This window comes from Chiloscyllium plagiosum, unplaced genomic scaffold (assembly GCF_037043375.1).
Source record: "Chiloscyllium plagiosum isolate Xiang-an unplaced genomic scaffold, Cpla_swu_hap1 HiC_scaffold_5, whole genome shotgun sequence".
Taxonomy (NCBI): Eukaryota; Metazoa; Chordata; class Chondrichthyes; order Orectolobiformes; family Hemiscylliidae; genus Chiloscyllium; species Chiloscyllium plagiosum.
The window spans coordinates 112548632-112836989 of NW_028270143.1; the positions used below are offsets into that span (position 1 = coordinate 112548632).

General features: G+C 45.1%; 2 protein-coding genes across 4 annotated transcripts; one reads left to right on the forward strand and one right to left on the reverse strand.

Annotated features, from left to right (window-relative positions):
- Positions 1 to 39497: 39497 nt before the first annotated feature.
- Positions 39498 to 47018, reverse strand: htr5ab (5-hydroxytryptamine (serotonin) receptor 5A, genome duplicate b). The gene is made up of 3 exons (XM_043690720.2): positions 46405 to 47018; positions 42366 to 43304; positions 39498 to 39897 (listed from the first exon to the last, which is right to left on the reverse strand). The coding sequence occupies exons 2-3, from the start codon at positions 43065 to 43067 to the stop codon at positions 39565 to 39567; spliced, it is 1035 nt and encodes a 344-aa protein (XP_043546655.1). The 5' UTR covers positions 43068 to 43304; positions 46405 to 47018; the 3' UTR covers positions 39498 to 39564.
- Positions 47019 to 90317: 43299 nt separating this feature from the next.
- paxip1 (PAX interacting (with transcription-activation domain) protein 1) lies at positions 90318 to 210450 on the forward strand. 3 transcript variants are annotated; one of them, XM_087987568.1, is made up of 21 exons: positions 90318 to 90491; positions 103620 to 103754; positions 109188 to 109231; positions 115899 to 115962; positions 120595 to 120708; positions 131645 to 132262; positions 148358 to 148805; positions 155505 to 155599; positions 162902 to 162997; positions 176732 to 176869; positions 181867 to 181988; positions 188378 to 188562; positions 189600 to 189643; positions 192519 to 192586; positions 194807 to 194909; positions 199137 to 199305; positions 202860 to 202960; positions 203970 to 204104; positions 204766 to 204841; positions 204933 to 204992; positions 209903 to 210450. In XM_087987568.1, the coding sequence occupies exons 1-21, from the start codon at positions 90399 to 90401 to the stop codon at positions 209917 to 209919; spliced, it is 2925 nt and encodes a 974-aa protein (XP_087843694.1). In that variant the 5' UTR covers positions 90318 to 90398; the 3' UTR covers positions 209920 to 210450. The 3 variants fall into 3 exon arrangements, with proteins under 3 accessions (XP_087843694.1, XP_087843695.1, XP_087843696.1); XM_087987569.1 differs by having other exon boundaries at positions 103629 to 103754; XM_087987570.1 differs by lacking the exon at positions 103620 to 103754.
- The last annotated feature ends 77908 nt before the right edge of the window (positions 210451 to 288358 follow it).

Here is a 288358-nt window from a genome sequence, read left to right on the forward strand (position 1 = left end):
ATACAGTTTCCTTTGTAAGAGGTTTATAATGCGATATATTAGGGTCGACTTCTAGATGAGAAACACGGAAAATACAAGATTTTTGGCCAAAAATAAAGGGTCGGCTTTTACATGAAATCGACTTTTACACGAGTATATACGGTAGGTCAAATGACTTGAGGAGAATTTTAAAATTAAGACTTTTTTGCAGAGACAATGTAGGTCAACTATAGATGAGGGTACTTTCAAGATGGTACAAAGTTAAACACAATAGATATCCAAAGAGATTTGGGATTCAGGTACAGAGATTTTTAAAATGTCATGAACAAGTGCAGAAAAAATTAAGAAATTAATGGAGTGCTCACCTTTATTTCTAGAGAACTAGAGTGCAAGGATGCAGAGATTACGTCACAGCTATACAAAACGCTGGTTAAACCCCACTGAGAGTACTGGGAGCAGACCAAGACACCAGGCCTTAGGAAGGATATATTGGCTTTGAAGGGAGCACAACATAGATACACAAGAACGAGGCCTAGACTTCAGGGGCTAAATTATGAGGAGAGATTATACAGATTTGGCCAGTTTTCTCTGGAATTTAGAAATTCAATGGGTGACCTGATTGAAGACTTCAAGGCAAGAAAAGATAGATTGGATAAAGATAAATTATTTCTGCTGTCTAGACATTCTAGAACTAGGGAGCATAGTCTGAGAATTCAGACCAGGAGTGATTTTAGGAAGCACTCCTACACACAAAGCAAGGGAGATGTTTGGGGCTCTTGAGCCGAATTAAATAATTTATTATCACTTGTATTTTACAGCGAAGAATATAGTAACATACTGTGAAAGCCTTCAACTGTCCCCACAACCCGGTACCGTTTGTGTTGTTTAAGAACATGAAAAGATAGAGCTGAAAGAGAGTCGATCTTCATTCCTCTGCCTCCATGATGAATTCAGAGCCGGCTCATCTGTGCCTCCATCTTTCCTCCAAAGCATCATCACTGCCCACGCCAGACCCACCAATCTGGGAGTCACTACTCTTCAGACACCATCTCTTCATCACTAGGCCCACTTGCTGCCAATATCAGGACCCATGCTGAGCCCACACTCGCCCTGCGAGCAGCAGGCCCTGGCTCCTGGCCTATCACAGCCAGGAGCTGCTGTCATTGCCTCACTGATAATCAGGAGGACTCCCCATTCTGGATCTGGCGTGACTGCAACCAGGTAAAAACAATGACTGCAGATGCTGGAAACCAGATTCTGGATTAGATTGGTGCTGGAAAAGCACAGCAGTTCAGGCTGCATCCGAGGAGCAGGGAGATCAATGTTTCGGGCAAAAGCCCTTCATCAAGAAAGAGGCAGAGTGCCTGAAGGGTGGAGAGATAAATGAGAGGAGGGTGGGGGTGGGGAGAAAGTAGCATAGAGTACAATAGGTGTGTGGGGGTGGGGATGAAGGTGATAGGTCAAGGAGGAGGGTTGGGGATGGTAGCAAAGAGTACAATGGGTGAAAGCGGGTGGGATGCAGGTGATAGGTCAGACAGGAGGGTGGAGTGGATAGGTGGAAAGGAAGATAGGCAGGTAGGAGAAGTCATGGGGACAGTGCTGAGCTGGAAGTTTGGAACTAGGGTGAGGTGGGGGAAGGGGAAATGAGGAAACTGGTGAAGTCCACATTGATGCCCTGGGGTTGAAGTATTCCGAGGCGGAAGATGAGGCGTTCTTCCTCCAGGCGTCGGGTGGTGAGGGAGCGGCGGTGAAGGAGGCCCAGGACCTCCATGTCCTCAGCAGAGTGGGAGGGGGAGTTGAAATGTTGGGCCGTAGGGCGGTGTGGTTGATTGGTGCAGGTGTCCCGGAGATGTTCCCTAAAGCACTCTGCTAGGAGGCGTCCAGTCTCCCCAATGTAGAGGAGACCGCATCGGGAGCAACGGATACAGTAAATGATATTGGTGGATGTGCAGGTAAAACTTTGATGGATGTGAAAGGCTCCTTTAGGGCCTTGGATGGAGGTGAGGGAGGAGGTGTGGGTGCAGGTTTTGCAATTCCTGCGGTGGCAGGGAATGGTGCCAGGACAGGAGGGTGGGTTTTTGGGGGGCGTGGACCTGACCAGGTAGTCACGTAGGGAACAGTCTTTGTGGAAGGCGGAAAGGGGTAGAGAGGGAAATATATCCCTGGTGGTGGGGTCTATTTGGAGGTGACGGAAATGTCGGCAGATGATTTGGTTTATGCGAAGGTTGGTAGGGTGGAAGGTGAGCGCCGGGGGGTTCTGTCCTTGTTACGGTTGGAGGGGTGGGGTCTGAGGGCGGAGGTGCGGGATGTGGACAGGATGCGTTGGAGGGCATCTTTAACCACGTGGGAAGGGAAATTGCAGTCTGGAAAGAAGGAAGCCATCTGGAGTGTTCTGTGGTGGAACTGGTCCTCCTAGGAGAAGATACGGTGGAGGCGGAGGAATTGGGAATACAGGATGGCATTTTTACAGGAGGTAGGGTGGGAAGAGGTGTAATCCAGGTAGCTGTGGGAGTCGGTGGATTTGTAAAAAATGTCGGTGTCAAGTCGGTCGTCATTAATGGAGATAGAAAGGTCCAGGAAGGGGAGGGAGGTGTCAGAGATGGTCCAGGTAAATTTAAGGTCAAGGTGGAATGTGTTGGTGAAGTTGATGAATTGCTCAACCTCCTCACGGGAGCACGAGGTGGCGCCAATGCAGTCATCAATGTAGCGGAGGAAGAGGTGGGGAGTGGTGCCGGTGTAATTACGGAAGATGGACTGTTCTACGTAGCCAACAAAGAGACAGGCATAGCTGGGGCCCATACATGTGCCCATGGCTACCCTTTTGGTCTGGAGGAAGTGGGAGGATTCGGAGGAAAAATTGTTAAGGGTGAGGACCAGTTCAGCCAAACGAATGAGAGTGTCGGTGGAAGGGTACTGTTGGGGACGTCGGGAGAGGAAGAAACAGAGGGCTTGGAGGGCCTGGTCATGGTGGATGGAGGTGTAGAGGGATTGGATATCCATGGTGAAGATGAGGCGTTGGGGGCCGGGGAAACAGACGTCTTGGAGAAGGTGGAGGGCATGGGTGTTGTCTCGAACATATGTGGGGAGTTCCTGGACTAGGGGAGATAGGACAGTGTCGAGGTAGGTAGAGATAAGTTCAGTGGGGCAGGAGCATGCTGAGACAATGGGTCGGCCAGGGTGGTCAGGCTTGTGGATCTTGGGAAGGAGGTAGAACCGGGCAGTGTGGGGTTCCCGGACTATGAGGTTGGAAGCTGTGGGTGGGTGATCTCCAGAGGTGATGAGGTTCTGTATAGTCTGGGAGATGATGGTTTGGTGATGGGGGGGTGGGGTCATGGTCGAGGGGGCAATAGGAGGAGGTGTCCTCGAGTTGGCATCTGGCTTCAGTGACTGCAACCAGGAGTCCCCTGCTTTGGGCATACCACACTGCTGCTGCTGGCACCTCATCATTAGCAGGAGTCCCTGCTCTTGGCCTACTGCAGCCAGGCTCCGTTGCCAAATCAGGCCATTGCTGCTGCCTTGCTTACTGCAGGAGTCCCTGCTCTGAGCATACTGCAGTCAGGCTCCATTGAGAAACCAGGCTACTGCTGCCACCTTGCTAACCACAGGAGTCCCTGTTCTGGGCCCACTGCAGTCAGGCCCCATTGACAAACCAGGCTGCCACTGCTGCCTCACCAAGAGTCCTGTTCCAGCAGCCCTCCTCCAAAATGTTGCCTTGCCAACACCGACATCTTGAAAAGTTCGCTGCTTCCTCCAATCGCTGAAGTAGCTTGGCTGCCGCTGCCGACTCCAAATGCCAGGAGGACATCCTTGCTGCTGCTCCTGTCTCCAATTGCCAGGAGGATCCACATTCGCCACCACCTCCTCCAACTGCCAGGAGGCTGCCTCCTTCACCACAACCGGCTCTTGCTGTTGTGCCAATGTCGCCAATTAACCCGCAGAAAAAGTTTTAGAGAAAAGTAAAACAAATAAAAAAGATTAAAGTAAAGGAAAGAATATGGGCTAAAGTAAAAAGAAGAAAAATGTAGGAAAGCAAACAGAAGAGGATGAGCCCCATGCTCAGGAGATCACACACTCTTGGCCTGCTACTCCACCACTATCTTGAATATTCTGTCTTACGCAAAAAGCAATGGATGCAGGATCTGTTGCTACTTCTACATCTGAGGAAGATAATTTTGACTTTTAGTCACTCGTAGGACATGGACATTGTTGGCTGGGCCAGTATTTAGTGGCCCTTGAGAAGGTGGGGCTGAGCTGCCTTCTTGAACCCCTGCAGTCCATCTGCTGTGAGTTGACCCACAAGGCCATTTGGGTGGGAGTTCCAGGATTTTGATCTAGTGACAGTGAAGGAATAGCAATAGATTTCCAAGTCAGAATAGAGAGAGGCTTGGAGGGGAGTTTGCAGGTGATGATGTTCCCATGTATCTGCTGCCTTCTAGATGGAAATGATCATGTGTTTGGAAGGTACTGTCTAAAGATCTATGGTGAATTTGTGCAGTGCATCTTGTAGATAGTACACATTGCTGCTACAGATGGAGGGAGTGGATGTTTGCGGAATGTGGTGTTAAGCAAAGGTATTAAGTGATATGGGCCTAAGGCAAGTATTTGGGATTAGATCACAGATTAGCCATGATCTCATTGAATAGTGGAACAGACTTGAGGGGATGAATGGCCTAATCTTGTTCCTATGCTCCTAGCTGTAGGTCACTGAAGTGATAGGGGAACAGAACTTGGTCTGTGTTAATACATGAGCTTCAAAGTCGTGGTGAAACTCATGTATAAAGCGTGTGAGTGTGGAGGACTGGGCTGGAGACCACAGCAAACGTCAGGTCTGGAAAGCTGCTATATTAATGCAAGTTCTTTCCCTTCCTTCATTTCTGTCCACGATTGAGGTTTTAGGAATCCCTTCCAATCTGGAAAATCTAAGATTGAAATTTCCCAGCATACGGGTCCGGGTGGTCCTAACTGGGATATCGGATGTGTGTATGAAATCAGGAGACGCTCTGATTGCTTCTTCAGACGAGGAAATGATTGATGGCCGCATGCTGTGTGCTAAGGTGACTGCTGAAAGCAAACGGGGGGGCGTCCATGCTATGTGCTCTTTCCTAGTTTGTTGCCAGCTAAGCATCATGACAAATGGCAGGAGAAGCATTCAATCCCCAGTGCTCTACTTTTCTAACCTTTCATTATAATGGATGGAAAATTGCAGGTCAGCAAATAATGGAAGTGGTACTCCTACCCTTGGAGTTTAAACACATACTTAGAGCTGATCTCTGCACTAAGAGCAGGATTCTGTGGCAATGGAATGTATTTCCAGGCAATGAAATTACATAAAAAGATTAGATATTGAAAGTGCCTGCCCCAGCAGCATTTTCAATAGAGGCTTTCTTGCATGGAGTTGAAATGAAGTATCTGTTCCTTCATTTTAAAAGGTAAATATGCAAAAAAAAAGAAACAAAGTCTTATGTGAATCAAACCTGAAGACGTATGAAGTTAGACAAAATCACCAGCTGGGCCCTATAGTTCCCTGGGTGCATTTAATCTCACTGGCCCAGTCCGTCTTCCTAGCACAATATGAGTCTCTCCTACATGGTTACCAGTGGCCTGTATCATTGTCAGTAAGGGCAGTTAGCACCTGAAAGAGTTAACTGGTGTCAAAAGATACGCTCTGCACATGAAAGGGGATATTTGTGGATGTAGTGACAATTGAGTGGGCTGCTTTGTCCTGGATGGTGTCAAGCTTCTTGAGTTGTTGGAGTCCAGGCAACTGGGGTGTTTCCCATCCCACTCCTAACTGGTGCCTTGTAGTTGGTAGACAGGCTTTGGAGAGTCAGGAGGTGAATTACTCAGGGTGTGTGTATGGAAAGCCGTACAAGGTCTGAATGCATTCAGATATAGTTAGTAAGTTTGCAGATGACACCAACATTTGGAGGTGTAGTGGACAGATAAATAAGATCTTTTCCCTGGAGTGGGGGAGTCCAGAAATAGAGGGCTCAGGTTTAAAGTGAGAGGGGAAAGATTGAAAATGGATCTAAGGGGCAACCTTTTTCATGCAGAGGGTGGTACATGTATGGAATGAGCTGCCAGAGGAAGTGATGGAGGCTGGTATAATGACAACATTTAAAAGTCATCTGGATGAGTACATGAATAGGAAGGGTTTGGAGGGATATGGACCAAGTGCTAGCAAATGGGACTAATTTAGGATATCTGATCAGCATGGACAAGTTAGACGCAGGGTCTGTTTATGTGCTGTACATCTCTAAGATTCTATGATCAGGTATATTGTTCTTAGAGCACTTGTGTTTTGAGTTAACAGCAGATAGTTTAAGTAATAATGTTCACTTATTGTTACTAATCCCACAAGAGACAATAATGTACTTCAAATAAAAGCAGGGTGCTGGATAATTTTTAAAAATATAAACAGAAAGTGCTGGAGAACATCAGGAGGGCTGGTAGAAACTGGGGAAGCAGAGAAACAAAACATACTGTTTCAATTCCATTACGACTCTTTTTCAGAATCATGTTATGTCAGATATAAGGAGCTACTCATTAATATGTAATAACCCAAAGACCACAATATGTCGGAGCAGGAGTAGGTCATTCAGCCCATTGAGTTTGCTCTGCCATTTGATGAGATCATGTCAGATGCCAACGCCACTTTCCTGCCTATTCCTTATAACCCTCGATCCACTTCCTGGTTAAAAATCTGTCTGTTTCAGCCTTGAATACACTTGATCACCCAGCTTCGATTGTCCTCTGGAGTAACAAATTCTACACATTCACTCCTCTCTGACAGAAGATGTTCCTCCTTATCTCTGTCTTCTAGTGAACCTAGACAACCTGGTGAAATCTAGTTACTCCATTTACAAGTTTGCTGATGACACCACAGTTGTAGGGGGGGGGGGGGGAGTCTCAAACAACAAAGAGACAGAACACAGGAAAGAGATAGAGTGCTTAGTGACATGGTGTAAAGCCAACAATCTATCAAATGTCAACAAAATGAAAGATCTCGTCATTGACTTCAGGAAGTACAGTGGAGGGCACACCCATGTCTGCATCCATGGTGCTGAGGTGGAGATGGTCGAGAACATCAAGTTTGTGGGAGCGATGATCATCAACAATGTGTCCTGATCAGTATCACAGCATGGTTTGGCAACTATTCTGCCAGGGAAACGACACAGAGTTGTGAACACAGCCCAGTCCATAACACAAGCCAACCTTCCATCCATTGACTCCATCTACACTTCTCACTGCCTCGGGAAGGCAGCCAACATCATCAAAGATCCCGCCCACCCCGGTTAGAAGATGTAAAATTTTAAATACGCATACCAACAGATTTGAGAACAGCTTCTTTCCTGCTGTTGTTAGACTTCTGGATGAACCTCTCAAATTTTAAATTTAATGTTGATCTCATTCTCTGTGCACTTTCTCTGCAGCCGTAACATTGTACTCTCTGCTCTGTTCAATTATTCTGATGCACTTCATGTAGGATGATCTGCCTATACTACACACAAAGCAATAATAAATCAAATCAAATCCAATCATCCTTCTAAACTTCATTGAGTACATAGAACATAGAACAATACAACGCAGAACAGGCCCTTCGGCCCTTGATGTTGCGCCGACCTGTGAACTATTTTCAGCTCGTCCCCTACACTATCCCATCATCATCCATGTGCTTATTCAAGTATTGTTTAAATCCCCCTAATGTGGCTGAGTTAACTACATTGGCAGGTAAGGCATTCCACGCCCTTACCACTCTCTGAGTAAAGAACCTGCCTCTGACATCTGTCTTAAATCTATCACCCCTCAATTTGTAGCTATGCCCCCTTGTACACGCTGATGTCATCATCCTAGGAAAAAGACTTTCACTGTCTACCCTATCTAATCCTCTGATCATCTTGTATGTCTCTATCAAATCCCCTCTTAGCCTTCTTCACTCCAATGAGAACAGGTTCAAGTCTCTCAGCCTTTCCTCATAAGACTTTCCCTCCAGACCAGGCAACATCCTGGTAAATCTCCTCTGCACCTTTTCCAATGCTTCCACATCCTTCCGAAATATGGGGACCAGAACTGTACACAATATTCCAAGTGTGGCCGCACCAGCATTTTGTATAGTTGCAGCAAGACATGGTGGCTCCGGAACTCAATCCCTCTACGAATGAAACGTAACACACCATATGCCTTCTTAACAGCACTATCCATCTGGGTGGCAACTTTCAGGGATCTATGTACATGAACTCCAAGATCCCTCTGCACATCCACACTACCAAGAATCTTTCCATTGACCCAGTACTCTGCCTTCCTGTTATTCTTCCCACAGTGCATCACTTCACATTTAGCTGCATTGAATTCCATTTGCCACCTCTCAGCCCAATTCTGCTGTTTATCCAAGTCCTCCTGCAACCTGTAACATTCTTCCAAACTGCCCACTACTCCACCGACTTTAGTGTCGTCTGCAAATTTACTAATCCATCCAAATATGCCTGCGTCTAAGTCATTTATAAAAATGACAAACAGCAGTGGTCACAAAACAGATCCTTGTGGCACACCACTAGTAACCGGACTCCAGGCTGAATATTTTCCGTCAACCACCACTCGCTGCCTTCTTTCAGAAAGTCCGTTTCTAATCCAAACTGCTAAATCACCCTCAATCCCATGCCTCTGCATTTTCTCCAACAGACTACCATGTGGAACCTTATCAAAGGCTTTACTGAAGTCCATGTATACCACGTCAACTGCCCACGTCATCTACATGCTTGGTCACCTTCTCAAAAAACTCAATGAGGTTTGTGAGACATGACCTGCCCTTGATGAAACCATGTTGACTATCTGAAATCAAATTGTTACTTGCTAAATATTTATAAATCTTATCTCTTATAATCCTTTCTAAAACCTTTCCTACAACAGACGTAAGGCTCACTGGTCTATAATTACCTGGGTCATCTCTACTGCCCTTCTTGAACAAGGGCACAACATTTGCAATTCTCCAGTCCTCTGGTACCAAACCTGTAGACAATGGCGACTCAAATATCAAAGCCAAAGGCTCTACTATCTCCTCCCTGGCTTCTCAGAGAATCCTCAGATAAATCCTATCCGGCCCAGGGGACTTGTCTACTTTCACTCCTTCTAGAATTGATAACACCTGTGCGTAACTAACCTCGATCCTTTCTAGTCTAATATCTCCTACCTCATTCTTCTCCTCTACAATATTCTCCTTTTCCTGAGTGAAAACCAATGAGAAATGTTCATTTAGCACCTCTCCGATCTCCACAGGGTCCACACTCAACTTCCCACTTCTGTCTTTGACTGGCTCTACTCCTACCCTAATCATCATTTTATTCCTCACATACCTATAGAAAGCTTTAGGATTCTCCTTTATTCTTTTTGCTGAAGACTTCTCATGTCCTCTCTTTGCTCTTCTTAACTCTCTCTTTAAATCCTTCCGAGCTGATCTGTAACTCTCCATCGCCACATCTGAACCATCTTACCTCATCAACACATAAGCCTCCTTCTTCTTCATAACAAGAGATGCCATTTCTGTTGTAAACCACGGTTCCCTTACCATATCACTTCCTCCCTGCCTGACAGGGACATACCTATCAAGGACACGCAATATCAGTTCCTTCGACCAGCTCCACATTTCCATTGTCTGCATCTCTTGTATTTTGCTACCCCATTCTATGCATCCTAATTCCTGCCTAATCGCATTATAATTGCCCTTGCCCCATCGATAACTCTTGACCTGTGGCATGTACCTATCCCTTTCCATCACTGAACTAAATGTAACTGAATTATGGTCACTCTCTCCAAAGTGCTCACCTACAACTAAGTCAAACACCTGGCCTGGTTCATTGCCAAGCACCAGATCCAGTGGGGCCTCCCTTCTTGTCGGCCCTTCGACATACTGTGTCAGGAAACCCTCCTGTACACACTGGACAAAAACTGATCCCTCCAACGTACTGAATTTATAGCATTTCCAGTCAATGTTGGGGAAGTTAAAGTCTCCCATAATGACCACCCTGTTCCTTTCACTCCTACCCAGAATAATTTTCCTAATCCTCTCTTCAACCTCCCTGGAACTCTGCAGAGGCCTATAAAAAACTCCAAGCAGTGTGACCTCTCCTCTCCTGTTTCTAACCTCAGCCCATACTACCTCAGTAGATGAGTCCTCATCAAAACTTCTCTCAGCCACCGTTATACTATCCTTGACTAACAAAATCACGCCTCCCCCTCTTTTACCACCTTGCCTGTTCTTAATGAAAGACCTAAACCCTGGAACCTGCAACATCCATTCCTCACCCTGCTCTTTCCATGTCTCCGAAATGGCCACTACATCAAAGTCCCAGGTAACTATCCATGCTGCAAACTCACCTACCTTATTTTGGATACTTCTGGTGTTGAAGTAAACACATTTCAAACCACTTCGCCATCTGCCATTACACTCCTTTGACCCTGAAATCCTGTCCCTGTCCTTCCTACTCTCATCCTCCTGTGCACTGCAAATACACTTCCGGTTCCCATTACCCTGCTGAGCTAATTTAAACCCACCTGAATAGCACCAGCAAATTTCCCACCCAGGATATTAGTACCCCGCTGGTTCAAGTGAAGACCATCCTGTTTGTACAAGTCCCACATTCCCCAGAATGAGCCCCAATTATGAAGTAGTGAAACCCTCCCTCCTGCACCATCCTTGCAGCCACGTGTTCAGCTGATACCTCTCCCTATTCCTTGCTTCGCTATCATGTGGCATGGGTAACAAACCAGAGATAGCAACTCTGTTTGTTCTAGCTCTTAGCTTCCACCCGAGCACCCTGAAATCCTGCCTTACATCCTTATCCCTCTTTCTACCTGTGTCGTTGGTACCTACATGGCCAACGACCTGAGGCTGGTCACCCTCTCTCTTCAGGACCCCAAAGATATGATCCGAGACATCACGGACCCTGGCACCTGGGAGGCAACACACCAACCGTGAGACTTGGTCGTTCCCAACAAACCTTCTATCTGAGCCTGTAACTATTGAGTCACCAATGACGAACACTCTCCTCCTTTCCCTCCTTCCCTTCTGTGCAACAGGAACAGGCTTTGTACCAGAGACCCAGAAACTTCAACTGCTCCTCATATAACATTCCTGGGTTAATTCTTGTGAACTTAATCTGGACCGCCTTCAAAGCCAGCCCATCCTTTCTCAGATATGGGGCCCAATCTGCTCACAATATTCCAAGTGTGGTCTGACCAGAGCCTTACACAGCCTCAGTAGTACAACTCTGCTCTTGTATTTTAGCCCTTGTGAAAAGAATGCTAACTTTGTACTTGCTTTCCTAAGTGCCCACTTGCCCTCATGGTATGAGTAGTTTAAACTGAAGCTAGTAAGAAGGAATGGTAGCAATGAATCTATCCATGGCTCTGCAGAAGGTTCAAGCAGAAACCAAAATGTTCAAGATTCTTAACTATTCCCATTTCAGCTGATGATCGATTGTTTTTGCAGATAAACACTTTCTAAATTTGCCGTCCGCAATGCTCCATCAATATTTCCTTGTCTTGCTACCCTGGCTTGCCTAATAATATTGTCCTGCATTAGTCTTTTCTCCGTCCAAAGGCTTCTCTATTTCCTGCACTCTTAGCCACTTTCCAACATGACACAGAGTGAGACAAGTCAGTTCAGCCGCTGGCACCTCTGACAGTGGGAGGTGTGGGAAGGAGCAGAGCAGGATCGCCCACTCAGTACATTTGTCTTGAGGCGAACACAAACACACTGAAGCCTTCTGAGCCCATTGAATTGTATTTTACTCAGAGATTCAAATGAAGAAAAAAAACATTGGTAAGCTCAATACAAGATAAATTCTCTCTGAACATTAATTTTTAGTAAGAACATGTCTGGTGTTGATTAGTGAGTGCTAGGTTACTATCAGTGCTATTTTAATGCAGATACTTTGGGCTTTTTTTTAAATGAAGGATAAATTGTGTGGGATTCAATTGAAGTGATCTGAGTCATAGTCCTGGAACTCCCTGCCCAACACCAGTGTAAGTTCTGGATGTAGGTTTGCTCACTGAGCTGGAAGGTTCATTTTCAGATGTTTAGGATATTCCTAGGACAAGCCAAACAGGGACATGCATGAGAATTCCTAGAAGCATGGCATTCCAACCAGAACTCTATCAACAAACACATTGACTTGGATCCCATTTATCATCCCCTGAGAAAAATAACAGGAAACGGCATCACCATAGGAAATGATGTCACCACAGGAAATGACATCAACAACCCAAAGAAACCCAAACACATAAATAGAAAGTGGACCATGCCATCAGTACTTCATCCAGAGGCTCACTGATGATATTACTTAGTATGGTGACAAACGTCTGAAAATGGACCTTCCAGCTCAGTGAGCAAACTTGCATCAAGAACCTCAACCTGAGCTACAAATCTTCTCAAAACTTGCTACCAGTGTAAGTCTGTCCACACCCTGTGGACATAAGGGGGTTCAAGAAAGCGGTTCACCAGTTTGCACGGGCAATGAGAGATAGAAAAATAAATGTTGTCCTTATCAGCAATATCAACATTCCATGAAGGAATAGGAAATGTCAACAGCTTTCCATTGTACAACAAATTAGCTGGAAGAGGGCACTGTTGGTATAATCAGCAAGTTTGCAGATGACATGAAGATTGGTGGAGTAGCAGAAAGCATAGGGGACTGTCAAAGAATACAGGAGGATATAGATAGACTGGAGAGTTGGGCGGAAAGGTGGCAGATGGAATCCAATCCAGACAAATGTGAGGTGATGCATCTTGGGAAGTCTAATTCTAGAGCAAATTATACAATGAATGGAAGAGCCTTGGGAAAAGTTGATGAGCAGAGAGATCTGGGAGTTCAGGTCCATTGTACCCTGAAGGGTGGTCAAGAAGACATATGGTATGCTTGCCTTCATCAGATGGGGTATTGAGTATAAGAGCTAGCAGGTCATTTTAAATTGTGCAAGACATTGGTTCGGCCACATTTAGAATACTGTGAACAGTTCTGGTCGCCATATTGCCAAAAGAATGTTGGCGCTTTGGAGAGCGTGCAGAGAAGGTTTACGAGGATGTTGCCTGGTATGGAAGGTGCTAGCTATGAAGAGAGGTTGATTAGGTTAGGATTGTTTCATTAGACAAAAGGAAATTGAAGGGGACCTGATTGAGGTCTACAAAAACATGAAGGATATAAACAGGGGAGATAGAGATAAGCTTTGTCCCAGGGTGAAGGATTCAATAATGAGAGGTCACACTTTCAAGGTGAGAGGTGAATAGTTTAAGGGGGATACATGCGCCAAGTCCTTTACACAGAGGGTGTTGGGTGCCTGGAACACGTTGCCAGCAGAGGTAATAGAGATAGGTAGGGTAGATTCATTTAAGATGCGTCTGGACAGATGCACGAGTAGGTGGGGAGCAGAGGGATACAGATGCTTAGGAATTGGGTGACAGGTTTAGACAGTGGATTAGGATTGGTTCAGGCTTGGAGGGCCGAATGGGCTGTAAGTTCCTGGGCTGTAAGTTTTCTTGTTCTTTTGTTCTTTCTTTACAACAGTACACAGTTAACAGCATCACACCAGCAGCTCAAGAATGAATTTACCTACAAATCAATTTTTTTTCAAATATCACTGGTTTGGCTTTGTACAGTTTTAATATTCATAATGATTTTATCAGCAGGAACAAAAGGAAATCTCAAGGATAAGAGCTTTGAGTTTCTACTTCATAAATAATATAAAAATGAATTTTCACAGAATGTTTGATAAGTCGGGCGGCACGGTGGCACAGTGGTTAGCACTGCTGCCTCACAACACCAGAGACCCGGGTTCAATTCCCGCCTCAGGCGACTGACTGTGTGGAGTTTGCACGTTCTCCCCGTGTCTGTGTGGGTTTCCTCCGGGTGCTCCGGTTTCCTCCCACAGTCCAAAGATGTGCAGGTCAGGTGAATTGGCCATGCTAAATTGCCCGTAGTGTTAGGTAAGGGGTAAATGTAGGGGTATGGGTGGGTTGCGCTTCGGCGGGTCGGTGTGGACTTGTTGGGCCGAAGGGCCTGTTTCCACACTGTAAGTAATCTAATCTAATCTAGCTGACAAAGCAACACAACGTCCAAAAAATTATTCTTTTACTGTCAAACCACCACATATTATTGATTTGCTCTTTCCTTTTCGCAATATTTTTTATTGACCTCTTACTGAAAGAATGTAAAACTGTGGTCACATTCCCAAGATGCCTTGCTGTTGTAAGGAGTTCTGCGCCCACATTGCCACGTCTCTTCCCAGCTTTTTTCATCTTGCTCTAAAAGCAAATCCTTTTCGTTCCCTTGTCCCTCATGTCTTTATCCAGCTTGCCCTTTAAATGCATCTGTAGTACCACATCAACCACTCCTCGTGACAGCGAGTTTCTCACTCTCACCATTCTCTGGTGAAGATTCCTGTCCTGAATTTTATTATGAAATTACTGCTGACTATCTTATAGTCATGGCTCCTGGGTTTTGTCTCTCCTGTAGTGAAAACGTTTTCCCTAAGTCAACCTTATCAAAACCTTTAGTAATTTTAAAGTCCTCCATTGGGCCACCCTTCGACCTCTGATTTTCTAGCCTCCTCATGTTGTTTGTTTAACGAGAGCTATCTTTAACCTTATTCTTTTCAAGAAATTATGTGGAAATGCCGGTTTTGGACTGGGGTGTACAAAGATAAAAATCACATAGCACCAGGTTATAGTCCAGCAGGTTTATTTGGAAGCACTAGCTTTCGGAGCGCTGCTCCTTCATCAGGTAACTAGTGGGGCAGGATCATAAGACACAGAATTTATAGTAAAAGATCACAGTGTCATACAACTAGAATGATATATTGAACAAACCTAGATTGCTGTTCAAGAAAGGAAAGGTAACCTGTTCTCTCCACAGATATTGAGTGATCTGCTGATGACTTTCAACATTTTTCTGATATTCTAATTCACACTCATGTTACTTGATTATATATAATAATGGGTAATATTACCATAGTCGCACTGTTGAGAGAGATGATGGCTGGTGAGTTTAACCTGAGGGTCACCGGACCTCAGCCAAGGGAAGGCAAGAATTTCATCGTAACCACAATTGGTGCAGGAATTGAACCTGTTGCAATCGGTAACATTCTGCATTTTAAACCAGCCAAATGAGCTAACTGGCCTATATTATCTGCTGAAAGTATTTTGTGGCATTGAAGAATAGATTTATTTCCTTTTTCGATCTATACAGAGTCATTGGGTACTCATGGCAGGCACGGCATGAGTGAGATGAGGAGAAAAGCTCTTTACTCCTCTGGTACTTCATTTGCTTTCCCAACATTTGTCACTCCTTTCCGTCTCTTTGAGTGATCCTGTGGCTGTTGTGCCAAGTTATAGACCTGCTGTCTGCAATGGTGTCCATAAGGAAAAGAAAACAACTACGAAAAGAAGATACCTATTAAATTGGAGAGGGTTCAGAAATGATTTACCAGAATGTTCCTTGGACTGGAGAATTTGAATTATAAGGAGAGGCTGGATAGGCTGGGACTTTTCTCACTGGAGCGTATGAGTTTGAGGGGTGACCTTATAGAGGTTTATAAAATCATGAGGAGCATAGATAAGGTGAATCCTGAAGGTCTTTTCACTGGGGTGGGCAAGTTCAAAACTATGGGGCATATTATTAAACAGAGAGGAGAAAGATATTAAAGGGATGCAAGCAGCAACTGTTTCACACCACCAAATGATCTCCTTTTGTACTGTAAAATTCTATGATTCTAACACAATCCTGTCCTATTTATAATGTGTTTTCCCAAAGGATAAATCTTCCATGCAACTTGTTTTGGAATCACCAAGATTTTCGCTAGTTATACTTTCTGAAGGTGACAGTTCTGTATAAACTGTGTCAAACTATTCTCAAAGGCTGTGAGAATTGTTTCCTCTATTTAAACAACCCTTCTGCCACTTTGCTTCATCCTGTAACTTTACTTCCTCCATGTTGATAACCATCATCCCTCGGGCTCATATCATTCCAAATGGAAACAAATTGTATCTTTCTTTGGTTGAGGACTCCAAAGAAAAACAAATGGAAGAAAGTTACAATTACTTAAATAAATATTCTTCATTGTCATCTGCAAGCAGTTTAATGGGAATAGTTTTGATGAATTAAAGAACAGACAAATAGAGTAGATCTTGATGATAAGCCTAGTTATGCCTGCCTTAGTAAAGAGAAACTCCCTGAAACTGTTACGAGAAATTAATTTGGACACACCAACTCAGGAACAAGTGGAGGAGGATACCGTGCTAATGAATGCTCAGGTTGGTTTATTAGAAGACATACCTCTGGAAACTGATTCCAGTTGATTTAGAAGATTTTATGTCCTCTAATCGTCAACTCTCACACTCCCACAAACATACCCTAACCACAATTCCCCATGCCTCCTTATATAATCCATGCTAACACAATGCCATACCACCAAGTATTCATTTTAGATATATTTAAGGAATTACGTGGAGATCTAAAACAAAACTTCCAAAAAATCTTATACAGTTCTCATTAAACGTGCTTGATAGTGAAGAAAAAAACTCTGGCTCACAAAAGGATCAAAGTGTTTAAATGTCCTTAAATGGTTAGTACCTTATGTAAAATAAAAATTCTGGTCATTCCCACAAGCTTTTTAATAACTTCTTTAAGCAGTTGATCAAATTGTGAATTCAGAACTTTGTACAGAAACAACTTTAGCTTTTGAAACCTAGCCAATCATTCCTAAAGGCATAAAATTAGCCCAGGAATAAACATTAACAAAGATTCCTATTGAAACTGCACAGATGATATGCCAACTGCCTGTCACTCAAAATATTCCATATTTTCTAATAATCAGAGATATTGGAGTCTGCTTTTTGCTTACAGTTTAAAGGGAGGAGGGATTTTAAAAACGGTTAAGGGGCGACACAGTGGCTCAACGGTTAGCACTGCTGCCCCACAGCACCAAAGACCCAGGTTTGATTCCAGCCTCAGGTGACTGTGTGCAATTTCCACATCCTCTCTTTGTCTGCGTGGGTTTCCTCCAGGTGCTCCCAGTTTCGTCTCACAGTAGTAATATTTGCTAATGCTACATTGCCCATAATGTCCAGTGATATGCAGCCTAGATGGATTAGCCATGAGAAATACAGGGTTAGGGTGGGTCTGGGTGAAATGCTCTTCAGAGGGTCAGTGTGGGCTTGATGGGCTGAATGCCCTGCTTCCACATTGTAGGGGATTCTAAGTAGACTTTATCTACTTTAAAGAGCAGTTACATCCAACCCATCAATTTGTGACCCTTGGAATAGCTGAAAATGGAGTCTGTTCAAACTCAGTACTAGATTCATCTCACTCTGATGTGGTTGCAGTTCTTTCCTGTATGGTTCCTCTACCACTCCAATTGTTTCTCTGGTTAAAAATGCATCTGTCAGCAATGAAGGAAGTGCTGCTGCAGTTAGAGCCCACATGCCATTTTTTTTAAAGTGCCGTGGAGTGCCCCCAACATGTATTACCTGCTATCGGGAACATTGTGAATAATTCATTGGCCACTTAAACTCATTAATTTCTGCTTTATAATCTGCATTCTTTTCAACTCCTCCATCTAGCAACGTTCACTGATCAAGTGCAGTAACTCACTGTTAATGCAGTTAGTGTTGCTTGATTACTAATGAGACTGCGTAGCCCTTCAGAAAAATCTCTTATCTGGCTGAATGATTCCTGTCTCAAAAAGGTCTCTCGATTCATGAGAAAACTTCCAGTTCACCCTTTGAAATCCGTGGAACCTATTGCTGTCTGAAAGCACCAATGTACTAGCTAGCTCCTTGACTCAACGTATGGCAAACAGGATTAGATTAGGTTAGGATATCTGCTTGGCATGGACAAGTTGGACCGAAGGGTCTGTTTCTGTCCTGTACATCTCTATGACTGTATGACTATCATAGAGTCATAGGGATGTACAGTACGAAAACAGACCCTTCAGTCCAACTCGTCCATGCCAATCAGATATCCCAATCCAATCTAGTCCCATCTGCCAGGCCCATATCCCCCCAAACTCTTCCTATTCATATACCTATCCAGATGCCTTTTAAATGATGCAATTGTACCAGTCTCCACCAGTTCCTCTGGCAGCTAGTTCTATACACATACCACCCTTTGCCTGAAAAAGTTTCCCCTTAGATCCTGTTTAAATCTTTCCCCTCTCAACTTAAACCTAGGCCCTCTAGTTCTGGACACCCCACCCCAGGGAAAAGACCTTGTCTATTTACCTTATCCATGCCCCTCATTATTTTATAAACCTCTATAAGGCCACTCCTCAGCCTCTGAAATTCCAAAGAAAATAGCCCCAGCCTATTCAGCCTCTCCTGATAGCTCAAACCCTCCAACATCCTTGTAAATCTTTACTGAATCCTTTCAAGTTTCACGACATCTGATAGGAGGAAGACCAGAATTGAAGCAGAATTCCAAAAGTGGTCTAACTAAAGTGCTGTGCAACTGCAACAAGACATCCCAACTCTTATGTTCAGTGTACTGAGCAATAAAAACAAGCGCGTCAAATGCATTCTTCACTACCCTGTCTCTCTTTCAAGCAACAAAAAACTGCACTCCAAGGTCTCTTTCTTTGTCAACACTCCCGTGGACCTTAAGTATATAAGTGCTGCCCTGGTTTGCACCGTACATTTATCGAGATTAAACTCTATCTGCCACTCCTTAGCCCAAAAGAACATCCCCTTACTTGTGCATTGCCTTGCTCAGATATCGCACATACTGTATTCCCTGTCAGGGAATTGAACCCCACTGTCCTGTGTGACAAGCAAAGATATGGGTCGGGTGCTGACAAACAGGACCAGATTTACTCACTGTGATGATGCTGCTCCTTTAACAAGGTTGGATTGTTCTTGATTCTTTTTCACAAGGCAGTAAAGACACAGTCTCCAAAATGTCTGAGGTTGAAATACTTGAGAATGCTTTCAAGTTTAAAAAAAACTTGTACAATGAAAGGGGAGTGGCCAGTTCTCCCCAGCTCAGCTTTCCTCTGGTTTGATTTGGTTTTAGCAGTCTGGCTCTTCACTGAGAGCAGTCAGTCAGTTTTTTGAGGCTGCTGGTCCATGAAACAGCTACCTGGAAGAAGGTGTTCCACGCTGAGTCCCTCTGCCATCTCCTTCTCTCCTGTAAGTCGCTGCGTTTGATTTTACCTTTTGTGTTAAGGGGTGTTTATGGGGATTGTTGCACATATTGGGAACAGTATCATTAAGTTGGGATAATCTGTTGGGTTTTTGGATAGGTTAAGTTATTCTAGATAGTGTTCTCTTTTATTTGCGTTTCATTTGATAATCCTGTAAATAAATTCTGTTTTGTTTAAAACTAAGTGGTTTGACCGGCTACATCTCTCCTGGAATATCCACTCACACCTGCTTAAAATAACTAACAAACTGGGCTACTTTCTTGTTTTGAGGACGTCTGGCCTGGTCCATAACATATAAGATATCTGTCGGCACGGATGAGTTGAACCGAAGGGTCTGTTTCCATGATGTGCAACTCTATTACTCTATGACACTACTTCTTTTGTCAATTGCATCAGGATGTGCCATTTTGGTGGACTCAGTAGTAAGATTATGCATCGGGAGTTTAACTTAGATAAATTGGCTCCAGCCAAAGGTATGAACACAGTAACGCAAATGAAAATCAAGTTGGGTCTGTAACAGACAGACATGAGGCATTATGTCACCTGTCAGGAGGCTGTCTTCTATATCTTGTTGGATGAGATTTTAGCAAAGGCGTTAAACTGGCTGAGGAAATTGAAAATAACAGCTTCAATTTACTTGCTTTGGTGTCATAACCTTTCGTTCCAAGGCAACCCTCGTGGGATGAATGAGAAATTATTGATGCTCAATGCTATAGAACCATTCTGGGATGTGAGTGAGTAGCAATTTCCAACCTGAAGGTACCTGACTTTATGGTGTTTATTTCAGCATTATTGTGTCCACTGCAAAGGGCATAAGTGTTCCAGAGAATCCTGATGCTCATCAAATGTATTTCCGTTTGATGGTGCACCGTGATATAAAACAGCCTCACCGATCTAAACTTTCCACATGGAAACTATGGACCATCATTCGGTCATGAATTCAGCCAGTGTCCAACTTCTAAACAATTCACAATTCAAACGAGTATTTGAATGAGGCCTTGTATTAATATGTATGGCACATAACTGAGAAGCATTCAGCAAAGAGTGAATGAATACAAATTAAGTGCAGCGTTTACATCATTGTGCAGTCATGGAAATTGGAGATTCTCTCTGTGGCAGCTTAAATAGTGAAGGAAAATCTATGGTTCTCCCCCCTCAGATTATCCTGAGCCATCCATTGATGCTGGGCTCACAGATGATGCTGCGCTTTTTCTGCCACCTGCTACCAATTACATGTCATCTCAGCTTTGGGAATCCAACAACGTCACTTTGCATTCATGTACATCCTTAGCTGAGTGTGAGGCCCCAAGTTTCTTCGCGGGAGAAAATTTGACACTCAGTCACATAAGGGCGGCTGTACTTTGTGTCCCAGCACCAACCACAGAGGAGATAGGATGGAAGGCAGGGGAAGGGTGCATTTGGGTGCCATGGCAATGCTGCCAGGCCTGCCCGACACTGTGAGGATCTTTTAACCCACTACGGGGGAGGTTTTAGGCAGCCCATATGCCCAACGGTGGCAACTGGTAGGCCACTTCCCACCCTTCTGCAAGTTATTAAATGGCAGGCAAAGCAGCAATCCAGGTTTGAAGGCTGCCAGTCCCTCTTCCCAGACGAGTGGGGGGGACTGTAGGAGTTTAGGGGGTGTAGGGGAGAAGAGGGCAAGTGGTTCTTCATTTTGGGACACCTGAGACATTGGCGGCCATCCTCCCTAGGATTGGTGTACCTCTCCATCCAGCTCCCTCACTCACTGTGGGGTGGCCTGCAGTTTCAGAAATGGCCACAGCTCCTGATGGCAGCGTGGGACCAGAGACCTAACGGCCATCTGATTGGTCTCGTCGACCTGATTGGAAGTGAGGGATGTTTCTGAGATGGGGGTGAAGGGTGGAAGACTTGCCCTGAGCCATTTCAATGTCCCCTACGCCCACCTGCAAATTTCAGGGCTTGGGGACAGGATAACAGTCCCAGCGATAAGTACATTTTTTTCCTAACATTGCCAAAGATTATAATCCAGAGATTTCGAAGCTCCTTGGATGCTGCCTGAACTGCTGTGCTCTTCCAGCACCACTAATCCAGAAAAAGATCAGGCACAGTTGAGTGAAGCAGTAACTACCCAAATAATTGCATAGAAACATACATAACATTCTTATTACATCCAGTGTGCGTATATTTGTACAGAGCCCCTGAATATCTAAGTGGATTAAGCCTTCTATTTAACACAGTCTAATATTTGTATTCAAGCCACCTCTTGCATCATTGGATTGGAAAGCAGTAATTGTAGATAAAAAGAACTGTCTGGGATGAACAACAAATCTATCACACGTCCTCCTTTTGTATTTAGTTATAACTTTATTTATTCTTTTACATCCATTACAGCACATGGATTATAAGCACACCATCCCCTTCTCAAGGGCAGCTAGGGATACCCACTGTCCCATCAGTGAATTTAAAAAATGCATATTGGTTTTGGTAGGCAGCACACAAAACTGAGCCTCAAGGGAATTAGCACGAATTTAATAGCCTACAGAAGGTTGGTAGGCCCAATTGGCTGGTATGCAATGTGGAATACCAACAAAAGCATGGCTGATGGTACTGTGAAGGACTCTCCTTCTCAATCTCCCGCCCCCCCCCCACCCTGCCTGCGGTGTTGTGACCCTCAGGTTAAACCATCACCAGCTGTGTGTGTGTGTGTGTGTGTATATCTCTCCCTCTCTGTTGCAAAAGTGGGACTATGGTGACTTGCCCTTTCACCTTTTAATGGGTTACGCATAAATTAGGAACAGGAGCAGGCCAATTGGCTCCTCAAACATGCTCCACCATTTGATATGATCATGGTTGAGCTGTCTGTGACCCCAACTCCACTTGCCCTTTCACACGCCGCATACACTTGACACCTTTGCTGATCAAAATTCCATCAAACCCGGCCTTAAAGACTCTCAATGATCCTGCCTCCACTGTTCTCTGGGTAAGATAGTTGTCATTTTTGTTCTCACATTCCTTGATGACTCATGTAGGTAAAATGGGAAGAGTAAACTCATTCCCAACTTTGTATCTCAAGTCAAGTCGGCTTTGATTGACCTTCTCTCCCTCATTTCTAACATGAAATATTTTTCACTGTTGTTGCTGCATGATGGGGAAGCGTTAGGGTCGACATACAAAGTGGTCAGCTTTCAACTCCAGAATGCTGTTGGCATGTATAGGAAATACGCATGTGACTGCTGTAGATCTGTTGTGTGGAAACTGTTCAGCACATCACATTTGAAACAACGTACAGCATTTGTTCTGGAGTCTGTGAGTGAGATTAGCATTTCAAAGGTCTTAAAGTTTCTTGCTGTTGTCAGGGATATTGTTTTTGAATTCCCTAAGTTCCCCTATATATCCACTCAGGGGCTGTGACTGTTGCTAACCAGGCCAGCATCTATCACCCTTCCCTAATTGCCCTTGAATTAGATTGAATTGACTGGCTCATTGGGCCATTTCAGAGGGCATTTAAGAGTCAATGACTGTGGGTCTGGAGTCACACATAGGCTAGACTGGGTGAGGCTGGCAGAACTGGCTCCCTGAAGGCTATTAGTGAACCAGATGCGATTTTACACCAATCTGTCATGGTTATGTGGTCACCATTGCGCTGGTTTATTATTCCAGATTTTATTGAATTCAAATTTCACCATCTGCCGTGATGGGATTTGAATGCATGTCCCAAGAATGTAGCCTGGGGATGATTAGTTCTGTGACATTGTCACTGTTCCTCCTCCCCCAGCCTCTGTTTTGCAGAGAATGATGCAATCCTGAAGATTGTTGAACATTTCGTCTCCCACGATGTTGATTGGTGTTCCTACATCTGTGAGAGCATCTCCTTCCGAGTGGCCAGTGGTCGTAGTCACACGTGACTGAACAACAGTACCAAAGTTTACTGGGGGGGGGGTCAGTCAGCTCCACACTGGTTACACATATTGTGCCTGTGTGGCCCCCTGCTGGCAGGATTGGTCTCTGCAGTTGACTTTGTTGATAGAACATTGAACAGTACAGCACAGAAATGGGGCCTTCGGCCCACAATGTTATGCTGAACACGACGCCAAATTAAACGAATCCCTTCTGCCTGCCCTTGGTCCACATCTCTCCATTCCTTGCATATTCCTGTGCTTATATAAAAGCCCCTTAAACACCCTATCGTATCTGCCTCCACCACCACCACCCCCCCCCAGCATCGTGTTCCAGACTCCTACCATTCTCTGTGTAAAAAACGTTGCCCCTCACATCTCCTTTGAACTTTCTTCCCCTCACCTTAAATGCATGCCCACTAGAATTAGACTTTGTTGATGAGTGAAGAGCATGAGCGATGAGGTTGGATCTTTCGCAAGCCTTCCACTGCTTCTTGCTCTTCACTGAATGCGTCTGAAGACAATTGCTTTGTAGGCCCAGATGGGGGACTCCAGTCACAAAAGTGTTGAAGATTCCACAAAGAAGAAAATCAGCATGGAAAGCATTCCTCTCCCTCCCCCTCCTTTTTGCAGCTCTCACCTTCTGAGATTTAAGCATCCAGCAATCCTTTGATAGATCCAGAGAAAGGCTAAGTATGTAAGGTCAGATGGGTGAGGGGTTTTAGGGTGCAAGGTGAGTTGACAAGGGTCCTGTGCCAGGTGAATGAATGGGGCTAGGGTGATTTGGGGAGGGATGGTTGGCTCTAGGACATGTGTGTGCATATGTGTGGGTGGGGGTATGCTTTAAGATGGGTGGTCAGGCCGACTGAGGAAGAGCTGTCTAGTTAAGATGGAGGAGGTGATCAGGTGGGTGGTGGGACAAATTCTGTTGGCTGTCAGCTCATTTTGAGTCAAGGGTGGTCAGATTCAGGGTCCATCAGATGGGTGGGGGAGGGAGTCACATATTAAGCTGTTAGATTAGAGTTTTACCCATGCATAAGTATCTAAAGAATATCTTCCAGTGCTTCACTTCCATAGTAGAGGAGTAAGGCCTTTGATTGTCCTATCGATTGGAGAAGTTAGGATTGTTTTCCATGGAAAAAACAAGGCTGAGAGGATATTTGGCTGGGGGGGGGGAGGGGTGTTTTCTGAATTTATATGGAGAAACCGTTCCCAGTCATGACAGGATAGAGAACAAGATTGAGGTTTAAAATGCACTTGGTCTCAGGATGAGTATTACTGGCTAGGCCAACAAATGTTGCTTATTTCCAATTGCCCTTGAGAAGGTGGTGGTGAACTCCATCTTGAACCAGTGGTGTCCATTTGGTGCAGTTATACCCACAATGCTGTTTGATGGGAGTACCTGGATTTTAACCCAGTGACAGTGAAGAAACTGTGATAGTTTGGATGGCGTGTGGCCTAGAGGGGAACTTGCATGAGCAGGTGCTGCCACGTATCTGCCACCCATGTGCTTCAATAGACATCACAGATTTGGAAGAAGTTGTCGAAGGAGCCTAGGCAAGTACACTTTCATTCTGTTACGCCCTCTTGTCACAGTGCATTAGTGGCAGAGGGAGAGTGCTTATGGAGGTGGGCAGGATATCAATAAAATAGCATCACCTTGGTCAGTGAAATAACTTGCAAACAGAATCTTAGCAGCATCTGGAAAGCAAAATTAATACTCAGAATAATTGCCAAGCATGATTGTAGAGAATGAAACACTCATTCTCATTCAATGCAGAGACTTAGAGAGACAAAGTTGAATGGCTATTTTTTGTCTTTGGTTGTTCTTATATTAATAGAGGTGCAACATAATGCACTAATAAAGGCAAGTGCTAATGAGGAACAAAGCAGGAATAAATATCCCAACTCTCAGGGACAAATATATTCGTGACAATCTGCTGGTGCTCAGTGTGAATATTTACTGTCCGGCTCGAATGCATTGTAGCTTAATTTCCCATCTGCAGTAAGTTGTGACACCTAGTAATTGTAACTGTGCAATAATTCTGGATAATTCTGGATCGTGCAATAATTACACAGTAATCTGCTCAGAAACGGCTCTAATCTCCACCAAATGGACACAGGTCAAATCTATAGAACATGAAGGTGGTGGAAGAAGGGCAAGAGGTTTTATTCCAACGTGGCATTTATTCTGCTTCTTTAACCTGGCACACTAGGGTGGGCACCCCCCTCCCCCCCATGAATATAGACAATCAGTAAATGAACCGACTTTCAATAGGACAGGTTTTCGGTGGTTGGGGTGGGGATGAAGGGAGTGGAATACCAGAGTAAATGCACTCCACTAACCTTAGTTTTAATGCTGACCCATCCCATATCCTGGGTTTTGTCAACAATGGATTTCATCTCATCAGGCTGGGAACAGTAATTATGTAATCTCCAGCAGGCACCCAGGAACTGGACTGATATTCAGTAGATATCCTTACAGGACTTCAGTGCTTGACTTTGTAGAGTTTCAGGCAGGCTGCTGGTTCTCAGAGTCCTTCCTGCGGCTACCATGGATCAAGAGGCAAACGTCGCTTTACAACGAGTGGGAGAATTCTCAAACCTAAGATTTCCTGACTCTGAAGGAAGGAGGCTGAAAGCATTAGGTCAAGGCAAGTTACTCCCTGGATCCATAATTAGACCATACATCCATAAGATCATAGGAGCAGATGCAGGTCAATCAATCAGCCCATTGACTTTACTACATCATTCAGTGAGATCATGGTTGATTTGCTAATCCTCAAGTTCATTTTCCAGCCTTTTCTGCATAACACTTAATTCCCCTCCCGATTAAAAATCTGTCCAGTTGTAGCACAACCTCCTTTTAGTTATACTCCATTCCCTTTGCACTAAAGACTAACATTCCATTTGCTTTCCCTCTAACCCACTGAACATGGATGCTAGCTTTTTGTGATTCATTGACGAGGACTATCAAATCCCTCTCTTCTGCATCTTTCTGCAGTCTTTCTCCATTTAAACATTGCTCAACTCCTCTATTCTTCCTGCCAAAGTACATAATCACATACTTTCACACATAACATTCCATCTGCCAAATTTTTGCCCACTTCTTGCAGACTCTGTGTTATCCTCACCACTTGCCTTCTAAGCTAGTTTTGTGTCATTTACAAACTTGGCTCAAGTGTATTCATATTCCTCATCAAAGTAATTTATATTTAACTGTGGCCCCAGCACTGAACTCTGTGTCACGCCACTGTTAACACATTATCATTCTGAAAATGTGCCCCATGGCTCAATTCTTTGTCTTCTCTTAGCTGAAAATGTGTTGCTGGAAAAGCGCAGCAGGTCAGGCAGCATCCAAGGAGCAGGAGAATCGACGTTTCGGTCCTAAAGAAGGGCTTATGCCCGAAACGTCGATTCTCCTGTTCCTTGGATGCTGCCTGACCTGTTGCGCTTTTCCAGCAGCACATTTTCAGCTCTGATCTCCAGCATCTGCAGTCCTCACTTCCTTCTCTTAGCTGACCAATCCTCGAAATGTGCTAATATGCTACATCCAACACTATGGGCTCTTATTTTATTAAGTAACCTAATGTGAGGTACTTTACTGAGTAGCTCATGAAGATTTAAATATATCACATCAATTGTTTCCCCTTTATCTATCCTGCTTGCTACCTCCTTGAAGAATCCCAGTAAATGTGTTAAACGTGGTTTCCCCTTTATGAAACCATGCTGACCCTGCTTAACCATGTTACTTATTTCTAAATGCTCTGTTATTACATCCTCTATAATAGATTCACATTTTCCCAATAACAAGTTAATATAGTTGTATTGTCTCCTCTTTTTGAATAAATGTGTTACAATGGCAGCTTTCCAGTACAGGATGTGTCCAGTGGTACCAAGCTTGAATGTAGTTCTGCATCTCTCCACTTGACCCTATCACATTCAGTCATTCTTTCCCACTCTTCTTCCCCAGCACCCTGCACACACCCCACCTTGCATCATATCCTACACAAGGCTATGCTTAATTACCTCTCATTAAGATTATGAATGTTTCCTCCTTGCTACATTCATGGCAGACTCCAAAGGAATTTTCTGTTGATATATTATCCAACAATTTCTCTCATTACTTCTTCTGCACATCATACTCGTTACTGTATGTCTCCCTGCGTGAGTAAAGTGACTCATTCGCAAGTAACTGGATGTCAGACAAAAAACCATCTGGAGCATTTCATATCCTTACATTTTTTCTTCGAGAATTAATAGTTATTTGGCCATTTTTTATAAATCTTAATTACTGTAGAGAAAGTTGTTTTACTATCTGTTCAACCATTGTGTGTGTGTCTGTGTGTGTGTGTGTCTGTGTGTGTGCAAAATTGGTTATTTAAGAGTGACTATTTATATTTTCCTGTTTCAAAGTTCTTTGATGCTTTGCATCACTGTCCAATAAGCCTGGTTGATACAGGAAATCAATAATTTTGTTGCTTATTAAACAAATCTAGCCAATGGATTGTTTTGTATTCATAAGCTAATATAGACTGAGTATATAATTGACCATTATGGCGACCTGGATACAACATTTTAAATGTATGTTGTGACCAGTGGAACTAGAGAAAGCCTGCAAATCGACCACAACAATCCATAGACTAACAACCTTGAAAATGAAACTGCACTTGAACCAAGCTTAATAGTGATGAACAACAAAAGGGAAGAAAAGGCAATTTGTGAATTCATGTTGAATTATATTTCAGCAAATTGCAAAGCTTTGTGCATTCATAAAGAGAGTGAAAACAATGTTGTTGATAGTTCCACATTCACCTTGTCATTTTTTTTCTCACTTTGAATAATAATAATTCATTCTTCTTTGCAATTACAAGGCCACTTATGATTTTATGTAATCCTAAACGTCTGAAAGCCATGGACTTGCAGACATCAGTTCTAACAAAAAGGCTTATGGATGTTTTGCTGACGCACTGCCTAACCCTTTCATTTACCCTTTAAATACACATTTTTATTCTATCTCTGTTACAGGCCGTTCTGCTACATAATGCAACAATTGTGTTCTTCTGCAGTCCCACACTAGAGAAAATCGCGCAATGGAAAGCTGCTGTAGAATATCGCACTGTAGAAGATTGCTACAGAAAATCGCTGTATCCGTTCAACAGAAAGATCACATTATCCGAACATCACCCACAATTCATCAATCACATAACAGCCAATTTGTGTTGATGAAATGCACGTTATACCAGATCAACCTGTATTTCTTCAGCTATCTGAATGTGAAACCCTCATTGATGCCTGTTACCTTCAGCCTCTTGACTGGCCTCCCATCGTCCACCCTCTTAAAATTGCATTCAACTAAGACTGTTGCCCATATCCTAACAAAGTTGTGATTAGTGAGTTTTGAGAAGATTTCTAGCTCAGGTTGAGGTTCTGGATGAAGGTTAGCTCGCTGATCTGGGAGGTTCATTACCAGATGTTTCATCACCCTACGAGGTAACATCTTCAGTGGGCCTCAGGTGAAACAAGGTAAAAACAATGACTGCAGATGCTGGAAACCAGATTCTGGATCAATGGTGCTGGAAGAGCACAGCAATTCAGGCAGCATCGAGGAGCTTCAGCAAAATCGATGTTTCGGGCAAAAGCCCCTGATGAAGGACTTTTGCCCGAAACGCCGATTTTGCTCTCAGGTGAAACAGTGTACACAATTCCTGCTTTCTATTTATATGTTTGGGTTTCTTTGGGTTGGTGATGTTATTTCCTGTGGTGATGTCATTTCCTCTTCTTTTTCTCAGGGGGTAGCAAAACTAATGTCATTTACAAAATACCGTGCAAGAACTGTAACAAACACTACATTGGACAAAAGGCAGAAAACTAGCCATCAGGATACATGAAAACCAACTAGCCACAAAACAACATGACTCTCTCTCACTAGTATCCTTACATACAGATAAGGAAGGACACCACTTCGACTGGGACAACATATCCATCTTAGGACAAGCCAAACAGAGACATGCACTAGAATTCCTAGAAGCATGGCATTCCAACTGGAACTCTAGCAACAAACACATTGAGTTAGACCCCATCCCCTAAGCAAAAGAACAGGATACGACATCACCACAGGAAATGACAACACCAACCCAAAGAAACTCAAACATATAAATAGAAAGAAGGAATCACGTACACTGCTTTGCCTGAGGCCCACTGAAGATGTTACCTATAGGGTGATGAAATGAACTTCCCAGATCAGCGAGCTAACCTACATCCAAAGTTGTGATTAATATATTGGAGCACATTACACCAGTCTGGAGTGTATAGTCATCTAAATAAGGTCAGAAGTCACATAACACAGGTTATAGTCTAACAGGTTTATTTGAAATCACAAGCTTTTGGAGCACTGCTTCTTCAGCAATGCTTCAGAAGTTTGTGATTTCAAATAAACCTGTTGGATTATATCCTGATGTCATGTGACTTCTGACCTTATCCACCCCAGTTCAACACCTACACCTCCACATTATCTAAATAAGGCATGTTATTAAAAGCTCTTTATGATAACAATCTTCATGAGTAAAGATCTACAATTGAATTTAATAATCCAGTTGGAGTGGTTGGCATTTTGATAAGTGATATTACTTATTCAATAATAAGAAAAGGAAACACTAATGCTAAAACTCTCATTCCATTCTTTTCATCTCTCTCAGCTCCCAAGTTCCTAAAATCTACCGCTTTGCCCAAACTTTGAGAAACGTGTCCTAATATCTCCATTTCTGGCCCACTGTCATTTTAGTTCACTGATTATGCTCTTTAAAGCATTTTGGTTTATTTTTCAACATTAAAGCTGCTTGGCCAATGTGTGCTTTTGTTATGTGCCATTGCATCACTGGCTGCAACACATCTTCCTAGATTTCACTTATTGCTTCCTTATTGTCTGCTACTTCTTCCTATTGTTCTAACTCTTCCAACCGCAATCCTTTCAATATTGCTAGGTTGGTGCTTGTATGCAGCATTAAACAGTGATGCACCTTTGTGCGGGGAGTATTGCAGGGTGCCTCAAATCTATCCAGGAATCTAATGTTAATGTTCTCTGAAACCATGTTGCACATGGCTCCAGGTCTGTAATCATACTTGAAATCTTTGGGTGTTGTGGCATTGCAGAAGGGTGCTTTTCGGTAAGTGATGCCCTGTTGAGGTTGCCACACTTTGGAACATATAAAAGCTTTCATGAACTCTTTGAAGAGAGCAGGGGAGTTCTCTCTGCTCAACTGGGCAATACTTATTTTACAAACTATTTTTTCTTTAACTATAGTTCTGATTATGTAAACCTTAATTTTCAATGAGCAAGAATGGGGGCGCAGAAGTAGGCATAAATGACAATAGCTTCTGAACAAGATTGGTGCCATCAGAATAAGTCATCAATGGTAAAGAAAGAGGACACAAAGATAACATGCAGCGCACGGGCTAACATCTACCCCACCAAAGATTTCCATCCATTCCACCAAACGCCTGCCAACCAGTTTCTACAATACATTAATGCACAAAGAGAATAACCCAAAGTATCCCAACAGGTTGATTAAAAATATTTTGTTTTGCAAACAGGTGGAAGAGTTTCTGTTTGGAGCTGTTTGTCCAAACACTGGATGTTTCCCACTAACATTAGTAAGTCTACGAGCAGCATACATGGGACAGAACCAGTTCTGAGGGTCGGTAAGCACCGGGCAATGCTTGACTAGTGGCTGAGATTGAAGGCAAGGAGATTTAAGATGAGATCAGGGTGTTAGGAGGGAGGGGGAAGGAGGGTGTGATGTGGAGAGGACTCTGCAGCCTCTTTCTTAAACCTACTCTGGTAGATTTTAACCACTGAGTGACAAAGAATCCCAGCCAACTGTTAACAGTGGGAAGCCTGGTATGGGAGGGGCCAATTTGCCAATCTCTGACTTTAGATCTGGTGGCAAAGCTCAGGGAGTAGGGCTAACCATGAGTGAGGGCTGGTGGTGGTTCAATAGGGCAATAGGAAGTGACAGTACAACTGTGGGTTTGCATGAGCGCTTATCCTAATCTAAAAGAAATAATTTTAAACTTACCGTTTTTAAACTTTGCATAGCTGACTAATTTACTAAGTTCCAGCCTGCAAAATGGACTACACCTTCCACAAAAATCCCAAACATCATGATTTTCTCTTACATTTCTCATCATATTAAGCCAAACATCTGAACTCTACTTTTTTTTTGCATATTTGAACCAAGTGATTGGTCTGAATTTGGCACAGTGCTAGGAGTTCAAAGCAAGGGCAGGTCTGCTTGACAACTAGACTTCAAATCGTTCCTCTTTCAGCATTAAACTCATTGACTAAATGCAGTGTCCAAAAATCCACAAATGCACATCGCTCTGGAAAATCTACCATTTCTTGGTGTTATGGACCAGGCCAGACTCCCTCAAAACATTTCAAGAAAATAGCCCAGACCCTAATTTTTCTTGCTGTTTTAAGCAGGTGTAAGTGTAGATATTCCAGGAGTGATGAGGCTGGCCCAACCACTCAGTTTTAAACAAAACAGTATTTTATGGAATCATAGAGTCATAGAGCACAGAAACAGACCCTTCGATCCTTCGATCCAACCAGTCCATGCCGAACATAATCCCAAAGTAAACTAGCGCTGCCTGCCTGCTCCTGCCTGATATCCCTCCAAATCTTTCATATTCACCTCTCACCTTAAAAATGTGCCGAGTCCGACAACATGAAAACATTTGGACAATTAGCAATGTTAAGAATTTGTGAGTACATATCTGTATAATAGGCATTGATCAGCTATTAGACAGCCACATCCATTTCGACTAAAACCCAAGTTACTTAAAAAGTGAAGGCTTGACTTTCCTTTAAATAAAATCCAAGTGCCCACATGTCTGATTTTTTTAAGGAAACAGCAGATGAATGCCCGCCGCAGCACAGCTCTCCTGAAAGAATATACAGATTATTACAACACTAAAACTCATCTTTCCACAAAGTCTACGTGCCATGGTCCCTCCTTATTTGATGCCAATGCTATCGAGAGACAACTGTAGGCCTGCAATCTTTGAACCATAAGGCTGTGGTTCTTCAAACAGTACTCTAAAAGAGATTAAGGTGAGTCAAGGAGCAGCAAATGAAAAGGGAAACAGAAAAAAAGGAAACAGTAAAAGGAGAGAAATAACAAACATTGTATCGCACTCCATTTCTTTAAACTGGGCAGCCAATAGTCATTTATTTACACATGAATAAAAGAATTTAAAATAACATAACTGTTTTAAAACCCAATCGACTCTATCACAACTTAATGATGCTGTTCCAAATACTTGTGGCATTCCCAAAAACACCCCCTTGGCAAAAAGGTTAATATCAAACACTGGTTCTTACAGAAGAGATGTCAGAGAAAGAGAGAGGATCAGCATGGAGCTGCTTCTTTGACCAGTAGCCTTAAAAACTGACTCGCAGCTGCAAAACAGCCAGACTGCTAAACATCAAAGCTGAAAATGTGTTGCTGAAAAAGCACAGCAGGTCAAGCAGCATCCAAGGAGCAGGAGCATCGACGTTTCGGGCATGAGCCCTTCTTCAGGAATGAGGAGGGTGTGCCCAGCAGGCTAAGATAAAAGGTAGGGAGGAGGGACCTGGGGGAGGGGCATTGGAAATGCAATAGGTGGAAGGAGGTTAAGGTGAGGGTGATAGGCCGGAGTGGGGGTGGAGAGGTCAGGAAGAAGATTGCAGGTTAGGAAGGTGGTGCTGAGTTCGAGGGATTTGACTGAGACAAGGTGGGGGAGGGGAAATGAGGAATTGGAGAAATCTGAGTTCATCCCTTGTGGTTGGAGGATTCCTAGGCGGAAGATGAGGCACTCTTCCTCCAGCCATCGCATTGCTATGGTCTGGCGATGGAGGAGTCCAAGGACCTGCATATCCTTGGTGGAGTGGGAGGGGGAGTTGAAGTGTTGAGCCATGGGGTGGTTGGGTTGGTTGGTCCGGGTGTCCCAGAGGTGTTCTCTGAAACATTCCGCAAGTAGGCGGCCTGTCTCCCCAATATATGGAGGCCACATCGGGTACAGCGGATGCAGTAAATGGTGTGTGTGGAGGTGCAGGTGAATTTGTGGCGGATATGGAAGGATCCCTTGGGGCCTTGGAGGGAAGTAAGGGGGAGGTGTGGGTGCAAGTTTTGCCTTTCTTGCGGTTGCAGGGGAAGGTGTCGGGAGTGGAGGTTGGGTTGTTGGGGGGTGTGGACCTGACAAGGGAGTCACGGAGGGAATGGTCATTTCGGAACGCTGATAGGGGAGGGGAGGGAAATATATCCCTGGTGGTGGGGTCTGTTTGGAGGTGGCGGAAATGACGATGGATAATATGATGTATATGGAGGTTGGTGGGGTGGTAGGTGAGGACCAGTGGGGTTCTGTCCTGGTGACGATTGGAGGGGCGGGGCTCAAGGGCGGAGGAGCGGGAAGTGGAGGAGATGCGGTGGAGAGCATCGTCGATCACGTCTGAGGGGAAATTGCGGTCTTTGAAGAAGGAGGCCATCTGGGTTGTTCGGTATTGGAACTGGTCCTCCTGGGAGTAGATGCGGCGGAGACAAAGGAATTGGGAATGTGGGATGGCGTTTTTACAGGGGGCAGGGTGCGAGAAGGTGTAGTCTAGGTAGCTGTGGGTGTTGGTCGGTTTATAGTAAATGTCCGTGTTGATTCGGTCGCCCGAGATAGAAATGGAGAGGTCTAGGAAGGGAAGGGAGGAGTCTGAGACGGTCCAGGTAAATTTGTGGTCGGGGTGGAAGGTGTTGGTAAAGTGGATGAACTGTTCAACCTCCTCGTGGGAGCACGAGTCGGTGCCGATACAGTCATCGATGTAGCGGAGGAAAAGGTGGGGCTGGTTCCAGTGTAGCTGTGGAAGATGGACTGTTCCACATATCCTACGAAGAGGCAGGCATAGCTGGGGCCCATGCGGGTGCCCATGGCTACTCCTTTGGTTTGGAGGAAGTGGGAGGATTGGAAAGAGAAGTTGTTCAGAGTGAGGACCAGTTCAGTCAGTCGAAGGAGGGTGTCAGTGGAAGGGTACTGGTTGGTACGGCAGGAAAGGAAGAAGCGGAAGGCTTTGAGTCCTTCGTGATGGGGGATGGAGGTGTACAGGGACTGGATGTCCATGGTGAAGATAAGGCGTTGGGGACCGGGGAAGCGAAAATCATGGAGGAGGTGGAGAGCGTGGGTGGTGTCCCGAATGTAGGTGGGGAGTTCTTGGACTAAGGGGGACAGGACCGTGTCGAGGTATGCAGAGATGAGTTCGGTGGGGCAGGAGCAGGCTGAGACAATGGATCGGCCGGGACAGTCAGGTTTGTGGATTTTGGGCAGGAGGTAGAAACGGGCGGTGCGGGGTTGTGGGGCTATGAGGTTGGAGGCGGTGGATGGGAGATCCCCTGAGGTGATGAGGTTATGGATGGTCTGGGAGATGATGGTTTGGTGGTGGGAGGTGGAGTCATGGTCAAGGGGGCAGTAGGAGGAGGTGTCCGCGAGCTGGCGTTTAGCCTCAGCGGTGTAAAGGTCGGTGCGTCAAACTACTACCGCGCCTCCCTTGTCTGCCAGTTTGATAGTGAGGTTGGGGTTGGAGCAGAGGGAGTGGAGAGCTGCAGGTTCCGAGGGTGAGAGGTTGGAGTGGGTGAGAGGGGTGGAGAGGCTGAGGCGCGGCGGCAGTTGGCTATGAAGAGATCAAGGGTAGGTAAGAGGCCAGCACGGGGTGTCCAGGTGGATGGGGTGTGTTGGAGGCGGGAGAAGGGGTCGTCAGAGGGTGGGCGAAAGTCATGGTTGAAGAAGTAGGGTGGAGGCAAAGGCAGCGGAAGAATTGTTCGATATCTCGCCGCGTGTTGAACTCATTAATCCGAGAGCATAGGGGAATGAAGGTGAGGCCTCTGCTGAGGACTGATCTTTCACTCCACTCTCCCAATCCACCATGGACATGCAGGTCCTTGGACTCCTCCATTGCCAGATCATAGCAACACGACAGCTGGAGGAAGAGCGCCTCATCTTCCGCCTAGGAACCCTCCAACCACAAGGAATGAACTCAGATTTCTCCAGTTTCCTCATTTCCCCTCCCCGCACCTTGTCTCAGTCAAATCTCTCAACTCAGCACTGCCTTCCTAACCTGTAATCTTCTTCCTGACCTCTCTGCCCCCACCCCCACTTCGGCCTATCACCCTCACCTTAACCTCCTTCCACCTATCGCATTTCCAACGCCCCTCCCCCAAGTCCCTCCTCCCTACCTTTTATCTTAGCTTGCTTGGCACACTCTCCTCATTCCTGAAGAAGGGCTCATGCCCGAAACGTCGATTCTCCTGCTCCTTGGATGCTGCCTGACCTGCTGCACTTTTCCATCAACACATTTTCAGCTCTGATCTCCAACATCTGCAGTCCTCACTTTCTCCTGCTAAACATCAAACCAAACCAGAGAAAAGCTGAGCTGGGAGAACTGGCCACTCCCCTTTCATCATAAAAGTGCTTTTTTTAAAGAATCATAAAAGCTTCTTCAAGTAGACAAACGCAGACAAAACAGACCTTCTGTCTCTATAACCCCTCTGAAAGAAACAAGGACAACCTAACCTTGTTCCAGAGGCAGGCAATCTTAAATATCAAGAAGCATGGTGCATAGACACTGTCTAAATACCAGAAATGTGGATAATCTTATGGAATAACAAGCATTAATACCCTATGCAATTTAAAAATCTGATCTTTCTTAGAAGGCATTATTTTGTTTCAAAAGTGACTTTAGGTCCAAACTATACAGATTAATGTGTGGAAGATTGAATAAAATTGTGGGAAAGGTTTATATCAGACAAGAGAGGAAAGAATACTCTGGGGAAAGAGCAACAGTTTGGTTAGGGTTGCCACTGTAGAGTGTCTGAAAAACATGATAAATCCAACATTTTGATTAAATCGTACATTAAAATATCCATGTCACCATTCAAACAAAACATCCGTACTCAGTAATAACCACATAGCCTGATAGATCACGTTTCTTTGTGGTTATAAATTTGTGTCTTCCGTACACAACGACGAAAAGGCTAATGCAAAAAATCTAATGTTTGCATGGTTCTGTGTTTCTGAAAAATTGTAATTGTGATGAGGGTCATATTTTTCTCAGTGGTGACTGAAAGCTGCAAGTTCCAGTTTAATCCAGTTGACATGTCAACCTAAGGGGGTACTCTGGTATTCTCTTCAGAAGGTGACGAAGGCTGAGTCATTGAATATATTCAAAACTCAGTCAGACTGATGTTTGACAGACGAGAGGGTCATTGGTTATTGAGGAGAGAGGACGGCAGAGTTGAGACCACAACCATGTCAGCCCTCATACTGTTGAAAGGCAAGGCAAGACTCAAACAGCTGAATGCTGTTCCTAATTCCAATGTTCCTGCGTTTTTGAATGAGGCATTAGGTTTGGGAGAGAGAGAGAGAGAGCAAACTTGAGAAGGTAAGGCGAGGTGAAAGAAACTGCCGTGGGAAAGAGAGTGCAGCAGGCAGAGAGAAGCCGTGAGACAGTGAGGCTATATGGTGTGTGTTGGGTGGGGTGGGGGTAGGTGTTTGGAAACTTTATTGTCCCACATTGGCTAACCCTTACAGAAGGGCATCACCTTCCTTGTGGCTAAGTGCATGAAAATGCTTTGTTGCAACAATATCAAGCTAAATTTCCAGCTGTGTATTACCATCCATTTCCACAACACGCTCATTTGTCCCGCCAACACAAGATTGAAATGTGACCTCTCCCACCAGAAAGATGGACAATGCTGGTGCAGATCAAAGTCTATCTATCCAATTAAAAAGTAAATTGCAAATTGGTAGGCAGCCTCCCAGGGTATTATCTGGCGACTATCTGCTCTGAATTAGAAACCAGGGTTGATGAGGTATCATAGACCAGTTGGGCGAATGGTCTGTTCAGTGCTTTAAACCCATGCAACTTGATATTGTTGCCACACAGGGACAGATCATTCAGTCCGCTGTGTCTGTGCCCATTCTTTGAACCAGCTCCCCATTAGACCAATTCCCCTGCTCTTTCACCACAACCCCGCAAATTTCTCCCCTTCAGGAATTTCTCCAATTGTCCATTTGACAGCATTTCTGAACCTGCTTCTGTCACGGTTCCCAGCAGTGAATTCCGGATGATAACGACGAACTGTACAAAACAAAACTCACCCCCCGAGATCTCTTCTCTTTTGCCACTGAATGCCAATCTGCCGAGAGATGCCTCATAATAAGACAGGCAGCTACTCACAATATACAAGCAATCTTGGCAAGAGACAGATTGGATGACCCTGTAACCCCAACGGTGATTCAATTTGATTTGAAAGGCAGCGATTGATTTGAGAGTAGGTCCTTTGACCTGTACACTTGCTCCAAGCCTTCTTGGACTTTCTGAGAGAAGGTCTGACTAACAGCAGCACTTTGTAATCCTCAAGATCCCTGAAAATATCTGGTTGCCGCTGCAGACTGAACTGTCGACAGACACTCTTTTAACAAAAAAACTGAAATAAAAGTAGGAAATGCTGGTAATATAAAAGATCTCAACCAACACCTGCAAACCAAGAGTTTTTAAGTTTGAACATTCCATGCTAGCCTCCTCATATACTTCCTGACCTTAATCCATCATCATAGATATCTTATTCCTTCTCCCTTATATGCCTGTATAGCTTTACCGTAAATCCATTATAACTCTTTGTATCAACCACTCCCTGTAGTAGTGAGTCCCATGTTCTTTGGGTAAAGACGTTTCCCTTTCAGAATTCTTGTAAACTATCTTCTATGGACGGGCCTCTGGTAATGTACTTTCTCAGAAGACAAACCACTCTCTCTTCGTAACAGCAGCACAGAATTGCTAAGGTGCTATCCAGACCATCGTGCCTGCACAGCGCCAATTTCCTCCTTTTCTATCCCCACACTATCAAAATGTTATATGATCCTCTGTTAGGTTGCCTCTCATCTTCTTTCCCCCCAGACAGTCTGCAGTCTGTCAATCCTTTCCGGACATATGCACCCACGCATTCCTGATACTATCTTTGCAAGTCTTCTCTACGTCCTCCGCAGTGCCTCAATCTCCTCTTTTGTAACATGGAGACCAGAACACAGTACTCTGTGGTCCACTTGAAGTTTGAGACAGGTTTAGCCTAACTATTTTTTAATTCTATCTGCTCACAATAAAATCGTAGCATTTGGTTTGCTTTGCTGATGTGCAACTTTCACTGATTGCTGATCTATCAGTTTCACTCCCCCATTTACCCTTGCACTTCCCAAGGAATAAGTGACGTCATTTCCTTCCTCCACAAACGTGTGATCTTGCATTTCTTGACGTTGAATCTTACTTACCAACTATTTACCATGTTATGCAAGTTCACTGTTGCAATGTGTGTAGTCCTACTGGGTTTTGAGGACCTTTTGCCCCAGCTCCCTGCTGCCACAAACCACCCTAAACTGAATGAGATTCCTTGGATATGAGCATCCTAATGATGCGGGTTACATACACCTCACGTATTGCTTCAGTGCATTTCAATAAAGCCAAGCTGATTGATCTGATTGTACAGCAGCCATGCAGTGCTTTATGTAATCTCAGCCCAATACTGAAAATGATTAGACCTGGGCCATTGAGCTTTTGTACCTGTTCATTCCAAAAAGGAGAATGATGGAAATATTTAAGAAAGTAATGTTTCAACAGAACTACACACCACAGGAGCAAGGTCCAGGTCCCCAAAGGGACGATCTGCCTTTTCAAAATGTGCTTGGTTCATATCTCTCTCCCTTTTATTTGGGAGGAAATAGGTTATTGCCGAAAAATGGGCAAATACAGGAAAACAGTACTTGGAATCAAAGGGACAGTGACAATGGGCTAAATGACCCGCTCCGGGCTCTGTGCTTCGATCGTTTATAATTTAGCTTGTGGTTCCTCTGGTTTTGTTTCTGACACAGCTTATGTGCATTATTCTGTGCTATCTCTCTAAATCAAAGAGAAAGTACGTGAATTATTCCGAGCAATGAACAAAGTTACCATTTTCAAGAGGATCTTTACTATTGCAAGAGAGAGAGAGAGAGACCCCTTAGGTCACACAGAATGATGACAGATGGACACGGCAGTTCAATATAAAATAGATTTGACGGCGTTCGTTTCTGGCCAGTCCTTATTGTCAGTCCCACAGTGACCTGGTGGACCCAGTGACGGCAGATACACTGGCTGGCTGGTCTGGGTGCTGGATGGCAATGTATGTACAACTGAAATACGTACAGATACTTTACAAGGGAATATTCGATTGCAAACGCTCGGAACCACAAATGCTGTTTCGGTTTGTACAAGAAACAGCGTCGGAGCTGCTAAATAGGTTTGGCTAACGTGGCACTGCAAGCTCCCCTCCCCCCACCCCCTAATTTCCAAGGCATCTTTGCAGCTTTTTGTTTCACATTGGCCATGCACTCTCGGTGTGTGTGTGCGTGTGTTCATTTGTCTTGACTAAAACTGGACAGAAGGCTGTGCCAGCGGCCGGCCAAAGCTCTACCTCTGCCGGGAGAAGAGGTTCCTGAAGGCGTTATTGTAGTTCTTGTTGAAGGCGGTGTAGATCAGGGGATTGAAGAAGGAGTTGGAGTAGCCCAGCCAGAGGAAGATACTCTTCCAGATGGGCGGGATGTCACAGGAGCACAGCGGGTTGATCAGCTCGGTGATGAAGAACGGGATCCAGCACAGCACGAAGACCCCGATCAGGATGCCGACCATCAGCGCTGCCTTCTTCTCCTTCTGCTCCCGCCAGGTATCTCCATCAGTCTGGAAGGTGACCGTGGCGTGCCGCACAGTGAACACCATCTGAGGCTGCTGGTTCGCCTCTTTCACCTGGACAGACAGGGTGAACACACTAGTCAGCAGCAGATCTCCAATACCCACCTTTCAACACAGCACCGTTGCTGCTCATTAAGACAGACTGTCGGCACTTTCACTGGACAGAACGATTGTAATAGCATTCCTTCAACTATCTCCTTTCTCATCCTTTCCATTTTTTCTCACTGTTTCTGTGCCCGATTTGTCTCTGACTGACCCATTTATTTTTCCAATCTTTCATTGGCTGCAAAATCGCACTGACACTTCCCTAATTTCTTTTGTTTCCCACTCTTCTATTCAAACCTTCCCTTCTTATACCCCCCTCCCCCAATCCGCCTTCCCATTCCCCCTCCCCCTTACATATCCCCTTCCCCCCTCCCCAACCCCTTCCCTCTCCCTCTCCCCATCCCTCCTCCCACATCCCCTCTTCCCCTCATACATCTCCCCACCCTTCACACATCCCCCACCCCTCACACATCTCCCCTCACACATCCCCCCCACCTTCCCATCCCCATCACAATCCCCCCCACCTCCCCTATCCCCCTCACACATGTCCCTCCTCCACCTCCCCTCAAACATCCCAGTCTCTTCACACATCACCGCTCCCCCTCGCCCACACATCCCCCTCCCATCCCCCTTCCTCACATATACCCCCTCCCCATCCCCTTTCACATCCCCTTCACACATCCCCCTTCCCCTCTCCCCAAATCCCCCCTTATCCCCACTCATCCTCCCTCCCCTCACACATTCCCCTCACATCCACTCCTTGCTCTCACACATTGCCCTTTCCCCTACACATCCCTCTCCTCTCACATGTTCCCCTTCCCCTCACACTTTCTCCTGCTCTTTTTCCTTGCATCTTTATCCTCTCCCTCCAATCATTTTCTATTAAATGCATTGCTTCATTCTCTGTCTCTATGCTTTCTGTTTTGATCTCTCCATCTTTCTCTTTCACCCCATTGTTTTCTTTATGACTACTTTTTCCCTCTCTCTTTCCCCTCCTCATATTGGTTATTCTATTTACTGTCGACTTGTTCCCTCTCAGATTTGTTCTATGATTTTAATATTAATTCCAACCATTTTCCTCTCCCTGTCTGTGGTCCCATTTTTCTACCCTGTCAGTTTTCTCGCTTTCTCCGTGATCTTGCTCCCTATTTTCCTGTATTTCTTTTCCTTTCATTCTATTGTTATTTTTGCTGTCTTTGAAACTGCTCTCCTTGCATCTGTGTTGTTTCTGCTCTGCACTATTTCCCCGCCTCTCCCTGCTTTGCCCGGTGTTAGTGCTCCTGGGCAGTCTCATTCTCTCATTGCTCACTGTCTCACTGTCCACTCTGTCAGCACTGCCTGAAGACAAATCTTCCACTTCAGAGTCACTGAATGGTTATGCTGTAGAACAAGACAGGTTCAGCCCATTGTCAGTGCCTCTCTTCCTTTGTCAGTTTATCTCTAATGTTTGTGATTTTTAATGTTGTCCCCCTCCATCTCTCTTCCCTTTGGATATACATGTCTCTCCTTAGGATTCACCTATCCTTCTTTTCCCCTCTCTTTCTCTCTCACATACGTTCCCTCAGGTCTTTTCTCTCCCTCTTTATATCTCTTTCAGACACACACTTTCCTTGGATTGTCTCACTCACTCACATTCCCTGAGATATCCCTCTCTCTTTCACAGGAATGGCTCTCTCTAAATCCCCACATCTCTCTCTTCCCCTGAGGCTCTCTCCCTCTGGTCTCATTCTCTCTGTTTCTGTGGCATCTCACAGACACACAGACACATTTCTCTCTCACATCCACACTTTCCTGGAGGTCTCTCCGCCTCAAATCTCTTTCTCTCTCTTCCCGTGGCATCTTCCTCTCTCTCTCCGTCAAGCACACACATGCACACTTTCCTCGGAATCTCTCTCTCTCTCTCTCTCTCTTTCTGTGGGATATCTCATGGTCTCTCTCAGGTCACTCACTCCCCCTCTGGTCTCTTTCTCTCTCACTCACACACACACTTTCCTGGGGGTCCCTCTCTCCATCTGGTTTCTTTTTGACTTTCTGACCGATGTCTTTCTGACTCACTTTCCCTGAGAAGTCCCTTTTGTCTCTTTCTGTGGGATTTCTCTCTCTCTCCTCCCTGAGGTCACTCACTCACCCATCTTTCTCTCATACACACACACACTTTCCTGGGGCTCCCTTCTCTCTCCCTCTGGTCTCTTTCTGCCATGGGATCTCTCTCTTTCCCTGGGATGTCTTCCTCATGCATTTTCCCTGATAATTCTCTTCTCTCTTCTCGGCGAATATCTCTTTCTCTCTCTCTCTCTCTCTCTCTGTCTGCACTCTTTCCTTGGGTTATTTCACTGAAGTTTTTTTTGAACAGGTCTCTGTCTTTCTCACGTCTGGATCCACTGTTGTCTGCACCCTCTGTCTCTTAACCCTCCCACAACCACATCCAGGGGGTGATGCTGATGCCAGAGGGAGTGTATTGGGCAGAGGGAGCTTACCTCGACCACTTGGGGCATGGGGCTGACTGTGTTGGCTTTGCGGGAGCCGATGCGGAACTTGGCGGCCTTGTAGATCTTCCAGTAGACAAAGAGCACCACGCAGAGGGGCAGGTAGAAGGCGCCAAAGGTGGAGAAGATGGTGTAGGAGGGCTCCTGGCTGACCTGGCAACGGCCGTCTCGCTCCGAGTAGGCATTGCCCCCCCAGCCGAACAGCGGCGAGAGGGAGATGACGGCGGACAGCGCCCAGGTCAGGCCGATCATGAGGTTGGAGAGGCGGCGCCGAGCCTGCACCGTGTACTCCAGGTGCCGGCTGATGGACCAGTAGCGGTCTAGGGCAATGGCAGTCACGTTCCAGATGCTGGCGGTGCAGCACAGCACGTCCAGGCTGACCCACAGCTGGCAGAGTGGCCGGCCCAGCAGCCAGCGGCGCCCGTGCAGCTCATGCACCAGGCTCAGGGGCATGACTAGCGCCGCCACCAGCACGTCCGACACTGCCATGGAGGCCACCAGGTTGTGCGGGACTCGGTGGAACGCGCGCACCCTCAGGATGGTTACCAGCACCAGGCCGTTCCACAGCAGCGTGGCCAGCACCAGGCCAGCCAGCAGCGTCAGGGCCAGGATGCTGAATACGGATACCCCTCCAGGGGGCAGCTGCCCTTCGCTCCTGTTGCCCCACTGCAGTGAGCTGTTGGATACATCCATGCTTATTCCTCCCCACAGTCCAGAGCGAAGTGGTGGGGAGACGGAGGGGGTGGATAAGTCCCCTTTAATGCCCCCTCTCTTTCTGCCTCTCACAGACACCCCTTGCCCCAAGGGGAGTGAGCTCCAAATCCAGTCCCACTCGAACTCTCCATTTCTCGGGACAACAGTGCCAAGCTGGGCTCACCGAGGCGAGTAGCAGGTGTGTAGTAGGACCCTGGAGACACTAGGCAACAGCGTCTGTGGATATACAAAGAGAGAGTTAGAGCTTTCCAATCCGTGTGATTTCTCCAGAACTGTTCCCCCCCAGTGTCTCTAGCACTTCTGTCTCTTTCATTTCTTTGAAATTAAATTAGCTGGCGTAAGGGGGCAGTTCAGTCACTGCACACAGAGGGCAGGTCTCCCACTGCACACAGTGGGGGCACGGCACCCACTGCACACAGGGGGGCAGGGCTCCCGCTGCACACGGGGTGGGGCACGGCACCCACTGCACACAGGGGAGCAGGGCTCCCGCTGCACACAGGGGGGCAGGGCTCCCGCTGCACACAGGGGGGCAGGGCTCCCGCTGCACACAGGGGGGCAGGGCTCCCGCTGCACACAGGGGGGCAGGGCTCCCGCTGCACACGGGGGGCAGGGCTCCCGCTGCACACGGGGGGGGGGGGCCGGGCTCCCACTGAACACAGGGGGGGCAGGTCTCCCACTGCACACAGGGGGGCAGGGCTCCCGCTGCACACAGGGGGGCAGGGCTCCCGCTGCACACGGGGTGGGGCAGGGCTCCCACTGCACACAGGGGGGGCACGGCACCCACTGCACACAGGGGAGCAGGGCTCCCGCTGCACACGGGGAGGGGGGGGGGCAGGGCTCCCACTGCACACAGGGGGGCAGGGCTCCCACTGCACACAGGGGGGGGCAGGGCTCCCACTGCACACAGGGGGGGGGCAGGGCTCCCACTGCACACAGGGGGGGCAGGGCTCCCACTGCACACAGGGGGGGCAGGGCTCCCACTGCACACAGGGGGGCAGGTCTCCCACTGCACACAGGGGGGTGCAGGTCTCCCACTGCACACAGGGGGGTGCAGGTCTCCCACTGCACACAGGGGGGGCAGGTCTCCCACTGCACACAGGGGGGGCAGGTCTCCCACTGCACACAGGGGGGGCAGGTCTCCCACTGCACACAGGGGGGGCAGGTCACCCGCTGAACACAGGGGGGGCAGGTCACCCGCTGAACACAGGGTCAGGGCGTCCACTGCACAAAGGGGGCAGATCAGTCACTGCACACAGGGGGGCTGGGCACCCACTGCACACTGTGGGGCAGGTCACTCACTGTACATAGAGGGGCAGGTCACTCACTGCACACAGGGGGCAGGTCACCCACTGCACACAGGGGGCAGGTCACCCACTGCACACAGGGGGCAGGTCACCCACTGCACACAGGGGGCAGGTCACCCACTGCACACAGGGGGCAGGTCACCCACTGCACACAGGGGGCAGGTCACCCACTGCACACAGGGGGCAGGTCACCCACTGCACACAGGGGGCAGGTCACCCACTGCACACAGGGGGCAGGTCACCCACTGCACACAGGGGGCAGGTCACCCACTGCACACAGGGGGCAGGTCACTCACTGCACACAGGGGGCAGGTCACTCACTGCACACAGGGGGCAGGTCACTCACTGCACACAGGGGGCAGGTCACTCACTGCACACAGGGGGCAGGTCACTCACTGCACACAGGGGGCAGGTCACTCACTGCACACAGGGGGGGCAGGTCACCCGCTGCACACAGGGGGGCAGGTCTCCCACTGCACACAGGGGGCAGGTCTCCCACTGCACACAGGGGGCAGGGCTCCCACTGCACACAGGGGGCAGGGCTCCCACTGCACACAGGGGGCAGGGCTCCCACTGCACACAGGGGGCAGGGCTCCCACTGCACACAGGGGGGCAGGGCTCCCACTGCACACAGGGGGGCAGGGCTCCCACTGCACACAGGGGGGCAGGGCTCCCACTGCACACAGGGGGGCAGGTCAGTCACTGCACACAGGGGGGGCATGTCAGTCACCGCACACAGGGGAGCAGGTCAGTCACCGCACACAGGGGAGCAGGTCAGTCACCGCACACAGGGGAGCATGTCAGTCACCGCACACAGGGGAGCAGGTCAGTCACTGCACACAGGGGAGCAGGTCAGTCACCGCACACAGGGGAGCAGGTCAGTCACCGCACACAGGGGAGCATGTCAGTCACCGCACACAGGGGAGCAGGTCAGTCACTGCACACAGGGGAGCAGGGCACCCACTGCACACAGGGGAGCAGGTCAGTCACTGCACACAGGGGGCAGGGCACCCACTGCACACAGGGGAGCAGGTCAGTCACTGCACACAGTGGGGCATGTCAGTCACCGCACACAGGGGAGCAGGTCAGTCACTGCACACAGGGGAGCAGGGCACCCACTGCACACAGGGGAGCAGGGCACCCACTGCACACAGGGGAGCAGGTCAGTCACCGCACACAGGGGAGCAGGTCAGTCACTGCACACAGGGGAGCAGGGCACCCACTGCACACAGGAGGGCATGTCAGTCACCGCACACAGGGGAGCAGGTCAGTCACTGCACACAGGGGAGCAGGGCACCCACTGCACACAGGGGAGCAGGTCAGTCACTGCACACAGGGGAGCAGGTCAGTCACTGCACACAGGGGAGCAGGTCAGTCACTGCACACAGGGGAGCAGGTCAGTCACTGCACACAGGGGAGCAGGGCACCCACTGCACACAGGGGAGCAGGGCACCCACTGCACACAGGGGAGCAGGGCACCCACTGCACACAGGGGAGCAGGGCACCCACTGCACACAGGGGAGCAGGGCACCCACTGCACACAGGGGAGCAGGTCAGTCACTGCACACAGGGGAGCAGGTCAGTCACTGCACACAGGGGAGCAGGTCAGTCACTGCACACAGGGGAGCAGGTCAGTCACTGCACACAGGGGAGCAGGTCAGTCACTGCACACAGGGGGCAGGGCACCCACTGCACACAGGGGGGCAGGGCACCCACTGCACACAGGGGGGCAGGGCACCCACTGCACACAGGGGGGCAGGGCACTCACTGCACACAGGGGGGCAGGGCACCCACTGCACACAGAGGGCAGGTCACTCACTGCACACAGAGGGCAGGTCACTCACTGCAAACAGGGGGCAGTGAGGCAGGTCAGTTGCAATCACCGAAACATGCAGACCCCCCATGCCTAAGCTTTTCATTAAGAAAAAAGAAAATCGACTCATGTTTGACTGGTTCCTGAAGGCTGCCACTGAACCGCGCAAAAGCCGCTGAAATAATCGCCCAGCATTTACCGTGTCCTATGAGCTCTTCAGTAACACCGCTCTCTCAGTGAGTAAACCGTTCCCCTCCTGAACATCTTCAACATCTTCTGTCCCGGCTCGGAAAGGGAGACAGCGGGCTGTTCTCAGCAGCAAAGATGCAGGAAGCTCCTGTGCAGGTGCATGAGAGGGTTGCCCACTCACCCTGCCCTTGCACAAAGCTCTCCTCGCCTTCCCGTCCCCACTCCTCTACTCACCAACTGGAGCCGGCAAGCTCAGCAACTCCGCTTTATTCCTCAGCCTCCACCCTCTGACAAGCCATGCAGGGAGAGGGAGCTAGAGAAACGTGTGTGTGTGTGTCAGAGAGACAGGAGGCTGGCTCTGGATTTAAAGAGATCTCCTCACAGCCAAACTGTGCAATCCTGCCCCAACCCCGCCTACTCTTACTGGAGGGCTCTTTAACAACACACCTTCTGGGAGCAGCTCAACATCGAGGGGGAGGGTCGGATAAAAAGACCCCTTTTTTTTAACCAGGAGCAGAGTGCCACCGCTTAAAGCTTAGCGAGAGGGTCAGCCCTCAGCTGTGGAGCTCCCCACAGTCCAGATTTCTCCAGGTAAGAGTTCCTTTTTGAAAAAAAAAATCGATAAATCAAGTTTCCCGGACCCGAAACGTAAACTCTGCTTTCTCTCCACAGACGCAGCCAGACCTGCTGAGTTTCTCCAGCAATGCCTGTTTCTGATGTCCAGCATCTGCAGTTCTTTCTGATGTTTTAAAAATAAAATAAATCGGTTTTGTTCATTTATGTGCCTGCCCTCTTGTGTGTTTGAAATCTCCATATTTGGGGTGGGCTGGAGGTGGGCTGGTGTCCTCAGGACGCGAGGGTGGGTTCTGATGAACATTGAGGGTCTTTGTGGAGCGGGAAGGGTGCCTCTACACCGTGAGACCGACGGACCGGGTTCGACTCTCCTGCTGACCCAGAGATGCCACCTGACATATCCAAATAGGTTAAAATAGCGGAAACAAGAAAAAATAACACACACGGGGTGCTATAGAAATTCAGCGGCTCCGCTCACATCTGTAGACAGAAAGGAACACGGTTAACGCTTCGAGTCCAGTGACCCTTCGTCAGAACTAGCCAGTTTGGGCCGAATGGTCCATCTCACTGAAAAGGGAGATAGTTCCACCTCTCGGCGCCAGGAGGTTTTATTTAGAGTGGGGAACTAGTGATTGCAAAGACCACAGTTTCCCGACTGAGCACTTTAACACATGCATATGCAATTAAACAAAAATACTGCCATTTCACAAATTCTGCTGAAACTAATTCCTGCATCGGGAAGTGGGACGTTGCTCTGTGGAGATTTAATGCAGCTTCTCTTTTGGTATTGCACGCAGGCAGTTGTATGTGTATATATACTCACACACTTATGTTAAAATAATCCCTATTTGGGATTTCAGTCTCCCGTTCAGTTCTCTGTCACGCCGAGGATGCTGCTCAGGACCGCTGTCTCTGCAGAACTGGAGGTATAATTCGGCTGCTAAGAGATTCTCCATTCTCCACGCAGAACAAGGCTGTTAAAAAAAAACATCCCCCCCCCCCCCCCCCACCCACGGCCCATTTGCAAATGTGTCAATATTGTAGGTTAAAATATTACCTGCAGACTGCAGATGCTGGAAACCAGAATCTGGATTAGTGGTGCTGGAAGATCACAGCAGTTCAGGCAGCCTCCGAGGTCAATATTGTGCCTAGGTCGCGCGGTTGACTCTCCCTCCATCCCTCCTTTCTGATTCTTTTCCCGTTCAACCCAGCGGCTGCTCGGTGGAGTTTCAGATGTTCGAACTGGCCCCGAGCTCAGCCAGCACACCGTGGTGCTGTTCCGGCTGGGGAAAAGCCAAAGGCTTTCTGTACCTTGTACAACCCCCGAGGCGCTCTGCTACCACCTCCCTCAGTCCCTGGGCCAGTACACCCAGGAACACGGGGTTCGTGTGGAATTACCACTTGGTTACTGTTATCTTCGAATCACGTCAGCCCCCGAGGGAGACCATTCTGCTGCTCTTGTCTCATTGAACGAGAAAAAGTCCTGTTGAGGTTATACAGGATGTGTCCAGTTCTGGTCATCCAGCTATAGGAAGGATGATATCAATTTGGAGAGGGTTCAGAAGAGATTTACCAGGGTTTTGCCAGATAATATAAATCAAATCAGTCTCACCATGGTATTTCAAAGACTGCCGTTCAACAGCGGATTTATCATAAGAAATTTATTGGTGAGTTCCCATGTGTGTTCTTCCTTGAGCCCTACAGCCTTTGAGCAGTTATAGACCAAATGTCTGTCAGTTTCCTCTCCGAGAAAAATAATTCCAAACAGGAATGACCCTTCTGAGAAAAGAAAGTCCTCCTCATCGCCATCTTAAATGTGAGATGTCCCCTAATTCTCTATGATGGGAAACATTCAGCATGCACTCTGGTAAGTAATCATCAGAATCTCCAATGTGATCACCTCTCATCCTTATAAATTTCAAGGCCCAAATTGCTCTACCTCTCCTGATGAGAAGACCCATTCATCTCAGACATCAGTCAATCTGTGTGGGTTTCCTGCGGGCGCTCTGGTTTCCTCCCACAGTTTAAAGATGTGCAGGTTGGGTGAACTGGCCATATTAAATTACCCCTGGTGATAGATGTGTTAGTCAGAGAGAAGTGGGTCTGGGTGGGTTACTCTTCGGCGAGTCAGTGTGGACTGGTTGGGCCGAAGGACCTGTTTCCACACTGTAGGTAATTTAATCTAATCTAAATATGGAAGGATTGAGTTATAAAGAAAGGTTGGGAATTTTTCACTGGTGCGCAGGGGGGTTGAAGACAATCTGATGGAAGTTTATAAAATAATGAAGGGTATAGGAAGCATTAATGATAGTTGTCTTTTCCCCAGGATGGGGGATTTCAAGACCAGGGGGCACATTTTTAAGGTGAAAGGAGAGAGATTTTAAAAAAGACACGGACCTTTTTTTAAAAAAAGGTGGTGGAATATATTTGAACTGAATTGAATTGAATTTATTGTCACGTGTACCGAGACACAGTGAAAAGCTGTGTCTTGAGAGCAATACAGGCAGATCACATAGACAACTAGCGTAGATAAGTAAATAATAGGTAAACAGCAGCAAAAACAAAACCACAGGTACAGGCGAATGTTAAGAGTTTGTGAGTCCATTCAGTATTCTAACAACAGTAGGGTAGAAGCTATTTTGAAACTGGCTGGTGCGTGTGTTCAGGTTTCTGTACCTTCTCCTTAGTGGTAGAGGTTGTAGAAAAACATTGCCAGGGTGGGATGGATCTTTGAGAATGCTGGCGGCCTTTCCTTGACAGTGGGCCTGGTAGATGGATTCTATAGATGGGAGGTTGGCCTTTGTGATTGTCCAGGCCGAGTTCACCACTCTCTGTAACTGTCTCCGATCTTGAATGGTACAGTTGCCATACCAGGGAGCGATACATCCAGACAGAATGTTCTGGATGGCTTCCCGAGGGAAGGGCGGATGCAGATACAATTACAACATTTAAAAGTAATTTGGATGGATACATAAACAGGAAAGGTTTGGAGGGATATTGGCCAGGAGCAGGCAGGTGGGATTAGTTTAGTTTGGGGTTACGTTTGGCATGGACTGGTTAGATTGAAGGGTGTGTTTCTGACCTGTATGACTCTTTGAAATAACACTTCTTTAAGTTAGTTTCACTCACTTGCAAATTGTTACCGTTTCCACAGCCAGTCTCCTACAGTGTGGAAACAGGCCATTTGGCCCATTGAGCCCACACGACTCTGTGAAGACCATCCCTCCCAGACCATTTCCTACTCTATCCCTACATTTCCCATGGCTAGCCCACTTAACCAGCACAGTCCTGGACATTATGGGCAATTTAGCATGGCCAATTCACCTGACGTGCACAACTTTAGATTGTGGGAGGAAAATGGAGCACCCACAAGAAACCCACGCAGACATGGGGAGAATGTGCAAACTCCACACAGTCGCCCGAGCTGGAAACGAACCAAGGTTCCTAGCACTGTGAGGCAGCAGTGAGCCACCGTGCCATCCTGTAGGTTTTACTGAGATTTCTAATAACACTCAGGTGTTGTCTGCCTGGATTGCTTCAGTTAGTTAACTGAAGGGGCACATCCATTAGAGGCAGTGGTTGCTTATTCGGTGGGCAGTGCCAAGCACGTACAAAGACAAAATAGAACAAAACACTATATGTGCTGAAGATCCGAAAAAAAAACAGAAATGGCTGGTAAAACTCAGCAGGTCTGGTAGCACCTGTGGCAGGAAAGTAGAGTTCATGCTTTGAGTCCAGGGACCCTCTTTCAGAATTGATAGTAGGTAGGAAAAGGTGGTATTTAAGCTGGTGACAGGGGATTTGGATGGGGGGGGGGGTGTTAGAGGGAACAGGAGTAGGTGGATAAGTGGAGAAAGAGAGAGAGAGAAAATGGTGAGGTGTTTGGTGGATGAGAGATGACACTTGTGTGGATGCTGATGGTGGACTTAGAGTAGCTGTGGATCAGAGAGAGAGAAACAGCAGTGGGTAATGAGTAACCCAGGATCAAAGTCACCCGGGCTGGGGAGGGACGTGATGGGATTGAGGAGGGTGGGAAGAAAGAGGAAAGAAGCATGTCATGGCATAGGAGTGGAGCCATAAAAAAAATCTCCATAAACACAAGATTCTTTCTCCAGCAAAAAAACAATGGATGGGGAATGATAAAACTGTAGGAGGACAATTAATGCCACTCGCTTCCTGCAAGGTGTTCTTTTAATTGGAAGAATTCCAGATCCACCCCGGTCTAGCCATAGCTTGTAGTATCATGCCATTCAACTTCAGCTTATTCCTGCCAGTCAACTGTTTACACATCCTTATCCCCTTGTTCCACCTGCACACAACCACATCTTTGCATTTCATTTCTAACACAAACAAAAACAGATTGCTAGAGAAACATAGCAGCTCTGGCAGTGTCTGCAGAGAGAAAGCTGACTTAATGCTTCAGTCCAATGACCCTTCTTCACAACGGTTCATTTCTAACCTGGTCTGGTGAAAGGACGCTGCTCTGAAATGTTAACGTCCCAAAGTGCTTTGCCCTTGGTGAATCATTTTTTTGAGTGTGTTCACAGAATATTTTATGTTCGTTCACTGTGTAACAGTATCGCTGACTAGGCCAGCATTTATTGCCCATCCCTAATTAGAATCATAGACACATACAGCATGAAACAGACACTTCGGTCCAACCCGTCCATACCGACCAGATATCCCATATTAATCTAGTTCCATCTGCCAGCATTTGGCCCATATCAGTCTAAACCATTCTATTCATGTAATACATGCCTTTTAAACATTGTAACTGTTCCAGCCTCTATCACGTCCTCTGGCAGCTCATTCTATACACTCACCACCCTCTGCATGAATAAGTTGCTCCTTAGGTCCTTTTTAAATCTTTCCCCTCTCACCTTAAATCTATGCCCTCTATTTATCCAGGTCTCTCATGGGTTTACAAGGCCACCCCTCAGCCTGCAATGCTCCAGGGAAAACAGCCCCAGATATTCAGCCTCTCCATATAGCTCAAATCCTCCAACCCTGGCAACATTTATCTAAATCTTTGCGGAATCTTTTCAAGTTTCACAAATCCTTCCTATAGCAGGGAGACCAGAATTGAATGCAGTTTTGCAACAGTGGCCTCACTAATGTCCTGTCCAGTCCCAACATGACCTTCCAACTCTTAAACTCAATGCACTAATCAATACAGGCAAGCATTCTTCACTACTCTGTCTACCTGCAACTCCACTATCAAAGAACTATGAACCTGCTCCCTAAGGGCTCTCTTTCAGCAACACTCCACAGGTTACCCTTGAGAAAGTAGTGGTGCACATGTTCTCAAACAGGTGTAGTCCTTGGAGTTTCGCGACACTCATAGTGCTGTTAAGGACAGCCTTGTAGGACTTTGGCACATTAGCAATGAAGGAAATTGCAGGTGGTGATGTCTTCATGTATCTGCTGCCTTTGTCCTTCTAGATGATAGAGGTTGCAGGTTTGGAAGATGCTGTCTAAGGAACCTTGAGGAATTACTGGCAAGGAGTGGCATGATGACTCAGTGGTTAGCACTGCTTCCTCACAGCACCAGGGACCTGGGTTCGATTCCAGCCTCAGGCGACTGTCTGTGTTTGCACATTCTCCCTGTGTCTGCGTGGGTTTCCTCCAGATACTCCGGCTTCTTCCCTCAACCCAAAGATGTGCAGGTTAGGTGAATTGGCCATGCTAAATTGCCCATAGTGTTCAGGGATGTGTAGGTTAGGTGCATTAGTTGGGGGTAAATATATGATAATAGGGGAGTGGGTCTGGGTGGGTTAGTCTTAAGAGGGTCGGTGTGGGCTTGTTGGGCTGAAGGGCCTGTTTCCAGACTGTAGGGATTCTGTAATAATTATTATATGGGAAAATGTAGCAGCTGATCTGTGAATAGTAAGGAGTCGCAAACAGCAGTGAAAGACATTATTTAATTATTTATTTTAACAACTCATGTATATGGGAATGGTTGTTGGCCAAGATATTAGGAGAGATGGCTTTTTTGTAAAGTATCATGTGATCGTCCCAGTCTTTGAGTATCTTATTTTTTCAAAGGTGGCACCTCCAACAATATAGATGTCCTCAGCACCAATGTGAAGGATCTGCTAATGTGATCTACTCAAGTCGATATACAGACTTAAACACATAAGTTCTGATCTGAATGATACAAAAACACAGGAAGATGAGAATTGGGAACAGGAATAGAACATAGAGCCCATCAAACCTGCACCACCATCCAATATGATCATCGCTAATTTTGGATTTCAGATCCACTTTTCTGCCACTTTCCCAAATCCGTTGATTCCCTGGACATATATAGATTCTTGACCTGAATGAACATTCATCAATGGAGCATCCAAAATGTTCAAGGGTAGAGAATTCGTTAGGTTCACAATCCCTTGAGTGAAGAATCTGAATTCCCAAGCGAGAATCATAGAATCCCAACAGTGTGGAAAGAGGCTATTCAGCCCATCAAGTCCACATTGACCATCTGAAGACCATCCCACCAGATCCACACACCACACATTTCCCATGGCCAGCTCATCTAGCCTGCACGTCCCTGAACACTATGGGCAATTTAGCACAGCCAATCCATCAAACCAGGACATCTTTGGACTATGGGAGGAAACACACGTAGACACCAGGAGAACGTGCAAACTCCACACAAACAATAACCCGAGGGTTGAATTGAACCCAGGTCCCTGGTGCTGTGCGGCAGCAGTGCTAACCCCTGAGCTACTGTGCAGCCCTAAGCTAGTACAATAAAAAACCATTGCGCCGCAGTCAGGAGGAATGGACCAGACCCACCAATGAGGAAGCCACAAGGACTGAACATCCGGATCCACTGCACTGCTGGCACCACAGTCGGCCTCGCAACCTTCTTCCTGTGCTGTCACCACAGAAAACAAGAAAAAGTGAACATTGATATAAAAAAGGAATGATAAAACAATAGATAGACAGGCAGACAGACAGACTGACAGACAGATAAATAGTTGGCAAAGACAATGCAGCCGGCCAGTTGAGCAGGAGCGAATGGGCACAGTGCCCAAACACTTCCCACCCTGCCGTCTTCACCATCTTTTGTCTAATAATGAATCAACTGGGTTATTCTGAGGATCTGACAGCTTTGTGGTTGTTTTAAGTGGAACGCAATGCTCCGGGAATAAAGAAAGCTAGTACGTATCACATTTAAATTGTCAATACTGAATAGCAAGTATTGAAATTTGCATATATCTCTTAAAGCAGATGTGTTTTTATATTTTTAGCTACAGAGTCAAGCTTTTCTGATGGCTTTGGCACAACGTTGCATGGTGGAAAAGTAATGATTGTCGGGAGTACCTCAAGAATAAAATCCTTCCAAATAAAACTCTTTGATTGTGTGGGTTGCATCAACTCATTAGTTAACCAGGAAACACTGGGGTGACACAGTTAAGGAACATCAGAGGTCAGACTTCTACACAGTATGGCCAAGTTCAATGTCCTGCTCATTAAGATTTGCAGAAGAATCTGGGAGAAACTGAGAGTTAAGTCCGCTGTTAATTCTAAAGGCAAACTCATCATTAGTGACAAAACAGCAGAGAACTACAAGGGCTGGAAATCTGAAACAAAAATAGCAGCATTTCATTTTGCTGAAGCATTTATAATTGAAATATTAACTCATCAGTTCTCTCTGCTGACTGACCTGCCTGTATTTTCTCTTATTATTTGTGATACATGTCGGCCATTAATAGCAGTTCCTGAGGCAGAATCTTTAAGGTCTTTGTCAAACTGCAATTCATTCCTCCTGTTGCTATTTCAGTCGTGTTGCATTTGTTGCCAATTAACAGCTTGCCTCTAGTTATTTTTGACAGTTGTGAAGGTGATTCTTCCAAGTCCTTGGAAACATAAGGAGCTCCCAGCACGGAGTGGCATGGCAGGGAACCCAGCTTGGGGAGCTTCAAATGCCGCAATTACCCAATTGAGGTCCGCCTGCGACTCCCAGAGTCACGTTTGGATTTTGAACAGATCAGCCAGAACCACGCCTCCTCCAAACATTACCTCAATGAGTCGCTTTTCTCTCATCTAAACCCATTCCTATAGATCAAAGTGACACCACACCTCGAACCAATGTACCTTTCTCCTAATTTTTGTCAGTCATGCCAGGGACGTACTTGCCTTGAGCAAGGCCAGTTGCAACTCGCTTGGGTGCGTGCTAACATCTGCATCATAAGGTTGTGGGTACAAATCGCACACCAAGGACTTCGGCATGAATCTTATGCTGAAATTCCAGTGAAAGATTTCTGCATGTGGGAGGTGATTTATCCTGTGATTCATATTTTTTTAAACAAGGGGCAGCACACTGGCTCAGTGGTTTGCACTGCTGCCTCACAGTGCCAGGGACCTGGGTTCGATTCCAGCCTTGGGCAACTGTCTGCATGGAGTTTGCACCTTTTCCCTGTGTCTGTGTGGGTGTCCTCCAGGTGTTCCAGTTTCCCCCCAACAATCCAAAGATGTGCAGGTTAGGTGAATTGGCCATGCTAAATTGCCCATAGTATTATTCAGGGATGTGTGGGTTAGGTACATTAGTAAAGGATAAAGTAGGGGAATGGGTCTGGGTGGATTACTCTTCGGCGGGTTGGTGTGGACTTGTTGGGCTGAAGGGCCTGTTTTCACACTCGGGATTCTATGATTCTATGAAGAGCAGCTGAGATCCTCCCAGAGTAAATGCAAAAATACCATGGCTGCAGTGATGGATTCTGATGAAAGGTCAGTGAGTTGAAAAGCTGGGGTGTGGGTGTTACTGGCTAGACCAAATCCCCACCCCCCACCATCAAATTGGCCAGGGGCCAGTAAAGAGTTAACCACATTGCTTTGGATTTGGAATAACATAGGCCATACCAAGTAAGGATGGTAGATTTGACCTCAAGAGCATTAGACAGCAGATGGGTTTTCACAACCATTGATATTGCTCGCTGTGGGGCCAGCTCCTTAACTGAATTTTACCATGCTGGGAGTTGAGCCCATGTCCCCAGATTATTAGCGTGGAGTTCTGGACCATGGGTCCAATACCATTACCATTGTACAGTCAGAAATCCATGGCTGATATTCTGGGGTCCTGAGTTCAAATCCGACCATGGTAAATGGTAAAATTTGAACAAACAAAAATCTGGAATAAAAACAGACAGCCCAACAGTGATCTTGCAACCACTATTGTAAAAACCTCCCTGAAAGTGGATGGGAGGGAACATGCAAAATACAAGCGAGTAGTCTTCAGACCTTCTTCTCACCCACCCTATTATAGGTGCATGTATGAGAGGTCACTTGGAGCTGTGGATGGCCTTTTTTTTTTCCTAATCAGCCGTTCTAGAGCAGGTGGGACTTGAACTCAGGCCTCCTGGTCCAGGCATGGAAAGGGACCCTAACACTGTACAACAGGAGGTCCCTGTTAGATGGCTTTAGGTAGCTGATAATGTATGTGGGCTTTAGGTAGCCTGGCTTAAGGACCCAATTTCCCTCCTGACATAATGTTCTTTGCGGAGCAACTCAGCAAATTCAGATGAGGCTGAACAATCTTTACCGGACGCTTTCTGTGCAGAACTGTTTGTGGTGGAAACTGTTCAGAGATGTTATTGGCAAAAGCTGTTCTGAATGTGCTGTCACAACACCAGGTGAGGAAGCTGTAGCAATTGGGTCTTTCACTAAAGTGTTAGGAATGCATCCCACTGTTATAGCTGATAATGCTGAGCATGACTGCAGATTTAGTGGCTCAGTTTTGAGCTGCTCATAGCAAAGGGAGAACAGCATTTGGATTGGATATGAGAAATGGCACCCTTGGAGACATGGCAGCAATGGGTATTTTGGAGAGCATCAAACTGAAGAGACAAGTTCTGTTGAATGTAGCAGAGGCAACTGAAATGAACCTTCGAATTGATGATATTATTATGGCAGCACCAAGGAAATGCACCTGATCACAACCCTTGCTGAGTTATGTACGTCAATAACTAAAATATTTGGATTCATGTCAACTGCGAATACCAGACATCACCCTGTTGAACAATAATAATAATAACATTAATGGATTAATAAAATTTCAATACATTTAAGTAAATGTCTTGGTTCATTTCGACCGATCTTTCCTCTTCTAACTGAGGCTGCTTTCAGGGTGTCTTAAGTTAAAGGTTTGCCATCCAAAAAGATTGTGTGTGTCATAGGAAGTTGAAAGGAAAATGACCAACACATCAAGTTTCACTGTGTAGCAAAGGATGGAAGGAAAGGTGGGTGGAATGGTCCCCTGTGCGTGCTGTTGAAGTGCTCCCCCATTCCCCCAATCTTTGTGGATCCCCCAGCCTCTAAACCCCAAAACCTCACCCCTACCTCACTGAGATCTCCAATCCTTCCTCTACCAAAGGGCCCAAACTTTTCTTAAAGTCCAGTGTCCAGCCACTTCCTTCCTGTGTGTAGTCCCGACAGCATCCACTACTTTATTCTGGTTCTGCACTGGGAGTACAGTGCTGCTGCATGTTGGCAAATTTCCTGTCCCAGAAGTGCTGAAGCCCCATTCTCACCTCACTGAGGCCACAATTGGCCTACTATCACTTCAATGGTGGAGCAGAGCAGCTGGCCCCAGAGCTAGAGAGGTGCTGACTAACCTTTTGACTGGTGCAGGGGGTTGGGAACACACAAAATGTTCCATCCGACACTGATAAAATTCCACCTGCTCACTCTTTGTCTCTCCACAGTTAATGCCTGACCCGCTGAGCATTTGGTCTTTTTCTATGACGTCTTCCCAGCCTCTAGGTCATTGACTGTCCTTCACCCTATATCATTAAGAACATCTGACCATTGGCTTCTTGTTGTCTTTGGGAATGTATTAACACACTTCCCTCCATTATAGAAGCAACTACTCTTCAAAACAAGACCTGGACAACATCTAGGTTTGGGTTGGCAAGTGGCAAATAAAATTCATGCCACACAAGTGTCTGGCAATGACTATCTCCAATAAAAGAGAATCAAACCATTACCATTACTGAATCTGTCATGACCATTACCCAGGGGCTGATCATTGACCAGGAACTAGCCATGTAAATGCTGAGGCTACAAGAGACAGGTCAGAGGCTTGGAATTCTGAAGCACTTGCTGATGTCTCAAAACCTGTCCACCCGCCTGACTTGGAGCTATATCACTATTCCTTCGCTGTTGCTGGGTCAAAACTGGGAAACTCCCTCCCCAACAGCAGTGTGGGTGCCCCATGCCATGTGGACTAAAGCAGTTCAAGAAGGCAGCTCACCACCACCTTCTCCAGGGTAATAAATGCTGATCTGCCCAGTGATGCCCATATTGTGTGAGTGAATTAAAGAAAATGGCTTTGGCCATTCTAGACGTGAAAGAAGCTATAAAAATGCAAGCCTTTCTGTCTTTGCCACAAAACCAGCAGACTGGTTCAACTTAATCATCTTAATACAATTGTCTCCATCCTCATGGAGTCATAGAGATGTACAGAATGGAAACAGACCCTTCGGTCCAACCTGAAAATGCTGGGATATCCCAACCCAATCTAGTCCCACCTGCCAGCACCTGGCCCATATCCCTCCAAATCCTTCCTATTCATATACATGAAAGAAGCTATAAAAATGCAAGCCTTTCTGTTCATATTCATATACCCATCCAAATGCCTCTTAAATGTCGCAATTGTACCAGCCTCCACCACTTCCTCTGGCAGCTCATTCCATACACGTACCACCCTCTGCATGAAAAAGTTGCCCCTTAGGTCTCTTTTATATCTTTCCCCTCTCACCCTAAATCTATGCCGTGTAGTTCTGGACTCCCTCTTGGAACTTCTTCTCCTTTAACCTGGTTTGTCTTTTTTTGACCTGTCCAGCCCTTAGATAATGTGGTCATTCTTCCTCCTCATTTAAATTAGAATTTGAACATTCCTTCCCCCTCCATTCCAAAATATTATTCCAGGATTTTGCCCTCAAATCACCACTTTCACCGTCTTCATTCTCACCATCGATTTCCTCCATCCCCCTTTAGTACCTTTTCCTTCTCCTTTTACTTTCAGTTCTGCACTTACATCCCTGCTGCAAGTCTTCATTTTGAGTGCCACTTTAGTGCCAGCTTTGAAGAAGTTCGCATCTCTGTCTACCTCTTATTAGTGAAGGAAGTGGCAAATATCATCATTCCCACTGACTGAAATGGAATTGATCCTGGGAATAAAAGTGGGTATATATCTGTACCATCAATAGCAGTGCCACTGACATAAATATGCTGTGTGCGAGAGAGAGAGAGAGAGAGAGAGCGAGATAGAGAGATTGAACTACCATCATTGTAGCTTCATCCTAAATGTACAAAATATGACAGAGTGAACATTATAATTGTGTTTTCAGTACAATAAAAAAGAAGCTAATTATAAAGGAGTTAAAAAGTTTACAGAACTATTGAGTACAGAAAAGATCCTTTGGCCCATTGAGTCTGGACTGCCGAAAATATATTACTGATACCAGTCCTGCTTTCCTGAACTGGGCCAGTAGTTTGAATTGTATGACACTTCAAGTGCCCATGCAAGTACAGTTTAAAGGTTATGAGGTTTCCCATCTCAACTAACCTCCCAGCCAGTGTGATCCAGACCCCAACCCACCCTGGATGAAACAGAGTTTCCTCAACTCCTCTGTAAATCTCCTGTCTTTCACTTTAAGATTATGACCCCTTTGACTAAGGGGAACAGTTGCTTTCTATTCATCCTGTCTATGCTCTTCATAATTATATGCACTTCTCTCGGGTTCTGCTCTCCACTTTCCCTGCTCCAGTATTTCAAACAAATCTTATGGAGAATAGATGCAAACATTCTCTGTTATATGGTTGGTATCATTCCCAGTGTTAGCCTCTAAGATGCCCACGTGATGGACTGCCTGTGCATTGGAGGGCTGAGGAAATTCTAACTTAAATATCCAAATAATTGCATTGCTGAGTGTGGTTCTCTGTGGACAGAAACAATGAAATTGCTGTTGAGTGTTCTCTTTGTCTGTAAAGCATTATGTGTGTGCTGAGACAGAACCTACAAATCGAGCCGTCCATCGTTGGAACATTTGAACAAGGCACCAGTTATTTGGCTGTCAGATCTTATTCCAGTCTATCAAATTCTGGCTGATATGTATTTCAACTCAATAGACCTGAATTGGCACTATAATCCATAACACCCTTGCCTCACAAAAGTTTATTCATCGCTGTCTTAAAACTTTCAACTGATGAAGATTTACCACACCCCCTCAAAATATATAAAGGAGATAGTCCAGATGCTAACGTTTTATTTTATTTAAAGGCTCTGTGTTCTAATTGGTCCATTAGTAGGCTTTAACAAAATACACTTAGGATCACAGAATGCCTACAATGTGGAAGCAGGCTATTTGGCTTGATCGCCCCTCTGAAGAGGATCCTACCCAGACACAGCCCCCCTACTTTATCTGTGTAACCCCATATTTCCCATTGGTAATCCCCCCCTCGCCTGCACATTGCTGGATACTGTGGGCAATTTAGCTTGGCCAATCCACCTAGCCTGCACTTCGCTGGATACTGTGGGCAATTTAACATGGCCAATCCACCTAGCCTGCACTTCGCTGGATACTGTGGGCAATTTAACATGGCCAATCCACCTAGCCTGCACATCGCTGGATACTGTGGGCAATTTAGCTTGGCCAATCCACCTAGCCTGCACTTCGCTGGATACTGTGGGCAATTTAACATGGCCAATCCACCTAGCCTGCACTTCGCTGGATACTGTGGGCAATTTAACATGGCCAATCCACCTAGCCTGCACATCGCTGGATACTGTGGGCAATTTAGCTTGGCCAATCCACCTAGCCTGCACTTCGCTGGATACTGTGGGCAATTTAACATGGCCAATCCACCTAGCCTGCACTTCGCTGGATACTGTGGGCAATTTAGCTTGGCCAATCCACCTAGCCTGCGCATCGCTGGATACTGTGGGCAATTTAGCTTGGCCAATCCACCTAGCCTGCACTTCGCTGGATACTGTGGGCAATTTAGCATGGCCAATCCACCTATCCTGTGCATCGCTGGATACAGTGGGCAATTTAACATGGCCAATCCACCTAGCCTGCACATCGCTAGATACTGTGGGCAATTTAGCATGGCCAATCCACCTAGCCTGCGCATCGCTGGATACTGTGGGCAATTTAACATGGCCAATCCACCTAGCCTGTGCATTGCTGGATACTGTGGGCCAAAGGGGTAGCCATGGGCACACGTATGGGCCCCAGCTATGCCTGTCTCTTTGTTGGCTACGTAGAGCAGTTGATCTTCCATAATTACACCGGCACCACTCCCCACCTCTTCCCCCGCTACATTGATGACTGCATTGGCGCCACTTCGTGCTCCCGCGAGGAGGTTGAGCAATTCATCAACTTCACCAACACATTCCACCCTGACCTTAAATTTACCTGGACCATCTCTGACACCTCCCACCCCTTCCTGGACCTCTCCATCTCCATTAATGATGACCGACTTGACACTGACATTTTTTACAAACCCACCGACTCCCACAGCTACCTGGATTACACCTCTTCCCACCCTACTTCTTGCAAAAATGCCATCCCGTATTCCCAATTCCTCCGCCTCCGCCGTATCTGCTCCCAGGAGGACCAGTTCCACCACAGAACACACCAGATGGCCTCCTTCTTTAGAGACCGCAATTTCCCTTCCCACGTGGTTAAAGATGCCCTCCAACACATCTCGTCTACATTCTGCACCTCCGCCCTCAGACCCCACCCCTCCAACGGTAACAAGGACAGAACGCCCCTAGTGCTCACCTTCCACCCTACCAACCTTCGCATAAACCAAATCATCTGCCAACATTTCCACCACCTCCAAACAGACCCCACCACCAGGGATATATTTCCCTCCCCACCCCTTTCCGCCTTCCGCAAAGACCGTTCCCTCCGTGACTACCTGGTCAAGTCCACGCCCCCCTACAACCCACCCTCCCATCCTGGCACTTTCCCCTGCCACCGCAGGAACTGTAAAACCTGCGCCCACACCTCCTCCCTCACCTCTATCCAAGGCCCTAAAGGAGCCTTCCACATCCATCAAAGTTTTACTTGCACATCCACTAACATCATTTCTTGTATCCGTTGCTCCCGATGCGGTCTCCTCTACACTGGGGAGACTGGGCGCCTCCTAGCAGAGCGCTTTAGGGAACATCTCTGGGACACCCGCACCAATCAACCACACCACCCTGTGGCCCAACATTTCAACTCCCCCTCCCACTCTGCCGAGGACATGGAGGTCCTGGGCCTCCTTCACCGCCGCTCCTTCACCACCAGACGCCTGGAGGAAGAACGCCTCATCTTCCGCCTCGGAACACTTTAACCCCAGGGCATCAATGTGGACTTCAACAGTTTCCTCATTTCCCCTTCCCCCACCTCACCCTAGTTCTAAACTTCCAGCTCAGCACTGTCCCCATGACTTGTCCGGACTTGTCCTACCTGCCTATCTCCTTTTCCACCTATCCACTCCACCCTCTCCTCCCTGACCTATCACTGTCATCCCCCCCCCCCCCCCCCCCACTCACCCATTGTACTCTATGCTACTTTCTCCCCACCCCCACCCTCCTCTAGCTTATCTCTCCACGCTCCAGGCTCACTGCCTTTATTCCTGATGAAGGGCTTTTGCCTGAAACATCGATTTCGAAGCTCCTTGGATGCTGCCTGAACTGCTGTGCTCTTCCAGCACCACTGATCCAGAATCTGGTTTCCAGCATCTGCAGTCATTGTTTTTACCTTGGCAATTTAGCATGGCCAATCCACCTAGCCTGTGCATCGCTGGATACTGTGGGCAATTTAACATGGCCAATTCACCTAGCCTGCACATCTTTGGACTATGGGAAGAAACTGGAACACCTGGAGGAAAATCATGGAGATACAGGGAGAACATGCAAACTCCACACAGTCGCCTAAGGGTGGAATCAAACCCAGGAACATGGTGCTGTGAGGCAGCAGTGCTAACCACTAAACTACCATGCTGCCACTTTATTCTCACAACACAGTTAAAATAAAATAAAAAAAAGAATTGGCATAACTTTACTGAAATACTTAATAAAATAACGTATTATTTATCTACTAATCATCAACTGTTCCAATATAGCAGCATCCCATAAACACACCTTTGGCAAAGGCAAGTTCAGCAAAACAGATTTTTCTCATGAAGCAGAGAGAGAGAGCAGTATCTATCAGATTCAACAGCCAACTTCAAACCCCCAAATGAAAGCAAAGCTGACTCCATCCACTCATGCTGCTTTTATGTAATTAAAAAAAAACAGTCTAGAATCCCAAAGCTGTCTCCCCACTGCTTCTGAAGTAAGCATTCCGGCACCACCTCTCTGGAAGAGAAACAGTTCAGAACACATCTCTCTTAAAATCAGTGCCATCACAAGGGTGTCAGATTTCCGCTATCTTTTGATGGAAGAAACTTCTTCTTACTGCTGAATAGCCAAACTTTAACTTTAATGCCCCAAACTAACAATCAGCAGCAAATCCTGTCTCCAGGACAGAGTAGGAAGAATTCGTGATGTCAGTTTGCTGTTAATGTTAATAGTTGAAATCAATTCAGATAGATCCTCCATTATTTCATTAAGAGGGGAGTTCTCAGTCTCCAGGTCAATATTTATCCCTCAACCAAGACATAATAACAAATTAACTTGTCATTTCACATTGGTATATGTTGGAACATGTTGTAAGCAAATTGACAGTAAAGTTTACTACATTACTTCAGTGACTACTTCAGAAGTACTTAATTGGCAAAGGGAACACTGAGATACTATGGAAGGTGCTATATAAAGGCAAGCCTACGATCTGGTAAATTACTTCTCACTGAACATCCCGGAGTTTGTAATTAAGGCCGAAATGTTAATTGAGCCTGGCATCGCCCTGGTGAACATACAGAGGCTTTCACTGTAACATAATGACAATTTATTATGAGATGGAAGGAGCAATAATTACCCAAGTCACTGAGCTCTCCACCATTAGTGATATATCCATCAAGAAAATTGTCAATTTCTTCTTTGATAAGTTGCACAAGGCACTGACTCACTAAATTGTGCACTTTATAATGCTCATCACACTGCAACAGCCATGCCTTTATGCATTTCTCCAAAGACTTTAACTTGATTGCAATCAGAAGCAATGCACCGACTTGCTATTATAGATTTGATGCCCAAATAAATTTTGGGCCAAGTTTGCAAATCAAGAACATTTGACTGAAAGAAACTGTACTCTGTTAGTCAGAAAGGAAAACAGACAGTGCTGCAAGTACACAAAACCCTTTTGACAGAACACCAAGCCGAAACTCTGGGCTGGAATTTATTGAATGAAGCGTAGTCCTGATGCCAGGGTCATTTGCAGGTTGCATAGACAGAATGCGGGGTTGGGGGTGGGGGGTTTGTTTGGGGGTTCTGTGGCAGTCTTCAGCAATTAACCTCACCTCGCCCACAATTCGGGTGGGGGACAGTGGGTGTGATCAATGCCCAGCAGCAGGTAGTCCTCACTGGACGGTGAATGGTGGCAATTTTACAGGTCAGTCTGCAACCATTCATACAGGTTTTCAGCATCTGCAGGATGTTGTTTCATTCTTTTGGCATCTGACTCACACATTGGACCCTGAGAAGTGACATTGTGTTGTCTTTGATTTGGCAATGTGTCACTGTGGGTGGGAATCCTGCACCCTTTCCAGTGGGGAGTTTGGTGGTGGGAGGGCATTTATTCAAGCAGAGGGGGAAGGGTGATGACTTGGAGTCATACATTCTGCCATCTTGAAGCTGTCCTGTTGCCAATTGAGGCCTTTAAGTGTGCCATCAATGCCAGCTGGAACCCCATTCCCATCATTGCTGTTACTCACCCATAAGTGGAGAAAGTGAGGGCTGCAGATGCTGGAGCTCAGGTTCGAAAAGCATGGCATAGGAAAAGCACAGCTGGTCAGGCAGCATCCGAGGAGCAGGAGAATCGACATTTTGGCATAAGCCCTTCATCAGGAATGTTTCTAGGCCTGAATGACATCACAGGTTCTAAAAAGAGATTGTGCAAGATAGCAGATGATGATATATCTCTCCCAGATTGTCTCAACACCTTTTATGCCCACATTGAGCAGAATTTCGGCAGAGATGGAACACCTATTCTGATAGGTCCTGACGAACCTATCCCAACAGTCACTGCGTCAGAGGTCAGATCATTTTCCAAGGAAAGCGAAGGGACCAGACGGAGTACCAGGCCATGCACTCAGAGCATGCACAGATCAACTGGCAGAGGTCTCTCCCTGCAGCAGACTACTGTCCCTGCCTGTTTCAAGAGGGCCAACACCATCCCTGTGCCTAAGAAGGCTCATGCAGTGAGTCTCAATGACTACCGCCCAGTGGCCCTAACTTCAGTGGTCATGAAGTGCTTTGAAAGGCTGGACATGGCATTAATCAACTCCAGCCTCCCCACTACTCTTGACCCATTCCAATTTGCCTATCAATCTAACAGATCCACATCAGATGCCATATCACTCCTCCCGAGAACATCTCGACACCAAGAACAGCTACCTAAGAATCCTACACATTGACTACAGTTCAGCCTTCAATGCTGTTATCCCCTCGGGAATGATTACTAAACTTAGTGATCTCGGACTAAGCCCCACTCTCTGCAACTGGATCCTCAGTTTCCTAATCCACAAGCCACAATCAGTGAAGATTGGGGACAATATTTCATCATCACAAACACTCAACACTGGAATCCCCTACTGTACTCACTGTATACCCATGACTGCGTCGCCAAATACCAGACTAATGTCATTAACAAGTCCGCTGATGGCGCCACCATAGTTTCGTCGAATCTCAGATGGCGATGAAACAGACTACAGATGGGAGGTGGAAGACCTGGAAAAATAGTGCACTGAGAACAACCTTGCTCCCAATGCCGGCAAAACCAAGGAACTCATTATTGACATTTGGCAGGATATTACTCATGCCCCCCTACACATTAACAGCACAGAAGTGGAATGAGTGGAAAGTGTCAAGCTCCCGGGAGTGGTCATCCACACCAGCTTTCTAGGACTCTTCATGTGAATGCACTGGTTACAAAGGCCCAACAACATCTACTCTTCCTCAGGCAGCTGAGGAAATTTGGCATGACGGTGAATACCCTTGCCAACTTTTATTGGTGCACCATCGAGAGTATTCTGTGTGGATGTATCACTACCTGGTATGGCAACTGTACCATTCAAGATCGGAGATGGTTACAGAGAGTGGTGAACTCAGCCCGGACAATCACAAAGGCCAACCTCCCATCTGTAGAATCCATTTACCAGGCCCGCTGTCAAGGAAAGGCCACCAGCATTCTCAAAGATCCATCCCTACAACCTCTATCATCGGGGAGAAGGTACAGATGCCCGACACACGCAACAGCCGGTTTCAAAACAGTTTCTACCCTACTGCTGTTAGAATACTGAATGGACTCACAAACTCTTAACCTTCATCTGTACCTTTATTTTTGTTTTTGCCACTGTTTACCTATTATTTACTATCTATGCAACTTAACCCTGTGATCTGCCTGTATTGCTCACAAGACAAAGTTTTCACTGTGCCTCGGTACACGTGACAATAAATTCAAATTCAATTCAATTATGCCCCAAACATCAATTCTCCTGCTCCTCAGATGCTGCCTGACCTGCTGTGCTTTTCCAGCACCACACTTTTTGACTTCACTAGAAGTGCCTGGGGAGAGGAGTTCACTCCGTGTGCATGGATTCCCGGGACTGGAAGAAATCTTGCTACTGAGAGTCATTCCTTACGGTGGCCTCTTCTTTCCCAAATCCAACTATCATCCCCCACGTTGCCTGGCACCCCACGGCCAATTCTGAACCTTCTGTAGCCTTCCCTATGGTTAGCCTGACACTGGTCCGGAGCCAAGATCAGAAAAAAAAGGAACTTAGCAAAAAGATGCAATGATGACTTCTGGTTGGCTCCCCGATGGCAGCCAAGATCCATATCGCTTCCGGAAAGTTCCGCCCCATATCTGGTACCGTACCTCTCCTTGGAAGGTGAAATACTTTGGAGCTTAAGATTGGCATGGATTGAATTTTGTTGGAACGTCCCTCACTTCAGAACCGAAACTTGGACAGAGGATGGCAGAGACTCCTTTTTATTGTGGAAGCAGATGTTCCTCAGGCCATCACAACAGCTTGGGGGTGGGATGAGCTGCCCCATAAGAATGTAAAAACTGGGAATGGGAGCAGGCAATCAGCCCCTCGAGTCTGCTATGCCATTTGATACAATCATGGCTGATCTCACCAAAGCTTCAACTCCACTTTCCTGTCCTAAGTCATCACCCTTCACCCTCTGCTTGAATAAATATCCTCCCACCACCAGAGAAGATGCAGGATTCCATCCAGGTTATACATTGCCAAATCAAAGACAACACAACATTACCTCACAGAGTCCAATGCGTGAATCAAACGCTAACAGAATTTTGAATATTACTAATTATAAGCTGTCTACCTCCTCCTTAAATTCACTCAACGTCCCAGCATCCAGTAGCACAGCGAAAAATTCTTCCCTTCACCATGATACGAGAGAAACTTCATTATTCATCTCACTGTATTTTGTATTGTATTTTGTAGAACTTGGCTAATTGACTGCCTCATTGAAAATTGTTAAACTCCAAAAGGTCATCTTCTGTGTGATGCACTCTGACACATTACAGTAAATGTGAATGTTTTGTCCTGTAGCTTCTTCATTAGAATTGCATTAGTCACAACATCCTGATAGTGTTTTTCAGCACAATGATATTTCACGATTAGGAGAAAGTGAGGACTGCAGATGTTGGAGATCAGAGCTGAAAATGTGTTGCTGGAAAAGCGCAGCAGGTCAGGAAGCATCCAAGGAGCAGGAGAATTGGCGTTTTGGGCATGAGCCCTTCTTCAGGAACGAAGAAGGGCTCATTCCTCATTTCTGAAGAAGGGCTCATGCCCGAAACGTCGATTCTCCTCCTCCTTGGATGCTGCCTGACCTGCTGCGCCTTTCCAGCAATACATTTTCAGCGATATTTCACGATTGTCATGATACCTGCTGAGCAGAAAGTGGATGCCGAACAATGTTGCATAGAAGTGGTGCTCCAGCAAGCTTTTCACATAAGTGCTTCAGAACACTCATAATAATTGCCGGTTCCTCGATCATTTTGGCTTGGACTTGGTTTAAGTCACTTAGTCCTAAGTTTTATTCTTCGTTCTTGGGATGTAGACTTTGGTGACTAAGTCAGCATTTATAGTATTGAAAATCCCTAATTTTCCTGAAAAACATGATGATGAACTGCCTTCTTGAACTACCATAGGTGTTGGGACACCCACAGTGTTGTTAGAAAGTGGTTTTGACCAAGTGATAGTCAAAGAATAGGAATATAGTTCCTCATTAGGATGGTGTTGGCTTGGAGGGAACTTGAAGGTGACAGTGTTTCCATGCATCTGCTATCTTTGTCTAGGCATTGGAGATCAGGGGTTTGGAAGGTGCCTTTGAAGGCCGAGCACCTGTTTGATGTACATTACACACATTGCTGCCACAGTGGTGAAGGGAGTGAATGCTGAAGGTGGTGGATGTGCTGCCAATGAAGTGGGCTGCTTTATCCTGGTCGATGTTCTTGAGGGCTTTTGGAGCTGGAAAAGCGCAGCAGGTCAGGCAGCATCAAAGGAGAAGGAGAATCGACGTTTCAGGCATAAGCCTATGCCCGAAACGTTGATTCTCCTTCTCCTTTGATGCTGCCTGACCTACTGTGCTTTTCCAGCAACACATTTTTAAGCTCTGATCCCCAGCATCTGCAGTCCTCACTTTCTTCTAGGCTTTTGGAGCTGGTCCATCCAGGCAAGTGGGAGGTAGCCATCATACTCCTGATTTGTGCTTTGAGTACATTAGACAGACCTTTATGGTGTCAAGAGGAGAATCACTTGCCACAGAATTCGTAGCCTCTGACCTGCTCTTGTAGCCGCATACATACGAACATGGAACAAGTCGATTTGACCTCTTGCCTCATCCACCTTTCAATAAGCTCATGGCCAATCTGAATACAACCTCAAATTCAGATTTCTGCTTATTCCTCAACCATTCCCTTTTCATTCCGTTGCTTACAAATAATCTATCAAGCTGTGCCTTAAACATACTTAAATATTCAGCTTCCACTTTCAGCTTATTCAGGAACAGAGTTCCAAAGATTCAAAACTCTCAGAACACAAAATTTACCTCATTTGTTTTAAATCGATGATACCTTATTTTTAAAAGTTACCCAGTTCTAGATTCTCCCATAAGAGAAAGAATCCTCTCCATGTCTACCCTGTCAAGACCCTCAGAATCTGATATGTTTCAATCAAGTTGCCTCTAGCTATTTCAAACTCTAGTGGATACAAACTTGGCCCATCTAACCTTTCCTCTAACCATTCCTGATAAGACAAACTACTCATTCCTGGCTTTAGTCTAGTTAAACCTTCTCTGGACTTCCATTAATGCATTGACATTCTTTCTTAAATGAGGTGATCAGTGCCGTACACAATATTTCAGATAAGGTCTCACCAGTGTCCTATCTAACTGAAGAAAATCTTTCTTATTTTTGTATTTGATTTCACGTCTTATGTGCTGTCAACTTAAAAAGACTTATCCATGCCTATTCTGTTTGTCTCCCAATCTTCGATCCCTGTCACTATGCTACCCCTATACCATGAGCTGATACTTTCCACAATAGTTTTCAAAATGAAACCTTAGCAAATGCCTTCTGAAAATCTAAGTACATTGCATTTTTCTGTCATATAATTCCAATGGATTGGTTAAATATGATTTCCCATTCACAAAACCATGTTGAGTCTGCCTTAGTACCTTAGCTAAGTGGTCCATTGTAACTTACTTTATAAAGATGGCGGCACCATAGCCCCAGGGAGGGGCAAGGTTGAGTAAATATTGAAAGGGAAGGCAACCAAAGGCAGCAGCAACGCCAGGGTGAGGCAGACATGGTTCCACCTCAGTCAGAGTCTCCTGGCAGGTGAGGTCCCAGGCGAAGCCCTAGTTGGGGGGGCCTGACTGCGGAGGCAGCGATGGTGGCGATGTTCGTCCCAGCACAGGAGCCTGCAGCATTAGTGGTGACTGCAGTGGTGAGGTTGTATCAGCGTGAACTCATCATGGCATTGGTGGAGGCAAGGTGGTGCCGAAGAGTGGTGACTCTTCATCCCAGTGGTGGTGGCATGGTGAAGTGCAATGGCAGCAGTGTTATCGAGCAGCAGGGACTCAAGACATCAGGGTGGAGCACCCTGGATCCAGGCCCATGGCTGAGCTAGAAGCGGGAGCTGTTCCAAAGACTACCTGAGCCAAGTTTGGAACCATTTTGCAAAATTATCTTGCATCCCATGGACTCTTACCTTTTGGACCAGCCTTCCACGTGGGACCTTGTCAAATCGTTTAGAGAAGTCAATGTAAACCACATCACTGCCCTCATCAATATATTTCATCACCTTTTCAAAAAACTCAAATTAGTCAGACTGGATCTCTCTCTAACAAGTCTATGCTGACTATTTCTGATCAATCCCTACCTTTACAACTATTGATTAATCCTATCCTTCAGAATGTTTCCAATCATTTCCCTACTTCTGACATGAGACTAACTGGTCTGTAATTACCAGGCCCTTCTTGAACAAAGGAACTACGTTAGTTATCCTCAAGTCATCTGGCACTTCATCTGCGGCCAGTGAAGGATTAAATATCTCTACCAAGGCCCCAACAATCTCCTAGGATACATCTCATTAGACCCTGGGACTTAATGCACCTTTATGTCTACTAAAACATTGCATCCTTCCTCCTTGTTAATCTTAACGTGTTCTAGAACCTCACCATCCCAACTGAAATTCCCGGCTACAATGTCTATCTCCTCTGTGAATACTGATGGTAATTATTTATTCAAGACCACAACCACTGGCTCCATGTACCTGTTGCCCCTTTGGTCTCTAAGTGCACCCATTCGTTCCCTGGTAAGCCTTGTAACTCTTAATATATTTAAAAAAAGCCTTGGGGTTTTATTTGATCCTACTTGCCAAAGTTATTTTGTGGCCCACATTTTCCCTACTAGTTTCCTTTTTAAGCAACTCCCTGCACTCTCTATGCTTGAGAAAGACCTCCCCTGTTTTGAATGTGCTATACTTGACATTTGCTTCTTTTTTTGGTCAAACTCTCGATATCCCTTGACATCAGGGTTCCCTGGACTTGCTGCACTCACCCTTTACTCTCAGAGGAACAGAGCTGAAAATGTGTTGCTGGAAAAGCACAGCAGGTCAGGCAGCATCCAAGGAGCAGGAGAATCGACGTTTCGGGCATGGAGGGTTCTTAGGCGGAAGATGAAATGGAAAGGTCTAGGAAGGGGAGGGAGGAGTCTGAGAAAAGGTAACCAGTACCCTTCCACTGACACCCTCCTTCGACTGACTGAACTGGTCCTCACCCTGAACAACTTCTCTTTACAATCCTCCCACTTCCTCCAAACCAAAGGAGTAGCCATGGGCACCCGCATGGGCCCCAGCTATGCCTGCCTCTTTGTAGGATATGTGGAACAGTCCATCTTCCACAGCTACACTGGCACCACCCCCCACCTTTTCCTCCGCTACATCGATGACTGTATCGGCGCTGCCTCGTGCTCCCACGAGGAGGTTGAATAGTTCATCCACTTTACTAACACCTTCCACCCCTACCTCAAATTCACCTGGACCGTCTCAGACTCCTCCCTCCCCTTCCTAGACCTTTCCATTTCTATCTCGGGTGTCTGAATCAACACAGACATTTACTATAAACTGACCGACTCCCACAGCTACCTAGACTAAACCTCCTCCCATCCTGCTCCCTGTAAAAACGCCATCCCATATTCCTAATTCCTTCATCCCCACTGCATCTGCTCCCAGAAGGACCAGTTCCAATACCATACAACCCAGATGGCCTCCTTCTTCAAAGACCGCAATTTCCCCCCAGACGTGATCGTCGATGCCCTCCACCGCATCTCCTCCACTTCCCGCTCCTCCGCCCTTGAGACCCGCCCCTCCAATCGCCACCAGGACAGAACCCCAGTGGTCTTCACCTACCATCCCACCAACCTCCATATACAGCGTATCATCTGTCATAATTTCCGTCACCTCCAAATGGATCCTCCACCAGGGATATATTTCCCTCCCCTCCCCTAACAGCGTTCCAAAAAGACCACTCCCTCCGTGACTCCCTCGTCAGGTCCACACCCCCCACCAACCCAACCTCCACTCCCGCCACCTTCCCCTGCAACCTCAAGAAATGCAAAACTTGCGCCCACACCTCCCCCCTTACTTCCCTCCAAGGCCCCAAGGGATCCTTCCATATCCGCCACAAATTCACCTGCACCTCCACACACATCATTTATTACATCCGATGTGGCCTCCTCTATATTGGGGAGACAGGCCACCGACTTGCGGAACGTTTCAGAGAACACCTCTGAGACACCCGGACCAACCAACCCAACCACCCCATGGCTCAACACTTCAACTCCCCCTCCCACTCCACCAAGAACATGTAGGTCCTTGGACTCCTCCATCGTCAGACCATAGCAGCACGACGGTTGGAGGAAGAGCGCCTCATCTTCCGCCTAGGAACCCTCCAACCACAAGGGATGAACTCAGATTTCGCCAGTTTCCTCATTTCCCCTCCCCCACCTTGTCTCAGTCAAATCCCTTGAACTCAGCACCACCTTCCTAACCTGTAATCTTCTTCCTGACCTCTCCGACCCCACCCCCACTCCGGCCTATCACCCTCACCTTAACCTCCTTCCACCTATCGCATTTCCAACACCCCTCCCCCAAGTCCCTCCTCCCTATCTTTTATCTTAGCCTGCTTGGCACACCTTCCTCATTCCTGAAGAAGGGCTCATGCCCGAAACGTCGATTCTCCTGCTCCTTGGATGCTGCCTGACCTGCTGCGCTTTTCCAGCAACACATTTTCAGCTCTGATCTCCAGCATCTGCAGTCCTCACTTTCTCCTCTCAGAGGAACATGCTGGCTCTGAATTCTCACTATACTACTTTTAAAAGACTCCCTCTTTCCAAATGTTGACTTACCTGCTCTCGGTTTGCCAGATGCTGTTGAAAGATGTTGATACTGGCATTGCCCCAATTTAGGCACCTAACTTCTGCAATATCCTTATCCTTTTCCATAATGTCTTTGAAACTTATAGAGTTTTGGTCACTATCTCCAAAATGCTCACGCACTGGAATTTAAACAGACTGTGTGGTCCACTCCTGCTCCAATTTTGTACGTTCTTAATCATTGCTTCCTGAGTGATATGGAATTATTGTTTGGTTCTGCAGTTAAAGGAAAAAAAAACATTCTATGAAAGACTTTGCATTCATTCTTGATACTGAAAAGACACGGTTGATGGTAAAATCAACCTAAAATAAAATCCAGGATCCAAATCGATTCTGCAATTTAAGACCGACAGACACTAAGAGTGAGGCAGCGCACAAAAGGAAAGGAAGCGTTGTCAGTGAATTCATCAGAAGTCAAATAAAACATGATATGACAAAGGAAAGCAAATACTAATGGATGCAGGTCAACACCCTTGTCTGTCAATCAAAGAATTATTTCAAAACACTCCAGAATACAAATAAGATAGCAGTTGCGAATCTGACCTAACCTCTATTTTTATTACAGGTGATAAATGCCCACAGTAATAGAGCTCAATAAATGCCAGATTGGGAGCTAATTGATTACATAGTGTTGATATCATTTCTTACTCTGAATTCAAATATAACTTTTACATTTTTTAAAATTCATTTTTGAATGTGTAATCGCTGGCTGGGCCAGCATTTACTGTCAATTGCTAATTGCCCAGAGGGCTGTGTAGAGTCAACCAATTTGCTATGGGTTTGGAGTCACATGTAGATCAGTCTAGGAAATTACTGCAGTTTCCTTCCCTGAAGGACATGAGTGAACCAGATGGGGTTTTCTTTTCGACAATGGCTTCACAACCACCATTAAGCTCTTAATTCCAGATATTTTTAATGTTGAATTCAAATTTCACCAAATGGAAGGATTTGAATCTGTTTTCTCAAATAATAGTCTAACAATAATACCACATGGTCATTACTTCCTCATGATGTAAACAGATAACAAACAGAAAAATGCTTTATTTTCTGGTTTTGTAAGGAAATTTTGTCATGTGATGTATTTTCGTAAGCAAAACTCCAGTAAAGAGCACTGACAAAACATTTATGTTATGATCCAAGACCAATTCACCAAATTCATGTGATGTTTAAGGTCTCACACACACACTTTCTCACACAGACCCTCTGTCTCACATACATCTCATGAGAGAATTACAATTCTTCACTCCTGTCAATCAGGATTTGACATCCCCTCCTTCAAGAGCTCCCCTGTCATGGACTCTCCCAATGTCTGCTCCTGTTCTAGGCAATCACCATCTTATCCGGGTCATGCTCACCTCGTCTCTGAAACTGCACTCCAAAGCTCATTGACCAGCCCAACTCCAGTTGTTCATCGAAAACTAACTTGATCAAGCTAACGACTGCCACTTTCCCACATTCTTTTCCCCAAAGATCCAGCTACACATAGCCAGAAACTTGCCCACCTTCCCAGTTCCCCAGGATATCTATTGAATCTGGACTACAACTCTGAGCTGCCTACTTGATCCTAGGACTTTGCCCAGACCTCATTCCAATGGTATAGAGCCATCCAACTGATCTGGACTCCTTCCCAGCAGCACAGCCCCTGCAACTTTGCTTAAGATGGAGACTCTGTCTCTCTCTGTCTGTCTTTCTCCAACTGCTTTTCTGGACTGTCCTGTATGAGCTATTGAAACTCCTATAATAATTCCCACCCTGATCTCAGGGCAGTTAGTTGCCATCTAGCACCTTTGGAAGGGTCTGTTCTCGGAATGTTATATTCCCAGGGAATCTTGAAAATGGATTTTATACACTTTACCCTCAGAATTACCAGGTTACACTGATTCAGTTGCTGTCAAACAGGAGCTGGACTCTGATTTATCAAAGGAAAACAGGGCACTTGGAAATAGGGCTGGTGCAAAAATTACTGATGTAAGAAAGAGCTGGTTTAAATAGATTTTAGTGGTCATGTCAGATTGAAGTAAAAAGTTCTCAATTTATTTCCCCATGGCTCTATGCTTTTTCTTTTCTGTTCAAATATTTATTTGGTTAGCTTTTGGAAATCAGTGATGAATCAGCTTTCACAGCCCCTTCTGTAGATAATTTCCAAATCATAACAACTTGCTGCATAAAGAAACCTCCCCTGCTCTCACCTATGTTATTTTTCTCAATTGCTTTAAACCTGTATCCTCTGGTCATTGACCTTCCTGCAGTAAGCGCCAATTCTCCCCACCAAATGGAAGGATTTGAATCTAGGGTCTCTGTTTTCTTGAATAATAGTCTATTGAAATCCTGCATAACTGATTAATCTTGGTCTTCTTTGTTCTAAGGTGTTGAGGGAATTTTCAGGATCCAACAGCCTCTCAGCTATCCTCTGACCCTTCTCTGCAGGGAGTGACCAGACAGAGATCTTCAGAGTGCCTAAAATGGTCTTTATTGCATGCTGTAGCAAGGCCGAATATCAGACCATGACGTGCAGGAGATCTCAAACTAAGGACTAAAGCGTCATTTACACTCTTGGATTCAATTCCAAGAAATTAGCTTATACCAATTAAAACATACAATCATTTAAATTCAATCACCATGAGCAATTAGCTTTATATTGTACATTTAACTAATCACAACATGGGTATGCCTACTTACTTCTAACATACAATTGGATGCGAAGGCACGCACATACTGTCAAATCTAATCTTACCACCAACCACAATTTGTTCTTAACATAACGATTTATGTCAAGCTCATGTATATCAATTATCCTCTCCCGTCTGATGCCCCTGCTGTTTTAATGATTTCTTTCAAGGTTATCACTTTTTTGCCATCTCGTAGGCAACTTGACATCAGAGCTCATGGTAGGTAAGGTACAATCAATCCCTTATTGTTTGAACTTGCAGTTTTGTGTCTTTGTATATCTATTCAGAGCTAACAACCTGCAGCTCACAACTGTATACCCTTTAATATAATTCTGCAAGGTTTTTAACCCTTTCAGAATGGGTATAATGAAGATTCATTACATTATTGTTTAAGCTGGTGGAGCTATATTTACCTTGAAGTTTGATTTGTTTTTCTACATTGTTTGTGTTAAAACAGTTGATTTTTCTTTTAGATGTTTCATTTTAGAGTGGTCTGGACACTTGTTTTGTCCACGTGTCTTTTAAACCCTTGAAATAACAACGCATTACAAATCAAGGTTGGAAGAGAGAAACATCTGCTGCCTGATTAATCCAAAGGCGCAGAAAGTTAGAACCGTCCAGAAGGAGTGAGGTAGGGTTCATGTTTCATTTCGAGATAAAAGACCTGGAACAGCAGACATGCTGGTAGTTGAGCAGCCTCAAAAACCATCATCGACACTGGTGGTCCCTCGCAGATGAGGATGACTCTCTTCCACTCTCAGGGTGAGTCCGTAGTTGACTGTACAGACCGATGCGGCTACTGCAGAGTCTGGGTGGGTGGGTGTAGGTGTGGCAGCGCTCTCCTCATGCTGTTTGCTTCTGGCTTCCACTTTTTCCTGGCGGCAAGTCTCCAGGTGCTCGATGCCTTCCCAGATGCTCTGCCCCCACTCTGGACGGTCTTGGACCAATGATTCCCAGGTGTCTGTGGGAATGCCGCACTTCACCAGTGAGGCCTTGAGAGTATCCCTGAAGCACTTCCTCTGTCCACCTGGGGCTCGCCTGCCATTTCGGAGCTGGGAGTAGAGCACCTGCTTGGGGAGTCTCATGTTTCTTATGTGAACAATGTGCCCAGCCCATCGCAGCCAATCAAGTGGGGGTCAGTGCCTTGGTGCTGGGGATGTTGGCCTGGTCAAAGTGGCGGGTGTTGATGTGTCTTTCTTCCCAGTGGATTCTCAGGATCTTGCACAGGCAGCATTAGTGATACTGCTCCAGCTCCTTGAGGTGTCTGCTATAGACAGACCAGATCTCAGAGCCACATTGGAGGGGGGAACCACCAGAGATCTGTCAACCATGAACTTGCTGTTGGATCTGATGTTCTTGTCTTCAACCATCCTTTACCTCAGGCAGCTGAAGGCTGTTCTAGCACACTGAAGGCGATGCTTGGACCTCTTCATCAATACCTACTGTGACCGACAGGACACTTCCAAGGTATTGGAAGTGGTCAACGTTCTCGGAAGCCTCCCCATAGCCATCAAGAAGCTGCAAAAATAGTCCAGTCATGTCCAAACAGTTGTAAAGGGTGGTGTATGTATGGAATGTGCTGCTAGAGGAAGTGGTGGAGGCTGGTACAATTACAACATTTAAAAGAAATCTGGATGGGTACATGAATAGGAAGGGTTTAGAGGAATATCGGCCAAGTGCTGGCAAGTTAATCTAGTTTAATTTAGGATATCTGGTTGGTATGGCTGAATTGGACTGAATGGTCTTTCTCCATGCTGTACATTTCTATGACTCTATGACTCTACCGAGTACCTTCAGAGACAGAAACTGTTGGTGACATGAGTTTAAGAAACACATATCAGGTAGTAAGTGAGCTACATTAACAGTTTGCTTAAGGATCTCATCCCGAGGCATTTAATAAAGAAAATAACACTGAGTGAATACAGAAATCTGCTGAAAGGAAACTGATTTAAGCTATGCCATGTCAACAAAGAATGTAACCAGAGAAAAAGCAGTAACCTTCCGATGAGGTTAGACATTCTGTTGAGAATAGAAGGGTTGAATTGCTCTGTTATTTCTACAATGATATTTTCAATTGGTTCTTGTCTTGTGTAACATGGTTCATTCTGCACAATAAGTAAGCAGTGGCAGACATTCAAGGAAGTATTTCAAGACTGTCAGCAAAAATACATTCCACTAAGAGGATAAACCAACCATGGCTAACCATGGAAGTTAAAAAGAATATTAAGTCAAAAGAGAAGGCATGCAAGGAGGCAGAAGTCAGTGATAGTCCCAAAGACTGGAATAAATTCAGAATCCAGCAAAGGAGGACTAGAAAGATAATGAGGAGAGAGAAAATAAACTATGAGGCCAAACTACCAAGGTATATAAAAATGGACAATAAGAGCTTCTGTAAATATATAAAAAGGCAGAGAGAGGTCAAAGTGAACATAGACCCCTTCGAAAAATGAAACTGGGAGATGGTTATGGGGAACAAGGAAATGGCTGATGTTTTGCAACAGTCTATCCAAAAGGAAGATGCTTCAAACATTCCATTAACCTAAAGAATTCAGGGAGAAATTAAGCACCAACACAATTACAAGAGAAATAATATTGAACAAACTAATGTGGCTAAAGGCAGTTATATCTTCTGACTCTGACAGTTTGCATCTTAGAAACCCAAAAGAGGTAAGTACACAGATACTGGATGCATTGGCTGTAATTTTCCAAACGTCTTGGGATGCTGGAGGATTGAAAAATTGCCAATGTGACAAACAAACCCCTGTTCAAAAGGAAGCCGGGGGGGGGGGGGGGGGGGGGGGGGGGGGTGGGGGCAAGAAGTGGGTAACTATAGGCTGATTAGCCTAGCATCTCATATTAGAAAGTTGAATACTATAGCACAGAAACAGGCCCTTCAGCACACCATGTTTGTGCCGACCATGATGCTATTCTGAGCCAATCCCATCTGTCTGCACATGGTCTGTATCCCTCTATGACCCACTTGTTTATGAGTCTGTCAAAATGTCTATTAAACATTGCTATCATATCTGCTTCTACCACATCCCCTGGCAGCACTTTCACGAAACCTACCACTCTCTCTGGAAAACATTTTCCATACACATCTGCTTTTAAACATTTCCCCCCTTACCTTAAACCTAGAATTTGACATGTCCACCCTGGGAAGATTTTGACTATCCACCCTATTATTGGCTCTGACAATTTTATACACTTTGGTCAGGTCACCCCTCAGCCTCTGATGTTCTAGCGAAAACAATCCAAACTTGTTCAGTCTCTCCTTATCACTCCAATCCAGGCAACATCCTGGTAAATCTGAGTCAAAAATAGAAATTGTTGGATCTGGCAGCATCTCTGAAGAGAAATCAGAGTTAATGTTTTGGTTCAAGTGACCATTCCTCAGTTCTGAGATATGTTGGGATCATAACTATTTACAATCTATATCAATGTCTTGGAGGAAGGAAGCAAATGTAGCCAAATTTGCAGACAACACAAAAGTAGGTAGAAAAGCAGGTTGCGAGAGGGACACAAACAGTTTACACAAGTTAAATTAAAGGGCAATAAAATTGGCAAATTGAATATAATGTGGGAAAATATGAAGCTGCTCATCTTGTGGATATTTAAGGCTGAGATAGGTAGATGCTTGATCAGTTGGGAATCAAGAATTATGTGGAAAGCGATGGAAAGTGGATGTGAACAGGGTCAGATCCAACTGATGCTAATGAATGGAGGAGCGACCTAGAGGGGTCAACATTTTTTTTCGAAGGTACAAAGTCCAAAACTGGACAAAATACTCCAGTAAATCAGCCATTTGTAAAGCTTTTGCACAACTTTCTTGACTTTGTATTCGAAACTTCTGTGTGTAAACTTGGGTGGGATGGTGACACAGTGGTTAGCCTCACAGTGCCAGGGTCCCAGGTTTGATTCCAGCCTCGGGCGACAGTCTGTGTGGAGTTTGCGTGTTCTTCCCGTGTCTGCGCATGTTTCCTCCAGGTGCTCCAACAGTCCAAAAATGTGCAGGTCAGATGGATCAGCCAGCTGAATGTGGGTTTATGAGAATAGGGTATGGGGGTGCTAATCTGGGTGGTAGACTCTTTGGAGGGTCAGTGCAGATTCGATGGCTGCTTTCTGCACGTAGGGATTCTAAAGCCCCAGATCTCAAGTTTTTTTGAACAATTTCTCAGCTTGATCTGCAACTTCCAAAGGTCTGTATGCATCAACACCCAAACCTCTCTGCTCTTTAATCATGTACAATGTAGCTTATATTTTCTTTTCCGTTATTTGGGTGTCACTGGAAAGGCCAGCATTTGTTGCCCGTTCCTGATTTCCCTTGAACTGAGTGGTTTGCAAGGCCATGTCAGAGGGCAGTTACTGGGTTCAGGGTCATATGTCGGCCAGACTGCATTAGGATGGTCATGTTCCTTCTCAAAAGGACATCAGTGCACAAGATGGGGTTTTCTAGCAAAAGCTGATCGATTCATGGTCTCCATTGCTAGGAAAAGGCTTCAATTGCAGATTTTCACTCCTTTGAACACCTGTCCCCACAATTTTAGCCTGGGCTGAGGGCCTGATAGTCCACTGATATTACCATTCACATCATACTATATTGCAACTCCATTTTCCTCCCAAAAATGCAATGATTTTATTTTCATTTACCAATTACAGACAGCTTTCTGCATTGACTTTTCATAATGCACCACAAAATTAAAATCAGATATGGTTTTAAAATCCAAACAACAACAGGGAGCCTTATTATTTTTATTAACAGCACAACCAAGACCCAAGGTACAAGTCAGTGATGAAAAATGGGTTTCTATGAGAACCATGTTGACTCATAGCTATTCATTGCATTTTTTCACATCTCAATATGTTGGTTTAAAAACTCCTCAACTAAATGATCATTACTCATGTATGTTCCCTTATAGAAAATCAGTAAAATAGTTTTTACGAGTAATTAGATCCTGCCCTCGTGCAATGATAATTTTTATTTCCAGCAAGTGTTCCTGGCTGGTACTTAGGAATTGGAGTTGATTAGACTAGAATTTGGGGTTCTTACTAGTTTTCGAGTTCAGCAGCACACTCTCGACTCTGATCTCCAGCATCTGCAGTCCTCACTCTCTCTGAGGTAATTAAAAGTGTCAGACAGTGTGAGTAAAGTGTCAACAGTTGAATAGCAAGTGAAGGGATGACCTATAATCTGATTAATTGAGGCAGAGAGATAAATACAAGGAATTAAAAATAAAGTGGTGCTGGAGATAACATGATAGGTATAAGAGTCACATGCCGAGGGTCTAACCAAAGTAACAAGTAATCAAAAACTGGACAAACTAATTATGGCAGAGAGATCATAACAAGTTATCAAGGTGATGGTGTCAAAACAGGATGGTAAGGAAGATTTTACAAATACAGAACAGTATGGTGGGGTTATTGATATGTATGTTCAAACCTTCAGGAGATGTCTTAATGTCACAAGATAGTGCAGAACATCAGCAAAGCACAACGCAACCCATTCAGACTCTCATGACCAATTGCAACATCGTCATCAAACCAGCAGACAAAGGGGAAGCCCTCATCATAAAGAAGAGAACAGACTACCGCAAAGAAGTGTACTGTTAACTGAACAATCAGGAGAGGTTGGACAGGCTAGGACTTTTCTCTTTAGGGTGTAGGAGACTGAGGGGGGATCTTATTGAAGTATATAAGAATATGAGAGGTCTGAAGAGGGTGAATGCACTCAGTCATTTTCCCAGGCGTGGGGAATTGAGGACTTGAGGGCATCAGTTTAAGGTTCTAGGGAAAGAATAAGAGGGAACCTGAGGGGCAGCTCTTTTGACACAGAGGGAGGTATGCATATGGAATGAGCTGCCAGCAGAAGTGGTTGAAGCGGGTACATTGAGAACACTTAAAAGACCTTTGGACAGATACACGGATAGGAAAGGTTTAGAAGGATATGGGCCAAGTGCAAGGAAATGGGATTAGCGTGGATGGACATTTTGGTCGGCATGGACTGGTTTCAGCCAAAGGGCCTGTCTCCGTGCTGTAGGACTCTGACTCTATTACTAACCAGAAATACTACCTCCCGATCCAACCAAAGAACATACCCATCAACTCAACAGATTGATCCAGACCTTCAGAGCATCTTGCACACTCTCATTCCAAATGCTTCTCGCTCGGGGACTTCTACTGCCTTCCGAAGATACACAAAGCCAACACACCTGTCCTATTGTATCAAGCAATGGGACCCTGTGTGAGAACCACTCTGGCTATGTCGATGGAATCATGAAACCCATTGCACAAAGAATCCCCAACTTCTGTCATGACACTACAGATTTTTAACAGAAACTCAGCACCTATAGACCATTGAACCAGGAACATTCCTCATCCCGATGGACATTTCGGCACACTACGCCAGCACCCCAGGCAACAGCCTCAGCACTCAATACCAACAACTACCACTCTCCAGACACCATCCTGCAACTCATCTGCTTCATTCTCAAATACAATGTCTTCACCTTCGATAACCAGCTCTTCACCCAGACACACGGAACAGCCATGGGGGCCAAAGCTGCACACCAATACGCCAATATTCTCAAGCACAAGTTCAAGCAGGACTTCTTTGCTGCACAGGACCTTCAACCAATGCTATACACTAGATATATGGACAACATTTTTTTCCTATGGACTCATGGCAAGGAGTTACTCAAACAACTACACAATGATATCAACAAGTTAGATGTTGTGGAGGTGCCGGCATTGGACTGTGGTGTACAAAGTTAAAAATCACACAACACCACATTATAGTCCAACAGGTTTATTTGGAAGCACTAGCTTTCGGAGCACTGCTCCTTCATCGAGGGTTTGTGACAGCCACCATGGGCTACTTTTCAGAATCAGGCTCACTTGTGGGCACATGCATCTCTATCAAGGACGGACACCTCAGTACCTCACTCTACCGCAGGCCCAGGGAGACCCTCATGATGCTGCACTTCTCTAGCTTCCACCCAAAGCATGTTAAAGAAGCCATCCCCTATGGACAAGCCCTGTGTACACACAAGATCTGCTCAGACGAGGAGGAATGTGAAGGACACCTAAAGATGCTGAAGGATGCCCTCATAAGAATGGGATATGATGCTCAGCTCATTGATCAGCAGTTCCGACATGCCACAGCGAGAAACTGCAATGACCTCTTCAGAGGACAGACACATTCATGATGAGAGAGTGCCCTTCGTCGGCTTTGAACGAAGAAACTAAGCCATGTTCTTTGCAGCCTTCAACAGAAGGTAGGGAAATAGACGGTGACATCTTGAAACACGTCCATATTACAGAGGAGGAAGTGCTGGATGTCTTGAAATGCATAAAAGTGGATGAATCCCCAGGACCCGATCAGGTGTACCCCAGAACTATGTGGGAAGGTAGGGAAGTGATTGCTGGGCCTCTTGCTGAGATATTTGTATCATCAATAGTTACAGGTGAGGTGCTGGAAGACTGGAGATTGGCCAACGTGGTGCCACTATGTAAGAAACGTGGTAAGGACAAGGGGACTATAGACCAGTGAGCCTGACATTGGTGGTGGTGCAAGTTGTTGGAGGGAATCCTGAGGGACAGGATGTACATGTATTTGGAAAGGCAAGGACTGATTGCTTTTTGTGTGGAAAATCATGTCTCACAAACTTGATTGAGTTTTTTGAAGAAGTAACAAAGAGGATTGATGAGGGCAGAGTGGCTGACATGATCTATATGGACTTCAGTAAGACGTTCGACAAGGTTCCACATGGTAGACTGATTAGCAACTTATGATCTCATGGATACAGGGAGAACTAGCCATTTGGACACAGAACTGGCTCAAAGGTAGAAGGCAGAGGATGGTGGTGGAGGGTTGTTTTTCCATACTGGAGCCCTGTGACCAGTGGTGTGCCACAAGGATCGGTGCTGGGTCCACTACTTTTTGTCATTTATATAAATGATTTGGATGTGAGCATAAGAGGTATAGTTAATAAGTTTGCAGATGACACCAAAATTGGAGGTGTAGTGGACAGCGAAGAAGGTTACCTCGGATTACAACAGGATCTTGATCAGATGGGCCAATGGGCTGAGGAGTGGCAGATGGAGTTTAAATTAGATAAATGTGAGGTGCTGCATTTTGGGAAAGCAAATCTGAGTAGGACTTATACATTTGATGGTAAGATCTGAGGGAGTGTTGGAGTGCAGGTTCATAGCTCCTTGAAAGTAGAATCGCAGGTAGATAGGATAGTGAAGAAGGCGTTTGGTATGCTTTCCTTTATTGGTCAGAGTATTGAGTACAGGGGTTGGGAGATCATGTTGCGGCTGTACAGAATATTATAGGTTAGGCCACTGTTGGAATATTGCGTGCAATTCTGGTCTCCCTCCTATTGGAAAGATGTTGTGAAACTTGAAAGGGTTCAGAAAAGGTTTACAAAGATGTTGCCAGGGTTGGAGGGTTTGAGCTACAGGGAGAGGTTGAATAGGGTGGGGCTGTTTTCCCTGGAGTGTCGGAGACTGAGGTGTGGCCTTATAGACATTTATAAAATCATGAGGGGCATGGATAGGATAAAGAGGCAAAGTCTTTTCCCTGGGGTGAGGGAGTCCAGAACTAGAGGGCATAGGTTTAGGGTGAGAGGAGAAGGATATAAAAGAGACCTAAGGGGTAACTTTTTCACGCAGAGGGTGATACGTGTATGGAATGAGCTGCCAGAGGAAGTGGTGGAGGCTGGTACACTTGCAATATTTAAAAAGGCATTTGGATGAGTATATGAATAGGAAGGGTTTGGAAGGATATGGGCCGGGTGCTGGCAGGTGGGACTAGATTGTGTTGGGATAACTGGTTGGCATGGACGGGTTGGACCAAAGGGTCTGTTTCTGTGCTGTATATCTCTATGACTCAATGATTTTATGAGTGTTGCCCCTTATTTTAAAGGTTTGGACTGTAAGAGTGAGGATGTGTTACGCAACTGGACAAGGTGCTGGTGAGATACTGTTTGGGAGCATTGAGAGCAGTTTTGGTCCCCTTATTTAAGGCGGGGAGAGGGGAAATGATTTCATTGGCAGCAGTTCAGAGAAGCTTCAACTAGGATGATCCCAAGAATCATAGAATTCCTAGAGTGTGGAAACAGGCCATTCAGTCCATCCAGTCTGCACTGACCCTCCAAAGAGCATCCCACCCAGACCCCCATCCGTGTAACTTTGCATTTCCCATGGCTAATCCACCTAGCCAGCACATCCCTGGACACTATGGGCCATTTAACATGAGCAATCCACCTAACCTGCATATCTTTGGACTGTGGGAGGAAACTGACTTAGACATAGGGAGAATGTGCAAGCTTCACACAGTCACCCAAGGGTTGGAATCAAACTACTGAGCCACTACGCCACCGAGTGCCATGTCTTTGAATTATGTTATGGATGCAAAGTTAAAAATCACATGACACCAGTTTATAGTCCAACAGGTTTATTTGGAAGCACTAGCTTTCAGAGGGCTGCTCGGAATGGTGGCACAGTGGTTAGCACTGTTGCTTCACAGCGCCAGAGATCTGGGTTCAATTCCTACCTTAGGCAACTGTCTGTGTGGAGTTTGCACATTCTCCCCTTGTCTGTATGGGTTTCCTCCCACAGTCCAAAGATGTGCAGGTTAGGTGAATTGGCCATGCTAAATTGCCTGTAGTGTTAGGTGAAGGGTTAAATGTACGGGGGTGGGTTGCTCTTCGGAGGGTTGGTGTGGACTTGTTGGGCCGAAGGGCCTGTTTCCACACTGTAAGAAACGTAATCTAATCTTTCATCAGGTGGTTGTGGAGTGTAAGACACAGAATTTATAGCAAACGTTTAGTGTGTTGTAACTGAAATTATATATTGAAAAAAGACCTGGTTTGTTTGTGAAGTCTCTCATCTTTTAGAATGACCATGCTGGTTTCAGGTCTTTCATATGTAAATTGCAGAACATTAAAAGTTACATTCTCAAGTGAACTTTAACAATCCCCGAAAATTTTTAATATTGGGAAATGTAGGGTAATAGGGTAGGAAAATGAGTCTGGGTGGGATACTCTTTGGAGAGTCAGTGTGGATTTGTTGGGCCTAATGAGCTGTTTCCACACTGTAGGGATTCTATGGCCTATGACACAAATAGATTCTTGATGAGAAAGAGGGTAGAAGGGATTGTGGAGTCATGTGACCAACTACAATTTTATTGGATGGTGGAGGAGGTTCTCGGGGTCTATTCCTGCATTTACTTACATTGGTTCAGAATAAACTTTACCTTTACTTCGGTAAAAGCTCAAGAAAACTTGCCTGACTAATTCCTTAAGTAAATACACTGGATTGGCAAGTCCCTCTTTGTAAGGGCCCAGTTACTGGAGGGTAAGTAATTAAAAGGGAAGCCACCCTATCCCTCCTCACCTGATTATAACATTTGGTAGGGAGAAAGTGAGCACTGCACATGCTGGAGATCAAAGACACAGCCGGTCAGGCAGCATCTGAGGAACAGGAGAATTGATGGTTCAAGCACAAGTTCGAAGGTAAGGACCAGGGGGGGTTCTGTCTTTGTTCCGGTTGGAGGGTGGGGTTCAAGGGTGGAGATACGGGAAGTGGATGAGATGCGCTGGAGGGCATTGTCAACTACGTTGGAAGGGAAATTACAGTTTTTCAAGAAGGAGACTATCTGGTGTGTTCTATGGTGGAATTGGCCCTCCTGGGAGCAGATGCAGCGGAGGTAGAGGGATAGGAAATAAGGGGTAGTGTTGTTACAGGAGGCAGGGTGGGAGGAGGTGTAATCCAGGTAGCTGTGGGTGGGTTTATAGTACATGTCCGTGTTATGTTGGTCGCCATTAATGGAGATGGAGAGGTCCAGGAAGGAGAGGGAGGTGTCCAAGATGGTCCAGGTGAACTTAAGGTCAGGGTGGAATGTATTAGTGAAAGTGATGAACTGTTCACCCTCCTCGTGGGAGCATGAGGTGGTGCCGATACAGCCATCGATGTAGTGGAGGAAAAGGTGGGGAATGGTGCTGGTGTAACTGCGGAAGATGGACTGTTCCACATATCCGACAAAGAGACCAGCATAGCTGGGGCCCATGCGGGTGCCCATGGCTACCCCTTTGGTCTGGAGGATGTGGGAGGATCCAAAGCAGAAATTATTGAGGGTGAGGACCAGTAAAGATGAATAAGAGGGTCAGTGGAAGGGTACTGGTGGGGTTGACGGGAGAGGAAGAAATGGAGGCCCTCGTCATGGCGGATAGATGTATATAGGGACTGGACATGAGGCGTTGGGGGCTAGGGAAACTAAAGTCATGGAGGTGGTGTGTCACAAACCTAGTCCCTTTTTTTCTAACAGCTGTTCCTTGGCTCAAGGAGACTCTGTCTTTGATATTTTTTCATAGGGGTAATAAAGGGGCCGGACTCCAATCAGTCTGGTTCGGTACAGAGATGAAAAGATTTTGAGAGGCCTTTTGTTTATATGTAAATAGATGAGACTTCAGGTCAGAATGGTCACACTTTAGACATGACCTGTATAAAGAGAGGGGAGTGGTCAGCTCTCTAGCTGAGCTGAGCAGTTTTAGTTCAGTCTTGAACTGGTTGCAAGTTCAATAGGGAGCTGTGTGGAAACTCTCTCTCTTCCTGCCTTCAACTTCAACCTGTAATCATGTGTTCCATTGAGACAGGTTTTTAAAGGGAATTTGCTCATTGGGACTGTTGTATATATTCAGAACAGCATAATTACGTCTGGGGTTGAGTTCTGTACGGATTCTTTATTCTGTTCTTTGTGTTTCATTGTATGATTTTGTGAATACATTTTTGTCTGTTTTAAAATCTAATAGTCAACCTAGCTGTCTTACTCCAGGTAATTTTCACTGTATACTTACCAAAACAAATTGCAAAGTTATGGTCTGGGCTGCCTGCTTAAGAATGTTTTGAGTGGTCTGGCCTCGGCCATAACAGGTGGCGGCATGGATGGTGCCCCGAACGTAAGTGGGAAGTTCCTGGACCAAGGGGGACAGGACAATGTCAAGGTATGCAGTGATGAGTTCCGTGGGGCAGGAGCAGGCTGAGAGAATGGGTCAACCAGGAAAGTCATGGTTTGTGAATTTTGGGTAGGAGGTAGAACCGGGTGGTGTGGGTTTCCAGGACTATGAGGTTGGAGGCTGTGATGGGAGATCCCCTGAGGTGATGAGGTTGTGTAAGGTCTGGCAGATGATGGTTGGGTGATTGGAGGTGAGGTCATGGTTGAGGGGGCAGTAGGAGGAGATGTTTGCGAGTTGGCGTCTGGCTTCAGCGGTGTAGAGGTCAGAGTGCCAAACTGCCACTGCACCTCCCCCCCTCCCTTGTCTGCTGGTTTGATGGTGATGTTTGGGCTGGAGTGGAGGGCTGCGCTTTGTGAGGCTGAGAGGCTGGAGTGGGTGAGGGAGGTGGACAGGTTGAGGCAGTCAATATCCCGGTGGCAGTTCGAAATGAAGAGATCGAGGGCGGGTAACAGGCCAGCACAATAATAGAATCCCCTGGTCCTCATGTTCCATCACACCAATCTCCGGTACATCGCATTATCCTCTGCCATTTCTGCCACCTACAAACAGACCTCACCACCATGGATATATTTCCCTTCCCATCCCTATCAGCGTTTCATAAAGACCATTCCCTCTGCAACTTCCTTGTTAGGTACTCACCCCTCACCTCCTAGCACCTTCCCCCGTCACAGCAAGAATTGTAAAACCTGTGCCCACACCTCCCCTCTCACCGCTGTCCAAGGCCCCAAAGGAGCCTGCCCTACCTATCCATCTTCCTTCCCACCTATCTGCTCCACCCTTCTCTCTGACCTTTCATCCGTCAGAGGTTTACCTGCACATCCACACACATCATCTATTGTATCCGTTTCTCCCAATGTGGTCTGCTCTACATTGGGGAGACAGGACACCAACTGGCAGGACGCTTCAGAGAACATCTCCAGGACACACGCACACACAAAACAACCCCACTGCGCCGTGGCCAAACTCTTTAACTCCCTCTCCCACTTGCCCAAGGACATGCAGATCCTGGGCCTCTTCCATTGTCAAACCCTAACCACTCAACACCCAGAGGAAGAATGCCTCATCTTCTGCCTTAGGACCCTCTAACCACATGGGATCAATGTGGATTTCACCAGTTCCCTAATTTCCCCTCCCCCTCACCTTATCCCAGATCTGACCTTCCAGCTCGGCATCGCCCTCATGACCTGTCCTACCTATCCATCTTCCTTCCCACCTATCTGCTCCATTCTCCTCTCTGACCTTTCATCTTCACGCCCAACTTCATCTACCTATCCCTTCTTTCCCAGCTACCGTTCCCCCAGCCCCACCACCCCCTTCCCATTTATCTCTCACCTCCCCCCCCCCCCTAAGCCACCCCCTCATTCTTGATGAAGGCTTTATGCTCGAAACGCCGATTCTGCTGCTCCTCGGATGCTGCCTGAACGGCTGTGCTTTTCCAGCACCACACTCTCTGACTATAACATTTGATAGTCAGTCTTGCGTAACAGAAATGCCAAATTTTCACGTAAATAAACACTGCTTAAGAAACTCCACAAGCTTGACAGCATCTGCGGAGGGAAACATTTAACATTCTGAAACGGAAATTCATTTTCCTGTACACTAGGGATTTTAAACGTTTTTTGGAGTTTGAAAACACTATCATAAAATCGTGAAATTTTGTATAAGCTCAAACCACCCCCCCCATTCTCTCCCAGCATATACTTAAATTATAAAATAAACAATAAACTAATTCAACCAACTTTTCAACAATATTTTTGTTATAAAATGAACATTTTGCAATAAACTGAAATACCATGAACATTTTACAATTGCGTTTTCAAATAACCTGAAAATCTTTCAGGCATTAAGTGGGGGCTGGGGAAGATATCCTCTGGGGAAACATTTCTATCAGAAACTGCTGGACCAAGTAAAGCATTCAAATCTTTGCTTCAGATTCCAGCAGCCGCAAACTGTTTCGTTCGTGTTTTATGTTGAAGGGGTAAATATTATCACAGTTTAGTTTATTTTGGTGTTGCAGATCCTTGTATTAGCCTGTTGTCACTGACTCTCAGTGATATTTGTGAATCTGGATAATAAACTACCCTCCCCACGCCCCAGCCAGCACTGAGTCAGGGACCAGGAGACTCAATGTTTGCAAAGTGGCAACATTTCCCGCGTTATTTGTAACAATCGCCGCCTGGAACCCGCGCGCGCCCCGCGTTCCAACCAGGCCCCGCCCATTGGAACGCGGACCCGACCATGGCTTCGGAGAGGGGTGTTCAGAAAGTGGGCAGACTGAAGTTCTCGGAAAACTACACGGAAACAAAGAATAAAACAGCTCCGTGGGTATTCATATCAGTAATATCCTCAATACCGTGTGCGTGTGTGTATGTGGGGGAGTCGGGATTGGTCTGACCGAGGGGGTGATTTTAATAATGTTAGGTAATTTCCCCCCCCCCCCCGGCTCTCCCAGGATTGTTCTGCTCAGATGCCTGGGGGATCCCCAGGAAGAAGGGGGAGGGAGGTGCGCAGGCGCGGGCTGATGAATGTATCGAGGGGGAGCTCCGGAGACAGGGAAAGGGAAGCAGTTTGTACCCAGGCAGCAGCAGCGACCCCGGCTCACTCCTCGACATGTCGGAGACGCCTCGCAGTGAGGAGCCGGCAGTCGCCCCGGACCTGTTTAAGGAGATCAAGTTCTTCGCGGTGGGAGATATCGATCAGCAGGTGAGGGGGAGGGAAGGCCTGGGCGGGAGGGGGATTGAGGATTGGAGAGAGAGAGAGGGGTGTGTGAGGACTGGAGAGAAGGGGTAAGGGACGAGAGGTGACGGGTTGAAGGTTGGGGGGGGTAGGTTGGGGGGGGGGGGTTGGCGGCGTGAAGGTTGGGAGGGGGGGAGCTGAGAGTGGAAGGAGCTGAGGGAGGGAGGGGGTGAGGTGTTGAAGGTTCCAAGCTGAGGGGAGGAGGAGTGGAGGATTGGAAAGGGGGGTGGGGGTGAGGGGTTGAAGGTTAGAGAGCTGGGGTGAGGGTTTGAGAGTACAAGGTGAGGGGTTGATAGGAACAAGGGTGTGAGGATTGGGTTGAGGAGAGGGATGGCCCTGGGTCTGGAGGGTCTCTGCTCCATCTTCCACAGGAGGGGGACTGACACTTGGTGCCAGCAGCCTGGGCCTGCAAGCTGCTGCAGCTACTCATGGCCTTCTGCAACTTTTCAGGATTTGACCTGGAAGTAGATCATTCTTGTTTTTTTTCTAATCAGCTCCTTTACAATGTTGTCTTTGAACCTCTGTGCTTTGTGTGATTGTTTTTATTTTTCTCGCTTGTGCTCTGGAGTGAGCTGCCTGTGGGACTGTGTTTGTGTGGACGATTGCCTGGCTTTGCACTTTGTGTTGTATAGTAGGCCCAGCCTTGTAATCCCTGCCTGAGGGATCAGCCCCCTGTTGTGTATGTAAGGACAAGGCTAACACAGCTCAGTCTGGAGAGCTGGGGTACCTCAAATCAATACTGTTATTTATGAAAGACTGATTGTTTTTTAAGCACTGAGGAATGTAGAATTTTTCTTTTCAAGTGAATCCTCCTTCCTTTTGTCTCAAATGGATGGGAAAATTACTTGGAATGAGGTTTTTGAATGTTGTTATTTGCATTTGACTCTTTATCAGTTGTGAAATACATGTGTAAAAGTTATTATGATGTGTTTGTCTGCCAATTGATGAGTTTATATCCAGATTATATGAAAAGGTAGAAGGTTTAAGCTGTTTTCAAAGACTGAGAAATAATCTGTCATTGCGATTAGGTGTCTAGCCAGTGAACCTGTGTAAACATTGAATTGGGAGGTTGTTTTTATTTTGTAATGACCTATTTTGCTGGCACTAATGAGTGCCTTTGTATCCATCTCCCATATTAAATATTGGTGAAGTCTTTGTTTATTTTTATCACGTGGATGTAGGTTTGTTTGTTGAGCTGGAAGGTTCCTGAAAATGAACCTTCCAGCTCAGTGAGCAAATGTACATCCAGAACCTCAACCTGAGCTACAAATCTTATCAAAACTCACTCATTTTCATCGTGTTTGGTATTGCCCTCTGTACACAGCAACCCAGACCCTGCGTTTCTGTCATCAACTTGCTATGTGTTTGACCACAAAAATTGCTTTTAGCAAAACAAATACACCTGCCGAGTTATTAACCAACTTTAGAATAATGGACCCAAAGTTTGTGAGAAGATTTGTAGCTCGGGTGCTCGTCGTTGTGGTTCTGTTCGCCGAGCTGGGAATTTGTGTTGCAGACGTTTCATCCCCTGTCTAGGTGACATCATCAGCGCTTCACAGGAGGCTCCCAAACACTGAGGATGTCACCTAGACAGGGGACGAAACGTCTGCAACACAAATTCCCAGCTCGGCGAACAGAACCACAACGATAATGGACCCTCAGCACAGTGCTCAGCCATAGACCCTTCGGTCCAACTAGTCCACGCTGACCATGTGCCCAAGCTAAACTAGTCCCACCTGTCTGTGTTTTGCGCATGTCCCTCCAAACCTTTCCTATTCATGTACCTGTGTAAATATGTTTAAATGTTGTAACTGCACCTGCACCCTCTACTTCCTCTAGCAGTTCATTCCACACAAAGCACTCTAAAGAAAAGGTTGTCCCTCGTGTTCTTTTTAAACCTTTGTTCTCTCACCTTTAAAACTTTGCCCCCTAGTTTTGAACTCCCTCCCCCTAGGGAAAAGACTCTTGCTATTCACCTTATCTATACCCCTCATGATTTTGTAAATGTCTATAAGGTCACCCTTCAACTTCCTACATTCCAGTGAAAAAGTTCTAGCCTCTTCTTATAACTCAAACCCTTCGTTCCTGGCAACATCCTGGTAAATCTTCTCTGGACCCTCTCCAGTTTAATAATGTCCTTCGTATAGTTGGGCGACCTGAGCTGCACACAGTATTCCAGAAAACGCCTCAGTCATCACCTATGGAATCTCCATGGCCTTGTGCTTCCCTGTCTTTGTCATCTCAGAATCTTTTGTTTTGTTAGCGACTGTCCAGCCTTTCTGTAGCAAAGGGGTTTGACAAAATTTCTCCCTTACCAAAGTACTATCAGTGTACGATAGTAAATTGCAGCAATTCCTGGGGATTTATGGGAAGGCATGATATTGAAAACATTCCTTGTGAGAGTCAGCATTATTCCTGATGATGATGATGATGTGCTTTCCTGCTAAATACATTCTGAAGAAGGTCAGAAGAAACAAGAATAGCCTGTTCACCCCATGAGTCTGTTTTCCATAATGATGGTGCTGACTGTGGCTTAAACTCCACCTTCTGCTTGTTCTACACGAACCTCCTCTCCCTTATTGATCAAAAAATCGGTCCAACCCAGTCTTTGTTCTGGCCTTCACTGCACCGTGACATCTGAGATAATTCCTTGTCCTCATCTTAAATGAGAGACCTCTGTGTTTTGAAACAGTGCCCCCATTCTAGCCTCCCTTCCAATAGGAAACAACCGCAGATCAGTCATTTAGCCAAGTGCACTCAGCACCTTGGGTTTCAACAAGATGATATCACTGAGGCCCCAATGTGTATGCCTGGCCTACTGAACCTTTCATCATAAGATACTCTCTTTGTTCCTGAAATCACTCGATTAAGTGTTTCCAACAGTAGACTATCCCTCCTGAAGTAAGATCACAATTGTATGCAGTACTCCAAGTGCAGTCTCACCAGTGTCCTTGGAGTGGAAGCAATACTTTCCTACTTTGACGTTCTGTTTCCCTTGCAGTAGAAGTTGTTCCATCGCAGTACAGTAAAGCTCTGCTCTGCTATTCTTGCCAAAGTGGACGACTCTTACTTTTTCCCACCAAATACTTTGCCAGATTTTCACTTGGCGGTGAGTGTTTAAACTCCTCTCTTCTTCCCCCTCTCCCAACTCCCACCCATCTCTTCATTTTCTTCCGAAATGATGTTTACTTTCACGATCTTACAAAGGATTTTCACATAAACTCTGCCACCCAGGTGCTGTAAACCTGCTCCAATTTTACTGCCATTCTGATTTGAGTTGGTTAATATTTAACCTGTGGTAAGTCCAGGTATTTGACTACAATAAAACCCCCAAGTCTGTTGCACATAACCTGGTAGTAGTTTGATGGCCCTTTAGGAGCATGAAGAGTTCAGTTAGCTCAAAGTCATACCTTTGCAGTTTTGACAACTCATTGTTAAGTTGCTGTAAGTGATATGATTAAACATGAATTTCATGTGTGTACTTGGGCACTCTGATTGTATATGGACAAAGTACGTTTGTCACTGTTTTTGTTGTATTTCATTTCCAATTCTTTTTTTTTGAAAGGAGTCTGGTCAGATTTATAAACTGCTTTTATAGGATGATTTGGAGATGCCGTGTTGGACTGGGGTGTACAAAGTTAAAAATCGCACAACACCAGGTTATAGTCCAACAGGTTTATTTGGAAGCACTAGCTTTCGGAGCGACGCTCCTTCATCAGGTGGTTGTGGTGATTATATATTTCAATATACATATTTAAATATTTCAATATATAATTTCAGTTACATCACACTAAACTTTTGCGATACATTCTTATTCTCCACAATCACTTCATGAAGGAGCAGTGCTCCGAAAGCTAGTGCTTCCAAATAAACCTGTTGGACTATAACCTGGTGGCAGTTAATATGGAGCCTGGTAAACAGGGACTTAATAACCCAGTTCCTGGCAGTACCTGCAGATGGCTTTGTATTACAGAATCCTGACAGTATGGAAGCAGGCCATTCAGCCCATAAAGTCCATACGAACCTTCGGTGAGCACCCCACCCTATTCGTGCATTTCCCGTGGCCAATCCACCTAACCTGCACATCTTTGGACTGTGGGAGTAAACAGACCAACCCCACACAGACACAGGGAAAATGTGCAAACTCCACACAGTCATCTGAGAGTGGAATTGAACCCAGGTCCCTGGCATTGTGAAGCAGCAGTGCTAACCACTGAGCCACCATGTTGCCCATTTGGATTGGACTAGGACTAGAGATGGGTGATATTATCCTTAGCAGAGAGTGTAAGAATGAGGAGCAGGAGTCTGCCATTCACCTGTTCAAGGACACACACCCATTCAAATGAGATCATGGCTGATCTTCAACTTCAACATCATTTTCTTGTGATGTCAGTGCTGGGGCCACAATTATTTGTAATATGTTAATGACAGATGTAAATGTACTATCACTCAGTTTGTGGATGAGACAAAAATTGTTGGGAACGCAAGTAGTGAAGGTGGTACTAAGAAAATAGAGGGATATAGACTCGTTGAGTGAGTGTGCAATGTAATATAGGAAGATATAAAGTCTGTACTCTGACAGAAAGAAGAGAGAAGGAGGTGAGGTGCTGTAGATCAGAGTCAAAGAGCGTGGTGCTAGAAAAGCACAGCAGGTCAGGCAGCATCTGAGGAGCAGTAGAATCGACGTTTCGGGCATAAACCCCAGGAACATTCCTGATGAAGGGCTTATGCCGGAAACATTAATTCTTCTGCTGCTTGACTGGCTGTGCTTTTCTAGCACCACAATCTTTGAGGAAGACTAGAGGAACTGATTGTTATTTAAATGGCAAAGCACTGCAGAAAGCTACAAAATAGAGACTTTTGTATGAACTTCAAAAAGCTAGCATCTGAGTTCAATGGGTGATAGGGAAGGCAAATGGGATGTTGATATTTATTTCAAAGGGTATGGCGCAAAAAAATCGGGAGATTGTTACTAAAAACTGTACAAGACACTAGTCGGAACACAGCTGGAACACTGATTTTGGATTCCTTATCTGCGGGAAGATACACTGGTATTGGGGGCAGTCCAGAAGAGGTTCACTTGGTTGCTATCAGGTTTGAAGGAGAGGTTGAGTAGATTGGGACCTACTCATTGGAATAGCAGAGAATGGTAGGTGACCTGTCGAAGAGAAGGATCTTTAGGATGTGCCTGACGGGCTAGGTGCTGCAAGTTTGTTTCCCTTTTGTGGGAGGGTCTGGGACCGAGGGCCTAATCTCAGAATAAAGGTTCATACGATAGTCATGAGAAGAAATTACTTCTCTGCAGGTAGCGAATCTGTGAAATTCTTTGCTGCAGAAGGCTGTCAAAGCTTAGTTGTTAAGAATATTTAAGACACCAGATTTTTAGTCAATGTGAGAATTGAAGCTTATGGTGAAAAGACCTGACAATGGAGTTGAGGATAATCAGATCAACCATTATCTTAAAAAGCAGACCCAGTTGGACTGAGTGACCTACTCCATTTCTATGTCTTATGGTCTTATCACTGTATCCAGTAATGTTTTTAGTGTGCGGAAATCTATTGCTCTCTGTTTTAAATGTACTCATTGACTGAGCCTCCACAGCCCGTTGGGATGGAGAATCCCAATGATTCACCGTCCTCTGGGGGAGTGAAGAAATTCCTCCTCCTCAGTCCTAAATGGCCTGCCTCTTCCTCCATCTCCCACCTCTACCCCTCGGCCATCCTTCCTGAGTCATCTCATCTCAGCTCCAGGATACCTCTGTCGGAGTTCCTCAGGGCATTGTCCCAGGCTCAACTGGCTTCAGCTGCTTCATCTTCATCGCGTTAGGAATGGAGATGTGCTGCTATTGGTGAATAATGTTCAGCTCCATTTGTAAATCCTAAGGTACTGAAGCAGTCCATGTCCAAACGTAGCCAGGCTTGGACAGTAGCCAGGTTTGGCCTGAAAGGTGGCAAGGAACACTTCTGCTCCACAAATGCCAGTCAGTAACTATCTCCAACAAGATAGAATCTACCCAATGCCCCTCCACATTGTGGCATTTCCACCATTGAATTCCCCACGAGCAGCAATGTTGGGGGATGCTATTGACTAGAAACTCAAATGGGTTTGTCAGGTGAACACACTGGCTACAAGAGCAGGTCAGACTTGGAATCCTGCAGCAAGTAACTCACTTCCTGCCTCCTCAAAACCTGTCTGCCATCTCCAGAGCACCCGTCAGGAGTGTGATGGAATACTCCCCAGTAACCTGGATAGGTGCACCTCCAGCAACATTCAGGAAGCTTGACACCATCCAGGACAAAGCAGCCTGCATAGTGGAGCATCACATCCACAAGCATCCGCTCCCTCCTCCACTGATGCTCGATATCATCAGTGTGTACCATCTACAAGATGCTTTGGAGAAATTCTTCAAGGCTCCTAAGACAGCACCCTCCAAATCCCAAAATCGTTATCATCAGTGGGCGGCACGGTGGCACAGTGGTTAGCATTGCTGCCTCACAGCGCCAGAGACCCGGGTTCAATACCCGCCTCAGGCGACTGACTGTGTGGAGTTTGCACGTTCTCCACGTGTCTGCGTGGGTTTCCTCCGGGTGCTCCGGTTTCCTCCCACAGTCCAAAGATGTGCAGGTCAGGTGAATTGGCCATGCTAAATTGCCCGTAGTGTTAGGTGAGGGGTAAATGTAGGGGTATGGGTGGGTTGCGCTTTGGCGGGGCGGTGTGGACTTGTTGGGCCGAAGGGCCTGTTTCCACACTGTAAGTAATCTAATCTAATCTGCTGTGGTTCTGTTCGCCGAGCTGGAAGTTTTTGTTGCAAACGTTTCGTCCCCTGTCTAGGTGACATCCTCAGTGCTTGGGAGCCTCCTGTGAAGCGCTTCTGTGGTGTTTCCTCCAGCATTTATAGTGGCCTGTCCCTGCCGCTTCCGGTTGTCAGTTTCAGCTGTCCGCTGTAGTGGCTGGTATATTGGGTTCAGGTCGATGTGTTTGTTGATGGAGTTTGTGGATGGCAACGAGCACCCGAGCTACAAATCTTCTCACAAACTCTAATCTAATCTAATTTAGAACAGGGGGCAACCGGTACATGGGAACACTACCACCTGCAAGTTCCCCTCCCAAGTTTCTCCCAATCCTGACTTGGAAATATATCACTGTTCCTTCACTGTCGCTGGTCAAAATTCTGGAATTCTCTCCCTAACAGCATTGTGGGTCAACCTACTTCAGTGGTTCAAGGAGACAGCTCACCAGCGCCTTCTCGAGGGTAACTAGCGATGGGCAATAAATACCAGTCTAGCCAGCAATGGCCACATCCCATGAATAAAAAGGAACCCAAACACTTACCAATCTGCAGCTCCAACAGTTTACACAGCACCATTTCTCTCATGATTGTGATTTTCCTGAGTTCCTTTCACCTTTTTATATCCTGATTTGTAGCCATGTCTGGGATTTTTATTGTCTACAATATTGTGAAGACTTGGGTAAATAGCTGTTCAACTCATCTGCCATTCCTTATTTTTGGTTATTAATGCCTGATCTCTCTTTCGATGGGACTGATGCACACTTTGTTAATGCCTTTTTTTAGCTTTAAATATTTATAGAAAATCATAGAATCTGTTCAAACATTTCTAGCTTGCTTACTCTTGAATAAATCTTTCCCTCTAATTTTATTTGTCATTCGTTGCTTTTTAAAAATTTTGTTCAATTTTCTGACAACAAAGGTCACATGAACGCCATGAGATTAGCCTATTATTCTAGAATTTTATTGAATGTGACCAGCTACATTGGGATTTGGGCCCAAACCACAGAACGTCAGCCTGGAGTTCTGGATTGCCAGGCCAGAGAGCTGGATTGTTGTGTGGACACCTCCCTAGGTGGGAGCCTGAGACCAGTTCACATCGACCTTGATGTGAAAGCCAGAGCCTTCTAGATTGACATTGGAAAACAATGACTTTGCACAAGGGGTAAAACTCTCTTTGGCCAACGGCATTTATTGCAAGGTGAGTTGATTTTTATTCTGTGGTTGAGAAATTTCTTTTAATCAGATATCGGGAGATACAGGCCACAGCTGGGTGTGTAAACATGTATTCGATCTCTGCGTGTTGTTCCACCATTCAGAGGCTAAATGGACTCTTCCTGTTCTTGAGAACAGTGCTGGTGGGAGGAGCTTTGCTGATGCTTCCTTACCTTTGCCAATGATTTCTAACCTTTCTGTTAGATTTTTGCCTTTGACGTTTTTATTTCCTGTTGCTGGAGAAATGGCGTCAATGTGACAGAAGGCAGCTTGATCGCTGGTGTTACAGGTTCATGGGATTGTAACGTGAGTGCAAGAGGGAACGTACAACAGCACTCTGCATTTGTTCAGTGCCTGTTACATAGGAAAGTGTCCCAGAGCATTTCAGGAGCCTGGCTGTTGGGAGGCAGGCAATCATTATTACTGTCCTAGGGACTTAAAGGAAGTGACTGCAGTAATGATAGATGTATTGTAATGTTCCAAAATTTCCTTGATTCTGAAACTGTCCCGGTGGATTAGAGAACTGAAAATCTTATTCAAGAAAGGAGATGGCAGGGCAATGCAGCCACAGAGCTGAACATTGCCTACACTTCCTCAGGAGGCTAGGAAATGCAGCATGCCCGTGAAGACATTTGCCGGTTTTTATAGGTGCATTATAGAAAGCATCCTATCCAGTAGCATCATGGCTTGGTATGGCAACTGCTCTGCCCAGGACCATAAGAAACTACAGAGAGTTGTGTACACAGCTCAGTCCATCTCACAAGCCAACCTTCCATCTATTGACTCCATCTGCACTTCTCTCTGTTTCAGGAAGGCAGCCAACATCATCAAAGACCCCTCCCACCCTGGTTCCAATCTCTTCCATTGGACAGGAGATTCACGTACTAACAGATTCAAGAACCGCTTTTTCCTCGCTGCTATTAGACTTCTGAACGACCTCTCAAATTTTAAATTTAATGTTTATCTTGCTCTTTGTATATGTTCTCTGCAGCTATAATGTTATATTCCTCGCTGTGTTCTGTTACCCGATACACTTTGCATGCTATGATCTGCCTATGTTGCAACCTTTTGCTGTACTTAGATACATGTCACGTTAATAAATCAACTGTAATTGGGAAGGTACAGGAATCTAATTTTTAAGACGATAAGAACAAACCATACCGTAATCAGGCAGAGTCAACTCTGGTTTCTTGACAGGGGAAATTCTTTCTTCGTGAATTTTAGAGTTGTTTGAGAACATAGCAACTCAGATGGTTCATGGAAAACAGGATCCGTACTGTATTTGGATTTCCAACGGCGATTTGATGGGCTGATACATAAAATATTATTCCACAAGATGTCATGGAGTAATGGGAAGTGATGTGATAAGCAAGGATAGAGGATTGGCTGATTCACAGGAAATAGACAGTTAACTCTGTCATTTTTCAGGTGAACAGTCTAGATTTAGTGGAGTGCTATAGCGATCCTTGATAGAGTAGTCATGTCACTGGACTGGTCATCCATAACAGTTCTGGGGACATAGTTGAAATGTCTCTGCTAATGCTCGTGAAATTTGGATTTAAACGATCAATCTGAAATTGAAAGGTACCTGTCAGTAACAGTGACCATGAATCATACAGTCATACAGCAAGGAAACAGACCCTTCAGTCCAACTCATCCATATGGACCAGATATCCTAAATTAATATAGTCCCACATGCCAGCATTTGGCCCATATCCTAAGCCCTTCCTATTCATGTGCCCATCCAGATGCCTTTTATATGTTGTAATTGTACCAGCCTCCACCACTTCCTCTGGCAGCTCATTCCATACACGTACCGCCCTCTATGTGAAAAAGTTGCCTTAGTTCCCTTTTTAACTCTCTCCCCTCTCACCTTAAACCTATGCTCTCTCGTTCTGGACTCCTTACCCTGGGAGGGGGGAGAAAAGACCTTGGCTACTCACTCGATCCATGCCTCTCATGATTTTATAAATCTGTACAAGGTCACCCTTCAGCATCTGATGCTCCAGGGGAAATAGTCCCTGTCTATTCAGCCACTCCCTCGTGATCAAACCCACTGACACTGGCAACATCCTTGTAAATCTTTTCTGTGCCCTTTCAAATTCAGCAGAATTGTGATTGTTAAATGCACAACGGGGTCACTAGTGCCTTTAAGAGAAGAAAATCTGCTAGCCTTGTGTAGGCTGGCCTCCCCATGACTTCAAACTACATCAGTGTCACTGAATCTTAGCTGCCCTTTGAAACAGCCGTTTCGGCTACCCAGTTCGAGGCCAATTACAGGGGGGCACCATACTGGCCTTGCACCAATGTCTACATTCTGTGCCAGAATAAAAATAAAACCAATACCTTGGTCTCGACTGATGAAGATCATTAGTAATCACTTGCAGGGATTGGTTGCTTTGCAGCCAAATCCTTTGACAGTGCGAAGATAGGTAAGGAATCAAGTCGCAAAGGGATTTCAGTAGAGTATATGAGTAAGCACAGATCTGACAGATGGAGTATGTTGAAAAATGTAAACTTTTATCAGAATGCATATAAAAGCAAATAGTTACCGTACAGATACAGCAAGTAGTAAAGAAGTTGGATTGTTGGTGTTCATTGCACAAAGTATATACACATGTGGGAATTGTACTGCAAGGTTTGACTGAGACTGCACTTGGAATACGGTATTCAGTTTTACGTTAGGTTAGAATTACATTGGATGTAGCTTTGTGAAAGTTCCCTTCACTGCTTCCTGCCCTGAAAGGTTGCATTATGGAGAAAGCTTACACAAGTTGGGCCTTTACTGATTAGAGCTCAGAAGAACAAGGGGCGATCATGTTGGAGTATACAGCATTGAGAAGGATGGGTGGACACAGAGGATGATTCCCCCCCCCCCCTCCTTTCATTTGGAGAAGGCTAGGACTGGGGTGCACAATCTCGAAATGCGAGTTTCCATTTAAATGAAGATGAGGAAGAATTGCTTCTGAGCCTTGTTAGCATGTGGAATTATCTTCCTCACTGTGATGATGCTGCCCCTTTAACAAGGTTATGTTGTCCTTTGGTTTTTTTCAAGAAGGGTTGTAAAGGCAGAGGTGTCGATTTGTCTGGTACTGATTACTTTGAACAATGGTGTGTTTATGGGATGTTGCAGTAGAGTCAGATGGGTTATGAGGTAAATTGTTCTAAATTCTGTTTTTCTTTTTTGTGTTTCAACAACCATTGTGAAGGTTACCCCAACACTAGTCATCTCCCTCTATTGAGCGAGTAGCCCTATGGTTTGGTAAGAAGTTAGTGACATTACCTTAATTCAGTTGTTATTAAAGCTGATCCTTTCTAGGCTGATGTTCCACTCTGCCGTTCAGAAGACTCTTAAAAGAGTTTGCTATTGTTTGTGTATTGATGATGGGCATATTTGTAGAGCACGTGGTCTTGAATGGCTTTATCATATTCCCAGCACCCACTACAGTTTCAAACTACGCAGGAGCTTCTATGAAGGACTGCTCCAGTTCCATTTGTCCCTGTTGCTCAGTGTAAACCTGCTGCAATATTGTCTCCTGTGTAAGTTTCCGCAGGTAGCTTCATGTTTGTTGCTGGGTCCACGACTTTTTGTCATTTATTTAAATGATTTGGATGTGAGCATAAGAGGTATAGTTAGTAGGTTTGCAGATGACACCAAAATTAGAGGTGCAGTGGATAGTGGAAAAGGTTACCTCCGAGTACAATGGGATCTTGATCAGATGAGCCAATGGGCTGAGGAGTGGCAGATGGACTTTAATTTAGATAAATGCAAGATGCTGTATTTTGTGAAAGCAAATCGTAGCAGGACTTATGCACTTTAATGGTAAGATCCTGGGGAGTCTTGCTAAACAAAGAGAGTCACAGGTAGATCGGATAGTGAAGGCGGTGTTTGGTATGCTTTCCTTTATTGGTCAGTGTATTGGGAGTCGGGAGGTCATGTTGTGGCTGTCCAGGACATTGGTTAGGCCACTGTTGGAATACTGCGTGCGATTCTGGTCTCCTTCCTATCAGAAGGATGTTGTGAAACTTGAAAGGGTTCACAAACAATTTATGATAATGTTGCCAGGGTTGGAAGATTTGAGCTATAGGGAAAGGTTGAATAGGCTGGGGCTGTTTTCCCTGGCGTGTTGGAGGCTGAGGGGTGACCTTATAGAAGCTTATAAAAATCATGAGGGGCATGGATAGGATAAATAGACAAGGTCTTTTCCCTGGGGTGGGGGAGTCCAGAACTAGAGGGCATAGGTTTAGGGTGAGAGGGGAAAGATATAAAAGAGACCTAAGGGGCAACGTTTTCACGCAGAGGGTGGTATGTGTATGGAATGAGCTGCCAGAGGATGTGGTGGAGGCTGGTACAATTGCAACATTTAAGAGGCATTTGGATGGGTATATGAATAGGAAGGGTTTGGAGGGATATGGGCCGGGTGCTGGCAGGTGGGACTAGATTGGGTTGGGATATCTGGTTGGCATGGACGGGTTGGACCAAAGGGTTGAGTTCCCTGCTGTACATCTCTATGACTCGATGTTGATCACTCTTGTGCATTTACTACATGCTGAACTGAAGCCGTGGTTGGTGTCAGTTTGACGGTGAGTTCTGTGGTGTTCTGGTTGAAGAGTGTGGATTATACAGCAGCCTGTGGCTAGGATCCAAACATCCCTGAGCTTTTGCAAAATCGCTGCAGCTTATTGTGATTTTGATAATGCTCCACTCTGAGCTTTACAAGAAAGGGACAGCTTACCCTGTTATTCTTAAAAAAAGGTGCTGGTTCTGCCGGTTAAACTTAGACCAAGTTGAGGTTATCAGTGTGACAATTGTTAATGGAGTGTGACTGTCAACTCTCAACCCTCATGGATCGTAAATTCACAGGAATGTGCAATTTCAATATTGTAATTTTGTTCATTCTTCCAACTTTTAAGCCTTTCTTTTCTTCCTCTGGGATTGCAGTTCATTCTAATTCCATTCACCTTCATTGCTCTGTTTCTTTTTCAATAGCTCATTGGTTAAGGAGACGCATCGTTCCTGTGTGTCTGTACCTTTAGCAGTCAGCTCATCCTGTGTCTAGTGTGTGTTTACAGCTGGCTCTTTGTTTCTTTAGGTGATTCAGCTGCTGAAAGCTGGCAAGGCGAAAGAGGTTTCATATAACGCATTGGCGACGCACATTATTGCGGAAGATGGTGACAACCCAGAGGTTGGCGAGGCTCGGGAAGTGTTTGACCTGCCAGTGGTTAAAGTGAGTTTTTTATATTCTCTCTCTGTCCTGCACGGCAAATTCGCCTTTTCGATCTGAAGGGCACGTCGCTGCAGAATGGCTTGGATGTATAATATAAATCAGTTATGAAATGGTTACACTCTAGAAAGGAAACCATTTGGCCCAGCCAGTCTTTGGCCAGGATCTCTCCCCTACGTTGTTCTGTTAGCCTGTCCCCTTTCCCTTTGGAAAAGGTGATTGAGTCTGCCTTGACCACGTGTTTGAACTGTGCATTCTCTCAGTGCTGTGTTTGTTTCAGTTCCCCACATCTACCTGAGCCTGCTCGGTCATTCAGCTTGATCACGGCTGACCTCCCCTCCACCTCAACATCACCTTGCTCTCGAAATATCCTTCAACCTGTTCCTAATGAAAAATCTGTCTAACTCCTTTTTAAATTTATTTAGTGTCCCAGCATCCAGTGCATTTGGGGGCAGTGACTTCCACAGATTCATGAACCTTAGAGAGGGGTAATTTCTCCTCATCTCTGTTTTAAATCTGACACCCCTTTAGCATAAAGCTATGACCTGTTGTCGTCTTGGCTCCCAAAGGGGAAACCTCGCTCTCCATCTGCCTCGAGGAATACTGAAGTCAGAAGCCGCACTTCACCAGGTTATAGTCCAACAGGTTTATTTGAAATCGCAAGCTTTCGGAGCAATGCTCCTTCATCGGATGAAGTCACTTGCTCCAAAAGCTTGTGATTTCAAATAAACCTGTTGGACTATAACCTGGTGTCATGTCCACCCCAGTCTAACACTGGCACTTCCACATCGAGGAGGAATGAGCAAGGTCAGTCCTCGCTTGGACAAGTCCCTGTTTATACAAACACTTCCTTGACGATATGGTGGGGCTGGTGGTAACTGCAGGTTGATTTTGGTCCCCTAATCTGTGCTGTTTGCGCTGTGTGAGGTAATGGATTTACAAATGCAGTACCCCTTAAGAAGTCTCAGTGCATTCAGCTTGTTGGCTGTGGAGTGGTCGAGTGGAGCAGCTGATGGATGTTGGTGCTGTGACTATGACTGACTTTCTCTGTGCGATGCTGATTTACACCTCAATCCTCCCTTGATCAGGCGTCCAGTGCAGAGTCGATCTCCCTTTGTGCTGGGGGAGACAATCCCTATTCCTCTGCCACTTCCCACACAATCCTGGGGGGGGTTCAGTGAGTTTGGCTTAACTTGTTTTCTTTCTCGATTTTAAGCTGAAACGTCCAGTGATCAAATTTTCAGCCAATATTAAATGTATCCACCACCCTCACCCCCACCATTGCAAATTTTTTTCGGAGTTTGTTTTGCAAGGGGATGGGTGCTGATTTCTTTTTTCTTTCTGACTTGTGATAATTGTGATTATTCCTGTATCTCAGTTTTCAATAATTTATGCAGTCTGTGCTTTTGAGCATGGCGCAGTTGTATGAAATAAAAATTTCCTTCTATCTTTGGAAAGCCCTGAATCATTCAATAATTTAGGAGATCCGTGAGTAGGGTATCAAAGTCAGAGATAAGATTTTTAGTTTGGAAGGGCATTTGAAGGAGAGGCAGTGAAGGGAAGTCTTGAATCAGGACTCTTTGAAATGGCCTTTGTTATTCCCTCATCAATCCAGCTCTTAATGCATCATCCACTTCGTATAACATTGCAATTCAAATGCTATGTTCACTTCTTATCTTGCAATTTTTTTTCTCATGAATTAGCTAATGCCCTAAAATAAGCACATGTCCAGTTCTGCAGCACTCTAAGGAAAAAAAAAAATCCCTAATATTTAATGTCCTGCAGTATCTGAAATCATTACCCACTGCTGGAACCTGCAGTTCCGTGTGATTCAAAGTTGCCCTTTAGAACGACGAATTGTGCCACAGGTTTCAGTAGCAGTCTGCAGCACTTCCCACTTTGCAGTGATGCTCTCCATTGCTGGGAATAGGGAGATGTTGGCACCTTGTGCACTGATTGTCCAGTCATACAGCACAGGGACAGACCCTTCACTCCAACTAGTCCATGCTGACCAGGTATCCTAAATTGAACTAGTCCCATTTGCCAGCACTTGGCCCATATCCCTCTAAACCCTTTCTATTCATATACCCATCCAGATGCCTTTCAAATGTTGTAATTGTATCAGCCTCCACCATTTCCTCTGGCAGCACATTCCATAGACTTACTACCCTCTACGTGGAAAAAGTTGGCAGGTCCCTTTTAAATCTTTTCTCCCTCTCACATTAAACCTATGTCCTCCAGTTTTGGACTCACCTACCCTGGGGAGAAAAAACCCTGGCTATTCACCCAATCCATGTCCCTCGTGACTTTATAAACCTCTGTAATGTCCCTCTTCAGCTTCTGATGCTCTAGGGACATAGTCCCAGCCTATCTAGACTCTCCTAATAACTGAAACCCTCCAGACCTGGCAGCATCCTTGTAAGGTTTTTCTCTATCCTTTCTGGGCAAGGGTCACCGGCCCCGAAATGTTAACTTTGATTTATCTTCTCAGATGCTGCCAGACCTGTTGAGCGTTTCCAGCAACTCTTGTTTTTGACCAGAATTGAATGCAGTGTTCTACACGTGGACTCCCCAAAGTCTTGTACAACCACAACGTAATGTCCCAACTCTTATACTCAACGCTCTGAACAGCGATGGTCGAGTCATATCGATATTGTGCACTTCCTTGTACAGATCTCTCCAGTGTGGACGAATTAAAAGCCAGCACTTTTTTTTTGTTTTGGTCAGCAAAGGGACATCATCTGGGGAGGCCATTCGACAATGCTGTCTGATATGTACGTACAGAATGGGAGCAGCAGGGGCCAATTCAGCCCCTCCAGCCTGCTCTGTCATTCAATAAGATCATGGTTGACCCGCTGGTCTTTCGAATCCCATGTTCCCATCTACCCACGATGAATTCTGCCGTCATCCAAAGGCTGTGACATGAGGGTAGATTGGACAGGCTAGAACCGCCCTGCTTGGAAGAGTGAAAGCTGAAGGGAATGCACGGAGGTGTGCAGAGCACAGTGGTTGATAGCCAAGAGGTTGAGATTAAAGCATGGAGGGGAGTTGAGAATTTTGTTTTCACTCCACCGCACAGTGGGTGGTTAGGGCTCACTCCCTAAAGGGAGCCTTGACACAGTTTGAAGTAAAACACAGACAAGGCTATGGACCAATAGCTGCAGAGCTTTTCCAATGAGCACCCACTTGATGGGCCAAATGGCCTTCTCAGTACATTTTCTACATTTCATAACAATGGGCTCGGTCACATTTTATTTATGAAGTCATAGGTGAGAGAGAATGAAGCTTTTTGATCACTCTCCAGTGGGTTTCATTCCAGACTACTTCCAACAATCAATGGAACTGGATTGGTGAGGAGAGAACGGATAGGCCAGGGCTGGCCAGGACATTAGAAAAACACTTTTGCAATTCAAACGTTTCTCCACACCATTGGATTTTACCACTGACCATGGTTCTGGAAGGCATAGTGAAAGTGATTTCATTCCTGCCTCCATATAATTGATATTCTCTAGAATTTCTAATGACTTTGGAAGGTTCGGGGATGATCTGATTGAAGTCTTCAAGATAAACAGGAAATGGCAGGATAAATAAAGATAAACTATCCCCACTGTTGAGGATTCTAAAACTAGGGAATTAGGGCTAGAGCGTCCAGGGAGCTTCTTGGGAATCTTGGGAATCACTTCCACACAAAAAAAGAATGGTTTTCAACTCTCTCTCACAAGTAGTAGTGGCTGCTGGGTCAGTTCTTAATTTTAAATTGGAGATGATTTTTTGTGAAGAGCAGGTATTAAGGGGAATGGGCCAAAGGCAGGTAAATGGAGTTAGGCTGCATGACCTTAAAGAATCATGGTACAGCCTCAAGGGGCTGAATGGCCTACTTCTGTTCCTATATTTCAATTACTTCATTCTGTTCAGCTTGAATGTTCAGCTTGGAGAATCCTTGAGGATTTGACTTGTGTCTGAGGTGCCACGCAACAGGAGAGTGGAGTGCTGGTGGTTAGCAGCCCTCCTTGGTTTATATCTTATCCGTGTGCCTCTGAAGTCTGTATCCGGAACTGGAAGTCAGTGCTGGGATCCACGTCCTCCAAGATCATTGGTTCAGTCCCTTCACCCCCGCGCATCCCAGTGACCTGAGCACATAACCCAGAGTGAGCTACACTTTTGAGGAGCGCTGTTGTACTGCATTGGGGTAGCGTCCCAGGAAATCAAGCCCGGCTGCTGTTTAAATCATCACAGAAGTTAGTTTTTAAAATAAATATGTAAAATCCCCCAACTGTCTGCTTTTTCTGTTAGTCCCAGGTTGATAGAAAGCACGGATCAGGCTTCTGTACTTAACGAGGAATTGCGATTCGTTGCCGGTCATCAATTTCTAGTTACAGGTTGTTTAAAGCTAAGTTAAGTAAAAACAATTGAGAACTCTAAGCCCTTTATTATACTCATCCTTACACAAGTAAAAATAACCAGGAGACCAGAAAGCACTTGGGCGGATGGAAAACAATTCCATAGCTATTCTTCACAAGATCAGTTGGGTTGGTTTTCACTGATGTGAGTGTTGTTTCGGGGGAGGTGGCGTGGGTGGAGGGGGGATGGGACAGCATTTATTGCCTGCCATGAATTGACCTTGTGAAGCAGCTAGAACTATTGTTAATCGTAGAGATGTTTTTTAAAGTGATGGTTTAGTACCTTAGTATAATTCACAGGCTCGTTTTAGAGGCTAGTTTGGATTCAAACACGTTGCTGGAGACCAGACTGGGAAAAACAACAACTTTACCTAAATAAGGCACCTTTAATGATTCAGTTGGATTTTTAATGGGTGGTTTTCATGGTGACTTTCACCAGCTCTCCCAGATTTATTCAGTTAACTGCATTTCGCAATTTGCACACTTCCTCACTGTGGTCTTAACATGGGTTTCCCGATAATTGGTCAAGGCCTCTGAATCACCAGTCGTAGACGGTGGCACAGTGGTTACACTGCTGTCTCACAGCACCAGGTGACTCTGTCTCTGTGGAGTTTGCCCATTCTCCCGTGTCTGTGTGGGTTTCCTCCGGGTGCTCCGGTTTCCTCCCACAAAAATGTGCAGGTTAGGTGCATTGGCCACGCTAAATTACCCGTAGTGTTAGGTGAAGGGGGAAATGTAGGGAAATGGGTCTGGGTGGGTTGTGCTTCGGTGAATCAGTGTGGACTTGTTGGGCCGAAGGGCCTGTTTCCACACTGTAAATAATCTAATCTAATCTAATCCTAGAGTCCAGGTGTATAGTACACAATGCTGCTGAACCCATTTAAATGAGGTGGTGTGTCTGAGATTAACTGCAGAGGTAATGGGAGTCTTGTGCCAGACGTGGATGATGGTTAATCTGAGAAATGGAAGAGTATGCAGTATTAAGAATGTTACGTATGTATTTAGTGACTTTTTTTTTCTCTCCTCTCTTTTGCAGCCGTCCTGGGTTTTTTTGTCAGTACGCTGTGGACAGCTTCTTCCGTATCCTTTCAGTGCTCAGATGTTTCACCCACGCAGGGGGATGGATTGTATTTTGCGCCAAGTCAACACGAAGCGATTCTGCAGTGAAATTCAGGAGCGAAGTATTGTAACAGCCAGGGGAATGGAAGGTTTCCTTTGTAGCTTTATGGTTTGCCTTCTCTTCCCTGGCTCCGTTTGAGTGTTCATTGGTGATCGCTGCTCTGGATCCACGCCCTTCATTCCATTTCCATTTTTGCCTTTCTGCTGAGATTCCCCCTGCTTGGCTCCTTAACTCCTCCACTCTCAGTATAGTGTGTTTCCATCTCTTCACAACACCCCTTCAGGATTCCTCAATCTTCCTCTGCCTCCTGCCTATCCCAGGCTTGAACAGAGAGGACATGATTGAGCTGCGTAAAATTCTGAGTGGTCTAGGTGGGGCAGATAGGAAGCAACCTTTCCTTTTTGATCCCTGGTCACTGATCCTTCCATTGTAGATTTAAGGAAAGAGGCATAAAGTTGAGACAAGGGGAAATCATTTTGGGAATCGGAGCTCTGTCTGTAAGTGGCAGAAACCCTCCAGTTCGGAGAAGTATTTAAATGTTTTAGTTGTGATGTATTTAAGGCTATGAATGAGTGCAGGAAATTGGTTTGGAATAATTGGCTCTCTTTGACCGGTTGAAACTTTATTGCTGGAACAGCACAGCAGGTCAGGCAGCATCCAGGGAACAGGAGATTCGACGTTTCGGGCACAGGCCCTTCTTCAGGAATGAGCAGAGAGTGTTCAGCAGGAGAAGATAAAAGGTAGGGAGGAGGGACTTGGAGGAGGGGCGTTGGAAATGTGATAGTTGGAAAGAGGTCAAGGTGAGGGTGATAGGTCGGAGTAGGATGGAGGCGGAGAGGTCAAGAAGAAGACTGCAGGTCAGGAAGGCGGTGCCGGGCTGGAGGGATCCGGCTGAGACAAGGTGGGGGGAGGGGGGATGAAGAAACTGGTGAAGTCCAAGTTCATCCCCTGCGGTTGGAGGGTTCCCAGTCGGAAGATAAGACGCTCCTCCTCCGACCGTCGGGTTGTTGTGGTTTGGCGGTGGATGAGTCCAATGACCTGCATATCCTCGGTGGAGTGGGAGGGGGAGTTGAAATGCTGTGCTACAGGTTGGTTGGGTTGGTTCGTCCGGGTGGCCCAGAGGTGCTCTCTGAATCGCTCCGCAAGTAGGCGGCCTGTCTCCCCAATATAGAGGAGGCCACACCGGCTGCAGCGGATGCAGTAGATGATGTGGGTGGAGGTGCAGGTGAATCTGTGGCGGATATGGAAGTTTCCTTTGGGGCCTTGGAGAGAAGTGAGGGGGGAGGTGTGGGCGCAAGTGTTGCACCTCCTGCGGTTGCAAAGGAAGGTGCCGGGAGTGGAGGTTGGGTCGGTGGGGGGTGTGGATCTGACAAGGGAGTCGCGGAGGGAGTGGTCTCTACGGAAAGCTGATAGGGGAGGGGAGGGAAATATATCCTTGGTGCTGGGGTCTGTTTGGAGGTGGCGGAAGTGACGGCGGATGATGTGCTGTACATGGAGATTGGTGGGGTGGTAGGTGAGGACCAGTGGGGTTCTGTCCTGGTGGCGGGGCTCAAGGGCGGAGGAGCGGGAAGTGGAGGAGATGCGGTGGAGGGCACCGTCACCACGTCGGGGGGGAAATTGCGGTCCTTGAAGAAGGAGGCCATCTGTGTTGTACGTATTTTGAACTGGTCCTCCTGGGAGCAGATGCGGCGGAGACGAAGGAATTGGGAGAATGGGATGGCGTTTTTACAGGGGGCAGGATGGGAGGAGGTGTAGTCCAGGTAGCTGTGGGAGTCGGTTGGTTTGTAGTAGATGTCCGTGTTGATTCGGTCGCCTGAGATAGAAACAGAAAGGTCTAGGAAGGGGAGGGAGGAGTCCAAGACTGTCCAGGTGAATTTGAGGTTGGGGTCCGAGACTGTCCAGGTGGACCCCACAGAATCACCTGCACCTCCACCCACATCATCTACTGCATCCGCTGCAGCCGGTGTGGCCTCCTCTATATTGGGGAGACAGGCCGCCTACTTGCGGAGCGATTCAGAGAGCACCTCTGGGCCACCCGGACGAACCAACCCAACCAACCTGTAGCACAGCATTTCAACTCCCCCTCCCACTCCACCGATGATATGCAGGTCATTGGACTCATCCACCGCCAAACCACAACAACCCGACGGTCGGAGGAGGAGCGTCTTATCTTCCGACTGGGAACCCTCCAACCGCAGGGGATGAACTTGGACTTCACCAGTTTCTTCATCCCCCCTCCCCCCACCTTGTCTCAGCCGAATCCCTCCAGCCCGGCACCGCCTTCCTGACCTGCAGTCTTCTTCTTGACCTCTCCGCCTCCATCCTACTCCGACCTATCACCCTCACCTTGACCTCTTTCCACCTATCACATTTCCAACGCCCCTCCTCCAAGTCCCTCCTCCCTACCTTTTATCTTCTCCTGCTGAACACTCTCTGCTCATTCCTGAAGAAGGGCCTGTGCCCGAAACGTCGAATCTCCTGTTCCCTGGATGCTGCCTGACCTGCTGTGCTGTTCCAGCAATAAAGTTTCAACTTTGATCTCCAGCATCTGCAGACCTCACTTTCTCCTCTCTTTGACCGGTGCTGAGTCGATGGGCTGAGGGCCTTTTTCTGTGCTGTAGACCTCTCTGACTTCCTCTTGTGTTAGTCTGTAACTTGCCTCTGTGCTTTCCTCTCTAACCTACAGCCCATTGAAAGTTAACCTTCCCAGTCTTCCTTCCTATGTCACTGACCCTAACCCCCCCCCCCCTCCAAACTTGGTGTCTTGGGGGTTACTGTACTCACCATACTCTGTGCATCTCCCTCCTGGGTATGGGCCCACCAAGTCTGCACTGACATGAGAAACATCCGACCTTCAACCTAATTCCATTTACCAGCACTGGGCCCAAAGCCTTGAATGTGATGATGTGCCAAGTGGTCATCCAGGTAGTTTCTGAAGGATATGAGACAACTCACCTCTGTTACCCTCCCAGGCAGTACTTCTAGACTGTCAGCACCTTCTGGGTTAACAAACCTTTTTTCACATCTCTTCAAAACCTCCTGCCCCTCACCTTGAACCCGTGTCTCCGCATGACTGACCCTTCACCCTGTTCATACCCCTCATAATCCTGTACCCCTCGATTAGATTCCCTACAGTGCGAAAACAGGCCCTTCGGCCCAGCAAGTCCACACCGACCCTCTGAAGAATAACCCACCCAGACCCATTTCCCTCTGACTAATGCACCTAACACTATGGGCAATTTAGAATGGCCAATTCACCTGACCTGCAGATCTTTGGAATCACCCCTTTGTCTACTCCGCTGCAAGGAAAACAACCCAAGCCTATCCAACCTTCCCTCAAACTTCAGTTTTCCATCCCAGGCAGCATCCTGGTGGATCTCCTGTGCACCACCCCCTCCTCCAGCGCAATCACATCCTTGCTGTAATGTGGAGACCCGATCTGCACACAGTACTTTTGCTGTGGTATCAGCAAGGTTCTGTACAACGCCAACATGATTTCCCTGCTTTTCTAATCTATGCCTTGATTCATAAAGGCAAGTATCCAATGTATATTTTTCACCACCCTACTAACATGCCCTTCTGCCTTCAGTGATTTTTGGACAAACATGCCAAGGTCCTTTTGTTCCTAGCATCATGCCATTCATTTAACACTTCCATATTACATTACTCTTTTCAAGCGTATCATCTCTCACTTTTCAGGGTTCCCTCCCACCTGCCACTGAACTGCCCCTTCGACCATCCCATTTACAGTGCATAACCCCTGGTGAAGTAAATGATATGTGGAGCTTGTTCAAGGAGCAACTATTGAGTGTCTTTGATAATTATGTACCTGTCAGGCAGGGAGGAAAGGGTCGTGAGAGGGAGCCGTGGTTTAATAAGGAATTGGAATCCCTTGTTAAATGGAAGAGGGCGGCCTATCTCAAGATGAGACGTGAAGGTTCAATTGTGGCGATTGAGAGGTATAGGGTAGCCAGGAAGGACCTGAAGAGAGAGCTAAGAGCAGCAAGGAGGGGACATGAAAGGTCCTTAGTCGGTAGGATTAGGGAAAACCCTAAGGCTTTCTATAGGTATGTTAGGAATAAAAGAATGACTAGAGTAGGAATAGGTCCAGTCAAGGATAGTAGTGGGAAGTTGCGTGTGGAGGCGGAAGAGATTGGGGAGACACTGAATGAATACTTTTCTTCAGTATTTACTCAGGAACAGGGCATTGTCGTCGATGTGAATACTGAGTCACAAATAAGTAGAATGGATGGCTTTGAGGAATGTAGAGAAGAGGTGTTGGAAATCCTGAAAAAGGTGAAAATAGATAAGTCCCCTGGGCCTGATGGCATTTATCCTAGGATTCTCTGGGAAGCAAGGGAGGAGATTGCAGAGCCATTGGCCTTGATTTTTATGTCCTCTTTGTCTACAGGAGTAGTGCCAGAAGACTGGAGGATAGCAAATGTGGTTCCCTTGTTCAAAAAGGGGAGTAGGGATAACCCTAGTAACTATAGGCCGGTGAGTCTCACTTCTGTTGTGGGCAAAGTCTTAGAGAGAATTGTAAGGGATAGGATTTATGCACATCTGGATAGGAATAATGTGATCAAGGATAGTCAGCATGGTTTTGTGAAGGGCAGGTCGTGCCTCACAAACCTTATTGAATTCTTTGAAAAGGTGACGAAGGAGGTTGATGAGGGGAAAGCGGTAGATGTGGTATATATGGATTTTAGTAAGGCGTTTGATAAGGTTCCCCATGGTAGGCTACTGCAGAAAATACGGAGATATGGCATTGAGGGTGAGTTGGAGGTTTGGATTAGGAATTGGCTGGATGGAAGAAGACAGAGGGTAGTAGTTGATGGCAAAGTTTCTTCATGGAGTGCCGTCACTAGCGGTGTTCCGCAAGGATCTGTTTTGGGACCATTGCTGTTTGTCATTTTTATAAATGACCTGGAAGAGGGGTTAGAAGGTTGGGTGAGCAAGTTTGCGGATGATACGAAAGTCGGAGGAGTTGTTGACAGTGAGGAAGGATGTGGCAGGTTACAGCAGGATATAGAGAAGCTGCAGAGCTGGGCAGAAAGGTGGCAAATGGAATTCAATGTAGCTAAGTGTGAGGTGATTCACTTTGGGAAGAATAACAAAAAGATGGGGTACTGGGCTAATGGTCGGATACTTGGTAGTGTGGATGAGCAGAGGGATCTTGGTGTCCATGTACACAGATCTCTGAATGTTGCCACCCAGGTAAATAGTGCGGTGAGGAAGGCATATGGCGTACTGGCTTTTATTGGTAGAGGAATTGAGTTCCGGAGTCCTGAGGTCATGATGCAGTTGTATAAGACTCTGGTGCGGCCGCATCTGGAATATTGTGTGCAGTTTTGGTCGCCATACCGTAGGAAGGACGTGGAGGCACTGGAACGGGTGCAGAGGAGGTTTACCAGGATGTTGCCTGGTATGGAAGGAAGATCGTATGAGGAAAGACTGAGACACTTGGGGCTGTTTTCATTAGAGAAAAGAAGGTTTAGGGGTGACTTGATTGAGGTGTACAAGATGATTAGGGGGTTAGATAGGGTTGACAGTGTGAACCTTTTCCCGCATATGGAGTCGGGTATTACAAGGGAGCATAGCTTTAAATTAAGGGGGGGGTAGATATAGGACTGAAGTTAGGGGTAGGTTCTTCACTCAGCGAGTCGTAAGTTCATGGAATGCCCTACCAGTAGCAGTGGTGGACTCTCCCTCTTTATGGGCATTTAAGCGGGCATTGGATAGGTATATGGAGGATAGTGGGTTAGTATAGGTTAGGTGGGCTTGGATCGGCGCAACATCGAGGGCCAAAGGGCCTGTACTGCGCTGTATTGTTCTATGTTCTAAGTCTTCATGACTTGCTCATTTTCTTAATGTGATCTGCTACATCCTCAACCCAACATAATTGAGCTCCTCTACCTCTGGCATTCCTTAAAACCTACCTCCTTGACCAAACTCCTGATCAGCTGACCTTGAATCTTCTCCGGTAGCTATGTTTTATAAGGGAGTGATAGTTATTATTTTCAGGAATACTTTCTCGCTGTGCAGTAAGTGTCTCCGTGAGTGTATTGGCCCAGGGTAACCTGCTCACTAGCTACAGCCTATTGCCTGCACAAGGAGTTAATAACCAGAGACTTTTCCCCAGGGCAGGATTGACTGGTACAAGGAGTCTTAATTTTAAGATATTAGGAGAAAAGAATAGAGGGGACGTCAGAGGTATGTTCTTTATGCAGAGAGTTGTGAACGCATGGAATGCATGGCCAGCGGTGGTGGTGGAAGCAGAGTCATTAGGGACATTTAAGCGACTGCTGGGCATGCACATGGATAGCAGTGAGTTGAGGGGTGCGTAGATTAAGTTGTTATATTTTACATTAGAATTAAACCTCGGCACAACATCATGGGCCAAAGGGCCTGTTCTGTGCTGTACTTTTCTATGTTCTGCAGCTCCTGAGGGACCCTCTGAGTGCAGTGAGCTAACGTGGTCCTTGGTTTTCTCTCTCTACGGTAAATCAACACCTCATATCTCCGAGTAAACTGGTCCGTCTTTGTCATACGTTGTCACTGACGCTTTTAATGTTGGATCCAGAATAATGAACTGTGCAGCTCATTTCCTTGACATAACGCACACAGAGTAGCTGGCTTCTCTCCAGAAGGAGGACAGGTATTTTCGGGAGTTACAGCTTGCCTATCACGGGTACGTCCTCGCAATTTTCACTGCCCTGCGCCTGCTCCTCAAGGCAGAGAAAACTCTTTTCTCGGTAACTGCTGTTAAAGGATTCGCACATTCTTCCTTTTCTTTGTTTGTAGCGAAGACGTGAATTGTACTGTTTTAGGAGAAAGTATGGAGGTGTACAACAGGCTGGCTATGTTGAAACCATTGATGTAGAATATGGCCAATCATTTTCCATGTGTGCAAAGGAAAATGCATTAGTGCTTCATCCCAGGTTAAATTGCTTCCAGTCAATTCACCTTGAAATGAAGATCAGAAATTGTTTCTTCAGATAGGGGTCTTCACTTTCTTACCCAGGGCTGTCTTGGTAATTTTGTTGCTGAATGTAGTTCATCAATGTGCTGTTAAGTCTTTCCTTTTCCCTTTTCCCTGTTGGATCATCTGAGCTGTGTCTCTAATTTCCTTGTAGAGTAGTCCCATTTCACCCCCCCCCGAACGCCCCCATCCGCAGGTGATGTGTTCCAAGAACCATCGCAGATGCCCGAAACCACGGATAGTAGCGAACCCTATATATGTCATTTTTTTGTTTACAATGATAAAGTTTAGTTGATAAATTACATGCAATATTTCATTACCAATATTAAATAATAAATACCTTGTACATTATTATCCATGCGCGCGCGCCGTCGAATGCACGGGATTCTGGCGTTTTTAGCTTAACCCTCAAGGGATGATTGTGCAATGAAGAGAAATGATTAGTTTATTTCTGGAATTTTCCATGTAATTGTTTTAGGCAGCAGATAACAGAAACCGTGGAAACCAAATCCGTGATTATTTGCGTTCGACCGAATATTCCTTCCATGCCATGATAGACTGTGGACTGATGCTATGGTGATATCACTCAGCCCCCTCGAGCTTGTGCTGTCCTGTGACACAAATGTTGATACTTCCTGCTCTTTAATTCATGGTGCTCTCCATGTAGTTGAAAAGACTTTACGTAGGGAGTATGTTTATTGCTTTTAATTTTATTTGCACTTTATTTTCATACAGCATATTTTGGGTTTCGATCTGAAGGATACCCATGCCAGTTGGGCTAGTGCAGTGGGTTTTCTTTTGTAATTCACTCATGGTATGAGGGCGTTTTGGGTAGGCCAGCATTTATTGCCCATCCCTAATTGCTCAGGGGGCAGTTAAGAGTCAACCACATTGCTGTGGGTCAGGGGTCACGTGCAGGCCAGACCAGATGAGGGTGGCAGTTTCCTTCCCTAAAAGACACTAGTGAACCAGATGGGTTTCCTGACCATCTGCTTTGGATTCATAATCATTGCTAGATTCTTAGCTCCAGAATGTTTAAAAATTGAATTCAAATTCCACTGTCGGCAATGGCAGGTTTTGAACCCAGGTCCACAGAATACTGGGTTTGAGGATTAACAGTACAGTAATAATACGATTTGGCCATCACCTCCCCATGAAAGAGCTATCCATATATCCAGCCCCAACTCTTTGCCTTTTCCCCTTAACCCTGCCCATTAGTCCTTTTAGGATTGTGGCGATATAAGATTCTTCACAGCACTCATTCGAGTGCTCGTGACAATAAAGCAGATTTATAAGTTCTGTTTTGGATGTTTTGTTATGGACCAGGTCAGACCCCCACGAAAAGGTAGCCCAGACTCTAACTTTTCTAGTTGTTTTAAGCAGGTGTACAGTGGATATTTCAGGAGGAATGCAGCTGGCCCAACCACTCAGTTTAAAAAAAACAGAATTTATTCACACACTAACCAAAGGAAATCAAATTTACAATAGCATAACGACTTGAAAACCCAACCGACATGAAAGTGCAACTTAACAAAGAGCTGTTGTGATTTCCTGCACCATCCCATAATCGCACCCCGTGGCAAAAAGGTAAATTCAAACACAGGGTCTTAAAGGAGAGAGACGCCAGAGAGAGAGGGGACCAGTGTGGAGCGGATTCTTTTGGTCCCCGGCTAATAACTTGACCAGCAGCTTCAGACAGTCTACTTGTTGAAATCAAACAAACCAGAAAAATCTCTGAATTGGGAGAACTGGCAGCCCCCCTTTATTGTGCAAGTGTTTTTTAAAAAAACTTAAAAGCCTTTTCAAGTAGAGACTTCCAGACATATCGGAACCTCCACCTTTACAACCCCTCTCAAAAAAAAAGGACGCAATAACTTTGTTAAAGGAGCAGCATCATCATACAGAACTTGTTCAGGTAATGCTCCAATCTTCTCAGCTTCCCCCCCCCCCAAAATCATGTGGGGAGCAATGTTCTCTCATCCCCTATAGTTTCCTCTGCCAGTTAGCTCAATCTGTAGGCTCTGATTACTGCGCCACACGACAGAAGGGACAAACCCATCGCTCTGTCAAAATTCCTTCTGGTTTTGAACACCTCTGTTGTCAGTGCCCTCTAACCATCTCTGCTGTAAGTTTATGGAACCAAAGCTGGTTGATGCAATTAAGATATGGATTGATTCAAAATCTGATAAAACAGGCCTACTCTTGATCCTATAATACAGAAAATTTGTTCCTTTCTTATGAAAAGGAATTTCTTGTATGAAGAAACAATATTGGTACGGTTGTTTTTTTTTCTGTTCCTCAATTTTGCTTTTTAAGAAATGTATTTCATGCAAGAATCTGTAAAGTACAGAATGGCACAGTGGCTTAGTGGTTAGCACTGAGGGACAGCGCCAGGGACCTGGGTTCAATTCCATCCCTAGGTCTGTCTGTGTGGATTTCCTCCCATAATCCAAATATGTGCCAGTTAGGTGGAATAGCCCTGGTAAATTGTCCATAGTGCCCACCGATGTACAGGCTGGATGAGTTACTCATGGAAAATGTAAGGTGACAGAGATAGGGTGATGAGTTGCTCTGTGTAGGATGCTGTTCAAAGGGGCGGTGTGGAGTCAATGATGAAAGGCTTATGTGTGAAACGTTGATTCTCTTGCTCCTCAGATACTGCCTGACCTGTGCTTTCCCAGCACCCCTCACTCGACTCTGATCTCCAGCATCTGCAGTCCTTGCTTGCTCCTGCTTAAGGAGATAGGCAGTGGCGGAGGCTCTGTGTATGACTCAGTGGTGGTGTGTTACCAGAGTTCTCTGTTGCATTGTTGCTAATTAGGAGCACAGTTAGAGAAGAAGCAATGATCCCATGTATTACGTTTTGTCGGTTGTACATTTATTAGCTGTTATTAAACTTGGGAGCCTGGGACGTTCCTTCTGGGGGTGGAATAATGTGATTTTGAGGAAGTCTTTTTTTCCCTAGAACTTCGATATGTAATGGGCCCTCTTGTAGCACAGTAGTAGTGTCCCTACCCTTGGACCAGGAGGCCTGGGGTCAAGTTCCACCTGCTCCAGAGATGTGTGATAACATCTCAATAGGTTGGTTAGAAAAATAGGTTAAGTAAACAAAAGAAACAGTGTAATGTTTAAGTGTGGAGGCCGGCAGTGCGATTTTGGGGTTGGTATGAACACCAAATTGGGGGGGAAATCCCCACAGACAGTTGAAATTAGGCCAACAGTCATGTGTTTCCATGGAAACAGTATGTTCTTAGGATTTGTCAGATTTGAACCAGTAAAGGATCCGTTCATTACCGAACACTTCAGAAACAGGCCAGGTTCTTTACTTTGTGTAAAATCTTACATTTAAGACCAAAAGATATGAGTAGAATTAGGCTATTCAGCCCATCAAGTCTGCTGTGCCATTTGATCATAGCTGATCTGTTTCTCAATCCCATTCCCCTGCCTTCTGTCCTTAACAATTGATCCCTTTTCTAATCAAGAACCTATCTATCTCTCTCTCAAATACACTCAATTACCTGGCATCCACAGCCCCCTGCAGCAATGAGTTCCACAGAGTCACCGGCCTCTGGCTGAGGAAATTCCTCCTCAGCTCAGTGCTACAAGGTTGTCCCCTTCACTCTCAGGCTGTGCCCTTGGGTCCCCAGTCTCTCCAACAAGTGGAAATATCTTCTCCACATTCTCAGTATTCTGTAAATTTCGTTCAGATTCCTCCTCCTCATTCTGCTAAACTCCATTGAGCTCAGACCCAGGACCTTCAAGCCCTTGATTCCCGGGATCGTATATGTAAGCTTTCTCTGGACCCTCCCTGCAAGGCCAGCACGTCCTTCCTTAGATACGAGGCCCTAAATTGCTTACAATATTCCAAATGTAGTCTGGCCAGAACATTATACAGTCTGTGCAATACATCTTTGCTCTTGCATTCTCACCTTCCGGAGATGAATGCTGACACTGCATTTGCCTTCCTAACCGCCAACTGAACTTGCATAGTATCCTGAAGAGAATCCTGAACTAGGACTCCCGAGTCCCTCTGTGCTTCAGATTTGTGAGATCTCTCCCCATTTAGAAAATAGTGTATGCCTCTGATCTTCCTGCCAAAGTGCACAACCTCACTTTCCCACATTGTATTCCATCTACCATTTCTGTGCTGAGGGGTTGTCAGCTTCTGGGAAGGAATGTTCCATTCTAGGTGAATGCTTTTAGTTTGATTAGATTACTGGTTCGAGAAGTGAGACTTCACTGTCGTTTATATAAAGCTACAAGTGTGTAGTAAGTAAATACTTAAAAATTATACTTAATAACACTGAAAAGTATGTCTCTCTTTCCATTTCTCTGTTCCAGGTTTCCACTGAAGACCGCAAAACGCTATGGGCTTTAATAACATTTTACGGAGGGGACTGCCAACTCAAACTCAACAAGGCTTGCACCCACTTAATCGTGCCTGAACCTCAGGGGGTAAGTGTGTCACAGTTGCCAGAGCAGCCTGGAATGTACTCCATTAAGATGAAAATCACACAACACTAGGTTATAGTCCAACAGGTTTAATTGTAAGCACACTAGATGGGCATTGTCCTGGAGCAGTCACTACTTTTCCCTGCCTTTGGCGCTAGATATTTCTGGTCAGGACTTAGAGGCATAGAGTTGTACAGCACGGAAACAAATCCTTCAGCCCAACGCCTCCATGCCAACCTGATATCCTAAACTAATCTAGTTGCGTTTGGCTCATATCCCTCCAAATCCTTCCTATTCAGATACCACCCAGATACCTTTTAAATGCTGTAATTGTACCAGCCTCCACCATTTCCTCTGGCAGCTTATTCCAAACAGGCACCACCCTCTGCCCCTTGGGTCCCATTTAAATCTTTCCTCTTAAATGTTAGCTAAGCCAGGCTGCTCCTTGTTACAAAGTTCTGTTTTCTTGTCAGTTCATTCACTACCTGCTGACAAGCTTTCAGACGTGTAAGCAGCCCTTTGGTGTTGGCGAATGCCTGTGTGCGCGTGTGAGGTAAGCGGGTGACAGAAGTGGATGGCGATGGTTGTGGGCGATTCAAGCACCTGATCTCAGAATAAAGGGTCGCATCTTTAATGCAGAGGTGAGGAGGAGATTCCTCTCGGTGGGTCGTGCATCTATGACGTTCTCATCTGCAGAGAGTGCTCGGGACCATCACGTGTACTCAGTGCTGAGAGAGTCCGATTTTTAATCAGCAAGCGGAGGGCGCGTTCTGGGGAGAAGGGGAAATGGAGTGGAGGTTGGCTAGATCCATCATGATCTCCGTTAAATGGCAGAGCAGACTTGACGGGCCGAATGGCTGACTTCGGTGTTCACTGGTCTGACAGGGACCAGCAGCGTGTTCTCTCATTCTTGTTCCAGCTGCCAGGGCCTCTGAGTGTGGCACTGTCTTCGGAATTGACGGTCATGGCCATGATCGGCATGCAGACACGTAACCTTCGAGGGAGCATTGGTGACCAGCTGAAAGGAGGGGGTGAGGCAAGATAGATATCAGGGGAGTGTGTTGGGAAGTAAATTCACAAGAGGGATTGGTGGGGCGTGTTGTGTAGGGGAGGTGTTTTCCAAGGCATGACATCATAACGGCCCTGAGTTTGGGAGTGGTGTGGCGGGGGATGGGATGAAGCTGGAGCTGTGTGGTGGGTCTGATCATTTCGTATTGGGGGAGTCCTATAAATCGCGCTGTACTGAAACAGGCCTTTCAGCCCTGGCCCGCGAACTGCCTCTGTCATTGACTGGTTTAACCTTTTCTTTCTTCCCCCTTTCATCCCACAATGTCCCTAGTCTTTCCCAGTTGGAAGCTAGGCTGAATCGGGCAGGTATGTTTCAGTAGGAGGAGGCCACACAATGCCTTGAGGAGCTATTCAGCAACTTCGTGAAAGCACCTGGCACCTTGGCCAAGACTCCTTGACCACTTGCTGCGTCAGAATAAATCTCCTCCTTTTCCCTGCCCGGACTTTTCTGCCAGTTTGCTTACATATGGTTGCCCCGGCCTGCAGCCCTTCTGTTACCGGAGTTTGTGTGTTATATTGCTCGTTCTGGTTTGGAAATGGTCTTCCTGGTGTATTTACTATGCCACTGCTCAACTGCTGAGTGAGAAATGGGAGATCTCGCACTCTGACTTTCATTTATTCAGCTGGAATGGTTTGAGTTTATCCTTCCTTGGAGAGAGAAAGGAGATAGCAGGTTAAGGGGATATCACCCTCCCTGATCTTTCTTTTAATGTAAGAGATTGATTGCTCTCATTGAAGACACAGATCTCTGAAAGGCTTAGATCCACGGAACTTGCCTTGTGGGCATGTTTCAATAGGACAGTCTGTGTCAGGCTCATAAAATCTTTTTACAGCCAGTTGTTAAAAGCAAATGGGCAGACTAAATTGAGCTGCTTTGCAGTGGCCGTAAATATCGACTTAATAGCCATTTGCCTCCGAGGTGGGGGTTGTCTGAGTTGACTGGGGAACAATGTCAGTCCCAGTGATGGTGATTCTGTGGGAGCATCTGCAGTCTTAAAAAGAATTTATTAGCTATAACTGAAGGTTTCTCCATTCCTGCAGGAAACTGCTTCATGTTTATGGTGCTGTTGTTAATACTGGTTCACCTCCGAGCAGCAGTAAAGCTTTACAGTCCTCTGTCTGGCCAGTTTTGTTTTGGTGTTCCTGGCCTTTGTGTTGTGTGGTTCCACGGAGCTTGATGTTGCAGTATCTCCATCTGCCATGTCAAGCTGTAACTGGTGCGCAGGGTGCCGAAGGGGGTGAACAACGTAGACCGAGCGAATGCTTCCTTGTGTGGGGCAGTCTAGAACGGGAGGTCACAGGTTTAGGATAAGGGAGAGCAGATCATAGAGTCATAGAGATGTACAGCATGGAAACTGACCCTTCGGTCCAACCCGTCCTTGCTGACCAGATATCCCAACCCAATCTAGTCCCACCTGCCAGCACCCGGCCCATATCCCTCCAAACCCTTCCTATTCATATACCCATCCAAATGCCTTTGAAATGTTGCAATTGTACCAACCTCCACCACATCCTCTGGCAGCTCATTCCATACACGTACCACCCTCTGTATGAAAAAGTTTCCCCTTAGGTCTCTTTTATATCTTTCCCCTCTCACCCTAATCCTATGCCCTCTAGTTCTGGACTCCCCGACCCCAGGGAAAATACTTTGTCTATTTATCCTATCCATGCCCCTCATAATTTTGTAAACTTCTATAAGGTCACCCCTCAGCCTCCGATGCTCCAGGGAAAGCAGCCCCAGCCTGTTCAGCCTCTCCCTGTAGCTCAAATCCTCCAACCCTGGCAACATCCTTGTAAATCTTTTCTGAACCTTTTCAAGTTTCAAAACATCTTTCCGATAGGAAGGAGACCAGAATTGCACGTAATATTCCAACAGTGGCCTAACCAATGTCCTGTACAGCCGCAACATGACCTCGCAACTCCAGTACTCAATACGATGACCAATAAAGGAAAGCATACCAAACGCCGCCTTCACTATGGGTGGCACAGAGGTTCGCACTGCTGCCTCACAGCGCCAGAGATCCGGTTTCAATTCCCGCCTCAGGCGACTGTCTGTGTGGAGTTAGCACATTCTCCCCGTGTCTGCGTGGGTTTCCTCCGCGTGCTCCGGTTTCCTCCCACAATCCAAAAATGTGCAGGTTAGGTGAATTGGCCATGCTAAATTTCCTGTAGTGTTAGGTGAAGGGTGAAATGTAGGGGAATGGGTCTGGGTGGGTTGCGCTTCGGCGGGTCGGTGTGGACTTGTTGGGTCGAACGGCCTGTTTCCACACTGTAAGTAATCTAATCTATCCTATCTACCTGCGACTCCACTTTCAAGGAGCTATGAGCCTGCACTCCAAGGTCTCTTTGTTCAGCAACACTCCCTCGGATCTTACCATTAAGTGTATAAGGAGAAAGTGAGGTCTGCAGATGCTGGAGATCAGAGCTGAAAATGTGTTGCTGGAAAAGCGCAGCAGGTCTGGCAGCATCCAGGGAACAGGAGAATCGACGTTTCGGGCATAAGCCCTTCTTCCTGAAGAAGGGCTTATGCCCGAAACGTCGATTCTCCTGTTCCCTGGATGCTGCCTGACCTGCTGCGCTTTTCCAGCAACACATTTTCAGCATTAAGTGTATAAGTCCTGTTTAAGATTTGCTTTCCCAAAATGCAGCACCTCTCATTTATCTGAATTAAACTCCATCTGCCACTTCTCAGCCCATTTGGCCCATCTGATCAAGATCCTGTTGTAATTGGAGGTAACCTTCTTCGCTGACCACTACACTTCCAATTCTGGTGTCATCTGCAAACTTACTAACTATACCTCCTCTGTTCACATACAAATCATTTATATAAACGACAAAAAGTAGAGGACCCAGCACCGATCCTTGTGGCACTCTACTGGTCACAGACCTCCAGTCTGAAAAACAACCCTCCACCACCACCCTCTGTCTTCTACCTTTGAGCCAGGTCTGTATCCAAATGGCTAGTTCTCCCTGTATTCCATGAGATCTAACCTTGCTAATCAGTCTCCCATGGGGAACCTTGTCGAACACTTTGCTGATCTTTGAGGGGTCCTATTTTCACCCTAGTTACCCTTTTGTCCTTAATGTATTTGTAAAAACCCTTTGGATTCTCCTTAATTCTATTTTCCAAAGCTATCTCATGTCTCCGTTTTGCCCTCCTGATTTCCCTCTTAAGTATACTCCTACTGCCTTTATACTCTAAGGATTCACTCGATCTATCCTGTCTATACCTGATATAGGCTTCCTTCTTTTCCTTAACCAAACCCTCAATTTCTTTAGTCATCCAGCATTCCCTATACCTACCAGCCTTCCCTTTCACCATGACAGAATATACTTTTTCTGGATTCTCGTTATCTCATTTCTGAAGGCTTCCCATTTTCCAGCCGTCCCTTTACCTGCAAACATCTGCCTCCAATCAGCTTTTGAAGGTTCTTATCTAATACCATCAAAATTGGCCTTTCTCCAATTTAGAACTTCAACTTTTAGATCTGATCTATCCTTTTCCATCATTATTTTAAAACTAATAGAATTATGGTCGCTGGCCCCAATGTACTCTCCCATTGACACCTCAGTCACCTGCCCTGCCTTATTTCCCAAGAGTCGGTCAAGTTTTGCACCTTCTCTGGTAAGTACATCCACATACTGAATCAGAAAATTTTCTTGTACACCCTTAACAAATTCCTCTCCATCTCAACCCTTAACACTATGGCAGTCCCAGTCTATGTTTAGAAAGTTAAAATCCCCTGCCATAACCACCCTATTCTTACAGATAGCTGAGATCTCCTTACAAGTTTGTTTCTCAATTTCCCTCTGACTATTAGGGGGTCTCTAATACAATCCCAATAAGGTGATCATCCCTTTCTTATTTCTCAGTTCCACCCAAATAACTTCCCTGGATGTATTTTCGGGAATATCCTCCCTCAGGGCAGTTGTAATGCTTATCCCTTATCAAAAATGCCACTTCCCCATCTCCCTTGCCTCCCTTTCTATTCTTCCTGTAGTGAAACTGCTTCTCTCAAAGGGCCATTAATCTTTTGAATTCACTACCCCAGAGTGCAGTGGGTGCTGGAACATTGAGCATATGTCTAGAGGCAGTGGACAGATTTTTAATTAGTGATGGGTTATGGGGAGCGGGCAGAAAAGAGAAGTTGAGGCCGCGATGAGATCACCTGTTGCTGTATTGAATAATTGAGCAGACTCAAGCCCACTCCTGCTCCGAGTTCTAATGTTTTTTATTTTGTTAAATCTGAAGCTGGAAGTAACTCCTGTACTTGCTGATCCAGTGTGGCTTCTTTTCTGGCAAAGCTGTAATTTTGAAACAAAAAAAAATCACCTCCCTGTTTCCAAATCTCTCTTGCCTCACACCTGTATCCCTTCCAGCACTATTCCCCAAAAAAATCTCTGTTCCACCAAGTCCACGTCCTTTAGATCTCAGAGAGAAAAGGTCGTGTGGTAAATAGAACATTACAGCGCAGCACAGGCCCTTCGGCCCTCGATGTTGCGCCGACCTGTCATAACCAATCTGAAGCCCATCCCACCACACTATTCCATGTATGTCCATATGCTTGTCCAATGACGACTTAAAGTTGGTGAATCTACCACCGTTGCAGGCAAAGCATTCCATACCCTTACTACTCTCTGAGTAAAGAAACTACCTCTGACATCTGTCCTATATCTATCACCCCTCAATTTAAAGCTATGCCCCCTTGTGCTCACCATCATACTTGGAAAAAGGCTCTCTCTGTCCACCCTATCTAACCCTCTGATTATCTTATATGTCTCTATTAAATCACCTCTCAACCTTCTTCTCTCTAACGAAAACAGCCTCAAGTCCCTCAGTCTTTCCTCGTAAGACCTTCCCTCCATACCAAACAACATCCTAGTAAATCTTCTCTGCACCCTTTCCAAAGCTTCCACATCCTCCTTATAATGCAGTGACCAAAACTGTACACAATACTACAAGTGCGGCCGCACCAGAGTTTTGTACAGCTGTAGCATAACCTCATGGTTCCGGAACTCGATCTCTCTATTAATAAAAGCTAAAACACTATGCCTTCTTAACAACCCTGTCAATCTGGATGGCAACTTTCAAGGATCTGTGTACCTGGACACTGAGATCTGTCTGCTCATCTACGCTATCAAGAATCTTACCATTAGCCCGGTACTTTGCATTCCGGTTACTCCGACCAAAGTGAATCACCTCACACTCGTCCGCATTAAACTCCATTTGCCACCTCTCAGCCCAGCTCTGCAGCTTATCTATGTCTCTCTGCAATCTACAACATCCTTCGTCACTATCCACAACTCCACCGACCTTAGTGTCGTCTGCAAATTTACTAACCCACCCTTCTACACCCTCATCCAGGTCGTTTATAAAAATGACGAACAGCAGTGGACCCAACACTGATCCTTGCGGTACACCACTGGTAATTGGACTCCAAGATGAACATTTCCCATCAACCACCACCCTCTGTCTTCTTTCAGCCATCCAATTACTGATCCAAACTGCTATATCTCCCACAATCCCATTCCTCTGCATTTAAATATAAGGTGGATAGCTGTAAACTACTGAAGGATATCAATGGACCCGACTGGTCAGCTAGGCAGCGCAGTGACAAATGGAATTCAACCTGGAAAAGTGTGCAGTAATGCACCTGGGGAGGCCTAACAAAGCAAGTAATTATAGCGTGAATGGTAGACCCTGGGAAGTTATGGAGATCATAAGAACCTTGGTGTGCATATCAGAACAGTGAAGATATGGCAGGAAGAATAAGATGGTTGAGAAGACCTATACAACACAAAAACAGAAATTGCCGGAAAAACTCAACAGATCTGGTAGCAACTGTGGAGAGAAATCAAAGTTAACTTTTCAGGTCCAATGTCCCTCCTTAAAACTGATGGTAGCTAGGAAAAAAGTTGTTTTTTATGCAGAAGTGTGCGGAGGGGGTAAGGTGTAAATGATAGTTAGGGTTAGTGCCCAAAGAGAGAGAACAAGCTAGCAGGAAACGTGCCACCAGGATATATGAACAGCAACTGGCCACCAAGACACAATCCACTGTCACTAGTTTCCATACATACAGACAAAGAAGGACACCACTTTGACTGGGACAACGCACACATCCTCGGGCAGGTGAAGCAAAGACATGCACGAGAATTCTTGGAGGCACGGCATTCTAACCAGAACTCCATTAATAAACACATCAATTTAGAGTCAAGAGCATGGTGTTGGAAAAGCACAGCAGGTCAAGCAGCATCCGAGGAGGAGGAAAATTGACGTCAATTTAGACCCTATCGATCTTCCCTTGAAAAGAGAAAAACGCAAATGACATCACCCACCTTAAGAAACCAAGACCTATAAATAGAGAGGCAGGGCATACTACCAGCGCTTTACCAGAGACTCTCACTGATGATATGACCTACTCATGGTGACGAAATGTCTGAAAACAAACCTTCCAGCTCAGCGAGCTAACTTACATACTTATCATTAACCTGAGCTACAAATCTTCTCAAAAATTGCTAAGAGACAGAACAGTTGGAAAGACAGGAGTAGTTAATGATTAACCTGGGAATGAAGAGATCCTAATGTGAACTAGTTGTGGCTAACAATGGATTGTGTGTAATAGCATGTAATGGCAAGGCCTAATGTGTGCGGCTTGGGAAAAGGTGTCTCGAGTCCTAATATTGTTGAACATAATACTGAGTCCAGAAGCCTACAGGGTCTCCAAGTGGAATATAAGGTGCTATTCTTCCAGCTTGCACCAAGCTTCACTGGAGCACCGGAGTAAGCCTGAGATCAGAGATGTTGGCCAGGGAACCAACGTCTGTGGTGGGGGTGTCAAGGTGGCAAGTGACTGGGAGTTCAGGGTCTTTTTTGCAGACTGAATGTAGGTGTTCTGCAAAGCAGTCACCCAGTTTATGCTTTGACTCCCCAGTGTAGAGGAAACCATATTGTGAGCAGTGAATGCAACAGATTGAGTGAACTGCAAGTGAAACGCTGTTTCATCTGGAAGGTAAGTTTGGGGCTTTAAGTGTTAAAGAGGGAGGAAGTGAATGGACAGGTGTTCCACCTCCTGTAGTTACAATATAGGAGACTTGTCTTTATTAGCAGAGGCATAGCGTACAAGAGGAAGGAGGTTATTCTGGAACTGTACAAAACACTGGTTAGACCACAACTGGTGCGCAAAGGTTGTAGCCAGGATGGATAGGAACAAACTTGGTTGAAGACTTAATTCCCCTTCCCATTCTCTTTCTGATATGACCATCCTTGGCCTTCTCCATTGCCACAACGAATCACACACTGCAAATTGGGGGAACAGTTCCTCATCTTCCACCGGACAGCCGACAGCCCGGAGAGCTCAACATTGACTTCTCCAATTTCAAATAAGCTCTCTTCCCATCCCCCAACGCCCTTCCAAGCCCCTCCACCTTCCTTTACCCCTCCCTGCCACCTACCAGATTAATTCTTCCCATTGACAAACTAGGTCGTACCCTCTACCTGTCTCTTCACCTATCACCATTTCACCCTGGCCTTGCTACCGCCTTTATCTGCAGCTCCCCTCACACCCGCCCTCAATCCTGAAGAAGGGTTACACCCGAGACATTAACTTCTCCACCTCTTGATGCTGCTTGGCTTGCTGTGTGTTCTTCCAGCCTCTTGCCTGTCTCTGATGGATAGGAAGGCATTTTTTGTGTTGGTAGAGGGACATAGATGTAAGGTAAGAAGAAAATACGCTTCACTGGAGATCATGAGAACGGCAGATGCTGGAGAGTCAGAGTGGATAAAGAGTGGAGCTGGAAGAGCACAGCAGATCAAGCAGCATCAGAGGAGATGGGGAGTCGATGTTGGAACCTTTCATCGCTCCCCTTCTTCTTTGACACTGCTTGACCCGCTGTGCTTGTGGAGAGAGTCAGAAGCTCACTGTCTAAAAGGGTGGTTGAGTGAGAAGTTTCTGTAACAATTAAGTTGCATTTAGCTAGCCCCTTGCCCGGCCATAGCCCCCAGAGCCATGTATAGAAAAGTGAAAGCTGGAATCAGTGTAGTCAGTTCTTTGATGGGTGAGGGACTGATGATGGGCCTTCTCTCCTGTAAACATTTGTATTACTAAGGAGCTATATGTTTACATTGAACACAGATCTTGAGACTAATGGGATTAGGGTAGCCCCATCAGCATTTTCACAAAGCTCAATGCATTAAAGCCTCAGATCCATACCTTAATAGGCCGCCTTTGAACTTTATAATTACCAACTGAATAAATATTAAACACCTGCCAGCTAGATTGATCCAAATGGTAATTGCTTCTTCCAAAGTCCTACAGAATAAACATTAAATCTATGCGTTCCTTTAATCAGTGACATAATTTTTAAAATATGCTAAAATGTAATTTTTCTACAAAAATGTTTTCTTTAAAAATAAGAGCCCAGGAATTTTCTCTGTATCCTTTCATAGGGTATGGGTTTTGCTAATAAAGCCAGCACTTTTTTTTTGTAAATCCCTAATTACCCTGGAACTGAGGCCATTTCCAGAAGGCAGTTAAGAGTCAGCAGCATTGCTCAGGGTCTGGAGTCACATGTAGGCCAGACTAGCTAAGGATGGCAGCTGCCCTTCCTGAAAGGGCATTAGCGAATCTGCTGGGTATTTACAGTGGTCGTGCTATGGTACCATTATGGAGGGAAATCTGTTCAATTCCAGATGTATTAATCTGAATTTAAATTTCACCTGCTGTGGTGGGATTGGAATGAGCGACTGGCTTAAGGGGTGTGAGGATAAGGTGGGATCATGTGATGTGGCAAGAGACTGGTGTGGAATGCAAACATCAATACTGTAAACTAGTTGGGTTTTAAATAACAGTATTATCAACTAGTTTGGCTGCATACCTTAATTCTTGTTGGGCCGAAGGTCCTGTTTCCACACTACGGAGTCTATGAAAGTTAGGAACTAATTCTGTATCGAAAGTATGAAGCTGCTATTTTGTTATCAGGTGCTGACTGGCCAGACCACGTGTATATTTCAAAGATTTGCACTGTCTTTCTTTATAGAATAACTGCAATTACTCCTGAAAGGCTAACATACTGTTTTTCAACCTTCCCACAACATGACCCATTCAAAATTAAAAAAAAACCGAAACATTTCTAATTTCTTCCAGACATTTCTCTAAACCTCTGCCCAATCCCTCTGGGGTTTAGGTGCAAAGTTACAAGATAAGGCCTGTAGCCCAAGATCTTTTTCACTGGAGCGTCAGAGGCTAAGGGGTGACCTTATAGATGTTTTTTTAAAAAAAACATGACGTAAAGATAAGCTGAATGGCAAAGGACTTGACCCCAGGATAGGTGAGTTCAAAACTAGAGGGCATAGGTTCAAAGTGACAGGGGAAAGATTTTAAAAAAGACCTGAGGGGCAACTTTTTCACGCAGAGAGTGGTGCATGTATGGAATGAGCTGCCAGAGGAAGTGGTGGAGGCTGGTACAGTTACAACATTTAAAAGTACATTTGGACAGGCACATAAATTGGAAGGGTTTAGAGGGATATAGGCCAAATACAGGCATGTGGGACTAGTTTAGTTTGGGGAAACTTTGTTGTCATGGATGAGTTAGACTGAGAGGTCTGTTTGTAGATATAATAAAGAAAAACACTCTGTTCGCAACAGTGTCTTCATTTTCTCTGTCTCTATATAAATTTTAAAATTGGAGTGGGGGAGGGGGTGCTGAATAAAGGGCCCAGTTGCGGCACAGTTGTAGTGTCCCTCCAAAAAAAAAAATTCTAGCTGTTACTAGGTTCCAATTTTGAGACCTTCTTGTGGAAAAGCAAGGTACAAGTGATAAGTTTTCTTAATGTCAGTGGCAGAAAGGTTTAAACTCTGTTTTGTTTTGACAGGAGAAGTACAACTGTGCTTTGAGTCGAAGCAGCATCAAAATAGTGACGCCAGACTGGGTGGAGGACAGTGTCGTGGCAAAATCCAGGAAGGATGAGTGCACGTATCACCCTCGCCTTGTCATTCCGGAGGAGGATGAGGAAGAGCTGGCCGGAAACGATGAGGAACCTGAAATGGACGACAAGTGTTCGGCCAAGAGCAGCGCTGGGTCATCGCGGGCAGGCTCTCCGCTCAGCGTGCCGGGCTCGCCCCCCAGGCGGGGGGGTGAGAAGGCCCAGAAGGCCACCAGCGAGATCATGTTCGACGACTCCTCGGACTCCTCACCCGAGAAGCAGGAGAGGAACCTGAACTGGACCCCGGCGGAAATCCCGCCTCCCAGCGCCGCGAAGCGCCGGCTGGCTCACGGGAAAGAGTCCGCCCTCATTAACCTGTGCGCCAACGTCCCGCCGGTGCCCAGCTCCGTCTCTCACCCTGAGGCCAGGGTTGGCTTGGTGACGCCTGGCCAGGGGGCTCCGGGCCCTGAGATGGCGACTGCCTGGAGCCCTGCTGTCAGGACTCTGCGGAATATAACGAATAACGCTGACATTCAGCAGATCTCCAGACCGTCCAATGTAGCGCAGGTAAGTGGCTTGTCATTCCTGCTGGGGCGCGCAGAATCTCCTGAAGTGGAGCAGCTGGGGTTAACACGGAGCGCGACCTTTCTGTTTAAAAGTGTAACGACAGGAAGGCAACACTATCGAGTCGCAGACTGTGTAGGTTAGCCGGCCGGCCAGTCTGATCTGCTTTCGTATCATCTGTGACACGGTCCCCTTGTCTCACCCCACTCAGGATTTTAGCAATCTGAAATGATAATCCACCTTTCTCTGTCTATGCTGCCTGATCCACCTCCGAATGTAAGAAGTCGGAGCAGGAGTAAGCATGTCAGCCCCTCTCGTCTGCTCCCCTAATCAGTATGTTTGTGACTGATCTCCTCTTGGCCTCAACTCCACTTCCTGTCCCTCCCCCATTTGCTAATCAAAAATCTGTCCATCTCCTCCTCATTCACTGTCCCAGCATCCACCTCATTCTGGGGTAGTGCATTCCACAGATTTGTGACCCTATGAGAGAAGTCATTTCTTATCTCTGTTCTAAACCTGCTAGCCCTTAGCCTAAAACTATGGCCTCTCATCTTAGATTGCGCCTCAGAGAGAAACATCATCTCTAGACCTACATTTTTGATCCCCAAAGCATTTTATGCACCTCGGTTAGATCTCCTCCTGTATAGACCTAAATTGCTTCATCGCTCTCAATCATCTTTCGAGCTTTTTCTGTTTTTACCTTAACAGAGGTTATCAGGTTTGCTTCAAAGAGACCTTGGAGTGCAGGTTCATAGCTCCTTGAAAGTAGAGTCAGAGGTGGATGGGATAGTGAAGAATTCATTATGTTTATTGGTCAGTGCATTGAGTAGGAGTTGGGAGGTCATGTTCAGGCCGTAAAGGACATTGGTTAGGGCACTTTTGGAATATTGCGTTCAGTTTTGGCCTCCCTACTATAGGAGGGATGATGTGAAACTTGAAAGCGTTGAGGAAAGCTTTACAAGGGTGCGGCTGGGGTTGTTTATAGGAATCGTCTGGGGTTTTCTCTGGAGCATCGGAGGCTGAGTGGTGGTTTATATAAATCTAACAGAGGTTTATAAAATCATGAGGGGCGTGGATACAGTGAACAGACAAGGGCTTTTCCCTGCAGTAGGGGAGTTCAAACTAGAGGGCATAGGTTTAAGGTGAGAAGGGAAAGATTTAAAAGGGACCTAAGGGGCACCTTTTTCATGCAGAGGATGGTGGGTGTATAGAAAGAGCTGCCAGGGGAAGTGGTGGAGGTTGGTACAATTACAGCATTTTAAAAGGCATCTGGATGGGGATATGAAAAGGAAGGGTGTAGAGGGATATGGGCCAAATGGTGGCAAATGGGGCTAGATTAATTTAGGATCATAGAATCCCTCCAGCATGGAAACAGGCCCTTTGGCCCAACAAGTCCACACTGACCATCCCACCCGATTTACCCCTGACCAATGCACCTAACTTACACATTCCTGAACAGTGGGCAATTTACCATGGCCAATTCACTTGCACATCTTTATATTGGGCCAGGATACCTGGTCAGCATGGATAAGTTGCTCTGAAAGGTGTGCTTCTTTGCTGTCCAGCTCTGAATCTAAAATTCTGCATTTCTGCTCTTGCTGCAAGATGACCTCTAATGTCTGTGTGGTCCAGTTAAATTGAAGCTTCTGTTTCTCTCTATTCCCCTAACCAGTGTGGGGATAGGTCTGCTCTTTAGAATTGCGAGCCACCATCAGATCCCTCTCCTGGGTAATTCTGGGAATAGTACAATGTTCCTAACCATCTTAATGACATTTGACCCAGCTACCGTCTTGGTCAGCACAGCATCTTCTGAAAGCAGAGTACTGTGGATGCTGGCAGGCTGCTGAAAAACAAGCAGTTCAAGTTGAAATAAAGAAGAAAATTGCTGGAGAAACTCAGCTGGTCTGCCCAATATGTGGGGAGAAAAATAGACTTGACTCTCCGGAAGAAGAGTCATCCTGGATTCAATATTTCTCTTTATCCACAGATGCTTGCTGAGCTTCTACTGCACTTTGTTCTGACTTCAACACTGCATCTCTCCTCTTGCTCTTCCACCCTTCCTGAGAGGCCCAGGTTAAAGATGTGCTTGAGATTAAAATTTGTTAGCATGCAGTGCTTCAAGCAGAGACAGGGTTTCGTAAAAGGGAGAATATTCTAACTTGTTCAGAAACCAGGCAAACGTGAGGACTGCAGGTAGAGTCATATAGAGTCAAAGAGATGTACAGCATGGAAACAGACCCTTCGGTCCAACCTGTCCATGCCGACCAGATATCCCAACCCAATCTAGTCCCATTTGCCAGCACCTCGCCCATATCCCTCCAAACCCTTCCTATTCATATACCCAACCAAATGCCTCTTAAATGTTGCAATTGTACCAGCCTCCACCACATCCTCTGGCAGCTCATTCCATATACACACACCACCATCCACGTGAAAAACTTGCCCCTCGGGTCCTTTTTAAGTCTTTCCTCTCTCACCCTAAATCTATGCCCTCTAGTTCTGGACACCCCACCCCAGGGAAAAGACCTTGGTCTATTTATCCTATCCATTCAATCATTATTTGGTAAACCTCTATAAGCTCACCCCCTCAGCCTCCGACGCTCCAGGAAAAACAGCCCCAGCCTGTTCAGCCTCTTCCTATAGCTCAGTCTAGATTAGAGTGGTGCTGGAAAAATACAGCAGGTCAGGCAGCATCCGAGGAGCAGGAAAACTGACGTATCGGGCAAAAGCCCTTCATCTGGAATAAAGGCAGGGAGCCTTTGGGGTGGAGAGATAAATGGGAGGGGGTGGGGCTGGGGGGAAGGTAGCCAAGAGTACAATAGGTGAATGGGGGTGGGGATGGAGGTGATAGGTCAGAGAGGAGGGTGGAGCGGATAAGTGGGAAGGGAGATTGGCAGGTAGGACAGGTCATGGGGACAGTGCTGAGCTTTCCAGCACCACTCTCATCTTGTTCAGAAACCAGTCTGTTGCTGTGGAAGGAGAGGAGTAGTTGATGGGTTGAATGGTCACTCCTTTCTGTATTTATCAGGTCAGTCAATTAGAACTACCAGGTTAAAATGGGCATTGGAATAAAAAGGATCCTTAGCTTGGTAACAATGGATTCTGCTGGGGAGACTATGTTTGTTAATGACACATACTGTCATTGATTCGTAAATCAAAGCGGCAAGTTTATGGGGTTGAGGAAGATGCTATGAAGTGTGAATCTCCAGAGTTTGCTGGTTGGTTTACTGTTCCCTGCTGTTCGCTTCTCACAAATGTTACTTCATCCTGAACCACTCATTATTGTTAAAGCCGTGTTGGATTTGCAAGTGAATCACTCTTTAATCTTACACATCCCTAACTCTAATCAAACTGACTTTAACACCGGAAGCAGTAGGAGTAGGCCGTTCAGTCCGTTGAGCCTGGTCTGCCATTCAATAGGATCGTGGCTCATCTAACATTCCTCAATCCACTTTCCGCCCTTTCCCTGTAACCCTCGAGTCCCAACTGATCAAGGATCTATCTCAGCCTTAAATATACACAAGGGCTCTGCCCCTACAAAGGCTCTCAATTCTCAGAGGAAATTCTTCCTTCTACTCAGTCTAAAATTAGTGCCTCTCTACTCCAGACCCTTTAGATCTGGACATCCTTTCAACATTTATCCTGTCAAGAATCCAATATGTTTGAATGAAATCACCTCTTATCCTTCTAAATTCCAGTGAGTAGAATCCCAACGTGTTTAGCTTTTGCTCATAGGACAATCCTTCCATTCGAGAGATCAACATAGTGAACTGTCTTTGAATTGCCTCCAATGAAGTGACGTTTTTCCCTTAAAGAAGAGGACCAGACTGTTGGCAGTATTACAGATGTGGTCTCACCCTATACAATTGCAGTAAGGTTTCCTTACTCTTGTATTCAACCCTTTAAAATAAGAGTTAACATTCCACTAGCCTTCCTGATGACCTGCTGTACGTGAGTGTGCTAGCTTTCTGTGCACAAGTACCCCTGTGTCCTTTGATGTTGCAGATTGCTGCAGTTTTTCTCTATTTAAATAGCACTCTGATCTTCTGTTCTCCCTTCCAAAACAAACAACTTCATGTTTTCCTGTATTATACTCCATTTACTAACTTCTTGCCAACTTACTCCCCGTGTCAGTGGAGTTTGCACATTCTCCCCGTGTCTGCGTGGGTTTCCTCCGGGTGCTCCGGTTTCCTCCCACAGTCCAAAAATGTGCAGGCTAGGTGAATTGGCCATGTTCAGTTGCCCGTAGTGTTAGGTGAAGGGGTAAATGTCGGGGAATGGGTCTGGGTGGGTCGGTGTGGACTTGTTGAGCTGAAGGGCTTGTTTCTGCACTGTTTCTGCACTGTAATTAAACTAAAAAACCCTGTGTGATTTAGGAACACTTGCTGATAGCAATACAGTGGGCGGCATGGTGGCACAGTGGTTAGCACTGCTGCCTCACAGCGCCAGAGACCCGGGTTCAATTCCCGCCTCAGGCGACTGTCTGTGTGGAGTTTGCACGTTCTACCCATGTCTGCGTGGGTTTCCTCCGGGTGCTCCGGTTTCCTCCCACAGTCCAAAAATGTGCAGGTTAGGTGAATTGGCCATGTTCAATTGCCCTTGTGTTAGGTGAAGAGGTAAACGTAGGGGAATGGATCTGGGTGGGTTGCGTTTCGGCGGGTTGGTGTGGACTTGTTGGGCCGAAGGGCCTGTTTCCACACTGTAAGTAATCTAATCTTTCTTGACCTATTGATATCTCCAAACTAAAAACCGAAAGAACAGCAAATGCTGTCAATCAGAAACAAAACGTTCAGCAGGTTTTGAGAAAGGGTCACTCAATCTGAAACATTAACTCTGACTTCTCTCCACAGATGCTGCCAGACCTGCTGAGCTTTGAGTAGTTTCTAGTTTTGTCTCTGAACAAACTGTTTACTTGTCTCCCCCTAGCAACCTACCATTGCACCTATTTTTGTGCCGTCTGCAAGTTTGGCTACAGTGCATTCACTTCCTTCCTCCAAGTCATTAATATATCTGGCAAACAGTTGTGTTTGCAACACTGAGCTCTGTGGAACCCCGCTGGTCACAGCTCAACTAGGCTCTCTGTCACTGCTCATTTTAAAATATGCCCTTAAATAACATAGACAATAAAGCTGTTCCCATTTGCTGATGGCTCGTGGACTGGGGAAAGCAGGTTTAAGATTTCGGGCAAAGGTGTGAGGTGGAAGTCGTTTTGTGCAGTGGGCGGTAATGTCCCGAAATTTGCTGGTGAGTGCGCAAATAATTGATTTGGAATGCAATTGGATTGGTTCCTGAGAGAAGTAAGCACGTAGGTCTAGGACGATGGAGCTGAGCAATGGGATTCTGGATCAGTGGTGCTGGAAGAGCACAGCAATTCAGGCAGCATCCGAGGACAGGCAAAATCGACGTTTCGGGCAAAAGCCCTTCATCAGGAATAAAGGCAGAGAGCCTGAAGCGTGGAGAGATAAGCTAGAGGAGGGTGGGGGTGGGGATAGAGTAGCATAGAGTACAATAGGTGAGTGGGGTAGGAGATGAAGGTGATAGATCAGGGAGGAGAGGGTGGAGTGGATAGGTGGAAAAGGAGCTGGGCAGGTCGGACAAGTCCGGACAACTCAGGGGATCGTGTTGCTGGAGGTTAGAAACTAGGATGAGGTGGGGGAAGGGGAAATGAGGAAGCTGTTGAAGTCCACATTGATGCCCTGGGGTTGAAGTGTTCCGAGGCGGAAGATGAGGCGTTCTTCTTCCATGCGTCTGGTGGTGAGGGAGTGGCGGTGAAGGAGGCCCAGGGCCTCCATATCCTCAGCAGAGTGGGAGGGGGAGTTGAAATGTTGAGCCACGGGGCGATTTGGTTGATTGGTGCGGGTGTCTCGGAGATGTTCCCTAAAGCGCTCTGCTAGGAGGCGCCCAGTCTCCCCAATGTAGAGGAGACCGCATCGGGAGCAATGGATACAATAAATGATATTAGTGGATGTGCAGGTAAAACTTTGATGGATGTGGAAGGCTCCTTTAGGGCCTTGGATGGAGGTGAGGGAGGAGGTGTGGGCACAGGTTTTACAGTTCCTGCGGTGGCAGGGGAAAATGCCGGGATGGGAGGGTGGGTCGTAGGGGGGCGTGGACCTGACCAGGTAGTCACGGAGGGAACGGTCTTTGCGGAAGGTGGAGAGGGGTGGGGAGGGAAATATATCCCTGGTGGTGGGGTCTGTTTGGAGGTGGCGGAAATGTCGGCGGATGATTTGGTTTATGCGATGGTTGGTAGGGTGGAAGGTGAGCACCAGGGGCGTTTTGTCGTTGTGGTTGGAGGGGTTGGGTCTGAGGGCAGAGGTGCGGGATGTGGACGAGATGCGTCGGAGGGCATCTTTAACCAGGTGGGAAGGAAAATTGCGGTCTCTAAAGAAGGAGGCCATCTGGTGTGTTCTATGGTGGAACTGCTCCTCCTGGGAGCAGATACGGCGGAGGCGGAGGAATTGGGAATACGGGATGGCATTTTTGCAAGAGGTAGGGTGGGAAGAGGTGTAATCCAGGTAGCTGTGGGAGTCGGTGGGTTTGTAGAAAATGTCAGTGTCAAGTCGGTCGTCACTGATGGAGATGGAGAGGTCCAGGAAGGGGAGGGAGGTGTCAGAGATGGTCCAGGTAAATTTAAGGTCAGGGTGGAATGTGTTGGTGAAGTTGATGAATTGCTCAACCTCCTCGCGGGAGCACGAGGTGGCGCCAATGCAGTCATCAATGTAGCGGAGGAAGAGGTGGGGAGTGGTGCCGGTGTAATTACGGAAGATCAACTGTTCTACGTAGCCAACAAAGAGACAGGCATAGCTGGGGCCCATACGTGTGCCCATGGCTACCCCTTTGGTCTGGAGAAAGTGGGAGGATTCAAAGGAGAAATTGTTAAGGGTGAGGACCAGTTCAGCCAAACGAATGAGAGTGTCGGTGGAAAGGTACGTTGGGAACGTCTGGAGAGGAAAAAACGGAGGGCTTGGAGGCCCTGGTCATGGCGGATGGAGGTGTAGAGGAATTGGATATCCATGGTGAAGATGAGGCGTTGGGGGCCGGGGAAACTGAAGTCTTGGAGGAGCTGGAGGACGTGGGTGGTGTCTCGAATGTATGTGGGGAGTTCCTGGACTAGGGGGGGATAGGACAGTGTCGAGGTAGGTAGAGATGAGTTCAGTGGGGCAGGAGCATGCTGAGACAATGGGTCGGCCAGGGTGGTCAGGCTTGTGGATCTTGGGAAGGAGGTAGAACCGGGCAGTGCGGGGTTCCCGGACTATGAGGTTGGAAGCTGTGGGTGGGAGATCTCCTGAGGTGATGAGGTTCTGTATGGTCTGGGAGATGATGGTTTGGTGATGGGGGGGTGGGGTCATGGTCAAGGGGGCGGCAGGAAGAGGTGTCCTTGAGTTGGCGTTTGGCTTCAGCGGTGTAGAGGTCAGTGAGCCAGACTACCACTGCGCCCCCTTTATCCGCTGGCTTGATGGTGAGGTCAGGATTGGAGCAGAGGGATTGGAGGGCTGCGAGTTGTGAGGATGAGAGGTTGGAGTGGGGGAGGGGGGTCGACAGGTTGAGGCGGTTAATGTCCCGGCGGCAGTTGGAAATGAAGAGGTTGAGGGCAGGTAATAGGCCAGCGTGGGGTGTCCAGGTGGATGCAGTGTGTTGGAGGTGGGCGAAGGGGTCCTCGGAAGGTGGGCGGGAGTCCTGATTGTGAAAGTAAGCTCTGAGGCGGAGGCGACGGAAGCGACGGAAGAATTGTTCGATGTCACGGCGTGTATTAAATTCATTGATGCGTGGACGGAGGGGGATGAAGGTGAGTCCTTTGCTGAGGACTGATCGTTCATCCTCAGTGAGGGGGAGGTCTGGGGGGATGGTGAAAACTCGGCAGGGCTGGGAGCTGGTGTGGGTGTAGAGCTGGGAGTGGGGTTGGAGCCAGTACCTGGAGTGGGTGTGATGGTGGGGGGAATGGGGGTAGAGTCATGAGCAGGGGTAGTGTTCCCCTCGGGGTTCTGGGGGGTGGGGATAGTGACAGTGGGGTCTGTGGGGGGCGTGTCAGCAGAATGCAGGTGAGTGGCGTTGGTGGGGACGGAAGTGGTGGCAGACACGGCAGTAGGGGTGGCGGAAGTCACTGAGAGTGTGGCATTGGCGATGATGTGAGGGGCGGAAGTGGCTGTGGGAGTGGCCATGATGGGGGGCAGAAGTGACATCATCAATCAGCGTGGGGGTGGTAGCTGCATCAGCCGCATGGCTAATGGTGTTTCCGAGGCCAGGGGAATCTTCTGGAATGTTCGAGGAGTGCTGGTTATGGAGGTGGGTAGATAAAAGTTTGTTGTACTTACAGTTTTTGATGTTTGAGATGGAATTGAAATACTGTTTGTTGAGAGTATGAATTCTCCTGAGGATGTAGTACAGAGTGGGTCCTTTGCAATTCTGAGAGAGTGTGGCCCTCAGCTGAGGCAGGGCTGACTGTAGAGAGGTTAGGTGCCGGCGCATTGCTGCAAGCGTAGAGCGGAGGATCTTGATGGAGAACCGTTGCTGGTGTTTTTGAATCTGTAGTCTGTACTGTTTGTCCTGTTCGGGTCCGAACTCTGCTGGTTTAAAGGTGGTCCGGAGTCCGTGTGGGATGAGTTGGTTACGGAGACAGGCACTGAGGAAGCAAATGTGGCTGTGATAGCGAGTTTGTTTCAGGACATGGTTGAAGAGCTTCAGGGCTGAGGAAATGACACTGACATTTTCTACAAACCCACCGACTCCCACAGCTACCTGGATTACACCTCTTCCCACCCTACCTCTTGCAAAAATGCCATCCCGTATTCCCAATTCCTCCGCCTCCGCCGTATCTGCTCCCAGGAGGAGCAGTTCCACCATAGAACACACCAGATGGCCTCCTTCTTTAGAGACCGCAATTTCCCTTCCCACGTGGTTAAAGATGTCCTCCAACGCATCTCGTCCACATCCCGCACCTCCGCCCTCAGACCCAACCCCTCCAACCACAACAAGGACAGAACGCCCCTGGTGCTCACCTTCCACCCTACCAACCTTCGCATAAACCAAATCATCCGCCGACATTTCCGCCACCTCCAAACAGACCCCACCACCATGGATATATTTCCCTCCCCACCCCTCTCCACCTTCCGCAAAGACCGTTCCCTCCGTGACTACCTGGTCAGGTCCACGCCCCCCTACGACCCACCCTCCCATCCCGGCACTTTCCGCAGGAACCACCGCAGGAACTGTAAAACCTGTGCCCACACCTCCTCCCTCACCTCCATCCAAGGCCCTAAAGGAGCTTTCCACATCCATCAAAGTTTTACCTGCACATCCACTAATATCATTTATTGTATCCGTTGCTCCCAATCCGGTCTCCTCTACATTGGGGAGACTGGGCGCCTCCTAGCAGAGCGCTTTAGGGAACATCTCCGAGACACCCGCACCAATCAACCAAATCGCCCCGTGGCTCAACATTTCAACTCCCCCTCCCACTCTGCCGAGGACATGGAGGACCTGGGCCTCCTTCACCGCCGCTCCCTCACCACCAGATGCATGGAAGAAGAACGCCTCATCTTCCGCCTCGGAACACTTCAACCTCAGGGCATCAATGTGGATTTCAACAGCTTCCTCATTTCCCCTTCCCCCACCTCATCCTAGTTTCTAACCTCCAGCAACACAATCCCCTGACTTGTCCGGACTTGTCCGACCTGCCCAGCTCCTTTTCCACCTATCCACTCCACCCTCTCCTCCCTGACCTATCACCTTCATCTCCTCCCCCACTCACCTATTGTACTCTATGCTACTCTCTCCCCACCCCCACCCTCCTCTAGCTTATCTCTCCACGCTTCAGGCTCTCTGCCTTTATTCCTGATGAAGGGCTTTTGCCCGAAACGTCGATTTTGCCTGTCCTCGGATGCTGTCTGAATTGCTGTGCTCTTCCAGCACCACTGATCCAGAATCTGGTTTCCAGCATCTGCAGTCATTGTTTTTACCTGAGCAATGGGATTGTCTGGATAGCTCTGCAGAGCTCAGCGTGGATTTGAGGGGTCGAATGGCCTCCAGTGTCATAATTGCTTCTCTTTACCATGTTTTTCTTCATCTGGCCGAATATCATTTTGTGATTTAGCATCCAGTTTTACTTGATAACCCTTTGTTAAACCACCGAGGGACATTTTAACTACATAGTCGGCGCTGTGGAAGTGCAAGGTGTTGGAGTCTGACGATGAGTTAATTATTTATGCAATGCCCCAGCAATTGAACAGTTTAACTGTGGAGCTCATTCCTTCCACGTGGTAAATTGCTTTTATTCTTACAAAGTCAAATTTGCACTTTTTCACCTGATCTTCCCTCTCAATCCAGTCAGTTTCTTTGTGCCTGATTTGACTGTAATTCATCTGCTTTCTTAGTCATTCCCCTGTATTCTTTCTTGATTCTCATTTCTCTTTGATGCGCGAGAGCTGCTGTTGGTCCTGTCATTCACTAGTCTCCTTGTTGACCTGTTGTCTTCACACTTATTATCGCCTCTGACAGCAATCATTTAAACGATAAAACAGCCTTTTCAGCTGAAAGGTGAGGGAGCATCCTGACAAATTAGGCTAATAGAGAAATGGCCTGTTCCAGCAGGAACCAAGGTTTTCATCATCTTGTGGTATTGGAGTAAATGGTTTCAGGTGTGGCAGGGTAACTGTGTCTCAGCTTTTGCAGTGTCAGTGAATGTCCTCACAGGTCAGTGGACGCAATCCAACACCCCAAATCTTGGGATATTTGAGTATGTGTAATAATTATTGTTCCAGTGTGGCTTGTATTACTGTTTCTCAGGCTCTCTGATAATGTTATGGTCAGTCACACCAACTGGTACCTGGCTCGTGGCTGGGCAAGAAGAACTGAAGAGGGGTGGGGAGTCACAGACAAAGGAGGAAGACATTGCTGTGACTATTTCCTGAGCCTTTTGTGTATTTGACCCCTTTGAATAACGTAGAAATGGCAACAGAGAAAACAAACTATTTAGCCAATCACTGAAACCCTTAGTAAACCTAATGCAGGGTCATTCATTAGCACTGCCAGGGTCCTGGGTTTGATTCCCGCCTCGGGCGACTGTCTGTGTGGAGTTTGCACATTTTCCGCGTGTCTGTGTGGGTCTCCTCCCACAGTCCAGAGGGATGCAGATTGCCCTGTCCTGTGCCGGCGAGGTGGGTTAACAACGATAAATGTGGGATTACAGGGATAGGGTGAGATGCTGTTCTGCAGGTTGTGGCAGATCTGATGGGCCAAGTGGCCTGTGTCTGCACTCTGGGTTTCTATGATTCTAAGGGTCATTGTTTTAAAATATGGCATTGCCCAATGAGAAAGATTTAAAACATTTCTTTGTTGGAGGGTAACGAGTCTTTGGAACACCGTTCCCCAGACAAAGGTGAAAACCATGAAGTAATTTGAAGGCCAAGGTAGATTGGATCATGGAATGGAGTGGGGGGTGGTGTGGCATGTGGAATTGTAGCCATTGAATAAGGAGCAGGTTAATGTCCCCTAATTCACTGTTAGTACACTTGTGCAAGTATTTAACGTCCACACATAGTGATCCTAATCCCATGTACCTGTTCCTCGAAGGTCTTTTGGCTTTATCCCTGCACTATTTATTGAGTAGATTAGATTCCCTACAGTGTAGAAACAGGCTCTTCGGCCCAACCAGGCCACATCGACCCTCTGAAGAGTAACCCACCCAGATCCATTTCCCTCTGATTAATGCACCTAACACTAGCTTGGCCAAATCACCTAACCTGCACATCTTTGGACTGTGGGAGAAAACCCATGCAGACACGGGGAGAATGTGCAAGCTCCACACACAGTGACCCGAGGCTGGAATCGAACCCGGGACCCTGGTGCTGTGAGGCAGTAGTGCTAACCACTGAGCCACCGTATTCATTTCTGTTTCTGCAGTCCCTGTTTTCGTCACTAAGTCCTGTATATGCCACAGTGCGCCAACAGCCCCCTCTTTGGGGAAACAAAATAGCTTCATCTACTCTCTTCACTTTAGTTTTCGATCTGTATTTATTTATAATCTTTCAGTCACTGAAAGCAATGTTCCAGCTTTCCAACTAGTCATTATACAACATTTCTTTATCAAATCACCCAGCAACCTCGTCGGTACTCATAAAACCAGCCACAGTCTACCTTTCGCTTCTGTATTTTCTGAATCAGCAGCACCCGATTTAGTCATGTCCATGTTTCCTCAACATATTCCACACATCGCGCAGGCTGAAAGTGTAGCATTGTTACAGTTTATATGGATCAAGCATCTCCTAGCTTCATACAGCATGGAAACAGACCCTTCAGTCCAACTCATCCATGCCTGTTCAAGTTTCCCAAATTTAAACTAGTCCCACCTACCTACACGTGACCCATATCCTTCTAAAGCTTTCCTATTCATGTCCAAATGTCTTTTAAATGTTGTAACTGTATCTACACCTACCACTCCCCTCTGGCAGTTCTTTCCACCTATGAATCACCCTCTGCGTGTAAAAGATCCCCCTCATGTCTTTTTTAAATCTTTCTCCTCTCACCTGAAACATATGCCTTCTAGTTTTGAAGACCCCCACTCTGGGCAAAGACAATTGCTATTCACTTTATCAGTGCCCCTCATGATTTTATAAACCTCTGCATAAGGTTACCCTTCAACCTCGTATGCTCCAGTGAAAAAAGTCCTAGCCTCTCCCTATAACTCAAATCCTCCATTCCTGGCAACATTCAGGTAAATCTTTCCTGTGCCCTCTCCAGTTTAATAATCGCCTTCCTAGGGCTACCTTTCATAGTAGCTCTTGTCATGGAATCTGTATGCATGTACATATTAATGTACTCTGCAGCTTGTGAACTTGAGCTTCCAAATCCTCCTCCTCTCCTTCATTATGTATCTTGCCACACCTTTTGCCCTTTCAAAGTGAATTCCACCTGTAAGTTGTTTTTGTTCGTCCGTTTCACCTTGTGATACTTCGACCTTCTGAGTTCTTAACTGTACTTACAGTTTGAGTATTGTTCTTCAGTTTGAGTAAAGCTTCCCACATCCAAATCTAAGTTCTTCTGTAATGTTGTCGTTTGGACCATAATAGGGGTGAGCCTTTCTGAGCTGGGTCAGGGAGAGGTAGGCCGTACTGGGTTCCATCTCTATCTTGTACTGCGTGTATGGACTTCAATCTGAGGAAGGCAAAATCATCCAAGTTACTATTGAGAGTGTGTTGCTGGGAAAACGCAGCAGGTCAGGCAACATCCAAGGAGCAGGAAAATTGTCGTTTTGGGCCGGAGCCCTCCCGAAACATCGATTTTCCTGCTCCTCTGACACTGCCCGACCTGCTGTGCTTTTCCAGCAGTGCATTCTCAACTCTGATCTCCAGCATCTGCAGACCTCACTGTCTCCTCATCCAAGTTACTGTCCAGACATTCCACTCTGTCTCTGCAATCTCTAACCTTATTCATGAAATCATTGCCAGAGCTTTCCTATCTCTGACCTTAACTCCATCAGTAACCCATCTGGACCTGAGGAATGCCTCCTATTTCAGTTCTCCAATGTATAGTACTTTTCAGATTCACCTTGTTTCTTTGCTGTATTAAGTCCAATGCTTTTAGCCACCTTTATCAGTTCCATTTTATGTCTATAGTTATACTTCATGGGTTCTAGCCAATGATGCTATACTTCTCTTCCTGCTGGAAATGTTTCTGTTTCAGAACAAAAACACAAATTACTGGGGAAACTCAGTGTGTCTGGTAGCATCTGTGCAGAGAAAACACTTGATGTTTGGGGTCCGGCGACTCTTTTTCGGAAGCGTTCAGCTCTGTAGAAAGGTCAATGGATCTGAAATGTTAATTCTGAATTCTCTCCCCAGATCCTGCTTGACCTACTGAGCTTTTCCCAGCAATTTTTGTTTTGTTGCTGATTTCCAGCTTCCGCAGTTATTTGTTTTTGTACAGTGGCTGGTCTGGAACTGAACTTCCTGTTTGGTCTCCCATTGCTTGTTGAGATTAGATTCCTACAGTATGGAAACAGGCCCTTCGGCCTAACAAGTCCACACCGACCCTTTGAGGAGTAACCCATCCAGAACCGTTCCCCGACCCTATATTTACCCCTGACTAACGCACCTAACGCTCTGGGCAATTTAGCATAGCCAGTTCACCTGACCTGCACATCTTTGGATTGTGGGAAGAAACCGGAGCTCCCGGAGGAAACCCACACAGACAGATGTCCGAGGTGGGACTCTAATCTGGGTCCCTGGCACTGTGAGGTAGCAGTGCTAACCACTGTGCCACCGTGGTATTCTGTCACTAAATTTTAACCATGAAGTTTCTGTCTTTGATTACTCGTTTGCTTCATTCATTTCTAGTATTCTCTCAATGTCTTGAACTAGCATTATTATCCAAATGCTCTCCTTTCTGAATAATTTATATGGGCATGCTAAATTCCCAGTCCCCTCCTTTTTGAGATAAGTAACTTTGTTAATTCTGTTGTCTCAGTCTCATGTGGCTACTTGCACCTCCACATTTACTGCTGTGAACTCTCAACCCACTGTAGTCTGCTTCTCTCAATCCTCCATTTCAGTCTGTATTATTTCTGAGCTGCTCTTAATTCAAATGCTGCATTCTTGTGCTCAGAGCACTGAGTACAGGAGTTGAGGCATCCTGTTGATGAGGCCGTTTTTGGAGTACAGTATGCAGTTCTGGTCAAAACTAATGTTAAAATGAGAGGATACAGAGAGGGGCAAAGTTTCTCATACAGTGTGGTTCATATTTGGAATGAACTGCCAGAGGGAAGTGGTAGATGCAGATACAGTTACAACGTTTAAAAGACATTTGAGCAGCTGCATGAATAGGAAAGGTTCGGAGGGATGTGGGCCAAATGCAGGTAAAGGGGACTAGTTTAGTTTGGGAAATGTAATCTGCATGGATGAGTTGGACCAAAGGGTCTGTTTCTGTGCCGTTTAACGCTATGCCAGTGTTCTCAGTGGTTCAGGAGCATCGTTTTTTTTGGTCCAGATTCCAATATCCCAGGAATGTGAACCACTCCCCCGCACTGATTTAGTGGTCCCTATTAATCATCTTTATCCCACTGTGTCTGAAATATACCAAAACTGCAGGGATACTTGGCCTCTAAAAATGCATTGGCAATGGTGGGGGAAGAAACAGCAGAGACTTTTCGTGACCAAAGTGGCAACTTAGTCTTCCTCTAAGACAAAATACTGTGGATGCTGGAAATCTGAAACAAACATGGGGAACATTGGAGAAACTCAGCAGGTCTGGTAGCATCTGTGGAGAGAGAAACAGCGTTTGTCTTTCAAGTCCCAAATGACTTCCGAAGTTTGGAAGGAGACTCGTACTGGATTCAAAATGTTGTCTCTGCTTCCAGCATTGGGTGCTTGATATTTATTCTTCCTCCTCTTGTTGAAATTGGACAGGGTTATTTACCAGATCACTGCCAGGAAGAGATCCTGGAATCAGTTGTAAGCCGGATACCAAACCCTTTACAGCGAGCACAGCCTGCCTTCCTAACTTGTCAACTGCAGTGAATGTAGCCATTTGTCTTTAATGAAAACTCCTACATTGTCTCTTTGCAACAGCTATTCAATTAGCTTCACTTCTCTGCCCTTTCGCTATATCTGTGCAATGTCCTTTCCCCGCCGCAGTTCCCACTTGCACGTTAGAATCCAATCTGCTTGTACTGCACAATGTTACAGATCGATGATAATTAGAGCTTTCAGCCACTGTAGCTTCTGCCATTTAAAAGATGGGGCTTGTGCAAGATTTTGGTCACATGAGACTCATTTCATTTTGCTGCTTGTGCAGTATTGTATTTAGATAAGTCAAAGGTGCATTTAAAACTGTGCATCGAACTGATGGATATGTTGTATTTATGTGCATGGGGCTGGTGCAGAGTTTCTCAAGTTATTGACCAGTAAAGCAAATCGGCAGAAAATTAACTGGGTTGAGCCAGGACTGCTCACCACACCCTTCTCAACTTGATTTTCCCCTTTGCACCCAGATAATTGAACAGCAAACTCTAAACATCGTTCCCTACGCATCGTGACTATATTTCAATCTCTTAGTCTTGGCACTTATGTATATAAAAAAAAATTTGTGGGATTGTTTTTGCAGATCTTACAGTCCCTTTCCGCTCCGACCAAAAACCTGGAAGCCGCTAGTCAGAACCAGCAAGGCCCGGACCCAAGACATCCCAGCGCCGTCTTGTTCACACAGGTTAAGCAGTTGACCCCCGAGGCACAGCAGCACCAACTGCTGCAGCTCCAACAGCAGCATCTGATGCAACTGCAGCTACAACAACAGCAGCAGCAGCAACAGCAGCAGCAGCAACAACACCATCCTCAATTGCACCAGCATCCGTTCCAGCAGCAACAGCAGCACGGGTTCTCCCAACAGCAGCAGCACCATCACCTACAGCAGCAACTACAGCAGCAGCACCTCCAGAGGTTGCAGCAGCAACATCTACAGCAGCAGCAGCATCTACAACAGTTACAGCAGCAGCAGCAGCACCATGTCCCGCTGCAGCAGCTGCCAATCTTCGGGCACGATCCAGGGCTAGAAAGTAAGTCGATTGAAGCATTTCGTTCGCAGTCATTACGTCACATGTTTTCCCTTTTGCGTCTTTCCAAGTACATCCGCACACCTCATTATGACCTTGATGTCGAGAATGCATTTCCTGTCTGTACATGTCAAGTCCGGTTGCTGCAGTTCTTGATTACGCTCTCTCCTCTGCTTTTACCCTTGTAAATTCTGAGGGGAGGCGATGGCCTAAAGACTCATAATCTGGAGACCCTGGGTAATGTTCTGGTGACCTGGGTTCAAATCCCATCACGGCACTTTAGTGGAAGATTAGATTAGATTCCCTACAGTATGGAAGCAGGCCCTTCGGCCCACCAAATCCACACCGACCCTCCGAAGAGTAACCCACCCGGACCCATTCCTCTACCCTATATTTACCCCTGACTAACGCACCTAACACTGTGGGTAATTTAGCATGGTCAATTCACCTAACCTGCGCATCTTTGGATTGTGGGAGGAAACCGGAGCACCCGGAGGAAACCCATGCAGACACGGGAAGAATGTGCAAACTCCACACAGTCAGTCACCTGAGGTGGGACTCTAACCCGGGTCCCTGGTGCTGTGAGACAGCAGTACATCGAGGGCCGAAGGGCCTGTACTGCGCTGTAATGTCCTAATGTACTAACCACTGAACCACCATACCGTGGAAGTTTGAATTCAGTGAAAATCTGGAATTAAAAGTCTAATGATGACGATGAAGCCATTGTCAGTTATCAGGAAAAGTTCATCTGGTTCACTTATGCCCTTTAGGGAAAGAAACAGCCATCCTTCCCTGCTTTGGCCTACACGTGACTCCAGACCCACAGCAATGTGGTTGACTCTTCACTGCCCCCTGGGCAATTAGGGATGGGCAATGAATGCTGGCCTGGCCAGTGATGCCCACATCCTCTGACTGATTTTTTAAAAAAAAAATATGTCAGCGTGTCTGATTTCAGTTTTGCCGGCAGCAGGGAAATTGCAGGCTGTAGCCGTTTGGTGGTAATATAGGATGGGCTTCTTTAAAGTCCACAAACTCAAATTTACCATTTTGCAGATTTGTATTCATCAAGCTGCTGGTTAGACATAGACACTCCCTGCATGCCCCTTCCCCCAAAGATAAAGGGAAACCCACCACAGTTACATGTAGAATATTTTCCATACTTTGAGGCCAGCTCTTATGTTCATGCAGGAATGAAGGGTTATGGTCAGAGGCTGGGTAAAGTGGAGCTGAGGCCAGAGAAGATCAGAATGGCGGAGCAGGCTCGAAGGGCCAGGTGGCCTACTCCTGCTCCTGGTTCCTATGTCCTTTTTTATGCTCACAATACCTCATCTCCATTGTCAGGTTGTTGAAGCTCCCCCTGTGTTGTAAGCCATCCACAGCTTTGCTCCAAGCTACCTCAACCACCTGTCTAAATTCCAGCGCTCTCGTAAACGCTGCCTTACTGAAAAAAAATATTTTGTAGATCTCATTGTGCCTCAGAAAGGCAACAGCCCATTTCTTCCTCCTCCTCCTCTTCCTCAATCCTTTCGCTGTCTACTGCACCCTCTGTCAACTCAAAAGTCTCCGAAAAGTTTGTCCCTTTTAAATACTCACCAACCTCACTAGCTTTGTGCAGTTTCTCATCAGTGGAGAAACTTTGATTCCACCGCAGTTGTGAAGTTGTTTGAAACACGAGTTTACAATTCCTTTTGTGTGGCCATGTATTTCATGTGCCTGGAACTCAGTCAATATAATTGTGGATGTCCATCTTGAATAAAGTCACAGGTGTTGGACCAGAGAATTGTTTGATCGCAAAGAACCCTGACATATATTTGGAAAGCTCCTTTTACATAATGAAACATCCCAAGCTGCTTCACAGAACCATTATAAAGCAAATTCTGACACTCAGCCATATGACGAGGCATTAAGTGAGGTGATAGAGGCTTTAGTCAAAGAGGTTACTTTTAAGGTGAAGACGGAGGTAGAGAGAGAGCAGCAAGGTTTAGAGACAGAGTTCCAAAGCTGGAATTGTAAGCAGCTGAAGTCACGGCCACCATTGGTGGAACGATTAAAATTGGGGTGTACGCAAAACTGGTGTTAGAGGATCTCCAGTCTCACGTTGGATTGTGGGGCTGAAGGAAGTTACGGGAGTCAGCTGGTGATGCCCAGGAGGGGTTTGAAAACCAGGCTGAAAATTGACTGTAAGCTGCTGCAGGTCAGTGAGCACAGGGGTGTAACGGGTTTGAGCTGGACTTGTGTTGAGATGCAGGTAGCAGAGTGTTTAGGGAGGATTGGCTGACTGGCGGAAGACCAGAGAATGGGGTTAAAGGGTTTTTTTTCAGGATGGCAGCCAGTGACTAGCGGAGGTCTATAGGGGTTCGTGTTGGGACTACAACTATTTACATCATACATTAACCATCTGGACAAAGGAACTGAGGGCATTGTTGCTAAATTTGCAGAAGGCGCAAAGGTAGATGGAAGAACGGGCGGCTGCAGAAGGACTTGGACAGGCTCGAGGAGTGGGCAAAGAAGTGGCAGATGGAATACGCTGCAGGAAACTGAGGTTTTTGCATTTTGGTGAGAAGAATAGAGGCATAGACTATTTTCTGAACAGGGATATGCTTCAGAAATCTGAAGCACAAATGGACTTGGGAGTCCTAGTTCAGGATTCTCTTTAGGTTAGCATGCAGGTTCATTGGACAGTTTGGAAGGCAAATGCAATGTTAGCATTTATGTCAAGAGGGCTAGAATACAGGAGCAAAGCTGTACTGCTGAGGCTGTACAAGGTTTTTGTTAGACTGCATTTAGAATATTGAGAAGCCTCTGGCCCTGTATCTAAGGAAGGATGTGGTGGTGGGGGGTGTTCGGCGGAGGTTTACAAGGATGTTCGGGATGGAGGGCTTGCCATACAAGGAGAGGTTGAGGACTCTGAGTCTGTACTTTGGAGTTCAGGAGGATAGGGGGTGCAAGGGAGTGCATTTTATTGAAACCTACAGAATACTCAGAGGCCTGGACAGACTGGAAGTGGCGAAGATGTTTTCATTAGTAGGAGAGGTGAGGACCAGAGGGCAGAGCCTCAGAGTGAAGGGATGACCCTTTCGAACTGAAACGAGGAGAGATTTCTTCAGCCAGAGGGTGGTGACTCTATGGAACTCATTGCCAAAGGGGGCTGTGGAGGCCAAGTCATTGAGTGTATTTGAGACCGGGGCCCAGTATAATGAGTCAGCAAGATATTTTCTGACCATCTATTAATAGTTGTGTAAATATAATTAATCATCACTGAAATAGGGCGGCCCAGTGGCTCAGTGGTTAGCACTGCTGCCTCACAGCACCAGGGTCCGAGGTTCGATTCCAGCCTCGGGCAACTGTCTGTGTGGAGGTTGCACATTCTCCCCGTGTCTGTGTGGGTTTCCTCCGGGTGCTCCGGTTTCCTCCCACAGTCCAAAGATGTGCAGGTCAGGTGAATTGGCCATGCTAAATTGTCCATAGTGTTAGGTGCATTAGTCAAGAGGGAGATGGGTCTGGTGGGTTACTCTTTGGAGGGTCGGTGTGGAGTTGTTGGGCTGAAGGGCCTGTTCCCATACTGTAGGGAATCTAATCATAAGATATAGGAGAAGTAGGCCATTCAGCCCATTGTGTCTATTCCATCATTCAATGAGATTGTGGTTGATCTGATGATCCTCAACTCCATTTTTGTGCTTTTTCCCAATGACCCTTGATGCCCTTACTGATTGAAATCCTCTCTATCTCAGCTTTTATTGCACTTAAGGACCCAGCCTCAACAGCCCTCTGCAGTAAAGAATTCCACAGCTTCATTACCCTCTGAGAGAAGAAATTCTTCCTCATCTCAGTCTTAACAGGACAGTCACTTCTTCCGGGATGATGCTCTCTTCTCCTAGACTCTCCCACAAGGGGAAACAATCTTCCCACCTCTATCCTGTAAAGTCCCCTAATATCTTTCAATAGATCACGTCTTTCTCATAAATTCCAATGAGTGGAGTCGCAGGTAGATAGAGTAGTGAAGGTGTTTGGTATGCTTGCCTTTATTGACCACAGCATTGAGTATAGGAATTGGGAGGTCATGTTGCATGTGTACAGGACATTGGTTAGACCACTTTTGGAATATTGCGTGCAATTCTGATCTCCTCTTTGTAAGGAAGACGTTGTGAAACTTGAAAGGGTGCAGAAAAGATTTACAAGGATGTTACCAAGGTTGGAGGATTTGAGCTATAGGGAGAGGCTGATTAGGTGGGGCCATTTTCCCTGGAGTGTTTGAGGCTGAGGGGTGACCTTATGGAGGTTTACAAAATCATGAGGCATAGATAAGGTGAATAGACAAGGTCTTTTCCTTGGGGTTGGGAGAGTCCAAAACTAGACAGCATATGTACAAGGTGAGAGAGGAAAGATTTAAAAAGGACCTCAGGGGCAAGTTTTTCACGTGGAGGGTGGTGCCTGTATGGAATGAGCTGCCAGAGGAAGTTGTGGAGGCTGGTACAATTACAGCATTTAAAAGGCATCTGGATGGGTATATGAATAGGAAGGGTTTAGTGGGATACGGGTCAAATGCTGGTCAATGGGACGAGGTTTATTTTGGGTATCTTGTCACCATTGGGACAAGTTGGATCAAAGAGTCTGTTTCCATATTGTATATTTCAATGAGTATAGGTGCACCCTACTCAAACTTTTATCAGTCTTGTGGTCATCTTCTGATGCCTCCCGTTGCCAGTGTATCTTTCCTTGGATAAGGGTCCCAAAACTGTTCACAGTATTCCCGCTGTGGTCTGACTAATTAGTGTCGAATTTTGTTAAACTTGTCATTATTGTAAAACCTCTCTATTTTAATGTTCCATTTTCTTTGAAATTAAGGTCAATATTTCATTTGCCTTTCCAATTAACCAATATGAATTTGAATGCAGTATTTTTATGATTTATGGACGATTAACCGCTTCAGTTTTAGAGTGGTGCTGGAAAAGTGCAGCAGGCCAGGCAGCATCTGAGGAGCAGGAAAATCGACGTTTTGGGCAAAAGCCCTTCTTCAGGCAAAAGCTCATTCTTGATGAAGGGCTTATGCCTGAAACTTCGATTTTCCTGCTCCTCGTGTGCTGCCTGACCTGCTGTGCTTTTCCAGCACCACTCTAATCTTGACTCTAATCTCCAGCATCTACAGTACCCACTTTCTCCTGCTTCAGTTTTAGTTTAAAGTTTATTTTTGTGGGCAGTTATACTTTTATTCCCTTGAGCCTTTGAAGCTAGCGTGTTCATGAATAAAATGACTGCATAAGGTTAATATTCCACTACTGTAGCTTTCTAGTCACAACATGTCTAAACATATTGACCATCGCCTTCTGCCTCCCTGGTTAATTGAGCAGTCTTAGTCATTAACAGTTGCAACAGCTCACCCTGGACAGCTCCTCAATTAATTTTAAAGGACCTGTATTAACCTGAGAGGATAAAAGAGCAGAACAAAGATATTCCCTGCTAAAGGTCTTCACTAAGCAGGTCAAGTGGAAACAAACACTTGTCAAAGGGGCAAATCCAAATTAAATCACACCACTGAAGTGCACCCTTTTTTTTCTGATGCACTCGCTAATCTGACTGTGTCTATCCTTACTTTTTAAAACAAAAATTGTGAATTGAGAAACTAAAATATTTGTCTTAGATTAATGATGGCAGGTTTGATGTTTGGAATTTCAGTAACAGATGAGAATATGGGGACTGACTGAAATTGCTTTGGTAAATGAGGCAAAAAAGAGTTGAGAGGTAGTTATCAAGACCAGTGCTAGACATATAAATTACTGCAATGATTTGTACAACAGTTACTTTTTAAAAAAGTTCCATATTTTGTAAAGACAAAAATAGAAATTGCTGGAAAAGCTCAGCAGGTCTGGCAGTATCTGTGGAGAGAAATCGGAGTTACCTCTCACCACCTCTAGCTTTTAAGAAGTTGTACCTGGGTAACCTGGTCCTTAAGATGGCCCTGTTAGTGGCGACTTGTAAACTTTGCATTGTACTCGTGTGAGCACACATGACAATAAAGCTCATTCAAATTCAAGTTAACGTTTTAGGTCCAAGGACCTCTCCTCAGAACTGATGGTAGCTAGTTTTACCCCTATGACACATGCTGGTTCTCAGATGCCACTATTGTAAAATTCTTGCCCTTTTCAAATCCCTCTGTTGTCTACCTCCTCTTATCTCTACAACTTTACATGGTAGCAGTTTATTTAACTCTGGTGACTTGAATTGCTCCACCATTGATGGCTATACGTCCACGTGCTTAAGACCCTAAACTCTAGAGTTCTGTCCCTAAATCCCTGTCCCTTTACCTTTTAAGATGGTTCTTCAAACCAAAATCTTCGCCTCAGCTTATGTCCATTAGCTGTAAAGTGTCTTTAGTCCCCTGTGTCTGATGTTGGTTTATGATGTTGCTGTGAAAGTACTTTAGGATGTTTGATTATTTTAAAGGCGCTATATAAATGTTAATTTGTGTATATAGTGTGCATCTGCAAGTGGGAGTTGGATTAATTTCTGACTCTTGATTGCTATAAAATTAGATTAAGGGACCGCACAGGATTAATTGTGAGGGCATAAACTACATTACTGAAATATTTTTAGTTACTCTTTATTTAGTAATGCTTCTGAACATCTCAGTGCATCTGTGTAGTCATGAATTATTGTATACTTTCAGCTATCAACTGCTCAGTTTCCTTCCTCTTTTCTTTTCAGTCCCAGAAGAGTCCTTTTTATTGGGTTGCGTTTTTGCAATTGCTGACTACCCTGAGCAAATGTCAGATAAACAACTGTTGGCAACTTGGAAAAAGGTAATACCTCACACGCTGCTAGGTGACAAAATAGATTGCGGATTTGCACTTCTGCTGTGGACAACTGGTGCTTTTTTAAAAAAAAAATTTGTTGATGTCCCCACTTGTTTGGGAGTGTTGAGGTGATCCAGAACTGGCGGGGAGTGACAAATGAAAAGAGATCACCGTTGAGTTTAATGGGGCATTCAAAGGTGACATTTTACCACAGACCTGGGTCAGAATTGCAAGTTTGTTGCTGCACGGAGTTGTTTACCTGAATGGTAGATGGCTTTTCATGGGAAGCCAGCTAAGGACAGGAGGGAAAGGAGTTTGAAAACCCTACAGTGAAGGCTGACTCAACTCGTTCCTGAGATGCAGGGCTTCCCTTTTGAAGAAATGTCCAACAAGTTAAACGTTTACTCACTGGAGCTAACAAGAATGTGAGGTTTTCTTGTAGTCATAGAATCCCTGCAGTATGGAAACAGGCCATTCAACCCATTGACCGACGCTCCGAAGAGCATCCCACCCAGACCTAACCCCCTATCCTATCACTGTAATACTGCATTCCCTATGGCTAATCCACCTAGCCTGAAAATCTCCGGACATTATCGGCAATTTAGCAAAGCCAATCCACCTAACCTGCATATCTTTGGACTGTGGGAGGAAACTGGAGCACCCGCAGAAAACCCTTGCAGATTGCGCACTGGCAATCATCTGAGGGTGGAATCGAACCTGGGTCTGTGGCACTGTGAGGCAGCAGTGCTGACCACTGTGCCACCATATCGCCCGAACACACCATTGGTCAGTGGACTAATGACAAGTTATCAATCAGTTACTTGTTCCAAGTAATGTCTCGGATCCTGAGGTGGGATTTGGGTAGGCTTGATACTGGGAAGACATTTCCTGTTGTAAAACTAAAACAAGCAGTCCTAATTTAAAGACAAGAGGTTGCCGTCTTAAAAACAGGAGATAGATTATTTCTCTCAGGATTATTAGAGTGTGGTGTTCTCTTCCCCAGAAGCTAGTGGAGGCTAAGTCTTTAAGTTTATTGAAGGCGGAGTGAGTTAGATTTTTGATAATTACAGGAGTCCAGGCTTATGGGGCTCAGATGGGAGAGCGTAGCTGAGACTACAGTCACATGAGCTATGACCTTATTAAATGGTGAAGCAAGCTCAAGGAACCAAATGTGCTGCTGCTTCTCCTGAGTCGTTTGTTCATGTGGTGGAGACGGATTCAATAGTGGCTCGCAAAGGGAGTTGGACAGCAATCTGAAGAACTGTCAGGCTAAGGGGAAAGGCAGGGAGTCTGCATTGGCAATGATCACTGCGTGGCCTCTTGGCCATTCTGTTCTGTATACAGAGGAGCCTCAATCATCTGGCATTCGATTTATCCGAATTTCAGATTATCCAAACAAGATCCCGATGCTTGGATAAACTGTTATCAGAACGTTCGATTATCCAAACAAAATACTCCTTGCCTGTGTCGTTCGGATAATTGAGATTCCTCTGTAGTTGTTGGAGTTGGCTACAGAGATGTGGGAGGAGGCTAGTACGGAGTATAGTCACTGGCACAGGCTTGTTGGGTTGAAGAATGGCTCATTTATGTTCGATCTAATCTATTGTTGGATTGTAGTAAATTCGTCTTGATTAAGCAGAAGAACTGCAGAAGCTAAGCACTTTATCCTTGAACGGTACTGTCTGAGAGTATAAATTTAAACTAGAATATTGAAGCAGAACAGTGAGTGAACTGATGGTGATCGACAGGGAAGGTCTCAGCCAGCTGGGGTGGGGGAGAAGGCCTCTGGAAAGCCCAGCATGGAGCAACTGCAGGCCCATGCCTTTGGAGAACTGTGATGAAGTTTTAACTGTATTTCTTTAGTTTCCTATTTTGTACCAGGTGCACGATGGTGCCAGGAATGGCAACTTTGTACACTTTTCACTGTAATTCTGTGCCTGAGTACATATGACAATAAACCTAATTCTAATTCCAATCTGAGATAATGCCTCAGGGTTTCGAGGACAAGGAAGTATCGATTTAAACTAGCAAAAAAGGATTTTAACGCTGACCTTGGGCTGTCCCAAAGAGTGTTCAAACTTGTGAAGTTCATTTTAAGTCAATAGATGTGAAGCTGGAAAAGCACAGCAGGTCAGACAGTATCCAAGGAGCAGGAAAGCCAACATTTCATCCCAAAACACTTCATCAGAAGGGAGGGTTTCGTCCCGAAACGTTGACTTTCCTGTTCCTCGGATGCTGTCTGACCTGCTGCGTTTTTCCAGCTTCACATCTATTGACTCTGGTTTCCAGCCTCTGCAGTCCTTACTGTCTCCGTTTATTTTGAGACTAGTGATTGCTAGTTATGGGATCTTGCAAGTACAATCCTGCAATGACCAGACAATTTACTTTGGAAGAATTCATAGAGTACATTCATAGGGTATTCATAGGTTGGTGACTGTTCAGAGGGTTGGTGTGGACTTGTTGGACTGAAGGGCCTGTTTCCACACTGTAGGGATTCTTTGATATTTTTCCCCATAACAATAGCTTGTGGATCCACCATTGGATCAGGCTGTTTCAGGTCTGGTAATGTGTGATGAGGCAGGCTTAATAGATGATCCGAGAATAAAAGATTCCCTCGGCAACAGTGACAATAATGGAACAGAATTGGGTTGGAAACAACTGTGCTAAACTTTAAGGATAATTACATGAGACTGGGGCAGGGCTGTCTGGAGTGGACTGGGGAATATTTTAGAGAAGAAATGGTTGAGGAACAGTGACAGGCATTTAAGAAAACAGTTCACCACAAACAGCAAAGAAATATTCCTGGGAGGAAGAAGGATACTAGCAACAGGCTAAACTGATCGTGGTTAATAAGGAAAACTAAAGTATCAAATTGAAAGAAAAAGCATACAATTTGGCACAGACTAGTGGTAAAGCCAACAGAAGATGACAGAAAAATGGTGGAGAAACTTATGAGTCCAATGGAGCAAGCATCATAAAAGCAGACAGTAAGAGCTGCTTTGAATTAAAAAAAAAAGGGGGCACCTATGAGTATCTGCTCCTTTGAAAGAGTATCTGAGGAAGTAATGGGGAAGCTAGAGAATGGCAGAAGAGCTAAGTAATAGTCTTCACTGCAGGGAATATTAGATTAGATTAAATTCTCTACAGTGTGGAAACAGCCCCTTCAACCCAACAAGTCCACACCAACCCTCCGAAGAACGACCTGCCCAGACCCACCCCCCACTTCTCTGACTAATGCACCTAAGACTATGGACAATTTAGCACAGCCAATTCACCTGACCTGCACACCTTTGGACTGTGCGAAGAAACCGGAGCACCCGGAGGGAACCCAGGCAGACACTGCGAGAATGTGCAAACTCCATGCAGACAGTCGCCTGAGGCTGGAATCGAACCTGGGACCGTGAGGCAGCAGTGTAACCACTGAACCACCGTGCTGTGGTAATTAGCATTCCTAGATTACCAAATAATCAAGAAAGAAGAGGGAGGAAATAGCATCATGACTATCATGCGAGCAATAACTCGGGAAATTAGTGGGATGAAAGGTGAAAACATCCCTTGTATGTGAGGATAGCATCCTAGGATTTTAAACAAAGTAGGGACAGAGATAATCAATGTACTCTTGTAAGAATCCTTAGATTCTGGGAAAATCACAGATGATTTTTGGTAAGATGAGCAAGGACAGGATTTAGATAGTTAATGCTAGGGTCCTTGGCAGTGTTGTTGAACAGAGAGACCTAGGGTTTCAGATACGTAGTTCTTTGAAAGTTGTCACAGGTAGTCAGGTTGTTAAGAAGGCGTTTAGAACGCTTGTCTTTCTTGCTCAGACCATTGCGTATAGAAGTGGGGGCATCACGTTGAGATTGTACAGAATGTTGGTGAGGCTAATTTTGGAGTACTGTGTATAGTTCTGGTCACTATGCTATAGGGAGGGTTTTATTAAATTGGAGAGGGAAACGTTTTACCAGAATGTTGCTAGCACTGGACGGTGTGAGTTATCAGTAAAGGCTGGGACCTCTTTCACTGGAGCATAGGAGGTTGGGGGTGAACTTATAAAGGTTTATAAAGATAAAGTGAATAACCAAGATCTTTTCCCGATGATAGAGGAGTTCAAAACTCGGGGGCATATTTTTAAGGTGAGAGGAGAAGAATTTTGCCTGAGGGGCAACTTTTTCAAACAGCAGGTAGTTTGTGTGCAATGAACTGCCAGAAGAAGTGGTTGAGGCTGTTACAATTACAGCATTTAAAAGATGTTTGGATTAGTACATGAATAGGAAAGATTTAAAGGGATACGGGCCAAATGCAAGCGAATGGGACTAGTTTATTTTGGGAAACTTGGTCGGCATGGACGAATCGAACTGAAGGGTCTCTTTCCGTGCTGTACAGCTCTTGGCAGATTGCACCCTTATACAAGGTAAAACTCTCCTGCAAAAGGGGAGGGAGACAAACGGCTAAATAGTTATTAGGCAAATGCTGGAATTCATTTTAATGAACATAAAAGCAAAACTTTGAGAAATGCATAATTTAAGCAAGCCGAATCAGCATTGCTTCGTGAAGGGGAAATCAAGCCTGACAGTTTTATTAAAGTTTTTTTGAGGAGGTAACCAGCATTACAGATAAAGGGGAATCATTAGATGTTACATACCTGAAAGTGGCTTAATATGATAAGCATTCATATCATTGAATCACAGAATCGCTACTGTGGGGAAAGAGGTTGTTTGGCCCATCAGGTCAGCACCAACTCTCCGAAAAAACATCCCACCCAGACCCAGCCCCCCCACCATTTTCTGGAGCATAGGTTATAACCAGTGGAGTGCTTGTAATGATTTAAAGTCTATTTAAAAAAACATAAGACATAAGAGCAGAAGGAGACAATGAGGTCTGCAGATGCTGGAGGTCAGCGTTGAGTGTGTGTTGCTGGAAAAAATAAGGCAGGTCAGGCAGTATCCGCAGAGCAGGAGAATTGACATTTGGGACTGGAGCCCTTCATCAGGAATGAGGCTAGAATCCCCGAGGGGTGGAGAGAGAAATGGGAGGGAGGGGTGGCTCTCAGCTACCCTCTCCCCAGCCCCACCCCCACTCCCATTTCTCTCTCCACTCCCAGGGCTCCCAACCTCATTCCTAATGAAGGGCTCCAGTCCCAAACATCGATTTTTCCTATTCCTCAGATGCTGCCTGACCTGCTGTGCTTTTCCAGCAACACACTCTCATTACGAGCAGGAGGAGGCCATTCAGCCCATCAAGTTTGTTCTGCCATTCACTGAGATTGCAGCTAGCCTCAACTCACTTTATTCCATATCCCCCTAACCCTTGACTATTAAAAATCTGCCTATCTCAATCTTGAATGTAGTTAATGACCCAGCTTTGACAGCTGCCATGCTAAAGAATTCCATAGGTTCACTACTCTGAGAGAAGAAATTCCTCCTCATCTCCACTTAAACTTAGAATATGTAATTGTACATTTTTTCACAATGGGAATTAGATTTTCAACACTTACCTTGCTCTTTGAGAGACAGGGTTTACATGGTTTTGGAAAGGGAAGGGCTGATTCGGGATAGTCAACGTGACTTTGTGCATGGGAAAATCATGTCTCACTGACTTAGTTGAGTTTATCATGAAGTAACAAAGGAGATTGAGGGCAGAGCGGTGGATGTGATCCAATGGACTTCAGTAAGGCATACAAGGTTCCTCATGGTAAACTGGTTAGCAAGGATAGATCCCGTGGAATACAGGGGGATCTATTTGGATACAGAACTGGCTTGAAGGGAGAAGATAGAGGGTGGTGGTGGAGGGTTGTTTTTCAGACTGGAGACTGTGACCAGTGGAATGCCACAAGAATCGGTGCTGGGACCACTGCTTTTTGTCATTTACATAAATGATTTGAAAGTGAACATAGGAGGTATGGTTAGTAAGTTTGCAGATGACACCAAAATTGGAGGTGTAGTGCACAGTGAAGAAGGTTATCTCAGAGTACAATGGGATCTTGATCAGATGGGCTAATAGGCTGAGGGGTGGCAGATGAAGTTTAATTTAGATAAATCCGAGGTACTGCATTTTGGAAAGGCAAATCAGGGCAGGGCTTATACACCTTAAAGGTAAGGTCCTGAGGAGTGTTGCTGAACAAAGAGACCTTGGAGTGCAGGTACATAGCTGCTTGAAAATGGAGTCACAGGTAGATAGGTTAGTGAAGAAGGTGGTTTGGTATGCTTTCCTTTATTGGTCAGAGTATTGAGTACAGGATTTGGGAGGTCATGTTGCGGCTGTACAGGACACTGGTTAGGCCATTGTTGGAATATTGCATGCAATTTGGTCTCCTTCCTCTCGGAAAGATGTTGTGAAACTTGAAACGGTTCAGAAAAGATTTAAGTGGATGTTGCCAGGGTTGGAGGGTTTGAGCTATAGGGAGAGGCTGAACAGGCTGGGGCTGTTTTCACGGAACTGTTGGAGGCTGAGGGGTGACCTAATAGAAGTTTATAAAATCGTAATGGACATGGATAAGATAAATAGGCAAAGTCTTTTTTCTGGGGTGGGAGTTCAAAGCTAGAGGCCATGGGTTTAGGGTGAGAGGTGAAAGACATAACAGATCTAAGGGACAACATTTTCATACAGAGGGTGGTGTGTGTATGGAATGAGCTGCCAGAGGAAGTGGTGGAGGCTGATACAATTACAACATTGAAAGACATCCAAATGAGTATATGAATAGGAAGGGTTTAGAGGGATATGAGGCAAATGCTGGCAAATGGGACTACAAATCTGGTCGCCGTGGACAAGTTGGACCTAAGGGTCTGTTTCATGATATGACTTTATGTATCCTGTATATTTGATATCAAGTTACAGACTTTCTACTCAAAGTCTCCTCATTAGACAAGTCACTTCATAGTGAGTATGGAGTGAATTGTCCCCAGTGCTAGTATATCTTTCCTTAGATAAGGACACAAAACTGTTGACAGTATTTCAGCTGTGGTCTGACTCTTCCCTTTATAGTTTTAGCAAAAGTAGTTCAGTCAGATAGCTTCCCTGTCTGATCTTGTGTCCAGTGTGCATCACGGAAAGCTATGGAACCTGAAGTAGGTCCATTCCATTCCTGATTTGTACTGAACTAGTCATTCCCATCTCAGCCGTGCTGTGGTGCATTAGATATATGGCAAAAGTTAAACTGGTAACTTTAATAATAAGGTGATGCAATTTAATCAGAGCTGACAAACGAAGCGATGCGATGACATGGTTTAACTGTAGGAAGAGTCTCCTGATTGTTGATGTAGTAGAAATTCATATGGTGTATAAATGATGTGTTTTTATGTTATTGTCCAGATTATCCAAGCCCATGGTGGAATTGTAGATCCCACCCTGACCAATAGATGCACGCACCTTCTGTGTGAAAGTCAGGTCAGCAATATGTACGCCCAGGTAAGTGCATAGGCATTTACTTGCCTTTTCCCTTCCTTGCATGCATGTTATCAAGATAGTTTTGTGAAAACATTATGCAGCCTCATTCAGCCTCCCAGCTTGTTTTGAGTGCTGTATTGATGAAAGAAATTAGTTTTTAATGCAACATCTTTTGATGGCTCATTACTGTTCACTAATTTGTGTAATATACGTATTATCTTCAATCTCTGATTCTTTACTATGTAATTGGTGCATGAGTAAAATCAATCCTTCATAACACTTTGCCTCTGGTATTTCCATCCAGATGTTCACAGTTGAGGGTAAAATAGTAGGAATGTAACATCCTGATAATGTCCCCAATTTACATATCGATGCAAATTTCCAGCTCTGTGCTGCTGTAAGTTGCTGTATTTTACCTCCTAAAGCCATGGAATGCCACTACAAGCAATGTGATGGAAGGCTTCCTCCTGGTATCCCTGCATAAGTTTCTTTTTGGCCTTATTTGATTTACAGAATATCAACTTGCGCCATTTAATAATTTCAAAACCTGCTGCTGGGTCAGTCTTTCAGCAGATCATGACCAGTAACTTGTGTCTCATTCTGAGCCTTGACTTTGGTTTGAATGCCATCATGAATCTGCAGTGGGGAAACATTTAGGGGAGATGCTTGGCATTTGAGGAGCCAGTCATATTCGTCCGGTCCAGAGCATGGGTTTTTGTCATTTGGAGTGAGCCTAACGTGGGAGAAGTGAGCGATGAGGGAAGTCCCCCAGTCTCTGTGGTGGCGGTCGCATTGAGAACAGACAGCTGAGAGAGTGAGCTAAGTGGAGGAACTTGGGGCCGTATTATGGCTAAACAGTCGAGAAAGATTGTTGAGCTTTTAACTTGATTTCTCTATCTTTCTAGTTTATATTAAGAAAGATAATATTAAATATTACCTTTATTTCTTTATTTTTATACTATAATGGCCTGTAATGCTTAACTTTTTAACTTGGGTGCAAAGTAGTTTTAAAAAAAAATAAACAAAAGGTATCTTTGTATGTAAGATGGGACTGTGTGTGGTGACATTGTACACTTCTCACTGTACTCCTGTGCATCTGTACTTGAGTACATACGACAATAAAATCTGAATTAATATCCAATGATGAAATGTAGAACATATAGGCAAGTGTAGTTGATCTGGCTCTTTGAGCCTGATCAGTCAATCAATATGATCTCAGCTGCTCATCCAACACCGTACCCTTGTCCAGCTTTCACCTCAGGCCCTTTATCCCTAAGCGCTATATTCTATAAAATCCAAACAGAGTGCTCTGTCTCTCAAGGAGAATGAGTAAATGAACCAAGGGTCTTCCTTTCCCTCTTAATTGAGTGAAGAGCCTTGGATTTTACTGCACATTGCATCTGTGTTGACATTTTAGTATTGTTCAAAACTAATTCAACTTGCCTCGCGCTTATCCAATTGTCCTGAACCTTTCTCTGTTTCAAATTTTCCTGTTTAGTAGACCAAATCTCACTGTCTGAGCCAATTCTTAAAGCAAAACATTGCTCGATGTAAAGAGAGTATGATTACACATCCTGTTAACCAGAGTAAATAATCTTTTCATAGTCACTCCCTGAAAAGATTTTGTAACTTTCAATGCCTCCATGAAATTTCCTCCTGGGTTTCTGTGCTTTAGTAGAAATAGTCTGTCTCATCCCTATCAATAACTATAATTTCCTCTTCCAGTGATACTAAGTTTAGTGCTTGTGCTGGCTTTCAAATTTCTACCATTGTGAGGTGCTTCAACAACATAGTGTTGCAACTTTGGCACAATCCATGTTTTATATAAGTATATATTCTGTCCTTTTACTCTTGAATGTTAATTGGCTATTTATAAAGCCCCAAATTAATTGGCTTTTTTATGGATTTATCTGCCAGCATGCTTAGGATGAATTTGTGCGTGCAAGCTTCACTCCTCAGTGTCTTTTCAGTTGAGTGTATATTCCCTGGGCATGTCTGCGATAGCTGGTGCAGACTGAGGAGGCAATGTTGGCTTTCAACTCTGTTCTCAGTGCAATCCTCTGCCACCACCATGCTCACTTTGAGGAGCAACGTGGTTTTGGACTGAAATAAATGAAAGTACAAGTCTTAACATGAAAGGAAAAGGCTGGAAGTGTGCAGCAGGTTGAAGGAGACGGAGACTGTTATGAAGTTTCTGGCACTCAACTTTCAGTGAGAACAGGCAGCTGAGTTCTCCCAGAGAGTGAGCTAAGACCTGAACTGTTACCTTTATTTTTTTAATTTTCTAGTTTATATTAAGCATTTTAACAATAACTATTACCTTTGTTAATTTTTCTAGTTACACTATAATGGTCTGTAATGCTTAACTTTATCACTTTGTTTCTCTTTTTTTTTAACTACATTGTCCCTCCTAAGAATTTTGTAATTAGGCAGCTGTGTGTGGTGATATTGTAGATTTTTTACTGTACCCTGTAATTCAGTACATGTGACTGCATTTTGGGAAAGCAAATCTTACCATTAAGTGTACAAGTCCTGTTAAGGTCCTAAGGAGTGTTGCTGAACAAAGAGACCTTGGAGTGCAGGTTCATAGCTCTTTGAAAGTGGAGTTGCAGGTAGCTAGGATAGTGAAGAAGGCGTTTGGTATGCTTTCCTTTATTGGTCAGAGTATTGAGTACAGGAGTTGGGAAGTCATGGTGCAGCTGTACAGGACATTGGTTAGGCCACTGTTGGAATATTGCGTGCAGTTCTGGTCTCCTTCCTATCGGAAAGATGTTGTGAAACTTGAAAGGGTTCAGAAAACATTTACAAAGGTATTGCCAGGGTTGGAAGATTTGAGCTATATGGAGAGGCTGAACAGGCTGAGGCTGATTTCCCTGGAGCATTGGAGGCTGAGGGATAACCTCATAGAAGTTTAAAAAATCATGAGGGGCATGGATAGGATAAATAGACAAAGTCTTTTCCCTGGGGTGGGGAGTCCAGAACTAAAGGGCAAAGGTTTAGGGTGAGAAGGGAAAGATGTAAAAGAGACCTAAGGGGCAACATTTTCAGCAAAGGGTGGTACGTGTATGGAATGAGCTGCCAGAGGATGTTGTGGAGGCTGGTAGAATTGCAACATTTAAAAGGTATCATGGTTATAGGAGCAGGAAGGGTTTAGAGGGATGTGGGCCGGATCCTGGCAGGTGGGACTGGATTGGGTTGGAATACCTGGTCGGCGTGGACAAGTTGGGCAGAAGGGTCTGTTTCCAATCTGTACATCGCTATGAATGGATGTCCTCTCGTAATGGGTTAGGCCAACTGAATCTGGAAGCGGTGGTAAGGAAGTGTTTAATGCGCTCAGAGCGGTCAGTTCAGCTTCAACTACTGGAGGGGGAGGGAGGAGTGTATCAAAGATCCCTTTCTTCACGACATGACATGAGTGTGACAGTACTCTGACTAATCTTAAAATCCATTCCTCACCGGTGCAGGTCAAACAGCCATGACTCAGCACTAAACCAATCAGCAACAGTGAGAGATTAGAGGTTAGCTGATGCTGCACCTCCTGTGTTCAGTGAGTGATCATGCATAAAACTTTTTGCCAGTTCAGTACTTCATTAGACAAACTGCGTTGTAGGGTCAGCTCCACAATTACCTGTCCACTTTGTTCTGCAGAGGCTGTCTCACAAGGCTTTCCCCGAAGTTTATTGTGTAACTTGGCTAATAGTTTTTCAACCGTAGTTGATGCGCTATAATTGAATGGCACTCCCCCACAGAACAGTGACCCCTGTGTTCAAGCACATTTGAAACCATGCTCAAACACTAAAGCTTGTAATAGTTCCTTTTGGAATTGTTGCTGTGTCTCAGGGTCCCTTGGCTTATTGCTGGTGACTCTTTTTAAAAGCTGCTGAGTGGGAGTTATGGTTGGAGAGGCTTGCGCATTCACTGCAAGGTTAGTTGAGAAGGAAGTGGGAAGATGAAATGTTAAAACTCCGATTGTTTTATTTTCTTTGCCAGCTTCAGTTTCAGAGTTAACAGAAACTCTGCTGTGTTGGGCTGTTCAGTTGCAGCAAATCTGCAAAAGCTCCACAGGTGTAGTGTGTTCCAGTTTGCAAGAAGCTTTGAATAAACCTTTGCATTCAAGTCTGTATACAATTCAAGTAATGGTCAGGTTGATAAGAGGATACAAAGTTAAGTAGGAATGTTCTGCAAGAAAGAGAATACAGGCCCAGCTTCCCAAATCTCTATTCACGGGACAATCCCATGTCAGGTGAATCTTTTTGGCACTCCCTCAATGGCAATAATATCCTCCCTCGGGTAAATAAACCAGTACTGCACATAGTACTGTAATTGTGCTTTGACCAATCTCCTGTGCAGTCCAAGCAAGATTTTTTAATATATTCATGACCCATATGCCAGCATTTATTGCCCGTCCCTAGTTGCCCTTGAGAAAGTGATGGTGAGCTGTCTTCTTGAATAGCTGCAGTCCATGTACCCTGGATTGACCCACAATGCACTTGGGAGTGGGTTCCATGATTTGACCTAATGACACCGAGGGACCAGCGATATATTTCCAAGTCAGGATGGTGGGTTGTTGGGAAGAGGACTCGCAGGTGGTGGTGTTCTCATGTATCTGCTGCCCTTATCCTTTTAGATGGAAGTGGTCATGAGTTTGGAAGGTGCTGTCAAAGGATCTTTGGATAAATCTCTGGGACCTGATCTAAAGTATCCCAGAATGTTGTGGGAAGTAAGGGAGGAAATTGCGAGACCCCTTGCAGAAATATTTGCATGATCTATAACTTTGGGTGAGGTGCCTGATTCCTGAAGGATGGCAAATGTACCTTTGTGTCAAAAAGAGTTTGTAGGGGAAAACCAGAAAAATATAGACCTGTGAGTGGGTAAACTGTTTGGTTGTGGGCAAATTGTTGGAGGTGATTCAAAATGTTCGTAAATCCTATGTTTTATAAAGGCAAAAATTGATTAGGGATAGTCACCATGGTTTTGTGTGAGGAAAATCATGTCCCACAAACTTGAGTTTTTTGAGGAAGCTATCAAGAAGATTGATGACGACAGAGCAGTAAATATTGTTTATTTGGATTTTAGTAAAGCCTTTGACAGGGGTTCAGCATGGTAGACTAACTAGTAAAGTTAGGTCACGTGGGATTTAGGGTGAGCTCACCAATTGGATACATAATTGGCTTAAATGGCGGGAGACAGAATAGTGGGGAGAGTTGCTTTTTGGACTGGAGGCCTGTTACCAGTGGTGTTCCACAGGGATGAGTTCTGGGTCCTCTTTTATATGTCCTGTTTTTTTTTTTAAAAAATGATTTGGATGCGAATATAGAGGCATGTTTAGTAATTTTGCAGACGACACCAAAATTGGTGGCATAATAGACAGTGAAGAAGGTTTTCTGAGATTGCAAAGGGATCTTGATCGATGGGCTGAAAAATGGCAAATGGAGTTCAATCTGGATAAATGCAAGTTATTGCATGTTGGTACAACAAACAAGGCTAAACTTGGGTAGTGTTACAGGACAGAAGGACCTCTTTGTTCTGGTACATAATTCTTTAAAATTTGCATCACATATAGACAGGGTGGTTAAAGGTGTTAGGCACACTTGCCTTCATTGCTCAGTCCTTTGAGTATAGGAGTTGGGAAGTCATGTTGAGGTTGTACAGAACATTAGTATCCAGTACTGGTTGCCCAGTTATAGGAAGGATATTATTAAGATGGAGAGAGTTCAGAAGAGATTTACCAGGATGTTGCCAGGCATCATGTTTAGGTTATAAAGAAAATTTGGATAAGCTGGGACTTTTTTCTCTAGAGTGCAGGAGGATGAGAGGCAATCTGATAGAAGTTTGTAAAATAATGAGGGGTAAAGATAGAGTTCATAGTAGTTGTCTTTTCCCGAGGATGGGGGATTTTAAGACTAGGGAGGCACATGTGATTGCAGGTTAGCCCACTGAGCTGGTGCATTGTCATGCAAATGTTTCATCAGCACGATAGGTAACAACATCAATGCGATTTAAGTGAAGCGTTGTAATTCTACTCTGCTTGATATTTGCCCTGGTCTGTTAAGGTGGGTGCTGTCACTTCCGGTTTTCCTATGCAGTGGTTTGTAAGTGGGATCTATGTCAACATGCTTGTTGATGGTATTGCAGATTGAAAATCAGGTCTCTAAGAAGTCCTGTGCGTGCCTCAGGAAAGCTTGTCCGAGAATCGTTACGTTGTCCCAGTCAAACTGGTGGTCCTCTTTGTCTGTGTGTGTTGAAATGAGGGAGAATTGGCCATCCCGTTTTGCTGCTAGTTGGTGTTCGTGTATCTGGATTGCTAGTTTTCTGCTGGTATGTCCGATGTAATATTTGTCGCAGTTGTTACATGGAATTTTATGTATCACGTTGGTCCTGCACGTTACGGGTATGGGGTGTTTTGTTCGTGAGTAGCTGGTGTAGTGTGACCCTGTGTCCTGATTCCTAGTTGTTATTCCTGATATGTTTTTGATATAGGGTGGGGTGACTAGTGTGTTGGGACATATGGTGTCTTTCTGGTGTTAGCTGTCTGATAGGCATTGGCAGATGAAACCGTTGGGGTATCTATTGTTTGTGAAGACCTTGTATCGGCATTCGTTCTCATTCTTGCATCATTCTGGTGTGTTGCCGTGCGAAGTAGCTGTCCTGGCACAGCTCCATTCATGGACATTGGGGTGGTTGCCATTGTAGCTGAGGATTTGGTTCTGTGGGTGGCCTTTCTGTATACCTTGGTTACAAATTCTCCATCGGTCCTTCGTTCTACAGTGATAACTCGCAATGGGAGTCTATTGTTGTTTTCCTGCTCTCCAGTGAATGTGGTGTTGATGGGTTGTGTTTCCTCTAGCTTGTGCATTTGATGACAAATGTGTCATCAATAGTTTGGGTTGGATTATGGGGAGGGCTGTGGGTTCTAGTCTTTCCATGACTGCTTCGGCTCGAAGCCCTGATATGGGTGGTCCCATGGGTGTGCCATTGATTTGTTGGTATACATGGCCGTTGAAGCTGAAGTAAGTGGTGAGGCATAAATCAAGTGGTTTGAGTATATTGTGTTGGGGGTCAGCGTTTCCAGTTCTTTCAGTAGTGCTGTGGATGGTTCTTCCTCCAGTGGTATGTCAATGGAGGTAAACTGCTGTGAGGTCAAAGGAAACCATGATTTCTTCATCGTCGATCTTAATGTTGTTGAGTTTCTGAGCTGAGTGGATAGCGTGAGTTGATCCATTGACAAGGTGTTTCAGTCTCTGCTTTGACCAGTTTGTGTTTGTGTGCCTGTTAAGGAAACTGTGGGTCAGAGAGTGATGTTGGTTTAAGCACCTTGGGGAGTCTCCACCACCAAACCATCATCTCCCAGACCATCCATAACCTCATCACCTCAGGGGATCTCCCATCCACTGCCTCCAACCTCATAGTCCCACAACCCCGCACCGCCTGTTTCTACCTCCTACCCAAAATCCATAAACCTGACTGCCCTGGCCGACCCATTGTCTCAGCCTGCTCCTTCCCCACCGAACTCATTTCTGTATACCTTGACACGGTCCTGTCCCCCTTAGTCCAAGAACTCCCCACCTACGTTCAGGACACCACCCACGCCTTCCGCCTCCTCCATGATTTTCGCTTCCCCAGCCCCCAACGCCTTATCTTCACCATGGACATCCAGTCCCTATACACCTCCATCCCCCATCACGAAGGCCTCAAAGCCCTCTGCTTCTTTCTTTCCCGCCGAACCACCCAGTACCCTTCTACTGACATTCTCCTTCGACTGACTGAACTGGTCCTCACTCTTAACAACTTCTCCTTCCAATCCTCCCACTTCCTCCAAACCAAAGGAGTAGCCATGGGCACCCGCATGGGCCCCAGCTATGCCTGCCTCTTCGTTGGATATGTGGAACAGTCCATCTTCCGCAGCTATACTGGCACTACCCCCCACCTTTTCCTCCGCTACATTGATGACTGTATCGGCGCTACCTCGTGCTCCCACAAGGAGGTTGAATAGTTCATCCACTTTACTAACACCTTCCACCCCGACCTCAAATTTACCTGGACCGTCTCAGACTCCTCCCTCCCCTTCCTAGACCTCTCCATCTCTATCTCGGACGACCGACTCCCACAGCTACCTAGATTACACCTCTTTCAACCCTGCCCCCTGTAAAAACACCATCCCATATTCCCAATTCCTTCACCTTGTCCTCCTGGGAGCAGATGCGGCTCAATTCCAATACCGAACCACCCAGATGGCCTCCTTCTTCAAAGACCGCAATTTCCCCTCAGACGTGTTTGACGATGCTCTCCACCGCATCCCCTCCACGTCCTGTTCCTCCGCCCTTGAACCCCGCCCATCCAAACGCCACCAGGATAGAACCCCACTGGTCCTCACCTACAACCCCACCAACCTCCAGATACATCGGATCATCCTTCATCATTTCCGCCACCTCCAAACGGACCCCACCGCCAGGGATATATTTCCTTCCCCACCCCTATCAGTGTTGCGGAAAGACCACTCCCTCCGCGACTCCCTTGTCAGATCCACACCCCCAACCAACCCAACCTCCACTCCCGGCACCTTCCCCTGCAACCGCAAAAAATGCAAAACTTGCGCCCACACCTTCCCCCTTACTTCCCTCCAAGGCCCCAAGGGATCCTTCAATATCCATCAGAAATTCACCTGCACCTCCACACACATCATTTACTGCATCCGCTGCACCCGATGTGGCCTCCTGTACATTGGGGAGGCAGGCCGCCTACTTGCGTAACGTTTCAGAGAACACCTCTGGGACACCCACACCAACCGCCCCGTGACTGGACACTTTAATTCCCCCTCCCACTCCGCCAAGGACATGCAGGTCCTTGGCCTCCTCCATCACCAGACCATGGCAACACAATACCTAGAGGAAGAGCGACTCATCTTCCCCTTAGGAACCCTCCAACCACAAGGGATGAATGCAGATTTCTCCAGCTTCCTCATTTCCCCTCCCCCCACCTTATCTCAGTCCCAACCCTCAGACTCAGCACCGCCTTCTTGACCTACAATCATCTTCCCGACCTCTCTACCCCCACCCCCTCTCCGGCCTATCACCCTCACCTTAACCTTCTTCCATCTATCGCATTCCCAACGCCCCTCCCCCAAGTCCCTCCTCCCTACCTTTTAGTCTAGTTCAGTTTTTCAGCACTTGTACCTCCCAGGGTGATGTAAGTGGCCTATTCAGTACCATTGAGATGGTCATTTTCTGGCACTTGTGTGGTGCAGATGCCTAGACTGCTAATTGCTGTGACAGTGGGGAAGTGGAGGCAGATGCAGGTAAGGGATGCTAGTGACAATGTTTTGGTCCTGACTCTCTACACTGGTTGGTGTTCGTCCACAGGTTGGTGTTGATATCGCGCTCAAATCCTGCTGACATTGTGCATGTTTTTCGAAAGAGTCTGACTCTTTTCCCCCAATCTGAGGGAAGCCCGAAACACAACCTGCCTTTCCTGTACCTGCCAGGTCACCACTGCTCTCCAGTCACCAACCACTCTGACTGAAAAAGGAAAACTCAATTCGGTGCCAATTAGCTGCTGAATGGTGCTCAGATTGCGGAGTATCTGAATGCTTCAAGGGAATAACATTTTGAGAAATTTTATTCTGAAGTACCAGATACCACGCTTCCATAATTACATGGATCAGTTTGTCCAGAAAAGGCACTTACAGGGAGAATTGAGGCTGTAGCAATGCGTGTTCCTCTGGTATTTTGAGGAGGGAAAGTACAATGTAGCTTGGACGAAGAATGGACTGTCCGAACGCTGAAAAGTAAGGCTCTTGTTTTAAACCCTATTTGGCCACTTCCCATTTCATTGAGAATCCAGAGCAATTGGTGTGAAAGCAATCTTACTGCAGAGTGAAAAATCTCAGAGGGAAGTGTTTCCGAAATCACCTTGAGGTGAGGGATACAGAAGGGAAACTAATGAAAAGTAAACAAGTGTTTATGGCCCGAATGATGCTTCGAGGTTATGGCATTTTTTTCAGAGCTCAGTTTTGTAGAAAATAGTCTGGGTTTAGCTACATTCATAAAGTCATAGGTATATAGCACGGAAACAGACCCTTTTGTCCAACTCGTCTGTGCTGACCTAAATTAATCTAGTCACATTTGCCAGCACTTGGCGCATATCCCTCTAAACCCTTCCTCTTCATGATCTCCTCCAAATGCCTTTTAAATGTTGTAATTGTACCAGCCTCCTCCACCTCCTCTGGCAGCTCGGTCCACACCACCATCTGTCAAAACGTTGGCTCTGAGATCCCTGTTTAATCTTTCTCCTCTCACCCTAAACCAATGCCCTCCAGTTTTGGACTTGCTTACCCTGGGGAAAACATCTTGATTATTCACCCTATCTATGCCTCTCATGATCTTATAAGGTCACTTCTCAGTCTCTGACGCTTCAGAGAAAATAGCCTCAGCCTTTTCAGCCTCTCCCTATGGCTCAAACACACCAATCCTTGCAAATCTTTTCTGAGCGCTTTCAAGTTTCACAACATCCTTCCTATAGCCAGGAGATCAAAAATACAGGCAGTATTCCAAAAGTGGTCTGACCAATGTCCTGTACAGCTGCAGCATAACCTCCCAACTCCTATACTCCATGCTCTGACCAGTAAAGAAAAACATACCAAATGCTGCCTTTACTATTCTGTCTACCTGCGACTTTACTTTCAAGGAGCTATGAGCCTACGTCTCCAAGGTCTCTTTGTTCAGCAACACTCCCTCGGACCTTACCATTAAATGTATAAGTCCTGCTCTGATTTGCCTTTCCAAAATGCAGTATCTCACGTGTATCTAGATTCAATCCATCTACTACTCCCCCGCCCATTGACCCATCTGATCAAGATCCTGTTGTAATCTTCGCTGTCCACTACACCTCCAATTTTGGTGACATCTGCAAATTTGCTAACTATACCTTTTTATGTTCATATCCAAATCATTTATATAAATGACGAAAAACAACGCACCCAGCACTGATCCTTGTGGCACACCACTGATCACAGGACTCCAGGCTGCAAAGCAACTTTCCTCCACCACTGTCTTTTACCTCAGAGCTAATTTTGTATATAAACGACTGTACTTCATGTGATCTAACCTTTATAATCAATCTATCTTGCGGAACCTTGTTGAACACTTTTGTCTTCAATACCAAGCCTGTATGGTAATCCAAGACTGTTTCTCCTCCTCCAATCTGAGGACAATGGTAATCTGTTGGCTTGTATTATTGACTGGCAGCTCTATCCTTAAAGCAGCTTCCATGATATATTGTTGATGCCAAATTGGGAGGAATTCAGGCTTCTTAATGATAAATGTTGGTGATTCCTTGTGGGTGATGCTATGGATATTGAGAAGTGGTCTTACTGAGATTGAAATGGAATTTAAGATTGGCAAGTCAGACTTCACTGGCTTTATGTTGATTTTGCCATTAAGTAACATATGTGTGGAGTAATTTTAAGTTGGTGCTTAGAGTGTTGGTGTGCAACTCGGTCATAAGGTGATAGAAGAAACAGTCGTGGAGTTTGTTTGATTAGTTAAATGGCACATGACCAGGTGTGTTGGACCTCAGTTCTGTGATGAAGTGTCCTAAAGTCGTGTGTGTTTTAAGAGCAAGCAAAACACCTGAAAGACTTAAAAAGGACCTGAGGGGCAATTTTATTTTTACGGAGAATGGTTAGAGTGTGGAATGAACTCCCAGAGGAAGTGATGGATATGGGTACAGTTACAACGTTTAAAAGATATTTAGATAAGTTCATGGGTTGGAAAGGTTTGGAGGGATATGGGCCAAGCGCAGGCGGATGGGTCTAGTTTGGGAGCATGGTCAGCATGGACTGCTTGGACTGAAGGGTCTGTTTCCATGCTATATGACTCAAATTAAAAACAAATGCAGAAGTAGACAAGTTTCCATCCTTGGGTGACCCCAGAGGACATTAGTTATTTTTAGTGATCATTTCCGTATTGTTTTTCTTAATGGGCATTTGATTACATTTAGTTTCATAATGTTATTGGGTGGGTAGGTGGATAGAGGTGGGATGTACTGACATTAAGTTTAGGAAGCAAAGTGAATAGGGTTGACCAATTTACTGGAAAACCAGTGGAGTTTGTAGAGGCAGGGCATTGGAGATTTTATTTGGCAAAAATAGGGGGGAGTTCTAAAAATGGGTTGAAGGATTGTGGGGAACTGGTAGGAAAGAGGAGTTGAAGCAGAGATGAGATCAGCCATGATTTTATTAAATGGCGGAGCAGGCTCGAGGGGCTGAATTGCCTACTCCTGCTCCTCATTCTTCCATTCTTAAAACTGTTGGCCCATAGTTGTGGGATAATCTTCTTTCTGTAAGAGTGAGCAGAATGAAAAAAAAATGTAATTTTTGGTGCTGGTAGCCTGAAGCCAGTGTGATTTGGGAGTGAGAGTCTAATACTATGCATGATTAAATATTGATCAATCACTCTCAAATCCAGTCAGGAATTTGAGAGAGAACTTGATTTACTCAGAATGGGAAGTTCACCCCCTTGTCACATGAAGTAATGAAGGCGACGAGCACTAACGCAGTTAAATACGTGAGGGAGGAAGGAATAGTCAGATGTATAGATAGAGCACGATGAAGGAAGGTGACTTGTGTGAAACATGGACTATTGGTCCCACATGGGTTTGTCTTTGTAAACTTCTGTGACGCATCCAAGTTGAGGCGATTTTGAGGGAAGGAACTGCAAATGCTGATGGTGTTTGCCAAGAACCGCAATAAGAATAAATCTGAATGTTACACTTCCATTTAATATCAACGGTGTTCTATCTGATCTCAGTATTTTGGGATACTGGGTAACCTTTCTGGGATGTAATTAACCTTTTCCAGTTGATCCCTGGTGAGCCACAGTCAATACTGTTACAGAAGCATTTGACAAAAGAATAAATCCGGTTCCTCACTGTGACTCATTAGTTAGTTCTGTGCTCTTGAGAGAATTGATCACAGCAGTTCCAATGATAGAAGGCATCCCTTTAGAATTTGAAGCAGTTAATTTGAATCATTCTGCGCCATGAAGCATTTCTTCTTTCCACTTTAATTCCTTTTAGTGCATACCCTCCAATTCCACTCATTAGTGTCGTTGTTCTCCCTTTCTGCCCCCACCCCCACCCAGCCCAATCAATGTTATTCATCCTTTAATGACCTTATACAGTTTCTTTGTCAAATAAAACACGCAGCTTTCGCCTTTACTCAACTGCATACAGACATGGATAGATTGCATCTTCCTGCAGGCTGTTCAATATAACATTTTCCTAGCTGACAATTTATTTCCCCTTATTTCTGTCTCCTGACCTCAGTCCAAAACAGTATTCTTTTGGGATTTCTTAGAATTGCAGTTTCCTTCAACCAAGAGGAGTCAGCGATGGGCTTTGGAATGTGAAGAGCTTCACATTGATATCGAAGTTGAGTTTGCAGATATAGAAGGTGGGCATATTTCCAGATGCTTCCTGTGTTGGTAACCATCTTGAGTTCCTGGTCAATGCAGTTGGCCTGAGATTTATCAGCATCCTTCACCAAGCATTGGCAGGCTGGGTTTCAGTGGCAGTAGTGTGCTTGAAACTTGAGTGCAGCATTGATGAGCTCAGTTGAAGCCTAGTCCTGTAGCCACAGAGTTATGATCTTCCCTCTTTTTTTTTTCATTGTCTTGCATGTCCTGTTGGCAGTACTTCAACACGATCATTTTGGGACCATTGTTTTCTTAACATTTAACGTTGTCCTTCTGTTACTAGGCCTTGAGAGAAGGAAAGCGATGCATCACCGCTCATTGGTTGAACACCATTTTAAAGAAGAAGAAGATGATTCCACCTCATCGAGGGCTGCATTTTCCGGTCGCTTTCCCGCCAGGAGGCAAGCCGTGTTCACAGCACGTGAGTAACCTACCACCAGGCGACATGTGCCGTTGAGTGACTGGGATTGCTAGAACTCAAGTGGTGTCCTCATATTTCTTGAGCAATACACGTTTAAAAAGAAGGTGGAGCGTATATATTGCACTTTCCGTGGCATGGTGCTAATGTCACTGGACTGAGAATCCAGAGCCCAGACTATAAGGTTCTGGTAATGAGGGTTTGAATCCCACTATGGCAGGTAGTAAAATCTGTGTTCGGTAAAAAGTAGGCTGAAGAACTGAGCTAATGGCAACCACTGTCAATTATTATTGTAAGAACTCATCTGGTTCACAAAACTTAAGGAAGGAAATCTGCTATCTTTACCTGGTCTGAGTCTACATGTGATTCCAGACTCCCAGCAGAATGGTTACCTCTTCATTGCTCTCCGGGCAATAAATAAGAACATTAAGGAGCAGGAGTAGGCCGTCCGGCCTTTTGGGCCCGCTCCACCATTCCCTAAGATCATGGCTGATCTTTTCATGGCCTCGGCTCCACTTACCCAACCTCTCACCATAACCCTTAATTCCTTTACTATTCAAAAAGTTATCTATCTTGGCTTTAAAAACATTCAGTGAGGAAGCCTCAACTACTTCACTGAGCAGGGAATTCCACAGATTCACAACCCTCTCTGGGTGACGAAATTCCTTCTTAATTCAGTCCTAAATCTGCCCCCCCCCCCCCTAATTACCTTCCTGTTCTAGTTTCACCTGCCAGTGGAAACCTCCTCCCTGCTTCTATCTTATCTATCCTCTTCATAATTTTATGTTTCTGTAAGATATCCCCTCATTCTTCTAAATTCAAATGAATGTAATCCCTGTCTACACTGTCTGTCCTCATACGCCAATCCCCTCAACTCCAGAATCGACCTAGTGAACCTCCTCTGCTCCCCCTCCAGTGCCAGTGCATCCTTCCTCAGGTAAGGAGACCAAAACTGCACGCAGTACTCTAAGTGTGGCCTCACCAGCATCCTATACAGCTGCAACATAATCTCCCTGCTTTTAAATTCAATCTCTCTAGCAATGAAAGATAACATTCCGTTTGCGTTCCAAATTACCTGTTGCACCAGCAAACCGACCAGCCTAGCCAGCAATTCCTCCATTAACCATGAACACATTTAAAAAAACATTTGACTTCCCACAGGGCGGTGCACCCAATGATGTACTTCTGAAGTGTTGTCACTTGTAATGGCATAAACATGTCAACCAGTTTGTACACCGAAAACTCCAGAAAGCGAGGTGTGATAGCCATTAGGTCAACTCGTACTTGGTAATGCTGATTTGAGGGGTCAAAACATTAGATAATATGTACTGGGACCATAGGGAAATTTCCCTCGACCCTTCCTTCAGTCATGCCTGGGGACATGATCTGACCGCTTTGGCCTCTTTCAAGTCTCTCCAAAAGATGGCTGCTTGGGAAATTTTCGTTAATTTTATTAATTGTGAGCTAGAAAGTGGATCAGTTTGTGGGTAATATGCCATGGGCGTCTAGTGAGACTGAAAATTGACAGACTGTCAGAGGGGTTAAGGAGTAAGTGACAAGTGGAGATGGAACCTAAAGAGGGAGAAGAACCCTTGGACGGACAAAAGATTGGATAGCGGTCCCCCTAGGAGAATGAATGGCTGCTAATGGGGTCTATTTGTAGCTAATGATGGGTTTTAGGTAGGAGTGGGGTTTGGGGGTAGGTACCTCAAGCCCTAATATTGTTAAATTCGACACTGAATCCAGATGGCTGTAGAGTCCCCAAACAGAAAATGAGGTGCTGTCCTCCCAGCCTGTGCTGAGCTTTGCTGGAACACTGCAGCAAACTTGGGACAGAGATGTTGGCAAGGGAGCAGGGTGGGGTATTGAAATGGTAGGAAACTGGAAGCTCAGGGTCTTTTTACACACTGTAGATGTTCTGTGAAGTGGTCACCCAGTCTACGCTTTGTTTCCCCAACGTAGGGGAGACCACATTGTGAGCAGCGAATGCAGTACTCTAGATAGAGTGGGAAACGGCGTATGTTTGCTAATATGCAATGCAATATAACCTACTGCACATATTCTTATAATCGGGTTTATTGTTGTCAGCTACTCTTGTTTGTACTGACATTCAGAACAATTGGTGAGCTCAGTAATTGAGTGGATAATAAGCCGATGCATAGCATCAGTTGCCTCATTCAGTCTCTGTGACCATGTGCCTCATGCCGATTTTTTAATTTTTTTTTTGTTTGAGTTAGAGTCTAATGGCATGATGACATTTAAACAGGAGATAAGAGCCAAGTGCTAAAGCTGACTGAGTCACTGGTATAAAGCCTTTGTCTTTTGCATTCAGTATTCTTTCATAATGGATTTCCTGCTCTTTCTTCCATTGACATTACTTTTCTGACATCTTAATCATAAAATGAGGACTGAATAAGCACAGAAAGATTGCATTTATCTGGCACTTGACATCACTACTGGACTTCGCGAAGATCATCCAGAGCTAAAGAAGCACTTCAGGGTAGCGTAGTTGTTGTAATGTCAGAAACATAGTGGCCAATTTGAGACCCATCGAGCTCCCTCTAACAGGTATGTGATGATGACCAACAGATTTTATTTTTGTGACATTGAGGGGTAAATATTGACCAAATGCCAGGAATAACTTCCCTTCCCTTGTTCAAAATAGCACAATGACTCCACCCAAGCTAGTCATGGAGATGTACAGCACAGAAACAGACCCTTTGGTCCAACTCGTCCATGCCGACCAGATATCCTAAATTAGTCTAGTCCCATTTGACAGCATTTGGCCCATATCCGTCTAAACCCTTCCTATTCATGTACCCATCCAGCTGCCTTTTAAATATTGCAATTGTATCAACCTCCACCACTTCCTCTGGCAGCTCATTCCATACATGCATCACCCTCTGTGTGAAAAAGTTGCCCCGGTGTTCCCTTTTAAATCTTCCCTTTCTCACTTTAAACCTAATCCCTTTAGTTTTCGACTCCTGTACACTGGAGAAAAGACCTTGACTGTTTACCTTATCCATGCCCCCTCATGATTTTCTAAACCTCTATAAGGTCACCCCTCAGCCTCCGACACTCCAGGGAAAACAGCCCCAGCCTAGTCAGCCTCTCCCTATAGCTCAAACCCTCCAACCCTGGCAACACCCTTAAATCCTGTGTTTAATGACGAGGCACCTCTGACAGTGCAGTGTGCCTCAGTACTCCCCTGGATATCAACCTGGAATTTTTTCTGAGGGCAGTGAAGTAGGGTTTGATCCTGGAACTCTGTGATTGAAAATGAGAGAGCTACTAACTCAGTTCTTAGAAATGATAACTTAGAAGCACTGACTTAGAAACACTAAGTTTAAAGCTGTTGCATCATTGGTAACTTGCACCTAGCTGTAAAATGATGAATTGGTTCAGTTTGATTTAAATTCAATTTAACAATGGTTAATAAAGTAGAAAATTTGTCTCTATCTTCCTCTGAAAAGTATCAGTGCTGTCACTGTGTACTTAATTTATTCTGTTATTTATACTGATTTTGAACCCTGATTTTTATCTTTGAGGATTGCTTGCAGTTTACTGTCCCTTTAGACACATTGTCAGAGGAACAGCTATTACTCAAAGGTCCATTTGACAGTTTAATATTAGACAGATGGCCATAATAGAATCGAGGCGCAACAGAGCCTGTGTCCAGAACTGATTTAATTATTTAAACTTTTTAAACCATTCATTTCATCCATTCTCTTTGGAAAGCAATTATAGAGGGGTCCTGAATCAGAATGCTAAGGAAAGCTGTCGGACTTGTTGAAACATTGCTACTGACAAGTTCAGTTGGCTGAAATAATAGCTGTCTTGTGTTCAGAGGTTGGGTTGAACCCAAGAAAGATTGTGCTTTGTGCATGGCCTATTTTTGAGTGCATTAGCAATAATGATGTCCTGAGAGAGCACAAGAGAGTGTGTCATAGTTCCTCAGTATTGGGAGGACTTGTAGGGAGGTGGATGGTGGGGGAGTAGACAGTAATCATGTCCTGGGATGAGCTGTACCAGGAGTCACGTCTGTTAGCCCATGGGCCAGTTTTTGTACTGCCATTTGCATAATCTTCCAGTCCGGACCTTCCCCAGCTGACAAAGCTCAACAAGCTACAGTTGCTTCATCACGATGGCCGAGGAGCTCTGTGGTTGTGGTGATCCCCCGGCTGAAGTGGGGCTGTAAAATCTGTAAAATGGGAAGTTAAGGAGCTCGAGAAGCCTCCACATGTTGCCAGTAAATCTCCAAAATAATATAAGGTAACTAGCTGGCCCTCTCCCTCGAAACAAAGGGACAGAAGGAGGTCATTCAGCCTATAGAGTCTTCTACACCTTTCAGGGAGAGTGCGGCTGACTTGATTATCCACATCTCCATTTTCCTGCCTTATCCCTGTAACTCGTGATCCCTTTACTGACAGTTATGTTCTTCACAACATTTTAAATGAGCTGGTGTGTATCCAAACTTTGAAAAGCAAAGCTTTAATGGAGTGCCTCGATTATTCACTAACGTCCAGGGTCCTTGAGCCCAACATTGGATCGTGCTTGTCGAAGGAGAGGGTAACCAAAATTAAAATTACTCAAAGCGTTTCTATTGTGGCCTCACCAGCTCCCCATCGCAATAACAACGCCTGATTTTTTTGTTACTTTTGGTGCACAGTTTCACTTTGGCAACGACCAGACTAACGAATAAACATGTGAAATACCAAACCCAGAGGCAGGTTTACCAATGTATTGGACAGATCAAGAAATAAATCCTCAATTTAACTGGCGATTCCAGAATGCTGCACTTAAGCATCAGTGCGGTGTATAGTGTGTCTGAGGATCAGAAAGGTTCTTTGTCTTAAGTAAGCTGGCATGGTGGGAAAGATTGGTTTCCTATTTATTTGTGCTGTCTTTTTCTTCACCTCTCTCTGCTGTCCATGGATGAAAGGTGCTTTGGTGGAGCAGGTCTGGAAAAACAAACTGAACTGTTTCCTGTGACTTTGCAGATGATTTCTGTCACTGGCTTCATGGATAACGATCGAGCTGACTTGAAGCTGATGGGTTATTTAGCCGGGGCCAAGTACACGGGATACCTCTGCCGCAGCAACACTGTCCTCATCTGCAAAGAGTAAGTTCTTTATTGTTAATGTGAAATGGCGGTGATTGTTAGTGAAGGGTACTGTTTGTCACCGCAAAAGAAAAAGACATTGGCTTTCACCAGCTTAATTCTGATGTGCTGTCTGCCAAGTTTTTCTTTAGTATTTCATTGGCTTGTAATGTGTTTGGTTGAGTACACCTTTAAAATGACGGTAAGCAATTTTGTACAGAATCCTTTTACGGAGAGTATCAAGGTAATCTGGAGTGAATTATTACAGTTTCATGCCTGAAGGTCTGGTACTCTTGAGAGCAATGATGGTCAACTGCTTTCTTGAGTGAAATAATTGGTAGTCAAAGGTACATTTGCTGTAATTATGGTTCATCATGATTCCCTGTCTTTTTTTCCAAAGACTACCTGTCATAACTTTCAAGTGTTTGTGGGCTGGAGCAGTTGAGTGGGTGAAGAGAGCGCAGGAGTTAATGGGAGACAACTCTAAGTGGCAGTGATAGAGCTAATGTGGCAGAATGCAATTCGGTCGGAATTCTAAACTAAAAATACTTCTCGCTTAAGGTTTTATTGAATGGGTACAGCACAGGATTAGGCCATTTGACCCATTATGCCTATGTTAGTCCTTTTGAATGACCAATCCAAATGGACCCACGCAATTTCACTTAACCTTCAGCATTGCAAAGTTTGTTTTTCCTCCGTCAGGTATTTAACATCTTAAAAGTTGCAATTCAATCTGCTCCGGCAACCCTTTCAGGCTTTACAGATTTTAACTCTTCCAGATCATAACTCTTTATTTTACTTTTCTTCATCTTGTCCCTGCTTTTTTTTAATATCTGTGACCTCTGATGACCAACCATTTTGATATTGTAAAGACTGCGTTTTTGAAAATATCTCAATGAAATCTTCTTTTGACATTCTCTGACCTGCTGCAAGTATAATGTGGGGGTACCGGTGTTAGACTGAGGTGGACAAAGTTTAAAAATCACATAACACCAGGTTATACCCCAACAGGTTTAATTGGAAGTACAAGCCTTTGGAGTGCTGCTCCGACATCAGTTAGCTAGTCTATAGGATCTGTTGGACTATAGCCAAGTGTTGTGTGATTTTTATTTTTAACTCTGCTTGAATTAGACTCACTTCCACAGTCTCTCTAACTGAAGTCCCACTTGCTCGGATGTTTGGATCTCAATAAGAGAATTTGCTGGTGCTGGTGGTGAGCGTGTGTCCATGACTGATTTAAGCTGGACACTTTGCTCGTGCAACCCATTGTTTCGAGCGTGTTTTGATGGTAAATTTGATTCAATTTTGAACATTTTCTTTTGATCTGGGCTAGCCGAGAATGTTTTTGTAACGGGCTTCAGTCTTTAGTCACTTGATGCTTTGTCAAGTTCTAAACTGAAAGGCATTTGATTCTATTTGTACAGAATTTTAAAATCCGAGGGGAGGGGGCACGGAAGTAAGCAAACAGGACCTTTACATAAGATAAATGGCACAGAGGTGGGGCATTTCAGCCCAACCAGTCCATATTAATGTTCATGCTGCATTCTAGCTTCTATCTTTACTCATCTGAATCTATCATTTATTATTCTCTGTTCCCTTCCTCCTCTGCATGCTTGCCTGGCTTCCCCATAAATACATCTATACGATTCGTTTCAACCTTCATGTTGTATTTAACTCCACATTCTCATCGTTCTTTGGGTGAAACGTTTTCTTCTGTTATTATCTCAGCTGATGGTAATACTGGCCAAGTCCGATCCCTGAATGAAAACTGGCTTGATAGATAATGAGTTTAATTTTTTTGTGATTTGTTAGTCATTGAATATATTCAAGATTGGCAGTATTTTTCCACAAAAGAATAATGAGTTTATTACTGGAATAATATGTTTATAACTGGAACAAGCAGTTCAAAATAATACTAAGGTAAACTGCAAAACAAAGTTTTAACCTTTTTTTTCCCTAGCAACATCCTTTATAGATTCTCAATCCCTGCAAAATGTCACTCCTATCTTAATCCTTTGATTTATTAGATTCGATTCAATTTGATTCCCTACAGTGTGGAGACAGGCCATTCGGCCCAACAAGTATACACCGACCCTAAGAGTAACCCACCCAGACCCATTTCTCTCAGACAGTAACGCCTAACACTATGGGCAATTTAGCATGGCTAATTTGCCTAGCATGCACATCTTTGGACTGTGGGAGGAAACCGGAGGAAACCCATGCAGACACTGGGCGAATGTGCAAACTCCACACAGATAGTCACCTGAGTCACCCAGGTCCCTGACGCTGTGAGGCAGCAGTGCTAACCACTGAGCCACTATGCCGCCCTCTTACTTTACTGACTTACTGGTTTTGATGGCCTTGAAATCTTTATTCGTTTCTTGTGGCCTCCACTTTTTTTCCCAGTTTGGCAGCTTAAAAACCACGACACACACTGCTACAGATAAACTCTTTCAGTTTGAAGTTTTGTAGCTTGGCTTGCACGTACTATCTTTCTGTACTGAAACTTACATCTTCTGAACTGAAACCTGGTTCTGAACTAAACTCAAATCCATCAGAACCTTACTGGCTTTCTGTACATATCAAAACTTCAGCTTCGTCAATGAATGTCACAAGTATCCTGTTGGAGACCATTCAAATCACATGCCTTCTTGAAATGATTTGATTAGTTAACTCTTCAAAACACCTTTTGAACTTTTAAAACAAAGTTAGCTTCACAGGACCTATTTTATCTCTACTTAAAAATCCAAATTACGGTAATATGTTACACGTTTTCTTATTCTGAGTTCTGAATTTAGGTTTGTTGATGACCATCCATTCCTATATAAATGGTTTGGTCAGATGGCCAACTCCATGCCAGTTGGAATTTAACCCTGATAAATGTGAGGAGGAATGGAACATGGGAGTACTCAATGAATAGCAAGACACTTGGAAGCTCAAAGGAACAGAGAGATCTTGGAGTGCTTGTCCACTGATCCCTGAAGATGACAGAGCAGGTTAATTGGGTAATTAAAAAGGCTCAGTGGTTAGTACCGTTGCCTCACAGCGCCAGGGACCTGGGTTCGATTCCAGCTTCGGGTGACTGTCTGTGTGGAGTTTGTACATTCTCCCTGTGTCTGTGTGGGTTTCCTCCGGGTGCTCCAGTTTCCTCCCACAGTCCAAAGATGTACAGCTTAGGTGAATTGGCCGTGCTAAATTGCCCACAGTGTTCAGGGATGTGTAGGTTAGGTGCATTAGTCGGGTAAATGTAGAGTAGTAGGAGAATGTGTCTGGGTGGGTTACTCTTCTGAGGGTCAGTGTGGACTTGTTGGGTTGAAGGGCCTGTTTCCACACTATAGGGATTCTATGATTCATATGGGATGCTGACCTTTATAAGTGGTAGGTATAGATTATAAGAACAGGGTGGTCATGTTGGAGCTATACAGGACTTTGGTTAGACTATAACTGGAGTACTATTTGCAGTTCGGGTCACGGCCTCACTATGGGGAGGATGTGATTCCATTAGAAGGTGTGCAAGTCAACCAAGCCTTCAACAGAGCAGTAGCTCATGAGGAGTGTCTTGTAACAGTGATTTGGTGAGACAATTCCAGAGCTTTTGTCCCAGGCATCTGTTTGTGCAGCCACAGTGGGTTCTGAAGAAGGATCGTTGGACTGGAAATGTTAACTCTGCTTTCTCTCCACAGATGCTGCCAGACCTGCTGAGTTTTTCCAGCAGTTACTGTTCCTGATTTTCAGCACCCGCAGTTCAATGATTTTAGTTTAGTTATTAAACTCAAGGATGCGCAAGAGGCCAGAATTGCAGGAAAGCTGAGGTCGTGAACAGTTGAGAGGCTGTAGGAGCTGACAGAAGTAAGGAGCAGTGAGGCCCTGGAGACAGTTTCTTGGGCAGTATTAGCCAGTGAGCACAGGCAATTAGTTAAAAACAATGACTGCAGATGCTGGAAACCAGATTCTGGATCAGTGGTGCTGGAAGAACACAGCAATTCAGGCAGCATCCGACGAGCAGCAAAATCGACGTTTCGGGCAATAGCCCTTGATGAAGGGCTTTTGCCCGAAACGTCGATTTTGCTGCTCGTCGGATGCTGCCTGAATTGTTGTGCTCTTCCAGCACCATTGATCCAGAAACAGGCAACTAGTGAGCAGGTCTCTGTGGTTAGGAACTAGCTCGTGACTACAAGCACTCTGAAGGGGGCTTACTGCAATTGGGATTTGCACCTTTTTTGCAAATCTGGTCCACAACTGTTCTGTCTCTAGGACAGGGGAGACACTTGATGGTGTTGTATTTTGCACCATTATTACAGCTACCATTCTGCAGCTTTAGAAAAGAATAGCATACTGTGAAGACAAATGTCAGGGCAAGACCGAGTGCTTCAAGAATGGTGAATGGTTGGAATCATTTTTCTGCATTTAGTGCTGATCTTGATGCACAAGCACAGAACCTCTGCATTTTGTAGTGAAGGATCCCAGTCCCTTGTGTTAGAGCATCATATGTTCACAATTATTGGTGATAATAAACTGGCAAGTGGGGGACATATGCTAATGGGACACAGGATATCGATGTATGTTTTAGTTGGAAAATAGGATAAGTACCACAGTTGATTTTGCATTCAAGCTGTATATAACACTTGGGGTTAATTCAGTGACACTCCATTGCATTCTCCTTCTAAACGATAAAGATCTTTGTTTCTAAAGATATCAGTTGTTGTCTGCCATGGATTGCTCGCAAGCAGAACCGCCAACTGTTCGAGACCATCTGCTGTCTCACTAACGGATAAGCAGCCGGTCTGCAATATTTCTTACAAATTGCTACTGTTGTGAATGACTTTATGATTACCTTTTGTACTGTAACCACACAAATGCATACCACGTAAGAGTCACTAAGTGACTTTAGGCTTCATTAACACTTGGCTCAGAGGTTTGTTTAGAGTTATCTTGCCTGCAAATTAACACACAGTTTTTAAAAATTGCTGGGAGAAAGTGTCCTAGTCAGGAGAATAACAATACCTGAGAGTCGTACAGCATGGAAACAGACCCCTCGGTCTGATTCATCTGCGTTGACCAGACATCCCAATCTGACTTGGGCCACATGCTGGCAAATGAGCCTATATCCCTCTAAACCTTTCCTATTCATGTACCCAGCCTTTTAAATGTTGTAATACCAACCTCCAGCACCTCCTCTCACTCATCCTATGCATGCACCCCACACAGTGTGAAAACGTTACCCCTCGAGTCCTGTTTCAATCTTTTTTCCTGTAACCATTAGCCTCTGCCCCCTACTTTTGAACGCCCCCACCCTTGGGAAACGACCTTTGGGCTTTTGCCCAAAACGTCGATTCTCCTGCTCCTCAGAGGCTACCTGACCTGCTGTGCATTTCGAGCACCACTCTAATCTAGACTCTGATCTCCAGCATCACCTAGAAGACCTTTGCTGTTCACCTCATCTGTGCTCCTTATGATTTTACTAGATAAAGTGATCTCTGACAATGCAATAGCTGGCGCAAACCAATTACATGCATGCAGGCAACGGTAAGAAAGTCAAGTTGCCTGATATATGAAACAATATTAGAAAAGTTATTTATTTTCAAAAGCAAACCAGCTCACTGTAGTGTGGTAGACTTATTTCTGTTGTGCAAGCAAGAGCAATAGATACCACACCAAGGTATTGCCTGGGCTGGAGTATCTCAGCTATGAAGAGAGGCTGGAGTACATCAAGGTGTATAAGATAATAAGGAGTATGGACAGTGTAAACCAAAAGCAGCTGTCCCCTTAGGCAAAAGGTCCGTAACAAGGGAGTAAGGTGGTGGAGGTCTGGGATGCACTGCCTGCAAGGGTAGTGGAGGTGGAAAAGTTCGCAAACTTTAAAAAGTACTTGATGAGCGCTTGAAATGCTATATCATTCAAGGCGCTGAGCCCAGTGTGAGACAGCGGGACTCGTGAGGATTGTAGTGTATTTTGGGTGGTACAGCCTCGATGGGTTGAAGGCTCTCTACTGCATAATTCTATGATCTGATCCCTGAAAATTTCTTAATCAGGTTCTTATTCATAATTATTGAGGAAGTTCTCATGTGAGGAAATTCACCTAGGTACTGAGCTGTACGGTCTGGATATGACACCACCTTGCAGTTGTCAGATCTTTCTGGTGTTTTGGCTCTGCCATTGATAAGGACAGTAGCTTCCTAATCCCGAAGGACACTGGTGAACAAGCTGAATTTGTTTTCAATGATTATCGGACAACTTTACAAAAAATATTGAAATCATAAAATGATGTTACCCCCAAATTTCTCCAAAATGCCATGTAATAGACACCGTTGAGAATTCATTTTCAGGGTACAGTATGGTGAGATTTCCTCTTGGTGTTTGATTTGAAAGTGAACTGACTCTACTTTCCCGGTGGCTTGTCTTGAGAACAGACCGTGTGGATTGAAATACGAGAAGGCGAAGGAGTGGAGGATACCGTGTGTGAACGCTCAGTGGCTCTGTGACATTCTCCTCGGGAACTTCGACGCATTGCGACAGATTCAGCACAGTCGCTACACAGTGTTCAACCTCCAGGACCCTCTTGCCCCCAATCCACAACTGGTTTCAAACCTTTTAGGTATCGTATGTGAAATTTTCAGCTGCCAAATTCATCTGGCTTTCATGGAATGGCAAAAGATGAGAGGTTCATCTGGATCCCTCAGCCAAGTTGAAACCCGAGCTGGTTGCCATGTTGAATTTTCACCATCATTCGTAGAATAGTGCAGCACAGGAACAGACCCTCCAGCCCACAATGTTGTGCCAAACATGATGCCAAGTTAAACTAATCCCTTCTGCCTGCCCTTGGTCCATAATCCCTCCATTCCTTGCATATTCATGTGCTTATCTAAAAGCCCGCCCACCCCCCCAAACCCCGTATCTGCCTCATGAATAAAGTCCGAGCGGACTTATCTTGCTATTCTTCAGCTAGACATCCTCACCAGTTCGTAAGCTGACTCGACATATTGAACCCTGACCAACACACAATGCATTTCCAGAACTTCTCTCTCTCTCTCTCTCTGTTCCAAGTTCCATTTTTCACAGTTTTGTTGTAGCCCGTGTTGACAAAGCTCAGTTTCTTAATGGAAGCAGTAGATCAGCTACTCCTATTTCAGACAAAATTAAACAAAACCCGAAATTCGAAAAGCACCGCCAGCACTCTAGTAATGTGCTATCATCCTTTGTGCTAAAGCTATCCTAAATTTAAAGGTAGTTAAATATCTGTAAGATGCCATTCTTATTTTTGAGAAGGTGATTAAGTTATCCATCCTCTGTCCATCCTTCCTGTAAAAATATTCATGGAGAACAAAGAATAGAACAGAACAAAATGCATCTGACCCTCCTCCCTTTCTATGCCTCTCATAATTTTGTATACTTGTAAATGGAGCCCCTCAGTCTCTGAATTTCCAGTGAAAACGATGAGTTTATCCAACCTCTCCTCCATAACTAAAACCCTCCAGATCAAGCAACATCCTGTTAAACCTTCTCTGCACCCTCTCCAAAGCATCCACATCCTTCTGCTAATGTGGCAACCAGAATTGCATGCAATATTTTCTGTGGCATTTGTATCATTGGTAGATAAAGATTTGGTTAAATTCTGTTCATTTTTGTTTCCAGCTGCTTGGCGGATGCCACTGAAGATCTCTCCGGAGCTGTTGATGGTATGACCATATTTAATTACCCTCTGTCTCAAGTGTTGACTGCTGCTATGTAGTTTTTACCCCCTTTTTCACCCTCTCCTGAATTTTGTCCTTTTTCCCCAGATTAAGTCTAAAAGCCATGCGTGTAGACTTGTGGGAGATTGAGTTGATTTGCTTTAATCAAACCAAAGCAGGTTCATTATTTCAATGCAAATGATGTACATCAAAATACCTTGGCTAAAGAAAGCATTTGCATTTATCTTAAGAGGATATGGTGACATAGTGATAAAAATTGCTCAAATGATCCATAGGCCCAGGCAATGCACTGGGGCATGGACTCGAGTCCCACCATGGTAGCTGGTGGAATTTAAATTCAGCGTCTGAGAAATGACGTTGAGGGACTGCAAAGAAGGATTACCAAACCGATTCCTGGGATGGCAGGACTGACATATTGGGAAGAGACTGAAACAGTTAGGCTTGTATTTACCAGAGTTGAGAAAATCGGGAGATATACCTCATAGAAACGTAAGAAATTCTGACAGGGTGGAAGGATTTTCCTGACGACTGCAGAATCCAGAACCCGGGGTTCAGAGTCTTAACGCTCAACGGTGGGCCTTTTTAGGGCTGAGATGAGGAGGAATTTCTTTGCCCAGAGATTGGTGAGCCTGTGGAGTTCTCTGACACAGGAAACTGTTGAGACTGTTTTGCTATCATCAGCAACCAGCCCCACTCCCGACCTTAGGATCAAGAGAGGGTCATTATTGAAAGAGCTGAAGATGTTTCAGCTGAGGACCCTTTCCTGGTGCCAGACTGTAGCCACCATTATCTCCCTCTCTGCTACTTCAGGCTTCAGTCTGCAGCGTGTTTCCCCCAGTTCCCATTGGCTGCAGTTTTTCGGAGCTCCCCGGTGCCGCACTCTCATCCAAGGCAGCTTCACTGTCAAGAGCAATTACTCTCGCCTCTCAGTTTTTTTTTTTGTCTGTTTTTATACCCAGGCTGCAGAATCATGAGCCAAGTAACCCTTGCATAACCTGAACTGAATGCCGTGAGCAGCTTTGTGTCAAGCATATGATAGCTTTTGGTGATGTTTCTGGGAGGTGTTAGCATTCCACACCAATTCCCTGCTCCAAAGATGCCTACAGCCAGCATCTTTAATTGCGCTGTTCCTTGATGAATTAAGACGGGGTGTGGCTAGGTCAGGGTTTATCGCCCAGCCATAATTCCCCTGAAAGCAGTTGAGAGTCAGCCCGTTGCTGGAGTCACATGTAGGCCAGACGAGATGAGTTTGGCAGATGTCCTTCCCTAAATGGTATTAGTGAACCAGATGGATATGTTTTTTCCTGATCATTGTCAACAGTTTCATGGACACCATTAGAACTCCAGATTTTTAAAAATTGAATTCAGATTCCATCATCTGCCAAGGCAGGATTTCTGCATTGACAGTCTAGCAATAGTGCCATTAGGCCATCACCTCCCCTATAAACTGAGGCAATAGTAAATGAAAATGAAGACTGTGGATGTTGGAATTCTGGAAGTAAGGCAGAAAGTGCTGGAAAACTTCAACAGGTCTGGCACATCGATGGGGAGAAAACTTTAATGTTTTGAATCACAACAATATGGAGTAAATTGCCTTATACATTGGTAACTTGTAGTTGAGTTAGCAAGTTGATAGACTTCACTTAGAAATTCCTTCCCAGACAGCATTGTGGGTCTACCCACAGTGGTTCAGATTTCTTCTTGAGGGTAACCAGGGATGGGCAATAAATGCTGACCAACTGGTGATGCCCACATCTCTCTCAGGAATGGAGCTTGCAAACGTGATGTCTTCTCAATCTTGGAGAGCTCTTTGTAAAGGTAGACATAGAACAGCACAGCACGTCAGGCAGTATCCGAGGAGCAGGAGAATCGATGTTTTGAGCCTCAGGAAACTGATGAAGGGTTTATGCCTGAAACGTCGATTCTCCTGCTCCTGGATGCTGCCTGACCTGCTGTGCTTTTCCAGCACTACACTCTTTACTCTGATCTCCAGCATCTGCAGTCCTCACTTTCTCCTAGACACATAACCGATGTTTTCACAGGAGAGTTAGGGCCATAAATGGAAAATAGCCTGTGATAACTGTGAAAGAACATGGAACAATACAGTACAGGAACAGGCCCTTTGGCCCTCCAAGCCTGTGCTGACACATCATGCACTTTTATGCTGTAACTGTCTTCACTTAGAGGATCCATATCCCTCTATTCTCTTCTTAACCATGTATTTGTCCAGGTGCTATTTGAAAGCTGCTATTCTGTCTGCTTCCACCACCACCTCTGGCAATGCATTGCAAGCACTCACCACCCTTTGTGTGTGAGATCCCCCCCCACCCAACCCCCGGGAAAAAGTCTCATACTTGCCACTGTCCATGCCATTCACAATCTTCTAAACTTCTTTCAGGCGGCCCCTCAACCTGCTGCATTCCAGTGATAACAAACCCAGTTGATCCAATCTTTCTTCAGAGCTAAAATTCCCCCATTAGCAGGCAGCATCTTGGTAAACCTTTTCTGTACCCTCTCGAAAGCATCTACATCCTTTTCGTAGAGTGGTGACCACAATTGTACACAATATTTGAAGTGTGGCCTAACTAAAGGGGTTCGGGAGAGATTTCCTTACCCAACCAAGTAAGTTCCTATCTCTGGGTGTAGATTAGATCAATTGTGTAGATCCTCTTCATGAGGAAATTACATAAGTGCAAGGGGAAAATAAATGAAAGACTATGTCAGGAGTATTGGGTATGAGATGAAGAAGGACTTGTGTGGAACACCATTGCTGGCGTAGCTCCCATTGAGACGAGTGATGTGTTTCTTTCCTCTGTGAACCTGCTAAAGGTGTCCTGATGGTCTGTCTTTTACCTTGCAGAATGTACGTCTCCAGATTAAACAGAAACAAAATGATTATAACGTTCCACCTCCTGTGAAAAGAGCAAGGTAAGGTGACTATGACCATAGCTTTTCTCATTGAGTTTGAGATTTATTGTTGCATTGGCCTGTGTGGTGGAGAATGTGCAATTATAGAGTTCAAGAGACTTGGCCAGTTTGTGACAGACTGCTGTTATTTGGTGTCTCCAGTTACTGTCGTCCTTGTTTGGTTTGTTTTGTGGTTTTCCTTAACTCTCCATTCAATGTCTCTGAAGTACAATACAGATGTGAAACAGGAGTCTAGATTAGAGTGGTGCTGGCAGGTCAGGCAGCATCCGGGGGATGTTGCCTGACCTGCTGTGCTTTTCCAGCACCACTCTAATCTCGACTCTGGTTCCAGCATCTGCATTCCTTGTTTTTACCTACACAAATGTGAAACAACTTGCATTACATAAATCTCCAAATTGTTGTCTTAAACTCTTGCTGTCCTCAACTTGAGTGCTTTTGGAATTTAATGGAATGCATTTTTTAAAATTGTAATTCAAGTAATCACAATGCTACATAATGTATTTGTCATTAACTTTTTAAATGTTAAATTGATGGATCAGACATTGGCCTACTCTTGACGAGACGCAGAACAAAACTAGTACAGAAGGAGGCCCCTCTGCCCATCAAACATGTGCTAGCCCTTTCAAGGCGCAATTCATTTGGTCCCACTCCCCACTCTTCCTGCAATTTGTTTCTCCTTTTTGCATTTATCCAATTTCCTCATTTTTGAATCTGTTTCCACTAACCTCTCAAGTAGTGCATTCCAAATCCTATCACCACATTTCCTAAGAAAGGTTTCCCCCACTGTTATCTTTGGTTCATGTGGCAATTGCCTTTAGCCCTCTGGTTCCTACCCTTTATCAGTTAGAAGTAGCCTCCCTTTATTTACTGTATTTGAATCTTTCACGATACTAAACACGTCCATCAAATCTCTTCAGCACTTCCTGTTAAGTTACTGTATGACCTTACCAGTCATTCATGTAAATCTCATCTGCATCCTCTACAAAGTCTGAACGTCTCTCTGCAAAGAGGGATACTCACAGTGGACACAGTGCTCCAGCTGCAACCAGCCTCCAGTTTTATCTCCGTTTAGCAGAACTTTGTTGCTTTGGTACCCGGGATCCCATTATTTAGTCATTTCTTTGTTAGTGTCCTGCCAACTTCAGTGATTTGTACACACATATGCTAATGTCTCTCTTTTCTTCAATCCCCTTTAACTCATATCGTTGCTCCTCATTCCATTATCACCTCACTTCTTACTGCACCGAATTGCATGTGCCACCCATTTTACCATCCTTTCTGTGGTGTCCTGAAGTCACGTATTATCCTCCGCACCGTTTATTGCACTTCCAAGTTTAGTGTCATCTACAATCCTTTCAAAAAGAAACGTTGAGAACGTGGAAACCTTTGTGGTATCCTCAGCCAGTGTGGGAATTGAACCCCATCTGCTGACGTCACTGCACTGCAAACCAGGCGCATGGTTTTAAAGAGAAACAAACTCAAACCCACTCAAACCCAATGTGCATGTGTGTGGGGATTGAATCCCAACAGTTTCAGGGGAGGCGATGGCCTAGTGGTATTATTGCTGGAGTGTTAATGCACAGACCCAGCTAATGCTCTGGGGACCTGGGTTTGAATCCTGTCGTGGCAGGTGGTGGAATTTGAATCCAATGAATATCTGGGATTAAGAGTCTAATGATGGTCATAACTCTATTGTCGATATTCAGAAAGACCAAAGGAAACTGCCATCCTTACTTGGTCTGGCCTATCCCACAACAATATGGTTTTCCCCTACCGGCCTTCTGGGCAATTAGGGATGGGCAATAAATGCTGGCCTAGACAGTGACACCGTCATTGCCTGAATGTTTATTTTGAAAGGAATGGTATGCTGTTATCCCTCAGCTTTAATAATCCAGTAGTTTAATTCCTTGTTCAACAAGAGAGGCTGAAAGGTTACCTGGGGTAGATGGGAATGTGGATTTAAGGTTAAAGTGAGTTCGCCCATGATCATCTTGAATGGTGGAGTGGATCAAATAGCCTGCTTGCTCCTGCTATACATGCTTGTAATCTGCCTGTGGAACAGTAGTCTGTGTCTTCGAGAGAGAGAGAAAACAAAAAGAGCACTTCATGTGGTATCGGGGTGAGAGAGCTAGATGACCTGGGTAGTTTTGTGTGGTTTTTTTTTTATCTCCCATCGATATGATCACAGTTTCTGACTCGGCAAGTCATCTGTCTAACCAGGATTGAGGATCTGCCACCACCATCAAAAAAGCTCCCTCCAGAGTCAACACCAGCAGTGCTGTTCACAGGATTTGAGCCTGCCCAGGTTCAGCAGTACATCAAGGTAACCCTTCCCTGCGCCTCGTCTCTCACTTCTTGTTCTGTGTAATACTTGAAGGGGTCTTCCGTTGATCAGCCAATCACGGCGGCAGACTAGCCCTGTGATTTATTCTAACCATTAAGTGGATGCAGTCTTTTAGTTTTGTAACGTGGTGAAAACTTAGGGGCAGCATATCAGCAGATGCCCTTTACCACAGGGTTATTTGTTGACTTGGCTTTCTGTTCGTCTTGACATTCATTTAACATGTGGTACACTCAGGTTGCCGTTCTTCAGTCAAAACCATCTGAGGTGCCTCCCTGAATTGGGAGAAGAGGGGAATGTGGGGGAATAAATGGCTAAAACATCAGTATCAACAGCAATCTGAAAGTTTGCACTGTACAGCCTCTTACTGTGTTACAATAACTAATTACCTCATCGCAGTGCAGATTCAGGGTGAATTGGAAAATCTAAAGATGGATTTAACCAGGGAGGTCGGTTCTGAAGTGTCAGTCATACAGCACGGAAAGAGACCTCTCAGTCCAACTCGTCTATGCCGACCAGATATCCTAAATTAATCTAGTTCCATTTGCCAGCATTTAGACTATATCCCTCTAAACCCTTCCTATTGATACCCATCCAGATGCCTTTTAAATGTTGTAATTGTACCAGCCTCCACCACTCCCTCTGTCAGCTCATTCCATACACGTACCACCCTCTGCATGAAAAGGTTACCCCCTCAGGTCCCTTTTTAAATCTTTCCCCTCTCCCCCTAAACTGAGTTTTAGACTCCCGCATGCTGGAGAAAAGACCTTGGCTATTCACCCCAAACAGTGTCATAAGATTGGAGGGGCATTGGTTCACAATTCTGAAATGACAGATTGCAATTTCTGGAGATCTCTGCCAACTCTAGACAGATTTAGGGTGATAACCGACAGTTTTACCTCTGGTGTTTAAATGGAGTCTAGGCATATGTTTTTGTTTTTTCCAGTTAGAGCTTCTTTCCAATTGTCTCGCCATCAGCTCTAACTGCATTGATTACTTGCTCCTTCTATACAAAATACCCAATTGGTTTCTCACCCAATTACTCTCAATTGACATATAACCGTCACCTTTCCCCAAGTTCCACTTAACCTCAGACGTATATGCAAGATGCTACTAGATACTGCGATGTGGTTGGGTGGGCTGGTGGCTGACTGGAATTGTTTAGAAATAGTGCATTGTCCTGTCGAATGTAGTGTAGGTGGGATGAAGGCATTTGAAGTGGGAAGTGAGAATTTCCTTCCTCGTGTTTCAAAATGATCGATTATGATCCCAATGTACTTAGCACCTGTAACGATCTGCTATTAGAGCACCAAACAAAAACGAAAAATTGAAAACCTAATCAGGAATCCAATAACTAATGGAACCCCGAAATAGCATTGTGGAATCTGACTTGTGAATCTGTGCAGGATCACAGGTAATGAGAGCATTTTACCCTCATCCTGGCACATGGGTCTCCTTGGCAAGGCTAGTGTTTATTGCCTGCTGAAAATGTGTTGCTGGAAAAGCACAGCAGGTCAGGCAGCATCCAGGGAACAGGAGAATCGACGTTTTGGGGATAAGCCCTTCTTCATTATTGCCTACCCCCTAGTTTCCCTCGGAATGTGGGTTGAATGACTTCTATGCTATGGGATTTAAACAAAACTTTGGATTGAAACCGGGTGATGATTAAGGGGTAAAATCTACGCAACACTTGAAGATAATATCACAGAGTAGCCTAATGTCAGTTAGGAATGGAAGGAATGTCCAAGTTTGTCACCTATGGAGAACATAGTAAATGGTGTTCTGGAGCCATGATAATGTAGGTAACACTGTTGGCACAAGGGGGTAAAACAACACCGATAGGCCAGTAAAACGGAGCTATTGACTGGAAACCACAAAGAAAGGTCTAAGGTGTCACAATCGTGGTCCTTGAGAATATTGTTGGTGTCTTCAAGCAGGACACTGCTGGGCCAAGTGGGAACCACTCCTTGCCATCACCCTGAGAGACTTTTAGTGCAGTGCTTACAGAGTGTAAATGAGCTATTCACACATCTTAAAGCAAGGCCATTGGTAAGATAGTCTTTGGCAGTGATGATGTGATGAAGGGAGTTAATGATGTTGGCAAATTTGTAAGAAAATTATTCCTAAAATCTCTTAATAGCCATCAAGGAGGTTGAGGCGTACCGGTAATGTCACAGGGCTTGTAATCGAGAGCCCCAAACTAATACTTTGGGGTCAAGCGTTCAAATCTTACCCAGACAGATGGTGGGATTTGAGTTTAATTAATAATATCTGAAATGTAATACTCATCTCATTTGATGGTGACTATGAAGCTATTGTCAGTTGCTGTAAAAACCCATCTGACACACTTGTCCTTTAACTCTACAAAACTTAGGAAGAAAAGTGGGCCATTGTGCCCAACGGGTCTGTTCTGGCATTTGGGTGAGGTCATGGCTGATCTGATGATCCTGAACTCCACTTTCCTGCCTGTTGTCCATAACCCTTGATTCCCTTTCCTGACTCAAAATCTACCTCAGCCCTGAATATACGTCATGACCCAGCATTGATGGCAGTCTGTGGTAAAGAAGTCCACAAATTCACTACCCTTTGAGAATTCTGTCTCGTCTCTCTGTCTGTCTTAAATATGCAACCCCTTATCCTGAAATTATGCGCTCTGGTTCCAGACTGTCCGAGAGGGGGAAACACATTTTCACCTCCATGCTGTCAAGTCCCCTGTGTATTCTATTTGCATCAATAAGGTTGCCTCTCATTCTTCTAAATTCTAATGACTGTGGGCCCAACCTACTCGACTGCGCAGTTGAGGGCATCAGTTCAAGGTTAGAGGGGGAAGCATAAAAGGGAACATGAGGGGCAACTTATTTTTTACACAAGAGGGTAATGAGCTGCCAGCGGAAGTGGTTGAGGCAGGCACATTAACAATATTTAAAAGGCATTTAGACAAATACATGGAGAGGAAAGGTTTAGAAGGGTATGGGCTAAGTGCAGGGAAATGGGGTTAGCGTGGATGGAGATTTTGGTCAGTAGGACTCTGACTCCTCACAATTCGGTCCCTCCATACCTGGTATCAGCCCACTGCCTTCAATGCCAATATACCTTTCCTTAGATTTGGAACCAGAACTGTTTGCAGTATTCCAGGTGTACTCTGACTCATGCCTTGAATGATTTTAGCAAAACCTCCTGAGTTTTTTGGCCCATTCCATTCGAAATATAAGCTGACATTTTCCATTCCCTGTTACGTGCTGAACTCAAATGCTAGCTTTCTGTGATTCAGGGGCGATGGCTACTGCTGTCCTTACCTGGTCTGGCCTACGTGTGACATGGTTAACTCTTTACTGACCCAGCAGCCCACACAGTTCAGGGAAATTTGGGGGTATGCAACCAATTCTGGCAGCCCATGAAAGACAATCAGGGAAAAAAAATATATACACCAAAGTTAGAACCTTCTCTCAGGGGAAATCTTTCTTGTGTTTTATTTTGTCAGCCATTATATCAGTTGTCATCAAACTGTCTACATACATTGGTAACCAAATGATGCATTTCTTTTCGAGAATCGAGAAGATTTCCTCCATTCATGTCTTTGTTACTTCAAGACATGATTCCTCCAGTGCACACCTGGTTAGCTTCACATCTTCCAACTTGCACAAAGTTAAGCTCATCCACAACACCATTTGATTGAATTCTTAGCTAGTCATGGTCACCCATTGTGCCTCTGTACCTGCTGACCCACAATGCCACCTCTCCCCACCCCCACGGTGGCATAACCTCTCAATTTTGAAATTCCTGGTCTTTGTTTTCAGATCTCTAGAATCTCATGGTTCCTTATCTACGTAATCTGCTCCAGCTCCTAATCATTCGCTGATCTATCTCCATGCCTCTCGGAAATGGCCTTTAGCCCTGACTTCTAATGACCTTGCCTGTCTGCTGCATTCTCTTCAGGCGGTATATTCCCAAACCCTGCAGTTCTCTCCTTTCAACCCCTCTATTTCTCAGCTTCTCTCGCTTTAACACACTTCCTAACACCTACCTCTTTAGAGATGCTTTTGTTGCCCTGCCCTGATAGGTCAAGGATTTCTGTAAAGTTGCTGGCGTTAATCCTCTTTGGCTGTGTTACTACATTGTTTGTGCCTGTGTAAGTGCATATTCAGCACTTCTGATGGATGTCAGGGTTTTTTGTGAAAGCACAACTTCATTTTTCTACCTTTATTTCAGAAACTCTATGTACTTGGTGGTGAAGTTGCAGAGTCTGCTCAGAAATGTACCCATCTGGTGGCAAATAAAGTGACACGTACAGTGAAGTTCTTGACTGCCATCTCCATCGTAAATCACATTGTCACACCTGAGTGGTTAGAGGAGAGCTTTAAAAGTCAGAAGTTTATTGGTAAGTCACCGTGCCGGTAATTGCTACTGGCACTGATTTCAGAGCTCTCTCTTACCTCACCGCACAGTGGCTGCTTCAGGTTTGAGGTGACCATAGCATGAATATGCACATCTCTAATATAGGGTCTCCACATCTTGTACTGATACTTTTGTATGTTGATAGGGTGTAAATGGTTACAGTGCAGAAGGAGGCTATTTGGCCCATTGTGGTGGTGCTCTCTGAATGAGCCTTTCTCTTCGTGCCCTTCTCCCCATAGACCTAAGCATTGTGCTTTTTTCAAATACTCTCCATTCAAAAGCCTCAACCGAACCTCGCTCCCCAGCCCTTTCAGGCCATGTGTCCCAGAGCTTAATTGCTAATGTGCAGGTTGTGTGAGGTGCTGCATTTTGGGAAGGGAAATCAGGGCAGGGTTTAGACATTTAATGGCAAGGTCTTGGGAAGGGTTGCTGAACAAAGAGACCTTGGAGTGCAGGTTTATAGTTACTTGAAATTGGACTCGCAGGTAGCTAGGATGGTGAATGTGTGTGGTATGCTTTCCTTTATTGATCAGTGTATTAAGTATAGGAGTTGGGAGGGACATGTTGCAGCTGTTACTTTTGGAATATTGAATGGAATTCTGGTCTCCCTTCTATAGGAGAGATACTGTGAAACTTGAAAGGGTTCAGAAAAGATTTACAGGGCTATTGCCAGGGTTGGAGGATTTGAGCTACAGGGAGAGGCTGAGCAGGCTGGAGCTGTTTTCCCTGGAGCGTCGATCCTGAGGGGCGACCTTATAGAGGTTTACCAAATGAGGGGCGTAGATAGAGTGAGTAGCCAAGGTCTTTGCCCTGGGGTGGCAGAGTCCAAAACTACAGGGCGTAGGTTTAAGGTGAGAGGGAAAGATATAAGAGGGACGTAAAGGGGCAACGTTTCCTCGCGGAGGGTGGTGCATGTATGGAATGAGCTGCCAGAGGAAGTGGTGGAGGCTAGTACAATTGCAACATTTAAAAGGCATTTGGATGGGTGTATGAATAGTAAGGGTTTACAGGGATTATGGGCCAAATGCTTGCAAATGGGACTAGATTGAGTTGGGATATCTGGCCGGCATGGACAAGTTGGACCGAAAGGTCTGTTTCCATGCTGTACATCTCTATGACTCTGCTGACCCATTCAAAGCGCAGAACATGCATACCTACATTGGTGCCAACTAAGTCATGGATGCCACAATGTAACACGATTGCTTTAAATAATTGTGCATGTGTGACCTGACCATACCTTCTACTCTGTGGGCAGAAAGGTCAACGCCATGCCATCTGCACCAGTCCGTTGTGGGATAGATGATGCAAAATGAGAGGTTCCCAACAGGCCTGGTGTCTCTGGGCTGGGGCAGTCAAGTTCCATTCCCACTGATTCCCTTGCCTCTAGACAGCTTGTCTTCTCTTAGCCTCGACATCTGGCGTGCAGCTGAGATATGAGATCAAGTAGTGTTGAAGTCAGAATTAGAGTGGGGATAACAAAGTTCTAGAAATGGAAAAATTTTGGATGACACTGCGTGTAACCCCGTGCCTGTTTCTGGGTATGTGGCTCCCTACTCTCACCCTCCAGTTGTTGTTCACGGCAATGGGTGATGGCTGATGACAGAGCTGGAAATTTCCTGCATGGTGGCAGTGTGATTGTCCAGAATAACCGAGCCCCTTACTACTCCTCCAGTCAGTGCCTCGGAGAGGGGCCTGTGATTGCTAGCGTGCACAGTGTGTCTTTGCCTCGTCACTTCTTGCTAATACTCTTTTCAAAACACACGGGATGGGGGCACAACCTTTTCTTTCAGTGTTTTAAACTTTCCGGAGTTTAGATGTGCACATTGTAAGGTTTGGAGGGTTCATTTGAACCTTAGGGGAGCATTATGTACTTCTGTTAGCACCACGCAACATGTCTTTTAAAACTAAGGCTGATTTTGTAAGAAAAATACCATTTTCATGTCATTACTTTGGAGGAGAAAGATTCAACCGTAACAGTATTCTTTATGGAAATGTTCCAGAAAACGAGGGAGCAACCCACTTTTGCTCATTTCATATTGGAACAGTCTACTGCAAGCCCCTAAATGAAGTTCCACATTTTACCTTGGAACAATATCATTGGATATGCCTAGCTCCTGTTAGTGTGCTGATTTGATTCCAATGAGTACCTGATGTGTATTTCTCATACTTATAAAAAATAAGTTTAGAGCTGGATAATCTGCATTTTCAGTTACAATTGCTGGTTTTATTTTTCCACAGCCAATTTTTCCAAACCAGTTTCTTGGTTTATGCAGTCCCTCACTATCCAAAGTGCCTTTGAACATTTTCATTTCAAAAATAATTTTTAAAAAAATGTAATGTCTTTTATGACAGTTCGCATATAGGAACTGGGACGTCATGTTGAGGTTGTACAGTGTGTTGGGGAGGCCTTGTCTGGAGTACTGTGTGCCGTACTGGTCGCCCTGTTATAGGAAGGATATAACTAAACTGGGCAGGATTCAGGACAGATTTACCAAGATGTTGCTGGGATTGGAGAGTTGGAGACAGGAAAATAGGCTGAAAGGCTGAGACCTTTTGCCACTGAAATGTAAAAGGTTGAGGGGTAACCTAGTTGAGGTTTATAAAATCATGAGGGGCATAGATAAGGTGAATGGCACAGGGCTTTTCCCTGGGGTGGGAGAGTTCAAAACTAGGGGTTAGATTTTTAAGGTGAGAGGAGAAAGGTTTAAAAAGGACACGGGGGGGGGGCGCAACTCTTTTATGCAGAGAGTGGTTAGTTTGTCAAATGAACTGCCAGAGGAAGTGATGGAGTAGGGGCAGTTACAATGTTTAAAAGACATTTGGATAAGTATGTGAATAGGGAATGTTTGGAGGGGTATGGGCTAATGCAGGATGGTGGGACTAGTTTAGTTTGGGAGCATCATCGGCATGGACTGGTTGGACTGAAGGGTCTGTTTCCACGTTGTATGACTCTGTTTCCTTAAAAATAACTGGCAATGTGTTGTCTGCTGGAATTTGTCTGTTGTGCTTTTATCTACAAATAACAGATAGCAAGCTTGGGAGGATTGTTTTTTAACTTCAATTTGAAGACATGCTATACATTTTGTGTTTACACCAATCTGTGTATCCACTCCATTCCCCCCCCCCCATCCTGATCTATTTCTCCAGGGATTCTCATCACAATTCTGCACTTGCTAGGCTGGTGAGTAATGCCCCCTCTTATTGATGAACTACCCAACATGTTGACTTTTTCTAGCATCTGGGCCAGTTCTCCTCCTGCTGTGCTGTTCCCCCAGTGAGGAGTTAGCCACCTCTGTGCAGTGCCTCAAGACAGCTAAGAGCAGTGTAGATTGGGTTAACAAATCCGATCATCCGATCCCTCTTACTTATGATATCAGTACATGGATGTAGCTTGCTGACCCCCTACAATGTCTTAGCCAGAAGCCAGTCTCTGTTGTGCAAGAGATTTGGTTAAGCTCAATGCTTGTAAATTTGTTTTTGACCTGAGCATCCGAAAGCTGCAGTCTTTTCTAACAGGTAGTATTTCTTTTCCTACAGACGAGCAGAATTTTGTGCTGAGAGACGCAGAAGCAGAAGTTCTCTTCTGTTTTAGTTTGGAGGAGTCACTTAAGAGGGCGCAGAATGCTCCTTTATTCAAGGCAAGGTTCATATGCTTCCCTGTGTGTATTATGCCTGTGCGTGTTGTATTTCAATGCACATTAATAAGTGTTACTGGTGGACCTGCACACACAGCAGCCTTACAGAGGCTTTTGCCAAATCTCTTCCGAGAAAGGAAAAGAATTGTAGCTATCGTTTATCTTCTACGTGTACGTGTTGACACTGAAAATGAAGACGAATTGAGAAGCTGCAAGGATGAACAGAACTCAAGTATTTTTTGCTGAAAATGTGTTGCTGGAAAAGCACAGCAGGTCAGGCAGCATCCAAGGAACAGGAGAATCGACGTTTCGGGCATAAGCCCTTCTTCAGGAAACGTCGATTCTCCTGTTCCTTGGATGCTGCCTGACCTGCTGCGCTTTTCCAGCAACACATTTTCAGCTCTGATCTCCAGCATCTGCAGTCCTCACTTTCTCCTTAAAGTATTTTTTGAGCAAGGTCCCTAAAGGGGTAAATTTGCTTTAAAGAGTCAGACGGAACCTGGGAATTAATTATATCAACTCAGAAATGAACTTTTGCAGGGCATTTGGAGCAAAGCTCTCAAGTAGACAGAAGTACAGTGGGTCAAATGGCCGCCTCCCATGCTGTGAAAAGCTCCTGTCGTATTAATAGTAGAAGAACTTAAATGTAGCCCTGTTGCAGTCATGTGTAGTATGGAATTCTCTAACTCCTGGAAGCTAGGTCACTGATGCCGTTTAAAGAGGAGATGGATTATAAATATGAAGATATCGAGGGCTAGGAAGAGCTGCAACAAAAAAAGAGGAAATGAGTCATCTGGCACATCCGCCAAGATCTCATAGAATGGCAGGCCTGAATGGCGTTACTCCTATTTCTGGAGTTCTTATGTAACCCGCAAGGCTACAGCCAAATGCTGGGAAATGCGATTAGGTTAGGTGGCTTGTTGCTCAGTTTTGGCTAGCGCAGGCCAAGTAGCTTGACTCTGGGATGTAATTTTTGCCACGGCTTCCTGTTTTATTGCCTGCTCTCTTTCAGGGCAAGTATTTCTACATCACTCCTGGGATTTGCCCCAGTCACGCAACGATGAAAGCCATCATAGAGTGTGCGGGTGGTAAACTGCTGCCTAAACAACCTGCCTATCGCAAAATCATGGAGTATAAACAGAACAAGGTTGGTCGTCCTTGGGCACTTTGGTTGAATGAGCTTTGTGGATGCTGAAACCCCAGGCTTCACCCTCAAGACAGACATTCGCCCCTTTTTCAAAAAGAAAACCACCAGGGTATTTGCTTCCTCGTCTCCTCAAACTAGATCAGAGTCAGAATTTTTTTTTTAAAAATGAGCAGAAACCGAGCACAGTAACCGCTAACGGTAAAAGTAATTAAAGTCCCCTGTTCCATTCTTTTGTTTAGGGAGATTGGATGGTGCAATGAGCTTGCACTCTCTTCTCTCCACCTTCTGGCTTCAAGTGCAGCCCAAACTACTCGCTGTGACAGTCTACATGAAATGAGATTCATTGTAACTGAGCTCCCAGCATGTGTCAGTCTGTACAACTAAATTGGAAGTCGAATCCCCACTCTTGCTTAGGGAGAAGGCAATGTTTTTTCTGAAGTTAGTTAATGGCACTTTATAAGGTTCTTTTAATCTGAGACAGGAGTGCTCTCTGCTGGCAATTGGCATCTGAAATGCAAATGCTTCTTTCACTCACTCGAACATAGGAAAAGAGAGCAACTCAATGTTGGGCAATGGAATTGGGCTATTGCATCTACAGATTTCTTCAGTTGCTGTATATCAGTCCTTCACCTACTTACAAGTGCTTTTTCTTTTTCCTAAGAGTTTGTCCGAGATAATCCTCATCTCATGTGAAAACGATCTTCACTTATGTCGGGATTATTTTATCCGAAATATAGGTGAGTAGCTATCTATGCCTGAGATGCTTCTTGCAGTCATGCAGTTAAGTTTTGGTCGTTGATTTGTAACTTCTGTTTCTGTTCTTTCCAGATGTTCACAACGCAGAGTTTGTTTTGACTGGTGTCCTGACGCAAACGCTCGATTATGAGTCATATCCTTTCATGTGTGAACACTTCCAGTTCTGACTCCTGATAAAACCTGCTGCCAAGGCTTATTTAACTTGGTTCACTGATCTTTTTAACACCTTTCAGGGATCGTGACTCTCCAAGGGGCAATGACACACATGGCTTGTGTATTTAAAGGGATTTGTTAGACTGACCCCTCTGGTATCCCAGATTTCTTTTCCAATCTGCCAAACCTTCTAAGTTAAGGCTTAGGTTAAAATTTATATTCCTTTGTCCATGGTTGTGTTTATGCATGATGAGATCTCCCAGTCAGGCTACTCAATAAGTGGCTGACTTCCTGTAGCTCACTGCTTCACAATAGATTGGAGGGGGAGAATTTCACTGGCAGGCAAAATAAAACAAAGCTGCAAACGTTCATGGTCACTTGTATGGGAGGCATATCCATTATTGTAAATGGAAATTTAAATCTAAAGGATACCAAACCTAGGTACCAAATTATCTATTTACTAAATTGGATTATAATTTTTTTATATGGGCAGCAATGCAAGTGGAAGCATCTGAAAAATACCTTTTACCAATGTTGGGTAATTTGTTTACTTTCTGTACCCAGTAATTTAAAAATCATCTAAAGTTCTGGCCATTAATCTGAATTTGACAGTCTGCATCTCTGAATGGAAGGTACTGTGCTGTGTCCTCCAACACAGTTAAATGGATATTGTGGTTACCTTAGAACCTTGAAATACCTCAAACAGATGCGTTCAGTATTGCTTTTCACTTGGGTGAGTAACAGTGCTTGCAGGATGGTTGTGACAGAGAACAGTAACTTTCTTCCAATAGCTAGAATTCTCCAGTACCACGGGAGATTGAGTGTGTTGGCCAGTCAAGGTCTTTATTAAGTTGCTCATCTTTGGGTCTTGCATCCTCAGACTGCCGTTATCGGTATGTTAGTATTTAGAGCTCTACTTGTGTAGAGTATTACCGTTACCAAACCACCAAGATGATGCATTACAGAAAAATTATATTGATTTGTTTTTAAACAGTTGTCTTAATGTGGTTTGAGTAAAACAATACTACAGTAATAAATGGATTGATACAAATTATTTTAAGTGTAATTTTTGAGAGGAATGTGAACATTTTGTTCTGCAGTAATATAGAACTTAGCACTGTGCTCTAGCTTTTGAGCAGTTAATTGACTAAGAACATTTCACCATTTTATCACCATTTGATAGATTTCTATCTGTACCAATCCACTCCCATCCAAAGCATCAGCAGAGCAACATCACAGGAAACCAAAAACTGGTTAACCTGTTAACCTGACCTCAATCATTAGTAAGATTTTAGAATCCATTATTAAAGGAGAGATTTGGAAGTGCATGGTAAAATAGGGCTGAGTCAGCACAGCTTTGTCAAGGGGAGGTCATGCCGGGCAAATCTTCAACTTCTTTGAAAAGGTAATGAGCAAGTTATACAAAGGAGAGCCAGTGGACGTGATCGATTTGGCTTCAGAAGGCCTTTAACAAGGTGCTGACTGGAGGCTCCAAAATGAGATAAGAGCCCATGGTGTAAGGGGCAAGATACTGGCCTATACCGAGGATTGGCTGACTGACAGAAGGCAAAAGTGAGGACTGAAGATCAGTATCAAGATTAGAGTGGTGCTGGAAAAGCACAGCAGGTCAGGCAGCATCCGAGGAGCAGGAAAGTTCACATTTCGGGCAGGAGCCCTTCTTCAGGAATGAGGCTGGGAGCCTCGGGGGTAGAGAGATAAATGGGAGGGGGTGGGGCTAGGGAGAAAGCAACTAAGAGTGCAGTAAGTGGATGGAGGTGGGGTTGAATGTGATAGGTTGGAGAGGAGGTGGAGCGGATCGGTGGGAAGGAAGATTGGCAGGTAGGACAGGTCATGAAGATGGACCCCAGTTCCAACCTGCCAGCTCAGCACTATCCTCATGACCTGTCCTACCTGCCAATCTTCCTTTTCCCCCCCCCCCCCCCCCCCCCCCCCTACTCTCCCCAGCCCCAACCCCTCCCATTTATCTCTCCATCCCAGAGGCTCCCACTGTCATTCCTGATGATGAGCTCCTGCCAGAAACATCGATTTCCCTGCTCCTCTGAGGCTGTCTGACCTGCTGTGCTTTTCCAGCACCACTCTAATCTTGACTGGCAGAAGGCAGAGTGGGCATAGAGGTATTTTTCAGGATGGCAGCTGGTGATGAGTGGAGTTCCACAGGGGTCAGTGTTGAGCCCACAACTATTCATATTATACAATAACGATCTGGACAAAGGAACTGAGGGAGGGCAGTGTCCCTAAGGTAGCAGATGCCACAAAGACAAGTGGAGGGACAGGTAGTACTGAGGAAGCGGAAGACTGGAGAAGGATTTGGACAGGCTGGAAGAGTTGGCAAAGAAATGGCAGATGGAATACAATGTGGGAAAGTGAGAGATTATGGACTTTGATAGGAACAGGGACTTGGGAATCCTAGTTCAGGATTCTCTTAAGGTTAACCTGCAGGTTCAGTTGGCAGTTAGGAAAGCAAATGCAATTTTAGCCTTCATTTCAAGAGGGCTAGAATATAAGAGCAGGGTATACTGCTGAGACTGTAAGGCTGTCGTCACAGAGTCATACAGCACGGAAACAGACCCTTCAGTCCAACAAGTCCATGTCAGGCATAATCCCAAACTAAATGGTCCCATCTGCCTGTTCCTAGCCCCTATCTCTCCAAACCTTTCCTATTCATGTACTTATCCAAATGTCTTGCAAAAGTTGTAACTCTACCTGCATCCATCATTTCCTCAGGAAGTTCATTCCACATGTGAACCATCTTATATCTTTGCCACTTATATATATTTTTAAAATTTCTGTCCTCTTTCCTTCAAAATGTGCCCTGTAGTCTTGAAATCCCCCATCCTGGGGAAGAGACAGCTACCATTAACTCTATCTGCACCCCTTAATGTTTTATTAATTTCTGTAATGTCGCCTCTCAATCTCCTACGCTCCAGAGAAAGAAGTCCCAGCTTATCCAGACTTCCTTTATAACCCAAACATTCCATACCTGATAACATCGTGATAAATCCCTTCCGAACTCTCTCCAGCTTAATAATATCCTTCCTATAACTGGGCGACCAGAACTGGACACAGTATTGCAGAAGAAGCCTCACCAATATCCTGTACAACCTTGACATGACTTCCCAACTCCTATACTCAAAGGACTGAGCAATGAAGGCAAGCATGCCAAACACCTTTAACCACCCTGTCTATATGTGACACAAACTTCAAAGAATTATGTACCTGAACCCCTAGGTCCCTCTGACCTATAACACTACACAAGGCCCTACAATTAATTGTCTAAGTCCTACCATTGTCTGTTGTACCAAAATGTAATACTTTGCATTTACCCAGATTGAACTCCATTTGCCAGTTTTCAGCACTTGGACCCATTTGATCAAGATCCCTTTGTCATCTTAAATAGCTGCTTTCACTGTCAACTGTGCAACTAATTTTGGTGTTGTCCGCACACTTACTGACCATGCCTTCTATGTTCTCATCCAAATCGTTTATATAAATAACAAACAAAAGAGGACCTAGAACCGATCCCTGTGGAACATTGTTGGTAACAGGCCTCCAGTCCAAAACGCAACCCTCCATCGCCATTTTATCTTCTGCTATTAAGCCAATTATGTATCCAATTGGCAAGCTCACCCTGAATCCAATGTGACCTAACTACCCATTAGTCTACCATGTGGAACCTTGTCGAAGGCTTTGCTATAGTCCAAGTAAACAATGTCTACTGTTCTACCCTTATCAATCTTCTTGGTTAGACTGCATTTGGAACATGGAGAACTGTTTTAGGCCCTCACCCCTGAGGATTCTGCAGAGAAGGATGAGGGGGAAATCTCATAAACGTACAGAATACTGAGAGACCTAGATTGAGTAGACATGGAGAAGATGCTTCCAATGGCAGGAGAGACTAAGATCCAGGGGCATGGCCTCGGAATGAAGGGACAATTCTTGAGAACTGAGAAGAGGAATTTTTTCAGCCAGAGGGTAGAGACTTTGTCGAACTCATTGCCACAGAAGGCTGTGGAGGCCAGTCGGGATTATAGAGTGGCGCTAGAAAAGCGCAGCAGGTCAGACAGCATCCGAGGAGCAGGAAAATCGATGTTTCGGGCAAAAGGCCTTCATGTGGAGGCCAGTCATTGAGTGTCTTTAAGAAAGAGATAGATGGCTTCTCGATTAGTAAGGGGATCAGGGTTGGGGGGGATTTTGAGGAACAAATTGGCCATGATCAAATAGTGAAGTAGACTCGATGGGCCGAATGGCCTAATTCTGCTCCGCCATCTTATGGTTTTAAGCAAAACCCGGGGGCAGAATGAGTTTTCACAAACCGATCGTGAACACACCCTATAGACGCGCTGTTTGATTTTGAGAACCACTCTGGATAGTTTCTGAAAATCAACTTAAACAGCCAGTAAATCTTGATACCAGATACACTTTGAGTAATGACAGTCACCAATTATGCTGTATCAATAAAAGTCCCTGTCAACTGGTGTGTTGCTACCTGTTGTTTATTGACACGAATTACTATCACTTGCTGTGTTTTATTAGTTAACAAAAGGTACAATGTAATTGGGAATCCAGGGGCCTGTTACACATACACTTTATTAACACAGGATACATTACCTTTCATTTTAAGAGCAAAGAGGTTTATACTGGCATTAATTTGTAGGTTATTTCTTTGAGTCGGACATCACTGAGGTAATGGTCCCTATTTTGGAGGGGAACTATAAAAGTGAACAAGAACAAAAGACTGAAAATATCTCATACCATGGACCTCTGATTTTATGACTCTAAAGGGAGTTGGGAGCATTTGAAAAGTATGTTCGATACTGTGCTAATCAAAAATCCTGCCTGTGATTGAGAACTTTTCCTTAACGATCTTACATATAAATTCACCTGAAATGATGCTGGGTGCATGGTGTTGCACAGCCAGATTGCCAGAACAGTGTTGAATCAAACTACTGAGGAGCTGGGACAAGTGTGTTGTACTTTCCTATTGACTGTCACTCTACTGTTCAGTCTGAAGTGTCTTCAGTGAAACAGGCAGATTCAGGCAGGAGAGGAAGAAGAAAAGCAATTTGCATCTTTTTAAGATGTGTGTTACTTAAGAAACATATTTTGTTATGTTTTACTCCAGTGCTGGCTTGTTTTCTTACTGTAGAATATTGTACTGATTATTTTAGCCAGTTCAGATAGTAATCGATTATTTTTAATAAACTGTTTTTAACTATGACTGTGGTACAAGCCCATAAATAAAAATCTAGCTCTAACTCTTGTTTATTATGAAAATTTTATAAAGGGCTGTCGTCTGATAAATTATGGATGTTTTGAAATTCTGGACTTTATGCAAATTTTGTTTTGTATTTCTAATTTGTGAATTACTTTTATTACGCAAAGTTGCATGAGTTGAATAAATGAGTTTTAAAAATTACCAGAGTCACTTCTCGTTCTTAAAGATTCAGGGATAAGAGATTTTTAAGCTCAGGTTTTCAATGATGTGGTTTTTATTTATTCGTGGGATGTGAGTGTTGCTGGCTGGGCCAGCATTTATTGTTCATCCCTATTCACCATGAGGGCAGTTAAAAATTGACCACGTTGCTGTGGGTCTGCCAGGTAAGGTAAGGATAGCAGCTTGCTTAAAGGGCGTTGGTGACTTAGATGGGATTTTCAGTCAATTGGGAAAGCTTTGATGGTAATCATTTTTTTTTAAATTGAATTGTAATTCCACAATCTGCCATGGTAGGATTTAAACCCAGGTCCCCAGTACAGGGTCTCTGGATGAATAAACTAATGATAAAACTAATAGGCCATTGCCTACTCTGTTCATGTTATCAATTGCATTTTGCTATAATTAATTGTGAGGATGATGTCTACTGTGAATAGAGTTGGGTGTTTTTTTAATATATCTGGAAGTACTATCATATACAGCTGAATAGCTACCATGGGTTTTCTGGCTAACCGGTCGAAGTCAGAGAGTGGTGGTAGATGGTAAATATTCAGCCTGGAGCCCAGTTACAAGTGGAGCTCCTCAGGGATCAGTTCTGGGTCCTCTGGTGTTCGTAATTTTTATTAATGACTTGGATGAGGGAGTCGAAGGGTGGGTCAGTAAATTTGCAGATGATACGAAGATTGGTGGAGTTGTGGATAGTGAGGAGGGCTCTTGTCGGCTGCAAAGGGACTTGGATATGATGCAGAGCTGGGCTGAGGAGTTGCAGATGGAGTTCAACCCTGCCAAGTGTGAGGTTGTCCATTTTGGAAAGACAAATAAGAATGCGGAATACAGGGTTAACGGTAGAGTTCTTAGTGAGGTGGAGGAACAGAGGGATCTTGGGGTCTATGTTCATAGGTCTTTGAAAGTTGCCACTCAGGTGGATAGAGCTTGTAAGAAGGCCTATGGTGTATTAGCGTTCATTAGCAGAGGGATTAAACTCAAGAGTCGTGAAGTGATGTTGCAACTGTACAGGACTTTGGTTAGGCCACATTTGGAGTACTGTGTGCAGTTCTGGTCGCCTCACTTTAGGAAAGATGTGGAAGCTTTGGAGAGGGTGCAGAGACGATTTACCAGGATGTTGCCTGGAATGGAGAATAGGTCGTACGAGGATAGGTTGAGAGTGCTAGGCCTTTTCTCATTGGAACGGCGAAGGATGAGGGGTGACTTGATAGAGGTTTATAAGATGATCAGAGGAATAGATAGAGTAGACAGTCAGAAACTTTTTCCCCGGGTACAACAGAGTGTTACAAGGGGACATAAATTTAAGGTGAAGGGTGGAAGGTATAGGGGAGATGTCAGGGATGGGTTCTTTACCCAGAGAGTGGTGGGGGCATGGAATGCGCTGCCTGTGGGAGTGACAGAGTCAGAATCTTTGGTGACCTTTAAGCGGCAATTGGATAGGTACATGGATGGGTGCTTAAGCTAGGACAAATGTTCGGCACAACATCGTGGGCCGAAGGGCATGTTCTGTGCTGTATTGTTCTATGTTCTATGTTTAGACATTATCATAGAATCAGAAGACCGTCAATGATCAATCATCTTCTCTCTACTTAGTCAATTTAAATTAAGTTTGCACCATTTGAATTTCTGAGGTTAAAACTCATCGCAGAAAAAGCACCCGCTTCCTTCTCTAATATAGCCAGATTCTGATTTTACCTTATATCCGCGAGCAACATAATTCTCATCTGCAAATTTATTTCCAATCGGTGATTTACTCGTTTGTGGTTATGGGTTTGAAAGGTGCTGCCTAAGGATACTTAGTGAATTTCTGCAGTACATCTTGTTGATAGTACACACTGCTGCTACTGAGCGTTGATAGTGGTGGAGCAAGTGGATGCTTGTGGAGGTGATTCCAATCAAGTGGGCTGCTTTGTCCTGGATGGTGTTCAGCTTCTGGAGTATTTTTGGAGCTGCATCTATCCAGGCAAGCAGGGAGTATTCCATCACACTCCTGACTTGTGCCTTGTAGATGAAAGACAAGCTCTGGGGAGTCAGGAGGTGAGGTGTATTATTCCTCACCTCTGACCTGCTGCTGTAGTCCCAGTATTTATATGTTGAGTCCAATTCATTTTCTGGTCAGTGGTGGTTGATTTAGTTTATTTGGCTGCACAGCTGGTTTGTAAGGCAGAGTGATGCCAACAGCATGGGTTTCAATTTCTGCTGCAGCTAAGGATCCCAGGATTCCACTCTCCTTCCTAACCTCTCCCCTCACACCTCCACACCTTTCATATCGCTCTCAGAGAGCAGGCCTCCAGTCTGGGAAGGTTGTGGTGCTTTTACCTTTAACCCGCAGGGTGTTGACAGGTAATTCAGTAGTTTATTAATTTATACGATGTGAATGCAACTGGCTAAGCCAGTGTTTTTTGCTTATTCCTAGCTGGCCGTAGGTCATTTCAGAGTCGACCATGTTGCTGTGGGTCTCGTGTCATATTTGGGGTAGACCAGTAAGGATGGCAGATTTTCTTCCCTAAAGGAACTGCTAATGAACCAACTGGGTTTGTCCCCTGACATTGCATGTCATTGCACTCTTAATTCCTCGTTTTTTTTTTATTGAATACAAATGCCACTATCTGCACAGGGTGTGATTTGAACCCAAGTTCCCGAAACATTGGGTCACTGGATTAATAGTCCAGTAATAATACCACTAGGCCACTGCCTCCCTGTTCTGGCACAGTGACCTTTTTCAATTTGAGTATATTGCTCAAGGTGTAATGATGGTAGTGGAGTCAATTCTCAATCAAGTCGACAACCCAGTCTCCCAAGTTGAGATGCGTGTTTGTGTTGCATTCAAACGATTTCCAGTTAATGTTTTGTGCATCCTAGAACCACAAGACTTTTAATATTGTCCATCCAGTCTCACTGATGTTCTTCACTTAAAAACTAATCTGTGCACCCACTGAAGAGTAGTCCCTGGGAGTATGTCACAATAACTATACCGTTTTTTTTCTAATCCTTGTTGCAGGACCCCCTCATGTAGTAATAATAGACTTGGTTCCTCTGTCAGAAGTTTCCACTTGTGGTTAGTTAACCCATGGGTGTATGTTTGCTACATTTTACCAATTAACCAAGGTAGGGAACCAAATGAACTTGATCAGTTAGTATATCATGCCAAGCTTCGTATTTGTCAGATTCCACCTTTCCCCAGTTACACATTCTTAAAATTCAGGTTAAAAGGAAGATTCTGGCAAGCATTGGCCCAAAGAGCCCAAGTATTTGAAAATAATCCTGTTCGTAACATTTCATCTTCTGCCTTAATTTTTTTAAATCACTTAATGACGGTGTCGCTGGCTAGGCCAATATTTATTGCCCAGAGGGCAGTTAAGAGTCAACGCCATTGCTGTGAGTCAAAGCCCCATGTAGGCCAGACTAAGTAATGAAGGATATTAGTGAACCAGCTGGTTTCTTTTCGACAATCCGCAGTGATTTCATGGTTCTCAGTAGATTCTCAAGTCCCGATTTATTTTTTATTCTTTTGTTTTTTTTAAAATTCAAATCCATCATCTGCCATGGCGGGATTTGAACCCAGGTTCATGGAATGTTCACTGAGTTTCTGGATTATTAGTCTAGTGATAATCCCACTAGGCCTTTACCTCCCCCTCAATTCCTGATGAAAGCTATGGAGCAAACAGGCTGTTTGCCCAAAAGCATCTACATTGTTATTAATGCTCCATACAAATCTCCAATCCTACCTTGACCACCACGTGTAAATTTGTCAGTCTAACCTCATCCTTTTTCTCTATACAGAGAGACTTATGAGCAGGACTGGCCTATTCAATTCTTCAACTATCCTCGGAAATTCTAGATTGAGGATGAACATTGGTCTCGACATATTTCCCCATCATCCCCATATCTCTCATTGACGTTAAATAGTAAGGAGATGGGCACGTCAGGAATGTCTCAGAAATACCTTAATTTTTCACCTTGGGGAAAGTACACCAGATGGATTGTGTTAACTACAGAGCGGTCTCCCTGATGTCCAACTCTGGGAAAGACATTTCAATATTCCTCCGTGCTAGTCTCCTTCCAGTGGCTGAAGAGCTCATCATGGAGTCAGGATACTGATTCCATCCATCAAAAGGCCCTGTGGACGTGAACTTCACCACAAGACCATTACAGAAAGCAGCAGCAGCTACACCTAAACATAGCCACATTTGACCTCCTTGGCTTTGTCAACCAACAGGCTTTATGGAATTTGGTTATCTGTAGGAATTCATCACAGTCCTTGCCTGCTGCACAATGGTGTGCAAGCTATAATTCTCAGCAATGGATCCACCAATGTTTATGCAAAGTAGGATCAAGTGAAGCTAGCTGTCACTGCGTCACACTTTTTAATATCTTACTTATAACACCCCGCCCCCTAACTGCAAAGATGTTCCGTGGTGTGGAGTTAATCTACAGGATGAGTGGGAAACTGTTCAGCCTGTATCTCGTCCAATTTGACGCACAGACCCAACCCCTCCCATCAAGCTGCAGTGTGGTTACATAATGGTTATGTATGCAAGCTCGAAGGCCAGGACCGAGACCACCATCGGGGCATTCACAGAGGCATCGATGGAATGGATTTTATGCTAATCATCCAGAAATCAAAGGTATTCCATCAATCTTTTCCCACTTGACAACACTCCCTCCATCGTCCTCCGATTATCAAGGTCAACAGTGTGAGGTGCTACACTTGGAGAGATCAAATGTTAAGGGAAAGCGTAAGATCAAATGGTGGAATCCTGAATAGCATTGATTTATAGAGGGATCTTGTGTTTCGAATCCATAGCTCTTTGAAAGTCACCACACAAGTAGATAGGATGGTAAAAAAAGTGTTTGGCAAGCTTGTCTTTGTTGGCTGGGGAATTGAGTACAAGAGTCAGGATATCACGTTGCAGCTTTTTAAAGTTAGGCCACACTTAGAGTATTGAGTTCAATTCCGGTCGCCACATTACAAAGAAGCATGTGGAGGCTTTGGAGAGGGTGCTGCCTGGATTAGAGTATGTGAACTATAAGGGCAGGCTAGAAAACCTCTAGGTGATTTCTCTGGAATGGTAGAGGCTTGAATTTGAATTTGAATTGAATTTATTGTCACGTGTACCGAGGCACAGTGAAAAGCTTTGTCTTGCGAGTAATACAGGCAGATCACAGGGTTAAGTAGCATAGGCAAGTAAATAATAGGGTAAACAGCGACAAAAACGCAGGTACAGGCGAATGTTTAGAGTTTGTGAGTCCACTCAGTATTCTAACAACAGTAGGGTAGAAACTGTTACAAAACCGGCTGGTGCGTATGTTCAGACTTCTGTACCTTCTCCCTGATGGCAGAGGTTGGGATGGATCTTTGAGAATGCTGGCAGCCTTTCCTTGACAGCGGGCCTGGGAGATGGATTCTATAGATGGGAAGTTGGTCTTTGTGATTGTCTGGATCAAGTTCACCACTCTCTGTAACTGTCTCCAATCAGTTGCCATACCAGGTAGCGACACATCCAGATTGATCTCGATGGCACACTTATAAAGGTTGGCAAGGGTATTCGCCATCATGCCAAATTTCTTCAGCTGCCTGAGGAAGAAGAGACGTTCGACCTTTGTAACCAATGTGTCCACATGAAGAATCCAAGAAAGCTTGTTGTGGATGACCACTCCCAGGAGCTTGACACTCTCCACATGTTCCACCTCTGTGCTGTTAATATGTAGGGGGGGCCATAAGTAACATTCTGCTGAAAGTCAATGAGTTCCTCAGTTTTGTTGGCATTGAGAGCTAGATTGTTCTCAGTTCACCATTTTTCCAGGTCTTCCACCTCCCATCTGTAGTTTGTTTTGTCGCCATCTGAGATTCGACCGACTATGGTGGTATTATCAACGAACTTGTAAATGGCATTAGTCTGGTATTTGGCGACACAGTCATGGGTATACAATGAGTACAGTAGGGGCTGAGTACGCACCTCTGGGAAGGCTCCAGTATTGAGGTTTAAAGAGGATGAAATATTGTTCCCATTCTTCAGATTGTGGCCTGTGGGTCAGGAAACTGAGGATCCAGTTGCAGAGAGTGGGGCTTAGTCCGAGATCACTAAGTTTAGTAATCAGTCTCTAGGGGATAATAGTATTGAAGATTGAACTGTAATTAATGAGTAGAATTCTTACATAGCTGTTTTTGGTGTTAAGATATTCTAGGGAGGAATGCAGGGCAAGTGATGTGACATCTGACGTGGATCTGTTGTTCCAGTAGGCAAATTGGAGTGGGTCAAGAGTAATGGGGAGGATGGAGTTGATTAATGCCATGACCAGCCTTTCAAAGCACTTCATGAGCACCAAAGTTAGGGCCACTGGGCGGTAGATATTGAGACATGCTGCAAGAGCCGCCTTAGGCACAGGGATGATGTTGTGGTATACATGGACTTCAGTAAAGTGGTAAGGTTCCACATGATAGGCTATTGGGAAAATGCAGAGGCATGGGATTGAGGGTGATTTAACAGTTTGGATTAGAATCTGGCTTTCTGAAACAAAGCAGCAAGTGGTGGTTGATGGAAAATATTCATCTTGGAGTCCAGTTACTAGTGCTGTTCCACAAGGATCTGTTTTGGGACCACGCTGTTTGTCATTTTTATAAATGACTTGAATGCATGCATAAGTGGATGTAAGTTTGTTTGCAGATGACACTAAAGTCGGTGGAGTAGTGGACAGTGTGGAAGTATGTTGCAGGGGGACTTGGATAAACTGCAGAATTGGGCTGAGAGGTGGCAAATGGAGTTCAATGCAGCTAAATGTGAGGTGATGCATTTGGAAAGAATAACAGGAAGGCAGAATACTGGGTCAATGGAAAGATTCTTGGTAGTGTGGATGTGCAGAGGGATCTTGGTGTCCATGTACATAAATCCCTGAAAGTTGCCACCCAGGTTGATAGTGCTGTTAAGAAGGCATATGGTGTGTTAGGTTTTATTGGGAGAGGGATTGGGTTCTGGAGCCATAATGTCATGCTGCAACTATACAAAACGCTAGTGTGGCCGCACTTGGAATATTGTGTACAGTTCTGGTCGCCCCATTTCAAGAATGATATGGAAGCATTGGAAAAGGTGCAGAGGAGATTTACCAGGATGTTGCCTAGTCTGGAGGAAGCTCTTATGAGGAAAGGCTGATAGCCTTCTTCTTTCCAATGAGAACAGACCCAAGAGGATTTGTAGAGACATACAAGATTATCAGAGGATTAGATAGCAAATATCTTTTTCCTAGAATGATGATGTCCGCTTGTACAAGGGGGCATAACTACAAATTGAGGGGTGATAGATTTAAGACAGATGTCAGGGAGTGGTAAGGGCATGGAATGCCCTATCTCCCATTGTAGTTAACTCAGCCACATTGGGGAGATTGAAACAATCCTTAGATAAGCATATGGATGATGATGGGATAGTGTAGGGGGTTGCTACTTAGATTAGTTCACAGGTTGGCGCAACATCGAAAGCTGAAGGGCCTGTTCTATGCTGTATTGTTCTTTGTTGGCCCTCTTGAAACAGGCATGTACAGTGGCCTGCTGCAGGGAGAGGTTGAGGATGTCTGAGGACCTCTGCCAGTTGAGGTGCACATGCTCTGAGTGCATGGCCTGGTACTCCATCTGGTCCCATCACTTTCCTTGGATTCGCATGTAGGAAAACTGATCTGACCTCTGATGCAGTGACTGTTGGGATCGGTTCATCAGGACTTGTCGGAATAGGTGTTACCTCTCCGCTGAAATTCTGCTCAAAGCGAGCATGGAAGGTGTTAAAATGATCTGGGAGGTATATGTCATTGTCTGCTATCTTGCACTGCCTCTTTTTAGAACCTGTGATGTCATTCAGTCCTTGCCATAATCGTCGGGTGTCTGTCTGGGTCTCCAGTTTGGATCGGTATTGGTCCTTGGCTGTCTTAATGGCTCTGCGAAGGTCATACTTGGATTCCTTATGTTTGAGTGTGTGTCCTGATATGAAGACCTCACGCCTGGTTATTAGCAGGTTCTGTATGTCTTCATCCATCCAGGGTGATGTAAGGGGTAAGAATTTTACACAGGAGTCTTCTGCAAAGACCGTTCCCTCCGTGACTACCTGGTCAGGTCCACGCCCCCCTACAATCCACCCTCCCATCCTGGCACCTTGCCCTGCCACCACAGGAATTGCAAAACCTGCGCCCACACCTCCTCCCTCACCTCTATCCAAGGCCCTAAAGGAGCCTTCCACATCCATCAAAGTTTTACCTGCACATCCACCGATATCATTCATTTTTTGTATCCGTTGTTCCCGATGCAGTCTCCTCTACATTGGGGAGACTGGACACCTAGCAGAGCACTTTAGGGAACATCTCCGGGCACCAATTAACCACACCGCCCTGTGGCCCAACATTTCAACTCCCCCTCCCACTCTGCCGAAGACATGGAGGTCCTGGGCCTCCTTCACCGCCGCTCCCTCACCACCAGACGCCTGGAGGAAGAACGCCTCATCTTCCGCCTCGGAACACTTCAACCCCAGGGCATCAATGTGGACTTCAACAGTTTCCTCATTTTCTCTTCCCCCACCTCATCCCAGTTCCAAACTTCCAGCTCAGCACTGTCCCCATGACTTGTCCTACCTGCCTATCTTCTTTTCCACCTATCCACTCCACTCTCCTCCCTGACCTATCACCTTCTTCCCCTCCCCCACTCACCTATTGTACTCTATGCTACTTTCTCCCCACCCCCACCCTCCTCACACTTATCTCTCCACCCTTCAGGCTCTCTGCCTGTATTCCTGATGATGAAGGGCTTTTGCCCGAAACGTCGATTTTACTGCTCCTCGGATGCTGCCTGAACTGCTGTGCTCTTCCAGCACCACTAATCCAGAGTCTGCAGCGCACTGCCAGGTAATGATGGAGGCAGATACGATAGGGACATTTAAGGGGCTTTTAGATAAGCACATGAATATGTGAGGAAAAGAGGGATATGGACAATGGGCAAGCAGAAGGGACGGTCATGTTCAGCACAAGATCATGTGCCAAACGGCCTGTTCCTGTACTGTACAGTTCTGTGTTCTAACAGGTAACCACTGAGTTATGGGGTTCAATTCCCATTATTTCAAAATCAACATGGTTTCTGATCTGCCAACTCATCCTTTGGCTGTCTGAGGATTAGAGTGTCATCAGTCCGTACGTATGTGCTGTGAAATCTCAAACCTCCTGAAAATATAGATTCCCACAGAGTGGAAACAGGCCCTTCAGCCCAACAAGTCCACACTAACCCACCCAGACTCATTTCCCCCAACTAATGCACCTAACCTTCACATCTCTGAATACAGTGAGCAATTTAGCACACCCAATTCACCTAATCTCCACATCTTTGGATTGTGGGAGGAAACCGGAGGAAGCCCACGCAGACACAGGGAGGACGTGCAAACTCGCACGCAGACAGTCACCCGAGAGGGGAAATTGAACCCGGGTCCCTGGCGCTGTGAGGCAGCATTGCTAACCGCTGAGCTGCCCCACATCACTGGCATCAGCAAAATCCTGCAAACCCACAGGGTGTGTGTTCCAATATCCAGCGTCCTCTCACAGACTAAAATCTCAAGCACTGAGGCACTGTTTACTATCGATCAACTAGGTGGGCAGGCCACTTCATCCACATGCCCAACATCAGATTTCCAAAACAAACTCTTTACTCCAAGCTCCGCCAGAAAAAGGGGTCGTTGGAAGGGTGAGAAATTGATTTAAGTACCTCCTTGAATGCTTCCCTGAAAAATGCAGTATCCCTGCCAACTCGTAGGGACTGCCTAAGAAGAAGTGAGAATTCCGGCCATCTCTCAGTCTCAAACTAATGAGTGTTAATCCATTCACCCAGTATTGGCCCATTCCGATACATTTCAATTTTGTTGACTAACCTACTGCATGGACCCAATAGTACAGAAATTCACTAAAGAGGAGGAAAACAGCAACAAACCGCCATTCCTAGATGTCACAGTACAGCAAACAGCCAATGGGGAACTTCAAACCAGCATCTACAGGAAAACAGCACATATGGGTCAAATATTGAACTACAGAAGCAATCATCCCAATGTCCACAAACGAAGCTGCATCAGAACATTATTCCAAAGAGCCACCACACACTGCAACACAGAGGAACTACGCAGAGCAGACAAAAATCTCCTATACTGTGTATTCAAAAAGAATGGGTCCTGAAGAAGGGCTTATGCCCGAAACGTTGATTCTCCTGCTCCTTTGATGCTGCCTGACCTGCTGCGCTTTTCCAGTAATACATTTTTCAGCTCTGATCTCCAGCATCGGCAGTCCTCACTTTCTCCTACCCAATGACACAGTCTGCCGATTTCTCAGCAACAAACTCAAACAAGCAGAAAAAACACATCCAGTACTCCTAGCCACTCTCTCCTACATCAAAGACATCTCGGAAATGACTGCCAGATTACTCCGACCCCTTGGAATTGTGGTAGCTCACAAACCCACCAACACACTAAAACAGCAGCTAACGAACTTGAAAGACCCTATACAGACAACAAACAAAACTAATGTCATTTACAAAATGCCATGCAAGAACTGTAACAAACACTACATTGGACAAACAGGCAGGAAACTAGTTACCAGGATACATGAACATTAACTGCCACAAAACGACATGACTCTCTCTCACTAGTATCCTTACATACAGATAAGGAAGGACACTACTTCGACTGGGACAATACATCCATCGTAGGACAAGTCAAATAGAGACATGCACGAGAATTCCTAGAAGCATGGCATTCCTACTGCAACTCTACCAACAAACACATCAAGTTAGACCCCATTTATCATCCCCAGAGAAAAAGAATAGGAAATTACATCACGAACCCAAAGAAACCCAAACATATAAATAGAAAGCAGGAATTATCAGGAGTGCTTCGCCCGGAGGCCCACTGAAGATGTTACCCAGTAGGATGACGAAATGAATCTTCCAGCTCAGCGAGCAAACCTACATCCAGATTCTATTACCCATTAACGGGGTAATATTCTACCCATGCCAAGATGTTACATCCTGCAACGTGCATTTCATTTTCTACATTAACCTCTGATATGGGACCTTATCAAATGTCTTTTAGAATTCTAAGTGGAATACAACCCAAGTTTACCTTCTTCACAGCAAGTTTCTTCCTCAAGAGTGTTAATAAATTCACTAAACAAGATTTATTTTCAATGTTGACTCTGCCTGACCACTTTCCACTTTTTGAAGTGTCCTGCTATAAAGTTTTTAATAACTTCTAACATCTTCCCTATGTCAGATATTATGTTAACTGGATTGTACTCTTTGATCTACCTATTTATTTCTCAAATCTTATTTGTCTCTATTAATTTAGATGTGGTTTAGGCAATAATCCATTTATTGGAAGCTTCCAAATCGACAGCTCTGCTTTGCTGTCTCTCGCTTTCTCTTCAGTTATTAAATTGTTGAATGTCCTCAGAAAAACATCAGTTTAAAGAAATGTATACATATTCCTAAGAGTCTGCTGAAATTGCACTAACCAATGACAGTAGAATTTGAACATGATATACAGTTCTATATGCCTGTTAACAACTCATTGTCAAAAGATTTTAGGCCTGGTATTCATCATTTGAGGCTATGTAATGTAACTGGAAAATTACTAATATTTCCTTTTATTTTCAATGTATCCCTTAACTGTCAATCTCTCTGTGTTGGGGGCGGGTGGGGTGGGTGTGCATGTCTTATGAGCAAAGAGTAAACAGGTTTGGACTCCAGTCACTGGAGATTTGCAGAATGAGAGGTGACCTCATTGAAACACATAGGATTCTTAGGGGCTTGACAGGGTAAATGTTGAGAGGATGTTTCTCCATACGGGAGAGTCTAGGACCAGGAAGCGTTATAGAGTCATAGAGATGTACAGTATGGAAACAGACCCTTCAGTCCAACCCGTCCATGCCAACCAGATATCCCAACCCAATCTAGTCCCACCTGCCAGCACCCGGCCCATATCCCTCCAAATCCTTCCTATTCATATACCCATCCAAATGCCTCTTAAATGTTGCAATTGTACCAGCCTCCACCACATCCTCTGGCAGCTCATTCCATACACGTACTACCCTCGGCGTGAAAAAGTTGCCCTTATGTCTCTTTTATATCTTTCCCCTCTCACCCTAAACCTATGCCCTCTAGTTCTGGACTCCCCCACCCCAGGGAAAAGACTTTGTCTGTTTATCCTATCCATGTCCCTCAGAATTTTGTAAACCTCTATAAGGTTACCCCTCAGCTTCTGACGCTCCAGGGAAAACAGCCCCAGCCTGTTCAGCCTCTCTCTATAGCTCAAATCCTCCAACCCTGGCAACATCCTTGTAAATCATTTCTGAACCCTTTCAAGTTTCACAACATCTTTCCGATAGGAAGGATACCAGAATTGCATACAGTATTCCAACAGTGGCCTAACCAATGTCCTGCAGTCGCAACATGACCTCCCAACGCCTGTACAGTCGCAACATGACCTCCCAACGCCTGTACTCAGTATTCTGACCAATAAAGGAAAGCATACCAAATGCCTTCTTCACTATCCTATCTAACTACGACTCCACTTTCAAGGAGCTATGAACCTGCACTCCAAGGTCTCTTTGTTCAGCAACACTCTCTAGGACCTTACCATTAAGTGTGTAAGTCCTGCTAAGATTTGCTTTCCCAAAATGCAGCACCTCGCATTTATCTGAATTAAACTCCATCTGCCACTTCTCAGTCCATTGGCCCATCTGGTCCAGATCCTGTTGTAATCTGAGGTAACCCTCTTTGCTGTCCACTACACCTCCAATTTTGGTGTCATCTGCAAACGTATTAACTGTACCTCTTATGCTCGCATCCAAATCATTTATGTAAATGACAAAAAGTAGAGGACCCAGCACCGATCCTTGTGGCACTCCACTGACCACAGGCCTCCAGTTTGAAAAACAACCCTCCACCACCACCCTCTGTCTTCTACCTTTGAGCCAATTCTGTACCCAAATGGCTAGTTCTCCCTGTATTCAATGAGATCTAACCTTGCTAATCAGTCTCCCATGGGGAACCTTGTCGAACGCCTTACTGAAGTCCATATAGATCACATGTACTGCTCTGCCCTCATCAATCTTCTTTGTTACTTCTTAAAAAAACTCAATCAAGTTTGTGAGACATGATTTCCCACGCACAAAGCCATGTTGACTATCTTGAATCAGTCCTTGCCTTTCCAAATACATGTACATCCTGTCCCTCAGGATTTCCTCCAACAACTTGCCCACCACTGAGTTCAGGCTCACTGGTCTATATTTCCCTGGCTTGTCTTTACCACCCTTCTTAAACAATGGCACCACGTTTGCCAACCTCCAATCTTCCGGCAGCTCACCTGTGACTATCGATGATACAAATATCTCACCAAGAGGCCCAGCAATCACTTCTCATTGTCTCAGAATAAAGAGATAATGAGGAAGTATTTCTACTCTGAGGGCTGTAAGTCCAGAATGTCTTGCCGAAGAGAGCTGTAGGGACAGAGTTCTCGAGTATATGTAAGGCTGAGATCGATAGATTCTTGATCAGTCGGGGTATTTAAGGGTTACAGGCAAATGCAGGAAAGTGAACTTGAGGACTGCAGAGTCAACCATGAGTTGGAACAGGTTCGACGGACCTATTCCTGTTCCTATTTCTTATGCTGCCTTACACATCTGATTTTTTCCAGTTGATGTATAGATTAAGGTCCCTGTGATTTTCACCATACCTTTCTGACAAGCTTCTAATATTTCTTCCTTCACATACCTATCCTACCATGAGATTTCCTATTGGGGTTGAAGTGACTTTTTGTCTTTACTATGTCTCATTTCAATCCAAACTGCTCCAAGATTTGGTTTCCTGAAGTTAGCTTATTCTTCTATAGACAACTTAATTAACAGAACTACACTTCCCCCATTTTCCTGGCTTCCTGGCCTTCCTAAATGTCCTGTACTCCTAATATTCAGGTCCCAATTTGTCACCCTGTAATACCTGTCAGACTTTACTTATTTGTGCAGGTAGTTCATTTGTTTTGCTTTGAATGTTATTTACATTCAGTTACAGAGCCTCGTTTTCTGTCCTTTTATTATTTTTGTAACCCATGTCCTCACCTGTTGATTTATTCTTAGATTTTTAATTTCTATCGCCTCATGTCATGGTCTGTTTATCATTTTTCTTAATACCTTTCTCTTAGTCTTATGCTTACTCCTGATTCTAAACTTTTAGATTAGATTCCCCTACAGTGTGGAAACAGGCCCTTCGGTCCAACAAGTCCACACTGACCCTCCGAAGAGTAATCCATCCAGACCCACTTCCCTCTGACTAATGCAGCTAACACTACGGGCAATTTAGCATGGTCAATTCACCTGACCTGCTCATCTTTGGACTGTGGGAGGAAACCAGAGCACCTGGAGGAAACTCATGCAGACACGGGGAGAATGTGCAAACTCCACACAGACAGTTGCCCGAGGTCGAACCTGGATCCCTTATGCTGTCCTCACTAATTTAGTGTAAAATGCTCTCTACTTTGGGTCCCAGCATATATCAGTCCCCAGAAGTATTAGCCCCACTTTTCTCAGCATGGTGCCACAGTGCTCCACAAGCTGGAACTATGTTTCCCACCCCAGTCTTTAAAATGTCCATTTATTTCTTCAAACTTACGTCACCTCATATATGGCTCAGGTAATAATCTACTTTCCAATATTACGCTGCTGTAGTGTCCATTTTGCATTTATTAGAGGAACGGAATAATAGTGTTTGCTGTAGGGAGCTTCTTCACCCAACCATATCCCCCTACTCAAGAAGTTCACTTCGCAAATGCTTTGTTGATAACCAGGAAGCTGACCCAGGAGTTGCTCTATGTGCCAACTCTGGGTGGCATCATGCCTGATTAGGAAGTCTTGGTTCAGCAGGCAAGACTTTTGGCCTCAGGACCAGTCACTGAATAAAGGACACAACACACTGCAAATCGAAATGGGACATGCAGTTTGCCGACGCTTCCTGCTGCAAAGCCTTTTTTTTTAAGTTTGAAGAATGACAACTCTAAGATTTAGATGCTTAGACCAGAGGCAGTACATACTGAAAATTGAATACTCCAACATTGTTTTTCAAAGACAGAAGAGCTCCTGTGACGAATTGTTAGAAGCTGCTATTACTTCATCCTTAGCTTGAGGCACCTTCAAATCGGACTCTCGGGTGTTTTGAAGCATCAGCTTAAATATGAACACAGCAGCACATTGTGTGGGCTGAGTCTAGAGCCTGCGTCACTGAGTGTCTCTATGCGCCTTCTACCAGATAACATCTTTTCAGTTATGTCTTTACACTTGTCATCTGTTCCCTTTAGGGATGTGCTGACTTATAGGTTTTGGAAAACTGGTTGATCTTAAATCAGGGAAAATTGCACGAGAGTACAGGACATAGAACATAGAACATAACAGCGCAGTACAGGCCCTTCAGTCCTCGATGTTGCACCGACCTGTATCTCCAATCTGAAGTCCATCTAACCTACACTATTCCATTCTCATCCATATGGGAGAAAGTGAGGACTGCAGATGCTGGAGAACAGAGCTGAAAATGTGTTGCTGGAAAAACGCAGCAGGTCAGGCAACATCCAAGGAGCAGGAGAATCGACGTTTCGGGCATGAGCCCTTCTTCAGGAATGAGGAGAGTGTGCCAAGCAGGATAAGATAAAGGGTAGAGAGGAGGGACTTGGGGGAGGGGCGTTGGAAATGCGATAGGTGGAAGGAGGTTAAGGTGAGGGTGATAGGCGGAGTGGGGGTGGGGGCGGAGAGGTCAGGAAGAAGATTGCAGGTTAGGAAGGTGGTGCTGAGTTCGAAGGTTGGGACTGAGACAAGGTAGGGGGAGGGGAAATGAGGAAACTGGAGAAATCTGAGTTCATCCCTTGTGGTTGGAGGGTTCCTAGGCGGAAGATGAGGCGCTCTTCCTCCAGCCGTCGTGTTGCTATGGTCTGGCGATGGAGGAGTCCAAGGACCTGCATGTCCTTGATGGAGTGGGAGGGAGAGTTGAAGTGTTGAGCCATGGGGTTGTTGGGTTGGTTGGTCCGGGTGTCCCAGAGGGGTTCTCTGAAACGTTCCGCAAGTAGGCGGCCTGTCTCCCCAATATAGAGGAGGCCACATCGGGTGCACTGGATGCAGTAAATGATGTGTGTGGAAGTGCAGGTGAATTTGTGGTGGATATGGAAGGATCACTTGGGGCCTTGGAGGGAAGTAACGGGGGAAGGTATGGGCGCAAGTTTTGCATTTCTTGCAGTTGCAGGGTAAGGTGCCGGGAGTGGAGGTTGGGTTGGTGGGGGGTATGGACCTAACGAGGGAGTCACGGAGGGAGTGGTCTTTTCGGAATGCTGATAGGGGAGGGGAGGGAAATATATTCCTGCTGGTGGAGTCCGTTTGGAGGTGGCAGAAATGATGACAGATGATACGATGTATATGGAGGTTGGTGGGGTGGTAGGTGAGGACCAGTGGGGTTCTGTCCTGGTGGCGATTGGAGGGGCGGGGTTCAAGGGCGGAGGAGTGGGAAGTGGAGGAGATGGGCTGAGACATGGCAGATGGAGTTTAATTCAGGTAAATGCGAGGTGCTGCATTTTGGGAAAGCAAATCTTAGCAGGACTTATACACTTAATGGTAAGGTCCTAGGGAGTGTTGCTGAACAAAGAGACCTTGGAGTGCAGGTTCATAGCTCCTTGAAAGTGGAGTCACAGGTAGATAGGATAGTGAAGAAGGCATTTGGTATGCTTTCCTTTATTGGTCAGAGTACTGAGTACAGGCGTTGGGAGGTTATATTGCGGCTGTACAGGACATTGGTTAGTCCACTGTTGGAATATTGCGTGCAATTCTGGTCTCCTTCCTATCGGAAAGATGTTGTGAAACTTGAAAGGGTTCAAAAAAGATTTACAAGGATGTTGCCAGGGTTGGAGGATTTGAGCTACAGAGAGAGGCTGAACAGGCTGGGGCTGTTTTCCCTGGAGTGTCGGAAGCTGAGGGGTGACCTTATAGAGGTTTACAAAATTCTGAGGGACATGGATAGGATAAACAGACAAAGTCTTTTCCCTGGGGTGGGGGAGTCCAGAACTAGAGGGGATAGGTTTAAGGTGAGAGGGGAAAGATATAAAAGAGACCTAAGGGGCAACCTTTTCACGCAGAGGGTGGTACGTGTATGGAATGAGCTGCCAGAGGATGTGGTGGAGGCTGGTACAATTGCAACATTTAAGAGGCATTTGGATGGGTATATGAATAGGAAGGGTTTGGAGGGATATGGGCCGGGTGCTGGCAGGTGGGATTAGATTGGGTTGGGATATCTGGTCGGCATGGACGGGTTGGACCGAAGGGTCTGTTTCCATGCTGTACATCTCTATGACTCTAATAGCAGTAAGCTGGCTGATCAGTTAGTCACCAGTCCCACGGTGCTGTCGGTGACCAATCTTTCTGAAAAAGGATTTCGACCCCTTCCTCTCACAAACGGATCTGCATTATTCTAAGTGTGACTTTATATCTTTTCACGGATCCTCTTTTCCCTGCATTTCTTACCAGCTTCTTGGTGAACATTTGTCTGTGAAGTACTGAGATTGTCCTGCTGATGTTTCAATGGCTGTTGCAGCCTACAGCTGTTGGCGATCTACAATGCTATCCTTGTTATGGGAATCTCCATATGAAATTCTAATGTAGGCCACTGCTATTTGTTGGCACTACCAAAACTGTTCAAACTGTTTAAAAGTAGATGTCTTGGTTTATTTCTATTGTGTAATAAATTTCCGTCATATTGATAAAACCAAATCTGCAGCCTTATGTGTTTATGCTTCAGTGAAAGACTGTCGCGTTAAGTTGAAAATAAATCAAACCAGACTTCATTCTGGGACCAGATTTGCCCAGTGGTCCTTTGTCTGTGCTGTGGGTAGTGACTTCCTATTTATTAGAGTAGAGTTGAACGTTGCTGAGTCAAACCAGAAGAGGCACTTGTCTTAGGTGAGAGATTGGTTGATTGAATATTAGCAATAAGAACAATTGACTTTGCTATCGGGCATAAATACGAAGGACTTGCAGGGCTGTCGAGAAAACATAGGCTCCTCACAAAGGTTAATGTAGAACTGTTGTCTCCTCCCAGACAGAGAGTGTTTATGCTGTGTTATCAAATTGAACAGAGTTAACACAGTTTCGTCATTAATTGTTTCAGAACCTTTGCTTTTTACACCAAGCCCTCTATGACACTCCAGTCAGGTACAAAGGGTCATACCAAAAAAGTGTGGGTATAACATATTGTTGTGGTCTCAGTTAATCTTCCCACTGGTCAAGTCAGGTCCCAGAATAAAGTTTGGTTTGATAGACCTTTATTTTCAATTTAACGTGACCGTTTTTCACTGAAACATAAACACATAAGGCTGCAGAATTGGTTTTATCCATAAGACAGAAATTTATTACACAGTAGAAATAAACATAAAATAAACCAAGACATCTACATATAACAGTTTTGAAAAGTTTCAAAACATACAGCAAAATAAGTTTCCTTCTGTTCCCCAATATCATTATAGTTACTCTGAAACCCAGATTAATTATTTCACTATCAAATCTATAAATTCACTGTAACAACTTAGTCCTGGTCAAACGAGATGTAAGGCCTTTTCTTTTAACTACTCACAACTGAGAGCTTAGACTTCCTCGGTCATTAATATTCTGCAGAGTTCTAACCAAACATTCCTGGTCTAAAACTTTCACAAACTACACCCTGTCACTGGAGGAACTTGTAGCTTACTATTAGCATAATGTCCTTTATTAGGAGAGACTATTTATGCCTCTGACCCTAGTAAAGGTCTCCATTAGCCTGTAGATATTTCCTAATCAATCTGTTCAGGCAGATTATGATACAATCCTGTGGAGAAAGTGAGGACTGCAGATGCTGGAGATCAGAGCTGAAAAATGTGTTGCTGGAAAAGCGCAGCAGGTCAGGCAGCATCCAAGGAGCAGGAGAAGGGCTAATGCCCGAAATGTCGATTTCTCCTGCTCCTTGGATGCTACCTGACCTGCTGCGCTTTTCCAGCAACACATTTTTCAGCTATGATACAATCCTGGAAGAGGTGGGACTTTAACTCAGGTCTCCTGAATCAGAGATAAGGACACAACCACTGCATCAGAGAGCCCCCTATCATGTACAAATATGTTTTGTTGATATTTCACACCTCGAGAGCAGGTGAAACTTTAACTTAGACCATCTAGTTGAGAGATTGGGACACTATCGGCGCACCACATAATTCCTTCATTAGTCGGTTAAATAATTCTCTAAACCATGCTTAGCTGTGATACATCACATGAATTGAGTTAAAATTAGGATTTCTATTTCAAACTTCTGGAAAGAGTGATGTGAACCAGAGCAGAGCTGAAGAATCAGCAATGTAAGATTCTTTTTCAACCAATGCAAGAAATTAAAAACTCATTTAGTTTGATATCTCTACCAGGGAAAATATTGGAAACATTAATTAAAGATGGTGTTACTAAATAGAAGGATGGCGCACAAGTAATTGGATGCAGGCCACATGAATTTCAAAAAGGAATATTGACAGACTTGACTTTGAGGATTTAAAATTCAGCTCTGGCCATTGAGAAATGAAATCTGGAAGTGGTTTCTCACACGAATACTACTGAAGATGTAAAACTCTCCCACACCACTTCAGGTAGCTGCAAAGTTTTAAAGACCTAATATCAATAGCGTTTTGTTCAGAAAGGGATATAATTTAAGAGTGGAGTTAAATTGAATTTGAGGTACAGATGATTTAATTGAATGGCAGAACAGACCTGAGGAGATGTCCTTCAAAGGAGGTGAAAGATATGTTGAGCCGGGAAATACTGTGCATATAGAAGTACATACTCTCTGGCAAGGTATTCCAAAGGGACTTGTTGGATGCGATTAAGAGCTACTTTGTATAGCATTCCCCATGTCAGATGCTTGTTGGGGACATGTCAGCCTTGGCTAAATATGTAGCACTGATTCTGGGTTGGAGACACATTCTGGGACATGAGGACTAGAAGTTGCTGACACTTCAGTGCAATAATGACAGAGTGCTGCATTGGCAGGAGTGTTGCATTTAAGAGCAGGCTGTCCATTCAACTCCTCCAGCCTGATTCATCATTCAATTATGTTAGCGGCACCTCAAAGTCATTTACTTCCGTTGACTAATGAAAATCTGTCGACTTCATTCTTTAACGTTTCAATTGACAGAGCTCTGTGGGAGAGTTCCACATCATCATCACCATGTGGGGATGACCGACTCCGCACTTAAAGTCCTCAAAGACTTCGATCAGGTTTGTCAAGTATAATATACCTTCTGGAAATCCATATTAGCTGTATTAGATTAGATTAGATTCCCTACAGTGTGGAAACAGGCCATCTGGCCCAACAAGTCCATACTGACACTCCTAAGAGTAACCCAACCAGACCCATCCCCCTACATTTACTCCTGACTAATGCACCTAACACTATGGGCAAATTAGCATGGTCAATTCACCTGACCTTCACATCTTTGGATTGTGGGAGGAAACCAGAGCACCCGGAGGAAACCTGCACAGATACGGCTGTGTTCAATTATTTCCCCAATTTATTGGAGAATCTGTTTTGAATAGAGCAGGGCAACAACCTCTATTGGTCTGGTCCACATTTATCCCTCAATCTCCAGTGCAAAGGAAAATAACAGGTTACTACATAGAATCATTGAGTCATACAGCACAGAAACAGACCCTTCGGACCAACCAGTCCAGGCCGAACATAATCCCAAACTAAACTAGCCCCACCTGCCTGCTCCGGGCCCATATCCCTCCAAACCTTTCCTATTCATGTATCCATCCAGATGTCTTTTAAATTGTAACTGTACCCCACATTCAACACTTCCTCAGGAAGTTTACTCCACATGTGAACTACCCTCTGTGTAAAGAAATTGCACCACATGTCTTTTTAAAATGTCATTCCTCCTACCTTAAAAATGTGCCACCTAGTTTTGAAATCCCCCATCCTAGGGAAAAGACAGTCTATATCCCTCATTATTTTATAACCTTCTATCAGGTCACCTCTCAACCTCCTACGCTCCAGTGTATATGGCTGTCTGTCAGAATTTGCTGTGTACAGATTGGCTTCCACTTCCCTACTTCACTATAGTGTAGCAGCCTCCTAGCTGCTAAAACACAGATACATTGCTACCTTGGTCAAACAACAAGGACTTCTGAGTACATTGACCAGTAAAACTCTGAAATCCCAAAGCCCACAACAGACACAGGGAAAATACAGCATTCAGGGTCTAATGATATTAGTATAATGTAAAAGGCACCAGTTATCCTAGACAGACATATCCTCCACAACATATCCACCAAACAAAGGAGGGTCCAGATGGAAAGGCACTGAGTCCTGCTACTAACAGTACAAACTAACACTAATATGCCATCCAAATGATGGACTCTTTTTAAGTGAGTTTCCTTGATTGGCCAGAATTATAGAAAATCCATTTCAAACAGTATAAAAACAAGGATCGCTGGCAGACTGCTCTCTTGGACCTCCTAAGGAGACCAGCATGGCCAACGGCTGAGAGCTGCTGACAGTCTGGAGAGAGAGAGAGAGAAAGCAGCTTGGCATTCCCACAGAGACAGAGAGAGAAGGCTGTACAAACCTACAAGAGTCTTGGGAAGTGTTGTAAGCTTAAAGGACCAAATAGGATTAGAGGTAGTATTGTTTTGTAGTAAAAGCTATTGTAACTGGTTTCTTAATAAAGTTGGGCCCGTTTTGCATTGCTACTGGCTTGTGTTTGTAGTGATTTGACAACTTTGGCATTGTGGGACACCTGGGCAAATTCTTTCATGACATTCTGGTTAGATTTGCCTAACTTGCTTTAAGGAGGAACTAGATAATAGTGACTATACGTCAAAACTACTTCACTGACAACAAAGTGTGATGGGTGTCCTCATATTGTAAAAGGTGCTCTAACAATGCAAAACATTTCTTGTTTGCTATTCCTTTAGCTAGACACTTCTCTCACTTCCAGTCGTGATCTCCTTTCCATTAATACAGCTCATCTGTGATCAGCTCCCAGGCCTAGCTCCGCATGTATGAGTGTGGGGACAAACAGCTAGATGGCTAGACTATAATGGGGTGGCACGGTGGCTCAGTGGTTAGCACTGCTGCCTCACAGCACCAGGGTCCCAGGTTCGATTCCAGCCTCGGGTAACTGTCTGTGTAGGGTTTGCACAAACTCCCTGTGTCTGCGTGGGTTTCCTCCCACAGTCCAAAGATGTGCAGGTTAGGTGAATTGGCCATTCTAAATTGCCCATAGTGTGAGATGCATCATTCAGAAGGGGATTGGGGTCTGGGTGGGTTACTCTTCGGAGGATCGGTGTGGACTTGTTGGGCCAAAGGGCCTGTTTCCACTCTGTAGGGAATCTAATCTACTGATACCCATGGTGCAGGTTCAATCCTTGTGATAGTTTGTGGAGGTCTGTCTTGCATTGTGATTGCGGAAGGGTATCCCATCAAGCTGTATATAAGTCAGTTCTGAAGAAGTGTCACTGGACTCAAAACGTTAACTCTGCTTCCTCTCCATAGATCTTGCTAGACCTGCTGAGTTTCTCCATCAATTTCTGATTTTGTTTCAGACCTCCAGTACCTGCAGTTCTTTGATTTATATCACTCATTAGTTTTTCTACTGGGCAGAGATGCCTATGGTTGTTTGTGAGCTCTGGCTATTTAAATGTGACATGGCACAATGGCTCAGTGGGTGAGCACTGCTTCCTCACAGCACCAGGACTCCAGGCTCAAATCCAACCTCAGGTGACTATCTGTGTGGGAAATGCACATTCTCCCCAGTCCTGCATGGGTTTCCTCCTACAATCCAAGGATGTGCAGGTTAGGCGGAATGGCAAAGCTAAATTGCCCCACAGTGTTTAGGAAAGTGCAGGCTAGGTGGATTAGACAAGGGAAATGTTGGATTACAGGGATTGGGTGGGATGCTCCTCAGAGGGTTAGTGTGGACTCTGCTTCCATGCTGTAGGGATTCTATGATAGATGCCCTCACCTGCCAGTAAGAAGCCCCATTATATCATTATGATCACTGCAATGAGATTTATTCGTCACTGAGATAGCTCTGGCAGTTTCTTGAATTTGGTTACATATCTCACCTTGGCTCTTCAGGCCTGATTCCACCTAAACTAAGGTTCTCCATCCTCCAACATTGTCCAAAACACTGCTGCAAGCAAACTCAGGAGTTAAAAAAACAACTCTGCTCTTCACTTTAAATGTCCTTCTTCATGAGTTACAAAAATATTGAACTTCAGCAAAGCAAGCTCGAGACCCAATCAGCTAATGGAGAGCATCGTCTGTGGCTGATTGTGGGGAAAGGTGATGTTCTGTGAACATGGGTGTGGCAGATGACCAATGACAAAAGTGAGGACTGCAGATGCTGGAGATCAGAGTTAAGACTAAAGTGGTGCTGGAAAGGCACATCAGGTCGGGCAGCATCCGAGAAGCAGGAATATCAATACTTCGGGCAAAAGCCCTTCATCAGGAATGAGGGTGGAGAGATAAATGGGAGGGGAGGGGGGGTGGGGCTGGGGAGAAGGTAGCTAAGAGTGCAATGGGTAGATGGAGGTGGGGATGAAGGTGATAGGTGGGAGAGGAGGGTGGAGTGGATAGGTGGGAAGGAAGATTGGCAGGTAGGACAGCTCATGAGGATGGTGCTGAGCTGGCAGCTTGGAACTGGGGTAAGGTTGAAGAGGGGAAATGAGGAAATTGGTGAAGTCCACATTGCCAGTCTGTTTCAGGACATGGTTGAAGAGCCTCAGGGCAGAGGAGATGAAGTGGGGGTTGCAGTGACAGAGAGAGACTCACTGAGATCTTTGTTGAGAGAGGGGGAGAACATCTTCAAGGTAGGCCAGATGAGCAATGGCCAGAGTTTGGGGGCAGAATATGAAGGAGGGGTTTATAAAATCATGAGGGGCATGGACAGGGTCAATAGTCAAGGTCTTCTCCCCAAGGTAGGGCAGTCCAAAACTAGACAGCATAAGTTTAAGGTGAGAGGGGAAAGATTTAAAAGGGACCTAAGGGGCAACCTTTTCACACAGAAGGTGTTGTGTGTATGGAATGATCTGCTAGAGGAAATGGGTGGAGGCTGGTACAATTACAACATTCAAAGGCATCTGGATGGGTGTATGAATAGAAAGGGTTCGAGGGATATAGGTCAAATGCTGGCAAATGGGACTAGATCAATTTAGGATGTCTGGTCGACATAGAAGGGTCTGTTTCCGTACAGTACGTCTCTATGATTCTAAGACTGACTAATCCAGGATTGCCAATACTAATAAGTTAAAGGATGGAGAACGAATAAAATGGCAAAATTGGCAAATAAAGTTCAACGTTGATAAATTGAGGTAATACATTTTTGGAGGAACAGCTTATGACTTGAGTGCGAGTCTGGGTGGGATAGAGGAACAAAAGAGTCTCAGAGTACAAATACATCAATCAAGCTGTTCTAACACCAGTTAGCAACCATTAAAATTATTTCCAGAATTGAAAGCAGAGAAGTTGTGCTAAACTTGGTTAGATCATTCCTCAAGTACTGTGTATAATTCTGGTCACTCAATAATAAAAAAGATGGGAGAGATTCCAGAGCCTGATCAGCTAAGTGTTTGATTTTATGATTTCTAAAACATATTAATCTTAATTTGCTTTTTTTTTGTAAATCTATAATAGTGAGTATGGTGAAGTTTTTTTGTGAGTTTTACTGAGATCTGTCTCTTGATTGAACTTTAACATAATCGATAGGTATTAAGTTATCCCAGAGCAGTGTTTTGAGCAGTAAGACTGTGCTCACCCTGAGTTTTTAAGCAAAGTTCGTTGTGTCTGTTTTCGGTATATTCTGGGTCTGTGGATGGTTGAAGGGGCAGGGATGGCATTTAGTAGAGTGAGGTGCTCTTCCAGTTGGATGTGGGAGATCGGGGACATTTTTAATGTTCCCGGAGACTATAATGCAGAGAGCAAGGTAAGACTGATAGAGTAAACTGCATTTATTTCAATGTAAGAGGCCTTATGGTAAGGCAGATGAACTTAGGACATGGTTGACCAGCATATGAGGGAGAAGGGAATAAAGTTTACCATGCTTGATTTAGATGTCAACTTTAGTTTTCCAGAAGGACTTAGATACAGTTATTAGGGGGAAAGAGATCAAAGGATGTGGGGAGGACATGGGAACAGGATTTTGAGCTAGATGATCAACCAGGATCATATTGAATGGTGGAGCAGAGTTGAAAGGCTGAATATCCTATTTTCCATGTTTGTGTTTCTATAAGCGACATGAGAGGAAGCTCGAGGGGAGCATAAAAACTGGCATTGGCTGGCTGGGCCGAATGGCCTGCTTGTGCTTGCAGTTCTATGTAATCCTGTCAACATGTCCGACCAGTGATGGTAACCCTTACCCCTACAGGAACTGATAGGATAGATTTCTGTTCTGAATGTCTGGATGAGGGGAGCAGGATCCCCGTGATCTGCTCATTGTTTTCAAGTCCCTTTAGGTGCTTAATACGGGAATACACACATCGTGGAGTTGGGAGTGCACGCTGGGGAGCTCTCAGTGTGTAAATGGCTGCCTAGTGTACCTCACAATCAATTCTCCCTTCCGTTGATTTGAATGGGAAAGAAAGCTGAGCAAATTCAATAGAATTCATTTCATAGTGACATACAAGGCCAGCATGAGAAAACTATCCTCAGAGAGTCTTTGTCAAGATGCTACTTTTATCAAATTCCAGTTTCCCCTTCAATAAACTGAGTGAGTTCCTTTTGTGAGGAGAAGGTCGCTTTGAAAGATGACAGGGTTTGTTTTTGCTGTTCTTTTTTTAATTTAACCTTTGAAAGAAGTGTCATTTTCTAGCTTGATGGTTCATAGTCAGCTTCTGATTGATTGGAGGAAATGGCAAAGGAGCCTCTTACTCTGGTTGACAGCCTTTGATTTACTGTGACCTGTTAGTGCTTTAATGATGCTTGAAAAGGGGCCAAAGATTATAATACAAAGCTGAAAGTCTGGGTTCAAACCACCACCAGATGGAAAGGCTCTTAGGAACAGAACTAACTGTACTTACAGGTGAACATTTGACCCTGATGTACCAATTATAATTAATAAGCTGACTTGCAGTGTGCAGCAGAAGGTAAAAAAACACTTTTCCTTAGAAAGGAATTGGAAAAGTGCAAAGAAAGGAAAGATGTAGGATTTTTGAGCCTTGAGTCCTTTGCAACACAGAAGCAGGCCACTCAGCCTATTGACTCCATGCCAGCTGGCTATGTAGCAACCCAGCTTTATACGCCTAGCCCTGCAAGGTTACTTCTTCAAGTACTTTCTCAGCAATTCACCAGAGAGCCACACAAATAATCTGAAAGTGCCTATCTGTAGCATTTCGATAGTAATTCTGTTAATCCTTCTGGTTAAGCAAAGGCAACATTTATTCCGTGTCTTTCAAGTCTTAAAGTGCATCAGAGACAATTAAATACTGATTTAACTTGGGAAACATGCCAGCCAACTTGCAAACTGTGGATGATAAGTAAGACAAGCATTTCGGATTGGAACAAGAGCTATTGAAAGATGCTACCTGATACCTCAATATCAGTCATAGAAGCTAATAGAAGTTGCATAAGAACAAAAGGGTCGAATACAGGTGCAGGGATGTACAGCTGAGACTGTATAAAGGTCTGGATTGACTGCATTTGGAATATTGTGAGCAGTTTTGGGCCCTGTATCTAAGGAAGGATGTACTGGCTCTGGAAGGAATCCACAGGTGGTTCACAAGAATGATCCTGGGGATGAAGGGTTTGTCATATGAGGAGTTGTTGAAGACTCTGGGTCTGTACTCGATGGAGTTTAAAAGGATGATGTGGAATCTGAATGAAACTTACAGAATACTGAGAGGCCTGGGCAGAGTGGACATAGAGAAGATGTTTCCATTCGTAGGAGAGACTAGGGACCTGAGGGCACAGCCACAGAGTGAAGGGACAACCCTTCAGAACTGAGATGAGGAGGAATTTCTTCAGCCAGAGGGTGGTGACTCTGTGGAACTCATTGCCACAGAGGGCTGTGGAGACCAAATTATTAATTGTATTTAAGACAGAGATAGGTTCTTGATTAGTAAGGGGATCAAGGGTTAGCATTAGAATACAGGAGAATGGGGTTGAGAAACATATCAGCCATGATTGAATGGTGGAGCAGACTCGATGGGCTGACTGGCCTAATTCTGCTCCTATATCTGATGGTTTTATGGGTATGGGGCTCTGAATGTGCATTGAGGGAAATGGACAACACATCTCACAAAGATTATACATCTTGGAGGAGTGCAATGCAGAGTTTTGGAACAACATAGAATCTGAGAGAGGTGAATTCTAAGGAGGAGGTTGATGGAGATGATTCAGAGGTTTGATGTGGGGGGCAAGAGAAATGATTTTCTCTTGTGGGAGGGGGAGGATGTCCAAACCAAGAAGGTATAACCTTGAAGTTAGAGCATTCAGCAGCAAGACCAAGAAGCATTCCTCACATAAACCAGTAGCAATTCATGATCTCTTGAAAGCTGTGGGTCTGGAGTCTAGGAGAAAATGAGGACTGCAGATGCTGGAGACCAGAGTTGAAAAATGTGGTGCTGGAAAAACACAGCAGGCCAGGCAGCATCCGAGGAGCAGGAGAATTGACGTTTCGGGCATAAACCCTTCTTCAGGAATGAGGCTGGTGTGCCAAGCGGGCTGAGATAAAAGGTAGGGGGGAGGGAATTTGGGGGAGGAGCGCTGGGAATACGATAGGTGGAAGGAGGTGAGGATGAGGTGATAGGTACGATAAGTGGAAGGAGGTGAGGGTGAGTCTGGAATCTAGGTCAAGGAAGGTTTTGCTGGCAATCAATCATACTTTCATGGCACCATTTGTCAGACTAGCTCTCAAATGAAATTCCACTGGCCGCCACAGTGGGAGTGGAGGTCACAAACAATTCTCAAAGCATTAGATTTTGAGGAAGGGTCATTTGAACCAAACGTTAACTCTGATTTCTCCCCACCGATGCTGCCAGACCTGCTGAGCTTTTCCAGCAATTTATGTTTTTGCTTCTTAAAGCATTAGCCCGGGCTCCTGGGTTACCAGCTGAGATGACTAATCTCCAACAACCACTACATTTCCACTACCTCACGGTCTCCCCAAACATCAATCCATTCTTTAGTCGGAAGGATAGTGGAAATGGATTTTAATGTTGAGTTTTATTGCTTATTAATCCAAGTGTTACTATAGACTCTAGGTATTTAATAATCAAGTAGAAAATATTGTCCTTGGAGAGGAATGTGACCTGTTTCGAGGTTTGATTGGTTCTCAAATGATGTGGTTGGAAATTGAAAGCTGGAATTGAGTCAACCTGTTTGAGGCAGGCTGACTAAGATAGGCTCTTTTTTCCTATTGCAAGCCATGATTAATTCACCAGCATTGACTTTGAATCCCACACCACAACAAAGGACTGAACAGGGCAGTTCCAACAGGAGAGGTTGACATCATACTTCGCAAATCTCCAGCTACATTTTTTTGTCAAGGTATGAGTGGCATTGCCATGGTGGCATTTAATGCCCATCTCTACTGCCCTGAGAAGATGGAATGGGGTTTCCCTTAAAACACCATCACATTGAGACAGGAGGAATGCACTATCTCTCCAGCCTCACTAATTCATAGATCACAACATTAATTTAACTGTTTTATTCACTTCCCAATATGACCAAATTGTAAGCTTGCACTATATTAGAATAAAAAACCCCAAAATCTGATTTTCTTTAAAAAAGACAAAATTATTGATTTATTGACTGCTGGAAATACTTGACTCAGGGTTTGAGGGGAGAATAAATTAGAAACTGGGGCACACCCTTACGGGAGAACAGTGGTGTGTTCACAATCTTCTTAATACAGCACAAATCAAGTTCATAGCAAGAAGAAATTTGCAATGACTTGTTAATATCTAGAACCTAATTTGGCATCTTCCCACTTAGCAGCACCAAGCTCCTTCTGTCCTTTAGACCCACCACCCTTCTTAAGAAATTGCAAGGTGTTGTTTTCCAGTATTATGAGCTTCTGCTTCCAATAACATAGAGTGTGAATTATATTTGAACATTGTCTTGCATGTGGACTACTACTAGTACACTGGGAATGCTTGTCTTTTTTTGTATTCAATCACAGAATAGGGACATCACTGGCTAGGTTAGCATTCATTTTCCATCCCTAAATACCTAGCGGAGTGTTAAAAGTCAACCACGTTGCTGTGGGTCTGGAGTCATAGGCAGGCCAGACTAGGTAAGGATGGCAGTTTCCTTCCCTGAAGAACATTAGTGAACCAGATGGGTTTTAATGATAACTTGTTCATGGTCATTATTAGACTCTTAATACCATATTTTATTTGTTGAATTCAAATTCCATCCAGATTTGAACCTAAGTCACAGAACATTATCTGGGGCTGTAGATTAAGAGTCTAGCAATGAAACCATTCAGCTATTGCCTTTCCGTACCCCTTGCCTACGCTGTATTTACAGCCCTACGCCATGCCCAAAGTTCTATATCATGGATGCTGCTATACATCAGATCATAGAATTATTCCTAGAGGAAACCAATAGAAATGCTGCGTTACCAGCTTCTAGGGGGCACCTTGGGCTGGATTTAGTTGTCCCAAGAAAATCATGAAAGGAGTGTAAGGTTTGGCAAAACTGAAGCTGTGGAGTCACTACTTTCCTCTCAAGAACCTTGCTCAAACATTCCATAGTTTGGGAAAAATGATTGGATTAGGTTCAGTTTGTGACCTCACTTACATGGCCAGTGATCTTAGGGGTCACTAGTGAAAGTCCAAAGGGACAAGTGTACTTATATCAGGTGGGTTTTGGAAGTTTCGGGAAAAGAAGTTGACCATTACTATAACTAGCATTGCATTACGTTTAGATGCATTAGAGTACTTTGTCAATTTGGAAAAAAGGAGCTACTATGCACTCAAAGCTGTAGAAAACAGTGCTTGGTAAATCTCATAATGTGACTTGAAGTGTTTTAAAGACTCATAGTACTTTAACTTTGAAGTAAAAGCTTGCTGCTTTAACACAGGGGAAAAAAGACATCTGCTCTTGAAATTCTTAAGTGACAGGCTATCTAGCATCATCTAGAACAACCCTAACAAACTTTTTAAAAAAAAAAAAATCAATATTCTTCATTCTCTAGAGCATTATTGGCATGTTTTGGCAGCTGAGACCCTTATGAGTACTTGGCTGAGTTTTAAAAGCTACAAAACACTTAGCAGGTAGTTGTATAGTTTGTTCGAAGACAGGTTTAAGAGGTCTTGTCATCTTTTAATGTCTCAATGGCCATCTGGGGAGATGTAACGATTTTTCAGTGGCTCTAGAATAATATTTTCTGTGCAGTAAGAATGCTGGCATATCTGAATGACACTATATAGATTGGTGTGGAGATGCTGATGTTGGACTGGGATGGACTAGGTCAGAAGTCACACGATGCGAAGTTACAGTCCAACAGGCTTATTTGAAATCGTAAGCTTTCGAAGTATTGCTCCATATCAGGTGACTTCATCTGACGAAGGAGCAGCTCTGAAAGTTTGCAATTTCAAATGATGAGAACCTGGTGTCGTGTGACTTCTGAGTCTATAGGTTGTGAGAAGTTTGATTTTTTTTTCCCCTTCAAAAGAATTTCCCATCACTGGTTTACTGGCTTGGAACATCTGTCCATAGAGGATACTGGGTGAGTGTCTATGAAGGATATTTCGGGAGGCGTGGAGGAGTTGTGGGGATGAATGAGATGTTGCAGGTGAGGCACACAGAATCAATGTCCACCAGAATTGATGAATGTCACTTAACTGATACAACTGGGCATGTACATTCTTTCAACGCTGCATCATGCCAAGCAAGATGGCAGACATGAACCTTGTTCACAAACATCTCACAGAGACAAAGCCATATGGGAGAAGGTTCCAACTTCATGATAGGTAACTGGTCCACTCCCAATGGACAAATAAAATAAATGTGGTAAAGGGATTTGGTACAAGTTAGGATATAGAGAGTAGAGATTTGTCCATGTATATGGGATGGGATGGTGCCCAGGGATCTGGAGGTGACAAAAGCACAAACAAGGCTTTCAACATGAGGTGGACTACAGCAGTAGTGGACTCGGGCTGTGTTACAAAGGTAGCTGCCCATCGAGTATTCTCCGTCACACATTACAGGAGAGACTGGGCGCTCTCCAGCCCATTCACCAGTAAAGTTAATGCCAAGCAAAATGAAAATTGTGGCAATGCTTGTATAAAATATGTGAGGATTTATTTTGGAAAAAGCAGAAAGAAAAAATCAACAGAAACATTAAAAGGGAACAAAGTGGGAATATTTTAGTCAGATAGGACTTATATTCCAACTCAAAGTTTGTGCGAAGATTTGTAGCTCGGGTGCTCGTTGTTGTGGTTCTGTTCGCCGAGCTGGAAGTTTTTGTTGCAGACGTTTCGTCACCTGGCTAGGTGACATCATCAGTGCTTGGGAGCCTCCTGCGAAGCGCTTCTTTGATGTTTCCTCCGGTGTTTATAGTGGTCGGTCCCTGCTGCTTCCGGTTGTCAGTTTCAGCTGTCCGCTGTAGTGGTTGGTATATTGGGTCCAGGTCGATGTGTTTGTTGATGGAGTTTGTGGATGAATGCCATGCCTCTAGGAATTTCCTGGCTGTTCTCTGTCTGGCTTGCCCTATGATAGTAGTGTTGTCCCAGTCGAATTCATGTTGCTTGTTGTCTGCGTTTGTGGCTACTAAGGATAGCTGGTCGTGTCGTTTCGTGGCTAGTTGATGTTCATGTATGCGGATTGTTAGCTGTCTTCCTGTTTGTCCTATATAGTGTTTTGTGCAGTCCTTGCATGGTATTTTGTACACTACATTAGTTTTGCTCATGTTGGGTATTGGGTCCTTCGTTCTGGTGAGTTGTTGTCTGAGCGTGGCTGTTGGTTTGTGTGCCGTTATGAGTCCTAGGGGTCGCAGTAGTCTGGCTGTCAGTTCTGAGATGCTCCTGATGTATGGTAGTGTGGCTAGTCCTTTTGGTTGTGGTATGTCCTCGTTCTGTGGTCTTTCTCTTAGGCATCTGTTGATGAAGTTGCGCGGGTATCCGTTTTTGGCAAATACCTTGTATAGGTGTTCCTCTTCTTCTTTTTGCAGTTCTGGTGTACTGCAGTGTGTTGTGACCCTTTTGAATAGTGTCCTGATGCAGCTTCGTTTGTGTGTGTTGGGGTGGTTACTTTCATAGTTTAGGACTTGGTCTGTGTGTGTGGCTTTCCTGTATACCCTTGTAGTGAATTCTCCGTCTGGTGTTCTCTGTACCATCACGTCTAGGAATGGGAGTTGGCTATCCTTTTCTTCTTTTCTCGTGAATCGGATTCCTGTGAGTGTGGCGTTGATGATCCGGTGTGTTTTTTCTATTTCCGTGTTTTTAATGATTACAAACGTGTCATCGACATATCTGACCCAGAGTTTGGGTTGAATTTGTGGTAGGACTGTTTGTTCTAACCTTTGCATAACTGCCTCTGCTATGAGTCCCGAGATTGGTGATCCCATGGGTGTTCCGTTGATTTGTTCGTATATCTGGTTGTTGAATGTGAAGTGTGTTGTGAGGCACAGGTCCAGTAGTTTAAGTATGCCGTCTTTGTTGATAGGTTCAGTGTCCTGTTTTCTGTTCTGTATGTCCAGTAGGTTGGCTATTGTTTCTCTGGCTAGGGTTTTGTCAATCGAAGTGAACAGTGCCGTCACGTCGCATGATATCATGGTTTCTTCTTTGTCTATGTGTATATTTCTGATGATGTCCAAGAATTCCTGTGTTGATTGTACAGAGTGTTTGGATCCGCTGACCAGGTGTTTCAGTTTCTGTTGTAGTTCTTTGGCCAGTTTGTATGATGGTGTCCCTGGCAGTGATACTATGGGTCTGAGTGGGATGTCTGGTTTGTTTACTTTAGGTAATCCATAGAATCTGGGGGTGTTGTTGCTTTCCGGTTTCATTCTTTGTAGGTCAGCTCTGGTTATCTGTCCGTTTTTTTGTAGATTCCTTAGTGTGTTATTTATCCTATTGGTGAGTTGTGGTGTGGGGTCAAATTCCTTCCTTTGGTAGGTGTTGATATCTGCAAGTAGTTGTTGTGCTTTTTGGATGTAATCAGATTTATCTAGGATGACCGTCATTCTGCCTTTATCTGCTGGTAGTATGATTATTTTCTTATCGTTTCTTAGTGATTTCAGTGCTTTCCTCTCCTTGGTGTTGAGGTTATGTGTTTGTCTTTTCCTTATTATCATAGGTACAACAGTTTGTCTCACTGTTTGTTGTGTCTCTTCTGTCAGTCCATTGTTCCTGAGTGTGCATTCTAGTGCTGCTAGGAATCTACAAAAAAACGGACAGATAACCAGAGCTGACCTACAAAGAATGAAACCGGAAAGCAACAACACCCCCAGATTCTATGGATTACCTAAAGTACACAAACCAGACATCCCACTCAGACCCATAGTATCACTGCGAGGGACACCATCATACAAACTGGCCAAAGAACTACAACAGAAACTGAAACACCTGGTCAGCGGATCCAAACACTCTATACAATCAACACAGGAATTCTTGGACATCATCAGAAATATACACATAGACAAAGAAGAAACCATGATATCATTCGACGTGACGGCACTGTTCACTTCGATTGACAAAACCCTAGCCAGAGAAACAATAGCCAACCTACTGGACATACAGAACAGAAAACAGGACACTGAACCTATCAACAAAGACGGCATACTTAAACTACTGGACTTGTGCCTCACAACACACTTCACATTCAACAACCAGATATACGAACAAATCAACGGAACACCCATGGGATCACCAATCTCGGGACTCATAGCAGAAGCAGTTATGCAAAGGTTAGAACAAACAGTCCTACCACAAATTCAATCCAAACTCTGGGTCAGATATGTCGATGACACGTTTGTAATCATTAAAAACACGGAAATAGAAAAAACACACCGGATCATCAACGCCACACTCACAGGAATCCGATTCACGAGAGAAGAAGAAAAGGATAGCCAACTCCCATTCCTAGACGTGATGGTACAGAGAACACCAGACGGAGAATTCACTACAAGGGTATACAGGAAAGCCACACACACAGACCAAGTCCTAAACTATGAAAGTAACCACCCCAACACACACAAACGAAGCTGCATCAGGACACTATTCAAAAGGGCCACAACACACTGCAGTACACCAGAACTGCAAAAAGAAGAAGAGGAACACCTATACAAGGTATTTGCCAAAAACGGATACCCGCGCAACTTCATCAACAGATGCCTAAGAGAAAGACCACGGAACGAGGACATACCACAACCAAAAGGACTAGCCACACTACCATACATCAGGAGCATCTCGGAACTGACAGCCAGACTACTGCGACCCCTAGGACTCATAACGGCACACAAACCAACAGCCACGCTCAGACAACAACTCACCAGAACGAAGGACCCGATACCCAACATGAGCAAAACTAATGTAGTGTACAAAATACCATGCAAGGACTGCACAAAACACTATATAGGACAAACAGGAAGACAGCTAACAATCCGCATACATGAACATCAACTAGCCACGAAACGACACGACCAGCTATCCTTAGTAGCCACAAACGCAGACAACAAGCAACATGAATTCGACTGGGACAACACTACTATCATAGGGCAAGCCAGACAGAGAACAGCCAGGGAATTCCTAGAGGCATGGCATTCATCCACAAACTCCATCAACAAACACATCGACCTGGACCCAATATACCAACCACTACAGCGGACAGCTGAAACTGACAACCGGAAGCGGCAGGGACAGACCACTATAAACACCGGAGGAAACATCAAAGAAGCGCTTCGCAGGAGGCTCCCGAGCACTGATGATGTCGCCTAGCCAGGGGACGAAACGTTTGCAACAAAAACTTATATTCCAACTCTTTGAGGGGATCCAAATGTTAAATGTAAAACCCTGTGTTGAAATGGTAACTCATGCATATTAATGATTTGTATTCTCAATCGTTCACTCTGGCTGATGGATGGATGGTTTGAAGGGTTAGGCTGACATCAACATAAGTACTTTATATCTTGGAGCACAGATTTGCTCTGTCATTGGTGATTTGTGTTAGAATTCCTTAGGGCTATTGTGCTAGCATTTTCAACTGTGGTGGTGAATAGATTTATTTTTTGTTCATATTTGATTTGACGAGGGATCACTGAACTTATTGAAAGTTGAAGCAGACTTGAAAATCCAAGACTCTGGTTTTTATGTTCCCCTTCAGCAAGTGAGCTAGAGACAATGTGGGGGCAGTCATCGTTGGGTGAGAGCTGCCTGGGACCAGATTTACATTCCAGCTTCTGTTGTAATAAACTGTAAAATTGTCTTCTCTCAGAGTGAGTGAGCATTTTGGCAACTAGTTTGTAGATCATTGCATAAACGGCTCAAAATGTTGAAAGGCCATTTATAAAGTTCAACCTTTCCACAGTCTGTGAATAATGCAAGACTCTTAACAATTTTATACAGTTGCACCACAGAAAACATTCTATCCAGATGCATCGCAGCTTTGTACAGCAACTGCCCAGGACTGTAATAAAGTACAGAGAGTTGTGAGCACAGCCCAGTCCATCACACAAGCCAATCTTCCATCCATTAACACCATCTACACTTCTCACTGCCTCAGGAAGGCAGCCAACATAATCAAAGACCCCTCTCACCCTGGTTACAATCTCTCCCAACCTCTTCCATCAGGCAGAAGATACAGTAGCTTAAACACACATTCCAAACAGACTTGAGAACGTCTTCCACACTGCTATTAGATGGATGGAGCTTTCAAATTTTAAATTTAATGTTGATCTTGCTCTCTGTGCACCTTCTCTGCATCCATAACACTGTATTCCTCACTCTGTTCTGTTACCCTGATGCACCTTGTATGGTACCATCTGCCCATGTTGCACGCAAAACAAAACTTTTCACTGTATTTAGGTACGTGACAAAAATAAATCAAATCAAAATCTAATCAAATCAAATCACATCAAGGTCTTCACCAATTTTGTACAAAAATACCAGATAGAGTAATGGGGCTGAAATTTAGCTTCCTCCCTCACCTCCCACCCTGGGTAATGCTCATGTTCTTTGCCCACTCCGGACCTTTCTCCCAGTGGCTAGGATAATGTCAGGTAGTTTCCCTGAACTGAGGATTATTGAGGACAATTAATGGTCACTTAAGGAGCTTGTACTTCCTCAACACTTGCCCACCTTTTCTCCCACAAACTGGCACAACACAGGAGGGGAGTCCTGGCAACTCTATCTACACTGGCTACTTGTCAACACCAAGAGATAATATCTCCTCTAGAGGCTTCCCTGTCCCCATAAAAAGCACCTTCCCCACCAAGATCAGATCTCCTGTTGAAGGCAAGGACTGATTATGAATAGTCACCGTGGCGTTGTGCTTGGAAATCGTGTCTCACTAAATCGATTGAGTTTTAAGCAGAGCTGACAAAGAGGATTGCTGAGGCAGAGCGGTAAATGTTGTCCATATGCACTTCAAAAAAACGTTCAACAAGGTTCTGCATGGTAGCCTAGTTACCAAGGTCACATCACATGGCATCCAGGGGGAGTTAGCCAATTGCATACAAAATTGGCTTGAAGGAAGGAGACAGAAGGTGGTGGTGGAGGGTTGGGAGGATTTCTGTATGGATCCTAATGGAGGGATGAACTAGAACTTGATGTGGGATGGGTTGGTAAAGGATTTGAGTTTTCTTGAGGTTGAGACTGAGACCAATTCTTCAGTCTGCTTCTGTGAAAACATAAAGCAGGGCTTGAAGATTCTCTTCTGAGAGCATGGAGATGACATTATTCTTGAAGAATAGTGACAATGAAGTTGGAGAAAAGGGTGGAGGTCACGACGTATCCCTGCCTGACCCATCTTGACCTCAATGGATTCTGTCATGTTACAGCCGGTGATTACATTTGCTAACATCTGCCATGGAGGAGACAAAGGGTATTGGTGAGTTTCATCAACCTTTGATAGGGTTTTCCTTAACACTTCCTGACTGACTGAGGTAAAGGCCGTAGCCACATCAATGAAGACCATGTAGAGTGGTTAGAGTTGTTGCTGGCATTTCTCTTGGAGTTGCTGAGCAGTGAAAATCATATCCATAGTTCCACGGTTTGATTAGAAACGACACTGGCTTTCAGGAAGGATTTCATCTGAGGTTGGGAGAAGGTGCCTAACCAGGATTCAGGTGATGATATTCCCAGTGATAGAGAGCAGGGAAATTCCTCAGAAGTTCCCTTCAATCCACTTTGTCTCCTTTCATGAAGCTGGTGGCAATGACAGTATCCCTGAGATCACTAGGGATTTCTTCTTTCTCCCAAATTTTCAGAAAGATGGAGATAAGCTCTGCACCTCCAAGTTTGAGAATCTCCACTGGAATTCCATCAATTTCTGCAGCTTTTCCATTCTTCTTGTATCTAATAGCTGCTTCAACTCCTGACGCAAGTTGAGAGTTGAGTAATTTCCTCAAACACATGCTCATTGACAATTATATCATGGGTTTGGAGTTCTTTGAATTTGCTGTGATTGTGGATATGTTCTCCAAGTTGGCAAGTTGATTTGCAGACATTTTGTCCCCAGTCTAGGTGACATCTTCAGTGCTTTGGAGTCTCCTGTGAAACACTGCTGTACTGTCTCTTCTGGAATTTATTTGGTTCAGTTCCTGCTGCTTCCGATTCCTGGTTCTGGCAGTTTGTTGTAGTGGCTGGTAGAGAACATAGAACAATACAGTGCAGAACAGGCCCTTCGGCCCACCATGTCGCACTGACCTGTGAATAATCTAAGCCCGTCCCCCTACACTATCCCCTCATCATCCATAGACTGTTTAAATGCCCCTAATGTGGGGCAGGCAGGGCATTCCACGCCCTTACCACTCTCTGAGTAAAGAACCTGCCTCTGATATCTGTCTTAAATCTATCACCCCTCAATTTGCAGCTATGCCCCCTTGTACAAGCCAACATCATTATCCTAGGAAAAAGACTCTCACTGTTCATCCTATCTAATCCTCTGATCATCTTGTATGTCTTTATCAAATCCCCTCTTAACCTTCTTCTCTTCAATGAGAACAGACCCACGTCCCTCAACCTTTCCTCATAAGACCTTCCCTCCAGACCAGGCAATATCCTGGTAAATCTCCTCTGCACCTTTTCCAATGCTTCCACAACCTTCCTGTAATGGAGTGAGCAAAACTGTACACAATATTCCAAGTGAGGCCACACTCGTGTTTTGTATAGTTGCAGCATGACATCATTGCTCCAGAACTCAATCCCTCTACCAATAAATCCTAACACACTGTATGCCTTCTTATCAACCTGGGTGGCAAGATCGTATGAGGAAAGACTGAGACACTTGGGGCTGTTTTCATTAGAGAAAAGAAGGTTTAGGGGTGACTTGATTGAGGTGTACAAGATGATTAGGGGGTTAGATAGGGTTGACAGTGTGAACCTTTTCCCGCGTATGGAGTCGGGTATTACAAGGGGGCATAGCTTTAAATTAAGGGGGGGTAGATATAGGACTGAAGTTAGGGGTAGGTTCTTCACTCAGCGAGTCGTAAGTTCATGGAATGCCCTGCCAGTAGCAGTGGTGGACTCTCCCTCTTTATGGGCATTTAAGCGGGCATTGGATAGGTATATGGAGGATAGTGGGTTAGTATAGGTTAGTAGGGCTTGGATCGGCGCAACATCGAGGGCCAAAGGGCCTGTACTGCGCTGTATTCTTCTATGTTCTATGTTCTATGTTCCAGGGTTCTATTTTCATGGACATCAAGATCCCTCTGCACATCCACACTACCAAGAATCTTTCCATTGACCCAGTACTCTGCCTTCCTGTTATTCTTCCCAAAGTGCATCACCTCACATTTATCTGCATGAACTCCATTTGCCACCCCTCAGCCCAATTCTGCAGTTTATCCAAGTCCCCCTGCAACCTGTAACATTCTTCCACACTGTCCACCACTCTACTGACTTTAGTGCCATCTGCACTATGCGTGAGTTCAAGTCATTTATAAAAATGACAAACAGCAGTGGTCCCAAAACAGATCCTTGTGGCACACCACTAGTAACCAGACTCCAGGCTGAATATTTGCCATCAAACACCACTCGCGGCCTTCTTACTGAAAGCTAGTTTCTAATCCAAACTGCTAAATCACCCTCATTCCCATGCCTTCGCATTTTCTCCAATAGCCTGCCATGTGGGATCTTATCAGCTGCTTTACTGAAGTCCATGTACACCACATCACCTGCCCTACCCTCATCCGCATGCTTGTTCACCTTTTCAAAAAACTCAATGAGGTTTGTGACACACGGCCTGCCCTTGATGAAACCATGTTGACAATTTTCAATTAAATTGTTGCTTGCTAGATGATTATAAATCCTATCTCTTATAATCCTTTCCAAAACTTTTCCTACAACAGATGTAAGGCTCACTGGTTTATAATCACCTGAGTCATCTCTACTGCCCTTCTAGACCAAGGGCAGCCCTCTGATACTAAATCTGTAGACAATGGTGACTCAAAGATCGAGGCTAAAGGCGCTGCCGTCTCCTCCCTGGCTTCCCAGAGAGTCCTTTGATAAATCCCATCCGGCCCAGGAGACTTATCCACTTTCACACCTTCTAGAATTGATAACACCTCCTCCTTACTAGCCTCATCCTTTCTCATCCAATAACCCTTATCTCAGTCTTCACCTTTACAATATTCCCCTTTTCTTGAATGAATACAGATGAGAAATATTCATTTAGCACCTCTCCAATCTCCACAGGTCCACACACAACTTCCCATTTCTGTCTTTGACTGGCCCTATTCCTATCCTAATCATCCTTTTATTCCTCACATACCTATAGAAAGCTTTAGGGTTCTCCTTTATTCTATTTGCTAAAGACTGCTCATGTCTCCTCCTTGCTCTTCTTAACTCTCTCTTTAAATCTTCCCTAGCTAATCTGTAACTCTCCATCGCCTTATCTGAACCATCTCATCTCAACATCACATAAGCCTCCCTTTCCGCTTAACAAGAGATACCATTTCTTTAGTAAACCACGGTTCCCTTACCTTATCATTTCCTCCCTGCCCGACTGGGACATACCTATCAAGGACACCAAATATCTGTTCCTTAAACCAGCTCCACATTTTGATTGTCCCCATACCCCGCATTTTGCTACCCCATTCTATGCCTTTTAAGTCTTGCCTAAAGACATTATAATTGCCCTTCTCTCATCTATAACTCTTGCCCTTTAGTGTGTACTATCCCTTTCCATCGTTAAACTAAACATAACCGAATTATGGTCACTCTCTCCCATTCACCACCAGGATATTAGTACCCCTCTGGTTCAAGTGAAGACCGTCCTGTTTGTACAGGTCCCACCTTCCCCAGAATGCGCCCAATTATCCATATACCTGAAACCCTCCCTCCTGCACCATACCTGCAGCCACGTGTTCAGCTGATAACTCTCCCTATTCCTTGCCTCGCTATCACGTGGCACGGGTAACAAACCAGAGATAGCAACTCTATTTGTTCTAGCTCTCAGCTTCCACCCTAGCTTCCTGAAATCCTGCCTTACATCCCTATCCCTCTTTCTACCTATGTTGTTGGTACCTACATGGACCACGACCTGAGGCTGGTCACCCTCTCCCTTCAGGACCCCAAAGATATGATCCAAGACATCACGGACCCTGGCACCTGGGAGGCAACACACCAACCGTAAGACTTGGTCGTTCCCAACAACCTTCTATCTGAGCCTCTAACTATTGAGTCCCCAATGACTAACACTCTCCTCCTTTCCCCCCATCCCTTCTGTACAACAGGGACAGACTCTGTGCCAGAGACCTGCACTGCATACCCCTGGTAAGTCATTTCCCACCCCTCTCCCAACAGTATCTAAAGCAGTATACTTGTTTTTCGGGGGCATGACCACAGGGCATCCCTCCACTGACTGTTTTTTCCCCTTCGAACAGTTTTCTTCATGCCTACGAGTAATTACTTCCCTGTAACTCTTATCTATCACTGACTCTGCTTCCCAAATGATATGAAATTCATCCAGCTCCCGCTCCAGTTCCCTATCGCAGTGTTGGAGGAGCAAGAGCTGGGTGCACTTCCTGCAGATACATTTGGATGGGACACTAATGGTGTCCCTCACCTCAAACATCATGCAGGAGGAACATTCCTCTCCCTGCACTGCCATCCCTGCTAGTCCCCTTATCAGAAAGTAAAAAACAAGAGAAGATAACCTGATGTGTCCCTGGTGTTTAAGGTTGGAGGAGGTGGGTCTAGGTCTATGTGCTTGTTGATGGAGTCCATGATGAGTGACAATCCTGTAAAATTTCTCTGGCTCCCCCCTGTTTAGCTTGTCCTATGATCATTGTGTTGTCCCAGTCGAATTTGTGGTCCTTGTAATCTGTGTGTGTGGCTACTAGGGACAACTAGTCGTGGTATTTAGTGGCTAGTTGGTGTTCATGGATGCATATTACTAGATGCCTGCTCATTTCTCCTACATTGTGTTTTGTGCCATCTTTGCATGGAATCTTGCAAATTACATTAGTCTTGGGTATAGGGTCTTTTGTTCCGGTGAGTTGTTGTCTGTGCGTAGCTGTCGGTTGATGGGCTGTCATTGATCCCCAGCGGGCAAAGAGGTCTGGCTGTCAGTTCCGAGACATTTTTTTATGTAAGGTAGTGTGGCTAGTGTATTGGGTCGTGTCATGTCTTAGTCGTATTGTTTGTCTGTAGGCATCTGCTGATGAAGTTGTGGGGATATCCGTTCTTGGTGAAGACTCTGTAGAGGTGTTCTTCTTCCCTTCAGAGGTCGGGAGTGCTGCAGTGTGTTGTAGCCCTTTTGAACAGGGTCCTAATGCAGCTTCTCTTGTGTGTGTGTTCGGGTGGTTGCTGTTGTAGTTCAGGACCTGGCCGATGTGTGTGGCTTTCCTGTCCACTTTTGTGGTGCATCCATCGTTTTGTTTCCTTTCTGCCATCATATCCAAGAATGGGAGTTTATTGTTGGTTTCCTCATCTCTCGTAAATCTGATCCCTGTGATCATGGTGTTGATAATCCAGTGTGTGTTCTCGATTTCCGTTCTCTTAATGACTACAAGTGTCGTCCGCGTACCTGATCCAGAGTTTGGGTTGGATTTGTGGTAGGGTTGTTTCTTCCAGTGTTTGCATCACAGCTTTTGCTATGAACCTGGAGATGGGTGAGCCCATAGGACTCCATCAACAAACACGCAGACCTAGAGCCAATATGACAGCTGCTGCAATGAACAACAGGGACTGGAAGCAGCAGAAACGGAGCCAAATAAATTCCAGAAGACACAGTACAGTGTTTCACAGGAGGCTCCAAAGCACTGAAGATGTCACCTAGACTGGGGACAAAAGACTTGCAAGTCAACTTCCCAACTCAGCAAGCATGCACACAATCTGGCAACTGGCAACACAAACGTTGAGTTCCTTGAGGTGTTCTCGCCACCTGAGTCTGATGTTTCTCTGTCTTTCAAAAGAGCTCTTTATTGGCTGCAAAGTACTTGGAAGCACCCTGAAATCAGGAGAGGTTCTCTGTAAAGTTCTTAATGTAGATAGTGGTTCCATTCCTGGAAGTTGCTACTTAATGTGAAAGATCCTCCAGTGAATCCTCTGTTCCTACAGGAATCAATGTTAAAGGCAGAGTTAGGTTCCTTCAGACATTTTCTTGCCTCTGTACCACATGTGTACATCACTTGCACACCGAACTGGAATAATTTGGAAAATAACTTACGTCACTAAGTATAAAATAAACGTAATTCAGTATATTCATATATAACATTTTTGAAACAATTACTTGTCTTACCAGCAGTGTGTTATTGGACTGATGAAGCTCCCCCTAATGGCAGCGGTCAATTGGTGCAGGAAGCTGCTCTGTCCCTTCCACAATATGTGACCTTCAGTGCAGGTTCACAACTGCAGCCAAGAGATGGGAATGACTTCAATGTTCAATGGAGGCACCTAACATAAAAGCAGAGGGTGGGAGGCAAGGCTGGGAGAAGGGCAGAGCGAGGCAATACCAGAGGGAGAGTCAGAAATTGTGGTGCTGGGAAAGCACAGCAGGTCAGTCAGCATCCAAGGAGCAGGAGAGCAGGAGCCCGAAACGCAGATTCCCCTGCTCTGCGGATGCTGCCTGACCAGCTGTGCTTTCCCAGCACCACAATTTTTGACTCTCCCTCTGGTATTGCCTCCCTCTGCCCTTGCCCTAGCCTTGCCTCCCGCTCTCTGTTTTGACCCCCTTATTTACGTGAAGATATTATTTCACTGGAAGCAATTTAGGGAAGGTTCACTAGGATGTTCCTGGCATGGAGGGGTTGTCTTATGAGCAAAGGTCAAACAGGTTGGGTGTTGACTCACTGAAGTTTAGAAGAATGAGAGGTGATCTCATTGAAACATTTCGGATTCTTAAAATACTTCACAGCTTCAAAACACTAAGAAAAAATGTTTTCCCTAATATGATAGTCAACGATCAGGCGACATTGTATCTGAATAAAGGGGCACCAACTTCAGACTCAGATAAGGAGGAATAAGGCTAAGATTGATAGATTTCCAATCAGTCTGGGAATCAAGGGTTACAGGGAGAGTGGATGTGAGGAATGTCAGATCAGTTATGATCCCATTGAATGGCGGAGCAGGTTCAAGGGGCTGAGCGCCCTATCTCTGTTCCTATTTCTTATGTCTTAAGTCTGACTATACCATGGCTGATTTCTACTTCAATACCATTTTCCCACATTCCCTCCATGTCACTCAATGTTTTTAATATGCAGATTCTATTGACGTCTGCCTTGAATATACTCAACAACTAAACATCCACAGCCATTTGGAGAAGAGAATTCCAAAGAATCTTCACCGTCTGAGTGAAGACAGTCTTCCTCATCTCAGTACTAAATGGCCTCTCCCTTATTCTGAGAATATGTCCCCCTGTTTTGGAGCCCTCAGCCATAGGGAGATCATCCTGTCTGCATCTACTCAGTTGAGGGCTTTTGCCTGAAACGTTGATTCTCCTGTTCTTCAAATGCTGCCTGATCTGCTGTGCTTTTCCAGCACCACACTCCTGACTCTACTCAGTTGAGTCCTACTTGGATATTGTATGTTTAAATGAGATCAGCTCTCATTCTTAGATGTTAGAAAATACAGGTCCATCCTTCACAATCGTTCCTCAGTGGACAATTCCGCCATCCCAAGAATTAGTTTGATGTACCTATATTGCATTTTCTTGTATTTTTTTAAGGCAGAGGTGGATAGATTATTGATTACCAAGGGGATCGAAGATTATTGTAGCTATGCAGAAATGTAGAGTCGTGGTTAAATCTGACCAGCCATGATCTTATTGAATCGTGGGACAGACTTGAAGGGCCGAGTGACCGACTCTTGTTCCTTGTGTATATGTTCATATAGGTACCCAATGGAAGCAGGCCACTCGGCCCCCCTGAGTCCACACTGACCCTCTGTAGAGCATCCCACCCAAACCCACCCCTGCAGCCCCACCACCCTGCATTTCCCATGGCTAATCCACCTAACATGCACATCCCTGACACTATGGGCAATTTAGCATGGTCAACCTGCACATCTTTGAACTGTGGGAGGAAACCCACGCAGACACAGGGCGAACGTGCAAAATCCACATAGACAGTCGCCTGAGGTAGAATTGAACCTGGGTCCCTGGCGCTGTGAGGCAGCAGTGCTAACCACTGAGGATATGTTCCTCTATGGGAAATATATCCTTACTTGGGAAAGATGAGCAAAGCTGTATACAATACTCCAGGTGCAATCTCACCTGCACAATATACATTGTATTGTCTATATTCAAATCATCTTACAATAAAAGCCATTTGTCTTTCTAATTGATTACTGTATCTACCTTAAGGTTTCAGTGAGTCAAGAGCAAGGACATCCTTTGACGTCAACAGTTCCCAATCCCTCACCATTTAAGAAATACTCAGCACCTATGTTCCTCCAAGCAAAGCAAATAATCTCACATGAACCGCACCACATTCCCGCTGCCACGTTCTTACCCATTTAGTCAGCCCGCCAAAATCCTTATGAATACACTTCACATCCTTCTCATAATTCAGGTTCCCACCCAGTTTTGTTTGATCAATGAACTCCAAACTACTCAGTTATTTTCCAATCAAGTTTTTCAGAGATGGCACATCTCTGGGATGGGTTTGGGGGGAGGCACTTGAACCCAGGGCCTCTGGCCCAGAAGTAGGAACACCATCACTTCACCACAAGAGCCCAGGGGATTGTTTGGAAAGCTCACTCTGTTTCCAGGCCGTGAGCCTGTCGTCTCCTGATTTTCTTCACGGCAGGGCACAAGCGATGAAGCCATGGGAAAGCTTTCTGAGCTGGGTCTTGAATTTTCCAGTCCGCCACTGACAACTGAAGTTGTCTAATCAATCTGTTTGGAGTTTTATTGGAGCAGGTGGGACTTAAATAGAACATAGAAGGGGCCCTTTGGCCCAAGATGTTGTGCCGAACATGGTGCCAAATTAAAATATCTCTTTCTCGTAGAATCAACTCAAATCCCTACAGTGTGGACACAGGCCCTTCAGCCCAACAAGTCCACACTGACCCTCTAAAGAGGAACTCACCCAGACCCATTCCCTTACTGCTGTACATTTCCCCTTGACTAATGTACCTAACCTACAACCCTTGAACACTATGGGCAATTTAGCATGGCCAATTCACATAACCTGCATATCTTTGGACTGTGGGAGGAAACTGGAGCAAACCTGCGCAGATATGGGGAGAATGTGCAAACTCTACACAGACAGTCGCCCGAGGCAGGAATCCAACCCAGGTCCCTGGCACTGTGAGGCAACAGTGCTAACCAACATCCCTTGGCCTACATTTCTCCATTCCTTCATTATTCATGGCCCTATCATATCTGCCTCCTACACCATCCCCAGTAATGCGTTCCAGACTCCTACCACTCTCTGTGTAAAAGATGTGCCCTCACGTCACCTTTTGAATTTTTCCCCTCTCACCTTAAATGCATGCCCCCTATTATTAGACTTTTCAACTCTGGGAAAAAGATTCTGACCATCAACTCTATCTATGCATCTCATGATTCTATAGACTTCTATCAAGTCTCCCCTCAGCCTCCCCTACTCCAGAGAAAACAACCCAAGTTTTTCTAGCCTCTCCTTATAGCTCACAGCCTCCTATCCAGGCAACATCCTGGTAAACCTCTTCTGCATCCTTCACATCCTTCCTGTAATGTGGCGACCAGAATTGAATGCATTACTCTAAGGGTCGCCTAACCAAAGTCTTATAAAGTTGCAACATGACATCCTGTCTCTTATACTCAATTCCCTGATCAATAAAGGCAAGCATGTTATATGCCTTCTTTACCGCACTATTTACTTCTATAGCTACTTTCAGAGAGCTACGGACTTGAACCCCAAGACCCCTTTGTACATCAATGCTGTTCAGGGTACTGCCATTAACTGTATACTTTTCCTTAATATTCGATCTCCCAAAGTGCAGCATCTCACACTTACCTGGATGAAACTCCATCTGCCATTTCTCCACCCATATCTGCAACTAATCTATATCCCACTGTACTCTTTGACAACCTTTTACATTATTCACAACTTCAACTTGAACCTGGGCTTCCTGGTCCAGAGGTAAGAACAAAACCTCTACATCTGCAAGAATCACCTGGTCCCCATATCCAAATAACTTATATTGATTATGAACAGCTGGGGCCAAGCTATTGGTCCATGTAGTAACCCAATGGTCACGAAAGCTCTTGTTGAGCCGAGGTAGTGTCTCTATCTCGAAGCAAGGAGGCCCAGGTTCAAGGGGTGTGTTAAAGGTTGCTCTTCAAAGATTGCTTTAAATATGTCTACCCACTGGTCACAACCTGCCAATGTGACATTCACATTCCTTCTCACACGATTTTCAGTCCAATTATCAACCTTCAATCATTTAAGTGTCTGCTGGACATGCACATGGATCGCAGTGAGTTGAGGGGTGCATAGGTTAAATTATTTCATTTTACATTAAGATTAATCCTCGACACAACATCGTGGGCCAAAAGGCCTGTTCTGTGCTGTACTTTTCTATGTTCTATGTTCTATCCATGGTGGTATGCTTTTCGAATTCCAGGAATGGGGACAGCTCTGGTAATGGCTGCACCACTGTGTTTCCATCCAGGGATGAAGTCAGGAAAATCCTCCTATGGTTTTTACCCAGCTCTGGATTGGAGGAGAGGATATGGGGATTTGTGGAGCTGTGAAGAGAAGGTAGCCTGAGAGAAGGAGTCTTTACTTTTTCTGCTCATATTGTGATGTTGTTTTGCCATTATCCTTCGAAACAATGACTTCTGTCGCACTTGAAGGGAATTGGGTCTCATTAAACCAGCCGGAGCCCCTTGAAATGAGGTGCTGTATCTAGAAACTCAGAGTAACTTTCCTTCCAAATATCTCATTTCTCCTTTCCATCTTACATTTGAAAGTTCTTTTTTTCCACAACATTTCTGCAATTATTCCCACAATTGGGTCTTTGCTTTCAGATTGTGTCTCCAATAGCTGTTGCATCACTCACACGATTCCATTCTACTCCTACGATTGAGTTTATCTAATATATTATTAAACTGAAAGTTTATTTTCTTCTATAAGATTAACTGTGTCAATATTGAAGTGAGGATTTCTTTCTCCACCTGCAGAGAGGCTTATTTGGATTTATTATCTGGAGAAATATTGGGATTAAGTCAGTAATTCTGTGTGTGTGCATTTTGCTGCAGATATTGACGTGGAGAGTCAATAGCTTCTGCCAAAGTTATTAAGAACTTACCCAGAAAGGGGTTAGAGGCCTAAAAGAATCATCTGGCTATTACTTTCCATCAATGTGGATTTTATTTATCACTAATTACCATTGGAGAGATTAAGGGATTTTAATATCAATACACCAAAGCATTCAAGAGAATGATGATGGTTGAAATTTTAAACCAGTCTATTGTCTGTGTGCGATTTCACAGATCATTACTTCCAACATAATTTCTAATGGGTTTATGATTTCGTTAGAAATATCAATGGGAAATTCTGATGAACACATCTATAACATTGCTTCATTTCTGTCCTCCAGCTTACTCTCGTTTTTGCGCACCAGCCTCACCTTCTGTTTATTTCACTGATTCCCTTCGAGATCTGCCAAACGTGATCATGTCCGTCACTGCAAACCACAACGGGGTTAATCTGAGAACCAGAAATTTACCCTCTTCACCTTCGGTCCATTGTTCAGACTGGGCACCTCGTCTTCCTTTTGCTTGCATTATGTTTTCTACTCTGTATCTGAGTCTTATCGTCATACAGCACAGAAACAGACCCTTCTCTCCAACCAGTCCACGCTGACCATGAATCCAAACTAAACTGGTCCCACCCTCCTGAACATTTCTTATTCATGTACTTCACTCAATGTCTTTAAACATTGTAACAATACCCACGTCCATCACTTCATCTGGAAGTTCATTCCACATACGAACCACACCGTGTGCAAATAAACATACCCCCTCACGTTTTATTTAAATCCTTCTCCTTTCACCTTAAAAATATACTCCTAGTTTTAAAATCCCTCACCCTAGGAAATATATACCTTCCATTTACCTTATCTTTACCTCTCATGATTTTATAAGGGTCTATAAGGTCACCCCTCAACTTCCTACATTCCAGTGAAACAAGTCCCAGACTAACTCAAACCCTCTATTCCTGGCAAATCTTTTCTGAACCCTCACTAGCTTATCAATATCCTTCTTTTAACAGAACTGGACACTGTACTCCAGAGGAGGCCTCACCAATGTCCTGTACAAAATCAACATGACGTCCCAACTCGTGTACTCAAAGGTCTGAGTGATGAAGGCAAATATGCTAAATGCCTTCTTATCCACCCGGTCTACATGTGAGAGAAATGTGAAGGAATTATGCACATGAACCCCTAGGTCTCTCTGTTCTACAAAACTTCCCAATGCCATACTTTTAATTGTATAAGTCCTGCCCTTTGTTTGGTTTACTTCCCCTTCCTGGGAGAGGTGATGGCCTAGTGGTGGGGAGCTGGGTTCAAATCCTGCAGATGGTGGAATTTGAATTCAATAAAAATCAGGAATTAAGAATCTAACAATGACTATGAATCTGTTGCCAATCATTGGGGAAAAACTCATCTGGTTCACTAGTGTCCTTCAAGGAAGGAATCTACCATTCTTACCTAGTCTGGTGTATATGTGACTCCAGATGCAGAGCAATGTGGTTGGTTCTAAACTGTCCTCTAGGTGATTAGAGATGGGCTAATGAATGCTGCCTGGCCACTGTTATCCTGTGAATGAATAAAGAAGACGAAAAAAAATGATACCTCAAATTAAATTCCATTTGCCAAATGTAATGCAGGAAAGTGTGCAATAATATATTTTGACCTTAAAATGAAGAATTGACTTTCAACTAATTCTTACATATTGCAGAGATTTGAGGTGGGGATGTACTTATACAATTCTGAGCTCTGTTGCTTGGTTAAAGTCCTGGAACTCTGTCCCCATTAGCATTGTGGGATTACCAAATGGACTGCAGTACTTCAGGAGGGCAGGATCACCATCACTTTCTCCAGGGCAACTGGGAATGGGCCAGCAACTCACACATGATTAGATTCCCTACAGTGTGGAAACAGGCCCTTCGGCCCAACAAGTCCACACTGACCCTCCGAAGAGTAACTCACCCTCTGACTAACGCAGCTAACACTATGGGCAATTTAGCATGGCCAATTCACCTAACCTGCACATCTTTGGACTGTGAGAGGAAACCGGGAGCACCCAGAGGAAACCCACGCAGACACGGAGAGAACGTGCAAACTCCTCACAGACAGTCGCCTGAGGCTGGAATCAAACGTGGGACCCTGGTGCTGTGAGGTAGCAGTGTTAACCACTGGAGCAGCTCGCCCCTTTTGCACTTGAGAATGCCACACCCATTCTCTTTTCGATAATACCCTGTTTCCTTTCTCTTCCTGCCAAAGTAAGTTACCTCACATTTTTCCACATGAAACACCATCTGCCAAATGTTTGTCCACTTACTCAAACTATTAATATCCATTTGCAACTCCCTTATGTCCTTTTCACAACATAACTTTTACATACCTCTGTGGCATCTGCAAATTTAGCCACAATGCCTTCATTGCCCTCATCTAAGTCAAGGATGTCAATTGTAAAATGCTGAAATTGTACATGTGTCCTTGTAGAGGGAGGAGGAGAACCCCCCTGGTCCTCAGCTTCCACCCCACCAACCTCCAGATGCAGTGCATCATCCTCTGCCATTTTTGCCAACTACAGTCAGACCCCACCCCCAGAGTTACATTTCCCTCCCCACACCTTTCAGCATTCTGCAGAGACCATTCTCTCTGCAACTCCCTCGTTATGTCCATGCCCGCCCTGAAACCACCCTTCACTCCTGAAATCTTCCCTTGCCACTGTAGGAAGTGTAAAACCTGTGCCCACACTCCCCCCTCACCTCCACCCAAGGCCCCAAAAGATCCTTCCACATCTGGTAGAGATTTTCCTGCATCTCCAAACACACCATCTACTGTTGCTCTTGATGTGGTTTCCTCTACATCGGGGAGACAGGATGCCAACTTGTGGAACATTTCAGAGAACATCTCTGGGACATACGGACTAAACAACCCCACTGACCTGTAGCTGAATACTTCAACTCCCCCTCCCACTCCGCCAAGGACATACAGTCATAGAATCATAGAGATGTACAGCATGGAAACAGACCCTTCGGTCCAATCCGTCCATGCCGACCAGATATCCCAACCCAATCTAGTCCCACCTGTCAGCACCCGGCCCATATCCCTCCAAACCCTTCCCATTCATTTACCCATCCAAATGCCTCTTAAATGTTGCAATTGTACCAGCCTCCACCACCTCCTCTAGCAGCTCATTCCATACACGTATCACCCTCTGCATGAAAAAGTTGCCCAGTAGGTCTCTTTTGTATCTTTCCTCTCTCAGCCTAAACCCTCTAGTTCTGGACTCCCCGACCCCAAGGAAAAGACCTTGTCTATTTACCCTATCCATGCCCCTCATAATTTTGTAAACCTCCATAAGGTCATCCCTCAGCCTCTAACGCTCCAGGGAAAACAGCCCCAGCCTGTTCAGCCTCTCCCTATAACTCAAATCCTCCAACCCTGGCAACATCCTTTTAAGTCTTTTCTGGACCCTTTCAAGTTTCACAACATCTTTCCGATAGGAAGGAGACCAGAATTGCACGTAATATTCCAACAGTGGCCTAACCAAAGTCCTGTACAGCCACAACATGACCTCCCAACTCCTGTACTCAATACTCTGACCAATAAAGGAAAGCATACAAAACGCCTTCTTCACTATCTTATCTACCTGCGACTCCACTTTCAAGGAGCTATGAACCTGCACTCCAAGGTCTCTTTGTTCAGCAACACTCCCTAGGACCTTACCATTAAGTGTGTAAGTCCTGCTAAGATTTGCTTTCCCAAAATGCAGCACCTCGCATTTATCTGAATTAAACTCCATCTGCCACTTCTTAGCCCATTGGCCCATCTGGTCCAGATTCTGTTGTAATCTGAGGTAACCCTCTTTGCTGTCCACTACACCTCCAATTTTGGTGTCATCTGCAAACTTACTAACTGTACCTCTTATGCTCGCATCCAAATCAAGTCATGTGCCTCCTCCACAGTCAAATTCTAGCCTGAAGGAAGAACACGTCATCTTCTGCCTTGGGACCCTTCAACCACACGGGATCCATGGCAAATTCACCAGTTTCCTGATCTCCCCTTCCTCCACCTTATCCCAGATCCAACCCTCCAACTCAGCACCACCCTGTTGAACTGTCCGACCGGCTCATCACCTTTTCCATCCATCCACTCCACACCCCCTGACATATCACCTTCTATTCCACCTGTTGCATTCCCAGCTACCTTTCCCCCAGCACCCCCCCACCAAATTTATCTCTCAGCCCCTTTGGATGCCCCCCCACATTCCTGATTAAGAGATTATGCTTTCAAAATGTCTACTCTCCTGCTCCTCGGATGCTGCATGACCGGCTGTGCTTTTTCAACACCACACCTTTTGACTTTTAAAACCCTTGAGCTGAATTGACTCAATGCAAAGGGTAGGAGAGAGGAAATAAATGAACTTTGGTTTCATAAGAAAGCGTCCCTGACACAGGGAGACAGAGACAGGAACAAGGCCTTTTGGGAAAGAACAGGTGAAGGAGGGTGTAACTTTGTCTCAGAGGTCTATACAGGCAACAGTGCAGTTTAGGTGACTTCTTCATCAGACAAACACCTGTTGAAGGAGCAGCGCATCGAAAGCTAGCGCTACAAATAAACCTGTTGGACTAGAACCTGTTGTTGTGTGATTTTTCGCTTTGTCCACCCCAGCCCAACACCATCACCTCCAAATTATTACTGAAGGGAGCATGCTTCGGAAGAGAAGGTTTTCTAGATTGATACCTGGAATGAGCAGTTTATCTCATTGGTAAAGACTGGACAGGGTAGGCCTGTATCCTGTGAGGTTCTGAAGAGTCAGAGGTGACTTAATTGAAATGTATAAGATTCTGAAGGGAATTGACCAGGTGGGTGTAGACAGGACAGTTTCTCCTTTGGATGAATCTAGAACTTGGGGTCATAGTTTAAAAATCAAGAGTGATCCATTTATCACAGGATGTGGAGGTGCTGGTGTCAGAAGTCACATGACACCAGATTATAATCCAACAGATTTATTTGAAATCAAAAGCTTTGGAGAATAAGATTGTAAGACACAGAATTTATAGCAAATGTTTACATTACGATGTAACTGAAATAATCTATTGAAATAGACCTGATGAAGGAGCAGCGCTCCGAAAGCTAGTGCTTCCAATTAAACCTGTTGGACTATAACCTGGTGTTGTGTGATTTTTAACTTTGTACACCCCATTCCTGCCCATAAACTCTGTGCCTTGACTAATAAAGCCAAGAATCCGATAGACTTTCTTAACCACTTTACCCAGTTGTCCTGATACCTTAAGGGACTGGTGTAAATGTACACCAAGGTCCCTCTGATCCTAGGTCCTTCCCATGGTCTTCCTGGTCATTATGTATTCTCTTGTCTTGTTTGCCTTTCCCAAGTAAATCACCTCACATTAATCTGGATTAAAATCCATTTGCCATATGGTCAGCCCCATCTATATCCTCCTGGAAACTAAGTTTATCCTCCTCCCTATTTCCCACCCCATCAACTTTTGTATGACCGGCGAATTCACTGATCAATCCTTGAGCCTAAATTGTTTATGTTGACCACAAACAGCAAGGGTCTCAACACTGACCCCTATTGGACACTGCTGGACACACGCTTCCAGTTGGGAAAATGGGCCTCATCCCAATCCAGCCTCAAGTGGTTGGGGGTCGGGGTAGAATTACCCATGCTTTCCATGGAAGGTTGAAACATTGACATGATCCTCCTGTTAAAGAAAGCATTCCCACCTGCAAATGAATCCCGTTCATCAGTGTCCCAGCTCAAACAGTGAAATCTCACAGGAAAATGTTCAAAAAGATCACACAACACCAGGTAATAGTCCAATAGACTTATTTGGAAGCACTACCTTTCAGAGCCCTGTTCCTTCATCAGGTGGTTGTGGAGTATAAGATTGTAAGACACCGAATTTATAGCAAAAGTCCTGTGTCTTACAATCTTATACTCCACAACCACCTGATGAAGGAGCAGCGCTCCGAAAGCTAGTGCTTCCAAATAAACTGTTGGACTATAACCTGGTGTTGTGTGATTTTTAACTTTGGACACCCCAGTCCAACACCAGCTTCTCCAAATCAAAGGAAAATGGATTTGCTGCTGGAGTCTGTCAGCTGGCTCTCTGCTGTCCTCCAGTGCTCCCTTCTGGTACTTTATAAGTTCTTGTTCTTAAAATCAACCTGGAAAGTCGTATTATGATTTCTTTTCTTCCATGGCTTATAGGTAAATAGGAAGCACAGAGTCAGGCCATTCCGCCCAGCTAATCCATTCCTGCATGGTTCAAGACCATGGAAATCTGACATAAAACCAGAAAATTCCAATAATACTCAACGAGTCTGTGGAGAGAGCAACAAAGTTAGTTAACGTTTTCAGCTCAATGACGTTTCATCAGGATTAGAAAGTGATGGAGCTGTTTTAATCTGATAATTTAGGGGACTCTTTTACTGATGCCATCTATTTTCAATTTTCAGACTTTTAAAACTGAGTTCAAGTTCTATGGCTGTCTCAAGAGCAGCTTATTCCTCTAGCTATCTATATATTTTGGATTTATTAGCCGGTTCAAGCAACCTGATGTTTGGGCATCTTGAAAACTGAATGATACATCCCCTGCCAATTCCCAGACGAGAGATTGTAGCGAAAAGGCTAACAATTGTCGAGTGATTAATATTCTTCACAAGTTTTATGTTCTCGTTCACCCAACACTGTGACCTTGGTTTGAATCCACCAAGATTTATTGGAATGTGATTAAACCTTCAAGGCTTATAGTGATTTTGATGCCATTTTAATTTTAAGAGAGCAGTTTATGACTGAGGGAATGAACTCCGGCTCAGTGGTTTTTACAGCCGGTTGCTGTAACAAGGTGAGAGGCCTTAAGGAATTTTTGGGACATGGTGCCCCTTTATTCGTTGATACCTGCAAACCATATTGTGGGGATTTGGGAGATCAGGTTCCAGCCTCTGATTGGTGAACAGGACTGTGTCAATGAGCCTGTAACCTTTAGCCTTTGCCCCTTTGCTGGGCTGAGCCAGTTGGATTGCACCCCTCTGCTGCTTAGAATTGCAGAATCCTTACAGTGTGGATAGAAGCCATTTAGCCCACTGAGTTCACACCAACCCTCTGAAGAGTATCCCACCCTATCCCTGTGATCCCACATTAATCCTGGCGAATGCCCCTAGTCAGCACATCCCTGAACACTATGGGCAATTTAACATGGTCAATTCACCCTGACTGCACTTCTTAGGACTGTGGGAGGAAACTGGAGCATCTGGAGGAATCCCATGTAGACACGGGGAAAATGTGCAAACTCCACATAAAAGGTCGCCGGAGGGCAGAACCAAACCTGAGTCCTTTACCCGGTGAGGAAATGGTGCTAACCACAGAGCCACTACTGCGGGGTGTCATGGCCGTGCTGGAGTGGAAGCAAGAATATGGCAAGTTCTGGACCTGCCGTGTGCTGAACCAGCCCTTTGTTGGAACTGGTGTGGGTGGGTGGGTTGTGGAGTGTAGGTTGGCTGCTGTCACCATTGTCTAGGCTTCCTCTCCGTGACTAGGCCGCATGGATGCGCTGGGGGTTAGTGAGGAGGCCTCACCAATCACTTGGTACCTCCGTTCCTGTGCACACGAGTTGATGTGACGCTTCTGAACAGTTAATTCAGCTGAAAGAAGTGATTTTGCTGTGGAATTGGAATGTGACTTGGAACAGGAAAGGTTGGCAGCCACCACTCTAGTTTGAAGTTAACAATTTTGAAGAGTTTTCCAATTTGTGGAAAAGTCATGTGAACACCGTGGTTGCTGGGCTCCAGATCCCATTACATCCTTGGTCCAGACATTGAAATTACAACTGAATTCCAGAGTTGAGGTGCCCTTGACAGCATTCAACCAGGTGTAGCATCAAGGAGCCAGAGGGAATTTTAGAATCAGTGGGAATCAGAGGGAATCAGAGCGAAGATGGGGGCGGCACTCTGGTGGAAGTGTATCAGAAATTGATTAACTCAATATTACCACAACATCGTGGGAGCCTAAAAAAACAAGAACAGAAATTGCTGAAGAAACACAGCAGGTCTGGCAGCATTTTACAGAATCCCGAAAGGGTGGATGCAGGCCATTTAGCACATTAGATCCATACTGGCCCTCTGAAGAGCATCCCACCCAGACCCACTGTCTCCCCAATAAACCTGCATTTCCCATGGTTAATCTATCTTGCCTGCACACTATGGCATAATTTAGCCAATCCACCTAACCTGCATATAGAGTCATAGAGATGTACAGCATGATCACAGGCCTCCAGTCTGAAAAACAACCTTACACCACCACCCTCTGTCTTCTACCTTTGAGCCAGTTCTGTATCCAAATGGCTGGTTCTCCCTGTATTCCATGAGATCTAACCTTGCTAACCAGTCTCCCATGGGGAACCTTGTCGAACGCCTTACTGAAGTCCATATAGATCACATCTACTGCTCTGCCCTCATCAATCCTCTTTGTTACTTCTTCAAAAAACTCAGGAAACCCATGCAGAATGTGCAAACTCCCCACAGACAGTGACATGAGGTGGAGTTGAACCCAGGTCCATGGGGCAGTGAGGCAGCAGTGCTAACCAGTAAGCCACCATGCTTCATATCCAGTAACCTGAACTGGAGAAATGTCACTGGATACTGTCAGATGGAGTACAACATGGGAAAGTGTGAGGTCATGCAGTTTGGTAGGAAGAATAGAGGCATGGACTATTTTCTAAATGGGGATAAAACTCAGAAGTCTGAAGTGCAAAGATTCTTTGGAGTTCTGGTCCAGGATTCTCTCAAGGTAAACTTACACTTATAGTTAGGAAGGCAAATGCAATTATGACATATATTTTGAGACGACTTGAATATAAAAGCAGGGATGTACTTCTGAGGCTTTGTAAGGCTCTGATCAGACCACATTTGAGTATTGTGTGCAGTTTTGGGCCCTATATCTCAGGAAGGATGTATTGGCCCTGGAACATGTTCAGAGGAGGTTCACGAGAATGGTCCCACGAATGAAAAACTTAACAAATGAGGAATGTTTGAGGACTCTGGGTCTATACTTAAGAGAGTTTAGAAGGATGAGGGGCGATCTAATTGAAACATACAGAATACTGAATGACCTGATAGAGTAGATGTTGGGAAGATGTTTCCATTGGTAGGAGAGACTAGGAACCGAGGGCACTGCCTTAGAGTAAAGGGAAGACCTTCTTCAACTTCTTCAACAAGAGATTGGTGAATCTATGGAATTCACTGCCACAGGGGGCAGTGGAGGCCAGGTCATTGAGTATAGTTAAGACAGAGATAGATAGGTTCTTGAGGATTAAGGAGATCAAGGTTTATGGGGAGAAAGCAGGAGAATGGAATGCGAAACTTATCGGCCATGATTGAATGGCAGAGCAGTCTCAATGGGCTGAAAGGTCTAATTTCTGCTCCTATCCCTTATGGTCTTATGGTGTTATGGGCTCAAAACATTAACTCTGATTTCTCTCCACCATTGCTGACAGACTTGCTGAGCTTCTCCAGCAATTTCTGCTCCTGTTTATTTTTGATCTCCACCAAGCGCTGTTCTGATTTGCTGTGGGGGACCTTACTATACTCAAGTTTGTGACACTGCTGCACCTTTAACAATATTATTCTGTCCTTGGATTTTTTTGAGAGGGGTAATAAAAGCAGAGTGCCCAAATGTCTGAACTGCTACTTTAATAATGGCTAACAGGTGCTGCCTAAGTTGAGCAATCAGAAAAGGCTTTCAGTTTTTGTTTTAAGAAACCCTTGTACAATGATAGGGGAATGGTCAGTTCAGGGTTTCTTTCTAGTTTTAAGTTAGGTTTAATCTAGGGACCCAAATAAACAGCTCCATGCTGATCCCCGCTCTCTCTCTCTCTCTCTCTGAATCTCTACTGTAAGACTCTGTGTTCAAATTTACTTTTTTTTGCTCAGAGATGTGTTTATAAGATGTTGCAGGACATCGGAACAGCTCTTTGTTAAGCTGTGTTTTCGTGTTGGTTGTGTTTTCAAATAGCTACGTTATTGTAAATTCAGTTTTCTTTTGTTCATGTGTAAATAAATTCTATTTTGTTTGACCAGCTGCATTGCTCCTGGAATAGTCACCTTCCATCTGCTTCAAACAGTCGGCAAAGTTAGAGTCTGGGCTGCCATCTTAAAATGTCTTGAGCTGGTCTGATCTGGTCCATAACGTGCTGGCTGTCACTCTTTGTACCTTGCAGCATTAATTGCACTTCAGAAAGCACTGAGCACTTCAAGGATGAGGAACACGCTGCAAGAATGCAAGATTTCATTTTGCCTTGGAACAGAAATCGTGACTGGGGAAGCAATAAATCACCAAACGCTGAATCACCGAGTGACTGCCAGAAGCCAGCAAAAAAACATCGAGAATGATTTCAAACACCATTGGAGGAAATGAGCAACCAACCAAGTGCACCTGTAATAAATGTGTTTAGAAGTTGTTCAAATAGGTTCGAGCTGATGACATTTTACAGAAAGGAAGCTGTTGCCCTGACTTGGTCTAGGCTCCATGTTGCTTCAGACCGATAGTAATCTGGTTGACTCTATCCACTTTCCCAAATGCCTGCCCCAGGAATCTGTGACCAATCAGGGAATCACAACAATCAGGGAATCCAAGTACAGATGGTGGGATCTAATCAGATGTGCACCTCCTCCAGAACTCTGATCGAGCTACTGATGACAGGTTGGTACAAGCCTGACACTGCTGGAAAAAATCGAGGAGGTCTGTGCAGCGTCCTCCATTGTGTTCCCTCTCATGGTCAGTGAGCTTGTATATTGTGTGTTTGATGGCACATAATGAGTTCTGAGTTTGAGGCAGATTGATTGAAGAGAAGGGAAGTCAAGGACAGATATCAGGCTTGATTTGCTCTGAATCTGATTTATTGTTGAGCAGATCATACAACACAATAAAAGTGCATCATGGTAACAGAGAGGAGTGCACAGAGCCATGGAGGAGGTGCAGAGATAGAGAGATCAACATTAACATTTCAGAGGTCTGTCCAAAAGTTTGACAACAGCAAGCAAGAAGCTGTTCTTGACTTTGTTTATGTGTGCACACAAACCTTTATAACTGAGGTGGGAGAGGTCTTTGATGATGTCGGTTGTTTTCCTGCTGCAGTAGGAAATACAGATTAAGTCAATGGATGGAAGGTTGACTTGCGTGATAGACTGGGCTGTGTTCACAGCTCTCTGTAATTACTTTCGGTGTTGGGAAGAGCACTTGCCATACCAAGTTGTGAGACATCTCGATAGAATGCTTTCTATGGTGCATCTATAACGAATTGGAACAATCTTTACAGACGTGCTGAATTTCCTTAGCCTCCTGAGGAAGTCGAGGCGTTGCTGCGCTTTCTTGACCGTAGTGTCAACGTAGAGTGGACCAGGACAGATTGTTAGTGATTGTGACTCCCGGGAACATCTCCACCTCAGCACCTTTGATGTAGACAGGGGTGTGCCCTCCACTCCACTTCCTGGTCAATGACCAGCTCCTTCCTGTACTCTGCCTTGTCATCGTTTGAGATCCGACCTATAATGATGGTGTCATCAGCAAACAATGTTAATGGGTTGGTGTGGAATTTGTCCCACAGGTGTGTCTGTGTGCGTGTGTGTGTGTGTGCGCACATGTGTGTGTCTGTGTCTGTGTCTATGTGCATGTGTGTGTGCGTGTGTGTGCATGTGTGTGTTTGTCTGTGTGTGTGCGTGTGTTTGTGTGTGTGTCTGTATCTATGTGTGCGCACATGCGTGTGTGCGTGTGCATGTGTGCGTGCGTACGTGTGTATGTGCATGTCTGTGTGTGTGTGTTTAAGGAGGATAGCTGGGGGCTGAGCACACTGCCTTGTTGGGCATGACTGTTGAGGATTTCCATGGAGGAGGTGTTGTCACTTATCCTTAGGCCCATCCTTCGATGACATCTGCCGTGGACCTGTTGCAATTGTAGGCAAATTGCATGGGATGAAGGCAACCTGGGAGGCTGGATTTGATGTGAGCTATGACCAACCACTCGAAGCACTTCATAGTTATGGAGGTCAGTAACACTGTTACTGGTTATCTCTGTTGGCCTTCTTAAACAAAGGAAGCAACATTGGCTTCTCTTCAGTCTTCTGGGAAAGCACATGTGGCTAAAGGGAATGCAAAGATCTCTGTTAAGGCCCCAACAATCACCCCCCTCCCCACACCCCACCCCCCACCGCCCCCCCATCACCCCTCTACTTAACAAATAATACTGCTCATTAGATAAATATTATAAATAAGATACATGTAATATTATACCAGACTGATTTACATATTAAGAAGGAGGAGGTGTTGGGTATTTTGAGAAACATTAAGGTAGACAAATCCTCAGGGCCTGTTGGGATCTATCTGAGGATACTGATGGAGTCATGGGAAGAGAGATTGCTGGGACCGTGACAGAGATCTTTGCATCCTCTTTAGACACAGGTAAGATCCTAGAAGACTAGTGAATAGCCAATGCTGTCCCTATATTTAAGAACAGCAACAGGGGTAATCCATGAAATTAAAGGCAGGTGAGCCTTATATCAGTGGTAGGGAAATTATTGGAAAAGATTCTTAGGGACAGGATTTACTCACTTATTAGGGACAGTCATGAGTTGGAGATGCCGGTGTGTCCCGAGTGGCCGAGCAGAGGCTGATAGCTAAGTTCAGTACCCATAGGGAGGGCCTCAACCGGGACCTTGGGTTCATGTCACATTACAGGTGGTCACCATTGCACTACACACACACACACACACAGATATTCCTACACACACACACTCTCACATACACACGGACACAGGTACACACAGACGCGCACACAGACACCCACATACACCCTTATAGACATACACACTCCCACACATGCACCCCCTCACAGACCTAAGACACTCTGCACTCACTACATACACACACACACACACACACGCTTTCTCACACTCACAACCCCCACCCCAGACAGACACACACACAGACAGACAAAGACCCACATGCACACATATATTTTGTGTGGTGAATTTGTACTTGCAGAGTTACATTGCACTTTGCTCAAAAACTGCATACATTCATGTAGAACTCTGAGCTCAAAAACTGCATGAATTTACGTAAAACTCTGTTATCTCACTTTTTAGATTAGAATCAATCTAAACATCAGGTCATAGACAGAGAACACAGGGGGCTAACACCTTCAACATATTGTCTAGCTATCATCATTGTTAACAGCTAACCCGAGAATGCAACTTAAAAAAAAAGGTTTTGTGATTTACACATGAAAGAAGTGAAACTATCATTGTATTCTAACAGATGAAAGGCTTAACAGACAATCAATTTTTCAATGTATAATTTCAGTTACATCACACTGCAAATTTTTGCTATAAATTCTGTGTTACAATCGAGCCCTCCACAATCACCTGATGAAGGAGCGTCGCTCCGAAAGCTAGTGTGCTTCCAATTAAACCTGTTGGACTATAACCTGGTGTTGTGTGACTTTTAACTAGAGGTAGTCAGCATGGCTTTGTGCAGGGGACGTCTAGTCTCCCAAATTTAATTGAATTTTTTGGGGAAGTAATGAAGATGAATGATGAGGGTAAGGTGTGGATATTGTCTACATGAACTTTATAAAGCACTTGTCATGGTCCCTCGTGGCAGTCTGGTCGAGGAGATTAGGTCACATGTGACACCAGTGAGTTGAATACAACGTTGGCTTGGTCACAGAAGACAGATAGTAGCCGTGAAAGAGTGTTTTGCTGATCGGAGATCTGTGACCAGTGGTGTTCTTTGTAACATCGAATTAGTGGAGTTGTAGATAGTGAGGAAGGTTGTCAAAGGATGCAGGAAAAATTCAAAGTAAAGTTGGGCAGAGAAGTGGCAGATTGAGTTTAATTCTGACAAATGTGAGGTGGTGCATTTTGTGAGGTCAAATGCAACAGCAAGTAAATGGCAGGACCCATAGGAGCATTGACATACAGAGAGGTCTTGGGGTGCAAGTCTATAGGTCCCTGATACACAAGTGGATAAGGTGGTAAAGAAGGTGTGTGTCATGCTTGTCTTCATCAGTTGGAACATTGAATATAAAAGTTGGCAAGTCATGTTGCTGTTATATCAAACTTTAATGTATAAAGTTCTCTCCCTTCCCCTTGTCACTTTTAGCTTCAAGATGGCAGATGGTGGTATAGTGGTAATGTCACTTAACTTGTAAGCCAGAAACCCACGCTATTGTTCATGGAATGTGGGTTCAAATCTCACCTACAGGTGTTAAAGTTCCATTAATAAAGCTTGAAGATAAATCAGTCATGTCTACTATTATTAGATACAAAACTGGCTTGATGGTAGGAAGCAGAGGCTAATAGTGGAAGGATGTTTGTCAGACTGGAGGCCTGTGACTAGTAGAGTGCCTCACGGGTTAGTGCTGGGCCCATTGCTGTTTGTTATCAACATCAATGATTTGGATGAGAATGGTTACTGATGACACTAAAATAGGCGTTATTGTGGACAGTGAGGAAGGTGATCAAAAATTGCAGTAGGACCTTGATCAGCTGGGGAAGTGGGCCACAAAATAGCAGATGGGGCTTAATATAGATAAGTGTGAGGTCTTGCATTTTGGAAAGTCAAATTAAGGTTGGAGTTTTATGGTGAATGGTAGGGCCTTAAGGAGTGTAGTGGAACAGAGGGATCTTGGAGTTCAGGTTCACAGTTCGCTGAAAGTGGAGTGACAGGTAGACAGGGCAGTGAAGAAGGTTTTGGCCTTCATCAATCAGGGCATTGGGTGTAGAAGTTGGGAAGTTATGTTGCAGTTATACAGGACATTGGTGAGGCTGCACTTGGATTATTGAGTTCAGTTTTGGTCACCTTGTTATAGGAAGGATGTTATTAAACTGGAAAGAGTGCAGAGGAAATTTACAATGATGTTGCCAGGACTCAAGAGTCTGAATTATTGGGAGAGGTTGGACAAGCACAGACTGTTTTTTTAAGAGCGTAGGAGATTGAGGGGGGATGTTATAGAAGTGTATAAGATCATGAGAGGCATAGATAGAGTAAATGCACTCAGTCTTTTTTCCAGGATTGGGAAATCGAAGATTAGGAGGCCTCAGTTTAAGGTTAGGGGGGAAAGAATAAAAGGGAACCTGAGGGGCAACTTTTTTTACAGAGGGAGGTATGCATATGGAATGAGCTGCCAGCAGAAGTGGTTGCAGTGGGTACATTAACAACATTTAAAAGGCATTTGGACAAATACATGGATAGGATTTAGTGGGCGGCACAGTGGCACAGTGGTTAGCACTGCTGCCTCACAGCGCCAGAGACCCGGGTTCAATTCCCGCCTCAGGCAACTCTCTGTGTGGAGTTTGCACGTTCTCCCTGTGTCTGCATGGGTTTCCTCCGGGTGCTCCGGTTTCCTCCCACAGTCCAAAAAAAATGTGCAGGTTAGGTGAATTGGCCAAGTTAAATTGCCGTAGTGTTAGATGAAGGGGTAAATGTAGGGGAATGGGTCTGGGTGGGTTGCGCTTCGGCGGGTCAGTGTGGACTTGTTGGGCCGAAGGGCCTGATTCCACACTGTAAGTAATCTAATCTAATCTAGGGAAGGATATGGGCCAAGTGGAGGGAAATGGGGTTAGTGTGGATGGACATTTTTGTCGACATGGACTGATGTGGGCCAAAGGGCCTGTCTCCGTGTTGTAGGACTCTATGACTCTAAGAAAACTCTCTATTTCTTTCTTAAGTGCATTCAGTGACTTCAGTGTTCACAATCTTCCACGGATCACTACCGTTGCCTGAGAAAAGAAGCTTTCCTCATCTTAGTCTGAAATGGCCGATTGTTGACTGTGAGCCCTTGTTCTAGAACCTGGTCAGGGGAAAACATCATCCCGGCGTCCAGCCCTGTCAGAATTGTATATGTTTCAATAAGATCCCCATTCATCCTTCAAAGCTCCAGTGAATACAGGCCCAATTAACCCAATCTCTCATATGTCAGTCCTGCCATCCCAGGACCCAGCCTGGTAAACCTTCTCTACCCTCCCTTCATAGCTGGAACATCTTTTCTCAGAAAGGCGACAAAAACTGCACACAATATCCGGGGGTGTTCTCAACAAAGTTCCGAACAGCAGCATTAAGACTTCCTTCCTTCTGTACTCAACCCTCTTACAATGAAGGCTAACATGCCATTTGCTTTCCTAATCTGCGTGCTGGCTTTCAGTGACTGGTGCACAAGGACTTTTTTTATTCCTTTGTAGATACCCCTTCCCCAAGCTCTCACCATTTAAATAATACTCTGCACTCTGTTTTTCCTATAAATGTCACATTTATCTCACAAGTATTTACCAGCTCACTCAACTTCCCTGAAGCAAATGGAAGTTCCATTATATCCTTCTCACCATGCACACACACTTCATTTTGTGTCATCGGTAAACTTTGAAGTATTACATTTAATTCCCTCATCTAAATCATTCATATATATTGTGAATAGTTGGGCCCCAATGAAGCAGCTTTGTAACTGCTCAAGGGAACTAAAAACCATTAAGATATACAGGGTCAGCAACTGAAATAAACAGGGCATCAAAATTAGCCAAAAAGCAAAGAATGCTGGGAATGCGTGAGCCAAAACAGACAGAAGAGACAATTCTGCCGAGGGACAAGTCCTTGCAAGATCTAAGTCCAGACAATTGAAAACTGGAGAGGCACCAGAACACATTAAGAAGTGTGAAAGGGGCCACTCAACCCTTCCTGACAAACTAACAACACTAGATGCATGGGACAGACATGCCTCAGGAAGAGAAAATCCAGGTGTATATTCTGGGACAAAACCAGACTTCCAGGCCCAAGAGCAGACTTGTCAAAAGGTTCACTGTTAGGCAAGCTATCAAGAATCATTAGCAACATCTCAAAGTGATAAAACCAATTAATTTGATAAATCTGATTGATCAAATCCTTGGAAAGTTCCAGAAGGTAGCCAGAAGGGTATAGGAACACAGCTCGGCAGAACTTGGGGTACTCCCCCACTCCCCAGTCTCCCTAGAGACACATTGGGATACAGCAGTGACCAGATCAGCTCACCCTCCGAGCAGAGAGAGAATCAACCGACAGCAAGATGGCAGCACAGTAAAATGCTCCAGCCAGAGCTCCTCTGCTCGCTAGCCCATATTCCATTCTTTTTTCCCTTTTTGCTGCGGCATTTCTTACCCCCTCCCACCCCCTCCATTCTTTAACTTCTTAAACTACCCTACCTGGAAGGAATGGGGAATGGAATCTCAGACCAGCCTGGCACCGGAGACTAGCACAGCGCGGGAAATGAATCAGGGCTGGGAGCAGACTGAATGTGGGCCAGCTGGGGGCCGAGTCCTGGAGATGAGTCTGGGATGGAGGCCTGTCTGTGGAGGCAGTGAGACATTGTGTTCTGAACCCTGGCGGGCACGGACTCAGTGAGAAGGACTACTTTAAAGATACGTTTTCTTATCATTCTTGACTTTTTAAAGTCTGTAATCCCGTGCTAGTCTTTTTTTTTACTATTTCAATTCTATACCAACACTTAAAGTATCTGTACCTCGGTACCGTGTACCTAAGCTGGTGCCGAGAGGTAACATGACAAACTTTTCACTGCATTCATTCGAGTGCACCTGACAATAAAGACTATTATCTCGAGGCTATTCTAACCTGTGATATGAGGAGCAGACCAAGCAATTCGATAGACCAGCAAACGTTACGAGTATCTGGGAAGTATTTTAAGTTTCTAAAGAATCTGTGAGTTAGAAATAAAGCTGTTAAAAGTTTAACATTTAACTCTTAACCTTCCTTGTCTTCAAATAAAGTTGTGACCTGTTCACTGACTGCAGACTTGTGCTGTGTAGTTCTTTCCTGGTACATGCTCATGTGCCTGGGTAAATTCATACTGTGTACACTGGTTGAGGAGCCTACAAGGTCTTAGAGACACCTTATTCCAGACAACCAAAGACTGACTCTTTTAGTCACTACTTTCATTCAAAAATTGACTTATATATTCCGACTGTCTGCTTCCTGTCAGTGACCCGATCCATGCCAGTATGTTAACAGCTTACATGTGACTTTATCAAGGACTTGTACAGGAACTGGGGTGCCTAAATTGGGAACAGATGTTCTCAAGAAAATGCACGACAGAAATTAGATTAGATTACTTACAGTGTGGAAACAGGCCCTTCGGCCCAACCAGTCCACACCGACCCACCGAAGCGCACCCACCCATACCCATACCCCTACATTTACCCCTGCATCTAACACTACGGGCAATTTAGCATGGCCAATTCACCTAACCTGCACATTTTTGGATTGTGGGAGGAAACCGGAGCACCCGGAGGAAACCCACGCAGACACGGGGAGAATGTGCAAACTCCACACAGTCAGTCGCCTGAGGCGGGAACTGAACCCGGGTCTCTGGTGCTGTGAGGCAGCAGTGCTAACCACTGTGCCACCGTGGGAAGCACTTGCTGCGAGTGTTGGATAGGTTTTTCCCACAGAGGCAAGGAAGGTATGGTAAGGTGAAGGAACCTTGGGTGACAAGGGAGGGAGAACATCTAGTCAAGAGGAAGAAGGAAGCTTACTTAAGGTTGAGGAGGCAAGGATCAGACAGGGCTCTAGAGGATAACTAGGTGGCCAGGAACAAACTGAAGAATGGACTTAGGAGATCCAGAAGGGGGCATTAACACCGTGTGTGTGTGTGTAGGGGGGTGGGTTATGAGTGTTTGTGAGAGAGCTTATGTATGTATGTGAGTGTGAGTGTAAAGGAGTTTAAGTCTGTGACAGGGTGTGTGTGTGTGGGATTGTTTGTGTGAGCTTATGAGAGAGCTTGTGTATGAGAGAGAGCGTCTGCATGAGTGTGTATGTGTCTGTAGGAGTGTCTGTGTGTAGGAATGTCTGTGTCTGTGAGAGAGTGTGTGTGTATGTGGATGTGTGTGTGGAGTGGGGTGGGTTATGAGTGTCTGTGAGAGAGCGTGTGTATATATGCGAGTGTGAGTGTAAAGGAGTTTCAGTCTGTGACAGGGTGCGTGTGTGCGTGTGGGAGTGTTTATGTGAGCGTATGAGAGAGCCTGTGTATGAGAGAGGGTCTGCATGAGTGTGTGTGTGTGTGGTGTGTGTGGTGCAGTGGGGTCACCTGTAGTGTGACATGAACCCAAGGTCCCGTTGAGGCTATCCCCATGGGCACCGAACTTGCTTGGCCACTTTGTGTTGTTGCTTGTCCCAAAGTCTGCCTTGAAGGACGGTCACCCAAAGGTCCAAGGTTGAACATCCAAGACCTCTGAAGTGTTCTCTGACTGGGAGGGAACACTCCTGTCCGTTGATTGTTGTGCGGTGCCCATTCATCCATTGCCATAACCTCTGCTCGGTCTCACCAAAACACCATGCCTCAGGGCATCCTTGCCTGCAGCGTATGAGATAGAAAACGTTGGCAGAGTCACATGAGTACCTGCTGCGTACATGGTGGGTGGTGTCCCCACGTGTAATGGTGGTATCCGTGTCCATACTCTGACACGTCTTGCAGTGGCTGCCATGACAATGTTGGACGGTGTTGTCCTGAAAGCCAGGCAGTTTGCTACAAACAATGATCTGTTTGAGGGTTGGCGGGTGTTTAAAGGCAAGAGGTGGAGGTGTGGGGAAGGTCTTGGCGAGGTGCTCATCCTCATTGATAAAATGTTGCAGGCCGCGAAGAACATGGCGTGGTTTTTCAGCTCCTGGGAAGTACCGGACAATGAAAGGTACCCTGTTGGTTGCAGCTGGTGTCTGTCTCCTGAGGAGGTCATTGCAGTTCCTCGGTGTGGCACGTCAGAACTGGCGGTTGATGGGTTGAGCATCGTACCCCGTTCTTATGAAGGCATCCTTGAGTTGTTCCAGGTGCCTGTGGTGGATAGTGTAGGGGGCTATTATGTGTTGCAATGGGACATTGCCAAGATGCAGAGCTGGGCTGAGAAGTAGCAGATGGAGTTCAACCTGGACAAGAGTGAAGTGATTCATTTTGGAAGGTTGATTTTGAATGCAGAACACAGGGTTAAAGGTAGGATTCTTGGCAGTGTGGAGGAACAGAGGGATCTTGGGGTCCAAGCCCACGGATTCCTGAAAGTTGCCACCCAAGTTGGTAGGGCTGTTAAGGAGGTGTATGGTGTGTTGGCTTTCATTGGCAGGGGGATTGAGTTTAAGAACCGTGAGGTTATGCTGCAGCTCTATAGAGTGCTGGCTAGACCACACTTGGAATATTGTGTTCAGTTCTGGTCCCCTCATTATAGGAAGGATGTGGAAGCTTTACAGAGGGTGTAGTGAAGATTTACCAGGATGCTGCCTGGACTGGAGGGCATGTCTTATGAAGAAAGGTTGAGGGAGCTAGGGCTTTTCTCACTGGAACGAAGAAGGGTGAGAGGTGACTTGATAGAGGCGTACAAGATCATGAGAGATATAGATCACTTGGATAGTCAGAGACTTTTTCCCAGGGTGGAAATGGCTATCACAAGGGAGCATGATTTTAAGGTGACTGGAAGAAGGTTCAGAGGAGATGTCAGAGGTAGGTTCTTTACACAGAGAGTGATAGGTGCGTGGAATGTACTTAGGGACATTTAAGTGACTCTTGGATAGACACACGGATGATTGTAAAATGAAGGGTATGTGGTTAGTTTGATCTTAGAGTAGGATAAAAGGTTGGCACAACATCGAGGGCCAAAGGGATTGTACTGTGCTGTATGTTTTATGTTCTATGACTTTCTGACTTTCCAAATACACCACATTCACAGGTTCTCCATCATCTATTCTATCAGTTAGAACCTTTAAAATTCCCAGTAGATTTGTCAAGCATGACTTATCTTTCACAAGTCCATGTTGACTTTGTGAAATCCCATTGGTTTTTTTAAATGTCCTTTATAGTAGACACTTGAAATTTCCCTTGTATTGATGTTAGGCTAATTGGTCTGTAATTGCTGCATTTCCTTTTTCCCTTCCATTCTTTTTTAAACATTGGGATTACATTTGGCACCCTCCTGCCTGATGGGACTTCTGCAGAATCTATGGAATTTTGGAAGATGACAGCCAACTTCTCTACTGGTTCAGCATTACCTCCTTCAGTACCCTGTAGATTACCAGGCCCGAGCAATTTATCAGCTCCCATTAATTTCTCCAGAACCATTTTCAATTTGCAAATATAAGTTTCCCTCATTTTCTCCTTCCCAAGACACCTCTGCATTTCCAGGACGATTTTTGCATCTTCTTCTAAGAAGACTCATGAGGGGCATGGCCAGGGGTGGGGGAGTCCAGAGCTAGAGGGCAGAGGTTTAGGGTGAGAGAGGAAAGACATAAGAAATCTAAGGGGCAACTTTTTCATGCAGACGGTGATATGTGTATGGAATGAGCTGCCAGAGGAAGTGGTGGAGGCTGGTACAATTGCAACATTTAAAAGGCATCTGGATAGGTATATGAATAGGAAGGGTTTGGAGGGATATGGGACAGGTGCTGGCAGGTGGGACTATATTGGTTTGGGATATCTGGTCGGCATGGACGAGTTGGACCAAAGGGTCTGTTTCTGTGCTGTACATCTCTGTGACTCTAAAACAGAATAGGAATACCATGGTTATTAAATTGCCCTGCCATTTTCTTGTTCTCCATTACCAGTTCTCCCATTTCAAACTGGAAGTTTCCAATGTTTCTTTAAACAAAGTGTTTTCTTTTTGCCTACTTGTAAAAGCTTTTGCAATCTGCTTTTATGTTCCTTGAAAGTTTACTATTTTTCCCTCATAATCAACCTCTCGGTCCTCATTTACTGAATTCTAAAATGTTCCCAGTACTCAGGTTTTCCATTTTTTGGAGCAACGTTATTAAATACAATCTGTAATTTATTTCGTTAACAGGGTTAGGCCACTTCCTCTGATTTTTGTTCATCTGAAAAGGAAGAATAACGGCTGCATTCATCCATCCTTTAAATATTGACCATTGCTTATCCACCATTGTGCTGTTTAATGAAGTTATTCAGTTTATTATAGCCAACTAACCCCCTCCTATTTCATAGTTTCCTTTGTCCAGATTCAGGGCCCCAGTTTTGGATTGGACTACTTCACTTGAATCCTAATGGAGAATCTTATAATTTTATCATCACGTTTTCCTAAAAAGGCCACTCAAAACAGGATTATTAATAGACCCCTTCTCATTGCACAAATCCACATCTACGACAGCCATCCTAAGTTGTTTCTTCACTGCACTGGACTAAAAATCCATCTTATACACACTCCAGGAATTCATCTGCCACAGCCTTATTGCTAACGTGTTTTCTCCCGTCTACATGGGGATTAAAATCACCCATAATAACAATAGCACTCTCATTGCTTGCATCTCTAATTTCCTGTTTAGTGCCACCTCCTACCTTACAATTTGGAGGCCTGTAGATAACTCCCATTAGTATTTTCTGTGTCTTGTCACTTCTTAACTCCACCCAGACTGATTCCTTGTCTGGAATTCCTGTGCCATTATCCTTTCACACTATTGAAACTGATTTTGTCTTGAACTAGAAAAACCACCACATCTCCTTTTCCATTTTGTCTGTCCTTTTTTAAGACTGAAGACTCTTCAATGTTTAGTCCCAAGCATTTTTTTAAAAAATTATTCTTAATAACATTAATATTCCTTAACGTCACTTTCCTGCCTTTTCCCCATAACTCTTAATTCCCTTACTGATTAAAAATCTATCTATGTAATCTTTGAATTCTTATTGACTCAGCCTCAACAGTCCTCTGTGAGAAAGAATCCCACAGGTTCCACAGATGATCCTCTGAGAAAAGGAATCTCTCCTCATCTATATCATAAATTTCTATCGTGTAGGACAGATAGACTTCAGATTGGTTCCACAGGTTGGTGCAACATCGAGGGCTGAAGGGCCTGTACTGCTCTGTAATGTTGTTTGTTCTATGTGGTGGCAAGGTGGCTCAGTGGTCAACGATGCTGCCTCACAGCACCAGGGGCCTGGGTTCGATTACACCCTTGTGTTACTATCTTGATGGAGTTTGTGCAATCTCTTTGAGTCTGTGTGGGTTTTCTCTGGATTTCTTCCCACAGTCCAAAGATATGCAGGTAAGGTGGATTGGTCATGCTAACTTGTTTGTAGTGTCCAGGGATGGATAGATTAGCCATGGGAAATACAGGGGGAAAGGGTAGGGGTGTGAGTTTGAGTGGGATGCACTTTGCAGGGTCAGTGTGAACCTGATGGGTTGAATGGCCTGCTTCCATATTGTAGATCCTTGGCTTTCTTACAAGGGGAAGCCATTTTTCTGCATCTACCCTGTCAATCCTCTAAAAACCTTATATTTTCAAAAAAGCTATCTTTCATGCTTCGAAATTCCAATGAGTATAGGCTAAACCTATCCATCCTGAACTCATTTGGAAGACTAGGAGAAAGTGAGGACTGCAGATGCTGGAGATCAGAGCTGAAAATGTGTTGCTGGAAAAGTGCAGCAGGTTAGGCAGCATCCAAGGAGCAGGAGAATCGATGTTTCGCGAATGAGCCCTTCTTCCTCATTCCTGAAGAAGGGCTCATGCCCGAAACGTCAATTCTCCTGCTCCTTGGATGTTGCCTGACCTGCTCCACTTTTCCAGCAACACATTTTCAGCTCATTTGGAAGACTCTCCATATCTTGTATCAATCCAGTAAAAATGCTTCCATTGCCAGTACATCTTTCCTTAGATAAGGAAACTGTTCACAGTATTCTAGTACACAGTATTGCTAGATCAGTGGTTAATTTTAAATCCTGGATAGTGTGGCTGTACTGTACCTTTAAGAAAGTTAAAAGCTAGCAGAACTAGCTGACAGCACCAAGTGTTCTGAACAAGATACAATGTAACCTTTTGGTCAGCAGTTAGTGTAGCTGGTTGCCTGGAGACAAAAACAAATTTGAATTTGGCCAGTCAGTTTAAATTATACCCCAAAATACCAAACTCCAATCAAGTTTGAATTTAGTACATTGACAATATTAAAAACCAATGATGCAATCTGATGCTTTGGGATATAAAACCGGGGAAGATTGAACTTAAGACCATAAGATCAGAAGACATAGGAGTGGACGTAAGGCCATTCAGCCCATCGAGTCCACTCCACCATTCAATCATTGCTGATGGGCATTTCAACACCACTTACCCACACACTCCCCATGGCCCTTAATTCCTTGCGAGATTAAGAATTTATCAATCTCTGCCTTGAAGACATTTAATGTCCTGGCCTCCGCTGCGCTCCGTGGCAATGAATTCCACAGGCCCACAACTCTCTAGCTGAAGAAATGTCTCCTCATTTCCATTTTAAATTGATTCCCTCTAATTCTAAGGCTGTGCCCACAGGTTCTAGTAACCCTGCCTGACGGAAACAATTTCCCAGCATCCACCCTTTCTAAGCCATGCATTATCTTGTAAGTTTCTTTTAGACCTCAACCTTCTAAACTCTAATGAATACAATCCCAGGATCCTCAGCCGTTAATCATATGTTAGGCCTATCATTCCAGGGATCATCTGTGTGAATCTCCGCTGGACACGCTCCAGTGCCAGTATGTCCTTCCTGACCAAAACTGGACACAGTATTCTAAATGGGGCCTAACTAGATCTTTATAAGTCTCAGAAGCACATCACTGCTTTTACATTCCAACCCTCTTGATAAATGACAACATTACATTTGCTTTCTTAACCATGGACTCAGCTTGCAAGTCAACCTTTAGAGAATCCTGTACTAGCATTCCCAAATCCCTTTGTATTTGGCTTTATGTGTTCTCTCAGAGAGCGGCGTGAGCTGGGCAGAAGTGAAGGCAGAGCGCAAAGCCGGTCGGGAAGGTAAGTGATTGTTATTAGAGTGGGTGTATTCTAGACCCCAGGTCCTACAAAGTAGGGCCTCCCTCCCTCCTCCTCTAACCTAAATTAAGAGTCCACAGACTTGCCCCAAAAAGAGGGTCCAAGGAAGTTCCTATGGATTGAAGAGTGAGGCTTTAGCTCAGGAGTCGTTGACAAGGAGGTTGAGTGAAGTGATTACGCCACAGTTGAAGAGGGTGAAGACATGACTGCCAAGCTGGTTTAGTGCGCTACGTGCTTGATGTGGGAGGTCAACGACTCTGGTGTGTCTGGCTCATATAAGTGTGGAAAGTGTGTGCACGTTCAGCTACTGACAGAGCATATTGCAGCACTGATGAAAGAACTCAAGGACCTTAGGCTCATCCGAGAGAACGAGATCTTTCTGGACAAGACCTTCAGCGATGTTATTACACCGACCGTACCAGAAGAGAGCAGAAGAGAGCAGACGATGAGGAAGGCAGAGAGGAGACAGGAGCAAGAAACCCGGGGGGAAGTACCTGTCAGGAACAAGTTGAATCTTTTGGAAACAGTAGAGACAGATGACACTGCCAGTCCACGAGGCGGCCAAGTCTGTCAATCAAAAGTTGGTGTGGAGGCAGAGCGGAAGAGTCGGACATTGCACAGAGCCATGGTAATAGGGGACTCCATAGTGAGAGGAACTGACCGGGGTTTTTGTGGCAGCAGATGGGACTTAAGGATGGTGTGTTGCCTTCCTGGTGCCGGGTTAAAGACATCACAGACAGAGTGCAGGAAATCCTCAAGGACGAAGGTGAAGAGCCAGAGGTGGTGGTACATGTCGGCACAAATGATGTCGGGAAGAAGAGGAGGAACATACTACAGCGGGACTTCGGAGAACTAGGAAGAAGGCTGAAAAGCAGGATGTCCAGGGTGGTCATTTCTGGTTTGCTTCCAGTTCCTCGGGCTGGTGAGGCCAGAAACAGGGAGATAATGGACTTGAACGTGTGGCTGGGGAACTGGTGCAGGAAGCAAGGATTTAAATTCTTGGATTACTGGGGTGTGTTTTGTGGTAAGCATATATTATACAAGAGAGGCGGTTTGCACCTTAATAGGTTAGGGACCAGCATTCTGGCAGGCAGGTTTGCTACATTTAAACTAAGTAGCGGCGGGGGTGGGGGGGGGGGGGGGGACGGGACAAACTGGATGTTTAAGAAGGAAATTGAAGGGAAAGTTAGAACAAGGGAAGTCAAGAAGGACAACTGTATCAATGAGGCAGAAAACTCAAAAAGGGATCATGCCGTAAGGTTGAGTGAAATAGGAGTTGATAGGAAGGGTGAGGGCAGTAACAAATTAAAAATACTATACATGAATGCACGAAGCATTAGAAATAAGATGGATGAGCTTGAGGCTCTTTTGGAAATTGGCAGATACAATATTGTGGGGATAACTGAGATGTGGCTTCAAGTGGACAGGGCCTGAGAAATGAATATTCAAGGCTACAGGTGCTATCATAAGGACAGACTGACGGGCAGAGGGGGTGGGGTGGCCCTGTTGGTAAGGGATGATATTCAGTCCCTTGCGCGGGTGGACCTAGAATCAGGGGATGTAGAGTCAGTGTGGATAGAACTGAGAAATACTAAGGGTAAAAAGACCCTCTTGGGAGCTATCTACAGGCCCCCAAACAGTAGTCTGGATGTCGGATGTAAGTTGAATCAGGAGCTGAAATTGGCCTATCGTAAAGATGTTACTACAGTTGTTATGGGGGATTTCAACATGCAGGTAGACTGGGAGAATCAGGATGGTATTGGACCTCAAGAAAGAGACTTTGTGGAGTGCCTCCGAGATGGATTCTTAGAACAGCTGGTGCTGGAGCCGACCAGGGAGAAGGCAATTCTGGATCTGGTGTTGTGCAACGAACCAGAATTGGTCAGGGACCTTGAAGTGAAGGAGTCAATGGGAAGTAGCGACCATAATACAATAATACATTCCTGAAGAAGGACTCATGCCTGAAACATCGATTCTCCTGCTCCTTGGATGCTTCCTGACCTGCTGCGCTTTTCCAGCAACACATTTTCAGCTCTGATCTCCAGCATCTGCAGTCCTCACTTTCTCCTACCATAATACAATAAGCTTCAATCTGCAATTTGAGAGGGAGAGGGTACAATCGGAAGTGACAATATTTCTGTTGAATAAAGGGAACTATGGAACTATGAGGGAGGAGCTGGCCAAAGTTCAATGGTGCAATACCTTTGCAGGGATGACAGTGGAGGAACAATGGTGGATATTCTGTGTATAATGCAGAAGTTGCAGGATCAGTTCATTCCAAAAAGGAAGAAAATCCTAGGAGGAGGCATGGGTGGCCATGGCTGACGAGGGAAGTTAAGAAACATATAAAGTTAAAAGAGAAAAAGTATAACATAGCAAACATAAGTGGGAAAACGGAGGACTGGGAAGCTTTTAAAGAACAACAGAGGATTACTAAGAAGGAAATACACAGAGAAAAAATGAGGTACGAAGGTAAACTGGCCAAAAATATAAAGGAGGATAGTAAAAGCTTTTTTAGGTATGTGAAAGGCAAAAAAATGGTTAAGACTAAAATTGGGCCCTTGAAGACAGAAACAGGGGAATATATTACGGGGAACAAAGAAATGGCAGAAGAATTGAATTGGTACTTCAGATCTGTGTTCACTGGGGAAGACACAAGCAATCTCCCTGAGGTAACAGTGACTGAAGGACCTGAACTTAAGGGAATTTATATTTGCCAGGAATTGGTGTTGGAGAGACTGTTAGGTCTGAAGGTTGATAAGTCCCCGGGGCCTGATGGTCTACATCCCAGGGTACTGAAGGAGGTGGCTCGAGAAATCGTGGATGTGTTGGTGATTATTTTTCAGAGTTCGATAGATTCGGGATCAGTTCCTGCGGATTGGAGGGTGGCTAATGTTGTACCACTTTTTAAGAAAGGTGGGAGAGAGAAAACAGGAAATTATAGACCAGTTAGTCTGACCTCAGTGGTGGGAAAGATGCTGGAGTCTATTATAAAGGATGAAATTACGACACATCTGGATAGCAGTAACAGGATAGATCAGAGTCAGCATGGATTTATGAAGGGGAAATCATGCTTGACTAATCTTCTGGAATTTTTTGAGGATGTAACTCTGAAGATGACTTTCAGAAAGCTTTTGATAAAGTCCCACATAGGAGGTTAGTGAGCAAAATTAGGGCGCATGGTATTGGGGGCAAAGTACTAACTTGGATTGTAAGTTGGTTGGCTGATAGAAAACAAAGAGTAGTGATAAACGGCTCCATTTCGGAATGGCAGGCAGTGACCAGTGGGGTACCGCAGCTTTTTACAATATATGTTAATGATATAGAAGATAGTATTAGCAATAACATTAGCAAATTAACTGATGATACTAAGCTGTGTGGCAGGGTGAAATGTGATGAGGATGTTAGGAGATTACAGGGTAACCTGGACAAGTTAGGTGAGTGGTCAGATGCATGGCAGATGCAGTTTAATGTGGATAAATGTATGGTTATCCACTTTGGTGGCAAGAACAGGAAGGCAGATTACTACCTCAATGGAATCAATTTAGGTAAAGGAGCAGTACAGAGAGATCTGGGTGTTCTTGTACACCAGTCAATGAAGATAAGCATGCAGGTACAGCAGGTAGTGAAGAAAGCTAATAGCATGCTGGCCTTCATAAAAGAGGGATTGAGTATAGAAGCAAAGAGGTTCTTCTGCAGCTGTACAGGGCCCTGGTGAGACCACACCTGGAGTACTGTGTGCAGTTCTGGTCTCCAAATTTGAGGAAAGACATTCTGGCTATTGAAGGAGTGCAGTGTAGGTTCACGAGGTCAATTCCTGGAATGGTGGGATTACCTTACACTGGAAGACTGGAGCGACTGGGCTTGTATACTCTTGAGTTTAGAAGACTGAGAGGGGATCTGATTGAGACATATAAGATTATTAAAGGATTGGATACTCTGGAGGCAGGAAACATGTTTCCGCTGATGGGTGAGTGCCGAACCAGAGGACACAGCTTAAAAATACGGGGTAGACCATTTAGGACAGAGATGAGGAGAAACTTCTTCACCCAGAGAGTGGTGGCTGTGTGGAATGCTCTGCCCCAGAGGGCAGTGGAGGCCCAGTCTCTGGATTCATTTAAGAAAGAGTTGCTTAGAGCTCTCAAGGATAGTGGAATCAAGGGTTATGGAGATAAGGCAGGAACAGGATACTGATTAAGGATGATCAGCCATGATCATATTGAATGGTGATGCAGGCTCGAAGGGCAGAATGGCCTACTCCTGCACTTATTGTCTATTGTCTATTGTCTCACCATATAGAAAATTGTCCATGCCTGTGTTTTTCTGAAGTGCAAGACCTCACACTTGCTCACGTTGAATTTCATCAGCCATTTCCTAGACCACTCTCCTAAACTGTCTAAAACTTTCTGTAGCTTCCCCACCCCCTCAGAACTACCTGCCTGTCCGCCTAACTTCCTATCATTGGTGAACTTCGCCAGAATGCCCCCAGTCTCTTCATCCAGAACATTAATATATAAACGTATAGATTAGATTCGCTACAGTGTGTACACAGGCCCTTCGGCCCAACAAGTCCACACCAATCCTCCGAAGAGCAACCCACCCAGACCCATTCACCTACATTCACCCCTGACTAATGCACCTAACACTACAGGCAATTTAGCATGGCCAATTCACCTAACCTGCACATCTTTTGGACTGTGGGAGGAAACCAGGGTACCTGGAGGAAACCCATGCAGACAATGTGCGAACTCGACACAGACAGGTGCCCGAGGCTGGAATTGGACCCTGATCCCTGGTGCTGTGAAGCAGCAGTGCTAACCACTGAGCTAACGTGCCACCCCAAAAAGCCGCCCAAACACTGAACCCTGTGGGACACCACTTGTCACCAACTGCCATTCCAAAAAAGAGCCTTTTATCCCAATTCTCTGCCTTCTGTCAGACAGCCAATCCTCAATCCTGCCAGTAGCTCACTTTGTACATCATGGGCCTTCAACTTCCTCAGCGGCCTCCTATGAGGCACCTTGTCAAAGGCCTTTTGGATGTCTAGGTAGATAACATCTGCTGCGTTTCCCTGGTCTAACCTATTTGTTACCTTATGGAGGAGAGTTGGAGGAGAACCACCAAAAGACCAACAGGTATAGGCTGCTAGTCAGAACTGTCT

Coding starts and splice junctions, on each gene's coding strand:
- htr5ab (XM_043690720.2), bottom strand. CDS start 43,067: ATGGATGTATCCAACAGCTCACTGCAGTGGGGCAACAGGAGCGAAGGG. Junction 39,898..42,365: donor CCATGCCCCAAGTGGTCGAG/GTAAGCTCCCTC, acceptor CTGTCTGTCCAG/GTGAAAGAGGCGAACCAGCA.
- paxip1 (XM_087987568.1), top strand. CDS start 90,399: ATGTCGGAGACGCCTCGCAGTGAGGAGCCGGCAGTCGCCCCGGACCTG. Junction 132,263..148,357: donor GACCGTCCAATGTAGCGCAG/GTAAGTGGCTTG, acceptor TTGTTTTTGCAG/ATCTTACAGTCCCTTTCCGC. Junction 148,806..155,504: donor GCACGATCCAGGGCTAGAAA/GTAAGTCGATTG, acceptor TTTTCTTTTCAG/TCCCAGAAGAGTCCTTTTTA.